The sequence below is a fragment of the Phyllobates terribilis genome, unplaced genomic scaffold (assembly GCF_046119375.1).
Source record: "Phyllobates terribilis strain yellow unplaced genomic scaffold, ASM4611937v1 Scaffold_5__5_contigs__length_657084704, whole genome shotgun sequence".
Taxonomy (NCBI): Eukaryota; Metazoa; Chordata; class Amphibia; order Anura; family Dendrobatidae; genus Phyllobates; species Phyllobates terribilis.
The window spans coordinates 359875127-360163484 of NW_027362765.1; the positions used below are offsets into that span (position 1 = coordinate 359875127).

The 288358-nt window shown below is 44.3% G+C and overlaps 2 protein-coding genes across 3 annotated transcripts; both read right to left on the minus strand.

Annotated features, from left to right (window-relative positions):
- Positions 1–47306: 47306 nt before the first annotated feature.
- Positions 47307–101814, minus strand: TECTB (tectorin beta). Its single transcript, XM_073681274.1, has 10 exons — positions 101739–101814; positions 100912–101102; positions 98122–98264; positions 97947–98019; positions 93277–93380; positions 92815–92898; positions 50588–50750; positions 48682–48751; positions 48223–48255; positions 47307–47359 (listed from the first exon to the last, which is right to left on the minus strand). Exons 1-10 carry the CDS (start codon positions 101812–101814, stop codon positions 47307–47309), a joined length of 990 nt encoding a protein of 329 aa, XP_073537375.1.
- Positions 101815–119216: 17402 nt separating this feature from the next.
- Positions 119217–241281, minus strand: LOC141271171 (EF-hand calcium-binding domain-containing protein 6-like). 2 transcript variants are annotated; one of them, XM_073681275.1, is made up of 18 exons: positions 241004–241281; positions 237479–237567; positions 213195–213295; positions 211300–211377; positions 211045–211218; positions 209920–210039; positions 209690–209829; positions 187449–187603; positions 186312–186508; positions 183367–183474; positions 183025–183090; positions 164113–164223; positions 163450–163576; positions 155397–155521; positions 146565–146808; positions 144222–144391; positions 143826–143982; positions 119217–120870 (listed from the first exon to the last, which is right to left on the minus strand). In XM_073681275.1, the coding sequence occupies exons 1-18, from the start codon at positions 241218–241220 to the stop codon at positions 120649–120651; spliced, it is 2601 nt and encodes an 866-aa protein (XP_073537376.1). In that variant the 5' UTR covers positions 241221–241281; the 3' UTR covers positions 119217–120648. The 2 variants fall into 2 exon arrangements, with proteins under 2 accessions (XP_073537376.1, XP_073537377.1); XM_073681276.1 differs by lacking the exons at positions 146565–146808; positions 155397–155521.
- Positions 241282–288358: the final 47077 nt, after the last annotated feature.

The following is a 288358-nucleotide window of genomic DNA, read 5'->3' on the forward strand; positions in this document are numbered from 1 at the left end:
TGCACGTCCAGGGGTTACCACCCATGCTCCCCGTGGTGACGGGAGTAGGACACCAGGTCACCCGGGTAAAGGTTCCTGCCAGGGTGGCCCTGCTTCAGCCACGGCTCGACGTCCCGCGGGTTAACAAAAACCTCCCGCTGAAACTGTGGGCTGCGAATGAAGCCCCATCCGGCCTCCTGGTGGAAACGCACAATCAGGCCTTCCTCCCGGGGGCTTGGACGGGTGGCCTCTGCCTGGCGGGCCTGCGACTTTGCGGCCTTGGTACGCACCTCCAGGCGCTCACAGCGGACCTCCCTCTGGCGACGTTGGCCGTAGATTAAATATGAATTAATAAGTGTACCCTAAAAGTGTGTCCTCCACCCTCACCCACTACATGGTTCCCCCTATCTTTGGCTCCCCCCCATCTCCTCTATCCCGGACCGGGGCAGCACCCTGGCGCATATAAGCCCCATGTAGGACAGGAGTGGTGTAGTGTTGAGTGGTGTAGTGTTGAGTGGTGAAGTGGGGTCCTGAGAAATGCTCCATCCTTACCTGGAAGAGGAGATACCACACCTCAAACTGAGGTGCAGTACCCCTGTGGCGACTGAACCCTCAGGGGCGCCACATCATCAGGTCTATATCAGAACTGGCGCTGCCATGCTCGTCACAGTCACTCCGGATCAGACAGTGTAGGGAGAGCTGCTGCGTCAGGGAAAGTTTTGCTTGCGTATTAGGTAGTGTAGGGAGAAAAAAACGTACATTAAACATATCCATCTTAACAAACAGTCCTTCTGAGGACTAATCCATCTGCAGAGATATCAGGCAGGAAGGGTGTATAGGCAGGCAGTGTATATAGCTGACTGCAGTGCATATAGCACAAGAGGCTCCATTCCAATTCTGCCTTCTGCTGCTGTTAGATATTTCTATACAAAGGCCCAAGTCTCAGGGGCCAGGAATACTTTTCTTTGGATCTTAATCCTCATTATTTTTTCTGCGCCATTTGCTTGTTGGCACTGCAGAATACAGCCAGGTCCTTTCCATATTAGAGCACTAGAAATCCAGCTATTTAAAAATACACATTACAAATGTAACAGCGGGGGGAGGTGAATAGGTCTGGAATGGTTTATCTAAGACCCTGGCAGTGCATTGAATTTGTAGGACACTATTTACTTTCACATTATGGTTTGCCATTGAGTTGCTCAGGCATTATTCATTTTCACAGCTCCCTGGGCCACAGGTGTTGTTCAATCTCACACCTAGCTCAACCAATGTTTCCTTTGCAGGCATCACTAATTTAATTAAACTGTAATAATCCAAGCTGCTATCTCAAGTGACCAAGACAAGATGGTTTAAACTTGGGAAAATCACAGGAATAAATGTGTGTCACATACTTGCTTTTTCACTAAAAACACAGCAAAATGTTCACACTAGGCTTTTTTTCAGCATTTTTTTCCACCACCCTTTTTTTAATGGGTGAAAACCGCTGAAACAAGTGATATACTCTATTGCAAAAAGCCATGGAAAGCACAAAATACTTAGGACAAATAAGCAAGCTGTGTGCATGAGATTTTGGAAATCTCATAGACTTTGCTGGTACTGTAAAACGCAGCTGAAAATTTGCATAAAAAAAAAACGCTAAAAAAAACATCTAGTGTGAATATGGCCTTATATAACGGTTGGCCAATGAGTTAGGCTATGTGCCCACGATGCAGAAATGCTGCGGATTTTTTCTGAGCGTTTCTGCATCTCCCTGGCAGAAAAAACGCATGCGGATTTTACATGCGGATTTTACATGCATTTTTTCTACCAGGTAGAAACGTTTGTGAAGTGTTTTGAACATGCGATTTCGCATGCGGGTTGTCAAGCGCTTTGCCAAGTGATTTTAGCATCACTTGGAAAAGTGCTTGACAACTTGGTCACACTATATAATTCCATGCAACCGGCATGGATTTACATAGTGTGACCAAGTTACAATGCTGCAAATGCAGCATCAATAGTAAAAAACAGAATAATAATGGTGAAAAATAAAAAAAAAAACATTATACTCATCTTCCGATGGTCCTCGGTCTCCTTCTGCGGTGCGTCCGGTGTCTTCGGCGGATCACGGTGCTGTAAAAGGACCTTCCATGCCGTCATTTAGTCATGAGACAAGTCACGCGACTGCCGATGTCATCGGTCGCTTGACCTGTCACATGACTAAATGGCGTCATGGAAGGTCCTTTTACCACCGTGAGCAGCCGAAGAGCCAGCAGCACCGCCGGGAGCAGACAGGGCCATCAGAAGGTAAGTATATGTTTATTTTTCATTTTAATTCTATTTTAACTACAGGTACTATGGTACCTGGGTCTGGAGCAGAGTCTCTTCATCTCCAGACCCGGGTACCATCCACGCATTGAGTCGCATAATATCCACATGTGTATGTGTAGTCATGCAGATGTTATGCGTTCCAATGCAAGTCAATGGCGGCTAAAACGCAGCAACTCCGCAAAATTAATAGACGTGCTGCGGATTTTTCCGCAATGATAATCCGCAGCGGAAATCTCCGCGGCATGTTCACAGCACATGCGGATTATCATTGGGGACCATTGGAGACCTATCACCAAGCGTTTTTTAAGTGTTTCCGCGGCGGAAGTTACGCTGCAGAAATGCCTAAAAAACGCATAGTGGGCACACAGCCTTAAAAGTTCTATGGTGAAGAAAAACACGTGAGATAATAAATACGAAATATACAATATTTCCCATAATATGACTGAGGATATTTTTAGGGTGTATTCACTGTTTTTTCTTCTGCAGCAAAAATGCTGTGTTTTACAGTACCATCTTAGTGAATGACATTTCTGAAATCTCATTCACATGCTGTTTTTTTTGCATTTTTTTTAAATCTGCAGCTTGTCAAGTCTTTCAGAGGTTTTGCAGCATTTTTCACCCATTCAAATGAATGGAAAAAAAAAGACAAGTAAAAACACCTGAATTTTAAGCAGCGTTTTTCCTGCCTCCTTTGATTTTTGAGGTAGAAAAAAAATGCTGCCAAAATCCAACTTGTGAACACACCTTTATCCTGGTTGTGTTCTAATTGGATATAAAATAGAGCGGCCATGATAACATGGGTATTTAATTGTATGGTGTTTTCACTTTATATATTACCAGGCCGCATTCTATTTGCGCAGAGCTGCTCCGTGAAGATTCTATCACAAGATTCCGTGATGACATCACAGGTGATGGTGACATCACTGCTCACAGTCGCTATATATACAATGCACATAGGCTCACCCGTGCCTTTCTTGGCTCTATAGTGACTGATAGCACTTGCAGTTTTTCACTATGGCTGGAATTGTTTTGGACATTCCTCAGGTAAAAGCACTATTGTTGATCCTTATCATCAATCGTCGTAACAGTGTGCTTCTACCACCCGATGGCGTCCTCAGCTTCACTCACCGGCTGGTGATGGAGCTAGTAAAGGATTGCCTGACCAAACACCGACAACGTCGTCTAACGTCAGACTATCTGACGGATTTACTTCAGAACATCAGGACATTACTACACCAGGTAAGTGGCGGACACTCTGCACAGAACATCTCAATATTAATAGATAATAATGGAGGGATAGAAGCTTTTTCTTCTAATATATCGTATTTTGCAGACCATAAGACGCACCAAAAATTTTTGGGAGGAAAATAGGAAAAACATTTATTATAGTAAAATGGGGGTCTGTCTTATAGTCCTGTCTTATAGTCCGAATTTTCGGTTGCTTACTGAGGGGGGTGGTGGCAGTGGAGCGAGGTCACAGGAGGCAGAGTCGCTGCTGCAGGAAGTCGGCAGTAGGAGTGGGGCACTGCTGCGGGCCCCAAGCTGGGAGGAGCGGGGTGTCCAGAAGGTGCGAGGCTGCGGGCCCTGGGCTTCAAGGAAATGTTAGCCGTAATTCAGGAGGGGAGGCCCTGCTCTGCTTATTGATTTCTCTGCAGTGGGCTTCAAGAAGTAGGCTGCTGGAGATGGCCAATACGCAGATTGAGATCTCAGCTCGTCATTGAGTCGAGATCTAAATCTGCACATGCACTTCCTCCAGCGGCCATTTTCCTGAAGCCCACCGCCAGAAAATCAATGGGCAGAGCAGGGCATCCCCTCCTGAATCACCGCTAACATTTCCTTAAAGCCCAGGGCCCGCAGCCTCGCACCTCCTGGATACCCCGCTCCTCCCAGCTCGGGGCCCGCAGCAGCGCCCCACTTCTACTTCCGGCTTCCTACAGCAGTGACCCTACCTCCTGTGACCTCACTCCACCACAGCCACCCCCCTGGTAAGCTACATTCAGACAATTATTATTATTAATAATCTGTTTGATGTGTTGGGGTGGAGAGTTCCAGAGTAGGGGGGATGCACGGGAGAAATCTTGTATGCGATTGTGGGAAGAGGAGATAAGAGGGGAGTAGAGAAGAAGATCTTGTGAGGATCGGAGGTTGCGTGCAGGTAAGTACCGGGAGACTAGGTCACAGATATATGGAGGAGACAGGTTGTGGGTGGCTTTGCATGCCAAGGTTAGGGTCTTGAACTGGAGTCTCTGGGTAATGTGGAGCCAGTGAAGGGATTGGCGGAGCGAGGGGAGAAGCCAGGGAATAGCGGGGGGACAGGTGGATTAGTCAGACAGCACAGTTTAGGATAGATTGGAGGGGTGCGAGAGTGTTAGAAGGGAGGTCAAACATTTTGGAAAAAAAGGCATCTTATAGTCCAAAAAATACGGTAAAACACAACGAGTCCCCAAATACAGTATGTAGTCATTGTATCTGCAGACAGAGAACCGATGTCACATACAATTTCCGCCTCCATTCTGACCGCTCTCATCTCAAAATTCTCCTTTCCATTTTTCCTTCTTTATAGGCTGAAGAAAGATCTCAGACTGAAGATTTGGCGGTCTTTAAAGAACTGGCCGAAAAAGTCCTGTCTATACTGGAACGCTCATTGGAACGCCCGGTAAGGATCAATATTAATAGACGTATCTTAATCCACCGTATCTGAGGAGACTTTCTGAGAAAATTTCTGAAGATGGCGCGGGATTTGTATCGTTACAATTGGTGCATCTGTAAATGTTGGTTTAGTCCTTCATGATTTATGTATTTGGTGATTTAGTGAAATCTTCCACATATTAATTATATATATTATATCTATCAGGAAACAACAGGAGGCGACGCCAAATATGGGCAAAATGTGACCCCGAAAATCCCTGACCCTAATAGGAGTCAGCCGGAGCTGAACAGCGATCTGATTACAGGTGAGCGATCACCCGACCTTCTACAAGGAATATCCAGATATTACAGAGGACGGAGGATAATGTTAGATTTACTCTCTACTCTGTGTAATGGGAACCTGGCAGCACATTGTTACATATAGAAGTAGTGGTGTGACGGTATAGGCCATTGTCCCCTAATAATAATTGTTTGTAGAAATCCAATGTGCCAGTCAGGAGAAATGTAAAGTAGACACCATATACAAATCAGAATGGAAGTGCGCTGGGGGCGTGAAAGAAGAAATCCAAGTGCAGTGACACGCCCCCAGTGCACTTCCAGCCTAATTTGCAAATCTCTCCTATGTTTCAGCTCTCTTACCATCACTCGTATGTGCAGCGTGGGTGGGGGCTTCCTCATTCATGTGATGGAGGGTCCATTCTGCAGTGCTATAGCAAGTAACATGAAATAAATTAAATTTAAATTGCATTACTGCTCTAGAAAATGGGAAAAAACTAAGATACTGAGCACATAATTTGGCCAATTCATGAATGCCCAGCAGCCAATGACAAGGCGATCTTTTTGTTGGAATTCTCTCCTAATGTGAATCCTCTCCTAGGCTGAAGCCTACATTTATATGGGTAGGTAGGATCCTGTTGTAATTAAAACCACCCCGGGCTGATGGATGGAGATAGGTTCCCAGCAAAAAACGTCGCCTTGCCGTGACAGCTGGGCATGCACCCAGCAAAAGAAGGTCGCCTTGCCGTGGCTGCTAGGCATGCACCCAGCAAAAGAAGGTTGTCTTGCCGTGACTGCTGGGCATGCACCCAGCAAAAAAAAAGGTCACCTTGCCGTGGCTACTGGGCATGCACCCAGAAAAAGAAGGTCGCCTTGCCGTGGCTGCTGGCCTTGCATGAATTGGCCAAATTATGCGCTAAGTATCTTCCTTTTATCCTATTTTCTACAGCAGTAATGCAATTCAAATTTCATTTATTTCATGTTTACATGCTATAGCGTTACAGAGTGCAACTTTGTTAGTTATGTATTTGGATGGCTACTCTTAGTATGCACCTGTTCACACCCATTTTCTTTTCGGAAGTGATGGTCAGTCTTTTGTTATTTATGAAGGGGTTCCTCCATCATTTACATTACATTTATCTATGGATTCCCCGTATATTCTCATATTTAGAATCCCCATATAACGAGTATTAATCCCATTTACAGACATCTTGTCATTTCTCCGTTATATTGCTGTATTATCTATGGAGGAATAATATCCTCTAATACATTTCATTTCTTCATCATTATTTTAGAAACAACTGAGCTGTCGAATCCTAACAATGGAATTAGTGAGATCCCGGAGATCCAAGAATCCGTAAGTATCATAGAGGGGGATGCGTGTGTGTCATCAGATCATGGGGTGTGAATGACTCGTCCAGTATTATCCCCTATACAACCATGGTACGTCTCTATTCTAAGTGTAGATGATCCTATGGTGTTAATTACATTTGAATTACAGGGAATCTGTCACCAGGTTTATGCTATTTGGTTTGAGAGAAGCATGATGCAGGGACAGAGACCCTGATTCCATGTGTTGATTAGTTTACTCGGTGGAGCAGTTGTGATAAAATCACTATTTTTTTCTGCTGCAGAGCTCTGAATGCTGAGTCTTGTATAACCCCGCCCACACCATTGATTGGCAGCTTTCTGTGTACACTGTGCATAGGCAGAAAGCTGCTAATCAGTGGTGGAGGCAGGGGTACAGAGCAATAGGACTACCTGGCTAGACAGATAGTCTTCTAGTGATAATCTACTGATTTTATTGAAACAGCCACACACAGCCTAGTAAGTAACACATCACTGGAATCAGGGTCTCTGCCCCTACATCATGGTGCTTTCAGAATACATAGCAAACACCTGGTGACAGATTACCTGTAAGTCCTCCTCTGTGTGATCTCCCACATTATCCAGAACGTTATAGTAATGTATGATGACCGTTGCAGGGCGGCTCCAGGATTTCGTGGGCCCTGGGCGAAAGAGTCTCAGTGGCCCCTTTAACACATACCACGATTCATGATGCACAGATACCGCACATAAATATATATATATACAGTACAGATCAAAAGTTTGGACACACCTTCTCATTTAAAGATTTTTCTGTATTTTCATGACTTTGAAAATTGTACATTCACACTGAAGGCATCAAAACTATGAATTAACACATGTGGAATTATATACTTAACAAAAAAGTGTGAAACAACTGAAAATATGTCTTATATTCTAAGTTCTTCAAAGTAGCCACCTTTTGCTTTGATGACTGCTTTGCACACTCTTGGCATTCTCTTGATGAGCTTCAAGAGGTAGTCACCGGAAATGGTCTTCCAACAATCTTGAAGGAGTTCCCAGAGATGCTTAGCACTTGTTGGCCCTTTCGCCTTCACTCTGCGGTCCAGCTCACCCCAAACCATCTCGATTGGGTTCAGGTCTGGTGACTGTGGAGGCCAGGTCATCTGGCGTAGCCCCCCATCACTCTCATTCTTGGTCAAATAGCCCTTACACAGCCTGGGGGTGTGTTTGGGGTCATTGTCCTGTTGAAAAATAAATGATGGTCCAACTAAATGCAAACTGGATGGAATAGCATGCCGCTGCAAGATGCTGTGGTAGCCATGCTGGTTCAGTATGCATTCAATTTTGAATAAATCCCCAACAGTTTCACCAGAAAAGCACCCCCACACCATCACACCTCCTCCTCCATGCTTCACGGTGGGAACCAGGCATGTAGAGCCCATCCGTTCACCTTTTCTGCGTCGCACAAAGACACAGTGGTTGGAACCAAAGATCTCAAATTTGGACTCAACAAACCAAAGCTCAGATTTCCACTGGTCTAATGTCCATTCCTTGTGTTCTTTAGCCCAAACAAGTCTCTTCTGCTTGTTGCCTGTCCTTATCAGTGGTTTCCTAGCAGCTATTTTACCATGAAGGCCTGCTGCACAAAGTCTCCTCTTAACTGTTGTTGTGGAGATGTGTCTGCTGCTAGAACTCTATGTGGCATTGACCTGGTCTCTAATCTGAGCTGCTGTTAACCTGCGATTTCTGAGGCTGGTGACTCGGATAAACTTATCCTCAGAAGCAGAGGTAACTCTTGGTCTTCGTTTCCTCGGGCAGTCCTCATGTGAGCCAGTTTCTTTGTAGCGCCTGATGGTTTTTGCAACTGCCCTTGGGGACACTTTCAAAGTTTGCCCAATTTTTCGGACTGACTGACCTTCATTTCTTAAAGTAATGATGGCCACTCGTTTTTCTTTACTTAGCTGCTTTTTTCTTGCCATAATACAAATTCTAACAGTCTATTCAGTAGGACTGTCAGCTGTGTATCCACCTGACTTCTGCACAACACAACTGATGGTCCCAACCCCATTTATAAGGCAAGAAATCCCATTTATTAAACCTGACAGGACACACCTGTGAAGTGAAGACCATTTCCGGTGACTACCTCTTGAAGCTCATCAAGAGAATGCCAAGAGTGTGCAAAGCAGTCATCAAAGAAAAAGGTGGCTACTTTGAAGAATCTGGAATATAAGACATATTTTCAATTGCTTCACACTTTTTTGTTAAGTATATAATTCCACATGTGTTAATTCATAGTTTTGATGCCTGCAGTGTGAATGTACAATTTTCAAAGTCATGAAAATACAGAAAAATCTTTAAATGAGAAGGTGTGTCCAAACTTTTGGTCTGTTCTGTATATATATATATATATATATATATATATATATATATATATATATATAGTACAAGCCCGAAGATTTCACCTCTTACATTACATGAGCGATATCTATTGTAAATTCCACAATAACTCAGAAAGCGGCGAATCCTCACAGCTCACAGTGCAGACCGGACAGTAATGTCCTCCACACAGTATAATGGCACCACATAGTCCTCTATACCGTATTATGAGCTCCATATATTGCTCCATACAGAATAATGGACCCCATAAAATGCTCCACGCAGGCTGTGCCACCATATAATGCCCCATGCAGCCTGTGACCCCCCACATAATGCCCCATGCAGGCTGTGCCCCCCACATAATGCCCCATGCAGGCTTTGACCCCCCACATAATTCTCCATGCAGGCTGTGACCCCCACATAATGCCCCATGCAGGATATCCCCCCCACATAATGCCCCATGCAGGATGTCACCCCCATATAATTCCCCATGCAGGATGTCACCCCCCCATATAATGCCCCATGCAGGATGTCACCCCCATATAATGCCCCATGCAGAATGTCACCTCTCACCCCATATAAAGCCCTATGCTGGATGTCACTCCCCCCCCCCCATATAATGACCCATGCAGGATGTCACTTCTCCCCCTCATATAATACCCCATGCAGGATGCCACCCCCCTGTATAATGCCCCATGCAGGATGTCCTCCCCATATAATGCCTCATGTAGGATGTCACCTCTCACCCCATATAATGCCCCATGCAGGATGTCACTCCCCCCATATAATGCCCCATGCAGGATGTCACTCCCCCCTATATAATGCCCCATGCGGGATGTCACTTCTCCCCCCCATATAATACCCCACGCAGGATGTCCCTACCTCCCCCCATATAATGCCCCATGCAGGATGTCACTTCTCCCCCATATAATGCCCCATGCAGGATGTCACTTCTCCCCCCATATAATGCCCCATACCTCCATACATAAAAAAAAAAATCAAATGCTCACCTCACTGCTCACCAGCTGTGGAGAGGTAAGTATTGTGCCGGCCGTGGTCCTGGGCAAGCATTGGGGGGGGAGCAAGGCCCACTAGCTGGCTTTGGCACCGCTCTCCTCCGCTCACCGGTCTCATAGCACGCCAGGGTGCCCGACAGCAAGTGGGCCCCTCGCCTACTCAGGGCCCCGGCACTTGCCTGGGTGTGCTGGGTGCTAGCGCCGGGTCTGCCGAGCGTCCGGTTTGTATCCTCCCAACATCATATCAGTGTAAATCATCTGGGACATAATATGGGGGGAGAAGTTTTTGCATCTGTAACTTTTTTCCTGCATCTTCAATAAATCAGTATTATTTCTTATTCTTTTATAGAGCGTGATGGATTCATTGGTTCCGGCGAGAAAGCCGCATATGAGCGACTATGAAACTTCCAAACTCATCAGCAGTGGAAATTTTGGGTGAGATTTCTGTTGCCATAATCCACATTTCTCAGGGTTCCCTATGACAATGCTTCTGCCCCTGCACTCTGCCATTCAGTGTTATCATAGGGAAATTATATGATCTGTAGCAAATCAAACTGTAAGGAAAGCGATTTAAATAATATAATTACATATAATATAATATATAATAATATAATATTATTACATTCGCCTGTGCTAGACTCTCATCTGTTCTTATGCTGCCTCCTCCACCTGAGCTTTTCTGCTCTCCACTCTGATCTTTGTTTTGATGGGGGGGCTCCATTATGAAGCTGATCAGAGAAGTTGGCTACACATGGTCACATGAAGGGTGACACCATAGTGACGTCAATGACATCTACACCCTCCACCATGACCATGTGGGCCCAATCACTGGCCTCAGCAGCAGAAGAGAGCCCTGGAGCACATTCATTTTGCATTATTTGCACTAAATTGTATTTGGTCAGTTATAGCGAATCTGCCCAATGAGAATTTCGGTAGATTCTCGTATCTATAATGTGACCTGGGTGATGGCTCCGGCAGAAGTGGCATTGTGGAGACCTCCCATAGGTGATCTATGTAGTGCTATTTTATGTATTTCTAGATGTGGATTTATAGTGGCGGCCAGACTTCTAGTATTAAACATATGCAAATTGTCTCTTCAGAGAGGAAGCAAACTAGAACTCCACCTATAGGAAGTAGCAATCCTAAAAGTCAATATCGACCCTTTAACAAGCCTTGTCACATGACTTAGGATAATAGCCAAAACCAAAATCTCAATTTGCAGGAACTGTGTTCTGGGGTACTGCCCCTCTTCAGTGCAAAGTGTGAGATATGGTTTGACTGGGTGAGAGGTGTCTGACCGGTATCCAAGGGGTTGACGTTTCTCCTTGCGGACATGAGGAGAATTTTAAGCCGCAATGCTCCTCTGGGAAATAGGATTGCTACTTCCTATAGGTGGCACTAGGGTGCTAGTACTCTTCCTCTCTCAAAAGAGACAATTTGCATATTTCACAGAAGAGCATTGCAGCTTAAAAGTCTCCTCACCTTGACATGCTTAACATGGCTTTTTCCGCAAGGAGAAACGTTACCGCTTGGATCCCGGTCAGATGCCTCTCACCCTGCCAAACCATATCTCACACTTTGCACTGATGAGTGCTTGTACCCTAAAACATAGTGTCCGAAAATTAAGATTTTGGTTATGGCTATTATTCTATGTCATGTGACAAGGCTCGTTAAAGGGTCGATATTGACTTTTAGGATTACTACTTCCTATAGGTGGCACTAGAGTTCTAGTTCTCTTCCTCTCTGAAGAGACAATTTGCATATTTCCCAGAGGAGCATTGTGGCTTAAAAGTCTCCTCACCTTGACAAGCTTAACATGTCACTCTCCGCAAGGAGAAATGTTACCCCTTGGATACCAGTATTAAACATATAATGATTTCTATATATGGATTATTAATAAGGATTTATTATAACCGATGGATTCCCCTTCTCTCCAGGGCCGTCTACTTAGTGCATCATAAAGACTCACACCAGACCTTTGCTATGAAGAAAATGGCTAAGCGGAACCTAAATACTGCACAGAGATTGGAATGGGCCTTTCTGGAGAGGGACATCTTAACATTTGCTGATTGTCCCTTTGTGGTCTCCATGCTCTGCTCCTTTCCAACTAGATCTCACCTGTGTATGGTCATGGAGTATGTAGGAGGTAAGACACATCTGTTGCATTATATTCAGCCCATGTCTGCTTTCATCTTATCACTGCTCATATCATTAGGACATTGTTGGTTACATCCCCACAGAGCATTTACTATAGGTTATCTATTACCAAGATGCTCGTAAATTCATTGATCTTGGTGCAGGGGCGCTATGGGGCTCATCAGTCGGAGGGGGTCTGTCGACGCTCGGCAGTGGGCAGCATCCCTCCAGCTGTCATCACAATTTCAGCGGTATTTGCTTCTTCAAGGAGGTGGGGCTGGTGGGGGCAAAAATACTGAGTAGGTGGCTAGTACGGGCCAAAATACTGAAAGGGGGCCGTACGACTAGATATGGGGGGACTGTGAATGCTGAGTGGAGGTCATCATATTAAGTGGGGTGCTGTGGGGGTCCTCACTCTGTATGGAGGCCCCCATTCTGTGTGGGGACATCATACTGAGTGGGGAGTTATGTGGGCCATTATATTGTGTGAGGGACTGTGGGAACCATTATCCTGAGTGGGAGGGTTGCTGTGGGTGCCATCACACCGAGTAGGGGGTTGTGGCTGGCCTCCTTCTAAGCGGTGGCCTCCTTAGGAGGATTCACTGTGGGGATACCATACTCATTGAGTGTGGGTGTGGGCATTTTTGGGAGCGTCATACTCTAAAATGGCCATAAAAGTTGTATTGCTGGTGAGAACACCAAGCTGCTTCAACAGGGATATAAATATATTTCTTTTTTATTTTTTAGGGTGGGGGGCAATTACAACTTTTGATATGGGGTCTTGTGATTTCTATGTACGCCACTATCTGTGTGATCTCCCCAGGATGTTTCCGCTCACTGCTCATTATACATCATGGTTATCTGCTCGTGGTATATCATGGTTATCTGCTGTATAAACCCCTCACCGGTCATATTTCCTTTCTTCTATAGGTGGAGACTGTGGGACCCTTCTAAGCACCAGGGGTCCTTTCTCTGTCCCCATGGCCCGCTTGTACTTTGCAGAGGCGGTACTTGCCGTGGAATACCTGCATAGTTACGGTGTGGTGCACAGAGACCTGAAGCCGGAAAAGTAAGTGCCCCCGTAGTATAATAAAGTGGGGAAAGTTGTCATTTATTATCATTCAGTCTGTGAGGCTAAAACCATCTTCTCTTTTGCAGCCTCCTGATTACATCTACTGGACATATTAAAGTTACCGATTTTGGGATTTCAAAACTTGGTCTAATGATACCGAAAACCAACACCTACAAGGAATTAGCAGTGGACATCTCCAGAGAGTTCCAGGACCGTGAGGTCAGCATCACCTACAAGAACTTAGCTTGTTATTTGCAAATCTCATCACACTATTGTCTCTTCTCTACGTTCTTCCTTTCTAGAGAACTTTTCCACTAATATTTTATCTTCTGCATTGTGTTTTAACGATGATAACTTGTCATAATAATTGTTTCATCGATTCTCATCTCTATCTTCTGTTGGTTTCCAGTTCTGTGGCACCCCATGTTACATAGCCCCAGAGATCATCCTGAAAGAAGGCTATGGAAGACCTGTTGACTGGTGGTCATTGGGGATCATCCTGTATAAATTCCTGCTGGGATGTGTAGCATTTGATGCTGATTCCCTCACTGAGCTTTATAAAAGGGTTGTCATTGGTGAGTAGAATAATCCGATCATTGCGTTGATTGGTTACATTTGTTTAGTTATTTCCTTTGCTTTATGTTACAGTCCAGTAAAGAGGTTTTATTTTCTGTAATTTTCTATGTAACAGGAGAACTAATTTGGAATTGTGATCGCGCTCCACCCCTGGATGCTCAGAATCTCATCACTGAGCTGCTCAAAAGAAATCCTGAGCGTAGACTTGGGACAGGTAACAGATATACTAGTATTAATATTCCCTTATTAGACCAAGGACATATCGCTCATGTCCATGAAGATCAGCATTTCTCTATCAGCTCATCTACTGTATTTCTAGTTCTCCACACTAAGACTTTCAGTTTATTTCCTTCATGTCGGCTCAGTTTTCTCATTAGTTCAGATTAAGATAAACTGTTCAGATATGGAGCCATCCCTGACTATGTCCGCATCACTTTTGTTTTTCTTTTTCTAGGAGGAGCATTTGAGATCAAGGTTCATCCATTCCTGAGTGACTTGGACTTTGACAACATTCTGAGCCAGGAGCTGGAGTATGTTCCTCAGCTTGTTTCAGACGCAGACACCAGCTTATTTATCAGTAAGTAGAAGGAGACGTCATCTAGACTAAGCGACTGTTTGTCTCATCTTCCCTAATATGTGATCATCTGTTCCCATTAATATTAGTGATAAATAGTGACTGTGTTATACTGACAACCTCTAATAATACTTCATTACCTATTTCTTGTAGATCATTCTGATATAAACAAACATCTGGTCTCAAAGGATGAGGAAGGCACAAGTGAGAACAATGAGAGCCTTGACTTCCAAAATTTTACGTCATCTTCTGAAAAGCTTTGTAAAGTAAGTATGTGATTAATAAATCCAAAATATATAAAAAAATAAAAAAAAACTCTAAAAGTTCATAAAAAAAATATTTTATATCTTATTTTTATCCGTATTTAGCTCTGTACCATCGCTACCAGGATGGTGAACAATGAGGATCCCAATGCCCCTCCAGAGTATACACCAGAATCCAACACAACCATCTCAGAAATGTGAGGAGATTATAAAGGGTCATTACTGGGAGTTCCAGGCTGATCTATGTACACAACACCAAATATAGGACATAAATATCAGAATATCAAATGCAGCATTCACCGCTTCATGGTTAACGGTCATTGTACTTTTGGCTTCAGAAAATGCAGAAGATAACAGCCCATAATTGTGGCAGGTCATGCATTTTTAGCACTGCCTACTCTGTAGGAGAGCTGTAGTATTACTTGCCAGACATTCTTGGTAGTTGTGTTCTGATCCATGGAAGGTAGTTTGGAGCAGAAAACCTTCCCCACTATGACAGTCATATGTCCTATTAGGCCTTATAGTCAGTGTTCTTATAGTGAGACAACCCATTTTATACTGTGTTTACTTACGATTTACATGTTTTTCTTCTTCAAACAGGCAGAAAGTATCTGTTCCTGTATGTAATACAGACGATGCTGTTACCATCTTGTCACCCTCGTCCCCATTGCCAGGTATGTACATGTCTACAGCACCAGCAATGTGAATGTTGACTTCAAGGCTCAAATATTTCCACATGGTTTTTATACAATACTATAGGTCTCTTATGTTATCCATATTATGACAAAGCAGATCCTATAAGAAGATATTGTTACTGATTTTTTTTTTAATTTTTCATCAGAATTTCCATCTCATGAAGAAAGAAAATCGTCAATAAATCTGAGTATGGAGCAACAAAACTCAGAAAATGGAAAAAATGGGAAAAAGAGACGAGGTAAGTGTGAGAATCAGCTCCATGTTGTGTGATGTCAGTGAGAATAATTCATGTGGAGTAGATGTCATCTGTCAGTGATGGGATTGTCACATGTATGATTGCTGACAATGACCCCTGACCTCTGTATGATAATATTCCTCTGCCGTCCGGCCACAGTGACTGCACAGCATTATCATGTAATATGGAGTCCCATCACTTACATTATATTTATTTCTCTTGTCATAGGTTCCATCTTCCGCCGGATCTTATCATCCTGCCGGCGTGGATTATCCAGGGCTGCTCGCACATTTGCATGCTGTCACTGTTGCCCTAAAACCATCTAAAAGACGGGACACCTAAGCATCCAGCGTCCTGAAGTCCAGCAGATCCACCATCACTGCTGGAGCTGTATAGAAGGACCTTCACCATCTACCTGTGGCCTTCTGACTGGTCAACCTGGACAAGTTTCAGTAACGCCTCTGTCATCGGGCTCCGCGGTATTCATACTGCTCGTCTGACTTGTCATTTACTGATCACCTGGTATCTGACCTCGGCTATCTTCCTGACTTTGATTTAGTCTATTGATAATGTTCACGATTTTATTCATCCCATTATTAATTAAAAAAAAGTAAAATCTGTTACTGTTGCTCTGATTCCTTTTTGTCTTGAATTCACAAATACTTGTAACTCACTAATTGCTCTTCTTCTAACTAAATGTATTTCTCATTATCCTTAATGCAGCAGTCAGTCAATCTCATATTTCTGTCCAGCAGTTACACTGGTCCCTCCACCCCCTTAGCAAAGCTCAGTACTCCTGGACTGAAGTACTTTTTATAACAACAATAACAATAACTCTTCCCTTTATGGGAGGCACTTTGCTTAAACGTTACATATAAAACATCATAAATAATAAATAGGTATATGCAATTCAATAAGCAATCTCAGATTTCAAGTCTCTTGCGGTGAGGTTCCCCGACAGGATGTCCATCTCACAGGTTAGAGTACATGACAGCTTGAGGGACCTGTCCAAAGCAAACCCTCCACGTAGGCCCTGGGGTGGCTGCAGGGCATGGCGATCCTGAGTTGGACCTCCGCTTGTGCCACACCAGACAGGTTTTTGTTCTGAAGTCACCTAAAGGGGCACTCCAGGGAGTGCAATTATTTACAGTAAATAGTTTTTGGGCTGCACACAGTTCTCAGCCACAAAGTTCTTGATGTACCCCAAATAGTAGTTAGAGGCAAGCAAGAAAAGTGTCCATTTCACTTAGATTGTCCATTATAAGGCAAAACACAAGTTAATAAATACATATACATGAAAATACTCAATATAATACCCCAAGGGCAACTATCTACACTGTCAGAGTTTACTTCTTTACTCTCTGTATCTGACAGGGGTCTGACCTCATGTGCTACGTGTCAACCTACGTGGTACTGGGATGCGTGAGGCACTAGTATTTGCACTACCTCCCATTCTGTCAGTTCTAAGTGTTGGGGAACTGAAGGGTTGCCTTAACCTCTCTACAGGACTGGCAAGTATACCATTGGCTGGGCCTTCTTGCTCTGCTCCAACCGGGGATCCTTCTTCCGGGGATTCTTCTTGAGCAGGCTCTTCTGAAGCACTTACAGGCTCTAAATGCTGTGGAGGGTCTTCTGGCTGTTGAAAGAAGTGGATCACAGGTATTATTATTGCTCCTCCTAGTTGAGGCCAATCTGCTGAGAAATCTCTTAAGTCAGTATGGAGTACTGTTTCTTTAGGTTCCTCCTGGATAATGAGAGGCACTTCTTCTTGGGGCTTTAGCAGGTCTGGACACAACTTCAGATGGTCTCTAGATACCGTTGCAGTCGTTCTTCCTCCGTCTCTACTAATTAGGCAGGTCTTCCTATTATCATATCTTGAATTTAACACAGTGTAGGGTTCTCTCTCCCACTGGTCAGCAAGTTTGTGATTTCTCCTTTTCCTCTTTAACACCACTTCTCCTGGTGTGAAGGGTTCTGCGGGCGCACTTTTATTGGCCAGGGCCAGGAACTCTAACTTGAAGCTGCTATAGTTCTCCGGGTTCCTCTCGGTCGGGCGGAGCTTCCTGCTTGCATAGGTGATCACCTTCTCCTTGCCATTCTGCTTCTGACTCAGTACAGCTCCTAATCCTTCGTTGCTGGCATCAGTGTACAGCAGGAATGGTTGGCTGTAGTCAGGGTAGGCTAGGATCTCTTCGCCGGTCAGGATCTCCTTCATCACATTAACACTAGGACTACTGGACTCGTGACCCCGCCTAGAACTACTGAAAGGAGTCATTTTGACTCCTTGCTTGTTTTCGTTTATTTTTAGAGTTTCATTTGTGGTTATTTATTAATAATTATATTTTTTGTAATGTATTATTATTGTGAGATCCAACAGTAATGCTTTTGATTGTTTTTTTTCTGCTTTTCTTATTTTTCTACAGAAAATAACAATAATTATAATAGACGTTTTTCAAACATTTTTTTTTATTCAAGTGCACACATATAAACAACAACTGAAGAACAAAAAGCAGAGAAAATGTAGGTGGAGGAGCATAAAAATGAAAATATGGCGCAGAATTCACCTTCTAAACATTTGGTGTTTCGCATTTTAGGCATTGCCTTTGATTTATGGCAGTACATTTGTGACACCCCAGGGGTCTGGTTGCCACAGTGATAGAGATGTTATGTCTGAGAGCAGGTGGGAGGTCCTTTGGTCAGGGATCCTGTGCATGCCACACCTCCTGCCCAGTCTTGGGAGGGGAAGAACTTCTCCTATATAAACCCGGGGCTGAAGCAGGGTTAAGAGTCAAGGAGAGTAGAGACAAGAGACAGTCATAGGAAGAAACAGCTGGAGCTCAGTGGGAGCAATACTACTACGAGTCAGGGGCTGGCAGCTGCAGAGCTCGCCCTGACTGAGAAGCTTTCTTACCGGACCCGGCGTCCGAGGCTGTGGGGACTAACTCTTACCCAGCAGCAGAAGCCGACCGGCAGGGGATTTCAGGTCCTCAGGCCCAGAAACCCGAAGGCACGGTCACACGTGTGGGACCAGCACCGCCATCGTGGAGCGGAAGCCAATAGAAGGTCCCGAGTCACCGGCCATACGGGTGAGCACCACACGGTACACTCAGGGATGTGGGCTACTTATATCCGCTTCTAGCAAGGTAGCCAGAAGAGTACAGTCAGTTTGGGAGGCCTACAACTCCGCCTGGCCAGGGGAGATCCCATCTGCTCAAGGACTGACCAGGCCCCGTTCGCTAGCAAGTACTCCGGGAGGGTCTATCGTTGTTACCAGTAAAGACCCTGAATTACACCGCACCGTCTCTGAGTGGTTCCTGCTACCCCCATCTTCCACGTCGGCTGCCCTGAGGCCATACCCCTCCCGTTGGGGGTTATACTATCACGCTGCACAATTCTACACCGGCCTCAGCGGTCTGCCCTGCAGCGGCAGCTCCATAGCTGCAAATCAACGGGTGGCGTAGTCGACACTCAAATAACATCTATCAAGACTGCCACACACTGAGCTGACTCCCTGGGCACGGACCGGGTCCCCGCCACTCGGAGACTACAACCCTCATCTGATCCGGTTCCGGGTAAGCCCCCGTGCGCGAGACGCTGCGCGACACAGCAGGCCCAGGGGCGCGTCACATTGCCCACACAAAGACTTACCACAAGTCTTACAATTTCCGACAGATCTATTTTTCTTGCACTTTTCTTTGATCTGGCAAAATTTTGTTTGAACCATCACTTCTGAGCATGTAGAAACTTGGGACGTGGAACCCTTTTCCCTATCTGTGACATAAGGACCACTCAACTCTCTCACAAGCGTTTGCAAAAATGCCTTGCGTGACATTTTTTGGTGGGTAATCTCCTTGAATATTATCCATGCATTTATACCCGCAAAGTCTAAGGCATTTTCAAATGCATGAACAGGCCATCTCCTTGTGCATGTTCGTGTGGTATATTTTCATGCCATCTGATCCACTACATCTACTCCATATTTTGTTTCATTGTAAAACTTTACCGTTTCTGGAGTTTTTTTAGCGGAATCAGACGCAACAACAACATCTGGATGGACGGAACTCAAAATGACAACATTTTTGTTGGGCTTTCCTTGATATACTGTAAGTGTAAAATTGTCTTCATTTCTAAACACTTTAGTGTTGTACAATTCCTCTTTCATGGATTTTATTTCTTTAGGCACTTCTCGCCTTATCTTGTTCAGTGTTCCCACGATGGTTGTTCCTTTGCTTTTTAGCTGTTTAGCTAATTTTACTGAAGTAAAATAATTATCGGTTGTAACATTGCGACCTTTTTTCAAAAACGGGTCCAATAACTTCATTACCACATGGTCAGCTAAACGGTCCTCAGCACGGCGTGTGTCATCTTTGCCTAGATAAGGGAAGCCATTTGCCAGATATTTGCTCCTCTTATCAACAGCTAGCCAATATTTGTGGCCATATTTATCTGGTTTGGAAGGCATGTACTGCGTGAATGGACACCTAGTTTTGCTTGGGAAAAGTTGCTCATCCACCGTTATGTATGGGCCAGGTTTGTAACACGCAATACAATTTTCAATAAACCTGTCCCACACAGTAGAAAATAGAGCAAACTTGTCCGTTTGCAGTCTCTCCGATCGAGTAGATTTCTCATCAAATCTGAGAAACCTCATAATTTCAACAAAGCGGTCCCTAGACATTGTCGCTTTGCAAAACGGTATTCCCCAGTCATTACACCAAATACTGCTAATCGAGTGACGGTTCATGCCAGATATTCCACGAGCATAGAATATCGCAATGAATGCATCTAGCTCCTCATCAGATAGAGTTTGTTCAGCATTACACAGTAATACAAGCAGGTAAAACACAAGGAAAATGTGAAAAGTTGACATGTAAATTGAACTACATCTATATGAACATCAGGGTAAATAAGACAGAGTGAAAAAATTATGCACAAAACTTTATAGCAACATTTAGTGACAAAAGGACCTCAAAATATAGTAGGGAGTCAAAATGACTCCCTTCAGTAGTTCTTGGTAAATTTTGAAAAAAACGCGCAAATTTTTCACCAAAATTATTTATTCTCACAAAATCTTTTTTCACATCATATTTGAGGAAAAGTCACCGAGTTTCAAGCCGGAATTCTGAAAAATGTAGTCACAGAAGAGAAATAAAAAACGAAAGGAGTCAAAATGACTCCATCAGTAGTTCTAGTGTTGGATTCAGCCTGCTCATTACCCCACTGGAACGGGGGATTTCTGCCTCTGGGGGACTGTCCTACCAGGAGGTCTTGCAGAGGCGCCGCTTTCTTAGTATAGTCCTTCACAAACCTCCGGTAATACCCGACTAGTCCCAGGAACTGACGTACCTCCTTGAGGCTCTTCGGCTCTGGCCATTTCTGGATGGCAGTGACCTTCTCTGGGTCTGGTGCTACTCCCTCTGGATTAACGATGTGCCCCAGGTACTGTACCTTCCTCTTGAGCAGGTGGCACTTTGAGGGCTTCAGCTTCATCCCATACCGGGACAGCGACTCAAATACCTCCGCCAGGTGTTTCAAGTGGTCCTCCTACGTTTTGGAGTACACTATCACATCGTCCAGGTATAGTAGTACAGTCTCGAAGTTGCAGTGTCCCAGGCAGTGTGAAGCTCTCAGCCCTCCCTGGGAAGATGGGGGTACTCGGAGCCGGGTCAGATGTTGGGGGTTGCAGCCGTGGCCTGGACCCGTTCCATGCCCAGAGCCGTCACATAAAAGATTTAATGGGCTTTCAGGGTTGGTGTTAATCGAGTGGTTGTATTGACTACGCCACCTGTGGTGTCTGGTGATGGCCACCAGTGCTGCGGCAGTCCTCCGAGGCGGGATGTAGTGGCAGCTGTGGATGGAGCAGTGCCTCAGGGCAGAGACGCGAATGGAGGGAGTAGTAGTGAACTCTGGTGCAGTGCGGTGCGGCGCGAGAATAAAGGACCGGAGGCCATAGGGGTAGTCTTCCAGGTTTTTACTCACGGTAGAGCATGCAGCTGCAAGGCTTCTCCCTGCTCCTCACGGCGCTCTGCGGCCACCAGGACCGGGGGTCCGACAACCTCCGAGTAGTTCAGGTGCTTTAGACAGGAGCCCGCACCAGAGTGTTCCTAGACTTCTTACTAAGTCCTCTCCTGTCCGGGTGTACTACGTGTGGTAAGGCCAGGTCTCCCTCTGGTCTATGCACAGAACAAGGGTACGGGTGGCGACTCCGCTCCGTCCGTTACCCGGTGGGATCCACTGAGCCTTCCGGGCTTTCCTGACTAGGACGTGAAGTGACAAAGTCAGGTATCAGGGGCCGGTACCCCTTTTGCAGCAGGAGTCCCTCTGACTAGGCCAGAATAAAGAGTACAGGTGGCGTATGCCGCTCCGTCTGTATTCCCGGGATCCTTTTGCCAGTGGAGCTTTACTCCTCCGCTCCCCTCCAGGCCTTCTTAAGTAGGGACCTTGACCAGGTAGAGACAGCCGTTAACTCTTGCCCGCTCCTCGACTCAAGGCCAGAGTGCGAAGACCGTGTCCCCATCAACTGCAGGTTCACACAGAAAGCCACGTTCAGTAATGAAGATCACAATCAAAAGACCTTGAACTTAAGATGGCTGGCTATTAAATATGAATTTAGTATGTGTAACCTCTAAGTGTGTCCTCCACCCTCACCCACTACTAGGTTCCCCCTATTTTTGGTTCCCCATCTCCACTTATCCCGGCTGGGGCAGCACCCTAGTGCATTTAAGCCCCCCCCTACAGGTGGAGAGGTGTAGTGATGAATGCAGAGGGGGGGTCCTGACTAGTGTTGAGCATTCCGATACTGTAATATCGGGTATCGACCAATATTTGCGTCATCGGAGTTCCGATACTGAGTTCCGATACTTTTAGAATATCGGATACCGGAATCGGAAGTTCCCATAATGCCTGCGCTCTGCAGTGTCTCTGAAGGATGACAAGATGGATGGCAGCGCTCAGCTGCGATCCAGCCTGTCATCAGAATGCCATCCCAGCATGAGAGAATTCTCCTGATTGTTTAAAAGTCAGCGGGCGGTAAAAAGTCGCCGGCTTTTAAACAATCACACAGCCCCATACTGCTTCCCCCCAGCCTCCCATCCCGATCCTCTGCTCCCCCCGCCACCTCCCATCCCGATCGTAAGTTAGGACCGGGCGGGGAGCGCAGCACCAAGGAGCAGGGAGCGAAGGACCCGGGCGGGGAAGCCGGCAGTGAAAAGACTTCACCGCGGGCTTTCCCATTCTGTGCTGTGCTCTCCCGCCGGTTATTTCAAATGAACAGCTGAGGTATCAGGTGATGCTGATCAGCTGTTCATTTGAAGTAGCCGCGGTGCCCTGAGAGGGTTCACGTGAGTTCATGCTTGACTGCATGAACTCACATCAACTTTCCCACGGCTGCACAGGTCAGCCACACCTCCCAGACCATCCCATCAATCCAGGAAGACGAGAATCCCATACCATTCAAGTCTTCCTGGATCATGGCTGAGCACCTGGGGTGGTACAAGAGGATGGACCTGAATGTCCTGGTCATGATTGGTGTGTGCGCGGTGTCTGCGGGTGTTTGCGGGTGTCTGCCAGTGTTTGGCGATGTCTGCGTGCAGGCAGACATAGGCCAATGTGACACTACTACTCCCATCGGCCTATGTCTGTCCCCCGTCCACTCGTGCCAGCAGGATCAGCTCAATGGGAACATTAGTTCCCATCAGCCTGATCCTGCTATTTAAACTGCCCCATATGTTATTTTTGCCCCTATACATCTTTTATACTTTTAGGCCCCCATATATTTTTTGTTGTTTTTGGTCCCCAATAAATTTTAAATACATTTCATTGGTTGCCACTGGTTACCTAAAATAAATTAGTTTATACATTACCTGTCCCCGCCGATCGCCACCTAAAATAAAGTAAAAAATAAAAAACTACACCTATACTCACCTAGACACCTAATTCCCCGAAGCCTTCGATCTCCTGTAATAAAATATAAAATAATAAACCACAACCTTATCCTTACCCCTCCGTAGTAGTCCAAATTGAGTGTCCCACGAAGATCTCCAGTTTAGAGCGGCCACATAAAATGTGACCGCTCTAAACCGCTGCCACCGCCAGAATGACGGAGGCGTAAAGCAGCCCCTTTCATTGCATAAGTGGGTTCGCCGGAGTTCAGGCAGCGCTGCTCCGGTTAGCTCCTTTACGGCCCTGCTGTACCGTGAGAAATTCCCACGGTACAGCAGGGCCGTACAGGAGGTCACCGGAGCTGCGCTGACTGAATGCACTCCGGTGACCTCAGTCAGTGGCTCCCGCTGCCGGGAGCGGACGTGTTCCCGGCAGTGTGAGCTTACAGCAGCCATGACAGCTGTCACATCTCCAGATGTGACAACTGTGCATGGGAGATCAGCGCAGGAACGTGGACAGGTAACTACTAAAAAAAAATAAACTAAGAATTAAATAAAATGGTGTGTTTTATTTCAAATAAATTATTTTTTTTCTGGGTGTAGTGTGTGTTTTTTCTTTTTAACACTTTGTAGGTTAGTAATGGGGGTGTCCTATAGATGCCCATCATTACTAACCTGGGCTTCATGGGAAAGTTCATGTCAGTTCATGCAGTCAAGCATGAACTCACATGAACCCTCTGAGGACACTGCGGCTATTTCAAATGAACAGCTGATCAGCATCACCTGATACCTCAGCTGTTTATTTGAAATAACCGGCGGGAGAGCGCAGCACAGAACGGGAAAGCCCGTGGTGAAGTCTTTTCACTGCCGGCTTCCCCGCCCAGGTCCTAAGCTCCCCGCTCCCTGGTGCTGCGCTCCCCACCCGATCCTAACTTACGATCGGGATGTGAGGTGGTGGGGGGAGCGGAGGATCGATATGGGAGGCTGCGGGGAAGCAGTATGGGGCTGTGTGATTGTTTAAAAGCCGGCGGCTTTTTACCGCCCACCGGCTTTTTGCCACCCGCCGGCTTTTAAACAATCAGGAGAATTCTCTCATGCTGGGATGGCATTCCGATATTAGTGTCCCATTGACTTGCATTGGTTTTCGGTATCGGAATCGGCGATATCCGATATTTTTTGGGTATCGGTCCGATCCAATCAGATCTGATATTTCCCAATATCGGAAGGTATCGCTCAACACTAGTCCTGACAGCTGCACTATCCTTACCTCGAAGGAGAGATACCACACCTCATTAAAGAGGTGCAGTACCCCTGTTGCGACCGAACCCTCAGGGGCGCCATAGCAGCACTCCATCAATCTCTGGAACGTTCCGGGGGCATTGCAGAGTTCAAACGGCATACTATTGAACTCGCAGAGTCCCATCGGGGTGGTGAAGGCCATCTTCTCCCGATCCTCCTTTGCAACATCTACTTGCCAGTACCCTCTAGTGAGGTCAAGGGTGGAGAAGTCATTTGCAGACTTTAAGGCAGCCAGGGATTCCTCTATACGTGGGAAAGGGTATGCATCTTTATGTGTAATGCGATTTACTTGTCTGTAATCTTCTCACATTCTCATGCTTCCATCCTTTTTCCAGAACTAGGGGAGCTGCCCAGAGACTACAACTATCCCTTACTACCCCTGCCTTCTTCATGTCGTGCAACATCTCCTTCGCCTTCTGGTAGTGTGCTGGTGGTATAGGCCTGTAGTGTTCTTTGATGGGTGGATGGTCACCTGTGGGGATATGGTGTTGAACCCCCTTAATCCTCCCAAAGTCAAGTGGGTACTTACTGAATACCTGCGCGTATTCCTGAACCACCCGGTGTACACCCTGCTTCTGATGGGCAGGAGTGGTGTCTGTCCCAACATGGAGCTGTTGACACCAATCCTCCACCTGGGTTGCCGGGTAATTATCCTCCACTTCGTCTGTTGAAGTTAAGGACTCCGCCGTGTGTATGGAGTTGTTATTTACTGTGTACAGTTTGGCAACAGTGGCGTAGCATGGTAATCTAACCTCGTCCTCCCCATAGTTTAAGAGGCGTACGGGCACCCTCCCATTGCGTACATCCACTACCCCTCTGGCAGACAAGAGTGTAGGCCTATGTTCCGAGCTAAAGGGCTCTACTACCGCCTGGTAGCTCCGTCCTTTGAGACCTATTGCTGCTCTACACCAAATCAGCATTTCACTCATCGGGGGAATCACAATGGGTACCGGTCTGTCACCCGTACATTACCTATTTCACCGCCTGTTAGCTTTACCTGTTGCTGGTACATAAGGGCTCGGATCTCTTTCTGCAGCGCCCTTCTCTGCCCTGGTCTGGCAGTGTCGGCTATCTGTTGGAGCAAGAACAACACTTCTCCCAAACAGTTACTAACAATATTAGTGCCAAGTACCATATACAAGTCTGTATCATCAGGATTAGTCTCTACTACAATTAGTCCCTGGTCCTTCCGTTCCACTCTTCCCACCTTTACTGACACATCCTTAACCCCGACTAGGTTAAGGGGGAGGCCGTTTGAGGCATAGTCGGAAAGATTTGGATCTGGTGGGTGAAGTTCGTCTATGGACCAGAACCTTTTGTAGAGGACATCAGGCATGATGGTTACCTGAGATCCTGTGTCTAGCAGAGCGGGTGTCGCGATGCCGTCCAGCACAATGGACAGGAAAGGTCTTCCTCCCACGAACCTGCGGTACCAGTTTGATGGGCCTGGGGGGTCTACTCCTGGGTGTCGGCCCTCGGCCCCAGGGTTTTCTCGTTTAAAGGAGAGCTCTGGACGGTGTGACCTGTCTTGTGGCAGCGGTGGCAGAAAGGGTCCCTCGGTGGGCGGCGTTGGTCGCTGATCCTCCCAGGGGGTGGCGTTGTCCTTCTCCTCCTTCTCATCCAGGGGACATCCTCAGGGCTGTCAGCTAGCAGGATCCTTCCTTCTGCCTCGGGCTCCGTCCTCAGCTGCAGGGCACTCAGTACAGTGGTCAGGGTTTTGCTCAACTGACGCACTTCAGAGCGCAGGCTGTCCAGCTCACTAGGGGACGTTGCTTGCACTTTGGCTTCAGCAGCCACCGGTGAAAAGGTGGACGCTGCAGGCACTGGGGTGGCCCCACCCTGGTAACATTGGATAGCAGTTGTTTCCAGGAGCTGCATTCCTTTTATAGCCATGTCCTTAAGGGTGTCAAAGGTGGCATCTGGATGATTCCGGGACCACCAACGCACAGTCCTGCTCTCCTCTTGGGACCTCAGTTCCGGGATAAACTGTTCCTTCAGCATTTTATTTTCATTATCGATGCTGGTTGAACCAACCTGTTTCAGAGCCCGCAGGGCTCCTTGTAAACGCCAGGCATAGTCCCTAACACTGTCCTCCGGTTGCTGAGAACAGTTGTAGAACCTCATCCGGAGGTCTGTCTCAGTACGATTCTCAAAGACAGTCTGTAACTTTTTAAAGATTGCGGACACTGACTAATGGTCTGCAGCCGACCAGGTTTCTACTTCTCGCTCCGCAGCACCAGTCAATTGTCCCAATACGACAGCGGCTCTTTGCTTGCCTGTCATAGAGTACATGTCCAGTATACCGCATATTTTCCTTTTGAGTCCAGACAGGGTATCTGGTTTGCCGCTGTACTGGGGGAGCCACTTCGCTCCAGGGATGTACGGTAGGGCCATGGGTATGACAGGGGTTACAAGCCCTGCTGGTGGAGCGGCTGCTTCGGCCTGCTCGGCGCCGAGCGCGGGTTGAACATCAGGGCGGTTAACCGGTACTCCGGCGTTGTGCTGTTCTTCGGACATACTGGCGCCCCCCTAGCAAACCGTGGCCTACCTTCTTTTCTTTTCTTCCGGTAGGCCGCAGCTCCGTAGGTAACGGTCTTCTTCAGGACCTTGTGTCGCTTGCGTCCTACATCAGAGCTCTCACCTAGGCTCCTTCCAGGACCTGGCACTTCCTGGTTTGACGTCAAGGCGTGGGGCGTGTCCTGGGCTTCGCGCGCTTCAGCAGGTACGCCTCTCAGTTTCCCGCGGTTACGCCCTTCTTCCCGCTCAGCGGCACAACAATGGCTGCAATCTTCGCCAGTTAAATACACAGTTTTTATTAAAGACGCACAGTACCCGGTGGCAACGGGCACAACACTCCGTCGTTGCAGCGGGCACGGAATCCTGTTCGTGACGCCAGGAAGAGATGACGCGTCCAGGGGATGAGGATGACTACTCGGCGCCCGGGACTTGCTGTTAGTTTTGGGGGATGTCGCGATGGCTGGCTCCCAGGCCCGTACTCTGGGGTCACTCTTAAAAGGAAAAGGGGGGAAGTAAGTGGGATAGGGGAAATGTTTGTGACGCCACCCGTGGTGTCAGGTGAGGATCACCAGCGCTGCTACAGTCCTCTGAGGCCGGTGATCAGGCAGCTTAGTTGGTGCGGCTCCCCACATGTGGAGCGGGGCCTCAGGGCAGCATAGGAGAAGGGATGCAGGACAGAAGGGACCCAGGCGGGTCAGGAGAAGAATAGGCACACTCACAACAGTTCACTTCAGTACCTTTACTGATGGTGCTTCAAGCATGATCCAGGGCACTGTAGTGTGAAGGGTGCATTTCAGGACTCTCCCCAGTGAGCGGGTGTGGGGCCTCCTGTTTCTTGCCTTTTCCTGATAAGTTTATGACCTGCCTGGAGCTAGGCCTAACTTGGTCTCTGTCTTGCACCTGCTGACCTGGTGGTAGGGCCTTCTCTTGGAGATCACACTGCCTGGTCTCTTGGGCCTCTGTGATTCCTGACCCTGGGATAACGGTCAGCTTCTGGTGTTCCTGGGACATGTAGTTCGCCAGGGGTTCCGGTTGTTTCTGCTGGTCCTAGAGATCCTTGCAGACAAGGACCCGGTGTCCGGTAAATGGTCTTGGGGTGAGCTGGCTGAGCTCCTCTGCCCCCTATGTAGCTCGCTTGCTCTACTTGCCTTTGGCCGCACTCGGGGCCCTCACTAGGCTTCACACTGGCAGTAGGCCTCGCTACTCTTCACCGCTCTTATGGCGTCGGCACACCTTAGGCTCACTAACCTGAGCTCAATGAGTCCGGGCTGGACTGACTTCCTCACAGACTGCACTCTCTGTGGACTCCAGACTTAGACTTCAGACCAGACCGACTAACTGCCTAGCTCCACTTTCCCTATTTATATCCCTAACGGGCTCCCTCTGGTGGTTTGAGGTGGAAGGTGGAGGTGTGTGAATGCTATGAGGGCCTCTTGTGGAGGAATCCGTCCATGAACCCCACTGGGATCTGTGGCACCATTGCACAGCAGGGCGCCACACATTCATGAGTGTCCTCCACAAAGGAAGCCTCTATCCCCTAAAGCTCATGAACAATAAAAGACCGTCTACAATTTGCCAGGGTCCATGCTTAAAACTATGAGGACTACCGGGACTCTATACTCTGTATGCGCATCTTATGTGTATGTCCGTATTTTATGTTTGTGTGCACTATGTATATGCATACGTTAAAATGTGTATAAAGTATTAGCATGTGCAAATTTTATACGTGTGCCTAATATAAATGTTATGCACACGCCCGGGCCGACTGGCGTGTGCGTGATTTAGTGATTCCACTGTGCCATGAACCGGAGAGTGCCTGGAGGGGCGTAACTAAGTATCAACCCGATCCGACCAAGGTCGCACGACGGCTAACGACGCCGTGCACCAGGGAGGAACCGAGAAGAAGGACCAGGTGCTATTCCAGGCCAGACCCCGGACATGGCTGTTGACCCACACTGGGGAATACAGGAACAGGCAGGTTAGGCTGGCACACAGACAGGTGGGTATTAGCAGGCACGGCTGGCATGCAGACACGTGGGCACTGGCAGGCACGGCTAAAGTGCAGACAGGAGGATACTGGCAGGCACGGCTGAAGTGCAGACAGGAGGATACTGGCAGGCACGGCGGGTATGCAGACAGGAGGGTACTGACAAGTGCGGCTGGCGTGCAGACGGGGAGGTACTAGCAGGTTGGAGCACAGGCTGGATAGGGTCCAGTACAGACTGGGATTCAGGAACAGAACCGCAGATGCGGTAGACAAGCAAAGCAGAGAGGAACCGCCGGAGCGGTGGGCAATGCGGAGCAGAGAGATACCGCCGGAGCGGTGAGCAAGCAGAGTAGGGAGACACCGCAGGAGCGGTGAGCAAGGCAGAGCAGGCAGGAACCGCTGGAGCGGTGAGCAATGCAGAGCAGAGAGGTACCGCCGGAGCGGTGAGCAAGCAGAGTAGGGAGAAACCGCCGGAGTGGTGAGCAAGGCAGAGCAGGCAGGAACCGCCAGAGTGGTGAGCAAAGCAGAGCAGGCAGGAACAGCCGGAGCGGTGAGCAAGGCAGAGCAGGCAGGAACCGCCGGAGCGGTGAGCAAGGCAGAGCAGGCAGGAACCGCCGAGCGGTGAGCAAGACAGAGCAGGCAGGAACCGCCGGAGCGGTGAGCAAGGCAGAGCAGGCAGAAACTGCCGGAGCGGTGAGCAAAGCAGAGCAGGCAGGAACCGCCGGAGCGGTGAGCAAGGCAGAGCAGAGGGGACAGGGGTCTGTTCACATGAATACACACAAGATACTTGCAATGAGGTAGCGAGTGGACTCCAAACTCACAAACGGAAGTACAGTGACAACGAGTAGGAGTTAGGTGCAGGCTCAGACTGCAGAAAAAGGGAAGGTACGGACATAGAGAAAAACAGGTAACAGACTAGGAGAGTGTTCAGACAGGAACTGAGTGTTCAGACAGGATCTGACACTGCAGCGAGATACAGGAGCGAGTCTGGGTATGCAGCCCCCAGAATGGCAGACAACAGGCTAGAAGACACAGATAACAGGTCTGGGTATGCGGCCCCCAGAAGGCGGGACGAACAGGCTAGGTGCGTGTTCAGACTGGCCTGGAAATACAGCCTCCAGGAAGGCGGACAGACAACAGGCTAGGAGATAGTTCAGACAGGCCTGGGAATACAGCCCCCAGGTTGGCGGACAGGCAAGAACAGAACAGGACCTGGCACATTCAGAGTCAAGGAGCATACTGAATGATAGAGTTGCTCAGGCACCAGCTTCCAGGTGGAGCTGGTTTAAATATCCAGTGACAGACAGCACTAGGCTGAGGACGCATTAGGGGTGTGCCCACAGCAGCTACAAGAAACAGGAAGTAACCGGGCCGCCGCCCTAAGCAGTCAGAACAGAGACAAACAGACAGCATGAATAGAAGCCAGGCTAGCAGACTGGACTGAAGATCAAGTTTGCGATCTTGCATAGTGAGAGATGGTGCACCATGCAAGCCCGCCACCAGGTATGTTACAATAAATATACTTGGAAATGTATATATGACGCTCACAGCCCTACCCTGGGAAGATGGGGGGGTTACTCGGAGCCGGGTCAGGTGTTTGGTGGGGTTGTAGCCGTGGCCTGGACCCGCTCCGCGCCCAGGGCCGTCACATAAAAAAAAGGTGTACGGACTATCAAGGTTGAGTGGTTGCTATCGACTACGCCACCTGTGGTACCTGGTGAAGGCCACCAGCGCTGCTGCAGTCCTCTGAGGCGGGATGTTGTGGCAGCCGAGGTTGATACTTCTCCCCACAGGCGGAACAGGGCCTCAGGGCAGAGACGAGGATGGAGGGAGTCGTAGTGAAGGAGGTCTGGCGCGATGCGGTGCGGTGCAGAAATAAAGAGTCCAGAGGCCATAGGGTTCGACTTCCAGAGTTTTTACTCACAGTAGAGCGTACAGCTGCAAGGCTTCTCACTGCTCCTCACGGAGTTCTGCGGTCACCAGGAACGGGAGTCCGACAACCTCCAAGTAATTCAAGTGCTTAATCAGGATCATACCGCAACTCCTGGGCAGGGGAGGAAGCAAGAGTATATTATTCCAAGATCTATTGATTGAAATGTACTTTGTGGGACAACTACTTTTAATGATCATGGTCGCACACAGGGGTGGTGGGGGTCCTGCCTCTGCTACTGTTAATTTCAGGTGGAAGTGTGTCCATCCAGTTTAAAAGTATCAGAGTGTGGAGCAGAAAGTGTGGAGCAGAGAGCCGCCAGCTCCCTGACCCACAATTCCCATTGACACTGCAGGCCCATTGAAGAGTAGTGGTAGCAGATGATGTCGCAGCAATGTGTGAGTGATGGACCTGGACGCAGGAGGGTTTGGACATTCCTGGGAGTGGGAAGAGGTGACTAGGATCATGTTTATTTTATTTTTTTCATTTTTCTAAGTACAAAAGAGGGGGACATTATACTATATAAGGTCCAGAGAGGGGGACATTATACAATATAATTGCCAGAGAGGGGGACATTATACAATATAAGGGCCAGAGAGGGGGACATTATACAATATAAGGGCCAGAGAGGGGGACATTATACAATATAAGGGCCAGAGAGGGGGACATTATACAATATAAGGGCCAGAGAGGGGGACATTATACGATATAAGGGCCAGAGAGGGGGACATTATCTATATATATAATCGTCTTATCCCATCTGTCTGTCTGTCTTTCTGTCTGTCTGTCTGTCCTGGAAATCCCACGTCGCTCATTGGTCCGGCAGCGGCCAATCAGCGCCGCGGGATTTATGAAAAAAGATGGCGGCCATTAGCGGCTCATCTGCGGGACGGAGCTCAGCGGCGATCCGGCCGGCAGCAGCGGAAGGACCGCCGGGGTTGCTGACCTCCATGCGGAAGGGAGGACCGGGGAGCGGCGCTGCAGGTCGGGACACTTCTGCTGCGAGCGCCCGCTCATGTCCCGGGTTCTCGCAGCTGAAGTACCCGCACAGGCAGCGCCGCTGACATCCATGCGGAAGGGAGGACCGGGGAGCGGCGCTGACATCCATGCGGCTAGGGTGTGAAGGGAGAACCGGGGAGCGGCGCTGACATCCAATTGGTCGCGGACGCTATTTAAAAGTGTCGCACAAATCGGTGATTGGTCGCGGTCTTGGCCCGCGACCAATCACTGATCTTGCCGCAAAAGTTAAACACTACTGTGCTGCCCGCGACCAATCACCGATTTGGGCGCCACATTTAAATATCGTCCGCGACCAATCACCGATCTTGGCTACACATTTAAACACTGCTGTGCTGATTGGTCGCCGACGCTGGGCGCGACCAATCACCGATTTTGGCGCCACATTTAAATAGCGTCCGCGACCAATCAGCACAGCGGTGTTTGAATGTGGAGCCAAGATCGGTGATTGGTCGCGGCTGATATTTAAATGTGGCGCCCAAATCGGTGATTGGTCGCGGGCAGCGCAAGCGACCAATCAGCACAGTAGTGTTTAACTTTTGCGGCAAGATCAGTGATTGGTCGCAGGCCAAGACCGCGACCAATCACCGATTTGTGCTGCACTTTTAAATAGCAGCCGTGACCAATTGGATATCAGCCCCGCTCCCCGGTCCTCCCTTCACACACTAGCCGCATGGATGTCAGCGGCGCTGCCTGTGCGGGTACTTCCGCTGCGAGAAGCCGGGACTTGAGCGGGCGCTCGCAGCAGAAGTATCCCGACCCGCAGCGCCGCTCCCCGGTCCTCCCTTGACACCCTAGCCGCTGATGTCCCCACAGTATCCGTATGGTGTTACAAAGGTCCGGACATTTGTGTTAAAAATTGTGGATTGGTCGCTGGCGCTGGCCGCGACCAATCACCGATCTTGGCGCCACATTTAAACACCACTGTGCTGATTGGTCGCGGACACTGCCCGCGACCAATCACCGATTTGGGCGCCACATTTAAATATCGGGCGCGACCAATCACCGATCTTGGCTCCACATTTAAACACCGCTGTACTGATTGGTCACGGACGCTATTTAAATGTGGCGCCAAAATCGGTGATTGGTCGCGCCCAGCGTCGGCGACCAATCAGCACAGCGGTGTTTAAATGTGGCGCCAAGATCGGTGATTGGTTGCGGCCGATATTTAAATTTGGCGCCCAAATCGGTGATTGGTCGCGGGCAGCGCCAGCGACCAATCAGCGATTTTTAACACAAATGACCGGACCTTTGTAACACCATGCTGATACTGTGGGGACATCAGCGGCTAGGGTATCAAGGGAGGACCGGGGAGCGGCGCTGCGGGTCGGGATACTTCTGCTGCGAGCAGCCGCTCATCTCCCGGCTTCTCGCAGCGGAAGTAGCCGCACAGGCAGCGGCGCTCCCCGGTCCTCACTAATACGATTCCGCTCCCCGGTCCTCACCAATACGATTCACTGATTGGTCGCGCTCTCGGCACCCGACCAATCAGTGATCTTGGCGCTAAAGTTAAACACCGCTCTGCTGATTGGTCGCGGCCGCTGCCCGCGACCAATCATCGATTTGGGCGCCACATTTAAATAGCGGCCGCGACCAATCACCGATCTTGCCGCCACATTTAAACACTGCTGTGCTGATTGGTCGCGGACGCCAGCCGCGACCAATCAGCGAGCTTGGCACCAAATTTAAACAACGCTCTGCTGATTGGTCGCGGACGCCAAACGCGTTCAATCAGCGAGATTGGCGCCAAATTTAAACAACGCTCTGCTGATTGGTCGAGGTCACCGGCCGCAACCAATCACCGATTTTGGCGACAAATTTAAACCCCGCTCTGCTGATTGGTTGCGGATGCCGGCCGCGACTAATCAGCATTATTGGCGCCAAATTTAAACACCGCTCTGCTGATTGATCGCGGTCGCTAGCCAAGATCAATCAGCAGTATTGGCGCCAAATTTAAACACCGCTCTGCTGATTAGTCGCCGTCCGCGACCAATCAGCAATATTGGCGCAAAATTTAAACACCGCTCTGCTGATTGGTCGCGGTTGTCGGCCGTGACCAATCAGCAGTATTGGCGCCAAATTTAAACCCTGCTCTGCTGATTGGTCGCGGTTTCCGGCCGCGACCAATCAGCAGTATTGGCGCCAAATTTAAACACCGCTCTGCTGATTGGTCGCGGCCGGCTATTGCGACCAATCAGCATTATTGGCGCCAAATTTAAACCCCGCTCTGCTGATTGGTTGCGACCGCCGGCCGCCACCAATCAGCGATTTTGGCGCTAAATTTAAACCCCGCTCTGCTGATTAGTCGCGGTTGCCGGCCGCGACTAATCAGCATTGTTGGCGCCAAATTGCCGACCGCGACTAATCAGCATTATTGGCGCCAAATTTAAACACCGCTCTGCTGAATGGTCGCGGCCGTGACCAATCACCATTATTGGCGCCAAATTTAAACACCGTTTTGCTGATTGGTCGCCTGATGGTGGCCTGATTCTAACGCATCGGGTATTCTAGAATAGGTATGCGGCCGACCGGGCGCAATCAGCAGAGCGGTATTTAAATTTGGCGCCAAAATCGCTGATTGGTCGAGGCCGTCAACCGCGACCAATTAGCAAAGCGGTGTTAAAATTTGGCGCCTATATCGCAGATTGGTCACAGCCGGCTAATCAGCAGAGCGGAGTTTAAATTTGGCGCCAATAATGCTGATTGGTCGCGGCCAGCGAACGCGACCAATCAGCAGAGCGGGGTTTAAATTTGGCGGCAATATTGCTGATTGGTTGCGGCCGGCGGTCGCGACCAATCAGCAGAGCGTTATTTAAATTTGGCGCCAATAATGGTGATTGGTCACGGCCGCGACTAATCAGTAGAGCGGTGTTTAAATTTGTCGCCAATAATGCTGGTTATTCGTGACCGGTAACCGCGACCAATGAGCAGAGCGGTGTTTAAATATGGCGCCAATATCGCTGATTGGTCGTGGCCGGCCACGACGACCAATCAGCGAAGCGGTGTTTAAATTTGGCACCAATAACGCTGATTGGTCACGGCCGGTGGTTGCGACTAATCAGCAGAGCGAGGTTTAAATTTGGCGCCAATACTGCTGATTGGTCGCGACTGGCGACCGCGACCAATCAGCAGAGCGGTGTTTAAATTTGGCGCCAATATTGCTGATTGGTCGCGGCCGGCCACCGCGACCAATCAGCAGAGCGGAGTTTACATTTGGCGCCAAAATCGCTGATTGGTCGAGCCCGGCGGTTGCGACCAATCAGCAGAGCGGGGTTTAAATTTTGCGCCAATACTGCTCATTGGTCGCGGCCGCGACCGCGACCAATCAGCAGAGCGGTGTTTCAAATTGGCACCAAAATCGCTGATTGGTTGCGGCCGGCCACCGCAACCAATCAGCAGAGCGTTGTTTAAATTTGGCGCCAATCTCGCTGATTGGTCACGGACGGCAGATGCGACCAATCAGCAGAGGGTTGTTTAAATTTGGCACCGATCTCACTGATTGGTCGCGTCTGGCGTCAGCGACCAATCAGCAGAGCGTTGTTTAAATTTGGCGCCAATCTCGCTGATTGGCCGCGGCTGGCAGCCGCGACCAATCAGCAGAGCGTTGTTTAAATTTGTCGCCAATAATGCTGGTTATTCGTGAACGGTAACCGCGACCAATGAACAGAGCGGTGTTTAAATATGGCGCCAATACTACTGATTGGTCACGGCCGGCGACCGCAGCCAATCAGCAGAGCGGTATTTAAATTTGGCACCAAAATCGCTGATTGGTCGCGGCCGGCGGTCGTGACCAATCAGCAGAGCGGGGTTTAAATTTGGCGCCAATACTGCTCATTGGTCGCGGCCGTCCACCGCAACCAATCAGCAGAGCGTTGTTTAAATTTGGCGCCAATCTCGCTGATTGGTCGCGGTGGCTGGCCGCGATTAATCAGCACAGCGGCATTTAAATTTGCCGGCCATCTCGCTGATTGTTCGCGGTGGCCGGCTGCGACCAATCAGCAGAGCGGCGTTTAAATTTGCCGCCCATCTCGCTGATCGGTCGCGGTGGCTGGCCGCGATTAATCAGCACAGCGGCATTTAAATTTGCCGGCCATCTCGCTGATTGTTCGCGGTGGCTGGCTGCGACCAATCAGCAAAGTGGCGTTTAAATTTGCCGCCCATCTCGCTGATTGGTAGCGGTAGCCGGCCGCGACCAATCAGCAGAGCGGCGTTTAAATTTCCCGCCCATCTCGCTGATTGGTTGCGGTAGCCGGCCACCGCGACCAATCAGCACAGCGGCATTTAAATTTGCCGCCCATCTCGCTGATTGGTCGCGGCCGGCCACCGTGACCAATCAGCAGAGTGGCGTTTAAATTTGCCGCCCATCTCGCTGATTGGTCGCGGTCGGCCGGCCACCGCGACCAATCAGCAGAGTGGCGTTTAAATTTGCCGCCCATCTCGCTGATTGGTCGCGGTCGGCCGGCCACCGCGACCAATCAGCAGAGCGGCGTTTAAATTTGCAGCCCATCTCGCTGATTGGTCGCGGCCGGCCACCGCGACCAATCAGCGTCGTATTAGTGTGGGCCCGGGAGTGGCGCTGCTTGTGCGGCTCCGTATTAGCGAGGACCGGGGAGCGGCGCTGCCTGTGCGGCTCCTTCTGCTGCGAGAAGCCGGGAGATGAGCGGGCGCTCGCAGCAGAAGCATCCTGACCGGCGACGCCGCTCCCCGGTCCTCCGTTCACACTTGCTGTCGGGAGATCAGCGGGCCAAGCCGCTGATCTTCCGACGTTAGCCGCATGGAGGTCAGCGGCGCCGGTCGGGGTAGTTGTGCTGCTAGCGCCGCTCATCTCCCCGCTGCATCGCCGCTGACCTCCGTCCGCCAGATGAGCTGCAAACGGCCGCCATCTTTTTTCAGAAATCCCGCGGCGCTGATTGGCCGCTGCCGGACCAATGAGCGACGCGGGATTTCCAGGACAGACAGACAGAAAGACAGACAGACAGACAGAAAGACAGACAGAAAGACAGACAGACAGATAGACAGACAGACAGACGGGATAAGACAATTATATAGTAGATAAGGGCCAGAGAGGGGGACATTATACAATATAAGGGCCAGAGAGGGGGACATTATACAATATAAGGGCCAAAAAAAGGGACATTATATTACATGGGGGCCTGAGAGGGTGACATTAGAAAAGTGGAGACTATAGAGGGGGATATCAGCTCTTTTTGGGGCTGGAGAATTAGTCTATTATATTACATGTGGAACCAATAGGAGGACATTATATTACCTGGGGGAAAGAGAGGGGAACATCGTAGTACATGCGCCCAAAAGGGGTAATAGTATACTGTATGGGGGCCAAAGTGGAAGATATGCTACTGTATGGGGCCACAGAGCATGATATTATTACTATGTTGGGGACCAGAATTGGTAACATTATACTATTTGGCTAACTTTTTCATGTATAGGGCCACATTAGCAATGACCCCATTGTGGCTCCTTACATTAATAATTCCCCTCTTGTCGCCTCATACATTATTAATAATGGGACCACACATGTCAACGTTTCACCTGTATCAAGGCATAAAAGATGGAATCTACTACTGTATTGATGCCACTGGGTAGGTGGCATTACTGTTGTATTTGAGAATTAAGACAGACATACATTAATACTGTATGGAGGCACAAAGAGGAATTTTCTTATTGTATAGGGCACACAAAAGGGGACATATATATTAATACTGTATGAGGGCCACGGGGGAGATGGGGATATTTCTACTGTAATATATATATATTATTGGGGGGACACTATTACTATACAGGCAAGCAGAGTGACAACATGACACTTTCTATCTTTATCTGGCACAGTGTAGAAGTGGGGGAAAAAGTGAGGAAATTGCTCTAGAAGTGATTCATTATAGATGTCTTTATGTTTCAATCTGAGTGTAGAGATAAGTTGCGGCTGAAAGAAGTCATAGTGGTCTGTGCCAGATGAAGAAGAAAAACAACAATGAATGACTTCAACTGGAGACGTCACTTGATTTACCTAAAAACTTACACTATAAAATACATTATATCTACAGAGCTCCTGTGTATAATGTCACTGGTGATCACTGTATTACCTGTACACTATATACAGAGCTCAAAAAAATAAAGGGAACACTTAAACAACAGAATATAACTCCAAGTAAATGAAACTTCTGTGAAATCAAACTGTCCACTTAGGAAGCAACACTGATTGACAATCAATTTCACATGCTGTTGTACAAATGCAATAGACAATAGATGGAAATTATTGGCAATTATCAAGACACCCTCAATAAAGGAGTGGTTCTGCAGGTGGGGACCACAGACCACATCTCAGTACAATGCTTTCTGGCTGATGTTTTGGTCACTTTTGAATGCTGGTTGTGCTTTCACACTCGTGGTAGCATGAGACGGACTCTACAACCAACAGAAGTTGCTCAGGTATTGCAGCTCATCCAGGATGGCACATCAATGCGAGCTGTGGCAAGAAGGTTTGCTGTGTCTGTCAGCGTAGTGTCCAGAGGCTGGAGGCGCTACCAGGAGACAGGCCAGTACACCAGGAGACGTGGAGTGGGGCGTAGGAAGGCAACAACCCAGCAGCAGGACCGCTACCTCTGCCTTTGTGCAAGTTGGAACAGGAGGAGCACTGCGAGAGCCCTGCAAAATGACCTCCAGCAGGCCACAAATGTGCATGTGTCTGCACAAACGGTTAGAAACCGACTCCATGAGGATGGTATGAGGGCCCGACGTCCACAGATGGGGGTTGTGCTCACAGACCAACACCGTACAGGACGCTTGGCATTTTCCACAGAACACCAGGATTGGCAACGTCGCCACTGGCGCCCTGTGCTCTTCACTAGAGATGAGCGGTGTTCGACTAGAACTGTTCGCCAATCTCAAATTCGAGCTGTTTTGGGCGGTGTTCGAGTCTTTCGACGAACGCGAACGATTTGCAAAAAATTCGGCTGTTCGAGGTTATGTTCGATAACTGTTCGTGCACCAAAAGCGTGTCCTGCATGTCTGGCGCTATTTAGAGCACCAATCATGCAGGGATTGTCTGCCACTCACTGTAATGTCACAGCCATGGTAGTTGTGGCATTACAGTGGTTGCCCAAATCGATGGGAACAGTGCTCACAGTGAAACATGAAAAGCCGGCTTTTCAGCAGCGGCGTACACCGGTACCCGACAATTTAGAACCGAAAGAATAGAGTATCACACATAGATTAGATAGATAGAAACATGTCAGTCACATATATAAGAAGTACAGTGACCGTGTTGGTTACTGTACTTGTCATCTAGTGTTAAAGGATTTATTAAAAAAAATTAGTGTTTTCATGCACCGTGTCTTTAAAAAAGCCGGCCGGCAATTCAGCATCGGTACCCGACAATTTATAACAGAAAGAATAGAGCATCACACATAGATTAGATACATAGAAACATGTCAGTCACATATATAAGAAGTACAGTGACAGTGTTGATTACTGTACTTGTCATTTAGTGTTAAAATAAAGGATTTATTTAAAAAAAAAATTGGCGTGGGGTTCCCCGTAATTTTAGTCTCTAGCGGAGGTTAAGCAGACGGCTGGGGCAGATGTTTGAAGCCTGGGAAGGGGGTAATACCCACAGAGCTTCCCAGGCTACTAATATCTGCCCCAGCTGAATACCTAGCCTTTACTATCTATTAAAATGACGGACCCCAAAAAAAATGACGTGGGGTCCCCCCTATTTTAATAGCTAGCAAAGGCTAGGCAGACAGCTGGGGGCTGATATTAATAGCCCAGGAAGGGTGCCATGAATATTGGCCCCCTCCCAGGCTAGAAACACCAGCCGTCAGCCGCCCCAGAAATGGCGCATCCATAGGATGCGCCAATTCTGGCACTTAGCCTTGCTCTTCCCACTGCCCTGTAGCGGTGGCAGTGGGGTAATAGGGCTGGGGTTGATGTCAGCTTATAATGCCAGCTGACATCAAGCCCAGGTTAGTAATGGAGAGGCGTCTATAAGACACCCCCATTACTAACCCCATAGTCAAAGTTACAAAAAAAAACACAAACACCCAGAATAAAGTCCTTTAATTGAAATAAACACACAATTCTTTATTGTTCTAAATTAAACCATACTTACCATCACACCCATTCCAGCTGAAGCCAACGATCTCCTGCAATAAAAGTAAAATAATAAAGCAACATCATCCTTACCTTTCCATGTTTCCCACGACAGCTTCAGCTCTGCTACATTGACATGACAGGCTGGACCGCAGCAGAAAGCTGCCATCCAGCTTGCCATGCAGCAGACACTGAGAAGCGCAGGCATGCTTGCGCTCCTCAGTGTCTGGCTGTGTCCAGATGAGCCGAGTTCATGTTCAATGAACTCAGCTCACCTCATGCACGTCACTGACAGTGTGGGAAAATTCTCCTGCGCATGCGGTGAGTGCAGGAGAATTTTCCCACGCTGTCAGTGACGTGCATGAGGTGAGCTCATGTCCAATGAACTCAGCTCACCTCATGCACGTCACTGACAGCGTGGGAAAATTCTCAGCGCTCAGCGCTTGAGCAGGAGTATTCTCCCACCTGTGATGGCATTGAGATGACAGGCTGGATCGCAGCTGAGCGCTGCCATCCAGCTTGTCATCCTTCATAGACACTGCAGAGCGCAGGCATGCTTACGCTCTGCAGTGTCTCTGAAGGATGACAAGCTGGATGGCAGCGTTCAGCTGCGATCCAGCCTGTCATCTCAATCCCAGCGTGGGAGAATTCTCCTGCTCAAGCGCTGAGTGCAGGAGAATTCTCACACGCTGTCAGTGACGTGTATGAGGTGAGCTGAGTTCATTGTACATGAGCTCACCTCATGCACGTCACTGACAGCGTGGGAAAATTCTCCTGCACTCACCGCATGCACAGGAGAATTTTCCCACGCTGTCAGTGACGTGCATGAGGTGAGCTGAGTTCATTGGACATGAACTCGGCTCATCTGGATGCCGACATAGCCAGACACTGAGGAGCGCAAGCATGCCTGCGCTTCTCAGTGTCTGCCGCATGGCAAGCTGGATGGCAGCGTTCTGCTGCGGTCCAGCCTGTCATGTGAATGTAGCAGAGCTGGAGCTGTCCTGGGAACCATGGAAATGTAAGGATGAGGTTGCTTTATTATTTTACTTTTATTGCAGGAGATCGTTGGCTTCAGCTGGAATGGGCGTGATGGTAAGTATAGTTTAATTTAGAACAATAAAGAATTGTGTCTTTATTTCAATTAAGGGACTTTATTCTGGGTGTTTGTGTTTTTTTTTTAACTTTGACTATGGGGTTAGTAATGGGGGTGTCTTATAGACGCCTCTCCATTACTAACCTGGGCTTGATGTCAGCTGGCATTATAAGCTGACATCAACCCCAACCCTATTACCCCACTGCCACCGCTACAGGGCAGTGGGAAGAGCGAGGCTAAGTGCCAGAATTGGCGCATCCTATGGATGCGCCATTTCTGGGGCGGTTGACGGCTGGTGTTTCTAGCCTGGGAGGGGGCCAATATTCATGGCACCCTTCCTGGGCTATTAATATCAGCCCCCAGCTGTCTGCCTAGTCTTTGCTAGCTATTAAAATAGGGGGGACCCCACATAATTTTTTTTGGGGTCCCCCATTTTAATAGCTAGTAAAGGCTAGGTATTCAGCTGGGGGCTGATATTAGTAGCCTGGGAAGCTCCGTGGGTATTACCCCCTTCCCAGGCTTCAAACATCTGCCCCAGCCGTCTGCTTAACCTCCGCTAGAGACTAAAATTATGGGGAACCCCACGCCAATTTTTTTTTTAATAAATCCTTTATTTTAACACTAAATGACAAGTACAGTAATCAACACTATCACTGTACTTCTTATATATGTGACTGACATGTTTCTATCTATCTAATCTATGTGTGATTCTCTATTCTTTCTGTTATAAATTGTCGGGTGCCGATGCTGAATTGCCGGCCGGCTTTTTTAAAGAGACGGTGCATGAATACACTAATATTTTTTTTTAATAAATCCTTTAACACTAAATGACAAGTACAGTAACCAACACTGTCACTGTACTTCTTATATATGTGACTGACATGTTTCTATCTATCTAATCTATGTGTGATGCTCTATTCCTTCTTGTCTAAATTGTCGGGTACCGGTGTATGCCGCTGCTGAATTGCCGGCTGGCTTTTTTAAAGAGAGTGTCTTCTGAGCAGTTTGTCAGCTTTTGGACACCTTTGAAGGTGTTTTCTATGCGTTTCTATGTGTTTTTGCCTGCCATTGGTTTTAACGGTGTTCTAAGGTGTTCCATGAACAGTTCCACGAACATCCCGGTGTTCGACGAACCAAACCGAACCCGAACACTACGAGGGTGGCTCAACACTATTCTTCACAGATGAAAGCAGGTTCACACTGAGCACATGTGACAGACATGACAGAGTCTGGAGACGCTGTGGAGAGCGATCTGCTGCCTGCAACATCCTTCAGCATGACCGGTTTGGCAGTGGGTCAGTAATGGTGTGGGGTGGCATTTCTTTGGAGGGCCGCACAGCCCTCCATGTGCTCGCCAGAGGCAGCCTGACTGCCATTAGGTACCGAGATGACATCCTCAGACCCCTTGTGAGACCATATCCTGGTGCGGTTGGCCCTGGGTTCCTCCTAATGCCGGACAATGCCAGACCTCATGTGGCTGGAGTGTGTCAGCAGTTCCTGCAAGATGAAGGCATTGAAGCTATGGACTGGCCCGCCCGTTCCCCAGACCTGAATCCGATTGAGCACATCTGGGACATCATGTCTCGCTCCGTCCACCATGATGTCCAGGATGTCCATTACACCACAGACTGTCCAGGCGTTGGCGGATGCTTTAGTCCAGGTCTGGGAGGTGATCCCACAGGAGACCATCCGCAACCTCATTAGGAGCATGCCCAGGCGTTGTAGGGAGGTCATACAGGCACGTGGAGGCCACACACAATACTCAGCCTCATCAGGAGCATGCCCAGGCGTTGTAGGGAGGTCATACAGGCACGTGGAGGCCACACACAATACTCAGCCTCATCAGGAGCATGCCCAGGCGTTGTAGGGAGGTCATACAGGCACGTGGAGGCCACACACAATACTCAGCCTCATCAGGAGCATGCCCAGGCGTTGTAGAGAGGTCATACAGGCACGTGGAGGCCACACACAATACTCAGCCTCATCAGGAGCATGCCCAGGCATTGTAGGGAGGTCATAGAGGCACGTGGAGGCCACACACAATACTCAGCCTCATCAGGAGCATGCACGGGCGTTGTAGGGAGGTCATACAGGCACGTGGAGGCCACACACAATACTGAGCCTCATCAGGAGCATGCCCAGGCATTGTAGGGGGGTCATACAGGCACGTGGAGACCACACACAATACTGAGCCTCATCAGGAGCATGCCCAGGCGTTGTAGGGGGGTCATACAGGCACGTGGAGGCCACACACAATACTCAGCCTCATCAGGAGCATGCCCAGGCGTTGTAGAGGGGTCATACAGGCACGTGGAGGCCACACACAATACTCAGCCTCATCAGTAGCATGCCCAGGCGTTGTAGGGAGGTCATACAGGCACGTGGAGGCCACACACAATACTGAGCCTCATCAGGAGCATGCCCAGGCGTTGTAGGGAGGTCATACAGACACGTGGTGGCCACACACAATACTGAGCCTCATTTTGACTTGTTTTAAGGACATTACATCAAAGTTGGGTCAGCCTGTAGTGTGTTTTTCCACTTTAATTTTGGTGGTGACTCCAAATCCAGGCCTCCATCGGTTAACAAATTTGATTTCCCTTGATGATTTTTGTGTGATTTTGTTGTCAGCACATTCAACTTTGTACAGAGCAAAGTATTCAATGAGAATATTTCATTCATTCAGATCTAGGATGTGTTATTTCAGTGGACCCTTTATTTTTTTGAGCAGTGTACTATATGCAGAGCTCTTGTGTATAATGTTACCCGTGATCCCTGTATTACATGTACACTATTTTACAGGGCTCCTGTGTATAATGTCACTGATGATAACTGTATTACCTGTTCACTATACACTGTATACAGAGCTCCTGTGTATAATGTCACTGGTGATCACTGTATTACCTGTACACTATATACAGAGCTCCTGTGTATAATGTCACTGGTGATCACTGTATTACCTGTACACTATACACTATATACAGAGCTCCTGTGTATAATGTCACTGGTGATCACTGTATTACCTGTACACTATACACTATATACAGAGCTCCTGTGTATAATGTCACTGGTGATCATTGTATTACCTGTACACTATACACTATATACAGAGCTTCAGTGTATAATGTCACTGGTGATCACTGTATTACCTGTACACTATACACTATATACAGAGCTCCTGTGTATAATGTCACTGGTGATCACTGTATTACCTGTACACTATACACTATATACAGAGCTCCTGTGTATAATGTCACTGGTGATCACTGCATTACCTGTACACTATATACAGAGCTCATGTGTATAATGTCACTGGTGAGCACTGTATTACCTGTATACTGACACTATATACAGAGCTCCTGTGTATAATGTCACTGGTGATCACTGTATTACCTGTACACTGACACTATATACAGGGCTCCTGTGTATAATGTCACCGGTGATCACTGTATTACCTGTTCACTATATACTATGTACAGAGCTCACGTGTACAATGTTACTGGTGGCAATATTTTTAAGTTAGTACTGTGGTTCTTGTTACTGATCAGTGTGATGGTATTATTTGATCACTATTGTGGTCTGGTGATTTTGTGGCAATATTTCTCCCTGGTATGTGGTATTATTTGGACACTATGGTGGTAATATGTCCTCCAGTCACGGTGTGGCCTTACTTCTCCCTTGTATGTGGTATTATTGGTATAGTGATCTTGGTATAGTGGGTTGTGAAGCGTATGGAGTCACTTGTTCTCTCTGAAATCAATAAGGAGAAGATTCTTTATTTCCATTAGAGATTACATGTAACCTGACAGCTTCCCCATATCCCACAGAGAGGCCTCGTCTTTATCACACTGTTTTTAATGCTTCCAAATTTTGTTTTGTTTCATTCATTTCCATAAAATCATTTCATTTAGCTGAGAATATGCAAATCAGTGGGTGACTAGTCAATGGAGCGTCCCATTCCTCCAGACGAATTGTCCCACTAATCACGTTATCATCCTTCTGTGGACGTCAGTGACCATCACCGCTGGCCGTTACCGTCAGATCTGCAAGTCTCATAGCTGGCTGTGTCCTACATCACTACCACATCGATGGGCACGCGTCAAGGAGCAGAGATTTCCAAAAAGTCGGTGGTGACGCCACTCTTAATCGTTACTCATGCCCACAGGAGCGTGGTAACATGATTAGTGGGACAATTAGTCTAAGGACAATTAGACAGCTAGTTTTCCACTGATTTGCACATATCTGGGCAGATTACATAAAGTATTTTATGGAAATTAATTAATCTATTGATCATTATTAATCCTATTGATTCAAATAGGGGGCGGATGTGCAGTACCTGGGCACGGCCACTACACCATTGGCAGAGCTGTGTTGGGCAGCTCTGCAATAAGCCGCTGTCGGCACCGGGAACAGTTGATCATTGGGGGTGCCGATTGTCGCACCCCCCACCTATCAGATATTGATGACCTATTCTAGGGCTAGGCCATCAATATAAAAGTCGTGGACAAAATCCTATCATGCATCACCCGTATGTATGGAGCTCCCCCTACTGGCAACTGTGTATGACAAAGCTTAAATACATTTTTAAACTCTGTTATATAAATACAAAGCACCATTTTCTTTTTTCTTGACATTTTGTGGATCTGCCTTATTAACCGATCTCACTGTGGTAAGATTTCTTTTTTTTTTAATTAGATTGTTGGATAATCAGCAGATTTTCTGGACAAAGTAGCCAGTAAGAAATCTCTTTTATGTACCTTTTGTCTTTTTCTTCACACACTAAAGATAAGGATTACAAGGATGAAAAAGTCTATTTACAGTGTAATGCACCATTGAGAATCAGCGAGTATCAGAACATATGACGGAAAATCCCGGTTTATGTCATTACAGTTTACTTGTTGCACATTGAAAAGTTTTCCAACTTCCTAATGTAGATTGTGAAATATCCCTTATCATCCTTAGGAGCTCTGCCGTCTGTCAGTGACCGGGAATATTCTGGTGGACACTTGGCAGCAGAAAACCTTCAGGGACTATTAGGCTATGTTCACACATGTTGGGTTTTTCAGCGTATTTTGCTGCAGATTTTTATGCAAATTTTCAGCTGCGTTTTGCAGTATCAGCAAAGTCTATGAGATTCCAGAATTCTTTGTTCACACATCTTGTTTTGTTTTTTTTTGCTGCATATTTTGTGCCTTGGTTGGGTTTTTGGAAAATAGAGCATGTCACTTCTTTCAGCGTTTTTTTCACCCATAGGAAGTAATGGGTGGCGAAAAAAAAGCTGAAAAAGCGCATCAAAACTGCACCAAAATTTACATCAGCGTTTTTGATGGCAAAATAGTACGGGGTTCTTTTTTTTCCACAGAACTTTATGTACATGCATAAATAGAATCAGATGAACAATGAAAAAAAACGCAACAAAAAATGCAGCAAAATCTGCGTTTTTGACGCAGCTGATTTCCTGCCAGAGATTAGGTTTTGCTGCTGATTTGTGACGCTGAAAAACCTAACAGGTGTGAACATGGCCTTAAGTCTCACAACTGAGACTGTCTGGGTTGGATACAATTGTATCAATCTCCTGTGAGGTGGATCTGGCTGGAGGCCACAGCAGATTGTCCGGACTGGATACAATTGTTACCTCACAGCTGTGAGACATTTTTAAGCTCCTATTCCCATTTGACTGACAACAAGCAGAGATCTCGAAAAGAGCAACAAAATAAAACACAAATTAGATTAGAAAGTTGCAGAACTTTATGCCGTGGCGAAGCTTTCTTCACATAGGACCGGAGATCCCTTTAAGTATCTGAATGTGGAGCCCAGCTTGATTGCTAATATGAAGTACAGGACATGTTCCAGTTTCGGGCTCTGTACAGCGGTGTCTGCCCCGAGGCCGATCGGAGGCCATTTTATTCCTGAGGGTGTGTATATGACTGGAGGGGCCGAGGATGGCGTTGGCTTCGTGTCCTGGGGCGTCACTCTGCGGTCGGCTTCTTTTAGGTGAGCATCTTGTAGATTCCCATAGTCAGGAGCAGATGGTGGACGACCACTGGGGAGGGAACAGTCGAGAGATATCATTCACCACCGTTATATAAGATTCTGGGATACACGGATCTGAACCTGGGAAAGCTGGGTGCCACAATGTAACATACCAGCGTCCTCCGAGGTTGTCACCAGATTTGTAGTCCAGTACTGATGACACCTTCTTGGTCACAGGAGCGCCTCATAAGCCCTGACACATAGGGAGAGAACCCCATAATAAAGGGGTAAATTATAGGGGATGCAACCTCTGGGCCCGCACTGGTGGGCAGAACAGCAGAGCGCGTCTCTGGGGGCTCTACTTTATATTAAGTAATGGTGTTCAAACTACTCCTAGCAGAGGGGGGAGACAGAAATCCAGGGTCCCCGGATCTGAAGATCGGTGGGGCTTCCACTGGTCAGACCACCACTGATCTAGCATTTATCACCTATTGGGGGAATAAGTAGAATATGTTTCCTTCTTGAATGCCCCTTTAAGGTTGGGGTGGCACCGTGTCCATTTTGGAGCCAGTTGTCATCCGTTGATATTTATGGGACTAATCCACTGAAGGACTGAGATTCATGCGCATTTCGGCGTTTAAGTGTCAGCATTTGGGTATTAAGAGCCGCTGGGTTTTCCTGTGAGTGATACATGAGGGATGAATAACTGTGAAGATGGGTGACAGCCCCTGAGAGCACTGATGGCAGGCACCCGGCTTTCCCAGGCACCTACTGAGGTTGAGCGCTCATGTTGCTGCCCCTGGTGAGATGACGTAGGCTTTACCCAGGTAACTGACCCATGACTTTTTCAGAGCTTCCTAAATTCAGCATTGCATGGGGTAAGTAGCGGCACATTAGGGATCACTGCAGCGGAGAAACATTCTGGAACTTTACCTGCAAGGCCAGGATAGCCGAAAGATGCCGAGCCTAAAGCAGAAGAGGAAAACAAGATTGTTATACATGATCCCAAACTAGGAAAGAGGAAACATCGCTGATCAATTGGTTTCAGGCTGGATCGTTAAATCTATGGGATAAGACCAACAGGAAATATGACCATGAATGGGGTCCATCACCCTAGGGATAATGCGGCATTATTACAGCTCAGTTGTGCACGAGGGATTATCAGGTCATCACTTATGAATGGGGTATTAAAAAATCTATGCTGCACCACTTGTTTGCATTAAGGTCCAGGTGAAGTTAAATGACAACCTGACATTTTTGGACAAATGCAACAAAATTTAGACATGCGAATTGGAGGGATTTGTAAAATCAGGCAGGGATCCACAAAAGGGAAAAGAAGAAAAAAAAAGACTAATACATCTCAAGGAAAGCTCATATAACAGAGATACATACTCTGCAGTATAAATTCTGCCACTAAGACACCTCCTGTCTGTTCCTTTTGTTGTCTCCGTCTTCCACATGTCTGACAAAATAAAACAGAGCATTGAAAATCTATATACAGAAATCTGCATATATAGATTATGTCTGCAGCCACCACTAGAGGGAGCTCACGTAACACAGAGATACATGATAACCTTCTGTCTGTCTGCAGTCACCACTAGGGGGAGCTCCCTGTATACAGAGATACATGATAAGATTCTGTCTGCAGTCACCACTAGGGGGAGCTCCCTGTATACAGAGATACATGATAAGATTCTGTCTGCAGCCACCACTAGGGGAGCGCCCTGTATACAGAGATACATGATAAGATTCTGTCTGCAGCCACCACTAGGGGGAGCTCCCTGTATACAGAGATACATGATAAGATTCTGTCTGCAGCCACCACTAGGGGAGCGCCCTGTATGCAGAGATACATGATAAGATTCTGTCTGCAGTCACCACTAGGGGGAGCTCCCTGTATACAGAGATACATGATACGATCCTCTCTGCAGCCACCACAAGGGGGAGCTCCCTGTATACAGAGATACATGATCAGAATCTGTCTGCAGTCACCACTACGGGGAGCTCCCTGTATACAGAGCTACATGATAAGATTCTGTCTGCAGGCACCACTAGGAGGAGCTCCCTATATACAGAGATACATGATAAGATTCTGTCTGCAGCCACCACTAGAGGGAGCTCCCTGTATACAGAGATACATGATAAGATTATGTCTGCAGGCACCACTAGGAGGAGCTCCCTGTATAGAGAGATACATGATAAGATTCTGTCTGCAGTCACCACTAGGGGAGCTCCTTGTATACAAAGATACATGATAAGATCCTGTCTGCAGCCACCATTAGGGGGAGCTGCCTGTATACAGAGATACATGATAAGATCCTGTCTACAGCCACCACTAGGGGGGGCTCCCTGTATTCATAAATACATGGTAAGATTATGTCTGCAGCCATCACTAGGGGGAGCTCCCTGTATACAGAGATACATGATAAGATTCTGATTGCAGCCACCACTAGGGGGAGCTCCCTGTATACAGTGATACATGATAAGATTCTGTCTGCAGCCACCACTAGGGGGGGCTCCCTGTATTCATAAATACATGGTAAGATTATGTCTGCAGCCAGCACTAGGGGGAGCTCCCTGTATACAGAGATACATGGTAAGATTATGTCTGCAGTCAGCACTATGGGGAGCTCACTGTATATAGAGATACATGATAAGACTGTCTGCAGCCACCACTAGGCGGAGCTCCCTGTATACAGAGATACATGATAAGATTCTGTCTGCAGCCACCACTAGGGGGAGCTCCCTGTATACAGAGATACATGATAAGATTCTGTCTGCAGCCACCACTATGGGGAGCTCCCTGTATACAGAGATACATGATAAGATTCTGTCTGCAGCTACCACTAGGGGGAGCTCCCTGTATACAGAAATACATGATAAGATTCTGTCTGAAGCCACCACTAGGGGGAGCTCCCTGTATACAGAGATACATGATAAGATTCTGTCTGCAGCCACCACTAGGGGGAGCTCCCTGTATACAGAGATACATGATAAGATTCTGTCTGCAGCCACCACTAGGGGGAGCTTCCTGTTTACAGAGATACATGATAAGATTCTGTCTGCAGCCACCACTAGGGGGAGCTCACTGTATACAGAGATGCATGATAAGATTCTGTCTGCAGCCACCACTAGGGGGAGCTCCTTGAATACCAAGATTCAAGATAGGATTATCTGCTGCATTTTAGAAAATTCCAGCTGATCTCATGCATCATCTGTATCTCACCTAGAAGCCATCAGTGTCAGATAAGGTAATGACATGAGGTTCCTAATATGTAAGGAATATTTCTTTACTTACCACAGGGCAGGAGAACTTCTCACTGTCACACAGATATGTCTCACAATGTAGCCAGACTTTAGATAATTTTGGGACATTCTGGAAGCGGAAGGCATTAAACTGGAAAGTTGCACGGCTGTTCTTCCCATTTTCATGCACAATAATTGTGTCATCTGATGGACACCTGTACATATCGAATATATGAGAAACCCTCAGTATCAGAGACAACTATGTTTCCCCCATATGTTTAAACAATCAATTATGATAAATTATATAGGAAATTGTACAATACTGAAACTCAACTCATCCATAAAAGAAGGTAAATTACAGATATAACAGACGGATTCTCATGTTGATCATAATAGCAATATTCTTGCACATAGGAGCAGTATTATAGTAGTCATATTCTTGTACATAGGTAGCAGTATTATAGCAGTTATATTCTTGTACATAGGAGCAGTATTATAGTAGTTATATTCTTGTACATAGGGGCAGTATTATAGTAGTTATATTCTTGTACATAGCAGCAGTATTATAGCAGTTATATTCTTGTACATAGGAGCAGTATTATAGTAGTTATATTCTTGTACATAGGAGCAGTATTATAGTAGTTATGTTCTTGTACATAGGGGCAGTATTATAGTAGTTATATTCTTGTACATAGGGGCAGTATTATAGTAGTTATGTTCTTGTACATAGGGGCAGTATTATAGTAGTTATATTCTTGTACATAGGGGCAGTATTATAGTAGTTATATTCTTCTACATAGGGGCAGTATTATAGTAGTTATGTTCTTGTACATAGGGGCAGTATTATAGTAGTTATATTCTTGTACATAGGAGCAGTATTATAGTAGTTATATTCTTGTACATAGGAGCAGTATTATAGTAGTTATATTCTTGTACATAGGAGCAGTATTATAGTAGTTATATTCTTGTACATAGGGGCAGTATTATAGTAGTTATGTTCTTGTACATAGGGGCAGTATTATAGTAGTTATATTCTTGTACATAGGAGCACTATTATAGTAGTTATATTCTTCTACATAGGGAGCAGTATTATAGTAGTTATATTCTTGTACATAGGAGCAGTATTATAGTAGTTATATTCTTCTACATAGGGGGCAGTATTATAGTAGTTATATTCTTGTACATAGGGGCAGTATTATAGTAGTTATATTCTTGTACATAGGAGCAGTATTATAGTAGTTATATTCTTGTATATAGGAGCAGTATTATAGTAGTTATATTCGTGAACATAGGAGCAGTATTATAGTAGTTATATTCTTGTATATAGGAGCAGTATTATAGTAGTTATATTCTTGTATATAGGAGCAGTATTATAGTAGTTATATTCTTGTACATAGGAGCAGTATTATAGTAGTTATATTCTTGTACATAGGGGGCAGTATTATAGTAGTTATATTCTTGTACATAGGAGCAGTATTATAGTAGTTATATTCTTGTACATAGGGGGCAGTATTATAGTAGTTATATTCTTGTACATAGGGAGCAGCATTATAGTAGTTATATTCTTCCACATATTGGCAGTATTATAGTAGTTATATTCTTGTACATAGGAGCAGTATTATAGTAGTTATATTCTTGCACATAGGGGGCAGTATTATAGTAGTTATATTCTTGTACATATGAGCAGTATTATAGTAGTTATATTCTTGTACATAGGGGGCAGTATTATAGTAGTTATATTCTTGTACATAGGAGCAGTATTATAGTAGTTATATTCTTGTACATAGGGGCAGTATTATAGTAGTTATATTCTTGTACATAGGAGCAGTATTATAGTAGTTATATTCTTGCACATAGGAGCAGTATTATAGTAGTTATATTCTTGTACATAGGAGCAGTATTATAGTAGTTATATTCTTGTACATAGGGGGCAGTATTATAGTAGTTATATTCTTGTACATAGGAGCAGTATTATAGTAGTTATATTCTTGTACATAGGGGCAGTATTATAGTAGTTATATTCTTGTACATAGGAGCAGTATTATAGTAGTTATATTCTTGTACATATGGGCAGTATTATAGTAGTTATATTCTTGTACATAGGGGCAGTATTATAGTAGTTATATTCTTGTACATAGGGGCAGTATTATAGTAGTTATGTTCTTGTACATAGGGGCAGTATTATAGTAGTCATGTTCTTGTACATAGGGGCAGTATTATAGTAGTTATATTCTTGTACATAGGGGGCAGTATTATAGTAGTTATGTTCTTGTACATAGGGGCAGTATTATAGTAGTCATGTTCTTGTACATAGGGGCAGTATTATAGTAGTTATATTCTTGTACATAGGGGCAGTATTATAGTAGTTATATTCTTGTACATAGGGGCAGTATTATAGTAGTTATGTTCTTGTACATAGGGGCAGTATTATAGTAGTCATGTTCTTGTACATAGGGGCAGTATTATAGTAGTTATATTCTTGTACATAGGGGGCAGTATTATAGTAGTTATATTCTTGTACATAGGGAGCAGCATTATAGTAGTTATATTCTTCTACATAGGGGCAGTATTATAGTATTTATATTCTTCTACATATGAGCAGTATTATAGTAGTTATATTCTTGTACATAGGGGCAGTATTATAGTAGTTATATTCTTGTACATAGGAGCAGTATTATAGTAGTTATGTTCTTGTACATAGGGGCAGTATTATAGTAGTTATATTCTTGTACATAGGGGCAGTATTATAGTAGTTATATTCTTGTACATAGGGGCAGTATTATAGTAGTTATGTTCTTGTACATAGGGGCAGTATTATAGTAGTTATATTCTTGTACATAGGGGCAGTAATATAGTAGTTATATTCTTCTACATAGGGGCAGTATTATAGTAGTTATGTTCTTGTACATAGGGGCAGTATTATAGTAGTTATATTCTTGTACATAGGAGCAGTATTATAGTAGTTATATTCTTCTACATAGGGGGCAGTATTATAGTAGTTATATTCTTGTACATAGGAGCAGTATTATAGTAGTTATATTCTTCTACATAGGGGGCAGTATTATAGTAGTTATATTCTTGTACATAGGGGCAGTATTATAGTAGTTATATTCTTGTACATAGGAGCAGTATTATAGCAGTTATATTCTTGTATATAGGAGCAGTATTATAGTAGTTATATTCGTGTACATAGGAGCAGTATTATAGTAGTTATATTCTTGTATATAGGAGCAGTATTATAGTAGTTATATTCATGTATATAGGAGCAGTATTATAGTAGTTATATTCTTGTACATAGGAGCAGTATTATAGTAGTTATATTCTTGTACATAGGGGGCAGTATTATAGTAGTTATATTCTTGTACATAGGAGCAGTATTATAGTAGTTATATTCTTGTACATAGGGGGCAGTATTATAGTAGTTATATTCTTGTACATAGGGAGCAGCATTATAGTAGTTATATTCTTCTACATAGGGGCAGTATTATAGTAGTTATATTCTTGTACCTAGGAGCAGTATTATAGTAGTTATATTCTTGCACATAGGGGGCAGTATTATAGTAGTTATATTCTTGTACATATGAGCAGTATTATAGTAGTTATATTCTTGTACATAGGAGCAGTATTATAGTAGTTATATTCTTGTACATAGGAGCAGTATTATAGTAGTTATATTCTTGTACATAGGAGCAGTATTATAGTAGTTATATTCTTGTACATAGGGGGCAGTATTATAGTAGTTATATTCTTGTACATAGGAGCAGTATTATAGTAGTTATATTCTTGTACATAGGGGGCAGTATTATAGTAGTTATATTCTTGTACATAGGGAGCAGCATTATAGTAGTTCTATTCTTCTACATATTGGCAGTATTATAGTAGTTATATTCTTGTACATAGGAGCAGTATTATAGTAGTTATATTCTTGCACATAGGGGGCAGTATTATAGTAGTTATATTCTTGTACATATGAGCAGTATTATAGTAGTTATATTCTTGTACATAGGGGGCAGTATTATAGTAGTTATATTCTTGTACATAGGAGCAGTATTATAGTAGTTATATTCTTGTACATAGGGGCAGTATTATAGTAGTTATATTCTTGTACATAGGAGCAGTATTATAGTAGTTATATTCTTGCACATAGGAGCAGTATTATAGTAGTTATATTCTTGTACATAGGAGCAGTATTATAGTAGTTATATTCTTGTACATAGGGGGCAGTATTATAGTAGTTATATTCTTGTACATAGGAGCAGTATTATAGTAGTTATATTCTTGTACATAGGGGCAGTATTATAGTAGTTATATTCTTGTACATAGGAGCAGTATTATAGTAGTTATATTCTTGTACATAAGGGCAGTATTATAGTAGTTATATTCTTGTACATAGGGGCAGTATTATAGTAGTTATATTCTTGTACATAGGGGCAGTATTATAGTAGTTATGTTCTTGTACATAGGGGCAGTATTATAGTAGTTATATTCTTGTACATAGGAGCAGTATTATAGTAGTTATATTCTTCTACATAGGGGGCAGTATTATAGTTGTTATATTCTTGTACGTAGGGGCAGTATTATAGTATTTATATTCTTCTACATAGGAGCAGTATTATAGTAGTTATGTTCTTGTACATAGGGGCAGTATTATAGTAGCTATGTTCTTGTACATAGGGGCAGTATTATAGTAGTCATGTTCTTGTACATAGGGGCAGTATTATAGTAGTTATATTCTTGTACATAGGGGGCAGTATTATAGTAGTTATATTCTTGTACATAGGGAGCAGCATTATAGTAGTTATATTCTTCTACATAGGGGCAGTATTGTAGTATTTATATTCTTCTACATATGAGCAGTATTATAGTAGTTATATTCTTGTACATAGGGGGCAGTATTATAGTAGTTATATTCTTGTACATAGGGGCAGTAATATAGTAGTTATATTCTTCTACATAGGGGCAGTATTATAGTAGTTATGTTCTTGTACATAGGGGCAGTATTATAGTAGTTATATTCTTGTACATAGGAGCAGTATTATAGTAGTTATATTCTTCTACATAGGGGGCAGTATTATAGTAGTTATATTCTTGTACATAGGAGCAGTATTATAGTAGTTATATTCTTCTACATAGGGGGCAGTATTATAGTAGTTATATTCTTGTACATAGGGGCAGTATTATAGTAGTTATATTCTTGTACATAGGAGCAGTATTATAGCAGTTATATTCTTGTATATAGGAGCAGTATTATAGTAGTTATATTCGTGTACATAGGAGCAGTATTATAGTAGTTATATTCTTGTATATAGGAGCAGTATTATAGTAGTTATATTCATGCATATAGGAGCAGTATTATAGTAGTTATATTCTTGTACATAGGAGCAGTATTATAGTAGTTATATTCTTGTACATAGGGGGCAGTATTATAGTAGTTATATTCTTGTACATAGGAGCAGTATTATAGTAGTTATATTCTTGTACATAGGGGGCAGTATTATAGTAGTTATATTCTTGTACATAGGGAGCAGCATTATAGTAGTTATATTCTTCTACATAGGGGCAGTATTATAGTAGTTATATTCTTGTACCTAGGAGCAGTATTATAGTAGTTATATTCTTGCACATAGGGGGCAGTATTATAGTAGTTATATTCTTGTACATATGAGCAGTATTATAGTAGTTATATTCTTGTACATAGGGGGCAGTATTATAGTAGTTATATTCTTGTACATAGGAGCAGTATTATAGTAGTTATATTCTTGTACATAGGGGCAGTATTATAGTAGTTATATTCTTGTACATAGGAGCAGTATTATAGTAGTTATATTCTTGCACATAGGAGCAGTATTATAGTAGTTATATTCTTGTACATAGGAGCAGTATTATAGTAGTTATATTCTTGTACATAGGGGGCAGTATTATAGCAGTTATATTCTTGTACATAGGAGCAGTATTATAGTAGTTATATTCTTGTACATAGGGGCAGTATTATAGTAGTTATATTCTTGTACATAGGAGCAGTATTATAGTAGTTATATTCTTGTACATATGGGCAGTATTATAGTAGTTATATTCTTGTACATAGGGGCAGTATTATAGTAGTTATATTCTTGTACATAGGGGCAGTATTATAGTAGTTATGTTCTTGTACATAGGGGCAGTATTATAGTAGTTATATTCTTCTACATAGGGGGCAGTATTATAGTAGTTATATTTTTGTACGTAGGGGCAGTATTATAGTATTTATATTCTTCTACATAGGAGCAGTATTATAGTAGTTATGTTCTTGTACATAGGGGCAGTATTATAGTAGTTATGTTCTTGTACATAGGGGCAGTATTATAGTAGTTATGTTCTTGTACATAGGGGCAGTATTATAGTAGTTATATTCTTGTACATAGGGGGCAGTATTATAGTAGTTATATTCTTGTACATGGGGAGCAGCATTATAGTAGTTATATTCTTCTACATAGGGGCAGTATTATAGTAGTTATATTCTTGTACATAGGAGCAGTATTATAGTAGTTATATTCTTGCACATAGGGGGCAGTATTATAGTAGTTATATTCTTGTACATATGAGCAGTATTATAGTAGTTATATTCTTGTACATAGGGGGCAGTATTATAGTAGTTATATTCTTGTACATAGGAGCAGTATTATAGTAGTTATGTTCTTGTACATAGGGGCAGTATTATAGTAGTTATATTCTTGTACATAGGGGCAGTATTATAGTAGTTATATTCTTGTACATAGGGGCAGTATTATAGTAGTTATGTTCTTGTACATAGGGGCAGTATTATAGTAGTTATATTCTTGTACATAGGGGCAGTATTATAGTAGTTATATTCTTCTACATAGGGGCAGTATTATAGTAGTTATGTTCTTGTACATAGGGGCAGTATTATAGTAGTTATATTCTTGTACATAGGAGCAGTATTATAGTAGTTATATTCTTCTACATAGGGGGCAGTATTATAGTAGTTATATTCTTGTACATAGGAGCAGTATTATAGTAGTTATATTCTTCTACATAGGGGGCAGTATTATAGTAGTTATATTCTTGTACATAGGGGCAGTATTATAGTAGTTATATTCTTGTACATAGGAGCAGTATTATAGTAGTTATATTCTTGTATATAGGAGCAGTATTATAGTAGTTATATTCTTGTATATAGGAGCAGTATTATAGTAGTTATATTTTTGTACATAGGAGCAGTATTATAGTAGTTATATTCTTGTATATAGGAGCAGTATTATAGTAGTTATATTCTTGTACATAGGAGCAGTATTATAGTAGTTATATTCTTGTACATAGGGGGCAGTATTATAGTAGTTATATTCTTGTACATAGGAGCAGTATTATAGTAGTTATATTCTTGTATATAGGAGCAGTATTATAGTAGTTATATTCTTGTATATAGGAGCAGTATTATAGTAGTTATATTCTTGTATATAGGAGCAGTATTATAGTAGTTATATTCTTGTACATAGGAGCAGTATTATAGTAGTTATATTCTTGTACATAGGGGGCAGTATTATAGTAGTTATATACGTGTACATAGGAGCAGTATTATAGTAGTTATATTCTTGTATATAGGAGCAGTATTATAGTAGTTATATTCTTGTATATAGGAGCAGTATTATAGTAGTTATATTCTTGTACATAGGAGCAGTATTATAGTAGTTATATTCTTGTACATAGGGGGCAGTATTATAGTAGTTATATTCTTGTACATAGGAGCAGTATTATAGTAGTTATATTCTTGTACATAGGGGGCAGTATTATAGTAGTTATATTCTTGTACCTAGGGAGCAGCATTATAGTAGTTATATTCTTCTACATAGGGGCAGTATTATAGTAGTTATATTCTTGTACCTAGGAGCAGTATTATAGTAGTTATATTCATGCACATAGGGGGCAGTATTATAGTAGTTATATTCTTGTACATATGAGCAGTATTATAGTAGTTATATTCTTGTACATAGGGGCAGTATTATAGTAGTTATATTCTTGTACATAGGAGCAGTATTATAGTAGTTATATTCTTGTACATAGGGGCAGTATTATAGTAGTTATATTCTTGTACATAGGAGCAGTATTATAGTAGTTATATTCTTGCACATAGGAGCAGTATTATAGTAGTTATATTCTTGTACATAGGAGCAGTATTATAGTAGTTATATTCTTGTACATAGGGGGCAGTATTATAGTAGTTATATTCTTGTACATAGGAGCAGTATTATAGTAGTTATATTCTTGTACATAGGAGCAGTATTATAGTAGTTATATTCTTGTACATATGGGCAGTATTATAGTAGTTATATTCTTGTACATAGGGGCAGTATTATAGTAGTTATATTCTTGTACATAGGGGCAGTGTTATAGTAGTTATGTTCTTGTACATAGGGGCAGTATTATAGTAGTTATATTCTTGTACATAGGAGCAGTATTATAGTAGTTATGTTCTTGTACATAGGGGCAGTATTATAGTAGTTATGTTCTTGTACATAGGGGCAGTATTATAGTAGTCATGTTCTTGTACATAGGGGCAGTATTATAGTAGTTATATTCTTGTACATAGGGGGCAGTATTATAGTAGTTATATTCTTGTACATAGGGAGCAGCATTATAGTAGTTATATTCTTCTACATAGGGGCAGTATTATAGTATTTATATTCTTCTACATATGAGCAGTATTATAGTAGTTATATTCTTGTACATAGGGGGCAGTATTATAGTAGTTATATTCTTGTACATAGGAGCAGTATTATAGTAGTTATGTTCTTGTACATAGGGGCAGTATTATAGTAGTTATATTCTTGTACATAGGGGCAGTATTATAGTAGTTATATTCTTGTACATAGGGGCAGTATTATAGTAGTTATGTTCTTGTACATAGGGGCAGTATTATAGTAGTTATATTCTTGTACATAGGGGCAGTAATATAGTAGTTATATTCTTCTACATAGGGGCAGTATTATAGTAGTTATGTTCTTGTACATAGGGGCAGTATTATAGTAGTTATATTCTTGTACATAGGAGCAGTATTATAGTAGTTATATTCTTCTACATAGGGGGCAGTATTATAGTAGTTATATTCTTGTACATAGGAGCAGTATTATAGTAGTTATATTCTTCTACATAGGGGGCAGTATTATAGTAGTTATATTCTTGTACATAGGGGCAGTATTATAGTAGTTATATTTTTGTACATAGGAGCAGTATTATAGTAGTTATATTCGTGTACATAGGAGCAGTATTATAGTAGTTATATTCTTGTATATAGGAGCAGTATTATAGTAGTTATATTCATGTATATAGGAGCAGTATTATAGTAGTTATATTCTTGTACATAGGAGCAGTATTATAGTAGTTATATTCTTGTACATAGGGGGCAGTATTATAGTAGTTATATTCTTGTACATAGGAGCAGTATTATAGTAGTTATATTCTTGTACATAGGGGCAGTATTATAGTAGTTATGTTCTTGTACATAGGGGCAGTATTATAGTAGTTATATTCTTCTACATAGGGGGCAGTATTATAGTAGTTATATTCTTGTACGTAGGGGCAGTATTATAGTATTTATATTCTTCTACATAGGAGCAGTATTATAGTAGTTATGTTCTTGTACATAGGGGCAGTATTATAGTAGTTATGTTCTTGTACATAGGGGCAGTATTATAGTAGTTATGTTCTTGTACATAGGGGCAGTATTATAGTAGTTATATTCTTGTACATAGGGGGCAGTATTATAGTAGTTATATTCTTGTACATAGGGAGCCGCATTATAGTAGTTATATTCTTCTACATAGGGGCAGTATTATAGTAGTTATATTCTTGTACATAGGAGCAGTATTATAGTAGTTATATTCTTGCACATAGGGGGCAGTATTATAGTAGTTATATTCTTGTACATATGAGCAGTATCATAGTAGTTATATTCTTGTACATAGGGGGCAGTATTATAGTAGTTATATTCTTGTACATAGGAGCAGTATTATAGTAGTTATGTTCTTGTTCATAGGGGCAGTATTATAGTAGTTATATTCTTGTACATAGGGGCAGTATTATAGTAGTTATATTCTTGTACATAGGGGCAGTATTATAGTAGTTATGTTCTTGTACATAGGGGCAGTATTATAGTAGTTATATTCTTGTACATAGGGGCAGTATTATAGTAGTTATATTCTTCTACATAGGGGCAGTATTATAGTAGTTATGTTCTTGTACATAGGGGCAGTATTATAGTAGTTATATTCTTGTACATAGGAGCAGTATTATAGTAGTTAAATGCTTCTACATAGGGGGCAGTATTATAGTAGTTATATTCTTGTACATAGGAGCAGTATTATAGTAGTTATATTCTTCTACATAGGGGGCAGTATTATAGTAGTTATATTCTTGTACATACGGGCAGTATTATAGTAGTTATATTCTTGTACATAGGAGCAGTATTATAGTAGTTATATTCTTGTATATAGGAGCAGTATTATAGTAGTTATATTCTTGTATATAGGAGCAGTATTATAGTAGTTATATTCTTGTACATAGGAGCAGTATTATAGTAGTTATATTCTTGTATATAGGAGCAGTATTATAGTAGTTATATTCTTGTACATAGGAGCAGTATTATAGTAGTTATATTCTTGTACATAGGGGGCAGTATTATAGTAGTTATATTCTTGTACATAGGAGCAGTATTATAGTAGTTATATTCTTGTATATAGGAGCAGTATTATAGTAGTTATATTCTTGTACATAGGAGCAGTATTATAGTAGTTATATTCTTGTACATAGGGGGCAGTATTATAGTAGTTATATTCGTGTACATAGGAGCAGTATTATAGTAGTTATATTCTTGTATATAGGAGCAGTATTATAGTAGTTATATTCTTGTATATAGGAGCAGTATTATAGTAGTTATATTCTTGTACATAGGAGCAGTATTATAGTAGTTATATTCTTGTACATAGGGGGCAGTATTATAGTAGTTATATTCTTGTACATAGGAGCAGTATTATAGTAGTTATATTCTTGTACATAGGGGGCAGTATTATAGTAGTTATATTCTTGTACATAGGGAGCAGCATTATAGTAGTTATATTCTTCTACATAGGGGCAGTATTATAGTAGTTATATTCTTGTACCTAGGAGCAGTATTATAGCAGTTATATTCATGCACATAGGGGGCAGTATTATAGTAGTTATATTCTTGTACATATGAGCAGTATTATAGTAGTTATATTCTTGTACATAGGGGCAGTATTATAGTAGTTATATTCTTGTACATAGGGGCAGTATTATAGTAGTTATATTCTTGTACATAGGAGCAGTATTATAGTAGTTATATTCTTGCACATAGGAGCAGTATTATAGTAGTTATATTCTTGTACATAGGAGCAGTATTATAGTAGTTATATTCTTGTACATAGGGGGCAGTATTATAGTAGTTATATTCTTGTACATAGGAGAAGTATTATAGTAGTTATATTCTTGTACATAGGGGCAGTATTATAGTAGTTATATTCTTGTACATAGGAGCAGTATTATAGTAGTTATATTCTTGTACATATGGGCAGTATTATAGTAGTTATATTCTTGTACATATGGGCAGTATTATAGTAGTTATATTCTTGTACATAGGGGCAGTATTATAGTAGTTATGTTCTTGTACACAGGGGCAGTATTATAGTAGTTATATTCTTGTACATAGGAGCAGTATTATAGTAGTTATATTCTTCTACATAGGGGGCAGTATTATAGTAGTTATATTCTTGTTCGTAGGGGCAGTATTATAGTATTTATATTCTTCTACATAGGAGCAGTATTATAGTAGTTATGTTCTTGTACATAGGGGCAGTATTATAGTAGTTATGTTCTTGTACATAGGGGCAGTATTATAGTAGTTATGTTCTTGTACATAGGGGCAGTATTATAGTAGTTATATTCTTGTACATAGGGGGCAGTATTATAGTAGTTATATTCTTGTACATAGGGAGCAGCATTATAGTAGTTATATTCTTCTACATAGGGGCAGTATTATAGTATTTATATTCTTGTACATAGGAGCAGTATTATAGTAGTTATATTCTTGCACATAGGGGGCAGTATTATAGTAGTTATATTCTTGTACATATGAGCAGTATTATAGTAGTTATATTCTTGTACATAGGGGGCAGTATTATAGTAGTTATATTCTTGTACATAGGAGCAGTATTATAGTAGTTATATTCTTGCACATAGGGGCAGTATTATAGTAGTTATATTCTTGTACATAGGAGCAGTATTATAGTAGTTATATTCTTGCACATAGGAGCAGTATTATAGTAGTTATATTCATGTACATAGGAGCAGTATTATAGTAGTTATATTCTTGTACATAGGGGGCAGTATTATAGTAGTTATATTCTTGTACATAGGAGCAGTATTATAGTAGTTATATTCTTGTACATAGGGGCAGTATTATAGCAGTTATATTCTTGTACATAGGAGCAGTATTATAGTAGTTATATTCTTGTACATATGGGCAGTATAATAGTAGTTATATTCTTGTACATAGGGGCAGTATTATAGTAGTTATATTCTTGTACATAGGGGCAGTAATATAGTAGTTATGTTCTTGTACATAGGGGCAGTATTATAGTAGTAATATTCTTGTACATAGGGGCAGTATTATAGTAGTTATATTCTTGTACATAGGGGCAGTATTATAGTAGTTATGTTCTTGTACATAGGGGCAGTATTATAGTAGTTATATTCTTGTACATAGGGGCAGTATTATAGTAGTTATATTCTTCTACATAGGGGCAGTATTATAGTAGTTATGTTCTTGTACATAAGGGCAGTATTATAGTAGTTATATTCTTGTACATAGGAGCAGTATTATAGTAGTTATATTCTTCTACATAGGGGGCAGTATTATAGTAGTTATATTCTTGTACATAGGAGCAGTATTATAGTAGTTATATTCTTCTACATAGGGGGCAGTATTATAGTAGTTATATTCTTGTACATAGGGGCAGTATTATAGTAGTTATATTCTTGTACATAGGAGCAGTATTATAGTAGTTATATTCTTGTATATAGGAGCAGTATTATAGTAGTTATATTCGTGTACATAGGAGCAGTATTATAGTAGTTATATTCCTGTATATAGGAGCAGTATTATAGTAGTTATATTCTTGTATATAGGAGCAGTATTATAGCAGTTATATTCTTGTACATTGGAGCAGTATTATAGTAGTTATATTCTTGGACATAGGGGGCAGTATTATAGTAGTTATATTCTTGTACATAGGAGCAGTATTATAGTAGTTATATTCTTGTATATAGGAGCAGTATTATAGTAGTTATATTCTTGTACATGGGAGCAGTATTATAGTAGTTATATTCTTGTACATTGGAGCAGTATTATAGTAGTTATATTCTTGGACATAGGGGGCAGTATTATAGTAGTTATATTCTTGTACATAGGGGCAGTATTATAGTAGTTATATTTTTGTACATAGGAGCAGTATTATAGTAGTTATATTCTTGTACATAGGGGGCAGTATTATAGTAGTTATATTCTTTTACATAGGGAGCAGCATTATAGTAGTTATATTCTTCTACATAGGGGCAGTATTATAGTAGTTATATTCTTGTACATATGGGCAGTATTATAGTAGTTATATTCTTGTACATAGGAGCAGTATTATAGTAGTTATATTCTTGTACATAGGGGGCAGTATTATAGTAGTTATATTCTTGTACATAGGAGCAGTATTATAGTAGTTATATTCTTGTACATAGGGGCAGTATTATAGTAGTTATATTCTTGTACATATGAGCAGTATTATAGTAGTTATATTCTTGTACATATGGGCAGTATTATAGTAGTTATATTCTTGTACATAGGGGCAGTATTATAGTAGTTATGTTCTTGTACATAGGGGCAGTATTATAGTAGTTATATTCTTGTACATAGGAGCAGTATTATAGTAGTTATATTCTTCTACATAGGGGGCAGTATTATAGTAGTTATATTCTTGTACGTAGGGGCAGTATTATAGTATTTATATTCTTCTACATAGGAGCAGTATTATAGTAGTTATGTTCTTGTACATAGGGGCAGTATTATAGTAGTTATGTTCTTGTACATAGGGGCAGTATTATAGTAGTTATGTTCTTGTACATAGGGGCAGTATTATAGTAGTTATATTCTTGTACATAGGGGCAGTATTATAGTAGTTATATTCTTGTACATACGGGCAGTATTATAGTAGTTATGTTCTTGTACATAGGGGCAGTATTATAGTAGTTATATTCTTGTACATAGGGTCAGTATTATAGTAGTTATATTCTTCTACATAGGGGCAGTATTATAGTAGTTATGTTCTTGTACATAGGGGCAGTATTATAGTAGTTATATTCTTGTACATAGGAGCAGTATTATAGTAGTTATATTCTTCAAAATAGGGGGCAGTATTATAGTAGTTATATTCTTGTACATAGGAGCAGTATTATAGTAGTTATATTCTTCTACATAGGGGGCAGTATTATAGTAGTTATATTCTTGTACATAGGGGCAGTATTATAGTAGTTATATTCTTGTACATGGGAGCAGTATTATAGTAGTTATATTCTTGTATATAGGAGCAGTATTATAGTAGTTATATTCGTGTACATAGGAGCAGTATTATAGTAGTTATATTCTTGTATATAGGAGCAGTATTATAGTAGTTATATTCTTGTACATAGGAGCAGTATTATAGTAGTTATATTCTTGTACATAGGGGGCAGTATTATAGTAGTTATATTCTTGTACATAGGAGCAGTATTATAGTAGTTATATTCTTGTACATAGGGGGCAGTATTATAGTAGTTATATTCTTGTACATAGGAGCAGTGTTATAGTAGTTATATTCTTGTACATAGGTGCAGTATTATAGCAGTTATATTCTTGTACTTAGGGGCAGTATTATAGTAGTTATATTCTTGTACATAGGAGTAGTATTATAGTAGTTATATTCTTGTACATAGGGGCAGTATTATAGTAGTTATATTCTTGTACATAGGAGCAGTATTATAGTAGTTATATTCTTGTACATAGGAGTATTATTATAGTAGTTATAGTCTTGTACATAGGGAGCAGTATTATAGTAATTATAGTCTTGTACATAGGGAGCAGTATTATAGTAGTTATATTCTTGTACATAGGAGCAGTATTATAGTAGTTATATTCTTGTACATAGGGGCAGTATTATAGTAGTTATATTCTTGCACATAGGAGCAGTATTATAGTAGTTATATTCTTGTACATAGGAGCAGTATTATAGTAGTTATATTCTTGTACATAGGGGGCAGTATTATAGTAGTTATATTCTTGTACATAGGAGCAGTATTATAGTAGTTATATTCTTGTATATAGGGGCAGTATTATAGTAGTTATATTCTTGTACATAGGAGCAGTATTATAGTAGTTATATTCTTGTACATAGGGGGCAGTATTATAGTAGTTATATTCTTGTACATAGGAGCAGTATTATAGTAGTTATATTCTTGTATATAGGGGCAGTATTATAGTAGTTATATTCTTGTACATAGGAGCAGTATTATAGTAGTTATATTCTTGTACATATGGGCAGTATTATAGTAGTTATATTCTTGTACATAGGGGCAGTATTATAGTAGTTATATTCTTGTACATAGGAGCAGTATTATAGTAGTTATGTTCTTGTACATAGGGGCAGTATTATAGTAGTTATATTCTTGTACATAGGAGCAGTATTATAGTAGTTATATTCTTCTACATAGGGGGCAGTATTATAGTAGTTATATTCTTGTACGTAGGGGCAGTATTATAGTAATTATATTCTTCTACATAGGAGCAGTATTATAGTAGTTATGTTCTTGTACATAGGGGCAGTATTATAGTAGTTATGTTCTTGTACATAGGGGCAGTATTATAGTAGTTATGTTCTTGTACATAGGGGCAGTATTATAGTAGTTATATTCTTGTACATAGGGGCAGTATTATAGTAGTTATATTCTTGTACATACGGGCAGTATTATAGTAGTTATGTTCTTGTACATAGGGGCAGTATTATAGTAGTTATATTCTTGTACATAGGGTCAGTATTATAGTAGTTATATTCTTCTACATAGTGGCAGTATTATAGTAGTTATGTTCTTGTACATAGGGGCAGTATTATAGTAGTTATATTCTTGTACATAGGGGGCAGTATTATAGTAGTTATATTCTTGTACATAGGGAGCAGCATTATAGTAGTTATATTCTTCTACATAGGGGCAGTATTATAGTAGTTATATTCTTGTACATAGGAGCAGTATTATAGTAGTTATATTCTTGTACATAGGGGCAGTATTATAGTAGTTATATTCTTGTACATAGGGGCAGTATTATAGTAGTTATGTTCTTGTACATAGGGGTAGTATTATAGTAGTTATATTCTTGTACATAGGAGCAGTATTATAGTAGTTATATTCTTCTACATAGGGGGCAGTATTATAGTAGTTATATTCTTGTACGTAGGGGCAGTATTATAGTATTTATATTCTTCTACATAGGAGCAGTATTATAGTAGTTATGTTCTTGTACATAGGGGCAGTATTATAGTAGTTATGTTCTTGTACATAGGGGCAGTATTATAGTAGTTATGTTCTTGTACATAGGGGCAGTATTATAGTAGTTATATTCTTGTACATAGGGGGCAGTATTATAGTAGTTATATTCTTGTACATAGGGAGCAGCATTATAGTAGTTATATTCTTCTACATAGGGGCAGTATTATAGTATTTATATTCTTGTACATAGGAGCAGTATTATAGTAGTTATATTCTTGCACATAGGGGGCAGTATTATAGTAGTTATATTCTTGTACATATGAGCAGTATTATAGTAGTTATATTCTTGTACATAGGGGGCAGTATTATAGTAGTTATATTCTTGTACATAGGAGCAGTATTATAGTAGTTATATTCTTGCACATAGGGGCAGTATTATAGTAGTTATATTCTTGTACATAGGAGCAGTATTATAGTAGTTATATTCTTGCACATAGGAGCAGTATTATAGTAGTTATATTCATGTACATAGGAGCAGTATTATAGTAGTTATATTCTTGTACATAGGGGGCAGTATTATAGTAGTTATATTCTTGTACATAGGAGCAGTATTATAGTAGCTATATTCTTGTACATATGGGCAGTATTATAGTAGTTATATTCTTGTACATAGGGGCAGTATTATAGTAGTTATATTCTTGTACATAGGGGCAGTATTATAGTAGTTATGTTCTTGTACATAGGGGCAGTATTATAGTAGTAATATTCTTGTACATAGGGGCAGTATTATAGTAGTTATATTCTTGTACATAGGGGCAGTATTATAGTAGTTATGTTCTTGTACATAGGGGCAGTATTATAGTAGTTATATTCTTGTACATAGGGGCAGTATTATAGTAGTTATATTCTTCTACATAGGGGCAGTATTATAGTAGTTATGTTCTTGTACATAAGGGCAGTATTATAGTAGTTATATTCTTGTACATAGGAGTAGTATTATAGTAGTTATATTCTTCTACATAGGGGGCAGTATTATAGTAGTTATATTCTTGTACATAGGAGCAGTATTATAGTATTTATATTCTTCTACATAGGGGGCAGTATTATAGTAGTTATATTCTTGTACATAGGGGCAGTATTATAGTAGTTATATTCTTGTACATAGGAGCAGTATTATAGTAGTTATATTCTTGTATATAGGAGCAGTATTATAGTAGTTATATTCGTGTACATAGGAGCAGTATTATAGTAGTTATATTCTTGTATATAGGAGCAGTATTATAGTAGTTATATTCTTGTATATAGGAGCAGTATTATAGTAGTTATATTCTTGTACATAGGAGCAGTATTATAGTAGTTATATTCTTGGACATAGGGGGCAGTATTATAGTAGTTATATTCTTGTACATAGGAGCAGTATTATAGTAGTTATATTCTTGTACATAGAGGGCAGTATTATAGTAGTTATATTCTTGTACATAGGGAGCAGCATTATAGTAGTTATATTCTTCTACATAGGGGCAGTATTATAGTAGTTATATTCTTGTACATATGGGCAGTATTATAGTAGTTATATTCTTGTACATAGGGGCAGTATTATAGTAGTTATATTCTTGTACATAGGAGCAGTATTATAGTAGTTATATTCTTGTACATAGGGGGCAGTATTATAGTAGTTATATTCTTGTACATAGGAGCAGTATTATAGTAGTTATATTCTTGTACATAGGGGCAGTATTATAGTAGTTATATTCTTGTACATATGAGCAGTATTATAGTAGTTATATTCTTGTACATATGGGCAGTATTATAGTAGTTATATTCTTGTACATAGGGGCAGTATTATAGTAGTTATATTCTTGTACATAGGGGCAGTATTATAGTAGTTATGTTCTTGTACATAGGGGCAGTATTATAGTAGTTATATTCTTGTACATAGGAGCAGTATTATAGTAGTTATATTCTTCTACATAGGGGGCAGTATTATAGTAGTTATATTCTTGTACGTAGGGGCAGTATTATAGTATTTATATTCTTCTACATAGGAGCAGTATTATAGTAGTTATGTTCTTGTACATAGGGGCAGTATTATAGTAGTTATGTTCTTGTACATAGGGGCAGTATTATAGTAGTTATGTTCTTGTACATAGGGGCAGTATTATAGTAGTTATATTCTTGTACATAGGGGCAGTATTATAGTAGTTATATTCTTGTACATACGGGCAGTATTATAGTAGTTATGTTCTTGTACATAGGGGCAGTATTATAGTAGTTATATTCTTGTACATAGGGTCAGTATTATAGTAGTTATATTCTTCTACATAGGGGCAGTATTATAGTAGTTATGTTCTTGTACATAGGGGCAGTATTATAGTAGTTATATTCTTGTACATAGGAGCAGTATTATAGTAGTTATATTCTTCAAAATAGGGGGCAGTATTATAGTAGTTATATTCTTGTACATAGGAGCAGTATTATAGTAGTTATATTCTTCTACATAGGGGGCAGTATTATAGTAGTTATATTCTTGTACATAGGGGCAGTATTATAGTAGTTATATTCTTGTACATGGGAGCAGTATTATAGTAGTTATATTCTTGTATATAGGAGCAGTATTATAGTAGTTATATTCGTGTACATAGGAGCAGTATTATAGTAGTTATATTCTTGTATATAGGAGCAGTATTATAGTAGTTATATTCTTGTATATAGGAGCAGTATTATAGTAGTTATATTCTTGTACATAGGAGCAGTATTATAGTAGTTATATTCTTGTACATAGGGGGCAGTATTATAGTAGTTATATTCTTGTACATAGGAGCAGTATTATAGTAGTTATATTCTTGTACATAGGGGGCAGTATTATAGTAGTTATATTCTTGTACATAGGAGCAGTGTTATAGTAGTTATATTCTTGTACATAGGTGCAGTATTATAGCAGTTATATTCTTGTACTTAGGGGCAGTATTATAGTAGTTATATTCTTGTACATAGGAGTAGTATTATAGTAGTTATATTCTTGTACATAGGGGCAGTATTATAGTAGTTATATTCTTGTACATAGGAGCAGTATTATAGTAGTTATATTCTTGTACATAGGAGTAGTATCATAGTAGTTATAGTCTTGTACATAGGGAGCAGTATTATAGTAGTTATAGTCTTGTACATAGGGAGCAGTATTATAGCAGTTATATTCTTGTACTTAGGGGCAGTATTATAGTAGTTATATTCTTGTACATAGGAGTAGTATTATAGTAGTTATATTCTTGTACATAGGGGCAGTATTATAGTAGTTATATTCTTGTACATAGGAGCAGTATTATAGTAGTTATATTCTTGTACATAGGAGTAGTATTATAGTAGTTATAGTCTTGTACATAGGGAGCAGTATTATAGTAGTTATATTCTTGTACATAGGAGCAGTATTATAGTAGTTATATTCTTGTACATAGGGGCAGTATTATAGTAGTTATATTCTTGCACATAGGAGCAGTATTATAGTAGTTATATTCTTGTACATAGGAGCAGTATTATAGTAGTTATATTCTTGTACATAGGGGGCAGTATTATAGTAGTTATATTCTTGTACATAGGAGCAGTATTATAGTAGTTATATTCTTGTATATAGGGGCAGTATTATAGTAGTTATATTCTTGTACATAGGGGCAGTAATATAGTAGTTATATTCTTGTACATAGGGGCAGTATTATAGTAGTTATGTTCTTGTACATAGGGGCAGTATTATAGTAGTTATATTCTTGTACATAGGAGCAGTATTATAGTAGTTATATTCTTCTACATAGGGGGCAGTATTATAGTAGTTATATTCTTGTACGTAGGGGCAGTATTATAGTATTTATATTCTTCTACATAGGAGCAGTATTATAGTAGTTATGTTCTTGTACATAGGGGCAGTATTATAGTAGTTATGTTCTTGTACATAGGGGCAGTATTATAGTAGTTATGTTCTTGTACATAGGGGCAGTATTATAGTAGTTATATTCTTGTACATAGGGGCAGTATTATAGTAGTTATATTCTTGTACATACGGGCAGTATTATAGTAGTTATGTTCTTGTGCATAGGGGCAGTATTATAGTAGTTATATTCTTGTACATAGGGTCAGTATTATAGTAGTTATATTCTTCTACATAGGGGCAGTATTATAGTAGTTATGTTCTTGTACATAGGGGCAGTATTATAGTAGTTATATTCTTGTACATAGGGGGCAGTATTATAGTAGTTATATTCTTGTACATAGGGAGCAGCATTATAGTAGTTATATTCTTCTACATAGGGGCAGTATTATAGTAGTTATATTCTTGTACATAGGAGCAGTATTATAGTAGTTATATTCTTGCACATAGGGGGCAGTATTATAGTAGTTATATTCTTGTACATATGAGCAGTATTATAGTAGTTATATTCTTGTACATAGGGGGCAGTATTATAGTAGTTATATTCTTGTACATAGGAGCAGTATTATAGTAGTTATGTTCTTGTACATAGGGGCAGTATTCTAGTAGTTATATTCTTGTACATAGGGGCAGTATTATAGTAGTTATATTCTTGTACATAGGGGCAGTATTATAGTAGTTATGTTCTTGTACATAGGCGCAGTATTATAGTAGTTATATTCTTGTACATAGGGGCAGTATTATAGTAGTTATATTCTTCTACATAGGGGCAGTATTATAGTAGCTATGTTCTTGTACATAGGGGCAGTATTATAGTAGTTATATTCTTGTACATAGGAGCAGTATTATAGTAGTTATATTCTTCTACATAGGGGGCAGTATTATAGTAGTTATATTCTTGTACATAGGGGCAGTATTATAGTAGTTATATTCTTCTACATAGGGGGCAGTATTATAGTAGTTATATTCTTGTACATAGGGGCAGTATTATAGTAGTTATATTCTTGTACATAGGAGCAGTATTATAGTAGTTATATTCTTGTATATAGGAGCAGTATTATAGTAGTTATATTCGTGTACGTAGGAGCAGTATTATAGTAGTTATATTCTTGTATATAGCAGCAGTATTATAGTAGTTATATTCTTGTATATAGGAGCAGTATTATAGTAGTTATATTCTTGTACATAGCAGCAGTATTATAGTAGTTATATTCTTGTACATAGGGGGCAGTATTATAGTATTTATATTCTTGTACATAGGAGCAGTATTATAGTAGTTATATTCTTGCACATAGGGGGCAGTATTATAGTAGTTATATTCTTGTACATATGAGCAGTATTATAGTAGTTATATTCTTGTACATAGGGGGCAGTATTATAGTAGTTATATTCTTGTACATAGGAGCAGTATTATAGTAGTTATATTCTTGCACATAGGGGCAGTATTATAGTAGTTATATTCTTGTACATAGGAGCAGTATTATAGTAGTTATATTCTTGCACATAGGAGCAGTATTATAGTAGTTATATTCATGTACATAGGAGCAGTATTATAGTAGTTATATTCTTGTACATAGGGGGCAGTATTATAGTAGTTATATTCTTGTACATAGGAGCAGTATTATAGTAGCTATATTCTTGTACATATGGGCAGTATTATAGTAGTTATATTCTTGTACATAGGGGCAGTATTATAGTAGTTATATTCTTGTACATAGGGGCAGTATTATAGTAGTTATGTTCTTGTACATAGGGGCAGTATTATAGTAGTAATATTCTTGTACATAGGGGCAGTATTATAGTAGTTATATTCTTGTACATAGGGGCAGTATTATAGTAGTTATGTTCTTGTACATAGGGGCAGTATTATAGTAGTTATATTCTTGTACATAGGGGCAGTATTATAGTAGTTATATTCTTCTACATAGGGGCAGTATTATAGTAGTTATGTTCTTGTACATAAGGGCAGTATTATAGTAGTTATATTCTTGTACATAGGAGTAGTATTATAGTAGTTATATTCTTCTACATAGGGGGCAGTATTATAGTAGTTATATTCTTGTACATAGGAGCAGTATTATAGTATTTATATTCTTCTACATAGGGGGCAGTATTATAGTAGTTATATTCTTGTACATAGGGGCAGTATTATAGTAGTTATATTCTTGTACATAGGAGCAGTATTATAGTAGTTATATTCTTGTATATAGGAGCAGTATTATAGTAGTTATATTCGTGTACATAGGAGCAGTATTATAGTAGTTATATTCTTGTATATAGGAGCAGTATTATAGTAGTTATATTCTTGTATATAGGAGCAGTATTATAGTAGTTATATTCTTGTACATAGGAGCAGTATTATAGTAGTTATATTCTTGGACATAGGGGGCAGTATTATAGTAGTTATATTCTTGTACATAGGAGCAGTATTATAGTAGTTATATTCTTGTACATAGAGGGCAGTATTATAGTAGTTATATTCTTGTACATAGGGAGCAGCATTATAGTAGTTATATTCTTCTACATAGGGGCAGTATTATAGTAGTTATATTCTTGTACATATGGGCAGTATTATAGTAGTTATATTCTTGTACATAGGGGCAGTATTATAGTAGTTATATTCTTGTACATAGGAGCAGTATTATAGTAGTTATATTCTTGTACATAGGGGGCAGTATTATAGTAGTTATATTCTTGTACATAGGAGCAGTATTATAGTAGTTATATTCTTGTACATAGGGGCAGTATTATAGTAGTTATATTCTTGTACATATGAGCAGTATTATAGTAGTTATATTCTTGTACATATGGGCAGTATTATAGTAGTTATATTCTTGTACATAGGGGCAGTATTATAGTAGTTATATTCTTGTACATAGGGGCAGTATTATAGTAGTTATGTTCTTGTACATAGGGGCAGTATTATAGTAGTTATATTCTTGTACATAGGAGCAGTATTATAGTAGTTATATTCTTCTACATAGGGGGCAGTATTATAGTAGTTATATTCTTGTACGTAGGGGCAGTATTATAGTATTTATATTCTTCTACATAGGAGCAGTATTATAGTAGTTATGTTCTTGTACATAGGGGCAGTATTATAGTAGTTATGTTCTTGTACATAGGGGCAGTATTATAGTAGTTATGTTCTTGTACATAGGGGCAGTATTATAGTAGTTATATTCTTGTACATAGGGGCAGTATTATAGTAGTTATATTCTTGTACATACGGGCAGTATTATAGTAGTTATGTTCTTGTACATAGGGGCAGTATTATAGTAGTTATATTCTTGTACATAGGGTCAGTATTATAGTAGTTATATTCTTCTACATAGGGGCAGTATTATAGTAGTTATGTTCTTGTACATAGGGGCAGTATTATAGTAGTTATATTCTTGTACATAGGAGCAGTATTATAGTAGTTATATTCTTCAAAATAGGGGGCAGTATTATAGTAGTTATATTCTTGTACATAGGAGCAGTATTATAGTAGTTATATTCTTCTACATAGGGGGCAGTATTATAGTAGTTATATTCTTGTACATAGGGGCAGTATTATAGTAGTTATATTCTTGTACATGGGAGCAGTATTATAGTAGTTATATTCTTGTATATAGGAGCAGTATTATAGTAGTTATATTCGTGTACATAGGAGCAGTATTATAGTAGTTATATTCTTGTATATAGGAGCAGTATTATAGTAGTTATATTCTTGTATATAGGAGCAGTATTATAGTAGTTATATTCTTGTACATAGGAGCAGTATTATAGTAGTTATATTCTTGTACATAGGGGGCAGTATTATAGTAGTTATATTCTTGTACATAGGAGCAGTATTATAGTAGTTATATTCTTGTACATAGGGGGCAGTATTATAGTAGTTATATTCTTGTACATAGGAGCAGTGTTATAGTAGTTATATTCTTGTACATAGGTGCAGTATTATAGCAGTTATATTCTTGTACTTAGGGGCAGTATTATAGTAGTTATATTCTTGTACATAGGAGTAGTATTATAGTAGTTATATTCTTGTACATAGGGGCAGTATTATAGTAGTTATATTCTTGTACATAGGAGCAGTATTATAGTAGTTATATTCTTGTACATAGGAGTAGTATCATAGTAGTTATAGTCTTGTACATAGGGAGCAGTATTATAGTAGTTATAGTCTTGTACATAGGGAGCAGTATTATAGCAGTTATATTCTTGTACTTAGGGGCAGTATTATAGTAGTTATATTCTTGTACATAGGAGTAGTATTATAGTAGTTATATTCTTGTACATAGGGGCAGTATTATAGTAGTTATATTCTTGTACATAGGAGCAGTATTATAGTAGTTATATTCTTGTACATAGGAGTAGTATTATAGTAGTTATAGTCTTGTACATAGGGAGCAGTATTATAGTAGTTATATTCTTGTACATAGGAGCAGTATTATAGTAGTTATATTCTTGTACATAGGGGCAGTATTATAGTAGTTATATTCTTGCACATAGGAGCAGTATTATAGTAGTTATATTCTTGTACATAGGAGCAGTATTATAGTAGTTATATTCTTGTACATAGGGGGCAGTATTATAGTAGTTATATTCTTGTACATAGGAGCAGTATTATAGTAGTTATATTCTTGTATATAGGGGCAGTATTATAGTAGTTATATTCTTGTACATAGGGGCAGTAATATAGTAGTTATATTCTTGTACATAGGGGCAGTATTATAGTAGTTATGTTCTTGTACATAGGGGCAGTATTATAGTAGTTATATTCTTGTACATAGGAGCAGTATTATAGTAGTTATATTCTTCTACATAGGGGGCAGTATTATAGTAGTTATATTCTTGTACGTAGGGGCAGTATTATAGTATTTATATTCTTCTACATAGGAGCAGTATTATAGTAGTTATGTTCTTGTACATAGGGGCAGTATTATAGTAGTTATGTTCTTGTACATAGGGGCAGTATTATAGTAGTTATGTTCTTGTACATAGGGGCAGTATTATAGTAGTTATATTCTTGTACATAGGGGCAGTATTATAGTAGTTATATTCTTGTACATACGGGCAGTATTATAGTAGTTATGTTCTTGTGCATAGGGGCAGTATTATAGTAGTTATATTCTTGTACATAGGGTCAGTATTATAGTAGTTATATTCTTCTACATAGGGGCAGTATTATAGTAGTTATGTTCTTGTACATAGGGGCAGTATTATAGTAGTTATATTCTTGTACATAGGGGGCAGTATTATAGTAGTTATATTCTTGTACATAGGGAGCAGCATTATAGTAGTTATATTCTTCTACATAGGGGCAGTATTATAGTAGTTATATTCTTGTACATAGGAGCAGTATTATAGTAGTTATATTCTTGCACATAGGGGGCAGTATTATAGTAGTTATATTCTTGTACATATGAGCAGTATTATAGTAGTTATATTCTTGTACATAGGGGGCAGTATTATAGTAGTTATATTCTTGTACATAGGAGCAGTATTATAGTAGTTATGTTCTTGTACATAGGGGCAGTATTCTAGTAGTTATATTCTTGTACATAGGGGCAGTATTATAGTAGTTATATTCTTGTACATAGGGGCAGTATTATAGTAGTTATGTTCTTGTACATAGGCGCAGTATTATAGTAGTTATATTCTTGTACATAGGGGCAGTATTATAGTAGTTATATTCTTCTACATAGGGGCAGTATTATAGTAGCTATGTTCTTGTACATAGGGGCAGTATTATAGTAGTTATATTCTTGTACATAGGAGCAGTATTATAGTAGTTATATTCTTCTACATAGGGGGCAGTATTATAGTAGTTATATTCTTGTACATAGGGGCAGTATTATAGTAGTTATATTCTTCTACATAGGGGGCAGTATTATAGTAGTTATATTCTTGTACATAGGGGCAGTATTATAGTAGTTATATTCTTGTACATAGGAGCAGTATTATAGTAGTTATATTCTTGTATATAGGAGCAGTATTATAGTAGTTATATTCGTGTACGTAGGAGCAGTATTATAGTAGTTATATTCTTGTATATAGCAGCAGTATTATAGTAGTTATATTCTTGTATATAGGAGCAGTATTATAGTAGTTATATTCTTGTACATAGCAGCAGTATTATAGTAGTTATATTCTTGTACATAGGGGGCAGTATTATAGTAGTTATATTCTTGTACATAGGAGCAGTATTATAGTAGTTATATTCTTGTACATAGGGGGCAGTATTATAGTAGTTATATTCTTGTACATAGGGAGCAGCATTATAGTAGTTATATTCTTCTACATAGGGGCAGTATTATAGTAGTTATATTCTTGTACATAGGAGCAGTATTATAGTAGTTATATTCTTGCACATAGGGGGCAGTATTATAGTAGTTATATTCTTGTACATAGGGGCAGTATTATAGTAGTTATATTCTTGCACATAGGAGCAGTATTATAGTAGTTATATTCTTGTACATAGGAGCAGTATTATAGTAGTTATATTCTTGTACATAGGGGCAGTATTATAGTAGTTATATTCTTGCACATAGGAGCAGTATTATAGTAGTTATATTCTTGTACATAGGAGCAGTATTATAGTAGTTATATTCTTGTACATAGGGGGCAGTATTATAGTAGTTATATTCTTGTACATAGGAGCAGTATTATAGTAGTTATATTCTTGTACATAGGGGCAGTAATATAGTAGTTATATTCTTGTACATAGGGGCAGTATTATAGTAGTTATGTTCTTGTACATAGGGGCAGTATTATAGTAGTTATATTCTTGTACATAGGAGCAGTATTATAGTAGTTATATTCTTCTACATAGGGGGCAGTATTATAGTAGTTATATTCTTGTACGTAGGGGCAGTATTATAGTATTTATATTCTTCTACATAGGAGCAGTATTATAGTAGTTATGTTCTTGTACATAGGGGCAGTATTATAGTAGTTATGTTCTTGTACATAGGGGCAGTATTATAGTAGTTATGTTCTTGTACATAGGGGCAGTATTATAGTAGTTATATTCTTGTACATAGGGGCAGTATTATAGTAGTTATATTCTTGTACATACGGGCAGTATTATAGTAGTTATGTTCTTGTACATAGGGGCAGTATTATAGTAGTTATATTCTTGTACATAGGGTCAGTATTATAGTAGTTATATTCTTCTACATAGGGGCAGTATTATAGTAGTTATGTTCTTGTACATAGGGGCAGTATTATAGTAGTTATATTCTTGTACATAGGGGGCAGTATTATAGTAGTTATATTCTTGTACATAGGGAGCAGCATTATAGTAGTTATATTCTTCTACATAGGGGCAGTATTATAGTAGTTATATTCTTGTACATAGGAGCAGTATTATAGTAGTTATATTTTTGCACATAGGGGGCAGTATTATAGTAGTTATATTCTTGTACATATGAGCAGTATTATAGTAGTTATATTCTTGTACATAGGGGGTAGTATTATAGTAGTTATATTCTTGTACATAGGAGCAGTATTATAGTAGTTATGTTCTTGTACATAGGGGCAGTATTCTAGTAGTTATATTCTTGTACATAGGGGCAGTATTATAGTAGTTATATTCTTGTACATAGGGGCAGTATTATAGTAGTTATGTTCTTGTACATAGGGGCAGTATTATAGTAGTTATATTCTTGTACATAGGGGCAGTATTATAGTAGTTATATTCTTCTACATAGGGGCAGTATTATAGTAGCTATGTTCTTGTACATAGGGGCAGTATTATAGTAGTTATATTCTTGTACATAGGAGCAGTATTATAGTACTTATATTCTTCTACATAGGGGGCAGTATTATAGTAGTTATATTCTTGTACATAGGGGCAGTATTATAGTAGTTATATTCTTCTACATAGGGGGCAGTATTATAGTAGTTATATTCTTGTACATAGGGGCAGTATTATAGTAGTTATATTCTTGTACATAGGAGCAGTATTATAGTAGTTATATTCTTGTATATAGGAGCAGTATTATAGTAGTTATATTCGTGTACGTAGGAGCAGTATTATAGTAGTTATATTCTTGTATATAGCAGCAGTATTATAGTAGTTATATTCTTGTATATAGGAGCAGTATTATAGTAGTTATATTCTTGTACATAGCAGCATTATAGTAGTTATATTCTTGTACATAGGGGGCAGTATTATAGTAGTTATATTCTTGTACATAGGAGCAGTATAATAGTAGTTATATTCTTGTACATAGGGGGCAGTATTATAGTAGTTATATTCTTGTACATAGGGAGCAGCATTATAGTAGTTATATTCTTCTACATAGGGGCAGTATTATAGTAGTTATATTCTTGTACATACGAGCAGTATTATAGTAGTTATATTCTTGCACATAGGGGGCAGTATTATAGTAGTTATATTCTTGTACATAGGGGCAGTATTATAGTAGTTATATTCTTGCACATAGGAGCAGTATTATAGTAGTTATATTCTTGTACATAGGAGCAGTATTATAGTAGTTATATTCTTGTACATAGGGGCAGTATTATAGTAGTTATATTCTTGCACATAGGAGCAGTATTATAGTAGTTATATTCTTGTACATAGGAGCAGTATTATAGTAGTTATATTCTTGTACATAGGGGGCAGTATTATAGTAGTTATATTCTTGTACATAGGAGCAGTATTATAGTAGTTATATTCTTGTATATAGGGGCAGTATTATAGTAGTTATATTCTTGTACATAGGGGCAGTAATATAGTAGTTATATTCTTGTACATAGGGGCAGTATTATAGTAGTTATGTTCTTGTACATAGGGGCAGTATTATAGTAGTTATATTCTTGTACATAGGAGCAGTATTATAGTAGTTATATTCTTCTACATAGGGGGCAGTATTATAGTAGTTATATTCTTGTACGTAGGGGCAGTATTATAGTATTTATATTCTTCTACATAGGAGCAGTATTATAGTAGTTATGTTCTTGTACATAGGGGCAGTATTATAGTAGTTATGTTCTTGTACATAGGGGCAGTATTATAGTAGTTATGTTCTTGTACATAGGGGCAGTATTATAGTAGTTATATTCTTGTACATAGGGGCAGTATTATAGTAGTTATATTCTTGTACATACGGGCAGTATTATAGTAGTTATGTTCTTGTACATAGGGGCAGTATTATAGTAGTTATATTCTTGTACATAGGGTCAGTATTATAGTAGTTATATTCTTCTACATAGGGGCAGTATTATAGTAGTTATGTTCTTGTACATAGGGGCAGTATTATAGTAGTTATATTCTTGTACATAGGGGGCAGTATTATAGTAGTTATATTCTTGTACATAGGGAGCAGCATTATAGTAGTTATATTCTTCTACATAGGGGCAGTATTATAGTAGTTATATTCTTGTACATAGGAGCAGTATTATAGTAGTTATATTCTTGCACATAGGGGGCAGTATTATAGTAGTTATATTCTTGTACATATGAGCAGTATTATAGTAGTTATATTCTTGTACATAGGGGGTAGTATTATAGTAGTTATATTCTTGTACATAGGAGCAGTATTATAGTAGTTATGTTCTTGTACATAGGGGCAGTATTCTAGTAGTTATATTCTTGTACATAGGGGCAGTATTATAGTAGTTATATTCTTGTACATAGGGGCAGTATTATAGTAGTTATGTTCTTGTACATAGGGGCAGTATTATAGTAGTTATATTCTTGTACATAGGGGCAGTATTATAGTAGTTATATTCTTCTACATAGGGGCAGTATTATAGTAGCTATGTTCTTGTACATAGGGGCAGTATTATAGTAGTTATATTCTTGTACATAGGAGCAGTATTATAGTAGTTATATTCTTCTACATAGGGGGCAGTATTATAGTAGTTATATTCTTGTACATAGGGGCAGTATTATAGTAGTTATATTCTTCTACATAGGGGGCAGTATTATAGTAGTTATATTCTTGTACATAGGGGCAGTATTATAGTAGTTATATTCTTGTACATAGGAGCAGTATTATAGTAGTTATATTCTTGTATATAGGAGCAGTATTATAGTAGTTATATTCGTGTACGTAGGAGCAGTATTATAGTAGTTATATTCTTGTATATAGCAGCAGTATTATAGTAGTTATATTCTTGTATATAGGAGCAGTATTATAGTAGTTATATTCTTGTACATAGCAGCAGTATTATAGTAGTTATATTCTTGTACATAGGGGGCAGTATTATAGTAGTTATATTCTTGTACATAGGAGCAGTATTATAGTAGTTATATTCTTGTACATAGGGGGCAGTATTATAGTAGTTATATTCTTGTACATAGGGAGCAGCATTATAGTAGTTATATTCTTCTACATAGGGGCAGTATTATAGTAGTTATATTCTTGTACATAGGAGCAGTATTATAGTAGTTATATTCTTGCACATAGGGGGCAGTATTATAGTAGTTATATTCTTGTACATATGAGCAGTATTATAGTAGTTATATTCTTGTACATAGGGGGCAGTATTATAGTAGTTATATTCTTGTACATAGGAGCAGTATTATAGTAGTTATATTCTTGTACATAGGGGCAGTATTATAGTAGTTATATTCTTGTACATAGGAGCAGTATTATAGTAGTTATATTCTTGCACATAGGAGCAGTATTATAGTAGTTATATTCTTGTACATAGGAGCAGTATTATAGTAGTTATATTCTTGTACATAGGGGGCAGTATTATAGTAGTTATATTCTTGTACATAGGAGCAGTATTATAGTAGTTATATTCTTGTACATAGGGGCAGTATTATAGTAGTTATATTCTTGTACATATGAGCAGTATTATAGTAGTTATATTCTTGTACATATGGGCAGTATTATAGTAGTTATATTCTTGTACATAGGGGCAGTATTATAGTAGTTATATTCTTGTACATAGGGGCAGTATTATAGTAGTTATGTTCTTGTACATAGGGGCAGTATTATAGTAGTTATATTCTTGTACATCGGAGCAGTATTATAGTAGTTATATTCTTCTACATAGGGGGCAGTATTATAGTAGTTATATTTTTGTACGTAGGGGCAGTATTATAGTATTTATATTCTTCTACATAGGAGCAGTATTATAGTAGTTATGTTCTTGTACATAGGGGCAGTATTATAGTAGTTATGTTCTTGTACATAGGGGCAGTATTATAGTAGTTATGTTCTTGTACATAGGGGCAGTATTATAGTAGTTATATTCTTGTACATAGGGGCAGTATTATAGTAGTTATATTCTTGTACATACGGGCAGTATTATAGTAGTTATGTTCTTGTACATAGGGGCAGTATTATAGTAGTTATATTCTTGTACATAGGGTCAGTATTATAGTAGTTATATTCTTCTACATAGGGGCAGTATTATAGTAGTTATGTTCTTGTACATAGGGGCAGTATTATAGTAGTTATATTCTTGTACATAGGAGCAGTATTATAGTAGTTATATTCTTCAAAATAGGGGGCAGTATTATAGTAGTTATATTCTTGTACATAGGAGCAGTATTATAGTAGTTATATTCTTCTACATAGGGGGCAGTATTATAGTAGTTATATTCTTGTACATAGGGGCAGTATTATAGTAGTTATATTCTTGTACATGGGAGCAGTATTATAGTAGTTATATTCTTGTATATAGGAGCAGTATTATAGTAGTTATATTCGTGTACATAGGAGCAGTATTATAGTAGTTATATTCTTGTATATAGGAGCAGTATTATAGTAGTTATATTCTTGTATATAGGAGCAGTATTATAGTAGTTATATTCTTGTACATAGGAGCAGTATTATAGTAGTTATATTCTTGTACATAGGGGGCAGTATTATAGTAGTTATATTCTTGTACATAGGAGCAGTATTATAGTAGTTATATTCTTGTACATAGGGGGCAGTATTATAGTAGTTATATTCTTGTACATAGGAGCAGTGTTATAGTAGTTATATTCTTGTACATAGGTGCAGTATTATAGCAGTTATATTCTTGTACTTAGGGGCAGTATTATAATAGTTATATTCTTGTACATAGGAGTAGTATTATAGTAGTTATATTCTTGTACATAGGGGCAGTATTATAGTAGTTATATTCTTGTACATAGGAGCAGTATTATAGTAGTTATATTCTTGTACATAGGAGTAGTATTATAGTAGTTATAGTCTTGTACATAGGGAGCAGTATTATAGTAGTTATAGTCTTGTACATAGGGAGCAGTATTATAGTAGTTATATTCTTGTACATAGGAGCAGTATTATAGTAGTTATATTCTTGTACATAGGGGCAGTATTATAGTAGTTATATTCTTGCACATAGGAGCAGTATTATAGTAGTTATATTCTTGTACATAGGAGCAGTATTATAGTAGTTATATTCTTGTACATAGGGGGCAGTATTATAGTAGTTATATTCTTGTACATAGGAGCAGTATTATAGTAGTTATATTCTTGTATATAGGGGCAGTATTATAGTAGTTATATTCTTGTACATAGGAGCAGTATTATAGTAGTTATATTCTTGTACATATGGGCAGTATTATAGTAGTTATATTCTTGTACATAGGGGCAGTATTATAGTAGTTATATTCTTGTACATAGGGGCAGTATTATAGTAGTTATGTTCTTGTACATAGGGGCAGTATTATAGTAGTTATATTCTTGTACATAGGAGCAGTATTATAGTAGTTATATTCTTCTACATAGGGGGCAGTATTATAGTAGTTATATTCTTGTACGTAGGGGCAGTATTATAGTATTTATATTCTTCTATATAGGAGCAGTAATATAGTAGTTATGTTCTTGTACATAGGGGCAGTATTATAGTAGTTATGTTCTTGTACATAGGGGCAGTATTATAGTAGTTATGTTCTTGTACATAGGGGCAGTATTATAGTAGTTATATTCTTGTACATAGGGGCAGTATTATAGTAGTTATATTCTTGTACATACGGGCAGTATTATAGTAGTTATGTTCTTGTACATAGGGGCAGTATTATAGTAGTTATATTCTTGTACATAGGGTCAGTATTATAGTAGTTATATTCTTCTACATAGGGGCAGTATTATAGTAGTTATGTTCTTGTACATAGGGGCAGTATTATAGTAGTTATATTCTTGTACATAGGGGGCAGTATTATAGTAGTTATATTCTTGTACATAGGGAGCAGCATTATAGTAGTTATATTCTTCTACATAGGGGCAGTATTATAGTAGTTATATTCTTGTACATAGGAGCAGTATTATAGTAGTTATATTCTTGCACATAGGGGGCAGTATTATAGTAGTTATATTCTTGTACATATGAGCAGTATTATAGTAGTTATATTCTTGTACATAGGGGGCAGTATTATAGTAGTTATATTCTTGTACATAGGAGCAGTATTATAGTAGTTATGTTCTTGTACATAGGGGCAGTATTCTAGTAGTTATATTCTTGTACATAGGGGCAGTATTATAGTAGTTATATTCTTGTACATAGGGGCAGTATTATAGTAGTTATGTTCTTGTACATAGGGGCAGTATTATAGTAGTTATATTCTTGTACATAGGGGCAGTATTATAGTAGTTATATTCTTCTACATAGGGGCAGTATTATAGTAGCTATGTTCTTGTACATAGGGGCAGTATTATAGTAGTTATATTCTTGTACATAGGAGCAGTATTATAGTAGTTATATTCTTCTACATAGGGGGCAGTATTATAGTAGTTATATTCTTGTACATAGGGGCAGTATTATAGTATTTATATTCTTCTACATAGGGGGCAGTATTATAGTAGTTATATTCTTGTACATAGGGGCAGTATTATAGTAGTTATATTCTTGTACATAGGAGCAGTATTATAGTAGTTATATTCTTGTATATAGGAGCAGTATTATAGTAGTTATATTCGTGTACATAGGAGCAGTATTATAGTAGTTATATTCTTGTATATAGCAGCAGTATTATAGTAGTTATATTCTTGTATATAGGAGCAGTATTATAGTAGTTATATTCTTGTACATAGGAGCAGTATTATAGTAGTTATATTCTTGTACATAGGGGGCAGTATTATAGTAGTTATATTCTTGTACATAGGAGCAGTATTATAGTAGTTATATTCTTGTACATAGGGGGCAGTATTATAGTAGTTATATTCTTGTACATAGGGAGCAGCATTATAGTAGTTATATTCTTCTACATAGGGGCAGTATTATAGTAGTTATATTCTTGTACATAGGAGCAGTATTATAGTAGTTATATTCTTGCACATAGGGGGCAGTATTATAGTAGTTATATTCTTGTACATATGAGCAGTATTATAGTAGTTATATTCTTGTACATAGGGGGCAGTATTATAGTAGTTATATTCTTGTACATAGGAGCAGTATTATAGTAGTTATATTCTTGTACATAGGGGCAGTATTATAGTAGTTATATTCTTGTACATAGGAGCAGTATTATAGTAGTTATATTCTTGCACATAGGAGCAGTATTATAGTAGTTATATTCTTGTACATTGGAGCAGTATTATAGTAGTTATATTCTTGTACATAGGGGGCAGTATTATAGTAGTTATATTCTTGTACATAGGAGCAGTATTATAGTAGTTATATTCTTGTACATAGGGGCAGTATTATAGTAGTTATATTCTTGTACATAGGAGCAGTATTATAGTAGTTATATTCTTGTACATATGGGCAGTATTATAGTAGTTATATTCTTGTACATAGGGGCAGTATTATAGTAGTTATATTCTTGTACATATTGGCAGTATTATAGTAGTTATGTTCTTGTACATAGGGGCAGTATTATAGTAGTTATATTCTTGTACATAGGAGCAGTATTATAGTAGTTATATTCTTCTACATAGGGGGCAGTATTATAGTAGTTATATTCTTGTATGTAGGGGCAGTATTATAGTATTTATATTCTTCTACATAGGAGCAGTATTATAGTAGTTATGTTCTTGTACATAGGGGCAGTATTATAGTAGTTATGTTCTTGTACATAGGGGCAGTATTATAGTAGTTATGTTCTTGTACATAGGGGCAGTATTATAGTAGTTATATTCTTGTACATAGGGGGCAGTATTATAGTAGTTATATTCTTGTACATAGGGAGCAGCAGTATAGTAGTTATATTCTTCTACATAGGGGCAGTATTATAGTATTTATATTCTTGTACATAGTAGCAGTATTATAGTAGTTATATTCTTGCACATAGGGGGCAGTATTATAGTAGTTATATTCTTGTACATATGAGCAGTATTATAGTAGTTATATTCTTGTACATAGGGGTCAGTATTATAGTAGTTATATTCTTGTACATAGGAGCAGTATTATAGTAGTTATATTCTTGTACATAGGGGCAGTATTATAGTAGTTATATTCTTGTACATAGGAGCAGTATTATAGTAGTTATATTCTTGAACATAGGAGCAGTATTATAGTAGTTATATTCTTGTACATAGGGGACAGTATTATAGTAGTTATATTCTTGTACATAGGAGCAGTATTATAGTAGTTATATTCTTGTACATAGGCGCAGTATTATAGTAGTTATATTCTTGTACATAGGAGCAGTATTATAGTAGTTATATTCTTGTACATATGGGCAGTATTATAGTAGTTATATTCTTGTACATAGGGGCAGTATTATAGTAGTTATATTCTTGTACATAGGGGCAGTATTATAGTAGTTATATTCTTGTACATAGGAGCACTATTATAGTAGTTATATTCTTCTACATAGGGGGCAGTATTATAGTAGTTATATTCTTGTACGTAGGGGCAGTATTATAGTATTTATATTCTTCTACATAGGATCAGTATTATAGTAGTTATGTTCTTGTACATAGGGGCAGTATTATAGTAGTTATGTTCTTGTACATAGGGGCAGTATTATAGTAGTTATGTTCTTGTACATAGGGGCAGTATTATAGTAGTTATATTCTTGTACATAGGGGCAGTATTATAGTAGTTATATTCTTGTACATAGGGGCAGTATTATAGTAGTTATGGTCTTGTACATAGGGGCAGTATTATAGTAGTTATATTCTTGTACATAGGGGCAGTATTATAGTAGTTATATTCTTCTACATAGGGGCAGTATTATAGTAGTTATGTTCTTGTACATAGGGGCAGTATTATAGTAGTTATATTCTTGTACATAGGAGCAGTATTATAGTAGTTATATTCTTCTACATTGGGGGCAGTATTATAGTAGTTATATTCTTGTACATAGGAGCAGTATTATAGTAGTTATATTCTTCTACATAGGGGGCAGTATTATAGTAGTTATATTCTTGTACATAGGGGCAGTATTATAGTAGTTATATTCTTGTACATAGAAGCAGTATTATAGTAGTTATATTCTTGTATATAGGAGCAGTATTATAGTAGTTATATTCGTTTACATAGGAGCAGTATTATAGTAGTTATATTCTTGTATATAGGAGCAGTATTATAGTAGTTATATTCTTGTATATAGGAGCAGTATTATAGTAGTTATATTCTTGTACATAGGAGCAGTATTATAGTAGTTATATTCTTGTACATAGGGGGCAGTATTATAGTAGTTATATTCTTGTACATAGGAGCAGTATTATAGTAGTTATATTCTTGTACATAGGGGGCAGTATTATATTAGTTATATTCTTGTACATAGGGAGCAGCATTATAGTAGTTATATTCTTCTACATAGGGGCAGTATTATAGTAGTTATATTCTTGTACATATGGGCAGTATTATAGTAGTTATATTCTTGTACATAGGGGCAATATTATAGTAGTTATATTCTTGTACATAGGAGCAGTATTATAGTAGTTATATTCTTGTACATAGGGGGCAGTATTATAGTAGTTATATTCTTGTACATAGGAGCAGTATTATAGTAGTTATATTCTTGTACATAGTGGCAGTATTATAGTAGTTATATTCTTGTACATAGGAGCAGTATTATAGTAGTTATATTCTTGTACATATGGGCAGTATTATAGTAGTTATATTCTTGTACATAGGAGCAGTATTATAGTAGTTATATTCTTCTACATAGGGGGCAGTATTATAGTAGTTATATTCTTGTACGTAGGGGCAGTATTATAGTATTTATATTCTTCTACATAGGAGCAGTATTATAGTAGTTATGTTCTTGTACATAGGGGCAGTATTATAGTAGTTATGTTCTTGTACATAGGGGTAGTATTATAGTAGTTATGTTCTTGTACATAGGGGCAGTATTATAGTAGTTATATTCTTGTACATAGGGGCAGTATTTTAGTAGTCATATTCTTGTACATAGGGGCAGTATTATAGTAGTTATGTTCTTGTACATAGGGGCAGTATTATAGTAGTTATATTCTTGTACATAGGGGCAGTATTATAGTAGTTATATTCTTCTACATAGGGGCAGTATTATAGTAGTTATGTTCTTGTACATAGGGGCAGTATTATAGTAGTTATATTCTTGTACATAGGAGCAGTATTATAGTAGTTATATTCTTCTACATATGGGGCAGTATTATAGTAGTTATATTCTTGAACATAGGAGCAGTATTATAGTAGTTATATTCTTCTACATAGGGGCAGTATTATAGTAGTTATATTCTTGTACATAGGGGCAGTATTATAGTAGTTATATTCTTGTACATGGGAGCAGTATTATAGTAGTTATATTCTTGTATATAGGAGCAGTATTATAGTAGTTATATTCGTGTACATAGGCGCAGTATTATAGTAGTTATATTCTTGCATATAGGAGCAGTATTATAGTAGTTATATTCTTGTATATAGGAGCAGTATTATAGTAGTTATATTCTTGTACATAGGAGCAGTATTATAGTAGTTATATTCTTGTACATAGGGGGCAGTATTATAGTAGTTATATTCTTGTACATAGGAGCAGTGTTATAGTAGTTATATTCTTGTACATACAGTACAGACCAAAAGTTTGGACACACCTTCTCATTTAAAGATTTTTCTGCATTTTCATGACTATGAAAATTGTACATTCACATTGAAGGCATCAAAACTATGAATTACCACATGTGGAATTATATACTTAACAAAAAAGTGTGAAACAACTGAAAATATGTCTTATATTCTAGGTTCTTCAAAGTAGCCACCTTTTGCTTTGATGACTGCTTTGCACACTCTTGGCATTCTCTTGATGAGCTTCAAGAGGTAGTCACCGGAAATGGTCTTCCAACAATCTTGAAGGAGTTCCCAGAGATGCTTAGCACTTGTTGGCCCTCTTGCCTTCACTCTGCGGTCCAGCTCACCCCAAACCATCTCGATTGGGTTCAGGTCTGGTGACTGTGGAGGCCAGGTCATCTGGCGTAGAACCCCATCACTCTCCTTCTTGGTCAAATAGCCCTTACACAGCCTGGAGGTGTGTTTGGGGTCATTGTCTTGTTGAAAAATAAATGATGGTGCAACTAAACGCAAACCGGATGGAATAGCATGCCGCTGCAAGATGCTGTGGTATCCATGCTGGTTCAGTATGCCTTCAGTTTTGAATAAATCCCCAACAGTGTCACCAGCAAAGCACCCCTACACCATCACACCTCCTCCTCCATGCTTCACGGTGGGAACCAGGCATGTAGAGTCCATCCGTTCACCTTTTCTCGTCGCACAAAGAGACGGTGGTTGGAACCAAAGATCTCAAATTTGGACTCATCAGACCAAAGCACAGATTTCCACTGGTCTAATGTCCATTCCTTGTGTTCTTTAGCCCAAACAAGTCTCTTCTGCTTGTTGCCTGTCCTTAGCAGTGGTTTCCTAGCATCTATTTTACCATGAAGGCCTGCTGCACAAAGTCTCCTCTTAACAGTTGTTGGAGAGATGTGTCTGCTGCTAGAACTCTGTGTGGCATTGACCCGGTCTCTAATCTGAGCTGCTGTTAAACTGCAATTTCTGAGGCTGGTGACTCGGATAAACTTATCCTCAGAAGCAGAGGTGACTCTTGGTCTTCCTTTCCTGGGGCGGTCCTCATGTGAACCAGTTTCTTTGTAGCGCTTGATGGTTTTTGCAACTTCACTTGGGGACACTTTCAAAGTTTTCCCAATTTTTCGCACTGACTGACCTTCATTTCTTAAAGTAATAATGGACACTCGTTTTTCTCTACTTAGCTGCTTTATTTTTGCCATAATACAAATTAAAACAGTCTATTCAGTAGGACTAACAGCTGTGTATCCACCTGACTTCTGCACAACACAACTGATGGTCCCAACACCATTTATAAGGCAAGAAATCCCACTTATTAAACATGACAGGGCACACCTGTGAAGTGAAAACCATTTCCGGTGACTACCTCTTGAAGCTCATCAAGAGAATGCCAAGAGTGTGCAAAGCAGTTATCAAAGCAAAAGGTGGCTACTTTGAAGAACCTAGAATATAAGACATATTTTCAGTTGTTTCACACTTTTTTGCTAAGTATATAATTCCACATGTGCTAATTCATAGTTTTGATGTCTTCAGTGTGAATGTACAATTTTCATAGTCATGAAAATACAGAAAAATCTTTAAATAAGAAGGTGTGTCCAAACTTTTGGTCTGTACTGTAGGTGCAGTATTATAGCAGTTATATTCTTGTACTTAGGGGCAGTATTATAGTAGTTATATTCTTGTACATAGGAGTAGTATTATAGTAGTTATATTCTTGTACATAGGGGCAGTATTATAGTAGTTATATTCTTGTACATAGGAGTAGTATTATAGTAGTTATATTCTTGTACATAGGGGCAGTATTATAGTAGTTATATTCTTGTACATAGGGAGCATTATTATAGTAGTTATATTCTTGTACATAGGAGCAGTATTATAGTAGTTATATTCTTGTACATAGGGAGCATTATTATAGTAGTTATATTCTTGTACATAGGAGCAGTATTATAGTAGTTATATTCTTGTACATAGGGGGCAGTATTATAGTAGTTATATTCCTGTACATAGGAGCAGTATTATAGTAGTTATATTCTTGTACATAGGAGCAGTATTATAGTAGTTATATTCTTGTACATAGGAGCAGTATTATAGTAGTTATATTCTTGTACATAGGGAGCATTATTATAGTAGTTATATTCTTGTACATAGGAGTAGTATTATAGTAGTTATATTCTTGTACATAGGGGCAGTATTATAGTAGTTATATTCTTGTACATAGGGAGCATTATTATAGTAGTTATATTCTTGTACATAGGAGCAGTATTATAGTAGTTATATTCTTGTACATAGGGGCAGTATTATAGTAGTTATATTCTTGTACATAGGAGCAGTATTATAGTAGTTATATTCTTGTACATAGGAGCAGTATTATAGTAGTTATATTCTTGTACATAGGAGCAGTATTATAGTAGTTATATTCTTGTACATAGGGGCAGTATTATAGTAGCTATATTCTTGTACATAGGGGCAGTATTATAGTAGTTATATTCTTGTACATAGGGAGCAGTATTATAGTAGTTATATTCTTGTACACAGGAGTAGTATTATAGTAGTTATATTCTTGTACATAGGAGCAGTAGTATAGTAGTTATATTCTTGTATATAGGGGCAGTATTATAGTAGTTATATTCTTGTACATAGGAGCAGTATTATAGTAGTTATATTCTTGTACATAGGGGCAGTATTATAGTAGCTATATTCTTGTACATAGGGGCAGTATTATAGTAGTTATATTCTTGTACATAGGGAGCAGTATTATAGTAGTTATATTCTTGTAAACAGGAGTAGTATTATAGTAGTTATATTCTTGTACATAGGAGCAGTATTATAGTAGTTATATTCTTGTATATAGGGGCAGTATTATAGTAGTTATATTCTTGTACATAGGAGCAGTATTATAGTAGTTATATTCTTGTACATAGGGGGCAGTATTATAGTAGTTATATTCTTGTACATAGGAGCAGTATTATAGTAGTTATATTCTTGTACATAGGAGCAGTATTATAGTAGCTTTATTCTTGTACATAGGGGCAGTATTATAGTAGCTATATTCTTGTACATAGGGGCAGTATTATAGTAGTTATATTCTTGTACATAGGAGCAGTATTATAGTAGTTATATTCTTGTACATAGGAGCAGTATTATAGTAGTTATATTCCTGTACATAGGAGCAGTATTATAGTAGTTATATTCCTGTACATAGGGGCAGTATTATAGTAGTTATATTCTTGTACATAGGTGGCAGTATTATAGTAGTTATATTCTTGTACATAGGAGCAGTATTATAGTAGTTATATTCTTGTACATAGGAGCAGTATTATAGTAGTTATATTCTTGTACATAGGGGCAGTATTATAGTAGTTATATTCTTGTACATAGGGACACTATTATAGTAGCTATATTCTTGTACATAGGGGCAGTATTATAGTAGTTATATTCTTGTACATAGGGAGCAGTATTATAGTAGTTATATTCTTGTACACAGGAGTAGTATTATAGTAGTTATATTCTTGTACATAGGAGCAGTATTATAGTAGTTATATTCTTGTATATAGGAGCAGTATTATAGTAGTTATATTCTTGTACATAGGGCCAGTATTATAGTAGTTATATTCTTGTACATAGGAGCAGTATTATAGTAGTTATATTCTTGTACATAGGGGAGCAGTATTATAGTAGTTATATTTTTTTACATAAAGACAGTATTATAGCAGTTATATATTTCTAGCTGACATAGTCAAAATCTTTTGGCCATATAGTAATTTTTTGCAGTGCAAAAATGTGTATGTATCATGATGAAAATATGAGCAATGCATTATTGGTTGTTGCACGTATTCAGACGTTATACATGACATGGTATATGTTTTACATCTTACCCCTTGCTTATTAGTTGCCATTGAATGTGATATGCATAGTCAGGAGATGGGGTGGCCCAACAATAGTTCAGAACGACTTTAAATCTATGTCACAAAAAGAGAAAACATAATAATTAAGTACTATGTAAGAGTAAGAGCATTTTTTTCAATTTTTCAACAATTTTTTTATGGACAATACAGACCAAAAGTTTGGACACACCTTCTCACTTAAAGATTTTTCTGTATTTTGATGACTATGAAAATTGTACATTCACACTGAAGGCATCAAAACTATGAATTACCACATGTGGAATTATATACTTAACAAAAAAGTGTGAAACAACTGAAAATATGTCTTATATTCTAGGTTCTTCAAAGTAGCCACCTTTTGCTTTGATGACTGCTTTGCACACTCTTGGCATTCTCTTGATGAGCTCTACGCATTTTATTTAAGCACATTAATCGATTTCGATCTTTTTGTACCTGTTACTAATTCCTTTGGCTTCGACCCCAGCAAATATATCTGATCCAATGTCTGATGTGTCCACCACAAATGGGGCTTCTCTTTGGGTTGAAAACTTGGCATTCTTTGCAAAAAGAAAAATTCAACAGAAACAACCAACAACACAAAGACAAATAACAATCATTGGAATGATCTACATAGTAGAGGAGGATTGTAATTTGAAAAAATAAAAATGAGAATATATATAGTTTTTTATTGCCCCGCAATAAGACTTTTTAGAGAAATACCATGTTTAAGATAGGACGTAGCTGGGGGATTGTCCTTCTAAGACCATTTACACAACAGCATTGAAGACTGCGTATACCTTTTGCTCTATGTATATGCATCCAAAACAAAAACATTTAGTAGGAGTTTTTAGCTAGAACCAATCTTCTCTTCTGTGATCAGAGAACTAATGTGTTTCTGCTCTAGAATAGTCGACATATTTAAAAGTTTGAATTGGAATTTATCCTTTTACCTCTCACCTTTATATTCCTTGTATGCCCCTCTTTCCAGTCACTTTTCAAAACTATTGAGGCAGCTATGAAATGTGTCTAAAACACATCATAAATTTGTCACACACCATGTCAGTTTTTCACAGCATTCTGGTAATTTTGCCTAGTAAAACTCCCATTCTGAATTTTTCCAAGAGACTATGCCAAAGGTTTCGAGAACAAGGGTCTAATGAAAAGCCGTGAATTGCCAACCCATTCGGTGACAAATGTGTGGATGTTTTTGGATCATTTTGTATCTTGAAAAATTTCCTATGGTTCGATAGATGTGACATGGTGGATTAGAGCTGCCCGCTCTCCTCAGTCCCACAAGCTCGCTGCCTCGGGGTAACCCTGGACTCTGATTTCTCCTTCACACCACATATCCAAGCCCTTTCCACTTCATGCCGACTCCAACTCGAAAATATCTCCCGGATCCGCACATTCCTCAGCCAAGACTCTGCAAAAACACTAGTGCATGCCCTCATCATCTCCCGCCTCGACTACTGCAACCTCCTGCTCTGTGGCCTCCCTTCTAACACTCTGGCCCCTCCAATCTATCCTAAACTCTGCTGCCCGACTAATCCACCAGTCCCCCCGCTATTCCCCAGCCTCTCCCCTCAATCCCTTCACAGGATCCCCATTGCCCAGAGACTCCAGTTCAAGACCCTAACCTTGGCATATAAAGCCATCCACAACCTGTCTCCTCCATATATCTGTGACCTAGTCTCCCGGTACTTACCTGCATGCAACCTCCGATCCTCACAAGATCTCCTGCTCTACTCCCCTCTTATCTCCTCTTCCCACAATCGCATACAAGATTTCTCCCGTGCTTCCCCCCTACTCTGGAACTCTCTACCCCAACATATCAGACTCTCGCCAACCGTGGGAACCTTCAAAAGGAACATGAAGACCCACCTCTTCCGACAAGCCTACAACCTGCAGTAACCACCGCTGCACGACCAGCTCTACCCTCACCTACTGTATCCTCACCCATCCCTTCTAGAATGTGAGCCCTCGCGGGCAGGGTCCTCGCTCCTCCTGCACCAGTCACTGACTCGTTTTGTTGAGATTATTGTAAGTATTTTTTTGCACAGCACCATGGAATAAATGGCACCATAGCAATAATAATAAATAATAATAATAATTAATTAGAGTTTCCAGGATTAGAAAACATGGTGGCTTCCTTCTAAAACAGTACTACACCTGTCCATAGGACCATGTTCCTGGGGAAGGAGCAACTGAGCCAGAGACCATGATCCAGGATAAGGGCCAACTGAGCCAAACACTAAGATCTAAGGGAAGGGATGACTGATACAGAGACTACAATGCAGGGAAGAGGCAACTAAGTCAAATACCAAGATCCGGGGGTAGGGGCAACTGAGCCACAGACTAAGATCCAGACGAAGGGGCAATTGAGACATAGACCAAGATCCAGGTGAAGGGCCAACTGAGGAAGAAACAAAGATACAGGGGTAGGGTCAACTAAGCCAGAAACCAAGATCCAGGGAATGGCCGACTGAGCCAGAAACCAAGATTTAGGGGAAGGGCCAACTGAGGAAGGAACAAAGATCCAGGGGAAGGGCCAACTGAGCTAGAAACCAAGATCCAGGGGAAGGGCCAACTGAGCCAGAAACCAAGATCCAGGGGAAGGGCCAACTGAGGAAGAAACAAAGATACAGGGGTAGGGTCAGCTGAGACAGAAACCAAGATCCAGGGAAGGGCCGACTGACCCAGAAACCAAGATTTAGGGGAAGGGTCAACTGTGACAGAGACCAAGATCCAGGGCGTCAGGGATTATGCACACGCACGATCCCGATTACTCACTACGTAGCTATCGGCAAGGGAGCAGTGAGCGTATGGCATACACACCTCCGAATTCCAACACATGGAATATATGTATATGCCCCCGTACGATCGCTGTCAGCTTCATGATAACCCAAGAAAGATTATTGCTGCCACCACCAATCAGTTTTAAAATACAATACAGGCCTGACTGGACTCCTGCTTTCTGGTATAATGTGGCTTCGGGGGAGGAACGATTACAGAGCAAAAGAAACAGAACTATTACATTTTATATTTAGTCCAAAGGGAGGCAGTGTTTATGAAAAAATATACAAAAAATTTTACAAAGGGGGACAAAACAATACAGCATATACAGTTACACAAAATAAAAGGGATTAATAGAAGAACTTACAAGACCGGTCGCAGAGACCAGTTTAGCTGGAGGGAAGCGCTCCAATGGATCGTTATGGAACAGGACCCCTGCTTACACAAATATGTATCTCCCGACATGAGTATAGACCCATATTCAGCTTGATGTTTTATGTCGAAGGAGGCCTCTGCCCACACACTTCCCTGTGATGACCTCACTTGAGCTGGTCTCCACCCTGCATGGTTTTATTACATTTCTAATTTCTGTGATAACTCCTCCCTAGTTGATCGCAGAAGTTTGCAAGTGATGCCGTATTTTTTATTGTAATTTTACCTTTACTTCGGAGCACACATGACATGGCTGCTGTCCGTTATTTTTGTGTTCTTGCGTTACAGCTCACCGGGAGGGCTCACAGATATGGAAAAATATGCCTACTGTTCCTTAGCTAGCCCCACCTTTAAAAATATGTATCCCATCACAATCGGAATTATAGAACTTCCAATATTGCATACTTCATGTCGGTGCCTATGAGTCTGCCTGATGTCTTGTGATTAAAGGAGAGTGCAAATGAGAATGACCCGGCTATTGTACGGAGTGTGATAGCTTCCCTTTGAAGTCTTAACGAGATGTTTCCCATTCCTTTCAGTCTCTGGCCCATATGTTCAAAGGTGTCTATTCGTCACCCATGTCTCTCCATTTGGTATGGTAACTAGCCTGGATAATTGCGTTTGCCACTTCTTGTGTGTACTGCCATTTGCATAGAGACTGCTCCTTAGATTGCTAGCTCTTGTCCGTTGCAAATGGTATAGGGGATGGGGAAGAGTGAGAGGGATTTCAGAGGGAGAGAGAGATTTTTAATATTTTCTATGATACAGGGGTAGGGCCAAGTGAGCCAGAAACCAAGATCCAGGTGAAGGACCGACTGAGCCAGAAACCAAGACCCAGGAGAATTGCCAACTGAGACAGAAACCAAGATCCAGGAGAAGGGCCAACTGAGCCAGAAACCAAGATCCAGGAGAAGGGCCAACTGAGCCAGAAACCAAGATCCAGGAGAAGGGCCAACTGATCCAGAAACCAAGATCCAGGAGAAGGGCCAACTGATCCAGAAACCAAGATCCAGGGGAAGTGCCGTCTGAGACAGAAATGAAGATCCAGGGGAAGTGCCAACTGAGACAGAAACCAAGATCCAGGGGAAGTGCCAACTGAGACAGAAACCAAGATCTAGCTGAAGGGCCAACTGCGACATAAACCAAGATCCAGGGGAAGTGCCAACTGCGACAGAAACCAAGATCCAGGGGAAGGGCCAACTGAGACAGAATCCAAGATCCAGGTGAAGGGCCAACTGAGGCAGAAACCAAGATCCAGGAGAAGGGACAACAGAGACAGAAACCAAGATCCAGGAGAAGGGCCAACTGAGACAGAAACCAAGATCGAGGGGAAGGGCCAACTGAGACAGAAACCAAGGTTCGGGGGAAGGACCAACTGAGACAGAGACCAAGATCATGTAACATTGCAACTCAAATCTACCCACTTCAATGAAGCAGAGCAGACATCCCAGACAGAACCTATGGACAGATGTGATGGTGCTTCTGGAAGAAGGCAGGCATGTTTTTCTAATCTTTGACAACCTTATGGACGTTCATTTTCTGTTACAAAACTTTCCCTAAAAATAAGGTGATTGCAGTTTATCCTGCGTCTTAGAATCCAATTAGCAGCTGTAACCTGTCGTAAACTAGGCAGAAAGTGTTCAATATCCCTGCAGTGCCCCCGCAGGAGAAAAGTTGCATTATACTTTCCAATTAATAGCACTAGAGTGTTGAGCATTTTATTGAAAGAAACTCTTTTTGTAGCTGTTTCTGCTCTACAGACTGATGAAGGACAAACAAAGGACCACCAATTATTTTACAAATGAAACAAACCATTAAAAATAGAAATGCCCGGCATGAGCCAAGGAAAAGGCAATGATGCGGGTGGAGGTGAGGAGGGGGACGTTTGAAAGACTCACAGAGTAGAAATTGAGGGACAATGTGCTTTCAAATGATCCCGAACTCCCATTCTTCACATGGACTGTGGCTACTCTAGAAGAAGGAAAAAAATATGTAAGACTGAAACATACATGAGTGGAAGACGCCTGGGGGATTAATACTCAATATGTGGCAGAAGTTGAGGAGCAAACTTACCTTTGGTCAAAGGCAGCATGGCTGACCAGGTAATTGGACTGATAAGTGCAGGTAAAAGTGTAATTCACCGGCTGGCTTTTGACGATCAGGGTGCTGTCATTGGAAACTATCGAGTTGTAAAAATGGTAGATTGGGTTCTTGAACTGGAAGAAAAATCAAAGTCGCTTACTGGTCCTTATATATAGAAGAATATTACATTTTGAACATTTTTAACAATGCTTTACAATATCTACATGCATGTTCCGGTACTTTGGTGTAAATATATATTATATGGCCAAAAATATGGAGAAGTCCCTGACCAACTGATTGTTAGATATTCCATATCGAATTTATGGTCATTAATATGGAATATGATTGTCTTTGTGGCTTTACCAGTCTCCACCTTTGTGACTCTTTGAAGTCACACAAGTTCCTCCACGACAAATTAGTCACCACATTTATTTATGGATCTTTGTGCCAGTGGGTAACTTTGTTAGTGGTTCACCTGGTGATCTGGGTCAGGGTGAGCAGCACGGGCTGGAGGCGATAATGCAGAGGCTCTCAGTTTGCTGTTCGGCATGGGTATCAGTGACAACTAAGACAACAGGGAGTGCAGTACAACAGATGGGCATGCAGGGATGGAAGTACTAGCTGCAGCTGGACCAGATGTGTGAGCTGAATAGGAACAGAGGAGATGTTTAGGTATCTTGCTTGCTGAAGTGCAGTTGCACACTGGAATAACAGCTGTACAGGGAAACTGGTAACTTGCTTGCAGAGATCTGTTTACTCACAGGAATAACAGATTAGTCAACGTGGAAAGCATCATGATAGCAGAGACAATCTTTTTAGCATAAAGTTACACAACCGGACCGAGAGTGCTAGCACTAGGAATTGCTGGAATGAGGTTAGTAGTATTAACTGGTTGCTGGATTGCAGACAGGAGTAGCTGGGAAGATGATTCCACACTTGGCTGGAGCAAAGTCTAAAGGAAGATGAGACTAACTCCAGGAAAAGAATGTGGAAGCAGTGTGCTATATTTCCTGAATACTAAAGCAGGAGAAGGTGCCTGAGCTGGACTTTAAAGACTTTGCATGGTGACATTGATCGTGCCATTACAATAACCCAGACTAGAATACAGTGAGGAAGTAAAACCCGGCACTGGAGCCAGGACTGCTGAGCAAGACAATAAAAGTGTCAGTTTTTCAAAGTGTTTTAACATTACTGGAAAAAAGGGGCCAAAACACTAAAAAAAAGAACCCAACTACTATTGCAACATTCTCCTCTTCAACTACATTGTAAATCAGGCACTTTGCATTCTGGATCGGAGGTAATTCTCCGGGCATCCACCAAACCAATATTCATCTATTAGATAATGAGATTCAATTCTTCACTTCAGAAAAGAGGTGTCCACTGCTCCGGAGTCTAATAACAATGTGCTTTACGCCATCCAGCTGACATCTGGCATTGTGTATGGTGATGTTAGGCTTGTTTGGGGTGGGTCCATCATGGAAACAGTTGAGGTTAAGCCCCCGATGCTCATTTCTTGTGCTCATCTTACTAGCAGAGGCTGCTTGGAGCTCTGCGGTGACCAATGTACCATAGGGTTGACACTTTCCAAAACTAGGTGACAAGGACATCCTATAATAGTGCCATGGAGCCACTTAGCTCCTCAGTATGACCCACACTACTCCAAAGGCAAGCTTTTATGGAGACTGTGTGGCCGTGCACTGACTTACATGTTCTTGTTTGTAATAAATGTGGCCAGGACTGCGGAGTCGGAGTCAGAGGTTTGGCTTACTGACTCCACAGCCCTGGATGTAGCTGAACGATCTGAACTTAATACTTAGAAACGGGGTTCACATACTTTTGACCAAATAGTATAAACCATGACGAGGAATACCAATAAGCTTGTTCCCATACAATTACTGGCATTGAGTGTGGCTGTCAGTCTCAGATACACATCTGTATTATTGGCGGCGATCAGAGAATGCTCCAATCTCTGCTGTTTAACCCCTTGTAAACTGAATTTAGTATATCCCAACATAAGTCTATAAACATTATTATATTTGGCTGAATTTATTTAAATTTATTTTATATTAAAATGATTGAATTTTCATTTTCATTGTCCCTATAACATACATTTTAACCTTAATATAAATGTACCTCAATTAAAAATCTACAACTGGTTGGTCCTACAATGAAATGTCCTTACACAAATAAAGTGTGGCAATAACAGGACCTCCAGGAATGTTGAGAAAAAAAATATCTGCAACACAAAATTCTAACCAATGCTTAATTTTTATGATATAACCTTTCAAATCCCCTACTTTAATAGTCATGATAAGATCCTGGCTTCCTGCAGCCACCACTAGAGGGAGCTCAGGAGCTTACTGAATACTGATTATACATTGAATTCAGTAATAACACAGAATGCAGGAATCTCATGAGCTCCTCCTAGTGGTGGTTTCAAAATGACAGTAGGTCGTAATTGGTGCCAGAACCTTAAGGAGTGAACCATTAAATTAAAATATGGCATTAGATCTAAATTAAGATTAATACTTCTACTGTCTGGAATATTACATTATTTCTCTATTTGTTTGCTATGCAATGAAATTCACTATTTATTTTACTATTGGTGAATTTTCTTTTACTTTAAAAATCTACGTTTCAAACATTTATCATACACCCGTTAAAACCGTTTGAGTAAAATTTAGATTAGAAAAAAAAAAAATCTAATTTATTTTTGAAAAATCTTAAAAAAATAAAGAATTTATCAAATAAAAGAATTTATGAATAAAAAATATCACTCACATCAGATTGTGTTCCACAATAGGATTTATTCCTTGGAGATAAATCAGGAATGGTGAACTGATAATAACCGGACTCGATAATTCCATTATAACACACCCCACCGAGCGCCAGCTGGTTGATCTCCCATCCATACGGGCACTCAGGAATTTTAGCCACAATAGATTTAGGATAACAATGAACAATAATCACATCTGGAAGACAAACGGTGACAAAATGAGATTATTCCAAATTCACTAATTAAAAAAATAAAATTATTTTATATTTTCGAGTATTTTTTTTTTATTATTTTGCCATTTTTGTGATATTTATTGATAAATATCTATTGCTATGAAAAAATAAAAATAGCAACAAAAAGGAATTAAGTAGTTCAAAAATATATGTAACATCATAGCTATTTACTAACTGAAGCGTGACAAGTTTAATGGCCTCTGAAGAATTATATTTTCATGCAGTTTTTCATTATTTTTTTTTTCAAATAATCACAGATTAACTAATAAATACTGTAACATATAAACAGGAACAAAGGGTGTGAAAAAGTCAAATGACTTTGGACCTTAAGAGTTTGTTCACACATAGCATTTTTTATGTGTTTTCATTTGTGAAAAAGAAAATGCAACATTTTAGAAGAACAGCAAAATGAATAAGATTTCTAACATTTCAATATTTTTCCTTTAATTTTTTGACCTGTCGTACATTTTTAAAAAAGTTAATTATTTCATTGGATTTGCTACAGATTTTCCCCATTAACATGGCTTTGTTACACGAAAAACAAAAACCTCCTAAAAACCCAGTAAGTGTGAACATACTCTAAAGTATCTGGTACTTGCCTGCTTTATTGGGAACACACTTTCCTGCAGAGCTTGCAATCAGGACAGAAAACGTAGTGAGAGTAAAAAGCAACATTTCGTCAAGAATGATTTGCAAAACAAAAAAAAAACTATCAAAAGAGAAACCAGAAGGCAAACAAATCTCCGGGGTCTCACAAAACAAGGACGACCGGCTGGGATCTCGCCATCTCTTCTCTGTATCTGTAAGAATGCTGAAAAAGACGACAAATAATAATAATATTCATTATTTATAGAGCGCCAACATATTCCTCAGAACTTTACAAGATAAACGAATTATTCTTTGTAAGAAAGTAAAAGAACGCAAATTTCCATGAAAAAGCATAAATGTAAAATCGTGACCTTGGACAGAGAAAATAAAATGTACAAATAAGCATTGAATAATAATAATAATAATAATATTTATTCATTTATATAGCACTATTAATTCCATAGTGCTTTACATACATTTGCAACACTGTCCCCATTGGGGCTCACAATCTAAACAATGAATAAGAAAACTCTGTGTCAATCCGACTCTGATAAAGACTTGGTGATAAATACTTGGTGGTAAAGTTGTACAGCGAAAAAAAAAAAACACACACCTTGGGGGGCGATTTAATTACAATGTTTGTATATTTGAATAGATGATGATTCTTTGCTGTACAAGCAGTTAGACTGGATTCTTCACTTTAAATGCAGTAAGACTATACATCAGGCATGTCAAAATTAAAAGTTTGCACAAAGTCACAGCCAACCTTGATCTTTATTAAAAAATGTCTACAATTGAGGAAGATTTTCCTTATCAAATATAACGATGATGTTTTTCATTTGGAAACAAATTTAAAGGGGTTGTCCCCCTGACAAAGTACATTTACTTAACAGATCTTAGAATAAAACATTGGAATAATATAATGTTATGTAAGAGCAGTAAAAAGCATATGGCCCAATGGCTTAATATAAATATGTAATAACAAAGGATAAAACACCTTGAATAATACAGGTAATAAAGTATGATACCAACAAGTTCCCCCCAAACACAGTATAATACCCCCACAGTGAATTCCTCCACAGTATCCTTCACACGCACAGTATGGTGACCCTACTGTACCCCCCTCCGCTCAACTCCTGGCAAAGTATGGCAACGCCATCACAGTATGATTCCCCACTGTAATCCCCACACAGCCCTCCACACAGTATAATGGGCCCCACATAGTCCTCCATACAGAATAATGGGCCCCACACAGTCCTACATACAGTATAATGGCCCCACATAGTCCTCCATACAGTATAATGGCCCCACATAGTCCTCCATACAGTATAATGGCCCCACATAGTCCTCCATACAGAATAATGGCCCCACATAGTCCTCCATACAGTATAATGGGCCCCACATAGTCTACCATACAGTATAATGGCCCCACATAGTCCTCCATACAGAATAATGGGCCCCACATAGTCCTACATACAGTATAATGGCCCCACATAGTCATCCATACAGAATAATGGCTCCACATAGTCCTCCATACAGTGTAATTGGTCCCACATAGTCCTCCATACAGTAAAATGGCCCCACATAGTCCTCTATACAGTTTAATGGCCTCACATAATCCTCCATACAGTATAATATTCCCCACATAGTCCTCCATACAGAATAATGACCCCATATAATGCTCCATACAGTATAATATTCCCCACATAGTCCTCCATACAGAATAATGGGCCCCACATAGTCTTCCATACAGTAAAATGGGCACCACATAGTCATCCATACAGTATAATGGCCCCACATAGTCCCCCATACAGTAAAAGGGGCCCGACATAGTCCCCCATGCAGTATAATGGCCCCACATAGTCCTCCATACAGTAAAATGGGCCCCACATAGTCCTCCATACAGTATAATGCCCCACATAGTCCTCCATATAGAATAATGGGCCCCACATAGTCCTCCATACAGTATCATGGGCCCCACATAGTCCTCCATACAGTATAATGGCCCCACATAGTCCTCCATACAGTATAATGGGCCCCACATAGTCATCCATACAGTATAATAGCCCCACAAAGTCATCCATACAGTATAATGACCCCACATAGTCCTCCATACAGTAAAATGGGCCCCACATAGTCCTCCATACAGTATAATGGCCCCACATAGTCCTCCATACAGTATATTGGCCCCACATAGTCCTCCATACAGTATAATGGGCCCCACATAGTCCTCCATACAGTATAATGGTCCCACATAATCCTACATACAGTACAATGGCCCCACATAGTCCTCCATACAGTATAATGGCCCACATAGTCCTCCATATAGTAAAAAAGGCCCCACATAGTCCTCCATACAGCATAATGGGCCCCACATAGTCCTCCATACAGTATAATGGCCCCACATAGTCCTCCATACAGTATAATGACCCCACATAGTCCTCCATACAGCATAATGGCCCCACATAGTCCTCCATACAGTATAATGGGCCCCACATAGTCTTCCATACAGTGTAATGGGCCCACATAGTTCTCCATACAGAGTAATGGGCTCCACATAGTCCTCCGTACAATATAATGGCCCCACATAGTCCTCCATACAGTATAATGGGCCCCACATAGTCCTCCATACAGTATAATGGGCCCACATAGTCCTCCATACAGTATAATGGCCCCACATAGTCCTCCATAGAGTATAATGGGCCCCACATAGTCCACCATACAGTATAATGGCCCCACATAGTCCTCCATACAGAATAATGGGCCCCACATAGTCCTACATACAGTATAATGGCCCCACATAGTCATCCATACAGAATAATGGCCCCACATAGTCCTCCATACAGTGTAATTGGTCCCACATAGTCCTCCATACAGTAAAATGGCCCCACATAGTCCTCTATACAGTTTAATGGCCTCACATAATCCTCCATACAGTATAATGGGCCCCACATAGTCCTCCATACAGTATAATGGCCCCACATAGTCCTCCATACAGTATAATGGCCCCAAATAGTCCTCCATACAGTATAATGGCCCCAAATAGTCCGCCATACAGTATAATGGACCCCACATAGTCCTCCATACAGTATAATGGCCCCACATAGTCCTCCATACAGAATAATGGCCCCACATAGTCCTCCATACAGTATAATGGCCCCACATAGTCCTCCATACAGTATAATGGCCCCACATAGTCCTCCATACAGAATAATGGGCCCCACATAGTCCTCCATACAGTATAATGGCCCCACATAGTCCTCCATACAGTATAATGGGCCCCACATAGTCCTCCATACAGTATAATGGCCCCACATAGTCCTCCATACAGTATAATGGGCCCCACATAGTCCTCCATACAGTATAATGGCCCCACATAGTCCTCCATACAATACTAGAGAAGAGAGAGAGGATTCAAAAATATCTAAACAAACTGGAGCTGTGGGCAGCAACTAACAGAATGTTTTTGTTCTTTTTTTAATAAAGAGAAATGCAAAGTACTACATCTGGGCAAGAAAAATGAAAAAGCATATACAAAATGGGAGGAATAGGGCTAAGCAAAATCACATGAGAAAAAGACTTGGGTATACTAATAGATCACAGACTGCACATGAGTCAACAGTGTGATGCAGCAGCAAAAAAGGCAAATACAATTCTGGGATGTATAAAGAGAAGCATCGAGTTTAGATCACGTGAAGTAATTATCCCCCTCTACTCCTCCTTGGTCAGGCTTCATCTAGTATACTGTGTCCAGTTCTGGGCACCACATCTTAAAAAACACATTGAAAAGCTGGAGCAAGTTCAGAGAAGGGCGACCGGGATAATGAACGGAAAGCAAACTATGTCCTATGAGGAACGGTTAAAGGATCTGGGAATGTTTTTAGCTTTCAAAAGAGAAGACTGAGAGGAGACTTAATAGCTGTCTACAAATATCTGAAAGGCTGTCACAGTGTAGAGGGATCAGGTTTACTCTCATTTGCACATGGAAACACTAGAAGCAATGGGATGAAACTGAAAGGGAGAAGATACAGATTAGATATTAGAAAAAACATTTTGACAGTAATTGTGATCAATGAGGGGAACAGGCGGCCACGAGAGGTGGCGAGGTCTCCTTCAATGGACGTCTTCACACTAGGACTGGACAGACATCTGTCTGAGATGGTTTAGAGACTCCTGCATTGAGCCGGGGGTTGGACACGAGGACCCCAGAGGTTCCTTCCAACTATAACATTCTTGGATTCTTTATTTTACTCACAGTGAGATTACGAATTCTATACTGGACAAGTAGTGATATTATGGATTCTTTACTTTATGAGCAGTAACACTATAAATTATTTACTTTATTGTATGAGCAGTGAGACTAGACCCTTTAATGTATAAGTAGTCAGACTGGATTCTTTATTGTACAAGCAGTAAAACTATGGATTATTTAGTGTACAAGCAGTGAGACTATATATTATCTACTGCATGAGACTATGAGCACTGAGCTTAGACTCTTTGCTATACATTCAGTGAATCTCTGGATTCTTTACTGTATGAGTAGTGAGACTATGGATTATTTATTTTACAAGCAGTGAGACTAAGCAGTCTTTACTGTACAAGCAGTGATACTATAGATTGTTTACTGAATTAACAGTGAGATTATGGATTCTTTAATATACGAGTAGTGAGACTGGATTCTTTATGAGTAATGAGATTATGGATTCTTTACTGTACAAGCAGTGAAACTATAGTTATTTTCATGGTACAAGTAGTGAGACTATGGATTCTTTAGTACAAGCAGTGAGACTAAGCAGTATTGTACAAGCAGTGAGACTATGGATTATTTACTGTATTAGTAGTGAGACTATGGCTTCTTTACTATAGCAGTGAGGCTATGGTTTATTTGCTTTACAAACAGTAAGCATAAAGAGTGTTTAGTGTAAAAGTAGTGAGACTGCAGATTCAATACTGTACAAGCAGTGAGACTATGGATTATGTACTGTATTAGTAGTGATATTATGGATTATGTACTGTATTAGTAGTGATATTATGGATTATGTACTGTATTAGTAGTGATATTACAGATTATGTACTGTATTAGTAGTGATATCACAGATTATTTACTGTATTAGTAGTGATATTATGGATTATGTACTGTATTAGTAGTGATATTACGGATTATTTACTGTATTAGTAGTGATATTACAGATTATGTACTGTATTAGTAGTGATATTACGGATTATATACTGTAATAGTAGTGATATTACGGATTATTTACTGTATTAGTAGTGATATTACGGATTATTTACTGTATTAATAGTGGTATTACGGATTATGTACTGTATTAGTAGTGATATTACAGATTATTTACTGTATTAGTAGTGATATTACGAATTATTTACAGTATTAGTAGTGATATTACAGATTATTTACTGTATTAGTAGTGATATTATGGATTATTTACTGTATTAATAGTGATATTACAGATTATTTACTGTATTAGTAGTGATATTACGGATTATTTACTGTATTAGTAGTGATATTATGGATTATGTACTGTATTAGTAGTGATATTACAGATTATTTACTGTATTAGTAGTGATATTACGAATTATTTACAGTATTAGTAGTGATATTACAGATTATTTACTGTATTAGTAGTGATATTACGGATTATTTACTGTATTAGTAGTGATATTATGGATTATGTACTGTATTAGTAGTGATATTACAGATTATTTACTGTATTAGTAGTGATATTATGGATTATGTACTGTATTAGTAGTGATATTACGGATTATTTACTGTATTAGTAGTGATATTATGGATTATGTACTGTATTAGTAGTGATATTACAGATTATTTACTGTATTAGTAGTGATATTATGGATTATGTACTGTACTAGTAGTGATATTACAGATTATTTACTGTATTAGTAGTGATATTATGGATTATGTACTGTATTAGTAGTGATATTACGGATTATTTACTGTATTAGTAGTGATATTATGGATTATGTACTGTATTAGTAGTGATATTACAGATTATTTACTGTATTAGTAGTGATATTATGGATTATTTACTGTATTAGTAGTGATATTAAGGATTATTTACTGTATTAGTAGTGATATTATGGATTATTTACTCTATTCACACATTGTTACTTACTTGTTTAATTCAGGGAGTCTTGGTCCAGGTGCTCATGGCTTCTCATTCCCATAGACATGACCTAAGAGACTAAGCTGAGTCTCTCCTGTGAACCATCTGATTGTCACTGCGCCGATCTCGCCTCTTTTATAGTCTAGAGGAAAAATAGGATCGTTCTTCTCCAGATAATTGTCAGCTGCCAATAAAGATCTAGTGTTCAGCATCTACGTTCTGGACGGATACATTCCCCAGGATCTGACAAAAGCCAAAGTATGTTACATGCATGAAGTTCCTACCTGTGCAGGGCGGAATCTCTCCATCATGAAATTTATAACTATTTGAAATAAATAATTTAAAAAAAAGCTACAAATGTAAAATTCCCCCCCAGTGTCCTAATGCTGCTCTTCTTGGTCTTTGATTACAAGCTGCTAGAACGTGACCATTGCAGAAATCACTCAGTGTTCATAGACTACTACTGACATCATGACTTCTATTGTTGAAAGGTGATGCCAGTAGTTCGGTATAGTGAGTGCAGCTCTGGAGTATAATACAGGAGGTAACTCAGGATCAGTAATGTAATGTATGCACACACTTACTGCACCAGCAGAATAGTGAGTGCAGCTCTGGAGTATAATACAGGATGTAACTCAGGATCAGTAATGTAATGTATGTACACAGTGACTGCACCAGCAGAATAGTGAGTGCAGCTCTGGAGTATAATACAGGAGGTAACTCAGGATCAGTAATGTAATGTATGTACACAGTGACTGCACCAGCAGAATAGTGAGTGCAGCTCTGGAGTATAATACAGGATGTAACTCAGGATCAGTAATGTAATGTATGCACACAGTGACTCCACCAGCAGAATAGTCAGTGCAGCTCTGGAGTATAATACAGGATGTAACTCAGAATCAGAAATGTAATGTATGTACACAGTGACTGCAGCAGCAGAATAGTGAGTGCAGTTCTGGAGTATAATACAGGATGTAACTCAGGATCAGTAATGTAATGTATGTACACAGTGACTGCACCAGCAGAACAGTGAGTGCAGCTCTGGAGTATAATACAGGATGTAACTCAGGATCAGTAATGTAATGTATGTACACAGTGACTGCACCAGCAGAATAGTGAGTGCAGCTCTGGAGTATAATGCAAGAGGTAACTCAGGATCAGTAATGTAATGTATGTACACAGTGACTGCACCAGCAGAATAGTGAGTGCAGCTCTGGAGGATAATACAGGAGGTAACTCAGGATCAGTAATGTAATGTATGCACACAGTGACTCCACCAGCAGAATAGTGAGTGCAGCTCTGGAGTATAATACAGGAGGTAACTCAGGATCAGTAATGTAATGTATGTACACAGTGACTGCACCAGCAGAATAGTGAGTGCAGCTCTGGAGTATAATACAGGATGTAACTCAGGATCAGTAATGTAATGTATGTACACAGTGACTGCACCAGCAGAATAGTGAGTGTAGCTCTGGAGTATAATACAGGATGTAACTCAGGATCAGTAATGTAATGTATGTGTGGCACCCCAGGGGTCTGGTTTCCACAGTAATGCAATGTTATGTCTGAGAGCAGGTGGGAGGTCTCTTGGTCAGGAATCCTATGCATGCCACACCTCCTGCCCAGTCCTGGGAGGGGAAGAACTTCCCCTATATAAACCTGGGGCTGAGGCAGGGTTAGGGAGTTCAGAGGGAGAGTGCAGCCAGGAGGGCTGACAGGGAGCTGTGGCTCCGGCTGGGCCCAGCTCCTGGGCCATGCCAGAAGTAGAGAAGAGAAGCAGCATAGGAAGAAACAACAGGAGCTCTGTGGGAGCAGTGTTACAAAGAGTCAGGGGCTGGCAGCTGCAGAGCTCGCCCTGACTGAGAAGATTTCTTACCGGACCCGGAGTCCGAGGCTGTGGGGACTAACTCCTACCCAGCAGCAGAATCCGTCAGGCAGGGGATTTCAGGTCCTCTGGCCAAGAAACCCAAAGGCACGGTCATACGCATGGGACCAGCACCGCCGTCGTGGAGCGGAAGCTACTAGAAGGCCCCGAGTCACCGGCCATACGGGTGAGCACCACACGGTACACTCAGGGATGTGGGCTACTTATACTCGCTTCTAGCAAGGTAGCCAGAAGAGTATCGTTAGTTTGGGAGGCCTACAACTCCGCCTGGCCAGGGGAGATCCCATCTGCTCAAGGACTGACCAGGCCCCAACCGCTAGCCAGTACTCCGGGAGGGTCTATCTTTGTCACCAGTAAAGACCCTGAACTACACCGCATCGTCTCTGAGTGGTTCCTGCTACCCCCATCATCCACGTCGGCTGCCCTGAGGCCATACCCCTCCCGTTGGGGGTTATACCATCCACGCTGCACCATCCTTCCACCGGCCTCAGCGGTCTGCCCTGCAGCGGCAGCTCCATAGCTGCATTCAACGGGTGGCGTAGTCGTCCATCATCTACCGCTGATACAGCGCCACTTAGTCTGACTACCTGGGCACGGACCGGATCACCGCCACGAGACTACAACCCTCAACAGATCCGGCTCCGGGTATGCTCCCATGCGTGCAATGCCGCGCGACGAAGGCCCAGGGGTGCGTCAACTTTTGGCGTAGTCGGCAGGATTTCGTGCCCGCAACCACCGGGTACTGCATGCCTGAAAAAGACTGTTCAAACTTACCTGTGGTGAAGATTCCCGCCATCAGTGGAGTTTTCCCGCCATCCGGCGCCATCTTCGGCCTTCTTCCCGCCATACGTGGAGTTTTCCCGCCATTGGACGCCATCTTGAGGACGCCGCGCGGGAAGAAGAGGGGCGTGGACTCCGAAAGCGCGCGAGAACTGAAGCCCCGCCTCACGTCCGGACGTTGCATAAGGTCCTGGAAGGAGCCCAGCAGACGCCGACGTCACAGGAGCGCGACGGAAGGTCCTCAACCCTGACGATCCACTGCGGAGCCGCGGCCTACGGAAGAGGATCATCGCAAAGTAGGCCACGGTCCACTAGGGGGGAGAAGGATGTCGGATACGGAGGAAAGCTTCACCGCTTCAACCCCCGCCAGCGCCAGCGCTGCTGCAGTCATGCCTTTTACCATGCCCTATATCCCGGGAGCAGCCTGGCTACCCCAATACTCAGGGGAGTCACATACCCTGAATGACTTTAGTGAAAAGCTGGATAGCCTCTTCCAGGTGTACCCCCTCACAGAAGAGCAAAAAGTGAGCATCCTGGTGGCCCAATTAACCGGGGCAGCCCAAAGGGAGGTAAAGTCCTGGCCACCTGGGAGGAGGACTGTCGCAGAGATACTAACCCAGCTAACCGAGGAGGAGCTGCAGTACTACCAATACGAGGAAAGCCAAGAGGACCCGGACGGGTCTGAGGACTACCCTCAGGAGAGAGCACAAAGAGGACATAGCTACTGAAGGGAAGTAGCGTGAATAAAGAGCTGTAAATAGTTACCCGTAAGGGTACAAGGACTGCTGCTAATTAAAATATGGTCCCCGTTGGGATTAATGAATTGTTCCCCATGTGCCCCTATCTTAAAACAGGCTGAGGACTGTGAGCAGCCATCCCTTATTCCCACTGACCGAGGACTGAGAGCGGTCGTTCTTTCCCTCTACCTGGCCGAGGACTGAGAGCGGCCATATCTTGTAAATAATTATGTGTTTCTAGTTATTTCTAGGAGTCCTTGGTGGATTTACCGGGAATCCTTTGTACATAGTTGGAGCGTAACCTAGGAATGGACTAAAGACTGTTAAGGACTCGGGGCAGGACAGACCCCTACCTGGTTACGTCTCCCTGTTTTGGTGAAATGGACACCTTGCTTTTCTTCAAAACTGCACCCGGTTGCGGACACGCCGTGACCACCTTTATGTGTTTCTTTATTGTATTGTTATTGTTATACCCTGTTATGTCTTTCTAAAAAAATATGTTTAGTCCCGGAGTACTAAATTTCACTAGGGGGGAATGTGGCACCCCAGGGGTCTGGTTTCCACAGTAATGCAATGTTATGTCTGAGAGCAGGTGGGAGGTCTCTTGGTCAGGAATCCTATGTATGCCACACCTCCTGCCCAGTCCTGGGAGGGGAAGGACTTCCCCTATATAAACCTGGGGCTGAGGCAGGGTTAGGGAGTTCAGAGGGAGAGTGCAGCCAGGAGGGCTGACAGGGAGCTGTGGCTCCGGCTGGGCCCAGCTCCTGGGCCATGCCAGAAGTAGAAGAAGAGAAGCAGCATAGGAAGAAACAACAGGAGCTCTGTGGGAGCAGTGTTACAAAGAGTCAGGGGCTGGCAGCTGCAGAGCTCGCCCTGACTGAGAAGATTTCTTACCGGACCCGGAGTCCGAGGCTGTGGGGACTAACTCCTACCCAGCAGCAGAATCCGTCAGGCAGGGGATTTCAGGTCCTCTGGCCAAGAAACCCGAAGGCACGGTCACACGCATGGGACCAGCACCGCCGTCGTGGAGCGGAAGCTACTAGAAGGCCCCGAGTCACCGGCCATACGGGTGAGCACCACACGGTACACTCAGGGACGTGGGCTACTTATACTCGCTTCTAGCAAGGTAGCCAGAAGAGTATCGTTAGTTTGGGAGGCCTACAACTCCGCCTGGCCACGGGAGATCCCATCTGCTCAAGGACTGACCAGGCCCCAACCGCTAGCCAGTACTCCGGGAGGGTCTATCTTTGTCACCAGTAAAGACCCTGAACTACACCGCATCGTCTCTGAGTGGTTCCTGCTACCCCCATCATCCACGTCGGCTGCCCTGAGGCCATACCCCTCCCGTTGGGGGTTATACCATCCACGCTGCACCATCCTTCCACCGGCCTCAGCGGTCTGCCCTGCAGCGGCAGCTCCATAGCTGCATTCAACGGGTGGCGTAGTCGTCCATCATCTACCGCTGATACAGCGCCACTTACTCTGACTCCCTGGGCACGGACCGGATCACCGCCACGAGACTACAACCCTCAACAGATCCGGCTCCGGGTAAGCTCCCGTGCGTGCGATGCCGCGCGACGAAGGCCCAGGGGTGCGTCATATGTACTCAGTGACTGCACCAGCAGAATAGTGAGTGCAGCTCTGGGGTATAATACAGGATGTAACTCAGGATCAGTAATGTAATGTATGTACACAGTGACTGCACCAGCAGAATAGTGACTGCAGCTCTGGAGTATAATACAGGATGTAACTCAGGATCAGTAATGTAATGTATGTACACAGTGACTGCACCAGCAGAATAGTGAGTGCAGCTCTGGAGTATAATACAGGATGTAACTCAGGATCAGTAATGTAATGTATGTACACAGTGACTCCACCAGCAGAATAGTGAGTGCAGCTCTGGAGTATAATACAGGATGTAACTCAGGATCAGTAATGTAATGTATGCACACAGTGACTGCACCAGCAGAATAGTGAGTGCAGCTCTGGAGTATAATACAGGATGTAACTCAGGATCAGTAATGTAATGTATGTACACAGTGACTGCACCAGCAGAATAGTGAGTGCAGCTCTGGAGTATAATACAGGATGTAACTCAGGATCAGTAATGTAATGTATGTACACAGTGACTGCACCAGCAGAATAGTGAGTACAGCTCTGGAGTATAATACAGGATGTAACTCAGGATCAATAATGTAATGTATGTACACAGTGACTGTACCAGCAAAATAGTGAGTGCAGCTCTGGAGTATAATACAGGATGTAACTCAGGATCAGTAATGTAATGTATGTACACAGTGACTGCACCAGCAGAATAGTGAGTGCAGCTCTGGAGTATAATACAGGATGTAACTCAGGATCAGTAATGTAATGCATGTACACAGTGACTGTACCAGCAAAATAGTGAGTGCAGCTCTGGAGTATAATACAGGATGTAACTCAGGATCAGTAATGTAATGCATGTACACAGTGACTGTACCAGCAAAATAGTGAGTGCAGCTCTGGAGTATAATACAGGATGTAACTCAGGATCAGTAATGTAATGTATGTACACAGTGACTGCACCAGCAGAATAGTGAGTGTAGCTCTGGAGCTTTCCCTTTCCCTGGTTTCTTTCTTTTCCTTTGCTCTTTCTGGTTACACTGCATGAGTTCAAAATATAAACAAGTTTCCTTTAGGCTATGTGCACACAAAGCATTTTTACTGTGTTTCCTTGGCATTCTTTTCGTGGAAACGCTGCGAAAACACTTAATAGGTCTGCCAGCTATAGAAGAATGTTCCCATGGTGGTGAGCTCACCGAGGCTGGTCAGCGGATCTTCAGCTGATGAACCCCAGTGACCTCTTGCAGCAGCAATGTATACTGATAGGGGTGATTTTACACTCCTGTCAGTATACAGTGCTGTATTCTACAGCTTTGACATCAGTGATTGCTGATGTCACTGCTGAAGAAGTGACCCGAATCGCCGAGGGAGAATCGTTGGCGGTAATTGTGGACTGCGTCGTTGACGGCGGACAGGTGAGGGATATGGTTGTTTGTTTCTTTTACTTTTTTTCAGAAGAACGATGGCTTCACGGACAGAATGCAATAAAAAAAGTTATTAAAACCATGTGATTTTTATTTCATTAAAATACTTTATTCTGGCCGTGGCCTTTATTGAAAAAGCGGCGACCACTTTACTACGCGGTTAGTAATAGGGGCATCTTATGGACGCCCTCCATTACTAACCTGGATTTTACGTCAGCTGCCAATACAAGGCTGATGTGAACCCCAACCCCATTAACCCACTCGCCACCGCTACAGGGCAGTGGGAAGAGCGAGGCTAAGCGCCAGATTTGGCGTATCTTATGGATGCGCCATTTCTGGGTCTGCTGAGGGGTGATATTAATATCCGCGGAGGGGGCTAGTATTCATGGCCCCTTCCCTAGCCTTTGCTGGTTAGATTTTATAGGGGGACCCCACGTCAATTTTTTTCTGTAGTCCCCCTGTAATCTAGCCAGTAAAGGCTAAACAAACAGCTGTGGGCTGATATTAATAGCCAAGGAACATTGTTGGCTAATGGCCCCTTCCCTGGCTACTAATATCAGCCCCTAGCGGTCGGCTTTCCCTCTGCTGGTTATAAAAGTGACATGGGAGCCCACGCCATTTTTTTTTACATTTTAGGCTCTGTACCCACGATCCAGCGCTTTGGACGCATATTTTTTGCTGCGTCCAAAACGTTGCATTCTATTGAACGCAGGTAAATCCACACGTGTTCACTGAACCATGCGGATTTACCGCATGCAATACATTCTACATTTAAAATACATATCTTGCAACTCCGCAAGAAAATTTGACATGCTGCGGTCCTGAAAGACGAGCCGCATGTCAGTGTCCACTAGTGATCTGCAGCCTCTGATGCACACATTGTGGACATGGGATTTCTATAGATCCCATCCACGATGCTGTACCAGCTGGATGCTGCTGGTTTGACGCTGATTAAACAAGCAGCGTCAAATCTGCAGCGGCTCCTGATCGTGGTCACGTACCAAAACTCACAAGCAGCATGTCAATTTCTGTAGCAGACAATCTAGTCTCAACTACAGATTTTGACTGATCCAAGTGTCATTCACTTGTACCGACAACAAAAGTGCGGCATTAGAACACTGCGTTTTGGACGCAGCAAAAATATCCTGCATCCAAAGCCCTGCTGAGTGCTGATCTGGGGGAGGACGTAGTGGCTAACGAAACAGCTTTGAGCTGTTAATAATGGCCAGGGACCATGTTTGCAAATGGCACCTTCCTAGGCTAAAAATAGCTGCTCACAGCTGCCGCATAAATTACATGAATGGAAATGCTAATGACATTGGACGAATGGGATTAGCTGACACCTAGCTCTTTTGTTTGATGACAAGGTGTCAATCAGACCCTTACATGACCAAACCTAATTAAAGTAAAGTAAAGAGTTAAACATACCGACACAGAGCAAACACTTTATTTGAAATACAACAGACACATTCTTTAATCATTTAGATTAACCAATATACTCACCCCAGTTCTGACGGTAATCCAAAGGTTTAAGAAATGTCCCACCAAATAACTTTATTTAGCTCCAAAAAGCATTCATTGATGTACAAAAACGCTTCAAAAACTGCATCAAAAAACGCGTCAAAACCGCGCTGTTTTTCCGCAGCGTTTCTCCTGCCAAGGAGATGCAGAATCGCTCTGGAAATTTCTGCTTCAAATCCTGATCGTGCGCACATAGCCTTATAAAGAAAAAATAAAGACAATAATTTTAATGATAGAAGTTTTTCTTTAGAATGACACAACAGACATCGTCTTCAGTGTATCAATTTACCTCTCTGAGATGTATAACTGGAAACAATGGAAAGCTGTGGTCTGTGCGAATCGAATTGTCTGTAAGTGACTAATAAATGTAATCTTCCCAGATGATCTTGCGGAGGAAAAACACAATGTTATTGCCGTCTGGAACCTGATCTGTCATTCAGGCCAAATGTATAAACCAGCAGATGAATCTAGAATCTGCGCCATTCAGGAGACTGGGAGTTTGTATTTCAGCGCAGGTTGTCTATACATGTTACCATCTACATGAGAATGGGCCAGAAATAGAACTCACTTAGTCCGAGCAGTGAGCGATGGTGAATCTGATAGAAATGCAGGAATGAGGGACGTCTTTCTCTCTCCCAGGGTAACCAGAGCGGCTATATTCAGCTTATCCCGGACGGTTATCATGTAACAACTTTTAATTAGATCTTGTGTTTCTTCCTTTCTTAAGTGAAGAAGAATGAAACATTCCAGTAAACATTGTATCGTAGTCCGATCTCGTGTGTCTCGTCTATTTCTCTGGACCAATTTTTGATAATGGATTGGCTAAATCGGATTATTATCGGTGATCGTCGATGTTGCTTATCCTATTGAAAAATGAAGAAATGTGTTCTGAGCAGAATTGGTGCAAATCGATTCCCATTCCTGGAGCAACATCACATGTGCGTCATGCCCGCTAATGATAACAGGAGCCGCGGATGGCCGGACGTAGGAGGCGATGCTCAGGGCTTCCATCAAGTGGACACAGATTATGGACGTGGTCGATACACCGGGTCCTGAAAATTGATTTGCACCACCTCTTATTCTGGGTAAGCTTTTTTTTAGCCCCAAACCATCCGGTACAATTGAATGGACAGTTTATGAATGATCCGACGTGTGAAAGGGAGACCCCACTCGTATCGTAGAAGCTCAGATTTGTATATGAATATAAGTCTTCCCTCTAAGCCAGGGATGTCAAACTCCAATACACAGAGGCCAAAATTAAAAGCTTGGAGAAAGTCGCGGGACAACCTTGTTATTTATTAAAAAAATGTCTACGATTGAGGAAGTTTTTCCTTATCATCAAATAAAACGATGAACTTTTGTAATTACAGTATATTGGAATAATATATATATATATATATATATATATATATATATATATATACACACACACATGTGTATATGTCCCACAAAGTACGTTTTAATTAATAGATCTTAGAATAAAATATTGGAATAATATAATATGTTTTGTAAGACCGGTAAAAAGCATATGGCCCAATGGCCTAAAATAAATATGTAGTAACAAAGGATAAAAAACCTTGAAAATGCAGACAATAAAGTATAGCCCTCCATACAGTATAGTGCACCCCACATAGTGCTCCATACAGTATAATGCACCCCACCTAGTCCTCCATACAGAATAATGGGCCCACATAGTTCTCCATACAGTATAATGCACCCCACATAGTCCTCCATACAGTATAATGCACCCCATATAGTCCTCCATACAGTATAATGCACCCCACATAGTCCTCCATACTGTATAATGGTCCCACATAGTGCTCCATACAGAATAATGGGCCCACATAGTTCTCCATACAGTATAATGGGCCCATATAATGCTCCATACTGTATAATGGTCCCACTTAGTGCATCATACAGTATAATGGCCGTAGAAAGTGCTCCATACAATATAATGGCGATAGAAAGTGCTCCATACAGTATAATGGCAATAGAAAGAGCTCCATACAGTATAATGGCCCCAGATAGTCCTCCATACAGTATAATGGCCCACATAGTCATCCATATAGTATAATGGCCCCACATAGTCCTCCATACAGTATAATAGGCCCCATATAGTGCTCCATACAGTATAATAGACCCCACATTAAAAATAATAAATGCTCACCTCTGCCTGTTCCCTCGCTGCTCCGGTCTCTTCATGGTGTCTTCAGATCCTCTGCACATCTCGGTACAGTGGGCGCATTGTAATGACGTCATCACATCCATTGTACCGGGATGTGCAGAGGATCTGAAGACACCATGAAGAGACCGGAGCAGCGAGGGAACAGGCAGAGGTGAGTAGTTAGTCATTATTTTTAATGTGGGCCATTATTCTGTATGGAGCACTATGGGGGGCCATTATTCTGTATGGAGTACTATGGGGGGCCATTATTCTGTATGGAGCACTATAGGGTGCCATTATACTGCTGAGACGTCAGATGCAGAGGGGGACTGATGGGAGATGGCACTCAGCTGACACTTGCTCCTCCATTATTGCTTTAAACTGTATGGGCATCTAGGATGCCGATATAGTTGAAAGTGCGATGCTGAGCAGGTGACCCGCGTGGTGTCATGGACCAGATATACTCGGGTGAACCACCCGGCGTCGGCGGCCAGAGTTTGACATATGTGCTCTAAGGAATCTAAGAACTGCAGTCAAAGAGATCATCTGAACAGATTAATTATTCAGGGTGGAGGGCGTCTCTGTACAGGACCTGCCCTGCCTTACATTGTATGAACAGCCAGTCGATCTATTTAGGAACAGTGTAATACTTTACGTCACCTGTGATGGCGCTGCAGAGAAACTGATCACTTGACGTTGGGTTTTTCCATAGATCGCAGCTGATCACTGGAATTTAAGCAGCAGGGCAATCCGTCATCAAATTATCTTAAGGGGAGGCTTCTAACAAAAAGAAATTGTCAAAAATGGAGCCAGACGCAATTATCTGCAGACAGATCGGTTCTGATATATTGGGCCTCCTGAGCACAGAACAGAGATCTGTTCTACTATGAGAGCGATCATAAATATAAACTGACCACTAGATTGGCTTTTCTTAGCGGAACCTACTCAAATCAGATATGTTATAGGAGCCATCTCCTTCTCCATCTGGTGCAAGAAATGTTCTTTTCTTACCACGACTGTTCTTGTTACTCAGTTATATTTTTCTCTTCTCTTGGGGGTCAATCTATGGTCAGTAATTTGGACACATTCATAGAATCATAGAATCATAGAATCATAGAATGGTAGAGTTGGAAGGGACCTCCTGGGTCATCTGGTCCAACCCCCTGCTCAAAGCATTCCTCAGTGAACCATCCATCCAATGTAGTCAGAAATAAAAAGAAGACGACTGCAGGGTCACGTTTTGTTATAATCTTTATTGCATTCGTTTCCAGATATAGAGAAATAAAGATTATATATACAATATAAAACCTAAGTACCACAAGTGCACAGAGGTGGAAGGAAGGAAAGAAAAAGTAAGAAAGGAAGATAAGGGAAGTAAAGGGGAGGAAATGAGAGGGAAAGGATGGAAAGAGAGTATTTGTTTATGCAGAAGTATCGCCTGCAGCCGTGCAGCAAGAACACACAACAGTCCCTGCTGTAATCATCAATCCACCAATGGCATCACCAGGAAAAAGAAGGGGTACGATGCATGGCCCTGTTCTTACGTGGATGTCACCGTTATTGTGGGAGCAATGTGCTTCACTTTCATATGAGCACCGTGACTGTCTATTATGGTGGTGCTGTGCTTAACTGTTCTAGGGACACTGTAGCAGTCAGTGTTATTAGGGTACTGAGGATGTCACAGTTATGGCGGCACTATGCAGTCACTGTTATTAGGGTACTGAGGATGTCACAGTTATGGCGGCACTATGCAGTCACTGTTATTAGGGTACTGACGATGTCACAATTATGGTAGCACTATGCAGTCACTGTTACTAGGGTACTGAGGATGTCACAATTATGGCGGCACTATGCAGTCAGTGTTATTAAGGTACTGAGGATTTCACAGTTATGGTGGCACTATGCAGTCACTATTATTAGGGTACTGAGGATGTCACAATTATGGTGGCACTATGCAGTCACTGTTATTAGGGTACTGAGGATGTCACAATTATGGCGGTACTATGCAGTCACTGTTATTAGAGTACGGAGGATGTCACAATTATGGTGGCACTATGCAGTCAGTGTTATTAAGGTACTGAGGATGTCACAATTATGGTGGCACTATGCAGTCAGTGTTATTAAGGTACTGAGGATGTCACAATTATGGTGGCACTATGCAGTCAGTGTTATTAAGGTACTGAGGATGTCACAATTATGGTGGCACTATGCAGTCACTGTTATTAGGGTACTGAGGATGTCACAATTATGGCGGTACTATGCAGTCACTGTTATTAGAGTACTGAGGATGTCACAATTATGGTGGCACTATGCAGTCAGTGTTATTAAGGTACTGAGGATGTCACAATTATGGTGGCACTATGCAGTCAGTGTTATTAAGGTACTGAGGATGTCACAATTATGGTGGCACTATGCAGTCACTGTTATTAAGGTACTGAGGATGTCACAATTATGGTGGCACTATGCAGTCACTGTTACACATTTGTGGACATGGTCTACATTTAAGGGGTGGAGTTTCAGTATCGTCACTGCATTTTCTAGAAGTCGGTTAGTTCAGAGCTCGGCCGAAACACATAGCAATGGAAAAGTGAGAAATAATTCACCCCCTCCTCCGATCACACATGATATACAGTATTCTATGTTGCTCTTTCTTTCTCTTTCCACCTCACTTGCTCCTTCTTTGGTCTCTCAGGAGCCGGGAGTAGTCAATCTTCCCCAGCAGATCCTTGTCGTAGTGAGACATGATGTGATAAATCTCCTCCTCATCCAGCACAATATTACACAGCTTCACCACAGATCTGAACTCCGGGAGGCTGAGGAGGCCGGATCCATCCTTGTCCATCTTCACACAGGACTGCAGAAGATTCCTCCACTCCGCACTGGGGATCTACAGGGATCGAGGAGACATTTCAACAGGATGGTGACAGGATGAGATATAGTCTCACTGCTTGTACAGCAAAGAACCCACAGTCCTACTGCTTGTACAGTAAAGAATCCATGCACTGTATACAGAATTATCAGCCAGTGCGGATTGTGCAGGATGTGTGTATATATATATATATATATATATATATATATATATATATATATATATATATATATATATATGTGTGTGTGAGTGTATGTACAAACTGTGTGTATCACTACCATATGTGCTCCCTGTATACATTGTGCAGAATCCTCAGCAGTGCGGATGTCACCAGATCATTATCTGCAGATTTCCCGCCTCCACCTGTATAAACCTGAATGCTGAATGGATGAAGCAGTTCAGGTGATTTGAATTTGTGTAATGAGGGGGTGTGGCCTCAGGATGCCCCGTCCTTTATCAGGGTGTACAGAATTATTAGCAGCTTGTTCTCCTCATGCAAAATGGGCCGAAAAAAGAGAATTCCCGACTCTGCGACATCCCAGATTGTTCACAGTCTACAGAGGACGCTGATCACAGAATCAGCAACACTGAGACACAGCCGAGGTGAAGAGGCCGAGCTCGACCACCACTGAGCAAGACACAGAAGTAGAAGGTGTACAGAGTGATGCAGAGGTGTATCCAGGGGGGGCAGGCACCCTGTGTGCAGCCGGCAGCGGCGCACAGTCGAGTCGTCTAATGCGGGGGTCCGAGGTGTCTCCCCCAGCGGCTACATTCTGCCACCTCCCGGACTGAGTGTCGACCGTTTTCTGAGCTGGCCGTCAAGCTGATAGCCGGTTCACACAACGTACAGCGCGCCGGCTCCAAGTGTTCAATTGTAATTGCGTCCTTCAGAAGGGCGCCATATTACTATATATATATATAATACTATATCACACTGAGGAGAAGGGCGGCCATATTACTATATCACCAATGAGGAGAAGGGCAGCCATATTACTATATATATTATTATATCACACTGAGGAGAAGGGCAGCCATATTACTATATATATTACTATATCACCAATGAGGAGAAGGGCGGCCATATTACTATATATATTACTATATCTCACTGAGGAGAAGGGCGGCCATATTACTATATATATTACTATATCACACTGAGGAGAAGGGCAGCCATATTACTATATATATTACTATATCACCAATGAGGAGAAGGGCAGCCATATTACTATATATATTATTATATCACACTGAGGAGAAGGGCGGTCATATTCCTATATATATATTACTATATAACACTGAGGAGAAGGGCGGCCATATTACTATATATATTACTATACCACACTGACGAGAAGGGCGACCATATTACTATATCACCACTGAGGAGAAGGGCGGCCATATTACTAGATCACCAATGAGGAGAAGGGCAGCCATATTACTATATATATTATTATATCACACTGAGGAGAAGGGCGGTCATATTACTGTATATATTACTATATCACACTGAGGAGAAGGGCGACCATATTACTATATATACACTACCGTTCAAAAGTTTGGGGTCATTTAGAAATTTCATTATTTTTGAAAGAAAAGCACAATTTTTTTCAATGAAACCAACATTAAATTAATCAGAAATCCACTCTATACATTGTTAATGTGGTAAATGACTATTCTAGCTTCAAACGTCTTGTTTTTATTGCAATATCTACATAGGTGTATAGAGGCCCATTTCCAACAACCACCACTCCAGTGTTTTAATGGTACATTGTGTTTGCTAACTGTTTAAGAAGGCTAATGGATGTTTAGAAAACCCTTGCACAAGTATGTTAGCCCAGCTGAAAACGGTTTGGCTGATTTGAGAAGCTATAAAATTGACCTTGCTTTGAGCTAGTTGAGAATCTGGAGCATTACATTTGTTTGTTCTATGAAACTCTCAAAATGGACAGAAAAACAGAACTTTCATGTGGAACTCGACAGTCTATTCTTGTTCTTAGAAATGAAGGCTATTCCATGCGAGAAATTACCAAGAAACTGAAGATTTCCTACAATGGTGTGTACTACTCCCTTCAGAGGAGAGCACAAACAGGCTCTAACCAGAGTAGAAAGAGAAGTGGGCGCCCCGCTGCACAACTGAGCAACAAGACAAGGATATTAGAGTCTCTAGTGTGAGAAATCGACGCCTCACAGCTTCTCAACTGGCAGCGTCATTAAATAGTACACGCAAAAAGCCAGTGTCAACATCTACAGTGAAGAGGCGACTCCGGGATGCTGGCCTTCAGGGCAAAGTGGCAAAGAAAAAGCCTTATCTGAGACTGGCTAATAAAAGGAAAAGATTAATATGGGCAAAAGAACACAGACATTGGACAGAGGAAGATTGGAAAAAAGTTTTATGGACAGACGAATCAAAGTTTGAGGTGTTTGGATCACACAGAAGAACATTTGTGAGACGCAGAACAACTGAAAAGATGCTGGAAGAGTGCCTGACGCCATCTGTCAAGCATGGTGGAGGTAATGTGATGGTCTGGGGTTGCTTTGGCGCTGGTAAAGTGGGAGATTTGTACAAGATAAATGGGATTTTGAATAAGGAAGGCTATCACTCCATTTTGCAACGCCATGCCATACCCTCTGGACAGCGCTGGATTGGAGCCAATTTCATCCTACAACAGGACAATGACCCAAAGCACACCTCCAAATTATACATGAACTATAGGGAAGAAGCCGGCAGCTGGTATTCTATCTGTAATGGAGCGGCCAGCGCAGTCACCAGATCTCAACCCCATTCAGCTGTTGTGGGAGCAGCTTGACCGTATGGTACGAAAAAAGTGCCCATCAAGCCAATCCAACTTGTGGAGGGGCTTCAGGAAGCATGGGGGGAAATGTCTCAAGATTACCTCAGCAAATTAACAGCTAGAATGCCAAAGGTCTGCAATTCTGGAATTGCTGCAAAGGAGCATTCTGTGACCAAAGCAAAGTGTGAAGGAGAAAATTATTCTTTCTAATAAACATCATTATTTCTAACCTTATCAATGTCTGGACGATATTCTCCATTCATTTTGCAACTCATTTGATATATAAAAGTATGAGTTTTCATGGAAAATACAAAATTGTCTGGGTGACCCCAAACTTTTGAACGGTAGTGTATATTACTGTATAACACTGAGGAGAAGGGCGGCCATATTACTATATATATTACTATATCACCACTGAGGAGAAGGGCGGCCATATTACTATATATATTACTATATCACACTGAGGAGAAGGGCGGCCATATTACTATATATATTACTATATCACACTGAGGAGAAGGGCGGCCATATTACTATATATATATTACTATATCACACTGAGGAGAAGGGCGGCCATATTACTATATATATATTACTATATCACACTGACGAGAAGGGCGGCCATATCACTATATATATATTACTATATCACGACTGAGGAGAAGGGCGGCCATATTACTATATATATATTACTATATCACCACTGAGGAGAAGGGCGACCATATTACTATATACATTACTATATAACACTGAGGAGAAGGGCGACCATATTACTATATATATTACTATATCACCACTGAGGAGAAGGGCGGCCATATTACTATATATTACTATATCACACTGAGGAGAAGAGCGGCCATATTACTATATATATTACTATATCACCACTGAGGAGAAGGGCGGCCATATTACTATATATATATATATATATATATATATATATATATATATATATATATACTATATCACACTGAGGAGAAGGGCGGCCATATTACTATATATATATTACTATATCACACTGACGAGAAGGGCGGCCATATCACTATATATATATTACTATATCACGACTGAGGAGAAGGGCGGCCATATTACTATATATATATATATATATATATATATATATATTACTATATCACACTGAGGAGAAGGGCGGCCATATTACTATATATATTACTATATCACACTGAGGTGAAGGGCGGCCATATTACTATATATATTACTATATCACACTGACGAGAAGGGCGGCCATATTACTATATGTATTATTATATGACACTCAGGAGAAGGGCGGCCATATTACTATATATATTACTATATAACACTGAGGAGAAGGGCGGCCATATTACTATATATATTACTATATCACCACTGAGGAGAAGGGCGGCCATATTACTATATATTACTATATCACACTGAGGTGAAGGGCGGCCATATTACTATATATATTACTATATCACCACTGAGGAGAAGGGTGGCCATATTACTATATATTACTATATCACACTGAGGTGAAGGGCGGCCATATTACTATATATATTACTATATCACACTGACGAGAAGGGCGGCCATATTACTATATGTATTGTTATATGACACTCAGGAGAAGGGCGGCCATATTACTATATATATTACTATATCACACTGAGGAGAAGGGCGGCCATATTACTATATATATTACTATATCACACTGACGAGAAGGGCGGCCATATTACTATATGTACTGTTATATGACACTCAGGAGAAGGGCGGCCATATTACTATATATATTACTATATAACACTGAGGAGAAGGGCGGCCATATTACTATATATATTACTATATCACCACTGAGGAGAAGGGCGGCCATATTACTATATATTACTATATCACACTGAGGTGAAGGGCGGCCATATTACTATATATATTACTATATCACCACTGAGGAGAAGGGTGGCCATATTACTATATATTACTATATCACACTGAGGTGAAGGGCGGCCATATTACTATATATATTACTATATCACACTGACGAGAAGGGCGGCCATATTACTATATGTATTGTTATATGACACTCAGGAGAAGGGCGGCCATATTACTATATATATTACTATATCACACTGAGGAGAAGGGCGGCCATATTACTATATATATTACTATATCACACTGACGAGAAGGGCGGCCATATTACTATATGTACTGTTATATGACACTCAGGAGAAGGGCGGCCATATTACTATATATAATACTATATCACACTGAGGAGAAGGGCGGCCATATTACTATATATATTACTATATCACACTGAGGAGAAGGGCAGCCATATTACTATATATATTACTATATCACACTGAGGAGAAGGGCGGCCATATTATTATATATATTACTATATCACACTGAGGAGAAGAGCGGCCATATTACTTTATATATTACTATATCACACTGAGGAGAAGAGCGGCCATATTACTATATATATTACTATATAACACTGAGGAGAAGGGCGGCCATATTACTATATATATTACTATGTCACACTGAGGAGAAGGGTGGCCATATTACTATATATATTACTATATCACACTGAGGAGAAGGGCGGCCATATTATTATATATATTACTATATCACACTGAGGAGAAGAGTGGCCATATTACTATATATATTACTATATCACACTGAGGAGAAGAGCGGCCATATTACTATATATATTACTATATAACACTGAGGAGAAGGGCGGCCATATTACTATATATATTACTATGTCACACTGATGAGAAGGGTGGCCATATTACTATATCACACTGAGGTGAAGGGTGGCCATATTACTATATATATTACCATATCACCACTGAGGAGAAGGGCGGCCATATTACTATATATTACTATATCACACTGAGGTGAAGGGCAGCCATATTACTATATATATTACTATATCACACTGAGGAGAAGGGCAGCCATATTACTATATATATTACAGTATCACCACTGAGAAGGGCAGTTATATTATTATATATATTACTATATCACACTGAGAAGAAGGGCAGCCATATTACTATATATTACTATATCACCACTGAGGAGAAGGGCGGCCATATTACTATATATATTACTATATCACACTGAGGATAAGGGCGGCCATATTGCTATATATATTACTATATGACACTGAGGAAAAGGGTGGCTATATTATTATATATATTACTATATCACACTGAGAAGAAGGGCGGCCATATTATTATATATTACTATAATCACCACTGAGGAGAAGGGCGATCATATTACTATATATATTTGTTACATGCAGAAATAGTGCTGTTGCTTCAAAAGCATCCAGCAACTATAAGAGTTAACACAGTCACAAGAGACAGGAAGTGTTGTGCTTCAGAAGCATCCAGCAACTAGAGGGGTTAACACAGTCACAGGAGACAGGGAGTGTTTAGTAGAGCCCCAGGGGGATTGTGAGGAACTTGTTTATTAGTCTGGCTGGAGTCCAAGAGAAAGGTGGTGTGTGTGTGATCTGTATGTCACAGAAGGCAAGTGAACAGAATTCAGGTCAGGAGGGAAGCTAAACACTGGTCAGATATTACTCTGCACTGTTAGCTCAGGGAGTCTATCAGGCAGAAAGATAAGGACTGGAAAGAATAGTGTCAAAGGGATCATCTCCCTCATCAAACCCTCCCCCCCTCCATCTCCATGCAGGATAAAGAATGCTGTGTACTATTATGTCCTTGCGAAGGAAAAGCCTGTGGTTGTTTATGCATAGAAGTGTGCTGCAAAGAGATCTAATCAGTGCTGAATTGTGCTACTTAAGAGACTGACGTTACTGTACCTTTAATAGACTGTACTGTGGTGAAGCCTGTTGCTTCAAAGAGTTAAATGGTGCTGGCCGTACTTGATTAAACTCCACTGTTCAACTGTTTATGAAGACTCTTATCAGATGTGTCTGGTCAGCAATTGAATCTGTCGTGTGGCTGAGAGAAGCTGCAGCATATGGTCTATGGTCGCCTTGGGTAACTATTCCCCCAGGATTCCAACGAATTCATGAAAAAAGTCTCCCCTATATGAACCTAGCAGCGTGCGTGTAACATTGGTGACCCATACGGGGAGTCCTAAGCGGGAATTAGCGTATAGAGGAAGAAGAGGATAAGTGTCTGGAAAACCACAGCAGCACAGAACCTCAACTCAACTCTGCTACACCAGTTAAAGTGGACCAGCCCTAAAGAAAAACTCACTAGCAGCAATGGATGTGGAAATACAAATGGACAGAATTAGTGAGCTGCTTCTTCAGTGAACATGTGAAGAATTGAGAACAGTAGCAGAACATATAAAGATGTCACATGAACAGATTTCTAAAGCACACAACCGCAGGCAACTGTTAGCTGCCATTAATTCAAAAATGGATGAGCTGGGGGAGAAAGAAGCTGAAGATGTCATGGGGACGTTCCTCCAGGAACTAACACAGTTTCTAACCAGGTTGAAGTTGGAGGATGGAGGGGCGGCACCAATTACCAAAAGCGGGAATCTCCGTCCGAGAAAGAACTACAGGAATTGAAAGAACAACTCAAAGCCTTAACAACAGTCCAGCAGGAATCAACCAAAACCTGTGAACGGGTGACAGACTCAGACAGAACCTTTACCTTGCTTGGGTTAGATAAATCAGAAAGACAGTCCTCTCTAACACCACAAATCACCATAAGGAAAGAATTCAAGATCCTGGGACAGATTGGAGAGTGTGAATAGAAAGAGAAACTGTCTTATATGAACTTGTTGCACCAGATCGATGCATGCTTACAGAAAGACTACCAGCCAGATGAGATCGTTGAGGGAGTAGTGAAAGCAATCAGCCCAGGACTGAACCTCCGTAGTATGCTAGAAATGAAGAGTCAATTGACCTTGCCACAGCTGAAGATGTCTTTAAAAGGGCACTATAAAGAAGAGAGTACTTCAGAATTGTTCCAGAGGATCATTAACATCTGACAGGAAAATAATGAATCACTCCAAAGTTTCTTGTTCAGAGCAATTGAACTGAAGGATAGACTGTTGTTTGCATCCAGAGATGTAGAAGCGGAAGAGAAGTTTGATGCTGGACTAGTCCAGAAGAAGTTCTTGAGATCATTGGGAACGGGATTAATCAGCAAAGATATCAAGTTGCAGCTGAAACAGTACCTAGAAGATCCTGGCATTCTGGCCGAAGTCCTAATTGAAAAAATGAATGAGGCAGCTAGTTTGGAGTCAGAGAGTGATCTGAAGTTAAAATAAGGCTCTGCTCCTAAAATCACCAAAATGAGTCAGCTGAAGTTGGAGACCCCCGGTGGCCAATCCGAAGATCATCAAGTAGACCCTCCAGTGCCACCTCCGAGTGGGAACCTTAAATCACCAACAAAAGAGAGGCCTGCCAGCGCTGACTGGGAGGAAGTAATAGGAGAACTGCGAGCCGAGTTGATTCAGTTGAAAAAGTTGATTCGTTCCAGGCCAGAACCGGTATCCCTCAGACCCAGGAGTGGGTTCCAAAACAGAAGATACCCGGCTTGTGAAGTATGCCGTTCATCAAATCAGAGTACGGTGTGTGTCCACTGTCTAAGATGTGGTGAGGAAGGACACTATGCCAAGGAATGCCAATGGTCACGGTCGTTTGGGTTAAAAGACTGGAGGTTACCAGTGAGGGACGACTGGTGACCGCGTCACAGAGGAGGCCCCAGAAGCAAATCCAAATCTCACCAAACCCCAGAACGGTGCATGAAGTAAAATGGCTGCGGCAGTACTATCCCCAAGTGTGTTCTCGTCTACAACAGCCGCAAGAGAGACAGGGGGATCAGTTACTTAATAACCCAGTGCAGAGGTCAAATGATGTACTCCTGGGAGGAGGATTCCTCGATCAGTAAAGATAGCCTCATCAGCCTAATCGATGAAAGGTGCTTTATACAGTGCCAGAAAGATGGACTCCTAGTAAAAGCAATGTGGGACACAGGAGCCCAAGCAAGCCTTTTAAATAAGGAATGGAGAAGGCGCTATCTGTCACATACCTGCCTTCGGTCACTAAAAGAACTCTTAGGACCAGTGGAACTCCACGGCAAAGCTGTTAACCAGACCAAAAGCCCTTTCATAGGCTGGGTGGAAGTGACTTTCCAACTGAGGGCTATGAAGAACATCAACACGATTGAGCTTTTGGTACTTTTTCTCGTGACCAGTGATCAGAACGTGGCAGAGGATCCTATCCTGGGTTATAATGTAATCAGTGAGGTCATGACGAAACACAAGTCAGGGACGCTGGTGGTGGATGCAATTGCCACATCGTTTGCCATTCCCAACGCCGTGGCGGAAAATGTGATTCATAGAGTAAAGAAAGCATGGAATACAATGGACCTAAAAGAAGTTAAGGTAGGCTGGCGCCCAACCATCATCCCTGCAAACTAAATGGTGGGGGTGAGGTGTTGAGTCCGGGTAGAACCGGAAAGAAAAGTCCAGAAAAGACTGTTCGTGCCAAAAGACTCCTCAGAACTTCCAGAAGGCCTAGTTCAAGGTGAGACTGTGCTTACGATTGCTGCAGGTGGGATTGCTCGAGTGACAGTACCGGTGATGAATACTACGAAACACGAAATTAGACTGGATCCAAAGACTGTATTAGGTCACATCAAAACCGTTAAAACAGTGTATCCAGCCAGTGTGAGACCAGCCCAGGGGTCTACCGTGAATTCAGTCTCCCCACCAAGGAACAGAAGTTGCCCAGGGGAAGAAATTGCACGACACACCTCGGGGTCCTGCGATCCCCCAGTGGACCTGGAACACTTGTGTGCTGAAGATCGAGCGGTAGCAAAACAGATGCTGAGAGAAGAGTGTCATGAATTCTCCAAAGATGACTCTGATGTAGGCTGTATCCCGTCATTGCAGTTGAAAATCAATTTGAAAGACACGACCCCAGTAACCAGAAGTTACATGTCTGTGCCAAAACCATTACAACGTGAAGTGAAAGAGTATTTCCAAGATCTAATCAACAGAGGTTGTGTCCAAGAGTCGAAGTCGTCTTATTCCTCTCCTATTGTCTGTGTTAGGAAGAAGGATGGTACGTTGAGACTCTGCTGTAATTACCGGGAACTAAACCAAAAGTAAGTACCTGATCGGCACCCGATACCAAAGATCCAAGATAAGCTGGATAGCCTATCAGGAAGCACCTGGTTCTCTGTCCTCGATCAGGGTAAGGCATACCATCAAGGGTTTGTTGAAGGGTCCAGTAGACCTGTGACAGTATTCATCACACCGTGGGGGTTATATGAGTGGATCTGTATACCGTTTGGGCTCAGTTCAGCTCCAGCAGAATTTCAGAGGCGCATGGAGACCTGTTTAGAAGGATTGAGGGACGAAATCTGCCAGCCGTACTTCGATGACAATGTGGTACATAGCAAAACCTTCCAGGAGTATGTTGAACATGTGAAGACCGTATTACAGCGGTATCAACAACACGGAGTTAAGTTGACCCCAAAGAAGTGTGAACTGTTCAAAAGGCAAGTCCGATTTTTAGGGAAAATTGTGTCCGGAGAAGGATATACCATGGACCCAGCAGAAATCGCTCCGGTACTGGCCTTAAAAGACAAGCGGCCCTCTACTGTCGGGGAGTTGAGGCAAATCTTAGGATTCCGCACCTACTATCGTACTTACGTTCGGAACTTCTCCAGGATTGCCGCCCCCCTATACCTCCTCTTGGGGGAGACGACAGAGTCCACAACACTCACGGATAAAAAGAAGAACCCGTGTAGGGCCGGGCTTAAAAGAAACAATGCCGTTTCGTCTCAACAGCCCATTCCCTGAACAGCAGACCACCAGGAGGTATTGGAAGAACTAGTAGCCTGCCTGGTAAAACCACCCATCTTGGGATATCCTGATTTCAACTTACCATTTGTTCTTCATTGTGACGCTTCTCAAGTTGGACTGGGAGCTGCCCTGTATCAGCATCAAGATGGAAAATTGAGAGTTATCGGTTACGGTTCTAGGACGTTGACAGACGCCAAAATGAATTACCATCTACATTCTGGAAAATTGGAGTTCCTGGCATTGAAATGGGCTATCTGGGAACGATTTAGAGATTATCTCTACTACAGCAAACAGTTTGAGGTATACACTGACAACAACCCTTTCACCTATATCCTCACTACAGCCAAACTGAATGCAACGGGACAGAGATGGGTCGCTGAACTAGCTGAATTCAGTTTCAGCATCAAGTACAGGCCAGGAAAATGCAATGCGGATGCTGACGGATTGTCGAGAATGCCACTAGAGCCTGAGGTGTTCATGCAAGAATACTTGGAGAACGTCAGTCTGGAAGCAATTGAGAGCACTACCCAAGCAGTACAAGCTTATCAAAAGGAAGACACATCATTGTGGTGTCCGTTGATGGTGGAAACCACCATAAAAGCAAGAGAAGAAGATCACCCCCTGTCCATTCAACAACTACCAAAAGGAAAAATCTGTAGAGCACAACAGGAAGATCAGATAATTGGTAGAATACTACTTTATGTGGACCAAAATCGGTTTCCAAATAAATGGGAGAGAGATAATGAGTCACCAGCAGTATCTGTTTTAGTTAAAGAATGGACGAAGCTCTACCTCAGTGAAGACGGTATCCTGTATCGTAAAGGAGGACAAAACCGGCAGTTGGTACCACCCAGAGTATTCAGTAGGTTGGTCTTCAAAGAACTCCATGAAAACATGGGACACCTAGGAGTGGAAAAGACAACCAACTTGATCCGTGAATGTTTCTTCTGGCCGTACATGCAGAGAAATATTTACAGGTACGTGACCAGGGAGTGTGGGTGAAAGATAATCGTCCCAACACATCAACCCGGGCACCTATGGGCAACATCTAAACTACGTATCCGTTTGAGATGGTTTCAATAGACTTTCTACGTCTCAAGACGTGCAAGGTTGGTTACTAGTGTTGAGCGAGCATGCTCGACACTGCTCGGTACTCGCCCGAGCATCTCACTACTCGGGATGTTCGGAGAGCACCGAGCATTTCCGGGTTACTCAGGCGGGAGCTCGGGTCTCTGCCCTGCATGTTTGGCGCTCTTTACAGAGCCAATGAACATGCAGGGATTGCCAGACAGTCACTGTAATGCCGCAGCCATGTTGTTTGTGGACATTACAGTGATTGGCTGGCCGCACAGCGTCACCTCGAGTATTTAAAACCAGGCGCCGCCATCTTGGACACAGTCGCTCCGGATCAGCCAGTGTAGGGTCAGTGCTGCTGAGCTAGGGAGAGATTTATACTCCAAAATAGTTAGTGTAGGGTCTCTATAGCCTGCCAAATCAAACAAACAGTCCTTCTCAGGACTAATATCCATCCCAGATATCAGGCAGGCAGGCTGTATAGGAGACGCAGTGGTTATACCAACAAACACTGCATTACAGTCCTGTGTGCTCCTGCTGGTCAAATTGCCAGACTTATTCCCCGGTTTCAGGGGCCAGGAAAAATCCCTTTTTTTTCATCTAAACCCTGTATTTTTTTTTTCCTCAGTCAGACCGTACAAATACGCGTCTTATTAACCTTTTGGTATCCCCCCCCCCAAAAAAAAATTGAGTGTGTCTGTGACTGTTCAGACACCAATATATCTGTTTAAAAGAGTCTGGTGTAGGCCAGATAACTAGAACTGTGGTTTTGCAGTTCCACGGTTCAAATCTCTGTATTATCCTGCTTTTGGCATTTTTTCCGTAAAAAAAAAACAGTAATAGTGTCTCCCTGACTGTTCAGACACAAATATATCTGTTTAAAAGATTCTGGTGTAGGCCACATAACTATAACTGTGGTTTTGCAGTTCCACGGTTCAAATCTCTGTATTATCCACTTTTTTGGCTTTTTTACATAAAAAATAAAAAAATTGAGTGTCTCGCTCAGTGTTCAGACACAAATATATCTGTTTAAAAGATTCTGGTGTAGGCCAGAGAAATAGAACTGTGGTTTTCCTCTTCCACGGTTCTAATCTCCTTTTTTTTACCCTTTTTTCATTGATAGTGCGAGTGTAAGCTGTTTTACTTCATTTACAATGGGCAAGGCGCGTGGCAAGGGATGTGGAACTGGACGTTCTGGTGATGGTGCGTGTAGAGGACGGGGCCGTGGCCAAGGTGAAAATGTGCCACAACCAACAGCCACATCTTCTCGCTCCCACTTCTTGACCGAATTACTAGGGAAGCACACTACAACACCAGTTTTGCGAACTGATCAGTGTGAACAGGTTATTAATTGGATAGCAGATAATACTTCCAGTTACCTGGGCACCACCACCTCCGGTCTGTCTTCCACATGGTCAAGTTTTAGTAGCTGTGAGTCTCGACCGCATACTCCTCCTCACCCTGATGCTCCTTCCTCCCACCATGCCGAGTGTCGTCAGACAGCAACTGATCCCACACTTGGACACTCTGAAGAGCTGTTCACTGGTCCATTTCTATATTTGTGCCCCTCGCCTGCTCCGCTTGAAGTGGTGGAAGAGGAGAGCTCATGTAGCGATGCCCAAATATTTGAACAGCCACGGCAAGAGGAAGTCGACGCTGGCAATTTGTCACAAGAGGTGGACGATGACGAGACACAATTGCCATGAAGTGAGGAGGAGGATCGTGGTGCGCAAGTGGAAGAGGAGAAGGTGGTGGATGATCTAGTAACTGACCCAATGTGGCAGGAGGACACGCAGAGTGAGGACAGCAGCACACAGGGGGAGGGAGGCAGAGTACCCCAAGAGGCAGGAAGAAGCAGTGTGGTGGCCGCACACAGAAGGCGGGCAAAAGTTGCCTGTAACACCAACACGAGGGACGTTGCCAGTACAACCGGTAGGTCTTCCAGAGTCTGGAACTTTTTTAAAGACTCTGCTGATAACCCCAAAAAGGCCATTTGTACTACCTGCCATGCCAGCATCAGCAGGGGTGACAAAACTACCAGCCTGACCACCACCAGCATGATCAGGCACATGTCAGCAAAGCACCCGACTTTGTGGAGCGAGCCCCAGGGTCCACGACCAGTGTCAGCGGATGTCACCACTGCTTCGTCCGCTGTTGTGCGTGTAATAGAACCCCCTGTTGTGCGTGCAAGGCAATCCCCTATCCATACAGCATGCAAAGATGCCCCCTCCTCTCAGTCTTCACTTGTTATGGCAGTTTCTCAAGAAACAGCATCAACGTCCACATCCACGTCCCACCGCAGCGTTCAAATGTCCATATCCCAGAGCTTTGAACGAAAGCGCAAATTCGCAGCCAACGCCCCACAGGCCACAGTCCTAAATTCTCACATTTCACGACTGCTTGCGTTGGAAATGCTGCCTTTTAGGCTGGTGGAGATGGAATCCTTCCGCAACCTTATGGCGGTGGCCGTCCATCGGTACTCGGTCCCCAGCCGACACTATTTTGCCCGGTGTGCCATCCCCGCACTACACAAGCACGTGTCCCAAAACATCTGCCGTGCCCTCAACAACGCAGTTACTGGGAGAGTCCACCTGACAACGGACACGTGGACAAGTGCTTGTGACCAGAGATGGTACATCTCCCTGACGGCACACTGGATAAACATAGTGGAAGCCGGGACCCAGTCAGACCTTGGGACGGAACACATCATCCCCACACCGAGGATTGCGGGCCCTATGTCAGTCAGAGTTGCCCCCACAGTGTACAGCTCCTGCGCATCATCCTCCTCCTCCTCCTCATGTTGAGCCTCCATCTCAGATATCACATCAGTTACAAGATGGAAGCACTGCAGTACTGCCTCAGCCAAGCGGCAACAGGCTGTGCTGAAACTCCTAAGCTTAGGTGATAAACCTCACACTGCTTGTGAGTTGTGGACAGCTGTGAAAGAGCAAGCAGATCTGTGCCTGAGACCTCTGAACCTACATCCAGGCATGGTCGTGTGTGACAATGGCCGTAACCTGGTGGCGGCTCTGAGGCGAGGCGAGATCACACACGTACCATGCCTGGCTCATGTGCTTAACCTCGTGGTTCAGCGGTTTCTTAAATCGTACCCCGAGTTGCCAGATATGCTCGTCAAAGTACGCCGCCTGTCAGCTCATTTTCGGAAGTCGGCTACAGCTTCCGCCGCACTTGCTGTGCTGCAGCAGCGTTTGCAGCTTCCGGCACACCGACTGGTGTGTGATGTCCCCACACGTTGGAACTCTACCCTCCACATGTTGCAAAGGATTTGTGAGAAGAAGAGAGCAGTTGTGGAGTACCAGCTGCAACAAGGTGGTCGATATTCAGGTCAGACTCCACACATAAGACCTCAGGAGTGGACCTGGATGTCTGACATATGTACCATCCTGACAAACTTTGAGGAGTCCACCAAGATGGTGAGTGGCGATGACGCCATCATTAGCGTCAGCATCCCACTTGTCTGTCGTTTGCAACGCTCTCTGCAGAGAATTAAAGAGGAGGCATTGCAGCCAGAGTATGATGAGATGGATCAAGAAGCCATAGCGGGCGATTACACACAGCCCAGCCTCATCTCATCCCAACGTGCATTGGGGGACAATGAGGGAGAGGAGGAAGAGGAGGAGGAGGAGGAAGAACAGGAGCTGGTATCATGCGCTGTAGACGGTAGTACCTGTACAACTGTCATACCGTCGGTTCAGCGTGGGTGGCCTGAGGACAGGGGGGAGGAGGAGGAGAGCATGGTCAGTCGTCATCTTGGTGAGGACACGGAAGTCTTGCCCGTTACCAGTCTGGCACGCATGGCTGACTTTATGTTATGCTGCCTTAACTGTGACCCTCGCGTTCTCAAAATGTTGGGTGACAGTCATTACTGGTTGGTGACACTTGTAGACCCCCGCTACAAGGAGAACTTTCACTCTCTTATTCCTGAGGTGGAGAGGTCTACAACAATGTGGAAATACCAGAAGGCCCTTGCTGCAGAACTGTTAAAAAATTCCCATCTGAACACGCTAGCGGCAGAGGTCACAGTTCGTTGACCAACCAAGGCGTACAGGCGAGAGAGACGCAACTCCAATTCAGCAGAGGCAGGGGAACACTGTCAACATTCTGGAACAGTTTTCTGAGACCCGCCCAGCTTACAGGCCCTGAGGCGCGGGGTACTCTCACAAGGAGTGGAAAGTTTCAAAAGATGGTGAGGGAGTACCTTGCCGACCGTACCAGCGTCCTCCATGATTCCTCTGTGCCTTTTAATTATTGGGTATTCAAGCTGGACACTTGGAATGAACTCGCTCTGTACGCCTTGGAGGTCCTGGCCTGCCCTGCCGCTAGCGTGTTTTTAGTGCCGCTGGGGGAATTATAACTGATAAGTGCACTCGCCTGTCAACTGACAATGCTGACAAGCTGACCCTTATCAAAATGAACAAGGGCTGGATTGGGCCATCACCACCAAATGACAGCAGAGTAACATAAAGTCAAATCCACTGTGTTATTTCGGGAGGTGTATTCCCATGTAGCGCTTCACACCCACACATGGGTATACGCTTCCTCATTTCGGCTGTTTTTTGCTCTTCTCCTTATCCTCAGCCTCCACCACCACTATACCACCAGGGTGACCGTGGTCCGTGTTGCCAGCATTGCAAGCACCTCCGTCCTAATTTTTAGCACTTTTGCTTGGAAGGCATAGGCAAAGACTATGGGAGACCCACTCCCCAATGGGAATAATATTTTTAATATGCTGTACTGCATGGCTCTTGTAAAGGGCATTAAAACCATCTTGTTAAGCTACTGTGACCTCCACGTCTCTTCCAAGGGGCATTAAAACCGTCTTGTTAAGCTACTGTGACCTCCACCACTCTTCCAAGGGGCATTAAAACCATCTTGTTAAGCTACTGTGACCTCCACGTCTCTTCCAAGGGGCATTAAAACCGTCTTGTTAAGCTACTGTGACCTCCACGTCTCTTCCAAGGGGCATTAAAACTGTCTTGTTAAGCTACTGTGACCTCCACCACTCTTCCAAGGGGCATTAAAACCATCTTGTTAAGCTACCTTGACCTCCACGTCTCTTCCAAGGGGCATTAAAACCGTCTTGTTAAACCACTCTGACCTCCACGTCTCTTCCAAGGGGCATTAAAACCGTCTTGTTATACCACTCTGAACTCCACAGCTCTTCCAAGGGGCATTGAAATGTTGTTTTTAATTAACTCTAACCTCCACGACTCTTCCAACGGGCATTGCATTTCCTCCTAATTTTAGTCAGCTTTTGCTTTTCAATGCATAGGCGAACACTAAGGGAGACCCATTCCACAATAATGGGTAGAAGGTTTTCAGTACGCTGTAATCCACGTCTGTTTCAAGGGGCATTGCAGTTCCTCATAATTTTTGGAAAGCCTTCCATTCACTGCTTAGGCCAACAGTGCACAGGAGACCCAGTTGCTATAAATGGAAAAAACGGTTTAGTTAAGGCCCTCTGACCTCCATGTCACTTCCAAGGGGCATTGGAGTGCCTCGAAATTTTTGGTAGGCATTGCACTCACTGTATGCCCTATAACTGTGTAGCCGAACCGCTCCTTTTGGTACAGAAACATATCCTACAAGACATGTGTGGTTGACTGGCCTGATATTGATGTGAATCGTCCCTGTTCCTCCAGCTCTTTCTCCACCACCTCATCCATCATTCATCACCTGAAGCTTTGTTTTAACGGGAGTCATAGAACTGGGATAGTAGCAGGAAAACATCCAGCAATCCTCGGAGGAGGTAGGATATGCGCCAAAACGATGACCACCTCAGGCCTAGCCGCTACTACATACATGCACTTGCATTCCAAGGAACAGAAAGCTAAGGAGATGGATGGCCTCATGATCATGAATAATTTACTCGTTGTGTAGGTGGCCGGCCACTGCTGCTGTCTACCTTCTGAACTTTGTGTTGAAGCCTGATTGACCCAGGACCCGCAATCCTCTATGTCTGGAGGATGTGTTGCATCCCAGTGTCCAACTGTGTCCCGGCTTCCACAATATTAACCCAGTGTGAAGGCGTCAGTCAGATGGACCATCCCTGGCCACATTCACTTGTCCACGTGTTTGTGGTTAGGCTGTCCTTCAAATAGGGGCGGCTGGGGACCGTGTGTGGGCACCCGGCCACGGTGCGGCTGGGGACCGAGTATGAACACCCGGCCGCCCCCTGGCGGCTGGGGACCAAGCGTGGACACCCGGACGCCGGGCGGCTGGGGACTGAGTATGGATACCAGGCCGCCGACGCAGCCATGACGTGGTGGCCAGATTCCATCTCCACATGCCTAAAAGGCCCAATTTCAAGTGCAAGCAAGCAGTATGGTATTGCAGCCTGGGGGTGGGTGGGTGGCAGGCTGCATACTTGCGCTTGCATTGCAAGGAATGAGGGAGGTACAATTGAACACTGCCCTGGGACAAGGACTTGCACGGGGATAGTTGCAAGTCTGCATCTTCTGATGCGGCAAGGATCACTTCTGATGGGCACACTTTTACGCAGTGACCTGGGTGTCAGAGATGCTTCCAGGGGTCTTCCCCATGCTGTTCCCATGTCTTTTCAGCACTGTATGCATGTGTCACACAGCACATGGCCAGATAAGGTTGTAAAATGTTAAAATGACATTTCTCGGTGAATGCATTTGTCACTGGTTGAAAGCAATACAAAAGTGCAAAAACGCATAAAAAATGCTACTTGTGAACATAGCCCAAGGTGTGGAGGAGTATTTTTGTTTTTGGTTATTTATTTTACCTTATTCAGAAGTCTTTACCCTGGAAAGGAACTTCCTTAACATATTTCACAGGAAAGCAGTTTCAGTTTCGTTTTTGAACATTTTATTGTGAACCCGTAAAAGTGGCTTAATATCTCTGACCACGTTGTTGACAGAAGTGACCTGGGGGTCAGAAATGCTTCCTGGGGCGATCCCCATGTCATTTGAGCACTGTCACTATCGCTTTGGGCACTCTTTAGGCTTTCTACAGACTGCCGGGGGTGCCGCCGCAAAAATGCTCGGGTCTCCCGTAGACTAACATTGGGCTCGTTGCTCGGGTCGAGCACCCGAGTATCACGGTGAGCTCGGCCCGAGCTTCGAGCACCCGAGCATTTTAGTGCTCGCTCAACACTAGTGGTTATGAATACATCTTGATGGTGATGGACCATTTTACTTGATTTGCTCAAGCATATGCCATCACCAATAAAGCGGGTTGAATAGCGGTGGAGAAGATCTTCAATGATTTTGCTTTGAGGTTTGGGTTCCCTACGAGGTTACACCACAACTAAGGAAGAGAATTTGAGAACCAGCTCTTTGCCAAGCTAGGAAAGTACTGTAGAATTCAGAGATCCCACACAATTCCCTATCACCCAGAGGGTAATGGACAAGTGGAACGTTTTAACCAAACATTATTGTCGATGTTGCGCACTTTAACAGCTGACGAGAAGAAAGACTGGAAGAGTTCTCTGTCAAAAGTGGTACATGCCTATAACTGTACAAAGAGCAATGCAACGGGTTACTCACCCTTCTTCCTATTGTATGAATGATCGCCAAGACTGCCAATCGACATCATGTTCGATACTCCGGTATCAGAGACTTGCAGAACGTATCCGGAGTACGTTCGGAAATGGAAGGAACGGATGGCAGAGGCATACAACATAGCATCCAAAGTGGTTAAGCAAGGACAGAGCAAGAGTAAGGAGTACTATAGTAAAAAATGTTATGGAGCAGAATTGGCACCTGGAGGCCAGATGCTAGTCAAGAATGTACATGAGAAAGGCGGTCCAGGAAAACTTTGTTCGTACTGGGAAGACAAGGTGTATGTGGTCGTAAGGATGAAAGCCGATGACAGTCCAGTGTATGAAATCTGGTTGGAAATGGGAGACAAGAAAACCAGAATAGTCCATCGGAATTTAGTACTACCCTGTGATTATCTCCTACCACAACAAGACTTCCCAGAAGTAGATGACATCGTCCGAGATCGACTAAGGGACCACCACAGACTGAAGCTCCGGAGGTGGATAGTGACCTTGAAAGTTCCGATGGAGAAGAGCACAGAGTTGTATTTCTCGGACCGGCAAGGAGAGGGATGTACCATCCTCAGGAGAGTGAACTAAGTCCCGAGGCTCCAGAGTTTGTACCAAGGAGTACAGATGAAGTCCAATACAGATCTGATGATCGAACACCGGCCCCTGAAGAGACCGATCGACACTCAGGTGGAGTGGAATTACCAGATTGTGCAGAAACAGGCGATTCAGGAAAGTACAGGACCTTACAGAGGCAGCTCCAAGAGCATCTGAGGAAGCACGGGAAATGAGTGCGGCGGAAGAAACTCCTGTTATCGAAGAACCACCCACCAGGAGGATGTCGACTCGAGAAGTGAGGAGGCCCGTGATGCTGACGTATGAGACACTTGGTGAACCAAGTCAAGTGCCAAGGACTGTCGACTGGAAAAAGGTATCTCTGCCTGTGGACCAGGCAAGCCCACTTGAGTGGTATTCACCACCGAGAGGCAGTAAGGAAGATGTTGCCTGGTGGAAAGACTTGTTATCATGCTTTGATTTTCCTTAAAAGACTTTGTAGAAACAAAGAACTGTTAAGGCCTAGTGTGAGAGAGAGCTGGTTGAAGACGTATGAAAAGCGCCAGCTGAAGAGAAACTGATTGTGTTAATTGTTTATTTCTTACAGGAGTACTACAAGAAAAAGGTCATAGAATAGGTTTTTACAAATGTTTATAAATGTTATGCCAATTTGACAATGCCAATTTGTATATAAAGTTACTCAACTTTCACCACTGTCTCAGAATTGGTCAGATTGACCAATTAAGGCGAATGTCGAGGACGACATTCAAAAAGAAGGGAAGAGTGTGACATGCAGAAGTAGTGCTGTTGCATCAAAAGCATCCAGCAACTATAAGAGTTAACACAGTCACAAGACAGGAAGTGTTGTGCTTCAGAAGCATCCAGCAACTAGAGGGGTTAACACAGTCACAGGAGACAGGGAGTGTTTAGCAGAGCTCCAGGGGGATTGTGAAGAACTTGTTGATTAGTCTGGCTGGAGCTGAAGAGAAAGGTGGTGTGTGTGTGATCTGTATGTCAAAGAAGGCAAGGGAACAGAATTCAGGTCAGGAGGGAAGCTAAACACAGGTCAGATAGACTCCCTGAGGTAACAATGCAGAGTATTATCGGGCAGAAAGATAAGGACTGGAAGGAATCGTGTCACAGGGATCATCTCCCTCATCAAACCCTCCCCCCACCTCCATCTCCATGCAGGATAAAGAATGCTGTGCACTATTGTGTCCTTGTGAAGGAAAAACCTGTGGTTGTGTATACATAGAAGTGTGCTGCAAAGAGATCTAATCTGTGCTGAATTATGCTACTGAAGAGACTGACATTACTGTGCCTGCTTTAATAGACTGTACTGTGGTGAAGCCTGTTGCTTGAAAGAATTAAATGGTACTGCCCGTACTTGATTAAACTCCACTGTTCAACTGTTTATGAAGACTGTTATCAGATGTGTCTGGTCAGCAATTGAATCTATCGTGTGCCTGAGAGAAGCTGCAGTCTATGGTCGCCCTGGGTAATGGTTCCCCCAGGATTCCAACAAATTCATGAAACCCGTCTGTCCCCTATCTGAACCTAGCGGCGTGCGTGTAACATATTACAATATCACACTGAGAAGGGCGGCCAAATTACTATATACTGTATATTACTATATCACACTGAGGAGAAGGGCGGCCATATTACTATATATATATTACTATATCACACTGAGGAGAAGGGCGGCCATATTCCTATATATATTACTATATCACACTGAGGAGAAGGGCGGCCATATTACTATATATATTACTATATCACCACTTTTATAGATATAATGGTAAAATCTATAAAGTTCTCATATTCACATTGAAGCATGGAGGGGGCCAAAATTTAGCTCCATGACCTCCAAATATCCCTTAACTGCGACTGAGACCCTCTAACTCCCCCTCTGCAAATATGTATTTAAAGTTGCAGTTTTGTCCTGCTTTACAAGTTATGAATATTGAGGTTTGTATTAACAGCTTAGACATGACAGAAATGATAATCATATCTTCAGAATCTTGATGAAGTGGCAAACGTAACGCATTGTCTTACGTCACTGGGCGGTTGCAGTAACATTTTCAAATTAATATCGGGACAGATGGATGATGCTATCCATGACATGTTTACTATCTAGGGAAAAGTGAAATCGTGATGGGAAACATTACAGTAATACTCCTGGGATCTCCAGGGCGAAGATATCGTAGAAGTTGGGGATCCCATACTTTTCTAAAAAGAATAGCCACATCCCCTGCCCAACCTTGTTCTGAGTCACTGAAGGGGAGGTATGTGGGCATCACTTGTGTAATAAAAGCAACTGCCACACTATAATCATTATCAGTTCTGAAAGAAATAGTGCCCTGTGGTTCTGTCCGTTGCCTAAGGAGTGCATCCCTCTGCTAAGCTCTGAGAAATTTCCGCGAAACAGGTTTAGTACATTTCTTTGGTTTATCCTTTTTATTTTATGTGATTGTATATACCATATTGTTTTGTCCATTTGGTAACATCTTTCTATATTTTTATAAACACTGCCTATTTTTTGGATTAAATTTATAAAAATGTAATAGCTCTGTTCCTCTTGCTCTGTAAACCGCACCCCTGAAGCCATACGCTACTTGTAACAATATATATATATATATAAATGACTGGTGGTGCCAGCTAGTGTTTCCTTTTGTTATTGTGGAGTTGGCAGTGGCCGTACCAGGGTATATATATATATTCCATGCGATGGAATCGGAGGTGTATATACCATACGCTCAATGTGAGTTCCCCAATAACCGGCCTAGTAGTGGAAGCTGCAGCGGCCTCGTCCATGACTTGTCAGTCAATTGTGGAATTGTCCTGACGATTGGGGGTGGCCGACTGGGTTCCCCTGACAAATTGATAGCAGCTGGGAGATCTGTGTGATTCCCCATGGTGGGTCCTTGACAAATTGTTGGCAGTGGTGGGATCTGCGTGATCAGCATTGGATCTGTTATGGTACTGTTTTATGTGTAGTCCTTTCAAGGTATAAATTAAATGGGAGCCACATTTTTACTAGAGGTCTCCATAAGATCAGCACCATCTAGGGTGATGGTTTTATGGTATTGATGACCTGTATTTAGGATGGGCCAACAATGTATCAGTCTGGAAACCCCTCTAAGTGTTATAATAAGACTTTGCCAAAAAATCACATGTAGCGATTGGCCCATGATTCAGAGATTCTCCAGCGTCTTAGTGTTGGTGAATGCTTCTGGTACCTTCTGCCGCAGTTTGGTCGTGATGGCGTTAAGGCCGCAGTCTATGGGTTGTTTGGGTGATGGCGCCTTCCCTTCTGTCTTCATCACTTTTCCTCCACTTTGGTTATTTATGTTCCTTCCAGTCTGATACGGCTGAAGAAACTTCACATAGGAAACCCTGCAAGAAAAAAAACCAAAACACAGAAGCTAATGGCAAAAAGTGAAATGATAAGCCATATTTATTGTCCTGATCGGCCCTAATCAGTCCTGAGACCACACAACGTATCCTACAGCACCAGCTCCCCACCTATCACTGCTGACAACCAGCCAGTATATGGTGTGTGAGGGGTTGTCAGCCCCGCCCACTGGTGATGACATCACTGGTTATATAATGGGGCATATGCCACGTGGACGTACCTGTTCTGCCCATCACTAAACTTGGCCGTGATGGCGTCGCACTGGTGTTTGGTCAGGTCTGGACTCAGCTCTTGGATCTTATCAAGAAATTCTTCTCTAGTGACGAATCCAGAATTCTGGGGATCCAACTCCTTGAACTGGACCCAGAGGTCATCAAGAAGAAGCTTCACCTGGACGACAAGTGACATGTCTGCGTAAGAGGAGGAGATCTTTCCTGGGGCTCGGGAATGTTTTCTGCTGCCGTCCTATTAAGGTTCCCCATAACTAATCATTAAAGGGCCAGTTTTCCGTTTTATTAAATCAGTGTACAAAGTTCTGCAACTTTCCGATAAACTTTGGTCCCCATTCATTATTGCATTTGCACCTAATTTTGGTCTTGTTTTTCAGGTTTTAAGGTTTATTTCTGAGATAAATTCTTCTTTTAAGCCTATTTTGAAATCTACTTTTGACTTGTTCGTCTGTTTCTTTCTCGGTCCGCCGTTGTTGGTCGCGGTTTCTGTAATCCAGACATTTGAGGCGGATTCATTATTTGCCGCTTTTTAAAATGTTGCAAAATTTTTTGCACAATCTACTCCAGACCCCAAAAGTGATTTTTTTTATGCCTGAAGCTTCAGCAAATGCAAATATTATTGCTTATATTCAGATGTGAAATTCCAGTGCAGCCTTAGTCCTGTGCTCACATCTGGGAGTTTGCTACAATGTATCAGTGCAGACCTTAGCTGTCAGGCTGCAGTAGACAGAAGAGTAGTTGGTTGCTGCTGTATTATTATAAATTTTGGACAAGGGTTATTTTCACTAAATATCTTTGTGCTAATTCCAACATATTTTGTTGCCATCATTAAAATGTTGCAAATTAAGAATTTTTACAAACTTTTTCACTATGACAATACAAAACTACCGCAGTGGACGAAATGTGACATAGTGTAAAACCGTCCTAGCGCTGCATGATTTATAGAGCGGAGACTATAACCGGACCGTGCCCCTCCCCCGCTCCACGCCGTCTCAGGGCTCATCGTTAAACAGTCGCGCCCGCGCCGTCTTCTCCGGTTTCTTGTCATAGTTTCCACCTTGACCCTGCTCTGCAGAATAAAAGCTTTTTAATGATTAGAATCGGAGTGTTCCCCCCCTCGGAGCGGCAGATCCATTATCTGATTCGTCCATGTCTTTCTTAACACTGCGGTCATTGTCCGCTCAGTGTCCTCCTTTTTACAGCTCGTCCCTCGGAGCAGACACATTGTATTGTAAATGGGGGCAGCCTCCGCCTCGCGGCACAAAGAGAACTTTTTTTTTAGTTCAGTTAATGTACAGCTTATCAAGCCCCCAGCCACTTACCAAGATTTGGGGGGCACTTAAGACTCGGAGCCCGATAACTTTTGCCTACAGCCTCACGATTACATCGTATCAAATATATAACAATATTTACAGGAGATTCCTAACATAGATGCACAACAAAAAGTTCTGAAACTTCTAATATAAGTTTGCGCCTGCACCATTTTCAATATCTGATTGCTGTCAGTGAATGGGAAGATTCTAGTTCACATATAGAAGGTGAAAACCTGTACAGACCTAAAACTTCTCGCAGCTGAGAGCTTGTTACAATTGTATCCAGACCTGATAAATCCTCTATGAGGTAGGCTGCCTCTGAAAGTTTGTAACAATGTATCAATGCAGAAAAGATGGAGTGATGGGATACAAATGTGACAAACCCCCAGCAGTGAGAATTATAAGGCTCGGACATGTTTCAGTCTCTGATATTGGGATTGTTCCCGTTCACAAATAGTAAGAAGAGATTTTAAAAATTATGAGAAATTAAATCACAAAAGGGAGAGTTTATGATCTCCCTAAACCAGAACTGGCATCAAAAAGTTGCAAAGCACAAGGGTCAGTTCTGCAAAAAACTTTTATTCTCCTTTTCTGGTGGCCCTATGGCTCATGGATGGTATGGATTTCAGTTTCTGGCACATATATAGCATAAACATGTGCCAAATTTACTAACAGGCTTATGTCTATTAATACATTTGCTGCACATTATGCCAGCCGGCTCTTGGTTCATGTCAGGCATATGACAGGGAGAAATGTATTAGATTTATCTGCCCTGCATTCACCTTTCCTTAATGTGAAGTGGTTGAAAACAGAGAACAATTGATTGCAGAAATTGAAAAGCAAACTGAGAGCAGAAGGACTTCTCATGGTCAATAAAATCTTGATTAAATCAGATGTGGGGGCGCTGTTGTATTGGTGTCTATGGAAGAAAAGTCACTATTTGTGGTGAAAAGTGGAACTGCAATTCACAAATCTGAGCGTGCAAGCTCTGCTCTGTAGGGAGTGATTACAGGACCTCACCTTTGTCTGCAGGAAATTTGCAATGATCTTTGTGTCAGAGTTAAGCTTCAAAGAGCGGATCAGGCAGTCAACATCGCCTCTCACCGGAGGAGAAATTTTAGCATTCAGGAAGCACGAAGAGTTTAAAGAAAAACCAAAATGGCGGATGAACTGCAAGAAGTCAACAGTCCGGTCTTGATTAAGAATGAGGGTCTTCCAGACTCGCTGCACTTCTTCTCTGGAAATCTCTGGACTGACATTACATCTGCAATGTAAATTAGGAGTGTAGAGTTTTCGAGATTCACATTTCGGGTGCCGGAGGGTAAACCTCATGCTTCATGGTACAAAAACTGAAAATCCAAGCATTTCTCTAAGTTTTAGAACATTTTCGCAATAATGTCAACATTTTCATTTCATGTTGGCTATGTAATCTTTCCCGGCCCGGATGGAGTTAAAAAAAGGAACAAGCGGTAAAACCTTCAAAGTTAGGGCAGAGACAGACTGCCGTATAATTCGTGTGATGATAACATCGCACTGCACGGACTGGCTGGCACCTCTCCTGACCTGAGCATGACAGATGGATTTCTATGCAGCTGTCAAGCTGAGGTCAGGAGAGCAGACGGCCAGTACGAGGTTCAGGTTTATGATGCGATCCTCGCACGAGAAATACGGCAGTCTGTGTCTGCCCTTAATCTGTAAGACCACAGCAACCAAAGATCCATTATCACCTAATCCCAGGCTGCCATAAGGGCAGTAGGATGGTCATATCTAAGGGGTCTTGTGGCAAAGATCAAAAAAAAGGTGCCTCGCTGACCTCCAGATCCTGCTAACCTCCTCACTGTGGCCCAATTAATTTAACTTAGGTGAAAAGAAGAGACCCAATTATATTACTTGGCCCTGTGCCTGTCACCAAAGTAAACTATATGGGCCCAGAGCAAGCAGGGAGCCTCCCCTTCCCACAGTGACATGGCATGCTTGCCAAATGTGAAGAAGCTGTGTGCCCACTATGCGTTTTTTGAGGCTATGTGCCCACGATGCAGAAATGAAGCAGAAAATTTCTGCAGCATTTCTGCATCTCCCTGGCAGAAAAAAACGCATGCAGATTGACAAGCGCTTTCCAGGCGATAGCATCACTTGGAAAGTGCTTGACAACTAGGTCACACTGTATAAATCCATGCAAACAGCATGGATTTATACAGTGTGAACCGGAAAAATTGAAACAAATAAAGCTATACTCACCCCCGATGTCCCGGCGTGGCTGCAGCGCTCGTTCCTGTCTGGTTCCCGGCTGCCGGCATATCGTGAGACAGAGCGGTGAAGGGCCTGCGGTCACATGACTGTGACGTCACCGCAGGTCCTCAAGCGATGCCGGCATTCAGAGAGAAGCCGCCGGACAGGTGAATATAAACTTTGTTATTTTATTCTTTTTTTACAGGTACAATGGTACCCAGGTCTGGATGAGAGTCTCCTCTTCTCCAAACCCGGGTACCATCCGCACATAGAGACGCATAGAAGCCGCTTGTACAAATGTACAGTCGCAGTTTCTGTGCGTCTCAATGCAAGTCAATGGCGGGAGTTCCGCTGCACTTCCGCAAAATTAAATGACATGCTGCGGATTTTTGTACACAGCATAAACGCTGCAGAAAAATCCGCAGCATGTGCATAGAACATGCAGAATCCCCTTGGGGACCATGGGGTGCGGATTACCTAGCGTTTAACAAGCGTTTACGCTGCGGAAATTCCGCAGCATAAACGCTTGAAAACCGCTACGTGGGCGTTTCCGCAGCTTCAATTCCGCTGCAGAAACACTTAAAAAATGCTTGGTAGAAGGTCTGCCATGTTCCCCAATAATAATCCGCATGTGCCGTGCACATGCTGCGGAAATTTCCGCTGCGGATTATCATTGCGGAAAAATACGCAGCATTACCAATTATTTTGCGTAAACACAGCGTTTTCGCCGCCATTGACTTGCATTGGAACGCATGAAATCCGCATCACTGGATCTGAACATGCGGAATCCATGTGTTTCAATGTGCGGATAGTACCTGGGTCTGGAGAAGAGGAGACTCTCCTCCGGACGCGCGTACCATAGAACCTGTAAAAAAAGAATAAAATCTACTATATAATTGTCTAATCCCGTCTGTCTGTCTTTCTGTCTGTCTGTCTGTCTGTCCTGGAAATCCCGCGTCGCTCATTGGTCCGGCAGCGGCCAATCAGCGCCGCGGGATTTCTGAAAAAAGATGGCGGCCGTTAGCGGCTCATCTGGCGGACGGAGGTCAGCGGCGATGCAGCGGGGAGATGAGCGGCGCTAGCAGCACAACTACCCCGACCAGCGCCGCTGACCTCCATGCGGCTAACGTCGGAAGATCAGCGGCTTGGCCCGCTGATCTCCCGACAGCAAGTGTGAAAGGAGGACCGGGGAGCGGCGCCGCCGGTCGGGATGCTTCTGCTGCGAGCAGCTGCTCATCTCCCGGCTTCTCGCAACAGAAGGAGCCGCAAAGGCAGCGCCGCTCCCCGGTCCTCGCTAATACGGAGCCGCACAAGCAGCGCCGCCCCCGGGCCCACACTAATACAATGCTGATTGGTCGCGGTGACCGGCCGCGACCAATCAGCGAGATGGGCGGCAAATTTAAACGCCGCTGTGCTGATTGGTCGCAGTGGCCGGCCGCGACCAATCAGCGAGATGGGCGGCAAATTTAAACGCCGCCTCGCTGATTGGTCGCGGTGGCCGGCCGCAATTGATCAGCAGAGCGGCATTTAAATTTGCCGCCCATCTCGATCATTGGTCGCGGCCGGCCACCGCGACCATTCAGCAGAGCGGCGTTTAAATTTGCCGCCCATCTCGCTGATTGGTCACGGCCGGCCACCGCGACCAATCAGCAGAGCGGCGTTTAAATTTGCCGCCCATCTCGCTGATTGGTCACGGCCGGCCACCGCGACCAATCAGCAGAGCGGCGTTTAAATTTGCCGCCCATCTCGCTGATTGGTCACGGCCGGCTACCGCGACCAATCAGCGAGATCGGCGACAAATTTAAACGCCGCTCTGCTGATTCGTCGCAGCCGGCCACCGCGACCAATCAGCGAGATCAGCAGCAAATCTAAACGCCGCTCTACTGATTGGTCAATTTTATCGCCGAATTGAAACAAGCTCTCCGGTCCTCACTAACACAGTTCGCTGATTGGTCGCGGCGCCACCCGTGACCAATCACCGATATTGCCGCCAAATTTAAACACTGTTTTGCTGATTAGTCGCGGTTGCCGGCCGCGACCAATCAGTGATTTTGGCGCCAAATTTAAACAACGTTCTGCTGATTGCACCCGGTCGGCCACATACATATTCTAGAATACTCGATGCGTTAGAATCGGGCCACCATCTAGTAAAAAATAAAGATTATACTTACCTTCTGATGGCCCCCCGGTGTCCTTGTCTTGGCTTGCCGGCAGCTTGCGGTGGACTGAAGGACCTGCGGTGACGTCATTTAGTCATGTGACGGGTCACGCGACCGCTGACGTCGGCAGGTCCTTTAGTCTACCGCAAGCTGCCGGCAAGCCAAGACAAGGACACCGGGGGGCCATCAGAAGGTAAGTATAATATTTATTTTTTATTTTTTACCATTCTTTCGGTCACACTATATATGCCGGTTGCATGGATTTATATAGTGTGACCTAGTTGTCAAGCACTTTCCAAGTGATGCTAAAATCGCTTGGAAAGCACTTGACACCCGCATGCGGAAATGCAAGTGAAGAACGCTTCACATCCGCATGTCCCTGGCAGGAAAAACGCATGTACAATCCGCATGTACAATCCGCATGTACAATCCGCATGTACAATCTGCATGTACAATCTGCATGTACAATCCGCATGTACACTCCGCATGTGCTATCCGCATGTACAATCCGCATGTACACTCCGCACGTACAATCCGCATGTACACTCCGCATGTACACTCCGCATGTACAATCCGCATGTACACTCCGCATGTACAATCCGCATGTACAATCCGCATGTGCTATCCGCATGTACAATCCGCATGTACAATCCGCATGTACACTCCGCATGTACACTCCGCATGTACAATCCGCATGTACAATCCGCATGTACACTCCGCATGTACACTCCGCATGTACAATCCGCATGTACACTCCGCATGTACACTCCGCATGTACAATCCGCATGTACACTCCGCATGTACAATCCGCATGTACACTCCGCATGTACACTCCGCATGTACACTCCGCATGTACAATCCGCATGTACACTCCGCATGTACAATCCGCATGTACACTCCGCATGTACACTCCGCATGTACAATCCGCATGTACACTCCGCATGTACACTCCGCATGTACACTCCGCATGTACACTCCGCATGTACACTCCGCATGTACAATCCGCATGTACAATCCGCATGTACACTCCGCATGTACAATCTGCATGCGTTTTTTCTTCCAGGGAGATGCAGAAACGCTCAGGAAAAAATCCGGAGCATTTCTGCATCGTGGACACATAGGCTAAAAGATAAGCAGGAGTCGTGCCCGCCCGCAGCCAAAAGCTCAGCAACTGGCAGCATTGTGGTAAAGAGGCAGTGCCCAATACCCGCAGGCTCCTCTGCACCCCTGCAGAGCCCTAGGCCCCCTTGCTACTCTCCTTTTAAAGGCCCCTTGGTAAGTTGTGCCTCCTCCTGCCCCTTTCTGTTTCTTCCTCCTCTGCCCAGACCTGATCCTTTGTGTCCTCTGTTCCCTTGTCAGAGAGCTCGGCCACATGTTGTCTCTCCATCCCCCAAGGAACCCTTGCTAATTAATGTTACTGTCCTGCGCTGCCCCTCTCACCCTCGCACTGTGCGTGCAGCCACTACCCCCAGGGAAGTCAGGCGCTTCCTCCACAGACTCCCTCTGAGGTGATGTTACCTCCTCACAGAGGATGTAACCTCCTCGCAGGTGGTGTTACCTCCTCACAGAGGATGTTACCTCCTCATAGGTGTGGTTACCTCCTCGCAGGTGGGGTTACCTCCTCACAGTTGGGGTTACGTCCTCTCAGGTGATGTTACCTCCTCACAGGTGGGGTTACCTCCTCAGAGGGGATGTTACCTCCTCACAGGGGATGTTACCTCCTCACAGGTGATGTTACCTCCTCACAGGTGGGGTTACCTTCTCACAGGTGATGTTACCTCCTCACAGGTGGGGTTACCTCCTCAAAGGGGATGTTACCTCCTCACTGAGGATGCTACCTCCTCGCAGGTGGTGTTACCTCCTCACAGTTGGGGTTATGTCCTCTCAGGTGATGTTACTTCCTCACAGGTGGGGTTACCTCCTCACAGGGGATGTTACCTCCTCACAGAGGATGTTACCTCCTCGCAGGTGGTGTTACCTCCTCACAGTTGGGGTTACGTCCTCTCAGGTGATGTTACCTCCTCACAGGTAGGGTTACCTCCTCACAGAGGATGTTACCTCCTCGCAGGTGGGGTTACCTCCTCACAGGTGATGTTACCTCCTCACAGTTGGGGTTACTTCCTCACAGGTGATGTTACTCCCTCTCAGGTGATGTTACCTCCTCGCAGGTGGGGTTACCTCCTCACAGGTGATGTTACCTCCTCACAGGGGATGTTACTCCCTCACAGGTGATGTTACCTCCTCGCAGGTGGGGTTACCTCCTCACAGGTGATGTTACCTCCTCATAGACGAGGTTACCTCCTCACAGGTGATGTTACTACCTCGCAGGTGGGGTTACTACCTCGCAGGTGATGTTACCTCCTCAAAGGTGGGGTTACCTCCTCACACAGGTGGGGTTACCTCCTCACAGGTGATGTTACTCCCTCGCAGGTGATGTTACCTCCTCACAGGTGATGTTACCACCTCTCATTTGATGTTACTACCTCTCAGGTGATGTTACCTCCTCAAAGGTGGGGTTACCTCCTCACAGGTGGGGTTACTTCCTCACAGGTGATGTTAACACCTCGCAGGTGGGGTTACTACCTCTCAGGTGATGTTACCTCCTCCTAGGTGATATTACCTCCTCAAAGGTGGGGTTACCTCCTCACAGGTGATGTTACCAACTCATAGGTGGGGTTACCTCCTCACAGTTGATGTTATCTCCTCACAGGTGATGTTACCTCCTCACAGGTGGGGTTACTCCCTCGCAGGTGATGTTACCTCCTCACAGGTGGGGTTACTCCCTCGCAGGTGATGTTACCTCCTCCCAGGTGTTGTTACCACCTCTCATTTGCTGTTACTACCTCGCTGGTGATGTTACCTCCTCAAAGGTGGGGTTACCTCCTCACAGGTGATGTTACCTCCTCACAGGTGATGTTATCTCCTCACAGGTGATGTTACATCCTCACAGGTGGGGTTACCTCCTCACAAGTGGGGTTACCTCCTCACAGGTGGGGTTACCTCCTCCCAGGTGATGTTACCACCTCTCATTTGATGTTACTACTTCGCAGGTGAGGTTACCTCCTCAAAGGTGGGGTTACCTCCTCACAGGTGATGTTACCTCCTCACAGGTGATGTTACCTCCTCACAGGTGGGGTTACCTCCTCACAGGTGGGGTTACCTCCTCACAGGTGATGTTACCTCCACACAAGTGGGGTTACCTCCTCACAGGGGATGTTACCTCCTCACAGGTGATGTTATCTCCTCACAGGTGATGTTATCTCCTCACAGGTGATGTTACCTCCTCACAGGTGGGGTTACCTCCTCACAAGTGGGGTTACCTCCTCACAGGTTGGGTTACCTCCTCCCAGGTGATGTTACCACCTCTCATTTGATGTTACTACTTCGCAGGTGAGGTTACCTCCTCACAGGTGATGTTACCTTCTCACAGGTGAGGTTACCTCCTCACAAGTGGGGTTACCTCCTCACAGGTAATGTTACCTCATCACAGGTGGGGTTACCGCCTCACAGGTGAGGTTACCTCCTCACAGGTGATGTTATCTCCTCACAGGTGGGGTTACCTCCTGACAGGTAGGGTTACCTCCTCACAGGTGATGTTAAATCCTCACAGGTGGGGTTACCGCCTCACAGGTGAGGTTACCTCCTCACAGGTGATGTTATCTCCTCACAGGTGATGTTACCGCCTCACAGGTGATGTTACCTCCTCACAGGTGATGTTAAATCCTCACAGGTGGGGTTACTGCCTCACAGGTGATGTTACTGACTCGCCCCCTGGGCCGCGTGGGGTACCTGGAACCGGGCCTTTGGTGGGATGCTGGGGGTTGTAGTCACCGTGGCGATGACCCGGTCCCGTGGCTCAGGGTGGTCAAAGCAGTGGCAGTCTATTGATATGGTTTTCATTATTTTCAAATGTCCGACTACGCCACCCGTGGATTGCTGTCAGGATGAACCGCCGCTGCAGGGCAAACCACTGGGGCTGGTGTTGGTGAGCAGCACAGGGATGGTATAACTCCCCACGGGAAGAGTGTAGCCCCAGGGCAGTGTAGATGAATGATGGGGGTGATGGTGCGCGGGAATAATAACTCAGAGTCCCTGTAATGCAGTCCAAGATCTTTACTCACAGTTCGTTATTCCACGTTACTCCGGCCGGCTGTAACTTCCCGCGTCGCACCATGTTCACCAGGTGAGGGGGCTCGGCCACCTCTCAGATAATTTTGGAGCGCTTCGCAGGACCCCCTTCTCGTGTCCTTCCTCTTGCCTGTCATACCCCACCAGTGACCTCGCTTCTGTCCGGCTGCCTCAGGCCTTCTCTGGGTAAACTTCGGCGCCAGTTTCCCTGACCCTATGTGGTGCCTTCCTAGCGGGTATAGCGAGGGGCTGCACCATATAAAATGTCACAGCCTCCGGTTTCTAGTTGAGGGTAGTTCCCCACCTCCACTAGTTTAGGGGACCGGTCTCCCCCCTTGGCCTGACCCCACTACTCAAGTAGATGCGGGCGTATAGTGGCTACCAGCTGGTCCACACCCCTGGGGTCCTTTCTTTCCTCAGTGTTCCTGGAGCCTCCTCCGCTCTTCTTCATCTCTTCTCCCCTACTCTCTCTCTCCTTTCAGTGCTGACTGGGTCTCACAGGCTAGACCCGTGTCCGGAGCAGAGCTCCACAGAGTCCTGCTCTGTCACATCCTCTCTCTGACTCCACTCAACTGACTTCTCTCTGAACTAAGATGGTGCCCACCTTTTGTACCTCTCCCTAGGTGCACCCAGAAACTGCTTCCTCCCTGCTCCTGCCCTACAGGGTTCCCCCTTTCCTAGGTGTTCCCTCCCCCCACTCCAGCCAGGGACAGGGACTGTCGTGCTCTACTTGGAGCATATCGGTCGCCCTGCCCCCCGGAAATGTGGTGTAATGCATGCAGGTGTCGGGGTCCTGGTCCACACTCCATCCTTACCTGAGAGTGAGATATCGCACATCTGGAAGAGATGCAATACCTCTGTAGGAACCGAGCCCCCAGGGTGCTACATTACCTCCTCCCAGGTGATGTTATTACCTCTCATTTGATGTTACTACCTCACAGGTGATGTTACCTCTTCAAAGGTGGGGTTACCTCCTCACAGGTGGGGTTACTTCCTCACAGGTGGGGTTACTTCCTCACAGGTGGGGTTACCTCCTCACAGGTGATGTTACCTCCTCACAGGTGATGTTACCTCCTCACAGGTGATGTTACCTCCTCCCAGGTGATGTTACCTTCTCACAGGTGATGTTACCTCCTCACAGGTGATGTTACCTCCTCCCAGGTGATGTTACCTCCTCACAGGTGACGTTGCCTCCTCACAGGTGATGTTACTCCCTCGCAGAGGTCCATTTTCCTTTGCGCCCAGAGATTACTGATGGCAGCCCTGACCAGATGGGGGCGCTATTGGCTTATTTCAGGGTTTGCCTCCTCCGTGCAGTCCCTGTAGGCACATTTACCGTTTCAGCAGTTGGTACAAGGTTTCCTCCGTCAGTCTCCGTGTGTTCCGCTCATCCATCTCGTTGAAGTTCTGCTCCAGAGTCTCGTAGTTGTTTTTCACAAGATGTCTGATGATTCCTGTGAGCTGGAAAGTGATGACAACATGAGACGACAGCTCCGGAGACACAAATCATCCATAGACTTTTCAGTTTCAGCATTGTCCTGACCATTGTTGGAGCAGATCGGAGATATTATCACATTATTTGTCCTGATCACTATGGGACTGTCCTGTGTGCCACACTGCAAATGGTGGAGTCAAGGGAAATTTGGGGTTCAAGTTTTTGTCTTCTGACACAAAATGTCGAAAAGGGGATGAATGTAAAGAACCAAAAGTGAAATTATAAGGAGTTATTTGGTCTTCTGTATATTAAAGGGTTACTCCTGCTCCTCTCACTTCATCATCAAGCGATGAGTGATTCCCACGATGTCACATCTACTAAAACTTTATGGCCCATGCGCGTGATCGACAGGGATCTCACCTGTCCCTGTCAGGTGCAGATGTCATGGCAGATTTTAGTAGATTCAGAAGTGAGCGGAGCAGGACTAACCTTTAATCTTAATCACTGTACAATGTGAACATCTGCAACTCTTTAATATACTTCGTATTTTACTTCCTCAAAACTTTCAAGATCTCTGCTTGCAGTCAATGAATACAAATATTCAAGGCCGAAAAAACCTGCACAGTCTCGGGGTACAATCACACAGATTGTGTGATAGACTTTAGAATTTTCAGTTATCAGATCTGCACTTTTGTAATTCCACGGAGCAAATCCTGTGACTTCTTCAGCATAATCCATAGGTAATATGTAAGATATTGACTTTTTTTTGAGCATGTGAATAGGGTATAAAACACCATGCTTTTTTTTTTTATTATTGGAAGAATTTCACTGGATTCTGCAAAGAACTTGTGTGTAATTCTTACAAAAGAGGGTTTGTTACAAATGTATCAAGTGTAGACAACACTCTGCTTGCACTCCTGACTGATACAATGTATCAGCGAAGGATATAAGTATCAAACTATTGGACAGGTGGGAGATATGTGCTGCCCATGTGCTTAGCTCAAGGAGGATAGTGAAGACTGAGGACAGTTTTAGATCAGGTTTTCAACCTAAGGCTGTGTGCCCACTATGCGTTTTTTAAGCGTTTCCGCAGCCTCAATTCCGCTGCAGAAACGCTTAAAAAACGCTTGGTAGAAGGTCTGCAATGTTCCCCAATGATAATCCGCATGTGTTGTGCACATGCTGCGGAAATCTCCGCTGCAGATTATCACTGCTGAAAAATCCGCAGCATTACCAATTATTTTGCGTAAACGCGGTGTTTTCGCTGCCATTTACTTGCATTGAATCGCTTAATATCCGCATGACTACATGTGCTCACACAGATATTAAGCGATTTAATGTGCGGATGGTACCCGGGTCTGGAGAAGATCAGACTCTCCTCCAGATCCGGGTAACATGGTACCTGTAAAAAAAAGAATTAAAATAAAAAAATACATTATACTCACCTTCTGATGGTCCCCGGTCTTTTCTCCGCTGCGTCCGGTCTCTTCTACGGCTCACGGTGGCCTAAAAGGACCTGCCATGACGTCATTTAGTCATGTGACGGGTCACGCGACCGCTGACGTCGGCGGTCGCGTGACCTGTCACATGACTAAATGACGTCATGGAAGGTCCTTTTAGACCACCACGAGACATCGGGAAGACCGGAGAAGGAGACCGGGGGCCATCAGAAGGTGAGTATAATGTTTGTTTTGTTGTTTTTTTTTACTATTTTTAATCTTTTTTTCAACTAGCGCTTAAAAGCGCTAGTTGAAAGCGCTGGAAAGCGCTTGATAACCCGCATGCGGAAATGCATGTGAAAACGCTTCACTTCCGCACGTCCCTGGCAGGAAAAATGCATGTACATTCCGCATGTACAATCCGCATGTACAATAAGCATGCGTTTTTTCTGCCAGGGAGATGCAGAAACGCTCAGGAAAAATCCGGAGCATTTCAGCATCGTGGGCACATAGCCTTAGGGTATGTGCACACGATGCAGAAATGCTCAGGATTTTTTCCTGAGCGTTTCTGCATCTCTCTGGCAGGAAAAAACGCATGCGGATTGTACATGCGGTTTCCTGCCAGGGACATGCGGAAATGAAGCGGTCTTCACTTTCATTTCCGCATGCGGGTTGACAAGCGCTTCCCAAGCGATTTTAGCATCACTTGGAAAGTGCTTGTCAACTTTACACTATATAAATCCATGCAACCGGCATGGATTTATAGTGTGTGAATGTCAAAAAATAAATATATACTTTACCCTCTGATGGCCCCCGGTGTCCTGCTTCGCTCGGTCCCGGCTGCCGGCAGTGAAGACTTTAGGACCTTCCGACGTCAGCGTCACGTGACCCGTCACATGACTCTGACGTCAGCGAAGGTCCTTCTTCATTCAACCCCGAAGTGCCGGGAACCAAGCAGGAGCGCTGCGCGGGCCGTCAGAAGGTGAGAGTCCTCTCCTCCACACCCGGGTACCATCCGCACATTAGACCGCATGAAAAGTGCATCAACATATACAGTGATGCGGATTCCATGCGGTCTAATGCAAGTCAATGGCGGCAAAAGAGCAGCGTTTCCGCAAAATTAATTGACATGCTGCGGATTTTTGACCGCAGCGTTTACGCTGCGGAAAAATCCGCATCATGGGCACAGCACATGCGGATTTCAATTGGGGAACATTGCTGCCCTTCTACCATGCGTTTTTAATGCGTTTCCGCGGCGTTTACGCAACTGCAAAAACGCCGCGGAAAAGCATGAAAAACGCATCGTGTGAACTCAGCCTTAGGGTTTAAACCAGAATTCCACCTCTGCAGATTATCTCTCTAATTATCAGTTTTGCAAGAGGGATTAAGACAAACAGGAGGTGCGCTCCGCTATCTCTCTAAAATACTTTGCAGCTCGCTCCCTCCTCTCTCACCTCTTTCTCTCAAATACAAAGTAGCAGCATGGAGGTCATTATGAGTAATACATATTCTTACTATGAATCTAGCACTGGGGTGAGATAAAACCCTTCCTAGAAAACAGAAGCATGGAGGATGTTATATAACACTATACCTTCAACTCTCCTTTCTTTCAAACACTTAATAATATGGAGGGTGTACAGTGCTGCTCACCATTATTGGCACCCCTTTCTTTTTTCATAGACTGTACAATATCCTCAGAAATAAATGGAAATGTACCAAAGTTATATCCTCAGGATTTTTTAATTAGTGGTCCAAAGTACTGTAATACAACAATAAATCATTGTTTTTCAAATTCCATGTTACAGTTACAAAGAAAAAAACAGAATAACCAGCATGTGCAGCAATAAAGCCACCCCTAATTACTACTTGGTTGCCCCCCTTAATTAATACTTGGTTGCCCACCCTTTGGCATTGCTGACAACCTCCAGATGTTTCTTGCAGCCATCTATAAGCTTCTTGCACTTCTCAGCTGGAATTTCCTCCCACTCTTCCTTTGCAGTTTGTTCGAGCTCTTGAATGTTTGCAGGGTTCTTTTTCCCAATGGCAGATTTCAGCTCACCCCAAAGATTTTCACTGGGATTGGGGTCAGGACTCATTGCCGGCCATTTTAAAACAGTCCATTTTTTCTTTTTCAACCATTCCTGTGTACTTTTGGATGTGTGCTTTGGGTCATTGTCTTGCTGGAGGATCCATAATCTTCGACTCAAACCAAGTTTTCTTACACTGGGTAGGACATTTTGCTCTAAAATCTCTTGATAATTCTCTGATTTCATGATTCCTGTGATACGGTCAAGGTCTCCAGTGTCAGACGCAGCAAAGCAGCCTCACAGCATTATGGATCTTCCACCATGCTTAACTGTTGGTAAGGTGTTCTTTTCCTTATAAGCTTCACTGTGGCGTTTGTAAACAAACTGTTGCTTTGCATTGCCAGAAAGCTCTATTTTTATTTCATCTGTCCACAGAACATTTTCCCAGAAGGATTGTGGTTTGTCAAGGTACTCGTTGGCAAAGATCAGTCGTTCCTTTTTATGTCTTTTCTTCAGCAATGGTTTCTTCCTTGGCCTTTGGCCATAAAGCTCTGCTTGGTTTATTGTGTGGCAGAGGTGTATCTAAGTCTCCTGGCACCTGGGGCAAGAATTCAGTTTGGCGTCTCCCCACCCCCAAGCACATACGCGATTTGCACACTTAGTCACGTGCTGACTAGCTGCTCTCCCTAATTCTCTCAATATTCAGTGGAAAACAGAGAAGCTCGTTGTCAGGTGACTGTCAATATGAAAATTGCATATGAGTGAGGTATCCATGTGATGACTGATGGAAATAGCAAGCTGAGCTAAATCCTGACAGTGAGTATATTATACACTATTAGGATTGGCTGCAGGGCTTCATTTTAAAACTAAAGGGCTCGTCCAGGTTTGAGATGAAAGTCTGCAGTCTCTCAATGTGTCTTCAGGCTTCTGAATTCTCACAGGCATGCACTTCACACATTTAGGATTCTCCCTTGCACAAGTATGTGATTTGTATACTTATGGCCACATTCCGACTACATGTGTCCGGCCTCCCTCAATTCATTTTCATTGATTGAGGCCATGCATGTCTAGTCGGCATGTCTAGTCGGCATGTGACCGCATGTATGTAAATCGCCGGCCCCAGAGAATCCTGACAGCGTGCAGTGCGCACTGTGAGAAGTCAGAGGTCTGCAGTCACATAGAATGACTACAGACTCATCACAAACCTGGACAAGCCCTTTAATGCGCCTAACATAAAAAAAAATATGAGCATTAGTCAGTATCACAAAAACATTTACACCCAGGTACCTGATAGATGACGTTGACTCTGGAGTCGTTCTCTTTCTTCTTCATCTTGTCCAGACGCCATGATGACTTTTCTCATCTACACCTCGTCTCTGCAGACCTCCATCTTCTCCGGTGCAGCACATCCCACACGATGCCATTAAAGATACAGAGTCATTATAATGCTCCTGAATAAAAATATCTGACCTACAGTGAGCCCCTGAATATAAAATTGCTACTCACTATATTCCCTCCACAAAATGTGACCCCCACACTGTCCCCTCTCATGGTTCATGCCCTACACACTGTCCTCTCCTTACCATACTGGGCCCCCTCTTCACACTGTCCTATCACACAGTGTCACCATATAGGGCCCATTCTCTATTCTGTGATCCCTCATCACACTCCCCCTCCTTGGCTTACCGTTCCCTCCTGGCTGTGATCTTACACTGTCCCCCTATGCTATGCCCCCACACTACTCAGTCTCTATTCTGTGCCCACTCAAACTTTTCTCCCCATACTGTCTCCTCGCTATTCCCCTCAATAGTCTCCTCACATATTTCCTTCTCCCTCCTAATACATTTACCCTCTCACTTTCCATACTGCCTCCTCGCACATCTCCCCATACTGTGCCCGCACCCATCCCCCTACTCACCATACTGTGTCTGCCCCTACTGTGTCTCCTTGCTCTCCAAACTTCTATCCTCAAATCCTCCAACTGTTACACTAAATCTCCCCCAGACAGTAAATCTCTCCCCTACACACAGTGTATATACTCCCGCACTAAATCCCCCCCACAGTGTATATACCCCCACACACACAGTGTATATACCCCCACAGTAAATCCCCCCCACAGTGTATATACCCCCACACACACAGTGTATATACCCCCACAGTAAATTCCCCCTATACACAGTGTATATACCCCCACAGTAAATCCCCCCACAGTGTATATACCCCCACACACACAGTGTATATACCCCCACAGTAAATTCCCCCTATACACAGTGTATATATCCCCACAGTAAATCCCCCCCACAGTGTATATACCCCCACACACACAGTGTATATACCCCCACAGTAAATACCCCCTACACACAGTGTATACACCCCCCAGTTACATTGTATATACCCCCACAGTAAATCCCCCCTACACACAGTGTATATACCCACACAGTAAATCCCCACCACAGTGTATATACCCCCACAGTAAATAAATCCCCCCCTACACACAGTGTATATACCCCCACAGTAAATTCCCCCACAGTGTATATACCCCCACAGTAAATCCCCCCTACACACACAGTGTATATACCCCCACAGTAAATCCCCCCCTATGTAATCTTCGGTGCCTTCAGCTCTAGTGTGGAGCACTTACCACCACCGATGCTCTTCGCACTGGGGGCCGGTGAGTGACGTCAGCAGCGTGATCACATGACCTGATCACATGACCTGATCACCCCGGAGGGGTCAGAGCTTCAATTGTACTAGCGTCTGAAAGACCCAGTACAATCACTGGGAGCCGGCAGCTGCACGTTCTGTGAGCTGGGTGTCAGCTTGACACCCGGGCTCAGAGAATGGCCAAATCCCGGTCCAGGGGGCGGCAGAATGCAGTTGCCGGGGGAGACACTTTGGACAGCCAAATTAGGCAGCCTAACAGTGCCCCCCTGCCGGCTGCGCCCAGGGAACATGCCCTGCCTGCCCCCCCCAGATACGTTTCTGGTGTGCGGTGTATGGTACTTATTGAAGCCATGACCCCAGACTGTTCCAGGTTGGCCTTCAGGTCTTTGGATGTTTGATGTGGTGTTCTTTCCACCATTCGCACCACCTTTTGAAGACATCTCTTGTCAATTTTCCTCTTTCCTCCACGTCCAGTGAGGTTCATGACATTTCCATGCTTGGCAAACTTCTTAATAACATTGCACACTGTTGAAATTGGGATACCAAGGTCTTTGGAGATGGCCTTATACCCTTTGGAAGTCTTGTTTTTTTCTAATAATAGCAGTTCTCATGTTCTCAGACAGCTCCTTAGTCTTCTCCTTAGTCTTCACCATTGGGACAAAGGAACAGGGCCTACCATTTGGCTTTTTATAACACTGAAGTCATCATTCATTGGTTAATTCATGTCACATGAGCACCGACAATTAGTCACAGGTGAATCTCTTTTGTTATTTACCACAGGCGAGTCAAAATGTGTTTCCATACTAAATTAATGTAAAGGTGTCAATACCAGTGTTACAGCAGCTTCAGGTTTTTCTATTTTCCCTCCGATTGTTTTTTGTTTTAAATTATTGTTCATCATTTGCTCTTTTGTATTTAACACGAGTCTCTATACAAAAAAACTGTTTCACTTGTTTCATTTTTTTCAGGAGATATTCCACATTATGTACTTACACTTCATGAGGCCAATAACGATGAGCAGGACTGTAATACTTTAGTAATATGTACTGTAGCTGTGAATCCAGCACTTGGGTGAGATAAAACACTTACTAGAAGGAGCAGTAGCGTTTCTGTATGTAACCATCCCTAACTCCATCTGTTTTGTTGCAGCTGCTTCCTTCTCTTCTCCACTCCCTATACAAGTGTTTAGGAGGCAGCTGTAACCTGATCTCTAAGTGGAGCTGAATTTATTGTTGCTCTCCGCCTCATTCAGCTATAGTTCCGGTGAATTTGGATCAAGTGCAGGATACAGGGGAGGAAGACAGGAGAAATGTGATTACTGGACAATGAGGTCCTAAGTATATTTAGATGACACAGTCAAAGTGAATGAGACATCGGAGCGGGATCTTCTGTTACATCGGGATTTAATGATAAGTGTATTTAAAACTAGATACAATGTAATAACATTCACCATTTTTTTTATATTTTTCTGTATGAAAATACCTAGAAATCTTACACTATTCACACTTGGGGCTAATTCTAGATGTATACTTGCTGTTCTATCAGGGCATCCATATTAGCACCTATAGACTGACGTAGACTCTATCTTTTGTACAGCAGCACTTGTCACTGTCATTCAGCCTGAGATGCAAATGAGACTGCTGAAAAGTCTTTTGTAAAGAAACAGGAAGAATCAATTTAAAATTAGTCCAGATCTTGATTTGAAAAATAGCTAAAAAAAATTTACAAAAATTAATTTACATAAAATCCCGACTTAAACAGTAAGGCGCCTTCTGGTGACACAATCCTGTGCTAATTCACATACAGAACAGGTGTGACCTCTACCTGCTCCTCGCTCCTCTCTCTTCTGCGACTCTTTCTGCTACCAGCACTTTCATTGGTCACTTTTGCTTTTCGGCTGCAGTCGGTCAGAACCGTCTCACGTCCGTCCCAGATGCTTAAATTCCCATCTCTGTAAGTTCAGAAATACTTTTATGTGTTTTTTTACCATTAATTTTAATTACAGCTCTTTAGTGTCTTGAGTCTGCTGGACTTCATGCAGTGAGTGCTCTGCTGCAATGCATTGTGGGACATGTACTATCAATGACCAGTAGTCTGGAAACACTAAATCCTCCATAGCGAATCAACAATAGGAAATGCAGCTTTGGATGTGACAAGAGAATAAAACAAACCACAAGCAACAAGGAAGCAAAGTATCAAACCTTGCACTACATTGGTGATTTTGTTGCTCCGTTAGGAAAGAAATTCTAGATCAGAATTTCTGAACAAATAGATGATGCCAAGAAAATCAATAATAAAACACAATTAACTATTTGATCACTAGAGGGCAGATCGTCCGTTAATGTCTGCAAACCGCACAGATATTTAATCAGAACTAATGACAATAGTCACATTGTATCCAGCAACAAATGTTCCTTATTGAATAAAAGTGTTTTATCTTCCACCGACAGCGATCACTAATCTCACTAATTGCTTTTATTTTTTTACCTGCTATCAAACTTGGCCATAAACTCCAAATATTTGATATCTCCAAGATGATTCACGGGTAACTTCTCCATCAAATAAGCAAATTCCTCATCTGTTACCTTTATAGAAAACCTACAGAAAATCAGAGAGATTTTTCCATTATATGCAGTTACATAGCAGTATTTAGGCTATGTGCACACGGTGCGTTTTTGGTGAGTTTTCACAGCATTTTTTTCACGTGGAAATGGGCCAAAAATGGAGGTATAAAAATATTTGTGTATTTGGTGCAGATTCTTGCTGCGTATTTGATTGACTCAATTCAAGTCAATGAGTCAAAAACGTGGCAAAAACGCACAAAGAATTGCCCACGGGAGACTACTCCTCCTATCATCCTATGGCCGGTCCCGCTGACAATAGAAAGACCAGGCGCGGCTGAGAGGAGCAGTAGACTCCTCAGCCGGCCTCTGTGCGCAGTGTAAAAAAAAAAGTTAAAATAAATAGATATTAAGATAAAAACACCTTATATTCACCTGTCCGCCATAATCCCGATGTCCCACGACGATCAGATCACCCAGCAGCCGGCAATACACTGACGGGAGCACGATTGTTACAAGCAGTGTATAGCGCAGACCTGCTGGGACTGAGGTCACTTGAGTTCATCAGCTGATGATCAGCTGAGAGCTCCGGTGCCCTCAGTTACAGCATCGATGCTGTGTCAGAATTTTCCCACACAACACTGATGCAGTAAGTGAGGTCACCGAAGCTTATCAGCTGATCGTCAGCTGATTGAACTCCAGTGACCTCACTACCAGCAGGTCTGCGCTATACACTGCCAGGAGTGATCACGCTCCTGTCAGTGTATACAGTGCTGTCCTCTACAACAGTCACCCCAGTGATTGCTGGTGTGACTGCCAGGGAACATTTTTGGCTAGTAATATCAGCCCCCAGTGGTTGACTTTCTCTCTGCTGGTTATGAAAATGACACGGGAGCCCATGCCATTTTTTTAAAATTTTAGTCGATCCGGACGTAGCAGCGCTTTGGACGCAGCATATTTTCGCTGCGTACAAAATGCTGCGTTCTATTGAATGAAGGTAAATCTGCATGTGTTCACTGAACCGTGCAGATTTACCGCATTCAATACATTATAGTGGTCAAATTAATGTCTAGTGACTACGCAAGTAAATTTGACTTGCTGCAGTCCTGAAATACGCGCCACATGTCAGTGTCCGTGGGTGATCCGCAGCCTAAAATGCATGCATAGTGGACATGAGATTTCTATAAATACCATCCACTATGCTGTAACATCTGGAAGCTGCGGGTGTGATGCTTCATAAATACGCAGCAAACCCGCAGCATTTCCTGATCATGGCACGTACCCAAACTCACCTGCAGCATGTCAAGTTCTGTAGTGGAGATGCTAGTCTTCGCTGCAGATTTTGACCGATTAAAATGTCATCACATGCAGTGGATTTGTACTGACAATACAAGTGCGGCATTAGAACACAGCGTTTTGGACGCTGCTAAAATACAATGCATCCAAAGCGCTGCTGGTTGCAGATCGTGGGGACATAGTGGCTAACCAAACAGCTGTAAGCTGTTATTAATAGCCAGGGAACATGTTGGCCTACTGGCACCTTCCTAGGATAAAAATAGCAGCCCTCAGCAGTCCCAGAAATGACATGAATGGGAGTTAGGGCTAATGGGATTAGGGTTTATGGGATTAGGTGTCGCTGACACCAAGGCCTTTGTTTAGTGATGAAGAGGTGTCAACCAGACATCCTCATTACTAAACCTGTAAGTAAAGAGTTAAATAAAAACACACAGAGAATAAAACACTTTATTTGAAATACAACAGACACATTCTTTAATGATTTAAATTAACCAATATACTCACCCCAGATCTGATGGTTATCCAAGGATTAAAGTGATGTTCCATGTTTCTTTTTTCAAATATCTTTATCTCCAACAAGCATTCATTGCTGTACAAAAACGCATCAAAAATGCACCAAAATATCGATAAAACACACGTTTATGCCACAGCGTATTTGCTGCCAAGAGATGCAGAAACCTTGCAGAAATTTCTGCAATCAAACCCTAACATGCGCACATACCCTGAGGGTATGTGCCCACAGTCAGGAGCAGCCTGTGGCCCCACCGCTATGGGATAGCCGTGCGGCTTCCGCCCTCATTTTATACAAATGAGTGGCGCGATTTTTTTTTTTACATGCAGACTTTCCTCATAGATGTTAATCTATGGGGAAAGTCGACTAGTGGACCCGCAAGAGAAATTGACATGCTGCGGGTCAAAAAGACGCACCGCATGTCAGTTTCCGTGGGTGATCCGCAGGTGTACAGATACGCATAGTGGACATGGGATTTCTAGAAATCCATTAACTATGCTGTAACATCTGGACGCTGCAGGTTTGACTCTGCATAAACACGTAACTTCAAACCCGCAGCGGTTCCTCACCGTGGGCACATACCCTTATAGTAGTAATATTCTTGTACATAGGAGCAGTATTATAGCAGTAATATTCTTGTACCTAGGACAAGTATTATAGTAGTTATATTCTTGTACATAGGGGAAGTATTACTGTAGTTATACTCTTGTACATAGGAGCAGTATTATAGTAGTTATATTCTTGTACATAGGGGCAGTATTATAGTAGTTATATTCTTGTACATAGGGGGCAGTATTATAGTAGTTATATTCTTGTACATAGGGGGCAGTATTATAGTAGTTATATTCTTGTACATAGGAGCAGTATTATAGTAGTCATATTCTTGTACATAGGGGCAGTATTATAGTAGTTATATTCTTGTACATAAGGGCAGTATTATAGTAGTTATATTCTTGTATATAGGGGCAGTATTATAGTAGTTATATTCTTGTACATAGGAGCAGTATTATAGTAGTTATATTCTTGTACATAAGGGCAGTATTATAGTAGTTATATTCCTGTATATAAGGGCAGTATTATAGTAGTTATATTATTGTACATAGGAGCAGTATTATAGTAGTAATATTCTTGTATATAAGGGCAGTATTATAGTAGTTATATTCTTGTATATAGGGGCAGTATTATAGTAGCTATATTCTTGTACATAAGAGCAGTATTATAGTAGTTATATTCTTGTACATAAGGGCAGTATTATAGTAGTTATATTCTTGTACATAAGGGCAGTATTATAGTAGTTATATTCCTGTATATAAGGGCAGTATTATAGTAGTTATATTATTGTACATAGGGGCAGTATTATAGTAGTAATATTCTTGTATATAAGGGCAGTATTATAGTAGTTATATTCTTGTATATAGGGGCAGTATTATAGTAGTTATATTCTTGTACATAAGAGCAGTATTATAGTAGTTATATTCTTGTACATATGGGCAGTATTATAGTAGTTATATTCTTGTACATAAGGGCAGTATTATAGTAGTTATATTCTTGTATATGGGGCAGTATTACATGTAGCATCGGCGTCTCTGCCTCCTGCCGGGCAGAGACGCCGTTCCCCTCACCGCCGCGGTCCTGGTCTGGCCTCTTCCTGTGCTCCCGCTGCTAAGGCGCACTGCTCGCAGCTCCCCGGGCAATGTGCTTAAGGCGTGCGCGCGCTCCCTCCCTCTTAAAAGGGCCGGGCGCGTCGTCCTAAAGAGTCCCCGGCCAATGGCCGGAGAACTGCCCCTATATTAAGCACCTCCTCCAAAATGGAGGTGCCTGTGCAAGGTTGTTGTTTGTGTGCTAACACTCTCCTCAGCCCTCAGGTTCCTTGCCCGCCAGTCTGTCTATCTGCCAGTGCTCGCCAGCCTGCCAACCCGGTGCACCTGCCAGATTACCTGCCGTGCCTGCCTGCCTGCCTACTCGGAGTACCAGCCAGTGCTCGCCAGCCTGCCAACCCGCTTGCTCGTTTACCCGGATCACCCGCCAGCCTACCAGCTGTGCTCATCCGCTGTACCGGTCAGCTCCTGTCATCTGATCCGTGGGAGTCACCTGCTGTCAGGCAAAATGTATTTTTGTCCTAGTTTTAAAAATGAGAGATGTCTTAAATCTCCACCCCCTGCTCATGTGGAAGAGGCTACATAGAACGCACTCTTTCTCCCCCCAAACAAGGAATTTTTATAACCACCATAAAACCTCAGCCCAGACCAAGCATACTGGCGTAAACTGGAAATTCCCTCCAAAATCCTATTGTCTAACTGTACAAACTTTTAATGTCGATTTTAATAATGCCCATGACTGTCACAAACACAGGGACCACATTTTTGAGATGTTCACCTTTTTCCAATTGTGATGGTGTGGTTTCCGTGGCTGGAAGACCACCAGGAACCTGGGAAATGGGTTCTGAGCTTCTGAGCATCATAGAGATATCATATTTGATATCCATCTTCATGAATAGTGGTGACTGCAAACATGATGTCTCCATCTTGGATGTGGGACCCCCCCATACCAAGATATGAAATCTGAAGGATTTTTATGTCTTAGGCAGCTGGGTGGGTTCACAAAACCGAGCCCCCGTGTGAGGTAAACAACATGGGTGTCTCCTAGGGTTTTGGCCCCTTACTAAAAACCAGAAAGGCCATTTTACTTCATTCTTACCCAAGGACGTCAGACGCATGCACTACTCGCTGCGTGGAGGAATCACACCTAATTTCCGGGGAGCCGTCCCCCCCACAGAATCTGAGACCATCACCTCGTGGCGCAGGTTTTGCTATTACTTATCCCTTTTATTTTCATAACTGTTTTATGCATATACGTAAATTGTCTCCTTTATAATATCTTGTATATCTTTTGTAAACACTGCCCACTTTCGGGAGTAAATCATTATTATTTACCAGCTTCGTTCTTCTTGTCCTATGTCGAGCAAACACGTTCCTCACCCGCTAATTCACGTTACCTAACGGGTACCCGATCCACCTGTTAAGCGGTCGGTGGTGGCAGTATACCAGTATTTATGTGATATTGTGGTTTGAGGGTGGCTGGACGGAGGTATATATACGTTCCTGGAAGGAACTGGTGGTATATATGTGTCTCCCCAGGCCTGGATGCCCAGCAAAAGGTACCTAAGGCCCGAGTCGCAAGCCATACAGGCGAAGTACACGGCCAGCTCAGGGACGTGGGCTATTACACCACGAAAAGGGGGATAGTCAGCAAGAGCATAGAGAGAACGGTAGGCCTACACATTCACCCTGACCAGAGGGGCTCGCCCAAATGCTCTCAGATACCCAGGCCCATTCCTAACCGGTACTCCTGTTGGGTCAGTAATAACATCTGCAATAAAGACCCTGGACTGTTTGAAGCGGACTCTGAACTCTTACTATTGCGGCCTGCACTATCACCCCCAGCATCCACCTACTCTGCCCTGAGGCTACACTCTTCCCGTGGGGAGTTATCCTACACCTGTGCTGCACACCAACACCAGCCTCAGCTGTCTGCCTTGCAGTGGCGGTTATCCCTGACCGCAATCCACGGGTGGCGTAGTCGGACATTCAAAACACTGATAAATAGACTGCACAGCATTTGGTCTAACCACCCTGAGCCACGGGATAGGGTTTCCACTACTACTCCCAGCATTGTACAGAAGCCCGGGTGAACCACGGCCCAGGGGGCGAGTCAGCTTTGGTGTAGTCGGCAGGATTGTGACCAACCCGCCACAAACGGGTATTGCGTGCCTGAAAAAGATTTTATACTTACCTGAGTGAAGTTTCCCGCCATTCGGGGCCATTTCCCGCCAATCGGAGCCATCTTCGGGACGCCGCACGGGAAGAAGAGGGGCGTGGACGTCAAAAATGCGCGAGACCTGTAGCCCTGCCCTATGCTGAGACGCTGCGCAAGCTCCTGGAAGGAGATCCAGCGGACGCCGACGTCATCACCGAGCGACGCAAGGTCCTTGCCCAGAGCATCGCGAGCGGAGCCGCGGCCTACAGAAGAGGATCGCCGGAAATAGGCCACGGTTAACTAGGGGGGAGGAAGATGTCGGACGCGGAGGGACCCTCTACCACCAGCGTAGCCGCTGCAGCTGTGATGCCGTTTTCCATGCCCTATATCCCCGGAGCGGCCTGGCTGCCACAGTATGCCGGCGAGTCGCATACCTTGGGCGACTTCAAAGAAAGGCTGCATAGCCTGTTCAAAATTTACCCCTTGACAGAAGAACAGAAAGTAAGCATACTGATAGGGCAGTTAACTGGTGCGGCCCAGCGGGAGGTAAAGTCTTGGACAGCTGAGGAGAAAAGGACTGTAAGGGGGGTTCTGACCCGTCTACGGGACACCTTTGATACCCGTACCTCAGCAGAAATCAAAATGCGGTTCTGTGGATGTAAGCAGCGAGCTCAAGATAGCATCCGAGATTATGCCCTAAATTTACAGGAAGCCTTGGGGGCAATTAAGCAAGCTGACCCTGGCAGCATGCAGGATACAGATACACTATTGACTGACCAGTTCATAGAAGGTCTGCTGTCCAGCGCCCACAGAACCCAGCTGCGCCTCATGGCCCTACAGAACCCCGATTTGACTTTTGCACAGTTCAAAGATAGGGCCATCCGGGTGCTCCGAGAACCCGCACCAGGTGGCGCTGTAGTTTCCCGGCGTCCTGCCATCACTTACCACCAGGAGGCAGCGCCCTACCCTGCAGACCTTGTGGGGGCTGATGCGCAGGCCCTAAACCCATCCCCGCCTGCAAACCTGCACCATCAGGTCCAAGAACTAACAAAGAGTGTTGCTGCATTGACCAGGACCGTACAGTTGTTACAGATGGACCCGTCAGGACCAATCAAGCTGGCTTCCAGTCCGGAGGATGTCCCGTGGCGTCGACGGAGGAGGATCCCATCGTTCAGAGGGAGGCCCGCCGATCGTTACACTGAGGATGGACAGCCGATTTGCCGCCGTTGCAGCCAGCCGGGACACGTAGCCAGGTACTGTACTTTAAATGGGTCCGACCTGGGGCAGAGGGCCAACCCCCAGGCATAAGGTCACCAGGCCCGTCTAATTGGCATGATAAGTATGTAGGGGGACGCCCGGTTTTACCCGTAGTGCTGGACGGTATCCCCATGAGTGCACTGCTGGACACCGGGTCCCAAGTGACTACCATCCCCTATGTACTTTTCAACCAGTACTGGAGTGACACTGACATAACCCGCTATCCAGACAGTGACTTGAGCATCATCGCCAGCAATGGCCAGCCCGTGCCGCAGGTGGGGTTCAGAAAGATGACCATTAAGATTGGTAAAGTTGAACTGCCGGCACAGGGAGTGATCATTGTGGACATTGACCGTCGAGAAAGTCACCCTAAAATAACCTTGGGTACTAACGTGATTGAAAATTGTCTTTCAGAAGTGATTGTAATTTTGCAGCAGGTGGCGATGAATGCGAGCTCCAGCCAACAGAGAGTCCTCCAGAAGGAGATAAGAGCCCTGATAAGACGGCAACAGGTAGAACTGTCTGGTGGTGAGATCGGTAGCGTGAGGATGAGCGACCCGTTCCCCATTGCCATGCCTCCCAAAAGTGAAATGATGATCTGGTGTCGGACTGCAATCGGGTTAAGTGGGAGAGACTACCAAGCCATGGTAGAACCCGTGTACTCAGACAGCAGGCCCACCATTTTGACAGCCCGGGGGGTGGTTGATGTCCGCCATGGAAGGGTGCCCGTCCGGATCTTAAACATTGGGGAAAGGGAAGTACACTTGCCCCGGTACGCTACATTTGCCAAATTGTTTGCTGTCGAACACAATGCTCTCAGGGTCGTGGAACCCTTGCCTCCATCTCCACCGGTGGAGGGTAATGGCTCCCAGAAACCTAAGGAGGACTGGTGCCAGAAACTCCACATGGGTGCTGACTCCACTCCCTTGCACCAAAAACAAGGAGTCTACCGGGAGGTTCAGGAGTACGAGAGAATCTTTAGTAAGCACCCGCTAGACTTCGCCAGGGTGAAAGGGGTAGAACACCACATCCTCATGGGGAGCCACCCACCAATAAAAGAGAGATACAGACCTGTACCCCCTGCACATTATCAGAACGCAAAGGGCATGCTGAGAGAGATGAAAGAAGCCGGGGTCATTAGAGACAGCTGTAGCCCCTGGGCAGCCCCCTTGGTTCTGGTAAAAAAGAAAGACGGTACCATGAGAATGTGCGTGGACTATAGACAAATCAATCGTATCACCCATAAAGACGCGTACCCATTACCTAGGATAGAGGAGTCTTTAGCCGCACTAAAATCAGCTAATTTCTTCTCTACTTTGGACCTTACTAACGGGTACTGGCAGGTTCCTGTGGCAGAGGCTGACAAGGAGAAGACCGCCTTCACCACCCCGATGGGATTGAGTGAATTCAACTGTATGCCATTCGGGCTCTGCAACGCACCCAGGACCTTCCAGAGGCTGATGGAATGCTGTCTAGGGCACTGAAACTTCGAGACGGTCCTACTTTACCTGGACGACGTGATCGTCTATTCGAAGACCTATGAGGACCATCTAAAGCACCTGGCCGAGGTGTTCCAGGCCCTGGCAGGCTTTGGCATGAAAGTGAAACCCTCCAAGTGCCATCTGTTAAAGCCGAAGGTACAGTACCTGGGGCACGTGGTGAGTGCTGAGGGAGTAGCCCCCGACCCCGACAAGGTTACAGCCATCAAGAGCTGGCCAAGCCCCTCTAACATCAAAGAAGTGAGGCAATTCCTCGAGTTGGTAGGCTACTACCGAAGGTTCATCCCTGGGTTCACTAAGATGGCAGCTCCAATGAAGGACCTCCTGATAGGTCAGTCTAAATCCAGAAGTCACAAGCCACCCTTCATGTGGGACAAGCCGGAAGAGGAGTCCTTCCGCCAGTTGAAGATGGCCCTCACAGGGATGAGATCCTGGCCTACCCCGATTATGGCCAGCCTTTTATCCTCCACACAGACGCCAGTAATGTGGGGCTAGGAGCCGTACTGTCCCAAAACCAACAGGGCAGAGAAAGGGTGATCGCGTACGCCAGCCGGAAGCTGAGGCCCACTGAAAGGAACCTGGAGAATTACAGCTCCTTCAAGCTAGAATTCTTGGCAGTGGTGTGGGCCGTCACAGAACAGTTTAAACATTACCTGGCCTCCGCAAAGTTCACTGTGTACACGGACAACAACCCGTTGACACACCTGGACAATGCAAGACTTGGTGCCCTAGAACAGCGGTGGATGGCCCGGCTATCAAATTATGACTTCACAATCAAATACCGGGCAGGCAGAACCAACGCCAACGCAGACGCCCTATCAAGAATGCCCCACCTACCCGAAGGAGAAGAAGACTCGGAAGAGCTGGAGGAAGTAGAGCTCCCTGCGTTCCACCAGTATGGGGCCACTCAGTATTCTCACTGGGTAAGAGACAAAGACCTAACCACCGTCATGTTCAACCCCTTACCCCACCATGGCTGGGCTGAAACGCAAGATAGTGACCCTGCAGTTCGCCTGGTGAAAGACCTGTTAACCCAGGCAGACGCTAGTCCTGGCCCGGACGCTCCAGAGGAAGCCAAGCAGTTATGGAAGGAGAAAAGCAGGCTATTCCTCTACGAAGGTAAGCTGTGCAGAAAGCTTGTCAACCACCGGACGCACGAGCTGACCTGGCAGGTAGTGGTCCCGAGACGGGATGCAGCAATGGTCCTGGAGGCCTACCATGACAGAGCGGGACACTTCGGGTGGAAGAAACTGGAGTTCCTACTGAGAGAGCGGTTCTACTGGATCGGTATGAGAGGGGCCATAGAGAAGTGGAGCAGGGACTGCGGCCCACGCCACCTCAGAAGGAAGGACCGTACCAGCCAGAAGACACCCCTGAGGCCCATCGTCACCAGGCAGCCTCTTGAATTGGTAGCTCTGGACCATGTGAAGTTGGCTCCAAGCCGGTCCGGCTATATCTATGCCCTCACGATTGTGGACCATTACTCCCGGTTCTTGGTGGTGGTCCCGGTTAAAGACTTGACAGCCCAAACGGCGGCCAGAGCCTTCCAGCAACACTTCTGCCGTCCACACGGGTATCCGTAACAGGTCTTGACAGATCAAGGTCCAGAGTTTGAGGCTGAAGTCTTCCAGGAGTTCTGCAACCTCTACGGCTGTAGGAAGATTCGGACAACGCCTTACCACCCGCAAACCAACGGGCTGTGTGAGAAAATGAATAATATCTTCATTGATCTCCTCAAGACGTTGCCCCTGGAAGAACGCAGCCTGTGGCCAGAGAAGCTGCCAGACCTGATCGACTTGTACAACCATATCCCGGTGAATGCTACAAATTGCACCCCAGCTTACCTGATGCGAGAAAGACCAGGTAAGCTGCCTATGGACCTGGAGATGGGAGTCCTGACACCCGAGGACACCTCCCCAGACGCGGACTGGGATACGGAATGGCGGCTACAGTACAAGAAGGTACAGGAGAGTGCGGAGAGGAGTCTGGCTCAAGCGAGAGAAAAGCAAGAGAGGCTCTTCAACCAACACGTCCCTGCTGGTCCCCTGGAACCTGGTGAGCAGGTCCTGAAGCGGAAGAGAAGGCTTCACAAGCTAGATGACCAGTGGGAGAGCGACCCGTACACAGTACTGCCGTCCAACCACGACAACCCGAAGGTATGCGTAATTACCAAGGATGGAGGAGAAACCACTAGCACTGTCTCCAGAGACCACCTAAAACGGTGCCCCGAGCAACTGCAGAATCCAAGAGAAGATCAAGATGACCTTGAACCCGCAGAGGACAAGGAAGAAATGGTCAGCACCGTTCTCGGAGAGTTCCCCTGGTCCTGGACTCGGATAAACGATGCCATAGTGGTACCACGTCCTACACTTCCTTCAACCTACCCAGCAGGAGCCTACAGGAGAGCAGGAAGAACAAGAAGAACAAGCAGCCCCGGAGGCAGAAGAACCCATGCCAGCAGCCCAGGAGAGTCAACCCTCTGCTGGCAGTGAGCCTGCCATGCCTGCGGTAAGCCAAAGGACCCGCAGACAGCTGCCTGCCCTGCCTGTGAACCCAGCTAGTAGCTGTGCCCTAAATTATAGTGGGGAAAGTCAGGTTAGACCACCACCAGACAGTGGGTTACGCAGGTCAACCCGGATCACTAGGGGTCAAATACCAGCTTGCTGGAAAATCTGAATGTAAAGTATATATTTAACGTTTTATGTTTGTACCCTGGTTATTAATACTGTTTTCTCCAGTTTTTCTAGTTCTATGGACTGACAGGTTATGGACGGTGAATAACCGGAACTACCATGCAGATAGTTGCACCTTGGTGCCCTCTTGTGAAGACGGCCACAGAAGAAAAACCTGTCCGGCGTGGCTCCCTTGTGGCCCAAAGTAGGTAGCTCAGCCTTGTCGCCACGTCCAAGGCCAGGAACTTGGGGTTTATGGAGACAGGTCCCCGCACCGTTCAAAACTTCACCTTGTTGGGTGATATGGACACCCGGTCACGGAAGCACCGTGACCTTAAGGACAAAATGTGCTTGTAAATATGTTATATTATTGTTTATACCCTGTTTATTATTGTTTATACCCTGTTTGTTGTTGGCCAAAAAGGCTTAGTCCCGGAGTACTAAATTTTACTAGGGGGGAATATGTCACCCCAGGCCTGGATGCCACAAATATTAAAGGCTGTGTCTGAGAGCAGGAGGGAGGTTCCCTGGTCAGGGACCATTAGCATACAGCACCTTCTGTCCCAGGCCAGTAGGGGGAGCAGGCTGCCCCTATAAAAGATGGAACTGGGGCAGGGTTAGAGAGACCAGAACCCACTTCTGAAGTGACCAGAAGGGTTTTTAGAGAAGAGAGACAGGTCAGCTGCAGCTGAGGAGTCCGTGAGGCAGAGGAGAGACTGCGAGCCAGGGACAGAGGCGATGAGTGCCGGTCCTGGCTGAGAGAAGCACACAACCGGACATTGGGGTCCGAGGCTGTCAGGGTTGCAAGCCCAGCAGCAGAGAACCAACCCGCGAGGGATTTCAGGTCCCTTGGCCTAAGAAGCCTGGAGGCTCCGCCACACAGAGGGACCAGTACAGCAAGGAGAAGCAAAAGGTACCTAAGGCCCGAGTCGCAAGCCATACAGGCGAAGTACACGGCCAGCTCAGGGACGTGGGCTATTACACCACGAAAAGGGGGATAGTCAGGAAGAGCATAGAGAGAACGGTAGGCCTACACACTCACCCTGACCAGAGGGGCTCGCCCGAATGCTCTCAGATACCCAGGCCCATTCCTAACCGGTACTCCTGTTGGGTCAGTAATAACATCTGCAATAAAGACCCTGGACTGTTTGAAGCGGACTCTGAACTCTTACTATTGCGGCCTGCACTATCACCCCCAGCATCCACCTACTCTGCCATGAGGCTACACTCTTCCCGTGGGGAGTTATTCTACCCCTGTGCTGCACACCAACACTAGCCTCAGCGGTCTGCCTTGCAGCGGCGGTCATCCCTGACCGCAATCCACGGGTGGCGTAGTCGGACATTCCAAAACACTGATAAATAGACAGCACAGAATTTGGTCTGACCACCCTGAGCCACGGGATCGGGTTGCCACTACTACTCCCAGCATCGTACACAAGCCCGGTTCCGGGTGCCCCACGGCCCAGGGGGCGAGTCATATATACGTCCTGTCACATCACGTGCCACAATAGTCGACATAAATTAGAGCAACTGCGCCCGTGCTTATCCTCGGTCAATACCGTGTTTGACCAGCAGGATAAGGGGGCGCCAGAGGGCTGCAAGGTCTGACCAAGTGTGTTTTCGTGACACCTGCTCTCACACAAGGTCGGTCCCAGAGTGGCACCTGGTTCACCGTCCCGGTCCCTCCTTGGTTCACGGAGTCGACTAAGCCGCCGTGTGTTGGCACTTAGTTACGCCCCTTTGGTCCCTCCTTGCATCAAAGCACAGAGGTTCCACCACCCGGACCCGTAACAGTTTGCACAGGCCATGGAATCCGGTGGCTTCCAGGCTCCTTCGCTCTCTCACTTGTACCAGGAGGTCTCTCGTCAGAGATCCCAACAGGAGACTATCCTGTCCTATCTGCGGACAGTCAACTCCCGCCTGGACACGCTGTCTACTCTAATGATGTCCGTCTCTACTCGAGCAGCACCCACTCCGGCGGCACCTCAACCCTATGGCGTTGTGGCACCCGGCTTTGGACCCCAGCTTTCTGCGCCACCACGTTTCGATGGTGACCCTGTCCTATGTTGAGGCTTCATAAATCAGTGCACGCTGCACTTTGAACTCCTGGCATACCAGTTCATCTCCGACCGGGCCAAGGTGGCATTCATCATGTCTCACCTCACCGGAGAGGCGTTGGCGTGGCTTAACCCTCTGTGGGAGAGAGGGGATCCTCTGGTGTCTGATCTCCAGACCTTCCTCGCGGCTTTCCGGAAGGTGTTAGATGAACCTGGACTGAGATCTTCTACAGCCTCCTCACTTCTCCGACTCCGTCACGGGAGCCTTTCTGTGGGACGGTATGCTGTGCGTTTCCGCACCCTCGCATCTGAACTGGCCTGGAATAATGAGGCACTGGTGTCCACCTTTTGGGAGGGTCTTTCTGGACGGATCAAGGATGAGCTTGCCGGCCAAGACATACCTCCATCCTGGATGACCTGGTGTCTTTAGCTACCCGGATCGACATCCGCTTTCTGGAACGTGCTAAGGAGACAACCCGGGAGAGAAGACCTCCGCATCTCGCTCCAACCTTCCAAAGGCCTGTCTTGCAACCAGCAATTCCCCGGGTGTCTTCTCCGGAGCCAATGCAAATTGACCAAGCCAAGGTGGTCAAGTCTCGCCAGGAGACACGCTGCGTCGAGGCGAGTTGCTTCCACTGTGGCAGTACTGAGCATCTGATCCGTTCCTGCCCGGAGAGACCGGTAAACTCCAGTGCCTAGGACCAGTCGGAGAGGTCGTCCTAGGCAAGAGTTCTTCCTCTCCGTCCTTGACTCTGTCCGTTTATGTCACCAGTGGTGAGACCCACTTCTTCGAGACTGCCTTTCTGGATTCCGGAGCTGCAGGGAATCTCATTCAACAGGCCGTTGTGGAGCGTTATCAGATTCCTACTATACGTCTGGCTGAACCTTTGGCGGTTTCCTCAGTAGATGGGAAGCTTCTTCCGGAAACCATCTTGCTGGTCACTGAGCCTGTAACTCTTCAGGTGGGAATGCTGCACTCGGAGAAGACCTCCTTTCATGTGCTGTTCAGTCTCTCTCATCCCCTCTTGCTTGGTCTGCCCTGGTTACAGAGACATGAGCCCGTCCTGAATTGAAGATCTGGTGAAGTGCTCCGTTGGGGTCAGGAATGCCATGAATCCTGTCTGTTTCCGGTTTGTCCTGCTCGACCCCCGTCTACGCCGGCTAACCTACCTGACCTGCCGGCACCCTACTGGGCCTATGTGGACATCTTTGACAAAAAGGAGGCTGAGACACTACCACCTCATAGGCCATATGATTGCCCCATCGACCTAATACCTGGTGCTTCACCTCCTCGTGGGCGAATCTACCCCTTGTCGTTGCCGAGACCCGTGCTATGTCTGAGTACATTGAGGAGAATCTTGTTAGGGGATTTATCCAGAAATCCACCTCTCCGGCTGGAGCAGGATTCTTTTTCGTCAAGAAGAAAGACGGCTCGCTTCGTCTTTGTATTGACTATAGGGGTCTAAACCAGATTACTATCAAAAATAAGTACCCCCTGCCTCTTACCTCGGAGTTATTTGACCGCCTAAAAGGCGCGAAGATCTTCACCAAGCTCGATCTTTGGGGGGCGTACAATCTGGTCCGGATTCGCCAGGGAAATGAGTGGAAGACGGCATTCAACACCAGGGACGGTCACTACGAATACCGCGTGATGCTCTTCAGTCTCTGTAATGCCCCAGCTGTCTTTCAGGAGCTAGTTAACGATATCTTCCAAGATCTCCTGTATTCCTGCTTGGTGGTTTGGTGGTGTACCTGGACGACATCTTGGTGTTCTCTCCGGATCTGCATTCACACCGGAGGGATATTCGTCAGGTTCTTCTGAGGCTCCGGAAGAATCGCCTGTATGCTAAATACGAGAAATGCCTCTTTGAGCAGACCTCCTTGCCGTTTCTTGGTTACATCATTTCTGAGACCGGTCTGTGCATGGATCCCGAGAAGGTGTCATCCGTCTTAAAGTGGCCCCGACCGGAGGGATTGAAGGCAATTCAACGGTTTCTGGGTTTTCGCAAACTATTACCGCCTCTTCATTCCTCATTTTTCCTCCCATCTCTGCTATCACCCATAAAGGAGCAAATCCCAGGGAGTGGTCTTCCGAGGCTGAGAAAGCCTTCATCTCCCTAAAACAAGCCTTCTCCTCCGCTCCAGTGCTACACTGTCTGGATTGCAACAAGCAGTTCTTCCTGGAGGTTGATGTCTCCTCCTCCGGAGCCGGAGCAGTGCTCACTCAGAAATCCTCGTCAGGGAGAATGGTAACCTGCGGCTCCTTCTCCAAGCTCTTCTCCTTGTCCGAGCGCAACTACTCCATAGGGGATCGTGAGCTGCTGGCCATGAAATTAGCGCTGGAGGAGTGGAGCTACTTGCTGGAGGGGGTCATCTACACTGACCACAAAAACCTCGCTTACTTGCAGAATGCCCAAAGACTAAACCCGAGTCAGGCCAGATGGTCACTATTCTTCTCTTGATTCTGCTTTACTCTTCACTACTGCCCGGCAGACAAGAACATTAAAGCCGACACACTATCCCGTTCATTTTTGTCTACCGACCAGGAGGAGGAGCCTCTACATATCATTGACCCCTCCAAAATAATGACTGTTGCTCCGATTGACCTGTCTCATCTACCTCCCGGTAAGACCTTTGTAGCGGTTCAGGATCGGAGGAAGGTTTTACTGTGGGGTCAATCGTCCAAAGTTGATGGTCACGCCGGCCAGAGGAAGACATTTCTGCTCATTGCCCGACATTATTGGTGGCCCACCCTGCGCAAAAATATAGCGGAATTTGTCGCAGCTTGTTCCTCTTGTGCCAGTAACAAGATACCTAGGCACCTTCCAGCCGGTCGTCTTCTTTCTCTTCCCATGCCTTCCGCTCCGTGGCAACATATCGCAATGGACTTCATCATGGATCTCCCTGTTTCTGCACTGTCATTTGGGTGGTCGCTGACCGCTTTTCTAAGATGGCCCACTTCATTCCCCTGGCTGGTCTTCCGTCTGCTCCGATGCTGGCTAAGGACTTCATCCATCGCATCTTTCGTCTTCACAACTTACCCCTCCACATTGTCTCGGATCGCGGAGTTCAATTCACTTCGCACTTCTGGAGAGCCACGTGCAAGCTGCTGGATGTCTCCTTGGATTTTTCTTCGGCTTATCATCCTCAGTCCAATGGCCAAGTGGAGCGCATCAATCAAATCCTCACCAGTTTTCTTCGACACTTTGTCACCATAGCGATTGGGTTGAGCTCCTGCCCTGGGCCGAGTTTTCCTATAACAATCATGATAGCGAGTCTTCTGCTAAAACTCAGTTTTTTGTGGTCTACGGTCAACACCCCCGGATTCCTTTTCCCGTCTCCTCTTCAGTGGACAATCCTGCCGCGGAGTCTCTCGTTAGCGAATTTTCTGCAATTTGGGAAGACACTAGATCTGCGCTTCTTCACTCCTCGGAGAGGATGAAGAGACATGCTGATAAGAGACGTCTGGATCAGCCTCTATTCCGTCCGGGAGACAAGGTCTGGCTTTCTTCCAAATATGTTCAACTTAAGATACCATCTTACAAGTTGAGTCCGCGGTTCATCGGTCCGTTCGAGGTTTTGAACCAAATTAATCCGGTGGCTTACAAGCTGAAACTCCTGGCCTCCTTATGGATTCCCAACTCCTTTCATGTGTCTCTCCTCAAACCGGTTGTCCTTAATTCTTACTCTGACGATCCAGGTACCACTCCAGCTCCAGTCTCCGCTGAGGACGTCTTTGAGGTAGAAAACATTTTGGCCACCAAGAGGGTAAGAGGAAAGACTTTCTTTCTTGAGGATTGGAAGGGGTTTGGCCCTGAGGAGAGGTCTTGGGAGCCCAGGGAGAACATTCATGCCCCTCATCTTCTAGAAAAATTTCTCACGGGCTTAAAGAAGAGGGGACGTAAAGGGGGGGGGGGGTACTGTAGCATCAGCCCGGCAGGAGGCAGAGACGCAGTTCCCCTCACCGCCGCGGTGCCGGTCTGGCGTCTTCCTGTGCTCCCGCTAAGGCGTGCACTGCGCGCAGCTCCTCGGGCACTGTGCTTAGGGTGAGCGCGTGCTCTCTCTTATATTAAGCACCTCCTCCAAAATGGAGGTGCCTGTGCAAGGTTGTTGTTTGTGTGCTAACACTCTCCTCAGCCCTCAGGTTCCTTGCCCGCCAGTCTGTCTAACAGTCCTGCCCGCCAGTCAGTCTAACAGTCCTGTCGCCAGTCTGTCTGTCAGTGCTCACCAGCCTGCCAACCCGGTGCACCTGCCAGATTGCTGCCATGCCAGCCTGCCTACCCGGAGCACCTGACAGTGCTCGCCAGCCTGCCAACCCGGAACACCTGCCAGTTTCCTGCCGTACCCGCCAGCTCGTTTACCCAGAGTACCTATCTGGCTATCTGCCGTACCCGCCTGCTCGTTTACCCGGATCACCCGCCAGCCTACCAGCCGTGCTCATCCGTTGTACCGGTCAGTTCCTGTCATCTGACCCATGGGAGTCACCTGCTCTCACATAAGGTCGGTCCCAGAGTGGCACTTGGTTCACCTACCCCGGTCCCTCCTTGGTTCAGGGAGTTGACTAAGCCGCCGTGCGACCTGGGTCAGTCCGAGTAGGCACTTAGTTACGCCCCTCTGGTCCCTCCTTGCATCAAAGCACAGAGCTTCCACCACCCGGATCCGTAACATTATAGTAGTTATATTTTTGTACATAGGAGCAGTATTATAGTAGTTATATTCTTGTACATAGAGGGCAGTATTATAGTAGTTATATTCTTGTACATAGGGGGCAGCATTATAGTAGTTATATTCTTGTACATAGGGGCAGTATTATAGTAGTTATATTCTTGTACATAGGGGGCAGTATTATAGTAGTTATATTCTTGTACATAGGGGCAGTATTATAGTAGTTATATTCCTGTACATAGGGGGCAGTATTATAGTACTTATATTCTTGCACATAGGGGCAGTATTATAGTAGTTATATTCTTGTACATAGGAGCAGTATTATAGTAGTTATATTCTTGTAAATGGGGCAGTATTATAGCAGTTATATTCTTGTACATAGGAGCAGTATTATAGTAGTTATATTCTTGTACATAGGGGGCAGTATTATAGTAGTTATATTCTTGTACATAGGGGGCAGTATTATAGTAGTTATATTCTTGTACATAGGGGCAGTATTATAGTAGTTATATTCCTGTACATAGGGGGCAGTATTATAGTACTTATATTCTTGCACATAGGGGCAGTATTATAGTAGTTATATTCTTGTACATAGGAGCAGTATTATAGTAGTTATATTCTTGTAAATGGGGCAGTATTATAGCAGTTATATTCTTGTACATAGGAGCAGTATTATAGTAGTTATATTCTTGTACATAGGGGGCAGTATTATAGTAGTTATATTCTTGTACATAGGGGGCAGTATTATAGTAGTTATATTCTTGTACATAGGGGGCAGTATTATAGTAGTTATATTCTTGTACATAGGGGCAGTATTATAGTAGTTATATTCTTGTACATAGGGGCAGTATTATAGTAGTTATATTCTTGTAAATGGGGCAGTATTATAGCAGTTATATTCTTGTACATAGGAGCAGTATTATAGTAGTTATATTCTTGTACATAGGGGGCAGTATTATAGTAGTTATATTCTTGTACATAGGAGCAGTATTATAGTAGTTATATTCTTGTACATAGGGGCAGTATTATAGTAGTTATATTATGCCCTTAATATTAGATCACACAAAGGTTTACGATATCGTTCATCTTAGATCTCCTTGGTGGATTTGCTACTCATGAATTTACCTTTTTTCTAGGATTGCTCTGAAATCTTTGTGGCTGATAAGCTGTAGGTTATTTGTATCCACTTTTCTGTAAAGGCACAAGAGGTTTTATGTTAGTAAATTGCAGCTTTCGTGTGACTCACCGTCAGTAATAATCTTGTTCTGGTTTCACCAATGGTCAGAACCGTCAGGTATCAGTCGCACTGAATCAATGGATGTGACAAGTTTCATACTAGGCTGAGTTACAATATGGGCAAAGGGAGCAATTGCTCCGCGGCCTGGACCACCCGGCCCCCATTATTGCAGGAGTTACATTTCCTCTATGTATGTATGACTGTGTGTCAGTATAGTACATAGCTCTCACCTAAATTCAGAAAGGAGAGAGTTAAAATCTGCGTGTAAAAAACATAAGAGTTGGTCTTGTACCGCGCCGACTCTGGACAAAGAGCTTGAAGATTCTCCGTTTCTGGTCCTGGATGAAAGAGAAGATTAGAAAACAAGTTCTTAGAATATCTGTAGTCAGGAATATTGTTTTTTTCTTACCAATAAAGTTGCCATATTAATGCCATTCTGTTACATAATGTCTTATAACGCAGTCACCTTCAGAGCTGCATTTAGGATTCTGCTGGTTTAGGTCATGTACGTACACTTCTTCTTTACTGCCTGATATGAACCCTACAGTGGCATGTAAAAGTTTGTGCACCCCTGGTCAAAATCATTGTTATTGTGAACAGTTCAGCAAGTTGAAGATGATGATCTCTAAATGATCTCTAAAAGGCCTAAAGTTACAGATGACACATTTCATTTGTATTTTACGCAAGAAAAATATATATTGTCATTTTTTTTACATTTTAAAATTTTCAAAAAGGGAAATGGGCTGATGCAAAAGTTTGGGCACCCTTGGAGATTTGTGTGCTCAGATAAATTTGACCAAGAAATCAAAATAATTGAAATAAGAAATTAATTTCTCCATCTCCTCAGCTGCTGACATCAGCGGGTATCGCACTGCACTCGGGTGTTATCCGAGTGCAGTGCGATGTTTCACACGCGCCCATAGATTAAATGGGTGGGAGCGATCCAAATGCAGCATGCTGCTATTTTTTTCCAGCCCAATCGCAATCCAATCGGCGCTGTAAAAAAAAAAACACCATTGAGCACACACTCATGGGATTAAATTGGTCCGAATGTAATCCGATTTTTTTATCGGATTGCATTCGTCTAATTTAATCGCAAGTGAGAGCGAGCCCTAACACTCTGAAAATGAAGATGGTGGAAGCCCACAAAACAGGAGAAGCTGTAAGAAGATAGCAAAGTGTTTTCAAGTTGCCCTTTCCTCAGTTCAAAATGTAATCAAGGAACGGCAGTTACCAGGAACAGTGGAGGTCAAGATAAGGTCTGAAAGACCAAGCAAAATTTCAGTGAGAGCTGCTCATAGGATTGCTAGAGAGGCAAATCAGAACCCCCGCTTGACTGCAAAAGACCTTCAGAAAGATTTATCAGACTCTGGAGTTGTGGCACATTATTCTTCTGTTCAGAGACACCTGGCCTTCATGAAAGAGTCATCAGAAGAAAACCTCTCCTGCGTCCGCACCATAAAATTCAGTGTCAGAAGTCTGCAAAAGAACATCTAAACAAGCCTGATGCATTTTGTAAACGAGTCCTGTGGACCGATGAGCTTAAAATAGAAATATTTGGCCGCAATGATCAAAGGTATGTGTGGAGGAAAAAGGGCAGAGAAATTCAGGAAAAGAACATCTCGCCAACCATTAAGCATGGGGGAGGATCAATCATGCTTTGGGGTTGTATAGCAGACAATGGCACAGGGAACATTTCACAGGTACTGAGAAGAATGGATTCAATGAAATTTCAACAAATTCTTGATGCAAACGTAACACCATCTGTAAAAAAACTGAAGATGAAAAGAGGATGATTCTACAGATGGATAATGATCCTAATCACACGTCAAAATACACAATAGACGACCTCAAAAGGCGCAAGCTGAAGGTTTTACAATGGCCCTCACAGTCCCCTGATCTGAACATCATTGAAAATCTGTGGCCAGACCTCAAAATAGCAGAGCATGCAAGATGCCCCAGGAATCTCACAGAACTGGAGGAATTCTCCAAGGAAGAATGGAGGAAAATCCCTCAAAAAAGAATTGAAAGACTCTTGTCCGGCTACAAAAAGAATTTACAAGCTGTGATACTTTCAAAACGGGGCGCTACTAGGTACTAACCATGCAGGGTGCACAAACTTTTGCATCGGTACATTTTTCCTTTTTGTAATTTTTAAAATGTAAAAGATGAAAATATATATTAATGTCTAAAATAAAAAGGAAATGTCATCTTTAACTTTAGGCCTTTTAGAGATCATTTCAGCTTAACTGTTCACAATAACAGGAATTTCGACCAGGGATGGCCAAACTTTTACATACTGCCGTACATCTCCTCAGTTCATTTCAGGAGAACCCGCAGTGAGAAATGAGCTCAGCCACCTAACACCGCTCTACTGAACCAACATGAGCAAAGATGTTCTCCATGACACAGGTCACGTGGCCAAAGATCACTATGTAACACTGCAATACAATACAAATAAATGGGATCACTTTGAGACCCTTAAGGTTCCGAGACTACGGCAAAAGAATTGCAAAAAGTTGGACCCAGTTTTTTGTGGTATCACAATGGTAACAGTGCAACCCTACTGACTTGTATGCTGCAATGTTGCAGCGGCACACAGCGATCTGCGTTGTGGTTAAAAATGCAGTGTAGCCCCGGCCTTAAACAAACACAGAGCATATTCTATGCAGACACTGAACCAGCAGGGCCTGCAAGGAGAAATCTACAGCCTATGACCATAGCATTGTGTTGTCTGTAAAGACACTGAACCAACAGAACCTGGAAATCAGCCCTTTTAGATTAAGACTAGGACAGTGGATTGTCTGCACATACACTGAACCAGCAGCGCTTGAAATGAAGTAAGAGCTCCGGAAAGCTAAAAAAAAATCCCTGCATGTTCTAGTGTAGACATGGAAACTGTAGGGTTGGTGATGATGCCGGATCTCCTATATTATAAGACCTCAGAAGTACGGATACTGAACCAGCAGGTGCTGCAGTCAGATGTGAACATCTGCAACTAAGATCCAAGAGTGACCTAGCAGAATTCTGAGCACAGCTCTGGATGTAACTAGAGTATAGGATCAGGAAACAAAGGTAATGAAGACAAGATGACCCAAAAAATCCAGAGCCAATGATTAATGCGGGGCCATCTCTAATCACAGTGTTTGCCCTTGATACCGGGATGTGACCATACCCGCAGTCCGGCTTTTGGGGGATCTTGTACCCTCTTCCATTCTGACTTCGGGTCTGGAGACACTGCAGGAATTCCAGGTAACTGACGTGAGGCAAAGTCTCGTCCAGTCCACAACGAGATAAGAAGATTCCCAGCTGATCCTTGGAGAGGTGGAGATTAAATGTCTCCAGGACTTGGAGGAAGGTTTGTTTTGTCACCTGGAAGGAAAGATGCCACGCACAGTTATCGGACGTCCAGGGATTTCGAGAATAAAAAAACTAACAACCCAAAATACAAAAATGTCAGCAAGTCTGCAGTGTGTGAGTGGTCAGCGTGCAGCACGCGTCCGACGTGTGAGTGGTCAGCGTGCAGCACGCGTCTGGCGTGTGAGTGGTCAGCGTGCAGCATGCGTCTGACGTGTGAGTGGTCAGCGTGCAGCATGCGTCTGACGTGTGAGTGGTCAGCGTGCAGCACGCGTCTGGCGTGTGAGTGGTCAGCGTGCAGCATGCGTCTGACGTGTGAGTGGTCAGCGTGCAGCACGCGTCTGGCGTGTGAGTGGTCAGCGTGCAGCATGCGTCTGACGTGTGAGTGGTCAGCGTTCAGTACGCGTCCGGCACATGAGTGGTCAGCGTGCAGCACGCGTCTGGCGTGTGAGTGGTCAGCGTGCAGTACGCGTCCGGCATGTGAGTGGTCAGGGTGCAGCACGCGTCTGGCGTGTGAGTGGTCAGCGTGCAGTACGCGTCCGGCATGTGAGTGGTCAGGGTGCAGCACGCGTCTGGCGTGTGAGTGGTCAGGGTGCAGCACGCGTCTGACGTGTGAGTGGTCAGGGTGCAGCACGTGTCCGGCGTGTGAGTGGTCAGCGTGCAGCATGCGTCTGGCGTGTGAGTGGTCAGCGTGCAGTACGCGTCCGGCATGTGAGTGGTCAGGGTGCAGCACGCGTCTGGCGTGTGAGTGGTCAGGGTGCAGCACGCGTCTGACGTGTGAGTGGTCAGGGTGCAGCACGTGTCCGGCGTGTGAGTGGTCAGCGTGCAGAACGCGTCCGGCACTGGTGATGATGTGACCATGTGGGGCTCCATTCAGGATTTTTTGCTGACTTTTGACCTCATCACCAATTGTAAAGCCACCGTTCAGGCGATTGTCATATGGTTGTAAACTCACCGCACCAGATCCCTGTGGGTCATGTACCGAAAATTCTGATTTCATGGCTCGAGCCCCCTCCCTGAATTTCTCCTTTAGCCACTTCTCTATACTCAGAGACAATTTCCTTTGATTTCCAATTTTGGAGACTGGTATATTGGTTGTTTCTGTAAAAGCTAAGAACACGTGACACTTTGTTACTGGAGATTTGAGGTTATTCTCCAGTCACATCTAAAGATGGAAGGGCTGAGACTCCACAAATAGACAATAGGCTCAAACTAATGAAATTTGAGGAGGACATGAGGTCACTTTGCTATGATTGGATAAGAGGACATGACGTCACTTTGCTATGATTGGATTAGAAAACATGATGTCACTTTGCTATGATTGGATAAGAGGACATGATGTCACTTTGCTATGATTGGATTAGAGGACATGACGTCACTTTGCTATGATTGGATAAGAGGACATGACGTCACTTTGCTATGATTGGATTAGAGGATATGACGTTGCTTTGTTATGATTGGATTAGAGGACATGACGTCACTTTGCTGTGATTGGATTAGAGTACATGACGTCACTTTGCTATGATTGGATTAGAGGACATGACGTCACTTTGTTATGATTGGATTAGAGGACATGATCTCACTTTGCTATGATTGGATTAGAGGACATGACGTCACTTTGTTATGATTGGATTAGAGGACATGACGTCACTTTGCTATGATTGGATTAGAGGACATGACGTCACTTTGTTATGATTGGATTAGAGGACATGACGTCACTTTGCTGTGATTGGATTAGAAAACATGATGTCACTTTGCTATGATTGGATTAGAAAACATGATGTCACTTTGCTATGATTGGATTAGAGGACATGACGTCACTTTGCTATGATTGGATAAGAGGACATGACGTCACTTTGCTATGATTGGATTAGAGGATATGACGTTGCTTTGTTATGATTGGATTAGAGGACATGACGTCACTTTGCTATGATTGGATTAGAGGACATGACGTCACTTTGTTATGATTGGATTAGAGTACATGACGTCACTTTGCTATGATTGGATTAGAGGACATGACGTCACTTTGTTATGATTGGATTAGAGGACATGATCTCACTTTGCTATGATTGGATAAGAGGACATGACGTCACTTTGCTATGATTGGATTAGAGGATATGAAATTACTTTGTTATGATTGGATTAGAGGACACGACGTCACTTTGTTATGATTGGATTAGAGGACATGACGTCACTTTGCTGTGATTGGATTAGAGTACATGACGTCACTTTGCTATGATTGGATTAGAGGACATGACGTCACTTTGTTATGATTGGATTAGAGGACATGATCTCACTTTGCTATGATTGGATTAGAGGACATGACGTCACTTTGTTATGATTGGATTAGAGGACATGACGTCACTTTGTTATGATTGGATTAGAGGACATGACGTCACTTTGTTATGATTGGATTAGAGAACATGACGTCACATTGCTATGATTGGATTAGAGGACATGACGTCACATTGCTATGATTGGATTAGAGGACATGACGTCACTTTGCTGTGATTGGATTAGAGTACATGACGTCACTTTGCTATGATTGGATTAGAGGACATGACGTCACTTTGTTATGATTGGATTAGAGGACATGATCTCACTTTGCTATGATTGGATAAGAGGACATGACGTCACTTTGCTATGATTGGATTAGAGGATATGAAATTACTTTGTTATGATTGGATTAGAGGACACGACGTCACTTTGTTATGATTGGATTAGAGGACATGACGTCACTTTGCTATGATTGGATTAGAGGACATGACGTCACTTTGCTATGATTGGATTAGAGGACATGATGTCACTTTGCTATGATTGGATTAGAGGACATGACGTCACTTTGCTGTGATTGGATTAGAGGACATGACGTCACTTTGCTATGGTTGGATTAGAGGACATGAAGTCACTTTGCTATGATTGGATTAGAGGACATGACGTCACTTTGCTATGATTGGATTAGAGGACATGACGTCACTTTGCTAGTGTAAGAGGGTCTATAAAGATATGTGTGTTGGTAATGACTGTGAGTGGAGGCCACACCTGTAACGATGACATCTGACCACTAGATGTCAGTGACACTCACTGTTGGTCTAAATTTTATTAAGTGTTAATGAAACAATACTTGAATAATTTTATGAATGCTGCGATGCAAATAAGAGACGAACTGTGCAGTGAAAATGCAATTTTGCTGCTTGATTTATAATATATTTTCATTGCATCATTGCTCTGCCACTCAAGCTGAGCATGAATATAGTTTTGTTTGGGATGATGGTGTGTTGGCCAGGAAGGCGATAATACTGAAGCCAGAGCAGAAATGTAAGACGGTGGATGACATCATAGAGATCCTGGAAGGCTCTTTTGACCATTTAGCCACCGCCGGACACTTAAGGGTTAAGCAGTTCGCTCGCGTTCAGAGGGCTGGGGAAAGTTTGGTGCAATATGCTATTGCACTAGAGAAGTTATATCGAGATGGCCGAAAGAAATCTTCATCGATAGTAGAGACTATTGTAGACGGAGATCATGCTTTGCGAGATCATTTTATGGAGGGATTACAGAATGACATCCTGCGGGGTGAACCGTCCGCACTACTGCGGAAGACACCTGATATAACTTATGAGGAAATACAGAAAGAGGCAATGGCTCGCAAAATGGAAATGAGAGGGGATACTCCTCATAACTGTGTTCAAGTGGTAGGAAAAGGACAGGATCCCCAGAACATGATGCAGAACAGACGTTCAGCATGTAGAAGTCAATTGAGCGGTTGGAAGAAAAGCTGACTCGAATGACAGCTTGGGAAAAACCCAATGACCGCCCAAGGTTTGGTCTGGGCATGTCAGCACCTTCACCCCCTTCGGGAATATTTGCCTTGGGAGAGACGGGGGCAGGAGAGACCCCCTCGGGTGGGGAATGAAGAGGCCCGTGTCAGAGGTCCACAGTATCGGAGCCAGGGCGTGAGGCGCTGCAGGAACTGCCAGGAGCCTGGACATTTGAGATGGGATTGTCCAAGGCGGCGCCCAAGAAACCCGGCGGATTCATTAAAAGGGAAGCCCTCGCTGTAGTTGGGCATACAGCGAGGCAAGGGCGAAATCCCCCGTCCACCAAGTGCCCAACTGACTTGATTGCGGATAGCCCGGTATTAGAAACAAGTCTAGAGGGGAAGGCAGTAATATGCCTGGTAGACATGGGATCAGAAGTGACCACTATGCCAGTGGGGTACTTCGAAGAACACTTTGGGCAACTGGTTAAACCAGAGTCTGGGCATTGGATTAACCTTTTGGCAGCTAATAATGAGGAGATCCCGGTGACAGGGGTTGCCTGGATGAGTGTGAAAGTGTGTGGGCAGGAACTGGGCACCAAGGGGGTGATGCTGGTGAAAGCCCAGGCCAGACCGGACCTTCCAGTGGTCTTAGGAATGAATGTTCTGAGAGAACTTGATTCCCGGTTGTTTGAATGGGAAGGGCCTCACAGAAAAACCCAACGGGTGTTACGGCAGATGGTGCGTACCTGTGGCATAAAAAAAAGTGCTGCCAAGGGGAGAGCTGTGAGAGTAGTGTATGTGCCTCCTGATGTGAACGCTAAGATAGCGGAGGGCCACGAAAAGGTACTGATGATGCCTGTGGGAACAGACAGGAACTTAAATGGCATAGAGGTTGTCCTAGAGCCTGTATGTAGGGCAGAGAACCTGAGTGGGTCGCTTGTTGCTCGCACAGTGGCCATAGTGAAAGATGGAAATGTGCCTGTGAGATGTCTGAATCTTCGGGAACATGAGATAACCATGTTGGCTGGGACAAAGTTGGCCGAGGTGTACAGTTATGTGAAAAAGTTTGGGCACCCCTATTAATCTTAATCTTAATGTTTTATAAAAATTGGTGTTTTTGCAGCAGCTATTTCAGTTTGATATATGTAATAACTGTTGGACACAGTAATGTTTCTGCCTTGAAATGAGGTTTATTGTCCTAACAGAAAATGTGCAATCTGCATTCAAACAAAATTTGACAGGTGCATAAGTATGGGCACCTCACCAGAAAAGTGACATTAATATTTAGTAGATCCTCCTTTTGCAAAAATAACAGCCTCTAGTCGCTTCCTGTAGCTTTTAATGAGTTCCTGGATCCTGGATGAAGATATTTTTGACCATTCCTCTTTACAAAACAATTCCAGTTAAGTTTGATGGTCGCCGAGCATGGACAGCCCTCTTCACATGATCCCACAGATGTTCAATGATATTCAGGTCTGGGGACTGGGATGGCCATTCCAGAACATTGTAATTGTTCCTCTGCATGAATGCCTGAGTAGATTTGGAGCGGTGTTTTGGATCATTGTCTTGCTGAAAGATCCATCCCCTGCGTAACTTCAACTTTATGATTCTTGAACATTATTGTCAAGAATCTGCTGATACTGAGTGGAATCCATGCGTCCCTCAACTTTAACAAGATTCCCGGTGCCGGCATTGGCCACACAGCCCCAAAGCATGATGGAACCTGCACCAAATTTTACTGTGGGTAGCAAGTGTTTTTCTTGGAATGCTGTGTTTTTTTGCCGCCATGCATAATGCCTTTTTGTATGACCAAACAACTCAATCTTGGTTTCATCAGTCCACAGGACCTTCTTCCAAAAAGAAATTGGCTTCTCCAAATGTGCTTTTGCATACCTCAGCCGACTCTGTTTGTGGCGTGCTTGCAGAAACGGCTTCTTTCGCATCACTCTCCCATACAGCTTCTCCTTGTGCAAAGTGCGTTGTATAGTTGACCGATGCACAGTGACACCATCTGCAGCAAGTTGATGCTGCAGCTCTCTGGAAGTGGTCTGAGAATTGTCCTTGACTGATCTCACCATTCTTCTTCTCTGCCTTTCTGATGTTTTTCTTGGCCTACCACTTCTGGCCTTAACAAGAACTGTCCCTGTGTTCTTCCATTTCCTTACTATGTTCCTCACAGTGGAAACTGACAGGTTAAATCTCTGAGACAGCTTTTGGTATCCTTCCCCTGAACAACTATGTTGAATAATCTTTGTTTTCAGATCATTTGACAGTTGTTTTGAGGAGACCATGATGCCACTCTTCAGAGGAGATTCAAACAGGAGAACAACTTGCAAGTGGCCACTTTAAGTAGCTTTTCTCATGATTGCATACACCTGGCTATGAAGTTCAAAGCTCAATGAGGTTACAAAACCCAAAAAAAGTTCTTTAGTAAGTCAGTAAAAAGTAGGTAGGAGTATTTAAAACAAGAAAATGATAAGGGTGCCCATACTTATGCACCTGTCAAATTTTGTTTGAATGCAGATTGCACATTTTCTGTTAGTACAATAAACCTCATTTCAAGGCAGAAACATTACTGTGTCCAAAGTTATTACATATATCAAACTGAAATAGCTGTTGCAAAAACATCAATTTTTATAAAACATTAAGCTTAAGATTAATAGGGGTGCCCAAACTTTTTCATATAACTGTATATTTGTAATGAAGAAATTGTTCCCTGAAATTTGTTTACTCTGGACACGAGCGGGCATACGACCTGGATGGTGGTACGCCAGCTTGCGGCAAAGGAGAAACCTACTCCCGAATGGAACGGTAGGAAAATCCTGGAGCTGATGGAGATTCCTCGATCACCCCCATGCAGATAAAACAGCTGGAGGCGACCTTGTGGGAATTCCAATCTCTCGGGGAGATGAGGATTTTGGGTGTACTAACTGGCTTAAGCATGAGATCAATACTGGAGACACCCTGCCGGTTCGGGAAAGGTACCGTCAAATTCCTCCAACAATGTACCAAGAGGTGAAAACCATGTTATCTCAAATGATGGATAATGGGGTTGTTCGCCCGAGTCAGAGCCCTTGGGCAGCTCCGGTGGTACTGGTCCGAAAAAAAGACGGTACTCTCCGATTCTGTGTAGATTATAGAAAGTTGAATGCACACACAGTAAGAGATTCCTATCCTCTACCTCGCATTGAGGAGTCTTTGTCGGCGTTAGGAAAGGCTACGTACTTCTCTACCCTGGATCTTGCCAGTGGATACTGGCAGGTCCCAGTAGCCGCCAAAGATAGGGCAAAGACGGCATTCATCTTGCCTATGGGCCTATATGAGTTTAATCGGATGCCTTTTGGCTTGACTAATGCCCCTGGTATTTTTCAGCGACTGATAAGAGTATTGTCTGGGTGAATATAATTTTGAGTCAGTACTGATTTACCTTAACGATGTGATTATATTTGGAGACACTTTCGAAGATCATCTTCTGAAGCTTCGGCAAGTACTCCAAATATTGCTGGATGCAGGGCTAAAAATTAAGCCCAAAAAGTGTCGTCCGTTCCGCAGACAGATTGAATATCTTGGTCATATTGTGTCGGCTGAGGGAGTGAGACCAGCCGAGAGTAAAATTGAAGCAATTCAAAAGTGGCCTATCCCCGGGACTGTTAGGAAGTTGTGGGCCTTCTTGGGATTGGCTGGTTATTATCGCCAGTTCGTGAAAAATTTCGCCAAGCTGGCTGAACCTTTGAATGAGTTATTGAGGGGTACTAGTAGGGGCCCTAAAACTAGGCCTGTTTGATGGACTGAGAGACAACAAGAGGCATTTGATCAGATCCGGAACGCCTTTACTCAGGTACCCCTGTTGGCATATGCGCGTTTCGATTGTCCTTTCAGGTTGTATACCGATGGCAGCCTACACGGATTGGGAGCGGTGCTAGCCCAAGAGCAAGATGGGCGAGAGCGAGTTATTGCATATGCGAGTCGTTCTCTAAGAGACACAGAAAGAAATTACAAAGATTATAGCTCTTTCAAATTGGAGATGCTGACATTAGTGTGGGCCATGACAGAACAATTTGCTGGTTACCTGGCAGGCACAGAAGTTCTGGTCATGACTGACAATAATCCACTTGCCCACCTAGGTAATGCCAAACTAGGAGCGCTAGAACAGAGGTGGATAGCCAGAATGTTGAAATTCAATTACCTAATTCGCTCTGGGAGTGAGAACGCGTATGCTGAAGCATTGTCAAGGGTACCCCATAAAACCACGGAGATGGCAACGAATGAGGATTTGGAAGATACAGAAATACCAGATCTTAGACGGTTGCCGGTATTCGTAGATGTAGCCCGCTTAAGTGGGGTGGATGCTCTGATGGGCACTTTGCTAGGTAGGACCCGACAAGATTGGGTCCAGGTGCAAGATGCAGATTTAGAATTGGCCTTGATCAAGCAGTGGCTGAATGATCACTCTTGGCCTAAGGGTGATGAGCGAAACAAATTAAAGCCCGAGGGGCAGAAATTACTGCGACAATGGGATCGGCTTGCTGTAGCCGACGGAGTTCTGTATCGCTGGATGTATGCTGAATTAGGGCATTGATGGCAAGTGGTGATTCAAGGGTCCCTGGCCCCTGAGGTGGCTCGGTAGGCCCACGTACAGGGTGCTCATTTTGGTCCGGACAAAACTTACGAGTGGCTACATAGGTTTGTTTATACTCCTGGTTTAGAGGAGGTGGTCCGCCATGTGTGCAACCAGTGTCGTACCTGTGAAGTTAACAAATCCTGCCGACTACGCCAAAAATGTAAAGGCCCCGACTACTAACGGCGGGGGTAAGATTCCGTTTTGATACAGTGATGCCACTGACAGGACAGATGAGCTTCAAAAGAAAAACGGTGATAAAACAATAACCAGATTTATTGTAACAAAACTCTCCCCTGTTTGTATGGGGAAGAAAAGTGAATAAAATAAAGAGTAACATTTTTAACCCAACAACTCGTACAAAAGAATTGTGTTTTATTTTTCTTCCCAGGAGAACATCCACATATCCCTGGTCCCAATAAGGGGATGTCTTCCCTTGGGCCAATAATGCCACCCCTCTCCCTTAAATGTGTCCAGACTAGTGTTGAGCGATACCTTCCGATATCAGGAAATATCGGATCGGATTGGATCGGGCCGATACCCAAAAAGTATCGGATATCGCCGATTCCGATACCGGAAACCAATGCAAGTCAATGGGACACAAATATCGGAATGAAAATAAACCCTTTCTTTCCTTGTAGGTTAATTCTACATGAAGGAAAACAACTAAGAATAATGTAGAATGTATTGGGGGAGGTGGTTGCCCAAATCGATGGGAACAGTGCTCACAGTGAAATATGAAAAGCCGGCAATTCATCAGCGGCGTACACCGGTACCCGACAATTTATAACAGAAAGAATAGAGCATCACACATAGATTAGATAGATAGAAACATGTCAGTCACATATATAATAAGTACAGTGATAGTGTTGATTACTGTACTTGTCATTTAGTGTTAAAATAAAGGATTTATTTAAAAAAAAATTGGCGTGGGATCCCCCGTAATTTTAGTCTCTAGCGGAGGTTAAGCAGACGGCTGGGGCAGATGTTTAAAGCCTGGGAAGGGGGTAATACCCACGGAGCTTCCCAGGCTACTAATATCAGCCCCCAGCTGAATACCTAGCCTTTACTAGCTATTAAAATGGGGGACCCCCCCAAAAAAATGACGTGGGGTTCCCCCTATTTTAATAGCTAGCAAAGGCTAGGCAGACAGCTGGGGGCTGATATTAATAGCCCAGGAAGGGTGCCATGAATATAGGCCCCCTCCCAGGCTAGAAACACCAGCCGTCAGCCGCCCCAGAAATGGCGCATCCATAGGATGCACCAATTCTGGCACTTAGCCTCGCTCTTCCACGCTGCCCTGTAGCGGTGGCAGTGGGGTAATAGGGCTGGGGTTCATGTCAGCTTATAATGCCAGCTGACATCAAGCCCAGGTTAGTAATGGAGAGGCGTCTATAAGACACCCCCGTTACTAACCCCATAGTCAAAGTTACAAAAAAAAACACAAACACCCGGAATAAAGTCCTTTAATTGAAATAAACACACAATTCTTTATTGTTCTAAATTAAGCCATACTTACCGTCACGCCCATTCCAGCTCAAGCCAACGATCTCCTGCAATAAAAGAAAAATAATAAAGCAACCTCATCCTTACCTTTCCATGGTTCCCAGGACGGCTTCAGCTCTGTCCAGTGAACTCAGCTCACCTCATGCACGTCACTGACAGCGTGGGAGAATTCTCCTGCGCATGCGGTGAGCGTGAGAGACTCGGCTCATCTGGATGCCGTCACAGCCTGACATTGAGGAGCTCAAGCATGCCTGCGCTTCTCAGTGTCTGCGGGATGACAGGCTGGATGGCAGCTTTCTGCTGCGGTCCAGCCAGTCATCTCGATGTAGCAGAGCTGAAACTGTCCTGGGAACCATGGAAAGGTAAAGATGATGTTGGTTTTTTATTATTTTTCTTTTATTGCAGGAGATCGTTGGCTTCAGCTGGAATGGGCGTGATGGTAAGTATGGCTTAATTTAGAACAATAAAGAATTGTGTCTTTATTTCAATTAAAGGACTTTATTCTGGGTGTTGTGTTTTTTTTAAATACTTTACTAGAAATTCATGGTGGTCATGTCTAATATTGGCGTGACCCCATGAATTTTGGGCTTAGGACCAGCTGGCCCTAACCTCTTTATTACCCAGTGAGCCACCGCACCAGGGCCCTGGAAGAGTTGGGTACAGCGCCAGAAGATGGCGCTTCTATGAACGTGCCATTTTCCGGGGTGGCTGCGGACTGCAATTTGCAGCGGGTGGGGCCCAGAAAGCTTGGGCCTCCCTGCGCTGCGGATTCCAGCCCCCAGCTGCCTAGTTGTACCTGGCTGGAAAAAAAATAGGGCGAAGCCCCACGTCAATTTTTTTTTAATTATTTCATGAAATTCATGAAATAATTAAGAAAAAAAGGGCTTCCCTATATTGTTGTGTCTGGCCAGGTACTAATAGGCAGCTGGTGGTTGGGGGCAGCCCGTTCCTGCCTGCTGTACCTGGCTGGACACAAATATAGTGCGAAGCCCCACGTCAATTTTTTTTTAATTATTTCATGATTTTCATGAAATAATTAAAAAAATAAAAATATGTGGGGCTTCGCCCTATTTTTGTGTCCAGCCAGGTACAACTAGGCAGCTGGGGGCTGGAATCTGCAGCGCAGGGAGGCCCAAGCTTTCTGGGCCCCCCCCCGCTGCAAATTGCAGTCCGCAGCCACCCCGGAAAATGGCGCGTTCATAGAAGCGCCATCTTCTGGCGCTGTACCCAACTCATCCAGGGCCCTGGTGCGGTGGCTCACTGGGTAATAAAGGGGTTAGGGCCAGCTTGGTATTATCGCTGGCCCTAAGCCTGAAATTCATGGGGTCACGCCAATATTAGACATGACCGCCATGAATTTCTAGTAAAGTGTTTAAAAAAAACACAACACCCAGAATAAAGTCCTTTAATTGAAATAAACACACAATTCTTTATTGTTCTAAATTAAACCATACTTACCATCACGCCCATTCCAGCTGAAGCCAACGATCTCCTGCAATAAAAGAAAAATAATAAAAAACCAACATCATCCTTACCTTTCCATGGTTCCCAGGACAGCTCCAGCTCTGCTACATCGAGATGACAGGCTGGATCGCAGCAGAAAGCTGCCATCCAGCCTGTCATCCTGTGGACACTGAGAAGCGCAGGCATGCTTGCGCTCCTCATTGTCAGGCTGTGACGGCATCCAGATGAGCCGAGTCTCTCACGCTCACCGCATGCGCAGGAGAATTCTCCCACGCTGTCAGTGACGTGCATGAGGTGAGCTGAGTTCATTGTCGGCTCATCTGGATGCCGTCACAGCCAGACACTGAGGAGCGCAAGCATGCCTGCGCTTCTCAGTGTCCGCGGGATGACAGGCTGGATGGCAGCGTTCTGCTGCGGTCCAGCCTGTCATCTTGATGTAGCAGAGCTGAAGCTGTCCTGGGAACCATGGGAAGGTAAGGATGATGTTGCTTTATTATTTTACTTTTATTGCAGGAGATCGTTGGCTTCAGCTGGAATGGGCGTGATGGTAAGTATGGTTTAATTTAGAACAATAAAGAATTGTGTGTTTATTTCAATTAAAGGACTTTATTCTGGGTGTTGTGTTTTTTTTAAATACTTTACTAGAAATTCATGGTGGTCATGTCTAATATTGGCGTGACCCCATGAATTTCGGGCTTAGGGCCAGCGGATAATACAAAGCTGGCCCTAACCCCTTTATTACCCAGTGAGCCACCGCACCAGGGCCCTGGATGAGTTGGATACAGCGCCAGAAGATGGCGCTTCTGTGAACGCGCCATTTTCTGGGGTGGCTACGGACTGCAGTTCGCAGCATGGGGGGCCCACAAAGCTTGGGCCTCCCTGTGCTGTGGATTCCAGCCCCCAGCTGCTTAGTTGTACCTGGCTGGACACAAAAATAGGGCGAAGCCCCACGTATTTTTTTTTTTTTTACTTATTTCATGAAATTCATGAAATAATAATAAAAAAAGGGCTTCCCTATATTATTCTGTCCGGCCAGGTACAATTAGGCAGCTGGGAGTTGGGGGCAGCCCGTTCCTGGATGCTGTACCTGGCTGGCATAGAAAAATATGGCAAAGCCCACGTCAAAATTTTTGGGAAAAATTTATTAAAAAATAAATAATAATTTAGGGACTGCATCTTTATTAACTCCTCAAGTGTCATTTAGTGTTAAAATAAAGGATTTATTAAAAAAAAAATTGGCGTAGGATCCCCCATAATTTTAGTCTCTAGCGGAGGTTAAGCAGACGGCTGGGGCAGATGTTTGAAGCCTGGGAAGGGGGTAATACCCACGAAGCTTCCCAGGCTACTAATATCAGCCCCCAGCTGAATACCTAGCCTTTACTAGCTATTAAAATGGGGGACCCCCCCAAAGAAATGACGTGGGGTCCCCCCTATTTTAATAGCTAGCAAAGGCTAGGCAGACAGCTGGGGGCTGATATTAATAGCCCAGGAAGGGTGCCATGAATATTGGCCCCCTCCCAGGCTAGAAACACCAGCCGTCAGCCGCCCCAGAAATGGCGCGTCCATAGGATGCGCCAATTCTGGCACTCAGCTTCGCTCTTCCCACTGCCCTGGTGCGGTGGCAGTGGGGTAATAGTGGTGGGGTTCATGTCAGCGCCAGCTGCCATGAAGCCCAGGTTAGTAATGATGGGCGTCTATAAGACACCCCCATTACTAACCTACAAAGTGTTAAAAATAAAAAACACACACTACACCCAGAAAAAAATAATTTATTTGAAATAAAACACACCATTTTATTTAATTCTTAGTTTACTAAAAAAAATAGTTACCTGTCCACGATCCTGCGCTGATCTACCATGCACAGCTGTCACATCTGGAGATGGTGACAGCTGTGCATGGCTGCTGTAAGCTCACGCTGCCGGGAACACGTCCGCTCCCGGCAGCGGGAGCCACTGACTGAGGTCACCGGAGTGCATTCAGTCAGCGCAGCTCCGGAGACCTCCTTTACGGCACTGCTGTACCGTGGGAATTTCTCACGGTACAGCAGGGCCGTAAAGGAGCTAACAGGAGCAGCGCTGCCTGAACTCCGGCGAACCCGCTTATGCAGTGACGGGGCTGCTTTACGGCCCCGTCATTCTAGCGGCGGCAGCGGTTCAGAGCGGTCACATTTTATGTGGCTGCTCTAAACTGGAGATCTTCGTGGGACACTCGTGGACTACTACGGAGGGGTAAGGATAAGGTTGTGGTTTATTATTTTATATTTTATTACAGGAGATCGATGGCTTCGGGGAATTAGGTGTCTAGGTGAGTATAGGTGTAGTTTTTTATTTTTTACTTTATTTTAGGTGGCGATCGGCGGGGACAGGTAATGTATGAACTAATTTATTTTAGGTAACCACTGGCCACCAATGACATGTATTTAAAATGTATTGGGGACACAGTAGGGCAGTTTAAATAGCAGGATCAGGCTGATGGGAACTACTGCTCCCATCGAGCTGATCCTGCTGGCACGAGTGGATGGGGGACAGACATAGGCCGATGGGAGTAGTAGTGTCACATCGGCCTATGTCTGCCTGCACGCACACATCCACAGACATCGCACAGACACCACGCACACACTAATCATGACCGGGCTGATGGTCTGGGAGGTGTGGCTGACCTGTGCGGCCGTGGGAAAGTTCATGTCAGTTCATGCAGTCAAGCATGAACTCACATGAACCCTCTCAGGGCACCGCGGCTACTTCAAATGAACAGCTGATCGGCATCACCTGATACCTCAGCTGTTCATTTGAAATAACCGGCGGTAGAGCGCAGCACAGAACGGGAAAGCCGGCGGTGAAGTCTTTTCACTGCCGGCTTCCCCGCCCGGGTCCTTCGCTCCCCGCTCCTTGGTGCTGTGCTCCCCGCCCGGTCCTAACTTACGATCAGGATGGGGGGAGCGGAGGATCGGCGTGGGAGGCTGCGGGGAAGCAGTATGGGGCTGTGTGATTGTTTAAAAGCCGGCGGCTTTTTACCGCCCGCCGGCTTTTAAACAATCAGGAGAATTCTTTCAAGCTGGGATGGCATTCTGATGACAGGCTGGATCGCAGCTGAGCGCTGCCATCCAGCTTGTCATCCTTCAGAGACACTGCAGAGCGCAGGCATTATGGGAACTTCCGATTCCGGTATTCGATATTGTAAAAGTATCGGAATTCCGATACCGCGAATATCGGCCGATACCCGATATTTCAGTATCGGAATGCTCAACACTAGTCCAGACTTAAACAGGGCTAGTTCCTAAGGGGAAGTCGTAATATGTGTCTTTTATCCTGGTTCACAATCTTAATACTATTCCCAATCAATAAACTTTCTGGGATCCCAATATGACCAAACTCAGCTGTACAGCTAGGCGGATTACAGCCCAAGTTCACCTAACAAGAATAACATATAAAATAAACAACCATATTCAATTCCCATTTACAAGAACACAGATGATAGCAAATTTATTTGATTCGCATGCTCTGCGGGAAATTCAATCCAGACAGGTGGGTGCCTCGGGGGCTTCACCACGGACTGTGGCCTTTCTGAACTTCGCACCGTGCTATCAACAGTCGTTGACAAGATGAACACAGTTCATGTCTCACCAACACCGTCCCATAGAGACTAGTCATTTAGATTGGTCTCAAACACCTAACTAACTCGTTGGACCGGTCAGGGAGAATTTAAAATAAGAAGAAGAACATGAGGTACCTCATCCTTGTTTAAAACATAGGGTGCTTTACCCTCCGCGGGTGCCGTGTCACACTTCACAAGATGGCCGGCTCTTTTCAATGTTAACTTCCCTGTGCTCTTAACCGAACAGAAATAGAGGATTATTGTCCCAGACGTCACCAATCACAGGAGCACAAAACCGCTGCACTCCAAGGGGGAACCAGGTTCGCCTACTCCAGATCTTCCTTTTTTTTCCTCAACCACCAGGAGCTCCCAGACCACGCGCGTAACGTCTCAGCTCTGTCCCATCATTCAAGTGTATGGTTGCCCGAAGAGAGTACACTCTGATCAGGGAGCCTGTTTCTAACGTAAATGTAGCACCCTGAGGACTCGGCTGCTACAGGGGTATTGCACCTCAAACCAGAGGTGTGGTATTCCACTCCCGGGTAAGGATGGAGTGTGGGACTGAGCTCAGTAGGCTGCATGCACTACATACATCCCATTTCCGGGGGACAGAACTACGGTACTCCCACCAAGTAGATGTGCAGGTACGACAGCGTCTGTCCCTGGCTGGAGTGGGAGGGGGGGTGGAACATCCCAGTAGTGTAGGGGCAGATAGGGGAGGGGCTCTGGGCATAGAGATAGGAGCCCATTGGGTGCTGGTCACCTGGGCTCACACATAGAGGGAGTATATATGGTGGGCACCATCTAGAGATAGGGTCAGTCTGTGAGTCTGTCAGGAGAGTGCTGAGGAGGAGTTCAGCCAGGAGGGCTGACAGGGAGCTGTGGCTCCGGCTGGGCCCAGCTCCAGGGCCAGGCCTGAAGCAGAGAGGAAGAAGAAAGGCCCAGAGACGCAGAAAAGAGGGAACCCTAAGATCCCACGAGTGAGCTAAAAAGGGTGAAGGGTTGGCAGAAGAGGGCACCGGATCCCAAGCTGGCGGAGGCAAAAGTAACCCTTAACCAGGAACCGGAGGTCGTGGGCAAGCTTTGCCACGACCCTCACCACTTCCACCAGGAAGGTACACCAAGAGTAGGGTCAGGAAAGCCAGAGAAGGTTTTACCATAGAAGGCCCAAGGGAACCGGACAAAGGTGGATCCCTGGTGGGGACGGCCAGGAGAAAGAGAGAGAGAGGGAAGCTCAGGACCACGCTCCGGAACTGCCTGGGGGTTGGCCGAGTCCAGCACCTGGTGGATGCAGCACGGCTCGGGTGGTCACTCAAGGCCAGAGTGACTGAAGGAACACCTGTGAGTAAAAACCCTGAAACTGCATCTCACATCTCTGACTCTCCTTTCTGCACTATCACTACCCCCATCATCTACACCTGCTGCCCTGAGGCCATACCCCTCCCGTTGGGGGTTATACCATCCCAGCTGCACCATCCTTCCACCGGCCTCAGCGGACTGTTCTGCAGCGGCGGCCTTGTGACCGCAAATCAACGGGTGGCGTAGTCGACACAGAAACAACATCTACCAAGACTGCCACACACTTAGTTTGACACCCTGGGCACGGACCGGGTTACCGCCACGAGACTACTACCATCTGATCCGGCTCCGGGTAAGCCCCCGTGCGCGCGATGCCGCACGACACAGCAGGCCCAGGGGCGCGTCAACTTTGGCGTAGTCGGCAGGATTACGTGCCCGCAACCGACGGGTACTGCGTGCCTGAAGAGAAGTTCACATTTACCGAAAAAAGGAGTCTCCCGCAAATTCCAGAGGGTCCCCGCCATCGGACGCCATCTCGGATCGTTTCCCGCCGTTTGCCCGCCATCTGCAGTCTTTTCCCGCCGTCCACGGAGTTTCCCGCCATTGGGAGACGGTTCCCGCCATCTGAGAAGATTTCCCGCCCTGGCAGAGCGGACGCCATTATGGGCGTGCCAGAGGGTGGTAAGAGACGACCTCCCATCGTGGGCCTGGTCCCAGAAGAGCGCCAAAAGCAAGGACCGCCCCCACCAGCAGAGACTGCAATGATAGACATGTCCATCAGCGTGGGGGGACTGCCCCTGGAACTGACAATCACCAAGTTGCCCCAGGACCGCCCTCAGGGTGGGCGGATCAAGAACAAAAGAGTGAGGATGGGTGCAGCCTGGAGGAGTCTGGGGAGGTCGCACCCGGAGATGGAGGGAGAGTCAGGCAGCACCGACCCTTTGGTCAGGAGCCTGTTGCAAGCCACCACCCCACAAGACCTGGTGGAGATCTTGGCACAGCTCCCCCGAGACCGGGAGCGTGCACAGACCGCGCTGGAGGGCCTCGCACGGAGGATGGCCCAGGTGCAGCGAGAAACGCTGACTGAGTGGAGTAGGGAGATGGCCCAGCAGGCTGGAACCCGCCAGCGGAGCACGCCACCCGAGACGAGGAGTCTGACCGCCTCTGAGGATGGTACAGGAGGAATGAAGGCCGGAGACGACGCCGTGGAAGGAGCTGAAGAGACGGAGGCAGGTAAAGGGGACGACACTACCCCAAGCCTAGAAACCGTGAGCCTGCCCCAGCTCCCCGTCGCAGAGCCCGAAATTCCCCCTACCGTGCCTGTCGCTGCACCGCCACCGCTCCAGACTAGGCCTCAAGCAGGAGCCGCGGCCACGCCCCCTGTGACGTCACGCGCCTCAACCCCGAGCGCGGCCAAGCAGGAGACGCCACCGGCCTGGTCGCAGGGCCGAGTACCCCCGGGCGCCGCAGTTCCAACAGAGCCCTCTATCTCCACCAAGTCACTGGCCTGGTCGCAAGGTCGAGTGCCCCCGGGCGCCGCCGTCTCCACAGTGCCCTTTACCTTTAGAGTGCCACCGGCCTGGTCGCAAGGCCTGGTGAATCCGGGCGCCGCTACCACCATCGCGCCCTCAACCTCCACCGTGCTACCCTTGGGTGAAGACCTGTTCGCCCAGCACACTTGCCCGGATGGGCAGCCCTTTGAGTGGCCACCGGAGTACCTCCATCCCCGACTCCGGAAGGAAAGGCCTCTGTGTGAGCCCCTGATTCTGGCTCCGGCGCCCGCCAAGATCACCCCACTCCCGTTGGAGGAGGCGCAGTTCGAATGGGACCCCACCGGAGAAAACCTCATTGGGTTCACCCATGAGACTCGGGCGGCCGCAGCCCAGCGAGCAGAGTGCTGCCGGCAACAGCTGGAGGTCTTCGACCGGGAACGGCGAGAGAGGCGGGTCCGCGAGGAGCGGCTGCAAGTACAGAGTGCGGAACAGAAAAGCCGGACCAGACGAAACCCCCGTGCAGCCCATGGTCCCCGCGCCACCGGGACCGTAATCAAGTTTCAACTGCAGCACGGTTGGGGTTTTATCCGGGACCACAGAACCCCCGGCGACGTCTTTGTCACCCGCAGGGACGTCGAGAGCCATCTGCCGGAGGGACACAGAGAACGTGATCTTTACCTGGGTGATGAGGTCACCTTCACCCGGCATCAATGTGCCAAAGGTCCATATGCTCTCCATGTGCACAGATTGACTGAGGAGGAACTGCGGTTTGAGGAAGGTCAAGAGGACCCGGACGGGTCTGAAGATTACCCTCAAGAAGGAGCAGGAGGATGCCGTTATTAAAGTACGGTACAGTGAAGCTGTAAATAGTTACCCGTAAGGGTACAAGAACTGTTACCAGTAAAGTATAGTCCCCGAAGGGACCAGCAAACTGTTACCCGTGTGTCCCTATCCCTAACCAGGCTGAGGACTGTGAGCAGCCATCCCTTTATTCCCACTGGCTGAGGACTGGGAACGGCCATACCCTTGTAAATAGTTGCGCTTCCTAAGGCGCCCCCTACCGGTTTTATAGGAGGATTACTGTTTTCCTCCCAGTGACTGTGGCACTTTACCTGGTCACAAGTGCACAGTGGCCAGAAGCTCAAGAACATTTTATATAAAAGAGTTTTATATGAAAAAGTTTATATTGCTAGAATCTGATAATGTTTATAATGTTTTATATGTTGGTGTATGTTTTAAAAAGTTTGTATGTTTTGGTATGTTTTATTCTTTTACAGCCCGAGGACGTGCTGTGGTTTACCGGGGGGGAATGTAGCACCCTGAGGACTCGGCTGCTACAGGGGTATTGCACCTCAAACCAGAGGTGTGGTATTACACTCCCGGGTAAGGATGGAGTGTGGGACTGAGCTCAGTAGGCTGCATGCACTACATACATCCCATTTCCGGGGGACAGAACTACGGTACTCCCACCAAGTAGATGTGCAGGTACGACAGCGTCTGTCCCTGGCTGGAGTGGGAGGGGGGGTGGAACATCCCAGTAGTGTAGGGGCAGATAGGGGAGGGGCTCTGGGCATAGAGATAGGAGCCCATTGGGTGCTGGTCACCTGGGCTCACACATAGAGGGAGTATATATGGTGGGCACCATCTAGAGATAGGGTCAGTCTGTGAGTCTGTCAGGAGAGTGCTGAGGAGGAGTTCAGCCAGGAGGGCTGACAGGGAGCTGTGGCTCCGGCTGGGCCCAGCTCCAGGGCCAGGCCTGAAGCAGAGAGGAAGAAGAAAGGCCCAGAGACGCAGAAAAGAGGGAACCCTAAGATCCCACGAGTGAGCTAAAAAGGGTGAAGGGTTGGCAGAAGAGGGCACCGGATCCCAAGCTGGCGGAGGCAAAAGTAACCCTTAACCAGGAACCGGAGGTCGTGGGCAAGCTTTGCCACGACCCTCACCACATCCACCAGGAAGGTACACCAAGAGTAGGGTCAGGAAAGCCAGAGAAGGTTTTACCATAGAAGGCCCAAGGGAACCGGACAAAGGTGGATCCCTGGTGGGGACGGCCAGGAGAAAGAGAGAGAGAGGGAAGCTCAGGACCACGCTCCGGAACTGCCTGGGGGTTGGCCGAGTCCAGCACCTGGTGGATGCAGCACGGCTCGGGTGGTCACTCAAGGCCAGAGTGACTGAAGGAACACCTGTGAGTAAAAACCCTGAAACTGCATCTCACGTCTCTGACTCTCCTTTCTGCACTATCACTACCCCCATCATCTACACCTGCTGCCCTGAGGCCATACCCCTCCCGTTGGGGGTTATACCATCCCAGCTGCACCATCCTTCCACCGGCCTCAGCGGACTGTTCTGCAGCGGCGGCCTTGTGACCGCAAATCAATGGGTGGCGTAGTCGACACAGAAACAACATCTACCAAGACTGCCACACACTTAGTTTGACACCCTGGGCACGGACCGGGTTACCGCCACGAGACTACAACCCTCAACAGATCCGGCTCCGGGTAAGCTCCCGCGTGCGCAACGCTGCGCGACACAGGCCCAGGGGTGTGTCATAAACTTATAACGGAGTTACTCCAGTTGTATGGTGTGCGGCAGTCCCGGTCTACCCCTTATCATCCACAAGGCAATGGAGCTTGCGAAAGGTTCAATAGAACTCTGTTGCAGATGTTGAGAACCCTAGAAAAAGACCAAAAGAGTTGTTGGCCTGAATTGATACCAGAGTTAATGTGGGCGTACAATAATCATGTGCACGGTACAACTGGATTCTCTCCACATATGATGATGTTTGGTAGACCTGGAAGGGAAGTCGCGGAACTGAACCTTTCAGCGCCGGAAGAGTTCGAGTATCGACTCCACACGAGTGGATGCGGGACCATAAGTGTAAACTGGAGGCGGTACATAAGCTGACAAAGGAGCGATTACAAAGTCATCTCCATCACGACCGGGGGATGGTGTCCGAGGAGACATTTCAGTAAGGGGACCGAGTTCTGGTACGAGTTACTCGGCCAAAAGGGAAACTGGCTGACCGGTGGGAAAATATTCTGTATATTGTGAATAAAGTCTCCTCGGATGGCAGTGTGTATACGATTATCCCTGAGGGACAGTGTTGGTGAGACACGAACTGTGTTCAACTTGTCAACGACTGTTGATAGCACGGGGCAAAGTTCAGAAAGGCCACAGTCCGTGGTGAAGCCCCCGAGGCACCCACCTGTCTGGATTGAATTTCCTGCAGAGCATGTTAATCAAATGAATTTGCTATCATCTGTGTTCTTGTAAATGGGAATTGAATATGGTTGTTTATTTTATATGCTATTCTTGTTAGGTGAACTTGGGCTGTAATCCGCCTAGGTGTACAGCGGAGTTTGGTCATATTGGGATCCCAGAAAGTTTATTGATTGGGAATAGTATTAAGATTGTGAACCAGGAGACAAGACACATATTACGGCTTCCCCTTAGGAACTAGCCCTGTTTAAGTCTGGACACATTTAGGGGAGAGGGGTGGCATTATTGGCCCAAGGGAAGACATCCCCTTATTGGGACCAGGGATATGTGGATGTTCTCCTGGGAAGAAAAATAAAACACAATTCTTTTGTACGAGTTGTTGGGTTAAAAATGTTACTGTTTATTTTATTCACTTTTCTTCCCCATACAAACAGGGGCGAGTTTTGTTACAATAAATCTTGTTATTTTGTTACCACCGTTTTTCTCTTGAAGCTCATCTGTCCTGTCAGTGGCATCACTGTATCAAAACGGAATCTTACTCCCGCCGTTAGTAGTCGGGGCCTTTACACTAGGATTGGAGAAGAGGACATGACATCACTTTGCTATGATTGGAGAAGAGGACATGACATCACTTTGCTATGATTGGAGAGGGCATGACGTCACTGTGATTATGATTGGAGAAGATGACATGACATCACTTTGCTATGATTGGAGAAGAGGACATGATGTCATTTTGCTATGCCTGGAGAGGAGGACATGATGTCACTTTGGCTATGCCTGGAGAGGAGGACATGATGTCACTTTGGCTGTGACTGGAGAAGAGGACATGATGTCACTTTGGCTATTCCTGGAGAGGAGGACATTATGTCACTTTGGATATGACTGGAGAAGAGGACATGATGTAACTTTGCCTATGACTGGAGAAGAGGACATGATGTCACTTTGGCTATGATGGGAGAAGAGGACATGATGTCACTTTGGCTATGATCGGAGAAGAGGACATGATGTCACTGGCTATGACTGGAGAAGATGACATGATGTCACTTTGGCTATGATTGGAGAGGAAGACATTATGTCACTTTGGATATGACTGGAGAAGAGGACATGATGTCACTTTGGCTATGCCTGGAGAGGAGGACATGATGTCACTTTGGCTATGATTGGAGAAGAGGACATGATGTCACTGGCTATGACTGGAGAAGATGACATGATCTCACTTTGGCTATGATTGAAGAGGAAGACATTATGTCACTTTGGATATGACTGGAGAAGAGGACATGATGTCACTTTGGCTATGCCTGGAGAGGAGGACATTATGTCACTTTGGATATGACTGGAGAAGAGGACATGATGTAACTTTGCCTATGACTGGAGAAGAGGACATGATGTCACTTTGGCTATGATGGGAGAAGAGGACATGATGTCACTTTGGCTATGATGGGAGAAGAGGACATGATGTCACTTTGGCTATGATTGGAGAGGAGGACATGATGTCACTTTGGCTATGATAGGAGAAGAGGACATGATGTCACTGGCTATGACTGGAGAAGAGGACATGATGTAACTTTGGCTATGCCTGGAGAGGAGGACATGATGTCACTTTGGCTATGATTGGAGAGAAGGACATGATGTCACTTTGGCTATGCCTGGAGAGGAGGACATGATGTCACTTTGGCTATGATTGGAGAGAAGGACATGATGTCACTTTGGCTATGACTGGAGAAGAGGACATGATGTCAGTTTGGCTATGCCTGGAGAGGAGGACATGATGTCACTTTGGCTATGATTGGAGAGGAGGACATGATGTCACTTTGGCTATGATTGGAGAGGAGGACATGATGTCACTTTGGCTGTGACTGGAGAAGAGGACATGATGTCACTTTGGCTATGACTGGAGAAGAGAACATGATGTCACTTTGGCTGTGACTGGAGAAGAGGACATGATGTCAGTTTGGCTATGCCTGGAGAGGAGGACATGATGTCACTTTGGCTATGATTGGAGAGGAGGACATGATGTCAATTTGGCTATGACTGGAGAAGAGGACATGATGTCACTTTGGCTATGACTGGAGAAGAGAACATGATGTCACTTTGGCTGTGACTGGAGAAGAGAACATGATGTCACTTTGGCTGTGACTGGAGAAGAGGACATGATGTCACTTAGTCTATGACTGGAAAAGAGGACAAGTATAGCAAAGAGCAAAGTATAACATGTACACAGCTGGGATATGATACAATCCACCTACTCATGTGCTGGGGTTCGTGGCTGTCTGACACCTTCTGCAGAGCACACAGTAGGACGCTGCGCTTCTCCTCAGATCGTTTCGTACCTAGATGACATTGTAAATCATCGAACCTCAGAGCAGCAGTTTCATCTTTACTATATCTGTAAAATAACCACAAAGAAACAACGATGATAATAAGAAATGTGTAGATCCTGGGCCTCAGAGCTTGCACTCTGCAGCAATTTACTAACCTACTCCACAACTTTTTGTATTCCTCTTCTGACATCTTTATACCTATCTTGGTCAGGACACTTCGGAGCTCAGAAGCGGTCAGACAATCGTTTGGAAACAATTTCAACAGCTCAAAGTATCTGCAATTGACCACAACAGCAATCAGTGATCATGTGCACAAATCTTAATCAAATCCATTGATACTTTGTATAATTTGTAGCATGCAGTACCACTTATGACCACTATTGGGGGCACAGACTTTCCATAGACAACAATACAACAGCGCCACCATCATTTAATTAGCCAAAATGAAAATATTATTTAAATACTGTAAGAGTAGAATATATTTTTCTACAGATCTGCAAGCTGGACCCACAGGGTAAATTAACAGGATGAGATCTGTGAATTATTTGCTTTCCAGGAAATAAGTGTTAAAAAACTTTTTAACTTAAAAACATGCGATTCCAAAAGTTCTCGTCACCGAAGGAACGGGGACAATAATTGATCAGCTGGACGTTATCGGCTCTGGTATTGTGGATATTGGTATATATGTCCACCAGGGAATAAATACAAGACAGTCAGGGACAGGGGTATTATGAGGATCAGAATACGGGACCTTGCACCCGAATTGGCTGCCAAACCCAACGGAACCTTTATTACCATCAAGACCATTTTTATCATTTGTGGTTCAGCTGCTCAGCAGGGAGGAAGGACATTAACATTGATGCATGCTGGGTGGGGAGGACACTGCCGGCACTGAGTCTACTTCTGCATCCACCACCGCCTGGAGCAGCCGCACCCCACAGTGGAGGCCGCCAGCGAGGAGCAGGGTCAGTTTATTTCAGGATCATAATCAGACTTGACTGATAGTATTGTGATATAAAAAACACTTGGGTTGTCAGAAATATTGGGTAAATTATTGGGCGACACAATGGTTGTCAGACACATTGATAATCGAATACATTGGTTGTCAGACACATTGGTTGTCAGACACATTGATAATCGAATACATTGGTTGTCAGACACATTGGTTGTCAGACACATTGATAATCGAATACATTGGTTGTCAGACACATTGGGTGTAATGCATACGGTTTACAGCTTGCCCATCCCTGACAATATGGCCCCTGCCAGCCTCCTATGACCTGTTGGTAGCCATGTCCTTCAGCTGCAGATGAGCCTCCTGTGCCGTCTTTAGAGTCGCCTTCTGCTTCCTCTTCATGGGGTCCAGCCATTCTGGGGGAGACTGATCTTCCTCCAGCTTGAAATGATCATAGAAGGCGTCAAATATGATCAATGGTTTCTGTTCCAGGTGTAATCTGTGCAAAGTAAGTAAAATCCCACCTGTCAGTAAATAGAGACCCCCCAGCTGGGCAACATAGAGGATTCTGGGGACCGACCTGCACAGGAGCTGCTGAAACACCGACTTATTAATGAAGCGCCCCAGAAATGTCGTCAGGATGATCAGTAACGAGTCCCTATAAAAGGAAACAGAATGTGATCAGTGACCACGGCCAGGCGGACTGATAACAGAGAACAACAGACTGCATCCAACGCTTCCATAAAACACTCCTTATCTAATAGGATTTTCTGAGCTATTACAGTCACTGAATATACAAAACCCAGGATGGATTCCGCCCCCCGGTGGTGCGGTGGGCTGTCATGGGGCTGATCCTCCTCACTGTCTTGGTTCCTTCAGCGTCCGTAAGAATTTGAGAATGTGCAGAAGCGACAGGAGGGTGAGGAGACGATCAGGAGCAGCCATCAGAAATCTGCTAAAGTTGGGTGACAACCTACATAGCTACAACTTCAGCAAACAGGTTGTCACAGTTTTCCTGCATGAAAAATCTATAGGGAAGTGTCATTCAGGGAAAGCTGGACAGACGTGAGTGTGGCGCCCCTGCGGGTTCAGTCGCCACAGAGGTACTGCATCTCACCCAGAGGTGTGGTATCTCATGCTCAGGTAAGGAGGGAGTACTACCCGGGACTCAAACACCCGCATCCAACACTATACTTCTCCAGACCAGCAGGAGGGGCAAGATGCATTGCTCTCCTGCTGAGTCCTGTCCTTGGCTGGAGTGGGGGGAACCAAAGTAGGGGGAACCATGTAGTGGGTATGGGTGGAGAAAGTAAATCAGGGGAGCACTTGTTAGGGATAGTATATAGAGAGAAGCCATCTTGGCAGTGAGGGCCAGTCAGTCAGAGGAGGACAGTGAGAGGAGCAGGAGCTCTGTAGGAGCTCTGCTCTGGAGGAGGGCCTAGTGAGAGGCCCAGGACAGACTGAGGAGGAGAGGAGCAGGAGAAAGGCTCCAGAAACGTGGAAGGGACCCCAGGGGTACGGGCAGTGCTGGAGGCCACTCGTACGCCCGAATCTGCCAGGAGGTGAAGGGGTCAGGTAGCACAGAGGGGACCGGCCCCTAAACTAGCGGAGTTCTTTAAGCCTCAATTAGGAAACCGGAGGCTGCAGTATTTCAGGTACTGCAGCCACAAGCCACATCTGTCTCACCAAGAAGGTGGCCATAGAGGACCCAGGGGACAGAGAAGACGTTGCCCGGCAAGGTCCACGGCCACTGGCCTGAGACACTGGGTGTGAGGTGCAGGGAGACGGCCAGAAGGAACACACAGAAGGGGGTCCCGCTATCTACTCCGGAGAGACCTGAGGGTTTGCTGAACCCCTCCCTGAGTAAGCACAGGACGTGGGAAGCTACTCTAGTACTGGTAACTGGAAGTCTAAGAAACCGTGAGTAAACCCCGAGGACTGCACCTTACTGTCTCTGTGATCATTATCTGCGCCATCACCTGCGCCATACTGCCCAGCATCACCTATAACATCAACACCGCCCTGGAGCTAAGCTCTGCCTGTGGAGAGCTGAACCAACTCTGCTGCACTAACATCAGCTCCAGAGGACCTGCTCCGCAGCGGCGGCTCCATATAGCCGCATACCACAGGTGGCGTCACAAACTGTATATAAAAACTATAAATCCCCTGTAAATATCCCCTTTTACTGACCGCCCTGGGTCATGGACCGGGTCACTGCCACTGTGACATCTCCCCTAGCAACGACCGGCCCGGCACCGAGTACCCCACAGCCCAGGGGGCGCGTCATGAGGCTGCAATAACGCCACAGCACCCAGCTTTCCCAGGACCGGATAGAATGAAGCCCCCAGAATCTAGGGGTTCAATAATATGGGGTTAGATCCTGCAGGGATTATTACCCTGTACTTGTAGAGGTTAGACTTCTGCCCTCATATAACAACACAGGGAAACAAGTCATAAAACTCTGCATTAAAGTACCGGGTTATTCTTCCTCTGCCTTCTGGGTCATGTGACAAGAACAAACGCTTCAGATTGTAGAATCCGCCCGAATGTATCTTCTCCAATAGCTGAAACCTCAACTTAAACGAGAAAACAAAAAGTGAACAAAATATAACACTTCCCTATAAATGTATGATCCTGAGTCACATCCTGTATTATACTCCAGAGCTGCACTCACTATTCTGCTGGTGCAGTCACTGTGTACATACATTACATTACTGATCCTGAGTCACATCCTGTATTATACTCCAGAGCTGCACTCACTATTCTGCTGGTGCAGTCACTGTGTACATACATTACATTACTGATCCTGAGTCACATCCTGTATTATACTACAGAGCTGCACTCACTATTCTGCTGGTGCAGTCACTGTGTACATACATTACATTACTGATCCTGAGTCACATCCTGTATTATACTCCAGAGCTGCACTCACTATTCTGCTGGTGCAGTCACTGTGTACATACATTACATTACTGATCCTGAGTCACATCCTGTATTATACTCCAGAGCTGCACTCACTATTCTGCTGGTGCAGTCACTGTGTACATACATTACATTACTGATCCTGAGTTACACCCTGTATTATACTCCAGAGCTGCACTCACTATTCTGCTGGTGCAGTCACTGTGTACATACATTACATTACTGGTCCTAAATTACATCCTGTATTATACTCCAGAGCTGCACTCACTATTCTGCTGGTGCAGTCACTGTGTACATACATTACATTACTGATCCTGAGTTACATCCTGTATTATACTCCAGAGCTGCACTCACTATTCTGCTGGTGCAGTCACTGTGTACATACATTACATTACTGAACCTGAGTTACATCCTGTATTATACTCCAGAGCTGTACTCACTATTCTGCTGGTGCAGTCACTGTGTACATACATTACATTACTGATCCTGTACTGATCCTGAGTTACATCCTGTATTATACTCCAGAGCTGCACTCACTATTCTGCTGGTGCAGTCATTGTGTATATACATTACATTACTGATCCTGTACTGATCCTGAGTTACATCCTGTATTATACTCCAGAGCTGCACTCACTATTCTGCTGGTGCAGTCACTGTGTACATACATTACATTACTGATCCTGAGTTACATCCTGTATTATACCTCAGAGCTGCACTCACTATTCTGCTGGTGCAGTCACTGTGTACATACATTACATTACTGATCCTGAGTTACACCCTGTATTATACTCCAGAGCTGCACTCACTATTCTGCTGGTGCAGTCACTGTGTACATACATTACATTACTGATCCTGAGTCACATCCTGTATTATACTCCAGAGCTGCACTCACTATTCTGCTGGTGCAGTCACTGTGTACATACATTACATTACTGATCCTGAGTCACATCCTGTATTATACTCCAGAGCTGCACTCACTATTCTGCTGGTGCAGTCACTGTGTACATACATTACATTACTGATCCTGAGTCACATCCTGTATTATACTCCAGAGCTGCACTCACTATTCTGCTGGTGCAGTCACTGTGTACATACATTACATTACTGATCCTGAGTTACATCCTGTATTATACTCCAGAGCTGCACGCACTATTCTGCTGGTGCAGTCACTGTGTACATACATTACATTACTGATCCTGAGTTACATCCTGTATTATACTCCAGAGCTGCACTCACTATTCTGATGGTGCAGTCACTGTGTACATACATTACATTACTGATCCTGAGTCACATCCTGTATTATACTCCAGAGCTGCACGCACTATTCTGCTGGTGCAGTCACTGTGTACATACATTACATTACTGATCCTGAGTTACATCCTGTATTATACTCCAGAGCTGCACTCACTATTCTTCTGGTGCAGTCACTGTGTACATACATTACATTACTGATCCTGAGTTATATCCTGTATTATACTCCAGAGCTGCACTCACTATTCTTCTGGTGCAGTCACTGTGTACATACATTACATTACTGATCCTGAGTTATATCCTGTATTATACTCCAGAGCTGCACTCACTATTCTTCTGGTGCAGTCACTGTGTACATACATTACATTACTGATCCTGAGTTACATCCTGTATTATACTCCAGAGCTGCACTCACTATTCTGCTGGTGCAGTCACTGTGTACATACATTACATTACTGATCCTGAGTTATATCCTGTATTATACTCCAGAGCTGCACTCACTATTCTGATGGTGCAGTCACTGTGTACATACATTACATTACTGATCCTGAGTTACATCCTGTATTATACTCCAGAGCTGCACTCACTATTCTGCTGGTGGAGTCACTGTGTACATACATTACATTACTGATCCTGAGTCACATCCTGTATTATACTCCAGAGCTGCACTCACTATTCTGCTGGTGCAGTCACTGTGTACATACATTACATTACTGATCCTGAGTTACACCCTGTATTATACTCCAGAGCTGCACTCACTATTCTGCTGGTGCAGTCACTGTGTACATACATTACATTACTGGTCCTAAATTACATCCTGTATTATACTCCAGAGCTGCACTCACTATTCTGCTGGTGCAGTCACTGTGTACATACATTACATTACTGATCCTGAGTTACATCCTGTATTATACTCCAGAGCTGCACTCACTATTCTGCTGGTGCAGTCACTGTGTACATACATTACATTACTGAACCTGAGTTACATCCTGTATTATACTCCAGAGCTGTACTCACTATTCTGCTGGTGCAGTCACTGTGTACATACATTACATTACTGATCCTGTACTGATCCTGAGTTACATCCTGTATTATACTCCAGAGCTGCACTCACTATTCTGCTGGTGCAGTCACTGTGTACATACATTACATTACTGATCCTGAGTTACATCCTGTATTATACTCCAGAGCTGTACTCACTATTCTGCTGGTGCAGTCACTGTGTACATACATTACATTACTGATCCTGTACTGATCCTGAGTTACATCCTGTATTATACTCCAGAGCTGCACTCACTATTCTGCTGGTGAAGTCACTGTGTACACACATTACATTACTGATCCTGAGTTACATCCTGTATTATACTCCAGAGCTGCACTCACTATTCTGCTGGTGCAGTCACTATGTACATACATTACATTACTGATCCTGAGTTACATCCTGTATTATACTCCAGAGCTGCACTCACTATTCTGCTGGTGCAGTCACTATGTACATACATTACATTACTGATCCTGAGTTACATCCTGTAGATCTTTTATTATAAAAATGAAAAACATAAAATTAATAACCACAAAATAAACAGTGTAATGAACTGGTCCGGCCGCTCCCTCTCCCCTCACACACATATTATACATATAGTTAGGTCCATATATATTTGGACAGAGACAACATTTTTCTAATTTTGGTTCTAGACATTACCACAATGAATTTTAAACAAAACAATTCAGATGCAGTTGAAGTTCAGACTTTCAGCTTTCATTTGAGGGTATCCACATTAAAATTGGATGAAGGGTTTAGGAGTTTCAGCTCCTTAACATGTGCCACCCTGTTTTTAAAGGGACCAAAAGTAATTGGACAATTGACTCCAAGGCTATTTCATGGACAGGTGTGGGCAATCCCTTCGATATGTCATTCTCAATTAAGCAGATAAAAGGCCTGGAGTTGATCTGAGGTGCGGTGTTTGCATTTGGAAGGTTTTGCTGTGAAGTAAACATGCGGTCAAAGGAGCTCTCCATGCAGGTGAAACAAGCCATCCTTAAGCTGCAAAAACAGAAAAAACCCATCCGAGAAATTGCTACAATATTAGGAGTGGCAAAATCTACAGTTTGGTACATCCTGCGAAAGAAAGAAAGCACTGGTGAACTCATCAATGCAAAAAGACCTGGGCGTCCACGGAAGACAACAGTGGTGGATGATCGCAGAATAATCTCCATGGTGAAGAGAAACCTCTTCACAACAGCCAACCAAGTGAACAACACTCTCCAGGAGGGGGCGTATCAATATCCAAATCTACCATAAAGAGAAGACTGCATGAAAGTAACTACAGAGGGTTCACTGCACGGTGCAAGCCACTCATAAGCATCAAGAAGAAAAAGCCTAGACTGGACTTTGCTAAAAAACATCTGAAAAAGCCAGCACAGTTCTGGAAGAACATTCTTTGGACAGATGAAACCAAGATCAACCTCTACCAGAATGATGGAAAGAGAAAAGTATGGCGAAGGCGTGGTACAGCTCATGATCCAAAGCATACCACATCATCTGTAAAACACGGCGGAGGCAGTGTGATGGCTTGGGCATGCATGGCTGCCAGTGGCAATGGGTCACTAGTGTTTATTGATGATGTGACACAGGACAGAAGCAGCCGGATGAATTCTGATGTCTTCAGAGCCATACTGTCTGCTCAGATCCAGCCGAATGCAGCCAAACTGATTGGTCGTCGTTTCATACTACAGATGGACAATGACCCAAAACATAAAGCCAAAGCAACCCAGGAGTTTATTAAAGCAAAGAAGTGGAATATTCTTGAATGGCCAAGTAAGTCACCTGATCTCAACCCAATTGAGCAGCATTTCACTTGTTAAAGACTAAACTTCAGACAGAAAGGCCCACAAACAAACAGCAACTGAAAACCACCGCGGTGAAGGCCTGGCAGAGCATCAAAAAAGAGGAAACCCAGCGTTTGGTGATGTCCATGAGTTCAAGTCTTCCGGCAGTCATTGCCAACAAAGGGTTTTCAACCAAGTACTAGAAATGAACATTTTATTTACAATTATTTAATCTGTCCAATTACTTTTGGTCCCTTTAAAAACAGGGTGGTGCATGTTAAGGAGCTGAAACTCCTAAACCCTTCATCCAATTTTAATGTGGATACCCTCAAATGAAAGCTGAAAGTCTGAACTTCAACTGCATCTGAATTGTTTTGTTTAAAATTCATTGTGGTAAAGTCTAGAACCAAAATTACAAAAATGTTGCCTCTGTCCAAATATATATGGACCTAACTGTATATACAGAATAATAACTACTTACACTACAGACTCCTAGTCCGGTTACCAAAGAAAATAATAACCACAAACAATAAATAAAATAAACATAAACAAAATAAAAAATAGCTGACAAATATATACAAACTTTTTTTAAAATTATTTTTAATTAACCGCTTCGCGACGGCTCACTGTAGATAAACGTCGGCGCTTGCTGGGCTCTGTGCAGCGCCGACGTTTAAAAACGGTGGGTAGTCTCGCAGCGCTCAGGACCCCCAGGGTCCTGCAAGTGCTGCGGTTCCGATGCAGAGCGTTAGCTCTGACAAGGGACATCATCGGGACCTGATTGGATCAGGTCCCAATGATGTTAACCCTTTGCTGTCTTCTATATGCCGCGATCTATAGTGATCGCGGCATATAGAAGACAGACAGAGGAGAGGGGGTCATCTTGCTTACCTCTCCGAAGACCCCTGATACCTTCCAGGACCTGACGTTGCTATGGCAGCTGGAGGTCACATGACCGCCTCCAGCTCTGCCATATATGGTGTCCTGCCTGGCTCAGCCTGCAGCTGAAGCCTGGCAGGACACACTGACTGTGAAACAGTCAGCAAAGATCTCATGCAATGTAATACATGTCTATTACATTACATGAGATCAGTGATCAGAAAAATAAAAATTAATGTCCCATACAGGGACTAAGTAAAAATGTAAAAAAAATGTTTTTAAACTGTTAAAAAAAATCACAAAATAAATAAAAATAAATAAATAAAATATTAAACCAATAAATCCGTATATTTATGCAAAAACAAAAAAAGTACACATATTTGGTATCGCCGCGTCCTGTTACACTAATTAACTCCTTCTGTGCACACCGTAATAAAAATAAATAAAAAACGGAGCAAAAAAAATGCTTCTTCATCATATCGCCAAACAAAAAGTGGAAAAAAATGCGATCAAAAAGCAAAATGGAAATAAAAATGGTACCGCTGAAAACGTCATCTTGTTCCGCAAAAAAAAGCCGCCATACAGCTCCATCAGCCGAAAAATAAAAAAGTTATAGCGCTCAGAATAAAGCAATGCAAAAAAAATATTTTTTCTATAAAATTGTTTTATTGTGTAAAAGCGCCAAAACATAAAAAAAAATACAGTAAGTGTAGTATCGCTGTAAACATACTGACCCGAAGAATAACGCTGCCTGATCACTTTTACCACACGCAGAACGAGATTAAAAAAAAACTCAAAAAACAATTCCTGAATTGTTGGTTTTTGTTAATTTTACCTCCCAAAAAACGGAATAGAAAGCGATCAAAAAATGTCACGTACCCAAAAATGGTACCAATAAAAATGTCAACTCGTCCCGCAAAAAACAAGCCGTCACATGAATCTGTCGGCCAAAATATGGAAAAATTATAGCTCTCAAAATATGGCGATGCAAAAAAAAGCGTCTGTTAGTGTGTGACAGCTGTCAGTCATAAATCTGGTATCACTGTAATCGCACCGACCCGAAGAATAAAGTAATCTCATCACTTATACCGCACGAGGAACGGCGTAAAAAATAATTAAAACCAATTCTTCACCTGCTACTGATTTGTTTATTATGTCTCCCAAAGATCGCAGTAAGGCTCTGCCCACATTTATCCTGCGCTCTGCGCTGAGCACTTACACCAGAGTTTCCGTGTAAATCTCTGAAATATGTGATTCAGACGGAACCCATGACGGAAGATTCCCTGTAATGAGGCAGATATAGGCCACTGTGGACGCCGTCTGGCCTGTGATCCCACGGTGTCATTTGTTTTAGGCGTGCATAAAAGTGCGGTTGGCCACAGTTTTGTGCACTTCTGAAAAAAAGGACACCGCTAAACAGAGGCCAGACGGAGTCCAGAGTAACTCTGCTGCCTCATTACAGTGAATGGATCCCGCAGGGGTTTCATCTGAATTACATCACTTGGAAATTTAGATGGAAACCCCGATGTAAGTGCTCAGCCTCGAGCGCCGGATAAATGTTACGTAAAATGTTCCCAATAAAAGCTTCAACTCAGTCCTCAAAAAAAGCTAGTCCCCACTCAGGTCCGTCATCTGTTAAAAATATAAGGGACTCCAAGTTACTGGTAGCAGAAAGGCTCTGGAAAAGCAAAATGGTCCTTGCCCCCCAAAAGAAATTCAGAAAATGTTGTGCTCCCAAATCCAAATGCCTATTCTACAATAATTTGTTCTCCAATTGTCAAATAGCGCTCCTTCCCCCTCAAATCTCACCGTATGGCTAAGTGGTACGATACAGCCACATATGGGGTATTGCCACTTTTAGAAGAAATTGTGTGACACATTTCGGCACCATTTTTACCCATTGCCCTGTGTGAAAATGTAAAATCTGAGGGTAAAACATTTTTTTGTGGTAAAAATATAATTATGCTTTTTTCACTGCCCAATGGTATAAATTTAAAAATTAAAAAATACTCACTACTTCCCTAGATGAATTCCTTGAGAGGTGTAGTTTACAAAATGGGGTCACTTGTGGGGGTTTCTGCTGTTTTGGCATGTCAGCGACTCTTCAAATGTGACATGGTGTCTGCAACCTATCCCAGCCAACATAGCGCTTCTTTCTCTTCCGAACCCTGCCGTACACCAAAGCAGTGGTTTTCCCCCACATATGGGGTATCGGCGTACTCAGGAGAAATTGCACAACACATTTCATGGTGCAATTTCTCCTGTTACCCTTATGATAATGCAAAATTAAGGGATGAAAAACGTTTTTGTGGGAAAAATGTGAAAATTTTATTTTTACAGCTCAATATTATAAACTTCTGCGAAGCACCTTGGGGTTCAAGGTGCTCACCACACATCTAGATAAGTTCCCTAAGGGGTCTAGTTTCCAAAATGGTGTCACTTGTGGGGGGTTTCCACTGTTTAGGAACATCAGGGGCTCTCTAAACGCAACATAATTATTCAGACAAATTTTACATTCAAAAAGTCTAATGGCGCTCCTTCCCTTCCGAACCCTGCCGTGCGCCCAAACAGTGGTTTTCCCTCACATATGGGGTATCAGCGCGCTCAAGAGAAATTGCACAAAAAATTTTGGGGTTCATTTTTTCCTGTTACCGCTGTGAAAATAAAAAAAAATTGGGTCTAAAGTAACATTTTTGTGAAAAAAGTTAAATGTTAATTTTTTCTTCCACATTCCAAAAATTCCTGTGAAGCACCTGAAGGGTTAATAAAGTTCTTGAATGTGGTTTTGCTGCACATAACACATCTGCATCTCTGGCTGCTATGGGCATAAAAGGGGACAAACTTATGGTGTGGCCCCCATGCTCCCCTGACCTCAACCTCATTGAGAACCTCTGGAGCATCATTAAAAGGAGTGTCTATGATGGCGGGAGGCAGTTCACATCTAAGCAACACCTCTGGGAGGGTATTCTGTCCTCATGCAAAACAATTAAAGCAGAAACCATCCAAAACCTGACAAATTCAATGAACGAGAGAGTTCAGAAGCTCCTTTCGAACAAGGGGTCCTATGTGCAAATGTAACATCACCTAGAATAAAGTTTTGAGTTGAAAACTGTTTGATTTCAGTTTCTAACAACCTGCTAATGCTTATAATTTCAAAAATGACCATTTTTTGGTTCTTTATTAAAATGAAAAGGTTGAAAACTCTGCTGTGCATAATAATTTGGAACATGCATTTTAAGTGCAGTTTGAGTTTTTTATTTTTTTAAAAATATCCTGTTATCATAGGCAGTTTGTACAAAAACCTTTCAATTGTACTCTAATAGTTATTTGACTGGAAAATTACAATGACTGCAATTCATATAGGTAATTTGGGAAAACCTGAGAAAATATTATTTGCATAATAATTTGGAACACAGTGTATATACAATACTAAACAAAACACCCCACACTCCAGCCCACCATTCCCAACCCCGGCACTGACCTGAGAGCTGGTCCTGCGCCTCATGCCTCAGTCCATGTTCAACGTCCATAGGCCAGATCAGGCAGTGTCAGTTTTTCACCCAAATAATCAGTGTCCCAAAGCACCACAAGATGAACCCACCTCCTCCCTTTTCCCACCACCCAACCTAACACCTCCACCCAAATCCATATCCTTATATACAATATATACAGAAACAAACAATACAATAACAAACAATACAATAATCACTACTAACAAAGCCCAAGTTCGGTGCCTGCAGCCCTACATCACTGTCTACTGATCAAACCAAAACAAAAATCTATGGTGTCAGCAGCAGCCCACCACCAGGACAGGAGATAACCAGACTAGGGCACACTAAAAGAAAAGCCCCTCCAGAGGACAGCGGCCCTTCGTGTACCCAGTCTCTCATACTCCAGAGAGCGCACCTTCACCAGGTCACCGAGTATGGTCCTAAACACATCGTCCACTGGGAGGATTATCCGTTGCGTCGATACTAAGCACCGTGCGTTCCACGTGTGATACCTAACCACTGCGCTAACTAGAAATAAGGTGCAACGGTCCCGACCACCCAGGTCTCCGAATTCTCCATAGGCCCATTCCGCATAAGAGAGACCAGCCAGCCGGGGCCAGCCAATGGAGGCGCCCGCACTGTTGTACACCTCTGTGTTAAAGGGACAACGAAGCAGGAAGTGGTCCATGCTTTCAAGCATGGTACCACAATGCTCCCGAGAACAGTTCCCTCAGAGCTCCTACACTTCAGATTGTCCCTCACACAGTTTCCCATGGAAGCAGCGCCAAGTCAAGTCCCAAAACTTCGAGGGGATCCTGATAGAATTCAAAAGATGCAGACCCATCCCAAGATCCAGACTTGGGCAATCCCTGAGCACCAGAGGCCTCTGAAAATGGGTCAACAGAACCCTTTTGTCAAGGAGCTTCCTTGGCAGAGTCCTGACCTCCCACATTCCCAGACCCCACTGGCGAATAACCTTCAGAACCACGGTAGCTTAAGCCGGGAGATGTCCATGCGGTGTGCGTAGATCCTTCACTTGCTCTCCTGTCTCCCATTCCTGGAAGAAAGGCTGAAACCATCCCTTACAGGAGAATACCCACGGAGGAGCCCTCTCTTTCCAGAGGTCTGCAATATTGATCTTAATGAAGGTATTCACAAGGAATACCACAGGGTTGACCATACCCAACCTTCCTAGTCTCCTCGTACGGTAAGTAACCTTGCTCTTGACCAGGTTTAGTCTATTCCCCCATAACAGTTGGAAGAACAAACTGTAGACCCGAGTCCAGAGAGTCTCCGGCAAGATGCACACACTGCCAAAATAGATCAGCAAAGGGAGCAGGTAAGTTTTGATCAGGTTTACCCTTTCCCTTAGGGTCACAGACCAATCCTTCCACTGGTTCACCTTCTGAGTGCGATCTCTAGCCTGCTGTCCCAATTTTGTTTGGGGTAATTCCCCTGGTCAAATTCGATCCCAAGAACTTTTGCAGAGACTTTGGGTCCTGGAAGGGTGTCCGGGAGATCAAAACCAGGATCTCCTCCTCCCAGCCAGATACTCTCACACTTATCCCGGTTGATCTTAGACCCGGATGCCTCCGAGTAGCGATTTACCTCTGACATCAGCCATTCTGCCTCCCCATCAGAGGAAACAAAAACTGTGACGTCATCAGCATACGCCACCACTCTCAGAGTGGCTTCTGGTGCTGCCCGGTCCATCCCGATCCCAGCCAACGGTCCACGCTCCACCCTTCTAAGAAGCGGGTCAATCGCAAACACGTACAGCAGCGGGCTCAAGGGACAACCCTGGCGAACACCACACCCAACCTCAAAAGAGCTGCCAATCCAACCGTTCACAAGCGGGAAACGCTCTGCCCCAGCGTACAAGGTCTTAAGCCAATCAACAAACCCCACCGGCAGGCCATACTTCAGAAGGACAGACCAGAGGTACTCATGATTAACCCGATCAAACGCTTTTGCCTGGTCCAATGACAGCATGTACCCCTTCCAGTGACCAGCCCTACCCTGCTCCACCGCCTCTCGGACACAGAGTACAGCACTAATTATACTGCGGCCCGGAACAGAGCAATGCTGGGCTCCCGAAAGGAGTCGGGGCACAAATTTCACCAGCCGATTAAACAGGAACTTTGCCAAAACTTTCCTGTCTGCATTGAGAAGCGCTATGGACGCCAATTCTCAATGCAAGATGAGTCCTTACCCTTTGACAAGATGATCAGGGCAGACCTCCTCATTGACTTTGGCAGAGTGCCCGAGGAAAGACACTCATTGAATACCTCAGTCAAGAGGGGAACCAAGGCGTCCTTAAAGGTCTTATAGAATTCAGATGTTAAGCCATCTGGACCGGGAGATTTCTTTAGGGCAAGCGCTTCAATCGCCAACTTAACTTCCTCTTCCGTGATCATCTCTGTCAAAACGCCAAGAGAGCGGTCTACCCCTGGTTCGGGGACGGCTTCAGCCAAAAAAGCCAACATCTCATCCCAAACCAGATCCCTCTTCCCCAAGAGGTGCGAGTAGAAGGATCTGACGACCTCCAGGATCCCTGATCTGGATCTTTTCAACCAGTCCTGTAACAACTTTACTATTCACTGACATCTTGCAGTTTCTGTAAGGGTCGGGCGAACGGTATTTCCCGAAATCCGTCTCAAAAACCAAAGATGCATGTCTATCATACTGACACCTCATTAGCAAAGATTTCACTCTGGAGATCTCCTCGCGGCTACCTCCAGTTGAGACAAGATGCTCGAGTTTCCTCCTCAGGCCCTGATACAGGCAGTACCTGTCCAGGCTCCTGAGGCTCGAGAGCTGGTGGAAGAATCTCGCCACCCTTTTCTTGAACATCTCCCACCACTCTGACTTACTACTACAAAGATCCAGTAAGGGTACCTGGCTCTGAAGAAAATCCTCAAAGAACGGTCTTATCTCCGCTTCTTCCAAGAGAGACGAATTGAGCCTCCAAAAGCCTCTTCCCATCCGGGGGGTCCCTGTAACATCAGGGAAAACAAAATCATACAGTGATCGGAGAACTCCACCTCAACAACAGATACTGCTGAAGAGACGGCTTCCTCCTAAATAAAACCTGTCTATCCTGGACCTACAGTTACCTCTATGATAGGTGAACCCCTCGTGGCCTGCGGTGTGCCGGATGTGGACATCCACCAGGCGAGCCTCACTAGCTATACTATTAAGGGCAACGCTATCATAAGTCAGCTTGTCTCTGGAACCTCCTCTATCCCGGGGCCTTGTGACAGTGGTAAAGTCCCCTCCAAAGACGACCTGCCGACTCGTAAAAAGGTAGGGATTGATCCTCATAAAGAGACACTTCCGGTCCCACTTAGATTGGGGACCATAGATGTTAATGATCTGGAGCTCTTGTCCCTTCATGAGGACATCTAATATCAGGCACCTCCCCATTTCTAACTCAATAACCCGTCGGCATTCTACCGGTGCGGAAAAAAGGATCGCCACTCCGCTATATGGCTCGACCGCAAGAGACTAATAGGAGGGCCCGAGTCTCCACTCCCTCTTAGCTATAAACACCTCTGCCATATTTGGCAGCCTGGTCTCTTGCAAAAAGAAAATGTCAGCTTCAACCCGGCTGAGAAAATCAAAGGCTGCAAATCTAGCCATATTGAACTTAATGCTGGTGACATTATTGGACGCCAGCGTCAACGGAGTGGGTACCGCCATCATTGGTAATTGAGTTAGATGGCTTTCTTCTTCTCACTCCTCTTATCCTCTGCTTCAGACGAGGAATCCTTCCCCCTCTTTAATGACACAGAGGTGTCCATTCCCACATTTTTCCATTTTTCGTCCTCGTCTCTGGACTCTGGGCCAGTCCCTCCCCCCCAAGGACCTTGCATCCCCAGGAGAAGGAGACTCGGCGCCCCCTGTAAGCTCCGCCGAAGCCGGAACCTCACCCTCGGCCTCCTCCTCAGAGGAAGAGATGTTATCAAGGGCTTGGAACCAGTTAGAAAGACCAACCAGAGGGGAGTCAGTTTTACCTTCCTTAGGTACCTTGGTCAGAGCGAGAGAAGATGTTTTATCTCCCTTCTTTCTCTTCTTTTTGGTGCCGAGCTTACACTTGTCCTCTAGCCACCGCTTATTATCCTCATCCATACTTTCATAATGGGAGGATTCCGAGGCAGAGGCGGTTTCCTCCGTGAGGATCCTCCTGACCTGCTCATCCAACTCATCATCTCTCGGGGCCTCAGCAGCAGCACTGGCATCCAGGACAGGGGCCGCCCCAGTAGCCCGGGGCTCGCCTCGCTCCCTCTCCTGTCTGCGCTTGTCTAGACGCCTCAGCTGGGCAGGCGTCTTTTTATTGCTTTTCTTCCCTGGCCCCTCAGCTCCCCCACCCCTGCTAGTCCCCTCCCCAGCAGAATCGGCCTCACGGCTTTCTCCCACCGGGGTCTCGACTGCATTAGCGAAGGAGCGAGGACAACGGCTGAATGGGTGACCTAACTCACCTCACAGGTGGCACCTAATCTCCACACAAGAGGCAGCAAGATGGCCGACACCCCCACACAACGCACATTTCTGCACGGTGCAGTTTGCACTGAAGTGTGTGGAGTCGCCGCACCTGTGACAGAGCTTCGGTTGCCCCTGGTAGAAGACCAGGATACGATCCCTACCCAGGAAGGCGGATGATGGAATGTGGGCAACCGTACCACCTGAACGCTTAAGTTTTACCATAAACGTCCAGGCCCCTGACCAGATATCAAACTCGTTTCGGTTTTTCTTTGGCATCTCCACCACCTCTCCATACCGACCAAGCCACATCATGATGTCATAACAAGAAAGCGACTTGTTACGAGTCATCACGGTCACTTTCTTGATTTGGTTTTGGTGAGACACTGCCTGAACGGCAAAGTCTTGCCAGCCGGGCTCATTTTTTGCCAACTCATAATTCGTCCAGAAGAGCTCAAGCCCCTTTGGCCGAACAAAGCTGACATCAAACTCAGGCGTCGAATAGGCATGTATCAAGGCGTAGATGTCAATCGCCTTGAAGCCCATCCTCAGCAGGAGCTCCACAACTTTAGACCTTGGAGGACATGCATCACTGCCCTTCCACCGAAGACAGACCACATTCCTACGCACACTGCCTGGCCCGGCTGTTGGGAGGGACCCCCCTTTTTGCTCTCGGAAGGCCCCGAGGCCATGCCTCTCTATCCAGAAGGATAGATCAACCTCTCGACCCTCTACCATTAGTGATCTCTCCCCCTTCTTTAGAGCCTCCAGAAGGCGCCGTTGCAACATGCCGTCCCCAAAGCCCGGAGACGAGGAGGATGTCCTATTTGCCCCGGATGAGACACTGGCATAACTCTGGACAGGCGTTGCAACCCCCGGGGGGGCAACCGGACCAGTGACCACATCAGCCCCAACAGCATCACCATTACCCACCTCCATCTCACCCTCCACCAAACACACCACTAGACAATGAATTGGCCTCATTCACACCCACCACCACATTCATTCCTGCTGGACCAGTAACAATGGTGGATGACATTTTGACCTCCGCATCAGGCACAAGGGGCTCAGTCACCTCCATAGAACTGGAGACGACCTCACCCCTGGTCTTGTGTGTGCCCTCCACATCATCAGTCGGTAATTTCCACAGTTTTGAATTTGTAGTGATGCGCCGCTGATCTTTTGCCGCTGTGAGGCGCCGCTGATCTTTAGCATCAGGATCTTCCTGACCAGCGGCGCCAACACAGAATAGCACTTTGGTGGAAGGACTGGAACGCTCAGCCCCGACAGCCCCCTCACAATGCCGCCGCTTCTCAACTAAGTGATCAGTGGCAACAGCATTCAGAGGCGCCGAGGCTACCGGAGCTGCCCCCGACACCGGGCTGCTCCCCCCTCCCACTGAGGAGCGCACCACAGCATCGTGGCCTGATGGAACGCCCACCGCCGGGCCGCCCTCACTGAACAGCCTCTCGGCTGATGCACCTCCTGCTGCGTCCCCGCTACTACAAGCAGAGACGGAGCTCTGCGCCTCACTACCACGCTATGTAATCTCCCTGCGCCTTTGCACCGGATCCACAGCAGAACCCGGGCTGGGCTGGGCAACGGGGCTTATACAGCGAGCTGAGCCTGCCGCCGACTCAGGGGGTACAGGGAGGGGGGCATATACATAGCTTACCGCTTACTGCAGCTTTGGCTTGGTCTTCTTAGCCTTTTTGTGGCCCCCAGGTGCCTCTTCTGGTAGATCGTCACCAAGATGGAAGTTTTGGAGGCACACTGGGGACTCCAGGAGCTTTATTTCCACCATTAGCGCCCCTCCCTGCCCGCTGCTGTCACTGTCCTCCCCAGAGCCGGCAGAACTGCGTCCGGATGTCACTGTCGCCTGTCCTGCAGGGAGCTCGCTGCACGTGGCCTGCGGGTGACTTTGCAGGCTGTCAGGTGGGGCTTGCTGCTGGTCATCATCACTCTCATCATCCACCTGGTTCTCAGGCTGCAGCCCCATCTGCCTCTGCTCTCTATTATCAGCCATTTCTCTGAAGCGGTCTTCATTAACTAGTTATTCCTTAAATGGACCACTCTGCTCCCTGATGGTGGCTTTCCTTAGTTGCAGCACATTATTCTCAGTTGTGAGCCTCTTTACCTCTGATTGGAGTTTTGTCTTCCTCGATTTGGAACAAAGCTTTGGCGCTTGTGCAGCGCAGCTCCTCCCGGAGCCTCCTGACCAGCTTACTCGCATCTTCATACTCACGAAGGTGGATCATGACCTGGGAGGCATAGGTGGACACAGACTCCCGGGGTGCCTGCAGCCCCCAACCCCCCTCAGGGAGGTCAGCCTCACCTCCGTGAGCACTCAGCTTTCCTCCGGAAGGAGCGCCATCATGCACGCCGCTGTCAGGCTTTACCTCCATGTTGGAAGCCTTGCGGCTTCTAGGAGTCTCCACAAACCCAGGGGGAGTAGGAGTCACATTGCTGCGACTCCTGGTGGAGCGTCTCACCACCGAATCCTCCGATGTGCAGGCCAGTTGCTGGTTTCTTTTGCCCCCTGCCGGCCTGGTTCGGGAAGCAGAAGCCTGGGACTTGGCTCCATCACTCATCCCAGGAAACCCACTCCCTCCCTGGGTAGGAGAGAGAGCAGATCCCCAGGTGGAGAGGTGTTGGTTCTCAGGAGAGCTGGAGCACACAGCAGGATCTGCAGCCACCACACCCGTATTCACCACAGTGAGCAACAGCTGATCAGAGCTGCACTCACTATTCTGCTGGTGCAGTCACTGTGTATATACATTACATCACTGATCCTGAGTTACATCCTGTATTATACTCCAGAGCTGCATTCACTATTCTGCTGGTGCAGTCACTGTGTACATACATTACAATACTGATCCTGAGTTACATCCTGTATTATACTCCAGAGCTGCACTCACTATTCTGCTGGTGCAGTCACTGTGTATATACATTACATTACTGATCCTGAGTTACATCCTGTATTATACTCCAGAGCTGCACTCACTATTCTGCTGGTGCAGTCGCTTTGTACATACACTACATTACTTATCCTGAGTTACATCTTGTATTATACTCCAGAGCTGCACTCACTATTCTGCTGGTGGAGTCACTGTGTACATACATTACATTACTGATCCTGAGTTACATCCTGTATTATACTCCAGAGCTGCACTCACTATTCTGCTGGTGGAGTCACTGTGCACATACATTACATTACTGATCCTGAGTTACATCCTGAATTATACTCCAGAGCTGCACTCACTATTCTGCTGGTGCAGTCACTGTGTACATACATTACATTACTGATCCTGAGTTACCTCCTGTATTATACTCCAGAGCTGCACTCACTATTCTGCTGGTGCAGTCACTGTGTACATACATTACATTACTGATCCTGTACTCATTTTGAGTTACATCCTGTATTATACTCCACAGCTGCACTCACTATTCTGCTGGTGCAGTCACTGTGTACATACATTACATTACTGATCCTGAGTTACCTCCTATATTATACTCCAGAGCTGCACTCACTATTCTGTTGGTGCAGTCTCTGTGTACATACATTACTGATCCTGAGTTACATCCTGTATTATACTCCAGAGCTGCACTCACTATTCTGCTGGTGCAGTCACTGTGTACATACATTACATTACTGATCCTGAGTTACATCCTGTTTTATACCCCAGAGCTGCACTCACTATTCTGCTGGTGCAGTCACTGTGTACATACATTACATTACTGATCCTGAGTTACATCCTGTATTATACTCCAGAGCTGCACTCACTATTCTGCTGGTTCAGTCACTGTGTACATACATTACATTACTGACCCTGTACTGATCCTGAGTTACATCCTGTATTATACCCCAGAGCTGCACTCACTATTCTGCTGGTGCAGTCTCTGTGTACATACATTACTGATCCTGAGTTACATCCTGTATTATACTCCAGAGCTGCACTCACTATTCTGCTGGTGCAGTCACTGTGTACATACATTACATTACTGATCCTGAGTTACATCCTGTTTTATACCCCAGAGCTGCACTCACTATTCTGCTGGTGCAGTCACTGTGTACATACATTACATTACTGATCCTGAGTTACATCCTGTATTATACTCCAGAGCTGCACTCACTATTCTGCTGGTGCAGTCACTGTGTACATACATTACATTACTGATCCTGAGTTACCTCCTGTATTATACTCCAGAGCTGCACTCACTATTCTGCTGGTGCAGTCACTGTGTACATACATTACATTACTGATCCTGTACTGATTCTGAGTTACATCCTGTATTATACTCCAGAGCTGCACTCACTATTCTGCTGGTGCAGTCACTGTGTACATACATTACATTACTGATCCTGAGTTACATCCTATATTATACTCCAGAGCTGCACTCACTATTCTGCTGGTGCAGTCTCTGTGTACATACATTACTGACCCTGAGTTACCTCCTGTATTATACTCCAGAGCTGCACTCACTATTCTGCTGGTGCAGTCACTGTGTACATACATTACATTACTGATCCTGAGTTACAGCCTGTATTATACTCCAGAGCTGCACTCACTATTCTGCTGGTGCAGTCACTGTGTACATACATTACATTACTGATCCTGAGTTACATCCTGTATTATACTTCAGAGCTGCACTCACTATTCTGCTGGTGCAGTCACTGTGTACATACATTACATTACTGATCCTGAGTTACATCCTGTATTATACTCCAGAGCTGCACTCACTATTCTGCTGGTGGAGTCACTGTGTACATACATTACATTACTGATTGTAGCGTCGGCGTCCCTGCCTCCTGCTAGGCAGGGACGCTGTTCCCCTCACCTCTCCTCTCCGTGCCCGGCGTCCTCCTCCCGCTCTGCTGGCAGCGCGCGCTGCTTCCCGGCTACTGTGCTTAGGGCGCGCGCGCTCCTCCTCTCTTAAAGGGGCCGCGCGCCGTCCCAAGGAGTCCCCGGCCAATGGCCGGAGGACCTCACCATATATAAGGCACCTCCTCCAAAATGGAGGTTCCCGAGCAATGTTGTTGCAAAGCCTTCACTCTGCTTCAGCCCTCAGGTCCCGTTACCAGTTACCTGCCAGTCACCTGCCAGATTCCTGCTTGATACCTGCCTGATATCCGTTTACCTGCTTGCAAGCCTGCCTTCCGACACCTGTCAGTCTGTCTATGGACCAGCCTGCCTGCTCACCTGGGAGCGCTCACCTGCTACCTGTCTGCTAGCCTACCTGGAGACTCCGCCGTCACTTGCCGTGACCACCTGCCTGACCAGAGACTCTTGCCTGCTCACCTGGGAGCGCTCACCAGCCACCTGCCTGCTGTCCTTCTACCCAGAGACTGTCCCTGTCACTTGCCGTGACTACCTGCCCTTCTACCCAGAGACTGTCCCTGTCACTTGCCGTGACTACCTGCCCTTCTACCCAGAGACTGTCCCTGTCACTTGCCGTGACTACCTGCCCGTCTTCCCTGGGAGCTACCCGCTTCCTTACAAGGACCGCCCCCTTGTATAGTTGCTCAGAGGTTCCGCCTCCCAGACCCGTTACACTGATCCTGAGTTACATCCTGTATTATACCCCAGAGCTGCACTCACTATTCTGCTGGTGCAGTCTCTGTGTACATACATTACTGATCCTGAGTTACATCCTGTATTATACTCCAGAGCTGCACTCACTATTCTGCTGGTGCAGTCACTGTGTACATACATTACATTACTGATCCTGAGTTACCTCCTGTATTATACTCCAGAGCTGCACTCACTATTTGCTGGTGCAGTCACTGTGTACATACATTATATTACTGATCCTGAGTTACATCCTGTATTATACTCCAGAGCTGCACTCACTATTCTGCTGGTGCAGTCACTGTGTACATACATTACATTACTGATCCTGAGTTACCTCCTGTATTATACTCCAGAGCTGCACTCACTATTCTGCTGGTGCAGTCACTGTGTACATACATTACATTACTGATCCTGAGTTATATCCTGTATTATACTCCAGAGCTGCACTCACTATTCTGCTGGTGCAGTCACTGTGTACATACATTACATTACTGATCCTGAGTTACCTCCTGTATTATACTCCAGAGCTGCACTCACTATTCTGCTGGTGCAGTCACTGTGTACATACATTACTGATCCAGAGTTATATCCTGTATTATACTCCAGAGCTGCACTCACTATTCTGCTGGTGCAGTCACTGTGTACATACATTACATTACTGATCCTGAGTTACCTCCTGTATTATACTCCAGAGCTGCACTCACTATTCTGCTGGTGCAGTCACTGTGTACATACATTACATTACTGATCCTTTACTGATTCTGAGTTACATCCTGTATTATACTCCAGAGCTGCACTCACTATTCTGCTGGTGCAGTCACTGTGTACATACATTACATTACTGATCCTGAGTTACATCCTGTATTATACTCCAGAGCTGCACTCACTATTCCGCTGGTGCAGTCACTGTGTACATACATTACATTACTGATCCTGAGTTACATCCTGTATTATACTCCAGAGCTGCGCTCACTATTCTGCTGGTGCAGTCACTGTGTACATACATTACATTACTGATCCTGAGTTACATCCTGTATTATACTCCAGAGCTGCACTCACTATTCTGCTGGTGCAGTCACTGTGTACATACATTACATTATTGATCCTGAGTTACATCCTGTATTATACTCCAGAGCTGCACTCACTATTCTGCTGGTGCAGTCACTGTGTACGTACATTACATTACTGATCCTGAGTTACATCCTGTATTATACTCCAGAGCTGCACTCACTATTCTGCTGGTGCAGTCACTGTGTACATACATTACATTACTGATCCTGAGTTACATCCTGTATTATACTCCAGAGCTGCGCTCACTATTCTGCTGGTGCAGTCACTGTGTACATACATTACATTACTGATCCTGAGTTACATCCTGTATTATACTCCAGAGCTGCACTCACTATTCTGCTGGTGCAGTCACTGTGTACATACATTACATTACTGATCCTGAGTTACCTCCTGTATTATACTCCAGAGCTGCACTCACTATTCTGCTGGTGCAGTCACTGTGTACATACATTACATTACTGATCCTGAGTTACCTCCTGTATTATACTCCAGAGCTGCACTCACTATTCTGCTGGTGCAGTCACTGTGTACATACATTACATTACTGATCCTGAGTTACCTCCTGTATTATACTCCAGAGCTGCACTCACTATTCTGCTGGTGCAGTCACTGTGTACATACATTACATTACTGATCCTGATTTACTTCCTGTATTATACTCCAGAGCTGCACTCACTATTCTGCTGGTGCAGTCACTGTGTACATACATTACATTACTGATCCTGAGTTACATCCTGTATTGTACTCCAGAGCTGCACTCACTATTCTGCTGGTGCAGTCACTATGTACATACATTACATTACTGATCCTGAGTTACTTCCTGTATTGTACTCCAGAGCTGCACTCACTATTCTGCTGGTGCAGTCACTGTGTACATACATTACATTACTGATCCTGAGTTACCTCCTGTATTATACTCCAGAGCTGCACTCACTATTCTGCTGGTGCAGTCACTGTGTACGTACATTACATTACTGATCCTGAGTTACTTCCTGTATTATACTCCAGAGCTGCACTCACTATTCTGCTGGTGCAGTCACTGTGTACATACATTACATTACTGATCCTGAGTTACTTCCTGTATTATACTCCAGAGCTGCACTCACTATTCTGCTGGTGCAGTCACTGTGTATATACATAACATTACTGATCCTGAGTTACCTCCTGTATTATACTCCAGAGCTGCACTCACTATTCTGCTGGTGCAGTCACTGTGTACATACATTACATTACTGATCCTTTACTGATTCTGAGTTACATCCTGTATTATACTCCAGAGCTGCACTCACTATTCTGCTGGTGCAGTCACTGTGTACATACATTACATTACTGATCCTGAGTTACATCCTGTATTATACTCCAGAGCTGCACTCACTATTCTGCTGGTGCAGTCACTGTGTACATACATTACATTACTGATCCTGAGTTACATCCTGTATTATACTCCAGAGCTGCGCTCACTATTCTGCTGGTGCAGTCACTGTGTACATACATTACATTACTGATCCTGAGTTACATCCTGTATTATACTCCAGAGCTGCACTCACTATTCTGCTGGTGCAGTCACTGTGTACATACATTACATTACTGATCCTGAGTTACCTCCTGCATTATACTCCAGAGCTGCACTCACTATTCTGCTGGTGCAGTCATTGTGTACATACATTACATTACTGATCCTGAGTTACTTCCTGTATTATACTCCAGAGCTGCACTCACTATTCTGCTGGTGCAGTCACTGTGTACATACATTACATTACTGATCCTGAGTTACTTCCTGTATTATACTCCAGAGCGGCACTCACTATTCTGCTGGTGCAGTCACTGTGTACATACATTACATTACTGATCCTGAGTTACATCCTGTATTATACTCCAGAGCTGCACTCACTATTCTGCTGGTGCAGTCACTGTGTACATACATTACATTACTGATCCTGAGTTACCTCCTGTATTATACTCCAGAGCTGCACTCACTATTCTGCTGGTGGAGTAACTGTGTACATACATTACATTACTGATCCTGAGTTACATCCTGTATTATACTCCAGAGCTGCACTCACTATTCTGCTGGTGCAGTCATTGTGTACATACATTACATTACTGATCCTGAGTTACTTCCTGTATTATACTCCAGAGCTGCACTCACTATTCTGCTGGTGCAGTCACTGTGTACATACATTACATTACTGATCCTGAGTTACTTCCTGTATTATACTGCAGAGCGGCACTCACTATTCTGCTGGTGCAGTCACTGTGTACATACATTACATTACTGATCCTGAGTTACATCCTGTATTATACTCCAGAGCTGCACTCACTATTCTGCTGGTGCAGTCACTGTGTACATACATTACATTACTGATCCTGAGTTACCTCCTGAATTATACTCCAGAGCTGCACTCACTATTCTGCTGGTGGAGTAACTGTGTACATACATTACATTACTGATCCTGAGTTACATCCTGTATTATACTCCAGAGCTGCACTCACTATTCTGCTGGTGCAGTTACTGTGTACATACATTACATTACTGATCCTGAGTTACATCCTGTATTATACTCCAGAGCTGCGCTCACTATTCTGCTGGTGCAGTCACTGTGTACATACATTACATTACTGATCCTGAGTTACATCCCGTATTATACTTCAGAGCTGCTCTCACTATTCTGCTGGTGCAGTCACTGTGTACATACATTACATTACTGATCCTGAGTTACATCCTGTATTATACTCCAGAGCTGCGCTCACTATTCTGCTGGTGCAGTCACTGTGTACATACATTACATTACTGATCCTGAGTTACATCCTGTATTATACTTCAGAGCTGCACTCACTATTCTGCTGGTGCAGTCACTGTGTACATACATTACATTACTGATCCTGAGTTACATCCTGTATTATACTCCAGAGCTGCACTCACTATTCTGCTGGTGCAGTCACTGTGTACATACATTACATTACTGATCCTGAGTTACATCCTGCATTATACTCCAGAGCTGCACTCACTATTCTGCTGGTGCAGTCACTGTGTACATACATTACATTACTGATCCTGAGTTACCTCCTGTATTATACCCCAGAGCTGCACTCACTATTCTGCTGGTGCAGTCACTGTGTACATACATTACATTACTGATCCTGAGTTACATCCTGTATTATACTCCAGAGCTGCACTCACTATTCTGCTGGTGCAGTCACTGTGTACATACATTACATTACTGATCCTGAGTTACATCCTGTATTATACCCCAGAGCTGCACTCACTATTCTGCTGGTGCAGTCACTGTGTACATACATTACAATACTGATCCTGAGTTACCTCCTGTATTATACTCCAGAGCTGCACTCACTATTCTGCTAGTGCAGTCACTGTGTACATACATTACATTACTGATCCTGAGTTAGATTCTGTATTATACTCCAGAGCTGCACTCACTATTCTGCTGGTGCAGTCACTGTGTACATACATTACATTACTGATCCTGAGTTACATCCTGTATTATACTCCAGAGCTGCACTCACTATTCTGCTGGTGCAGTCACTGTGCACATACATTACATTACTGATCCTGAGTTACATCCTGTATTATATCCCAGAGCTGCACTCACTATTCTGCTTGTGCAGTCACTGTGTACATACATTACATTACTGATCCTGAGTTACATCCTGTATTATACTCCAGAGCTGCACTCACTATTCTGCTTGTGCAGTCACTGTGTACATACATTACATTACTGATCCTGAGTTCCATCCTGTATTATACTCCAGAGCTGCACTCACTATTCTGCTGGTGCAGTCACTGTGTGCATACATTACAATACTGATCCTGAGTTACATCCTGTATTATACTCCAGAGCTGCACTCACTATTCTGCTGGTGCAGTCGCTGTGTGCATACATTACATTACTGATCCTGTACTGATCCTGAGTTACCTCCTGTATTATACTCCAGAGCTGCACTCACTATTCTGCTGGTGCAGTCACTGTGTACATACATTACATTACTGATCCTGAGTTATCTCCTGTATTATACTCCAGAGCTGCACTCACTATTCTGCTGGTGCAGTCACTGTGTACATACATAACATTACTGATCCTGAGTTACATCCTGTATTATACTGCAGAGCTGCACTCACTATTCTGCTGGTGCAGTCACTGTGTACTTTATTATACTCTGGCATTGGGCAGATACCACATAATGATTAGATACAGGTGTCACCGTGCTGTAATACTAGTGTTCTGTACAGGAGGTCTCTTACCTCTTCATACTGTGAGCTTATTTGGGGTCTTGAGTTCTCCTTGGATCCGTCCTTTCCTGCGTTCCCGCTTCGTTCCCGGCGTCTGCTGCCTGTAATTAATGAGCTGGTGATTCTCCATGTACAGCATGTAGGGATGTGTAGGGATCGCTCCTCATATTGGAAGCAGCCGCCTTCCATGGGCTGAACGTCTCGTTTTACCACATCTCAAGCTTCGGGGGTGCAGCGACTGCCACTATTGGTGGACACTGCCCCCCTCACTGGACCAGACAATTACTGGGGTATACAATGTATTTCCTGCTGGGGTAATCATGAGACTTAGATGATGGCCATAATATAACGCTCATGCTCGGCAGCCATGTGCGTGGATGTAACCTTAACACTGTGCTCGCTGAATATTACAGGAGTGTTCTGGATTCAGAAAATCAATGTTTTTCTTTATGTAGTGAAATATTACAGAACGTTATAATATAATGACACATCAGCCTCGTATTGTACAGCGACATTGTAACTATTTGCACCAATACTTTGTCATGCGCCACATAAAATATTTACTCCTTTCACATTTACATGATCTGCCCGCAGCGTGTGAACTGCAACTTATTCCAATCATTTATATGCTCAACCTTTAAGGGGTATTCCAGAAAGTACAAGCTGTCTCCTGTCCACGGAATACAGGATAACCAGTCGATCAATGGGTGTCCTTCCACTGAGACCCCCACTGATCACCACAGGACATTTTTTTTCCTGGACATTTTTTTTTTCTTAAACACATGAATTTTGGCCTAAAAATAATTTGGGTAATTAATATAATGGCCCCACATAGTCCTCCATGCAGTATAATGGCCCCACATAGTCCTCCATACAGTATAATGGCCACCACATAGTCCTCCATACAGTATAATGGGCCCCACATAGTCTTCCATACAGTATAATGGGCCCCACATAGTCCACCATACAGTATAATGAGCCCCACATAGTCCTCCATGCAGTATAATGGCCCCACATAGTCCTCCATACAGTATAATGGCCACCACATAGTCCTCCATACAGTATAATGGGCCCCACATAGTCCTCCATATAGTATAATAGGCCCCACATAGTCCTCCATACAGTATAATGGCCCCACATATTCCTCCATACAGTATAATGGGCCCCACATAGTCCTCCATACAGTATAATGGCCCCACATAGTCCTCCATACAGTATAATGGGCCCCACATAGTCCTCCATACAGAATAATGGCCACACATAGTCCTCCATACAGTATAACGGCCCCACATAGTCCTCCATACAGTATTATGGGCCCCACATGGTCCTCCATACAGTATAATGGGCACCAAATGGTCCTCCATACAGTATAATGGCCCCATATAGTCCTCCATACAGTATAATGGCCTCACATAGTCCTCCATACAGTATAATGGGTTCCACATGGTCCTCCATACAGTATAATGGGTCCCACATAGTCCTCCATACAGAATAATGGCCCCACATAGTCCTCCATACAGCATAATGGCCCCACATAGTGCTCCATACAGTATAATGGCCACCACATAGTCCTCCATACAGTATAATGGCTCCACATAGTCCTCCATACAGTATAATGGGTCCCACATAGTCCTCCATACAGAATAATGGCCCCACATAGTCCTCCATACAGTATAATGGCCCCACATAGTCCTCCATACAGAATAATGGCCCCACATAGTCCTCCATACAGTATAATGGGCCCCACATAGTCCTCCATACAGAATAATGGCCCCACATAGTCCTCCATACAGTATAATGGGCCCATATAGGGGTGGTGGTTCTGGTGTCATGGGCCAAATATAATCACCCTGCGGGCCAGATTTGGCCCATGGGCCAGAGTTTGACATGTGTGCTCTATGGCCTCTGTCCTGACAGTGTTCACCATTCAATGTGGTCTATGTTTTCTCCATGTCGGAAAAAAACAAATACTGTCAGGACGGCAGCCGTACATTGCCTCTGTTGGCTTCATGAAAGGGAATGGCTCCGTTGGGGCTATGTCAGGGTTCCTGTAAAAATAAAAATTTTTTGGGATTCTGGCAAAAACCCTGACATAGTCCTTGATTATTGTTCACCTAACCTAAAAAAGGACAAACTCTCCATCAGAAAGAGTTCACTGACTGATTCTCACTTAACTCATTCTGCAGCCAGCAAACAGCGAGGAAACAATGAACCTGTAAACGCCAAATAGTGCAATATTTTTAATGAGACCTAATATGGATGCGTGCATTAAGAAAAAAATGTCTACGAAGGAGTCCATATCCTTTAGATCTCCGTCACAATAATTGCACCAAATTCACTAAAACCCGAGTGGTATCTCTGTGAGTCCGGAGCAGGCCTGATTTTAGTGATATTGTGTCAAAATGTGCACAAATGTCTATTTAATGTCAAAATATCCCCCAAGCTGCATTGTTTTGTGTTCATCCCCAATCATGTGTAATTTTCCTTCCATATTACAATGGCGCGCAGAGATCCGCACAGAGCCGTGGCCCCCTGCATCCGATGCTGCATCACAGGGGGGGCCGCTTCCTCCAATCCCTATGGGATTATTGTATGACATGAGCCTTAAAGGGGAAAGTGAACCAAAATGGGTGTTTCTGGAAGGTTTTGTGGGCGTTCTTCCTAAAGTATTCCAGCAATTTCCCCCCCAAGAGCTTTGCTTCTAGGGAAGAAAACTATGCCAAATGGCGGCCCCATATACTATGGCTCTGCATAGCAGAACTGCAGGGGCTCCAGGGACCCCGTTATATATAAAAAAAGGGGAAAAGTAGAAATGAACCTACGGAGCTGGAGAGGAGAAGGTCGCAGTCTCCGGACCTGGCCACTATCAGGTGATGATATCCGCACATAGAGCGGCGCAGGATATCATCCGCAGGATTATGGCCGCCTCTACCATGAGGACAGAGAACTCCCGGAGAGGTGCAGAACCGCCACTTCCATATCCAGCTGGTGTTTGGAAAAGTGTGGAAAAAGCTTGTGAAGTCTCAATAAAAGCCAGATATTGAGTCTTGTTGTGGGATCTGTCTGCCTTCATCCAGTGATAGAAGATACAGGTCACCCTATCTGATGAATGGAGATAAGGGACACTTCAGGAGTAGCTGATACAATGTATCTAGTGCGGGACAGGCCATGTACCAGAACTTGTGTCTCTAGCATTACACAGTGTATCAGCTTTCTCTTTAATAATTGCTCTGCATCTTTCTGATATATTTTGTTTCAATTTCTCTCCATTTTCAAGATATCATTGCTTTATGAGAACAGAAGCAATTTCAGGCCCCGAGGCTGAAAACCAGTGCAATCCTAATACTGCTCACAGCTGAGGATCTGTTACAGTATCCAGTCTAGACCATCCTCTGTGTGATAAACATTCTGGACTCCAGACTGATACATTGGAACAAACTATCCCTCATTGACAGCTAACAGAGATCTTGATGCCACCTATCATTATTAAATGCCACCTATCATTATTAAATGCTGGTGGTTATGATCTTGCTTTACCAGTATTGGCCCAGTGGTCCAGCTTCCTCCAGTCGTCCAGCTCCTCGGGCCTTAAGGTCTTCAGATTTCTCTGCAGGTTGGACTCCCCCCTCCCCTCAGATCTGGAGAATCCTCGCACTGACAGGCTTTGTGGGTCCCCCAGGAGCAGGACGGGGTGCTGACTCCCTGGCAGTTTGGAATGGGCCCCAGCGAGGCCCATGGTGCCTGGCAGAGCCATGAATGACCGCAGTGTGTGCCCGCGCCTCTGACTGACAGGGAACAGAAGTTTAGGAACTTTCAGTATCAACAACAAAGTTACTCTGGAAACCATTCACTGTCCGGAGTGGAGACAATGGTCACCATGGAGACGATGAAAATGTATCCTCCACTATAGACACATCAATGTCTGCTGATCAGTAACTACAGACCCCATATAGTATCACACATGATGAGATTAGATACACAGCTCAGAGACACTATCACACATGATAGGCTTAGATACAAGAGTTCAGGAGACAGTATCATACATGATAGGCTTAGATACAGCAGCTCAGCAGACAGCCTCACACAAGCCAAGATTAGATACACAGCTCAGCAGACAGTATCACACATGATGAGATTAGATACACAGCTCAGAGACGCTATCACACATGATAGGCTTAGATACAAGAGTTCGGGAGACAGTATCATACATGATAGGCTTAGATACAGCAGCTCAGCAGACAGCCTCACACAAGCCAAGATTAGATACACAGCTCAGACACAGTATCACACACGATAGGCTTAGATAAAGCAGCTCAGCAGAAGGTATTACACACGATGAGATTAGATACACAGTTCAGCGACAGTATCACATATGATGGGATCAGATACATAGCTGAGTGACAGTAATACGCCCGATAGGACTAGATACATGAGATGAGCAGACAGTATCATACAAGATGGGATTTGTAACAGCTCAGAGACGGTATCACACACGACAGGATTAGATGCAGCTCAGGGACAGCATCACATGATACAGTGACATGTAGAAGTCTGTGCACCCCTAGTCAAAATTACTGTAAGGCCGGGGTCCCACTAGCGTATGGCATCTGATGCAATGTGCTAATGACATCCGGCTCCCGTTCTGCTGTGAGCAGTGCTCTGATCCTCTCGCACAGAAAGGATCGCAGCACAGCGGCGGAGGAGACAGAGAAATTAATTTCTCCATCTCCTTTGTTGCCGGCGTCGCAAGTATCGCACTGCACTCGGGTGGTATCCAAGTGCAGTGCGATGTTTCACACGCATCCATAGGCTTATATGGGTGTGTGCGATCCGAATGCAGCATGCTGAGATTTTTTTTCCAGCCCGATCGCAATCCGATCGGCGCTGGACAAAAAAAAAGCCACTGAGCACAGAATCATAGGATTAAATGGGTACGAATGCAATCCGATTTTTTATCGGATTGCATTTGTCCGATTTAATCGCAAGTGAGAGTGAGCCCTTATTGTGAACAGTTAAACAAGTTGCAGATGAAATGATAAGGCTATGTGCCCACGACTAGGAAACAGCAGCGGTTTGGAAGCAGTATTTTTGCTGCATCCAAAACGCTGCATTGTAATCATGCAGTTAAATCCGCATGTGTTCAGTGAACCATCTAATGAATGGCTATGGGTTTAACTACGCAACGGAGACCGGCCTCTCCGCAACAGAAATCGATGTGCTGCGGCTGGTAAAGCCATGCCGCGGGTGAGTTTATGCACCGTCAAATAGAAGCACAGTGGGCATGATACTGCTATAAATCCATCCACTGTGCTTGTAATGTGGAACGCAGAGTTTTGGACGCAGCGCAGGTGAGCTGCTATTCCTGATCCTGGGCACGTACCCTTAAAGGCCTAAAGTTAAAGATGACACATTTCCTTTGTACTTTTGTACTTTCGCTTTCCAAGCAATTTTAGCATCACTTGGAAAATGATTGTGACAGCTAGGTCACACTATATAAATCCATGCAAAGGGCATGGATTTATATAGTGTGACCTGAGAGAATGGTTAAAAATAAAAAAATAAACCTATACTTACCTTCCAATGGCCCCAGAGACTTGCAGCGCTCCTGTGCTGGCTGCCGGCAGATCGCGGTACTGAAAAGACCTGCCGTCACATGACTGTGACGTCAGCGCAGGTCCTTCAGTCCTGCGCGATCTGTCGGCAAGCGAAGAGAAGGAGTCCAGGGGCCGTCGGAAGGTGAATATAATCTTTATTTTTTATTTTATTCTTTTTTTACAGCTTTTTTAATGGTACCTGGGTCTGGATGAGAGTCTCCTGTCCTCCATCCTACCATCCGCACATTAGAACGCGCCAATAACGCAAGTACAGATGCAGTCTAGCGGAATTGGCGCGTTCTAATGCAAGTCAATGGCGGCGAAAACGCTGCGCTTCCGCAAAATTAATGGACATGAGCGCAGCATAAACGCTGCGGAAGAATCCTCAGCATCGGCATTGAAAGTGCGGAATTGCATAGGGGACCATGGGGGAAGCTTTACCAAGCGTTTCCCAAGCGTTTACGCTGCGGAAATTCCACAGCACAAACGCTTGAAAAACGCATCGTGGGCACACAGCCTAACAGGAATTTTGACCAGGGGTGCACAAACTTTTACATGCCACTGTAGGCTTGGATACAGCAGCTCAAAAGACAGTATCACACAGGATAGGATTAGATACACAGCTCAGCAGACAGTATCACACAGGATGGGATTAGATACACAGCTCAGCAGACAGTATCACACAGGATATGATTAGATACACGGTGCAGCAGACAGTATCACACTGGATAGGATTAGATACACGGCTCAGCAGACAGTATCACACAGGATAGGATTAGATACACAGCTCAGCAGACAGTATCACACTGGATAGGATTAGATACACGGCTCAGCAGACAGTATCACACAGGATAGGATTAGATACTAGGCTCAGCAGACAGTATCACACAGGATAGGATTAGATACACGGTGCAGCAGACAGTATCACACAGGATAGGATTAGATACACAGCTCAGCAGACAGTATCACACTGGATAGGATTAGATACACGGCTCAGCAGACAGTATCACACAGGATAGGATTAGATACTAGGCTCAGCAGACAGTATCACACAGGATAGGATTAGATACACGGTGCAGCAGACAGTATCACACAGGATAGGATTAGATACACAGCTCAGCAGACAGTATCACACTGGATAGGATTAGATACACGGCTCAGCAGACAGTATCACACAGGATAGGATTAGATACACGGCTCAGCAGACAGTATCACACAGGATAGGATTAGATACACGGCTCAGCAGATAGTATCACACATGATAGGATTAGATACACAGCTCAGCAGACAGTATCACACAGGATAGGATTAGATACTAGGCTCAGCAGACAGTATCACACAGGATAGGATTAGATACACGGCTCAGCAGACAGTATCACACAGGATAGGATTAGATACTAGGCTCAGCAGACAGTATCACACAGGATAGGATTAGATACACGGTGCAGCAGACAGTATCACACAGGATAGGATTAGATACACAGCTCAGCAGACAGTATCACACTGGATAGGATTAGATACACGGCTCAGCAGACAGTATCACACAGGATAGGATTAGATACACGGCTCAGCAGACAGTATCACACAGGATAGGATTAGATACACAGCTCAGCAGACAGTATCACACTGGATAGGATTAGATACACGGCTCAGCAGACAGTATCACACAGGATAGGATTAGATACACGGCTCAGCAGACAGTATCACACAGGATAGGATTAGATACACGGCTCAGCAGACAGTATCACACAGGAGAGGATTAGATACACGGCTCGGCAGACAGTATCACACAGGATAGGATTAGATACACGGCTCAGCAGACAGTATCACACAGGATAGGATTAGATACATGGCTCGGCAGACAGTATCACACAGGATAGGATTAGATACACAGCTCAGCAGACAGTATCACACAGGATAGGATTAGATACACGGCTCAGCAGACAGTATCACACAGGATAGGATTAGATACACAGCTCAGCAGACAGTATCACACAGGATAGGATTAGATACACGGTGCAGCAGACAGTATCACACAGGATAGGATTAGATACACGGTGCAGCAGACAGTATCACACAGGATAGGATTAGATACACGGCTCAGCAGACAGTATCACACAGGATAGGATTAGATACACGGCTCAGCAGACAGTATCACACAGGATAGGATTAGATACACGGCTCAGCAGACAGTATCACACAGGAGAGGATTAGATACACGGCTCGGCAGACAGTATCACACAGGATAGGATTAGATACACGGCTCAGCAGACAGTATCACACAGGATAGGATTAGATACATGGCTCGGCAGACAGTATCACACAGGATAGGATTAGATACACGGCTCAGCAGACAGTATCACACAGGATAGGATTAGAGACACAGCTCAGCAGACAGTATCACACAGGATAGGATTAGATACACAGCTCAGCAGACAGTATCACACAGGATAGGATTAGATACACGGCTCAGCAGAGAGTATCACACAGGAGAGGATTAGATACACGGTGCAGCAGACAATATCACACAGGAGAGGATTAGATACATGGCTCAGCAGACAGTATCACACAGGATAGGATTAGATACACGGTGCAGCAGACAATATCACACAGGAGAGGATTAGATACACGGCTCAGCAGACAGTATCACACAGGATAGGATTAGATACACGGTGCAGCAGACAATATCACACAGGAGAGGATTAGATACATGGCTCAGCAGACAGTATCACACAGGATAGGATTAGATACACGGTGCAGCAGACAGTATCACACAGGATAGGATTAGATACATAACTCAGCAGACAGTATCACACAGGATAGGATTAGATACACGGTGCAGCAGACAGTATCACACAGGATAGGATTAGATACACGGCTCAGCAGACAGTATCACACAGGATAGGATTAGATACACGGCTCAGCAGACAGTATCACACAGGATAGGATTAGATACACGGTGCAGCAGACAGTATCACACAGGATAGGATTAGATACACGGTGCAGCTCTCGCTGCTCTTTCTCAAACATTTCCAGCTGCTGGCGGCAGGCCTCCCGCCGCTCGGCTGCGCCCGCTCGTGTTTCCTTCGTGAACCCCATCAGGTCCTCCCCTGTGGGGTCCCATTCAAACTGGGCGTCCTCCAATAGCAGCTGGGGGATTTCCTGAGGCGCCGGAGCAGGTATGAGGTGCTCAGATGGTACTTCAACCTCCGCGGGCGGGCTCCTCTGGAAGCGGGGGTTGACAAATTCGTGGGGCCAGATGAATGGAAGCCCATCCGGACTGGTGTGTTGGGCGAAGAGATCTGCTCCCAGCGGTGGTACTGCAGCAGCAGGGGGCGCAAGCGGGTTGGCGGCGCCCGGGGGCACGTGGCCTTGCGACCAGGCCCGTGCTGGTCGTTTCCTTGTTGCTCCCAAGGGTGGTACAGCAGGTGCAGGGGGTTCCGTCGGGGCAGCGGCGCCCGGGGGCGCTGGGCCTTGCGGCCGGGCCTGCGATGGCGGTTGGCTGAGCACGCCCGGGGTCAGAGGGCACTGCGTGGGGCGGGGCTCACTGGCAGCATCGACGGCCTCGGGGCCGGTTGATGGCGGGGGAGGCACGGTGTCGACGGCGGGTCCAGGTGCGTTGGGCTACGCAACAGGGTGCAGGGGCAGGTCGGCTACCCTAGGGTTCGGGGCAGGGGCGTCTCCGTTACCTGCCTCTGCTGTCGTGGCCTCCTCCGCGGCGTCGTCTTCAGCCTCCGCTCTGCCTTCACTGCCCTCGGTGGCTGGTGTGCTGCTGGACGTCGATGGCGCCTCCTGCTGCAGGGTCACAGCCCGCCGGGCCACTTCCTCCTTCCACCCGGCGATCACGTCCTGCTGCGCCCGGACCATCCTCCAGTCCAGCTCCTCCAACGCCGCCCGCGTATACTCGGGGTCCTCCTTGGGGAGATGGGCTAGCAGCTCGGTGAGGCTGCATGGTGGTGTAGCTTGCAGCAGGACCCTCGCCAAAGTACTGGAGCTGATTTCTTTCTCCATCTCCGGGTGCGGCCTGGCCAAACTGATCCAGACCACCCCCTGCCCCGCAGTTTTCTTCTCTTTCCGCCCCCATGGGGGGTGGTCCTGGGGCGTTCTGCTGACAATCACTCTCAGGGGCAGCCCCCCCACGTTGACGGACATTTCTACCGCCGTGCTCATGGTTGTTGGGGGCGGGCTTTCTCTTTGGCGCCATTCTGGGACCCGGCCCACAATGGGAGGCGGCCTCCTGTGGTCTTTTGGCGCGCACATTATGGCGCTCGTTCTTCTTCTTTAGTACAATGAAACAGTCTCTTTTCAGGCGCGCAGTACCCGTTGTTAGCGGGCACGAAATCCTGCCGGCTACGCCAAAGCTGACTCGCCCCCTGGGCCGTGGGCCACGCGGATCCGGGCGATAGGGGAACGATGGGGGTAGTAGTAGTGGCGGCCCGGTCCCGCGGCTCAGGGTGGTCAGGCCAATGGTAGTCTACTACGTGCTTCAGATAATGTCCGACTACGCCACCCGTGGATTGCGGTTATTAGGAACCGCCGCTGCATGCAGACCGCTGGGGCTGATGAGGTGTGCAGCTAGGGTAGTGTGACTCCCCACGGGAAGAGTGCGGCCCCAGGGCAGTGTAGTGGATGGTGGGAGTGATGGTGGTGAAGGTCCCAGTACCGGTAGTGCCGGAGGAGCGAAGGAGCACACGGACAACAAGTTACAGTCCAGGGTCTTTACTCACAGTTCGTTTGTTCCGGGTCACTTCCGTCGGCAATGACCGCCCGAGCCGTGCTGCGTCCACCAGGTGAGGGGCTCGGTCAACTCCCAGGCAGTTCAGGAGCATGGCCCAGGACCCCCTTTAATCCTTTCTCTGGCCTGCCTCACCAGTGACCCACTTTTGTCCAGCTGCCGCGGACTCGTGCGGTTAAACGTGGTTCCCGTTCCCCGCTGTCCTATATGGTGCCTTCCTAGCAGGTTTGATGAGGTGTCGCACCAATAAATGATCACGACCTCCGGTCTTTTGCTGAGGGTAGTTTCTCCTCCACCAACTTGGGATCCGATACCCTTAATCTGCCTGACCCTTCACCCTGTATTCTCGTGGGTTCTTAGGGTCCCTTCCACCTTCTTGTTCCTGAGCCCTTCTGTTTCTCTCTCTCTTTCTTTGCTGTTCCTTTCTGTTTCTGTTCCTTTCTGTTCCTTTCTCTTAGAGCTGAGATGAGCCAAAATCTCAGCTCCCCTTCACCTCCTCCTCGGCCTCTCACTAGGCCCTTCTGGAGTAGAGCTCCTACAGAGCCTCTACTCCCTGTCTTCTCCTCTCTGGACAGAACCCAGATCTAAGATGGTGCCCACCTTTTATACCTCCCTCTGACCATGAGCCCAGGTGACCAGCAACCAATGAGCTCCTTCCTACGCTCAGGAACCAACCCCTATCTGCCCCTACAGCACTGGGTGTTCCACCCCCCTCCCCACTCCAGCCAGGGACATAGTCGGTCGTGCCTGCACTTCTGTCTAGTGGGAGCACCGTTGAGCTGTCCCTCGGAAATGGGGTGTGTGTGCTGTATGCAGCTAACTGAGCCCTGGTCCATACTCCATCCTTACCCAGGAGTGGAATATCACAGCTCTGGCAGAGGTGCAATACCCCTGTAGCGGCCGAGCCCTCGGGGCGCTACATGTGTATATGGGTGTGTGTGTGTGTTTGTGGGCAGGTGTCTGTGTGGACAGATGTGTGTGTGTGTGTGTGTGTGTGTGTGTGTGTGGGCAGGTGTGTGTGTGTGTGGGCAGGTGTGTGTGTGTGGGCAGGTGTTTGTGTGTGTGGGCAGGTGTGTATGTGTGTGGGCAGGTGTGTGTGTGTGTGTGTGGGCAGGTGTGTGTGTGTGGGCAGGTGTGTTTGTGTGTGGGCAGGTGTGTGTGTGGGCAGGTGTGTGTGTGTGGGCAGGTGTGTATGTGTGTGGGCAGGTGTGTGTGTGTGTGTGTGTGGGCAGGTGTGTGTGTCTGTGTGGGCAGGTGTGTGTGTGTGGGCAGGTGTGTGTGTGTGTGTGTGGGCAGGTGTGTGTGTGTGTGTGTGGGCAGGTTAGAAAGTCTTGCCCTGTTGAACACTACACCTGACTTGAGGCCACCACCTCTTGGTTGTCCAATGTTCTTGCTTCTCTAGGGCTCTTCTCAGATATTCATTATACCAGCTCCCCAGAATACCAAAGTTAGGGTGGGTGACCGCGAGCCCTGGTGGTGGTCATAACTGCGGCCACCCAGGGGCAATACTCCATAACAACAATCCCCTGAGGTGGTGTAGGATGTAAGGACCTATTCACACTACATTAAGCGCTGCATTCAGGTCTTTACACAAGGCTTACAACTGAATCCCTGAAATTCAGGATTGTGCTGTCTGAAATGAGACATCTCAAAGCAGAGAAAATGGAGCCTAAAGATTCAGACTTTAGCCTCGGTTTGCCTTTGTTCAAATCAATGGCTATGTCAAGGCACATCTGAATGCCATTTTTCAGGGATTTAGATAGAAGCCTGGAAAGAGGAGATGAATGCATTGCAAAATTCAGTGTGAATAGGCCCTTATATCTGGAGTCTTGATATTGATGCCACAAGCATTTTACTTGTTTTTAACTTAAAAAAAAATACACACACACAAATTATACACACACACACACACACACACTATACATACACACACACTATACATACACACACATTGTACACACACACTATACATACACACACACAGATGTGTATGTGGGCAGGTGTGTGTGTGTGGGCAGGTGTGTGTGTGGGCAGGTGTGTGTGTGTGGGCAGGTGTGTGTGTGTGTGATGTCTGTCTGTTTGTGTGTGTGTGTGGGCAGATGTCATTGTGTGATGTCTGTTTGTATGTATTTTTGTGTTTCAAATGTGTTTATGCGTGTCTGTATATGTTTGTGTGTGTGTATGACTGCATGCGGCCTCCTGCTGAGTATAGTTGGCGCCGTGCGGCCTCCTGATGTCTCTGGGGGGGCTCCGTGCAGCCTCCCGCTGTGTATAGATGGCTACGTGCGGCCCCCGCTGTTTATAGACGGCGCCGTGCGGCCCCCCGCTGTGTATAGATGGCTACGTGCATCCCCCGCTGTGTATAGATGGCTACGTGCGGCCCCCCGCTGAGTATAGATGTCGCCGAGCGGCCTCCTGCTGTGTATAGATGGCTACGTGCGGTCTCCCGCTGAGTATAGATGGCACGGTGCGGCCTCCTGCTGTCTCTGGGGGGAGCGCCGTGCGGCATCTATACTCAGCAGGAGGCCGCACGTAGCCATCTATACACATATACTCAGCAGGAGGCCGCACGTAGCCTTCTATACGGTGCCATCTATACACAGCGGGAGGCCGCACGGCGCCATCTATACACAGCGGGAGGCCGCACGGCGCCATCTATACACAGCGGGAGGCCGCACGGCGCCATCTATACACAGCGGGAGGCCGCACGGCGCCATCTATACACAGCGGGAGTCTCAGTGCTTTGCAAGAGCAGTCAATAAATTCTGCTTGACTAATTCTGAGCACCATAAAGTCTGGTTCGCTTCTAACCTGCTGTCTTCATTTTCAGCTTCCTGAATTCTAACTCATTTACTGTCATTCGAGACGATGCCTTTGCTGGTCTCTTTCACCTTGAATACCTGTAAGTGCTCCACTTAATGTCATATTTTTGATTCTGTTCTTCTTCATCTTTTGGCATGTGCAATTGTATGAGCAAGTATTCATATGAATTTATGACCTACTTAAACCTTTGAGGACCTTAAATTTTATTCAATCAAATTTTTTTCCAGTTTAAAACTATGGGACATATATGTGCCTTGGTCCTCAAAGGGTTTTTAAAGGGGCAGCAAACATAAATACGAAAAAAATAATTCAATTAGTGCTTTTTGTGTTCATTTAATTTTTATTTGAAGTCCATTTTTTTATATACCTTGAAATTAAACCCTACCCCATGGAATGAAGCCCTACCTACATGACATCTGAGAGCTACATGGATCCCGCTTGTGAGGTGCCTGTCCGTCACTACTATTCAGTTTTAGGGTCCACTCACTAAGCCATATATTCTCTCATGCAAGAGAATAGGGCCAATTATGCTAATGACACTGGGCTCAAACTCTGTCAGAGCTTCAACTGAGTGTGATCCGATTCTCTCGCAGCACAGATATGGAGAAGATGGAGAACTTAATTTCTCCATCTTCTCCATAGTCTCTGTGAGTGTTCATCGGACTGCACTTGGATGACATCCGAGTGCAGTCCAATGTTTTACGTGCACCCATAGATTTGTATGGGTGCACATGGTCCGAATATCGAATGAGATTATTTTCTCATGCCAATAATCGCACTGTCCCATAGTATAACATAGGGCCGAGTCCTATCCGATAAAACATAACATAGCATTCGGCCGTGTTATATGACAGTGTGAGCGAGCCCTTAGAGTCAAGGAATATTTACATGCAAATGATGATATTACTCTCCAAGTGTATATTTTTTTAGGCGAGTTCATAGTAAATGCTTTGCCTTTTTGACATGTGATCAACTAAAGAACAAGAAAGATTTAGGACCTCCCCTATAGAGAAACGGAAAATAGTTTGGAGGACTTGCATGTCCTTTTTTATTTATTATGAGAAAATCATAAAAGATCCCGTTTTTTAACCATGCTGTGACTTTCTGCTGAGGGAGAGGGAGAGAGCTGCCCTATTCAGAGTCTGTAATAAGACCTGCTGACAAAAGTGTTGAAGATACAGTCTAATGTGAATTAACAATGAAAAAAAGTTAATTTAACAAATGGCTTGTATTTTTTAATACAAACTTTTTTGTTTTTACAGCTCCTTTAAAGGGAATCTGTCATCAGGTTTTTGCCACCTAATCTGAGAGCAGCATAATGTAGGGTTAGAGGCACTGATTCCAGTAATGTGTCACTTACTGGGCTGCTTAGTGTTGTTTTGATAAAATCATTGATTTGTCAGAAGGTAATTATCACTAGATGACTAGTAAGTTCTGTAGGACCCCACCCCCATCACTGATCAGTAGATTTCTGTGTACACTGAGCATGGGCAGAAAGCTGCCAATCAGTGGTGTGGGTGGGGCTATACAGAGCGCAGCATTCAGAGAGCTGCTAGATCTGCAGCAGATAAAACGGTGATTTTCTCAAAATGACAACAAGCAGCTGAAAAAGTGACACATCGCTGGAATCAGGGTATCTGCCCCAATATTGTGCTGCTCTCAGATGAGGCAGCACAATTAATATTATGCCAAATTAATTTCCCGTGAACTATCACAAGATCTATCACAGGGGATCATGTGACATGTCATGTGATAAATCAGGTGTGTGGAGGGGGCCCGCGCCTTCTAAACTGCCCGGGGCCCTTGCTACTCTTAATCCACCCCTGCCTATATCCCCGGAGCGGCCTGGCTGCCCCAGTATGCCGGCGAGTCGCATACCTTGGGCGACTTTAAAGAAAGGCTGTATAGACTGTTCAAAGTTTATCCCCTGACAGAAGAACAGAAAGTAAGCATACTGATAGGGCAGCTAACTGGTGCGGCCCAGCGGGAGGTAAAGTCTTGGACAGCTGAGGAGAAAAGGACTGTAAGGGGGGTTCTGACCCGTCTACGGGACACCTTTGATACCCGTACCTCAGCAGAAATCAAAATGCGGTTCTATGGATGTAAGCAGCGAGCTCAAGATAGCATCCGAGATTATGCCCTAAATTTACAGGAAGCCTTGGGGGCAATTAAGCAAGCTGACCCTGGCAGCGTGCAGGATACAGATAAACTATTGACTGACCAGTTCATAGAAGGTCTGCTGTCCAGCGCCCACAGAACCCAGCTGCGCCTCATGGCCCTACACAACCCCGATTTGACTTTTGCACAGTTCAAAGATAGGGCCATCCGGGTGCTCCGAGAACCTGCACCGGGTGGCGCTGTAGCTTCCCGGCGCCCTGCCATCCCTTACCACCAGGGGGCGGCGCCCTATCCCGCAGACCTTGTGGGGGCTGATGCGCAGGCCCTAAATCCATCCCCGCCTGCAAACCTGCACCATCAGGTCCAAGAACTAACAAAGAGTGTTGCTGCATTGACCAGGACCGTACAGTCGTTACAGATGGACCCGTCAGGACCAATCAAGCTGGCTTCCAGTCCGGAGGATGTCCCGTGGCGTCGACGGAGGAGGATCCCGTCGTTCAGAGGGAGGCCCGCCGATCATTACACTGAGGATGGACAGCCGATTTGCCGCCGTTGCAGCCAGCCGGGACACGTAGCCAGGTACTGTACTTTAAATGGGTCCGACCTGGGGCAAAGGGCCAACCCCCAGGCATAAGGTCATCAGGCCCATCTAATTGGCGTGATAAGTACGTAGGGGGACACCCGGTTTTACCCGTAGTGCTGGACGGTATCCCCATGAGTGCACTGCTGGACACCGGGTCCCAAGTGACTATCATCCCCTATGTACTTTTCAAGCAGTACTGGAGTGACACTGATATAACTCGTTATCCAGACGATGACTTGAGCATCATCGCCAGCAATGGTCAACCCGTGCCGCAGGTGGGGTTCAGAGAGATGACCATTAAAATTGGTAAAGTTGAACTGCCGGCACAGGGAGTGATCATTGTGGACATTGACCGTCGAGAAAGTCACCCTAAAATAACCTTGGGTACTAATGTGATTGAAAATTGTCTTTCAGAAGCAATTGTAATTTTGCAGCAGGTGGCGATGAATGCGAGCTCCAGCCAACAGAGGGTCCTCCAGAAAGAGATAAGAGCCCTGATGAGATGGCAACAGGTAGAACTGTCTGGTGGTGAGATCGGTAGCGTGAGGATGAGCGACCCGTTCCCCATTGCCATGCCCCCCAAAAGTGAAATGATCTGGTGTCGGACTGCAATCGGGTTAAGAGGGAGAGACTACCAAGCCATGGTAGAACCCGTGTACTCAGACAGCAGGCCCACCATTTTGACAGCCCGGGGGGTGGTCGATGTCCGCCATGGAAGGGTGCCCGTCCGGATCTTAAACATTGGGGAAAGGGAAGTACACTTGCCCCGGTACGCTACACTAGCCAAATTGTATACTGTTGAACACAATGCTGTCAGGGCCATGGAACCCTTGCCTCCATCTCCCCAGGAGGAGGGTAATGGGTCCCAGAAACCCAAGGAGTACTGGTGCCAGAAACTCCACGTGGGTGCTGACTCCACTCCCTTGCACCAAAAACAAGGAGTCTACTGGGTGGTTCAAGAGTACGAGAGAATCTTTAGTAAGCACCCGCTAGACTTCGGCAGAGTGAAAGGGGTAGAACACCACATCCCCACGGGGAGCCACCCACCAATAAAAGAAAGATACAGACCTGTACCACCCCGCACACTATCAGAACTCAAAGGGCATGCTGAGAGAAATGAAGGAAGCCGGGGTCATTAGAGACAGTTGTAGCCCCTGGGCAGCCCCCTTGGTTCTGGTAAAAAAGAAAGACAGTACTATGAGAATGTGCGTGGACTATAGAGAAGTCAATCGTATCACCCATAAAGACGCATACCCGTTGCCTAGAATAGAGGAGTCTTTGGTCGCACTAAAATCAGCTAATTTCTTCTCTACTTTGGACCTTACTAGTGGGTACTGGCAGGTTCCTGTGGCAGAGGCTGATAAGGAGAAGACCGCCTTCACCACCCCGATGGGATTAAGTGAATTCAACTATATGCCGTTCGGGCTCTGCAATGCACCCGGGACCTTCCAGAGGCTGATGGAATGCTGTCTAGGGCACCGAAACTTTGAGACGGTCCTACTTTACCTGGACGACGTGATTGTCTGTTCGAAGACTTACGAGGACCATCTAAAGCACCTGGCCGAGGTGTTCGAGGCCCTGGCAGGCTTTGGCATGAAAGTGAAACCCTCCAAGTGCCATCTGTTAAAGCCGAAGGTACAGTACCTGGGACATGTGGTGAGTGCAGAAGGAGTAGCCCCCGACCCTGACAAAATCACAGCAATAAAGAACTGGCCAAGCCCCTCTAACATAAAAGAAGTGAGGCAGTTCCTCAGGTTGGTAGGCTACTACCGAAGGTTCATCCCCAGGTTCACCAAGATGGCAGCCCCTATGCAGGACCTCCTTATAGGACAATCTAAGACCAGAAGCCAAAAGCCACCCTTCAAGTGGGACAAGCCGGAAGAGGAGTCCTTCCGCCAGCTGAAGATGGCCCTCACGGGGGATGAGATCCTGGCCTACCCTGATTATGGCCAGCCTTTTATCCTCCACACAGACGCCAGTAATGTGGGGCTGGGAGCCGTACTGTCACAGAACCAACAGGGCAGAGAAAGGGTGATCGCGTACGCCAGCCGGAAGCTGAGGCCCACCGAGAGAAACACGGAGAATTACAGCTCCTTTAAGCTGGAGTCCTTGGCAGTGGTGTGGGCCATAACAGAACGTTTCAAGCATTACCTGGCCTCTGTGAAGTTCACTGTGTACACGGACAACAATCCGTAGACACATCTGGACAATGCGAGACTTGGTGCCCTAGAGCAGCGGTGGATGGCCCGGCTAGCAAACTATGACTTCACCATCAAGTACCGGGCAGGCCGAGCCAATGCCAATGCAGATGCCCTATTGAGAATGCCCCACTTGCCCGATGAGGGAGAAGATCCAGACGAGTTGGAGGAAATAGAGCTCCCTGCATTCCACCGGTACGGGGCCACTCAGTACTCCCACCGTGTAAGAGACAAAGACTTGACCACTGTCATGTTCAATCCCTTACCTCACCACGGCTGGGCTGAAACGCAAGATAGTGACCCTGTAATTCGCCTGGTGAAAGACCTGTTGACCCAGGCAGACGCTAGCCCTGGCTCGGACGCTCCAGAGGAAGCCAAGCAGTTATGGAAGGAGAAAAGCAGGCTATTCCTCTACGAAGGTAAGCTGTGCAGAAGGCTTGTCAACCACCGGACGCACGAGCTGACCTGGCAGGTAGTGGTCCCGAGACGAGATGCAGCAATGGTCCTGGAGGCCTACCATGACAGAGCGGGACACTTCGGGTGGAAGAAACTGGAGTTCCTACTGAGAGAGCGGTTCTACTGGGTCAGAATGAGAGGGGCCATAGAGAAGTGGTGCAGGGACTGCGGCCCATGTAACCTCAGAAGGAAGGACGGTACCAGCCAGAAGACGCCCTTGATGCCCATCATCACCAGACAGCCTCTTGAGCTGGTAGCTCTGGACCATGTGAAACTGGCTCCAAGCCGGTCGGGCTACGTCTATGCCCTGACAATAGTGGACCACTATTCCCGGTTCCTGGTGGTGGTTCCTGTTAAAGACTTGACAGCCCAAACAGCGGCCAGAGCCTTCCAACAACACTTCTGCCGTCCACACGGGTATCCGGAACAGGTCTTGACAGATCAAGGTCCAGCGTTTGAGGCTGAAATCTTCCAGGAGTTCTGCAACCTCTACGGCTGTAAGAAGATTCGGACAACGTCTTACCACCCACCAACCAACGGGCTATGTGATAAAATGAATAATATCGTCATTGATCTCCTCAAAACGTTGCCCCTGGAAGAACGCAGCCTGTGGCCGGAGAAGCTGCCAGACCTGATAGACTTATACAACCATATCCCGGTGAATGCTACAAATTGCACCCCGGCTTACCTGATGAGGGCAAGACCAGGTAAGCTGCCGATAGACCTGGAGATGGGAGTCCTGACCCCCAAGGACACCTCCCCAGACGCGGACTGGGATACGGAACGGCGGCTACAGTACAAGAAGGTACAGGAGAGTGTGGAGAGGAGTCTGGCTCAAGCGAGAGAAAAGCAAGAGAGGCTCTTCAACCAACACGCCCCTGCTGGTCCCCTGGAACCTGGTGAGCAGGTCCTGAAGCGGAAGACAAGGCTTCACAAGCTAGATGACCAGTGGGAGAGCGACCCGTACACAGTACTGCAGTCCAACCACAACAACCCGAAGGTATGTGTAATTACCAAGGATGGAGGAGAAACCACTAGCACCGTCTCCAGAAACCACCTAAAAAGGTGCCCCAAGCAACTGCAGAGTGCAGAAGAAGATCAAGATGACCTTGAACCCGCAGAAGACAAGAAAGAAATGATCAGCACAGTTCTTGGAGAGTTCCCCCGGTCCTGGACTCGGATAAATGATGCAATAGTGGTACCCGTCCTACACTTCCTTCAACCAACCCAGCAGGAACCTACAGGAGAGCAGGAGGAATCAGAAGACCAAGCAGCCCTAGAGGCAGAAGAACCCATGCCAGCAGCCCAGGAGAGTCAACCCTCTGCTGACAGTGAGCCTGCCATACCTGCGGTAAGCCAAAGGACCCGCAGATAGCTGCCTGCACTGCCTGTGAACCCAGCTAGTAGCTGTACCCTGAATGCTAGTGGGGAAAGTCAGGTTAGACCACCACCAGACAGTGGGTTACGCAGGTGAACCCGGAGCGCTAGGGGGCAAATACCAGCTCGCTGGAAGATCTAATTGCTGTATATTGTAAATGTTTTATGTTTGTTGCCTGGTTGCTAATTATGTTTTTCCAGTCTTTCTAGTTCATGGACTAACAGGTTATGGACGCTGAATAACCGGAACTGTCTTGTAGATAGTTGCACTTGGTGCCCTCTTTTGAAGATGGCCACGGAAGAAAAATCTGTCCGGTGTGGCCTCCTTGTGGCCCAAAGTAGAGAGCTCAGCCTTGTCGCCACGCCCAAGGCCAAGAACTTGGGGTTTATGGAAACAGGTCCCCACACCGTGGAAAACTTCACCTTGTTGGGTGACATGGACACCCGGTCACGGAAGCGCCGTGACCTCAAGGACAAAATATACTTGTATATATGTTATGTTGTCATTTATACCCTATATTTGTGTTTCCTGTTTAGTCCGGAGTACTAAATTTTACTATGGGAGAATGTGTCACCCCAGGCCTGGATGCCACAAACAATAATCTGTGTCTGAGAGCAGGAGGGAGGTCCCCTGGTTAGGGACAATTAGCATACAGCACCTCCTGTCCCAGGCCAGCAGGGGGAGCTGTCTGCCCCTATAAAAGCTGGAACTGGGGGTAGGGTTAGTGAGAACTGGAAGACCTAGCTCAGGAGTGAGACTAGTCCCAGAGAAGGAGGGACAGTTCAGCTGTAGCTGAGGAGTCCGTGAGGCAGAGCAGAAACTGCAAGCCAGGGACAGAGGTGACGAGAACCGGTCCTGGAAGAGAACCAATCTACCGGGCATTGGGGTCCGGGGCTGTCAGGGTTACAAGCCCAGCAGCAGAGAACCAACCTGCGAGGGATTTCAGGTCCCTTGGCCTAAGAAGCCTGGAGGCTCCGCCACACAGAGGGACCAGTACAGCGAGGAGCAAGCAACAGGTACCCAAGGCCCTAGTCGCATGCCATACAGGCGAGAAGTACACGGCCAGCTCAGGGACGTGGGCTATTACACCACGAAAAGGGGGATAGTCAGAAAGAGCATAGAGAGAACGGTAGGCCTACACACTCACCCTGACCAGTGGGGCTCGCCCGAATGCTCTCAGACACCCAGGCCCATTCCTAACTGGTACTGTTGGGTCATTAATAATATCTACAATAAAGACCCTGAACTGTTTGAAGCGGACTCTGAACTCTTACTATTGCGGCCTGCACTATCACCCCCAACATCCACCTACACTGCCCTGAGGCTACACTCTTCCCGTGGGGAGTTATCCTACACCTGTGCTGCACACCAACACCAGCCTCAGCAGTCTGCCTCGCAGCGGCGGTTATCCCTGACCGCAATCCACGGGTGGCGTAGTCGGACATTCAAAACACTGATAAATAGACTACCACCATTTGGTCTGACCACCCTGAGCCACGGGATCGGGTTGACACTACTACCCCCATCAGCACCGTACACTAGAAGGCCCGGTTCCGTGTACCCCACGGCCCAGGGGGCGAGTCATGTGCATCAAATTATACATACACATATGGGGCAGTGGGGCTTCATACTATATACAGGTGCTTCTCACAAAATTAGAATATCATCAAAAGTTAGTTTATTTCAGTTCTTCAATGCAAAAAGTGAAACTCCTATATTATATAGAGTCATTACACACAGAGTGATCTATTATATAGAGTCATTACACACAGAGTGATCTATTATATAGAGTCATTACACAGAGGGATCTATTATATAGAGTCATTACACACAGAGTGATCTATTATATAGAGTCATTACACAGAGGGATCTATTATATAGAGTCATTACACACAGAGGGATCTATTATATAGAGTCATTACACACAGAGGGATCTATTATATAGAGTCATTACACACAGAGGGATCTATTATATAGAGTCATTACACACAGAGGGATCTATTATATAGAGTCATTACACAGAGGGATCTATTATATAGAGTCATTACACACAGAGTGATCTATTATATAGAGTCATTACACAGAGGGATCTATTATATAGAGTCATTACACACAGAGGGATCTATTATATAGAGTCATTACACACAGAGGGATCTATTATATAGAGTCATTACACACAGAGGGATCTATTATATAGAGTCATTACACACAGAGGGATCTATTATATAGAGTCATTACACACAGAGGGATCTATTATATAGAGTCATTACACACAGAGGGATCTATTATATAGAGTCATTACACACAGAGCGATCTATTATATAGTCATTACACACAGAGGGATCTATTATATAGAGTCATTACACACAGAGGGATCTATTATATAGAGCCATTACACACAGAGGGATCTATTATATAGAGTCATTACACACAGAGGGATCTATTATATAGAGTCATTACACACAGAGGAATCTATTATATAGAGTCATTACACACAGAGGGATCTATTATATAGAGTCATTACACACAGAGTGATCTATTATAGAGAGCCATTGCGCGCAGAGGGATCTATTTTAAGTGTTTATTTCTGTTAATGTTGATGATTATGGCTTACAGCCAATGAAAACACAAAAGTCATTATCTCAGTAAATTAGAATACTTCATAACAACAGCTTGAAAAATGTTTTTAAAATCCGAAAAGTTGGCCTACTGAAATGTATGTTTAGTAAATGCCCTCAATACTTGGTCGGGGCTCCTTGTGCATCAATTACTGCATCAATGCGGCAATGTGGCATGGAGGGATCAGCCTGTGGCATGGAGAGATCAGCCTGTGGCACTGCTGAGGTGTTATGGAAGCCCAGGTGGCTTTGATAGCAGCCTTCAGCTCATCTGTATTGTGGGGTCTGGGGTCTCATCTTCCTCTTGACAATACCCCATAGATTCTCTATAATAGATTCTCTATGGGGTTAAGGTCAGGTGAGTTTGCTGCCAATCAAGCACAGTGATACTGTTGTGTGTAAACCAGGTATTGGTACTTTTGGCCGTGTGGACAGGGGCCAAGTCCTGCTGGAGAATGACATTTCCATCTCCATAAAGCTTGTGGGCAGAGGGAAGCATGAAGTGCTGTAAAATGTCCTGGTAGACGGCTGCGCTGACTTTGGTCTTGATAAAACACAGTGGACCTCCACCAGCAGATGACATGGCCCCCCAAACCATCACTGATTGTGGAGACTTCACACTAGACCTCCAGCAGCTTGGATTGTGGCCTCTCCACTCTTCCTCCAGACTCTGAGACCTTGATTTCCAAATGAAATGCAAAATTTACTTTTCATCTGAACACAACACCTTGGGCCTCTGAGCATCAGTCCAGGTGTTTTTCTCTTTGGCCCAGGTAAGACGCTTCTGGCGTTGTCTATTGGTCATGAGGGGCTTGACACAAGCAATGCGACACTTGTAGCCCATGTCCTGGATACGTCTGTGTGTGGTGGCTCTTGAAGCAATGACTCCAGCAGCAGTCCACTCCTTGTGAATCTCCCTCAAATTTTTGAATGGCCTTTTCTTAGCAATCCTTTCAAGGCTGCGGTTATCCCGGTTGCTTGTGCACCTTTTTCTACCACACTTTTTCCTTCCACGTCCATTAATATGCTCGGATACAGCACTCTGTGAACAGCTGCTTCTTTAGCAATGACCTTTTGTGGCTTACCCTCCTTGAGGAGTGTGTCAAGGACTGCCTTCTGGACATCTGTCAAGTCAGCAGTCTTGCCCATGATTGTGGAGCCTACTGAAACTGACTAAGGGACCTTTTTAAATGCTTAGGACACCTTTGTAGGTGTTTCTTGTTAATTCTAATTTACTGAGATAATGACTTTTGTGTTTTCATTGGCTGTAAGCCATAATCATCAACATTAGCAGAAATAAACACTTAAAACAGATCACTCTGTTTGTAATGACTTTGTATAATATATGAGTTTCACTTTTTGGATTTAAGAACTGAAATAAATTCACTTTTTGATGATATTCTAATTTTCTGAGAAGCACCTGTATGTAGCAGTGCGGCAAATATACTATATACAGTCAGGAGTATAAGTACTTGATACACTGACAATTTCGAAAGTTTTTCCACCTACAAAGAATGAAGAGGTCTGTTTTGTTCTACTTAACTGCTGCAACTTGGACCTTTAACAGGATTTATATTTCACCTATGAGAAAGCATACTATGTGTATTTGGCAGATTAGCTCAGGCATGTTTATGATAAACTGAATACCTGGATTGGAGTCCTATTTGTATACAGAATATTGACTAATAATGCTGGCAGAGTAAGTCTTAGGCTATATTCACACTAGGTGTTTTTTTTCTGCAGCAAAACATAATCTCTTGGCAGGAAAGAAGTAGCGTCAAAAACGCAGGTTTTGGTGTGTTTTTTTGCAGTGGTTCTTGGTGCATTTTTGGTGCATTTTTCAGGATCCCAAAGTTCAGCTTTGCTTCCACCATAGACACATGAAAACAGGTCACCATTGCAAGACATATGTTCATGAAAAAGTACACATTACAAATGTAACGGGGGGGGTGAATTGGTCTGGAATGGTTTATCTAAGACCCTGGTAGTGCATTGAATTTGTAGGACACTATTTACTTTCACATTATGGTTTGCCATTGAGTTGCTCAGGCATTGTTCATTTTCACACCTCCCTGGGCCACACGTGTTGTTCAATCTCACACCTAGCTCAACCAATGTTTACTTTGTAGGCATCACTAATTTTATTAAACTGTAATAATCCAAGCTGCTATCTCAGGTGACCAAGACAAGATGGTTTAAACTTGGGAAAATCACAAGAATAAATGTGTGTCACATACTTGCTTTTTTCACTAAAAACGCAGCAAAATGTTCACACTAGGCTTTTTTTCAGCATTTTTTTCCACCACTCTTTTTTTTTAATGGGTGAAAAACGCTGAAACAAGTGACATACTCTATTGCAAAAAGCCATGGAAAGCACAAAATACTGAGGACAAATAAGCAAGCTGTGTGCATGAGATTTCGGAAATCTCATAGACTTTGTTGGTACTGTAAAACGCAGCTTAAAATTTGCATAAAAAAGCCCGCTAAAAAAACGTCTAGTGTGAATATAGCCTTGTATAACAGTTCGCCAATGAGTTAGGATATATGACCACGATGCAGAAATGCTGCGGATTTTTCCTAAGCGTTTCTGCATCTCCCTGGGTTGTCAAGCGCTTTGCCAAGTGATTTTGGCATCACTTGGAAAAGTGCTTGACAACTTGGTCACACTATATAATTCCATGCAACCGGCATGGATTTACATAGTGTGACCAAGTTACAATGCTGCAAATGCAGCATCAATAATAAAAAAAAAGAATAATAATGGTGAAAAATAAAAAAAAACCATTATACTCATCTTCCGATGGTCCTCGATCTCCTTCTCCGGTGCGTCCGGTGTCTTCGGCGGATCACGGTGCTGTAAAAGGACCTTCCATGACGTCATTTAGTCATGTGACAGGTCACGCGACCGCCGATGTCAGCGGTCGCGTGACCTGTCATATGACTAAATGGCGTCATGGAAGGTCCTTTTACCACCGCGAGCAGCCGAAGAGCCAGCAGCACCGCCGGGAGCAGACAGGGGCCATCAGAAGGTAAGTATATGTTTATTTTTTATTTTAATTCTATTTTAACTACAGGTACTATGGTACCCGGGTCTGGAGGAGAGTCTCTTCATCTCCAGACCCGGGTACAATATTTCCCATAATATGACTGAGGATATTTTTAGGGTGTATTCACAGTTTTTTCTTCTGCAGCAAAAATGCTGTGTTTTACAGTACCATCTTAGTGAATGACATTTCTGAAATCTCACTCACATGCTGTTTTTTTTGCATTTTTTTAAAATCTGCAGCTTGTCAAGTCTTTCAGAGGTTTTGCAGCATTTTTCACCCATTCAAATGAATGGAAAAAAAAACACAAGTAAAATCACCGGAATTTTAAGCAGCGTTTTTCTTGCCTCCTTTGATTTTTGAGGTAGAAAAAAATGCTGCCAAAATCCAACTTGTGAACACACCTTTATCCTGGTTGTGTTCTAATTGGATATAAAATAGAGCGGCCATGATAACATGGGTATTTAATTGTATGGTGTTTTCACTTTATATATTTCCAGGCCGCATTCTATTTGCGCAGAGCTGCTCCGTGAAGATTCTATCACAAGATTCCGTGATGACATCACAGGTGATGGTGACATCACTGCTCACAGTCGCTATATATACAATGCACATAGGCTCACCCGTGCCTTTCTTGGCTCTATAGTGACTGATAGCACTTGCAGTTTTTCACTATGGCTGGAATTGTTTTGGACATTCCTCAGGTAAAAGCACTATTGTTGATCCTTATGATCAATCGTCCTAACAGTGTGCTTCTACCACCCGATGGCGTCCTCAGCTTCACTCACCGGCTGGTGATGGAGCTAGTAAAGGATTGCCTGACCAAACACCGACAACGTCGTCTAACGTCAGAGTATCTGACGGATTTACTTCAGAACATCAGGACATTACTACACCAGGTAAGTGGCGGACACTCTGCACAGAACATCTCAATATTAATAGATAATAATGGAGGGATAGAAGCTTTTTCTTCTAATATATCGTATTTTGCAGACCATAAGACGCACCAAAAATTTTTGGGAGGTAAATAGGAAAAACATTTATTATAATAAAATGGGGGTCTGTCTTATAGTCCTGTCTTATAGTCCGAAATTTCGGTTGCTTACTGAGGGGGGTGGTGGCAGTGGAGTGAGGTCACAGGAGGCAGAGTCGCTGCTGCAGGAAGTCGGCAGTAGGAGTGGGGCGCTGCTGGAGGGCCCCAAGCTGGGAGGAGCGGGGTGTCCAGAAGGTGCGAGGCTGCGGGCCCTGGGCTTCAAGGAAATGTTAGCGGTAATTCAGGAGGGGAGGCCCTGCTCTGCTTATTGATTTCTCTGCAGTGGGCTTCAAGAAGTAGGCTGCTGGAGATGGCCAATACGCAGATTGAGATCTCAGCTCGTCATTGAGCCGAGATCTAAATCTGCACATGCACTGCCTCCATCGGCCATTTGCCTGAAGCCCACCGCCAGAAAATCAATGGACAGAGCGGGGACTCCCCTCCTAAATCACCGCTAACATTTCCTTGAAGCCCAGGGCCCGCAGCCTCGCACCTCCTGGATACCCCGCTCCTCCCAGCTCGGGGCCCGCAGCAGCGCCCCACTTCTACTGCCGGCTTCCTACAGCAGTGACCTTACCTCCTGTGACCTCACTCCACCACAGCCATCCCCCTGGTAAGCTACATTCAGACAATTATTATTATTAATAATCTGTCTGATATGCTGGGGTGGAGAGTTCCAGAGTAGGGGGGATGCACGGGAGAAATCTTGTATGCGATTGTGGGAAGAGGAGATAAGAGGGGAGTAGAGAAGAAGATCTTGTGAGGATCGGAGGTTGCGTGCAGGTAAGTACCGGGAGACTAGGTCACAGATATAAGGAGGAGACAGGTTGTGGGTGGCTTTGCATGCCAAGGTTAGGGTCTTGAACTGGAGTCTCTGGGTAATGTGGAGCCAGTGAAGGGATTGGCGGAGCGAGGGGAGAAGCCAGGGAATAGCGGGGAGACAGGTGGATTAGTCAGACAGCAGAGTTTAGGATAGATTGGAGGGGTGCGAGAGTGTTAGAAGGGAGGTAAAAAATTTTGGAAAAAAAGGCATCTTATAGTCCAAAAAATACGCTAAAACACAACGAGTCCCCAAATACAGTATGTAGTCATTGTATCTGCAGACAGAGAACCGATGTCACATACAATTTCCGCCTCCATTCTGACCGCTCTCATCTCAAAATTCTCCTTTCCATTTTTCCTTCTTTATAGGCTGAAGAAAGATCTCAGACTGAAGATTTGGCTGTCTTTAAAGAACTGGCCGAAAAAGTCCTGTCTATACTAGAACGCTCATTGGAACGCCCGGTAAGGATCAATATTAATAGACGTATCTTAATCCACCGTATCTGAGGAGACTTTCTGAGAAAATTTCTGAAGATGGCGCGGGATTTGTATCGTTACAATTGGTGCATCTGTAAATGTTGGTTTAGTCCTTCATGATTTATGTATTTGGTGATTTAGTGAAATCTTCCACATATTAATTATATATATTATATCTATCAGGAAACAACAGGAGGCGACGCCAAATATGGGCAAAATGTGACCCCGAAAATCCCTGACCCTAATAGGAGTCAGCCGGAGCTGAACAGCGATCTGATTACAGGTGAGCGATCACCCGACCTTCTACAAGGAATATCCAGATATTACAGAGGACGGAGGATAATGTTAGATTTACTCTCTACTCTGTGTAATGGGAACCTGGCAGCACATTGTTACATATAGAAGTAGTGGTGTGACGGTATAGGCCATTGTCCCCTAATAATAATTGTTTGTAGAAATCCAATGTGCCAGTCAGGAGAAATGTAAAGTAGACACCATATACAAATCAGAATGGAAGTGCGCTGGGGGCGTGAAAGAAGAAATCCAAGTGCAGTGACACGCCCCCAGTGCACTTCCAGGCTAATTTGCAAATCTCTCCTATGTTTCAGCTCTCTTACCATCACTCGTATGTGCAGCGTGGGTGGGGGCTTCCTCATTCATGTGATGGAGGGTCCATTCTGCAGTGCTATAGCAAGTAACATGAAATAAATTAAATTTAAATTGCATTACTGCTCTAGAAAATGGGAAAAAACTAAGATACTGAGCACATAATTTGGCCAATTCATGAATGCCCAGCAGCCAATGACAAGGCGATCTTTTTGTTGGAATCCTCTCCTAATGTGAATCCTCTCCTAGGCTGAAGCCTACATTTATATGGGTAGGTAGGATCCTGTTGTAATTAAAACCACCGCGGGCTGATGGGTGAAGATATGTTCCCAGCAAAAAAGGTCGCCTTGCCGTGACTGCTGGGCATGCACCGAGCAAAAGAAGGTCGCCTTGCCATGGCTGCTAGGCATGCACCCAGCAAAAGAAGGTCGCCTTGTCGTGACTGCTGGGCATGCACCCATCAAAAGAAGGTCGCCTTGTCGTGACTGCTGGGCATGCACCCAGCAAAAAAAAAGGTCACCTTGCCGTGGCTACTTGGCATGCACCCAGAAAAAGAAGGTCGCCTTGCCGTGGCTACTGGCCATGCATGAATTGGCCAAATTATGCGCTAAGTATCTTCCTTTTATCCTATTTTCTACAGCAGTAATGCAATTCAAATTTCATTTATTTCATGTTTACATGCTATAGCGTTACAGAGTGCAACTTTGTTAGTTATGTATTTGGATGGCTACTCTTAGTATGCACCTGTTCACACCCATTTTGTTTTCGGAAGTGATGGTCAGTCTTTTGTTATTTATGAAGGGGTTCCTCCATCATTTACATTACATTTATCTATGGATTACCCGTATATTCTCATATTTAGAATCCCCATATAACGAGTATTAATCCCATTTACAGACATCTTGTCATTTCTCCGTTATATTGCTGTATTATCTATGGAGGAATAATATCCTCTAATACATTTCATTTCTTCATCATTATTTTAGAAACAACTGAGCTGTCGAATCCTAACAATGGAATTAGTGAGATCCCGGAGATCCAAGAATCCGTAAGTATCATAGAGGGGGATGCGTGTGTGTCATCAGATCATGGGGTGTGAATGACTCGTCCAGTATTATCCCCCATACAACCATGGGACGTCTCTATTCTAGGTGTAGATGACCCTATGGTGTTAATTACATTTGAATTACAGGGAATCTGTCACCTGGTTTATGCTATTTAGTCTGAGAGAAGCATGATGCAGGGACAGAGACCCTGATTCCATGTGTTGATTACTTTACTCGGTGGAGCAGTTGTGTTAAAATCACTATTTTTTTCTGCTGCAGAGCTCTGAATGCTGAGTCTTGTATAACCCCGCCCACACCATTGATTGGCAGATTTCTGTGTACACTGTGCATAGGCAGAAAGCTGCTAATCAGTGGTGGAGGCAGGGGTACAGAGCAATAGGACTACCTGGCTAGACAGATAGTCTTCTAGTGATAATCTACTGATTTTATTGAAACAGCCACACACAGCCTAGTAAGTAACACATCACTGGAATCAGGGTCTCTGACCCTACATCATGGTGCTTTCAGAATACATAGCAAACACCTGGTGACAGATTACCTCTAAGTCCTCCTCTGTGTGATCTCCCACATTATCCCGAATGTTATAGTAATGTATGATGACCGTTGCAGGGCGGCTCCAGGATTTCGTGGGCCCTGGGCGAAAGAGTCTCAGTGGCCCCTTTAACACATACCACGATTCATGATGCTCAGATACCGCAGATAAATATATATATATATATATATATATATATATATATATATATATATATATAGTACAAGCCCGAAGATTTCACTTCTTACATTACATGAGCGATATCTATTGTAAATTCCACAATTACTCAGAAAGCGGCGAATCCTCACAGCTCACAGTGCAGACCGGACAGTAATGTCCTCCACACAGTATAATGGCACCACATAGTCCTCTATACCGTATTATGAGCTCCATATATTGCTCCATACAGAATAATGGACCCCATAAAATGCTCCACGCAGGCTGTGCCCCCATATAATGCCCCATGCAGCCTGTGACCCCACACATAATGCCCCATGCAGGCTGTGACCCCACACATAATGCCCCATGCAGGCTGTGCCCCCCACATGATGCCCCATGCAGGCTTTGACCCCCCACATAATGCTCCATGCAGGCTGTGACCCCCACATAATGCCCCATGCAGGCTTTGACCCCCCACATAATGCCCCATTCAGGCTGTGCCCCCCCCCCACATAATGCCCCATGCAGGATGTCCCCCTCCCACATAATGGCCCATGCAGGATGTCACCCCCCATATAATTCCCCATGCAGAATGTCCCTCCCACATAATGCCCCATGCAGGCTGTGCCCCCCACATAATGCCCCATGCAGGCTGTGCCCCTCCCACATAATGGCCCATGCAGGATGTCACCCCACATATAATTCCCCATGCAGAATGTCCCTCCCACATAATGCCCCATGCAGGCTGTGCCCCCCACATAATGCCCCATGCAGGCTGTGCCCCCCCACATAATGCTCCATGCAGGATGTCCCACCCCACATAATGGCCCATACAGGATGTCACCCCCATATAATGCCCCATGCAGGATGTCACCCCCCCATATAATGCCCCATGCAGGATGTCCCCCCAACACATACTGCCCCATGTAGGATGTCACCTCTCACCCCATATATTGCCCCATGCAGGATGTCACCTCTCACCCCATATAATGCCCCATGCAGGATGTCACTTCTCCCCCCATATAATACCCCATGCAGGATGTCACTCCCCCCATATAATGCCCCATGCAGGATGTCATCCCCCTTTTAATGCCCCATGCAAAATGTCACCTCTCACCCCATATAAAGCCCTATGCTGGATGTCACTCCCCCCCCATATAATGACCCATGCAGGATGTCACTTCTCCCCCTCATATAATACCCCATGCAGGATGTCACCCCCCTATATAATGCCCCATGCAGGATGTCCCCCCCATATAATGCCTCATGTAGGATGTCACCTCTCACCCCATATAATGCCCCATGCAGGATGTCACTCCCCCCCATATAATGCCCCATGCAGGATGTCACTTCTCTCCCCCCATATAATACCCCACACAGGATGTCCCTACCTCCCCCCAATATAATGCCCCATGCAGGCTGTCACTTCTCCCTCCATATAATGCCCCATACCTCCATACATAAAAAAATAAAAAATCAAATGCTCATCTCACTGCTCACCAGCTGTGGAGAGCTAAGTATTGTGCCGGCCGTGGTCCTGGGCAAGCATTGGGGGGGGGGAGCAAGGCCCACTAGCTGGCGCTGGCACCACTCTCCTCTGCTCACCGGTCCCATAGCGCGCCAGGGTGCCCGACAGCAAGTGGGCCCCTCGCCTACTCAGGGCCCCGGCACTTGCCTGGGTGTGCTGGGTGCTAGCGCCGGGTCTGCCGAGCGTCCGGTTTGTATCCTCCCAACATCATATCAGTGTAAATCATCTGGGACATAATATGGGGGGAGAAGTTTTTGCATCTGTAACTTTTTTCCTGCATCTTCAATAAATCAGTATTATTTCTTATTCTTTTATAGAGCGTGATGGATTCATTGGTTCTGGCGAGAAAGCCGCATATGAGCGACTATGAAACTTCCAAACTCATCAGCAGTGGAAATTTTGGGTGAGATTTCTGTTGCCATAATCCACATTTCTCAGGGTTCCCTATGACAATGCTTCTGCCCCTGCACTCTGCCATTCAGTGTTATCATAGGGAGATTATATGATCTGTAGCAAATCAAACTGTAAGGAAAGCGATTTAAATAATATAATTACATATAATATAATATATAATAATATAATATTATTACATTCGCCTGTGCTAGACTCTCATCTGTTCTTATGCTGCCTCCTCCACCTGAGCTTTTCTGCTCTCCACTCTGATCTTTGTTTTGATGGGGGGGCTCCATTATGAAGCTGATCTGAGAAGTTGGCTACACATGGTCACATGAAGGGTGACACCATAGTGACGTCAATGACATCTACACCCTCCACCATGACCATGTGGGCCCAATCACTGGCCTCAGCAGCAGAAGAGAGCCCTGGAGCACATTCATTTTGGACCAATTTTATTTGCACTAAATTGTATTTGGTCAGTTATAGCGAATCTGCCCAAAGAGAATTTCGATAGATTCTCGTATCTATAATGTGACCTGGGTGATGACTCCGGCAGAAGTGGCATTGTGGAGACCTCCCATAGGTGATCTATGTAGTGCTATTTTATGTATTTCTAGATGTGGATTTATAGTGGCGGCCAGACGTCTAGTATTAAACATATGCAAATTTCTCTTCAGAGAGGAAGCAAACTAGAACTCCACCTATAGGAAGTAGCAATCCTAAAAGTCAATATCGACCCTTTAACAAGCCTTGTCACATGACTTAGGGTAATAACCAAAACCAAAATCTCAATTTGCAGGAACTGTGTTCTGGGGTACTGCCCCTCTTCAGTGCAAAGTGTGAGATATGGTTTGACGGGGTGAGAGGTGTCTGACCGGTATCCAAGGGGTTGACGTTTCTCCTTGCGGACATGAGGAGACTTTTAAGCCGCAATGCTCTTCTGGGAAATAGGATTGCTACTTCCTATAGGTGGCACTAGGGTGCTAGTTCTCTTCCTCTCTGAAAAGAGACAATTTGCATATTTCCCAGAAGAGCATTGCAGCTTAAAAGTCTCCTCACCTTGACATGCTTAACATGGCTTTTTCCGCAAGGAGAAACGTTACCGCTTGGATCCCGGTCAGATGCCTCTCACCCAGCCAAACCATATCTCACACTTTGCACTGATGAGTGCTTGTACCCCAAAACATAGTGTCCGAAAATTGAGATTTTGGTTATGGCTATTATTCCATGTCATGTGATAAGGCTCGTTAAAGGGTCGATATTGACTTTTAGGATTACTACTTCCTATAGGTGGCACTAGAGTTCTAGTTCTCTTCCTCTCTGAAGAGACAATTTGCATATTTCCCAGCTGATCATTGAGGCTTAAAAGTCTCCTCACCTTTACATGCTCAACATGTCACTCTCCGCAAGGAGAAATGTTACCCCTTGGATACCAGTATTAAACATATAATGATTTCTATAGATGGATTATTAACCGGTTCCCGACCGCCCACTGTAGATAAACGTCGGCGCTTGCCGGGCTCTGTGCAGTGCCGACGTTTAAAAACGGTGGGTGGTCTCGTAGTGTTCAGGACCCCCAGGGTCCTGCAAGCACTGCGATTCCGGTGCAGAGCGTTAGCTCTGACAGGGTACATCATCGGGACCTGATTAGATCAGGTCCCAGTGATGTTAACCCTTTGCTGTCTTCTATATGCTGTGATCTATAGTGATCACGGCATATAGGAGACAGCAGGAAGAGAGGGGGTCGTCTTACTTACCTCCGAAGACCTCCTTTTCGTTTGAGGACCTGGGGTTGCTATGGCAGCTGGAGGTCACATGACCGCCTCCAGCTCTGCCATATATGGTGTCCTTCCTGTCTGACTTCAGCCTGTATGTAGCTGAAGTCAGACAGGAGACTCTGACTGAAACAGTCAGTGAAGATCTCATATAATGTAATATATGTGTATTACATTACATGAGATCTGTGATCAGAAAAATAAAAATTAATGTCCCATACAGGGACTAAGTAAAAATGTAAAAAAAAAGTAAAAAAAAAGTTTTTGAACTATTAAAAAAAAAAATCACAAAATAAATAAAAATAAATAAATAAAATATTAAACCAATAAATCTGTAAATTATTACAAAACCCAAAAAAATACACATATTTGGTATCGCCGCGTCCGAAACAACCCGAGCTATAAAACTGTCACACTAATTAACTCCTTCTGTGCACACCGTAATAAAAATAAATAAAAAACGGAGCAAAAAAATATGCTTTTTCATCATATCGCCAAACAAAAAGTGGAAAAAAATGCGATCAAAAAGCAGAATAGAAATAAAAATGGTACCACTGAAAACGTCATCTTGTTCCGCAAAAAAAAGCCGCCATACAGCTCCATCAGCCAAAAAATAAAAAAGTTATAGCGCTCAGAATAAAGCAATGCAAAAAAAATATTTTTTTTTCTATAAAATTGTTTTATTGTGTAAAAGCGCCAAAACATAAAAAAAATACAGTAAGTGTAGTATCGCTGTAAACGTACTGACCCGAAGAATAACGCTGCCTGATCACTTTTACCACACGCAGAACGGTATAAAAAAAAACCTCAAAAAACAATTCCTGAAGTGTTTGTTTTTGTTAACTTTACCACCCAAAAAACGGAATAGAAAGCGATCAAAAAATGTCACGTGCTCAAAAATGGTTCCAATATAAATTTCAACTCGTCCCGCAAAAAACAAGCTGTCACATGACTCTATCGGCCGAAATATGGAAAAATTATAGCTCTCAAAATATGGTGATGCAAAAACTAGATTTTGCAAAAAAAGCGTATTTTAGTGTGTGACAGCTGTCAGTCATAAAAACCCGATATAAATCTGGTATCTCTGTAATCGCACCGACCCGAAGAATAAAGTAATCTAATCAGTTATATCACACTAGGAACGGCATAAAAAATAAATAAAACAAATATTATTCACCTGCTACTGATTTGTTTATTATGTCTCCCAAAGATCCCAGTAAGGCTCTGCCCACATTTATCCTGGGCTCTGCGCTGAGCACTTACACCAGAGTTTCCGTGTAAATCTCTGAAATACGTGATTCAGCCAGAACCCATGATGGAAGATTCCCTGTAATGAGGCAGATATAGGCCACTGTGGATGCCGTCTAGCCTGGGATCCCACGGTGTCATTTGTTTTAGGCGTGCATAAAAGTGCGGTTGGCCACAGTTTTGTGCACTTCTGAAAAAAAGGACACCGCTAAACAGAGGCCAGACAGAGTCCAGAGTAACTCTGCTGCCTCATTATAGTGAATGGATCCTGCAGGGGTTTCATCTGAATTACATCACTTGGAAATTTAGATGGAAACCCCGATGTAAGTGCTCAGCCTAGAGCGCCGGATAAATGTTACGTAAAATGTTCCCAATAAAAGCTTCAACTCAGTCCTCAAAAAAAGCTAGTCCCCACTCCGGTCCGTCATCTGTTAAAAATATAAGGGACTTCCAAGTTACTGGTAGCAGAAAGGCTCTGGAAAAGCAAAATGGTCCTTGCCCCCCAAAAGAAATTCAGAAAATTTTGTGCTCCCAAATCCAAATGCCTATTCTACAATAATTTGTTCTCCAATTGTCAAATAGCGCTCCTTCCCCCTCAAATCTCACCGTATGGCTAAGTGGTACGATACAGCCACATATGGGGTATTGCCACTTTTAGAAGAAATTGTGTGACACATTTCGGCACCATTTTTACCCATTGCCCTGTGTGAAAATGTAAAATCTGAGGATAAAACATTTTTTTGTGGTAAAAATATAATTATGCTTTTTTCACTGCCCAATGGTATAAATTTAAAAATTAAAAAATGCTCACTACTTCCCTAGATGAATTCCTTGAGAGGTGTAGTTTACAAAATGGGGTCACTTGTGGGGGTTTCTGCTGTTTTGGCATGTCAGCGACTCTTCAAATGTGACATGGTGTCTGCTGCCTATCCCAGCCAACATAGCGCTTCTTTCTCTTCCGAACCCTGCCGTACACCAAAGCAGTGGTTTTCCCCCACATATGGGGTATCGGCGTACTCAGGAGAAATTGTACAACAAATTTCATGGTGCAATTTATCCTGTTACCCTTATGATAATACAAAATTAGGGAATGAAAAACATTTTTTATGGGAAAAATGTGAAAATTTTATTTTTACGGCTCAATATTATAAACTTCTGTGAAGCAGCTGGGGGTGCAAGGTGCTCACCACACATCTAGATAAGTTCCCTAAGGGGTCTAGTTTCCAAAATGGTGGCACTTGTGGGGGGTTTCCACTGTTTAGGCACATTAGGGGCTCCCCAAATGTGACATGGCGTCCGCTAATTATTCAAACAAATTTTACATTCAAAAAGTCAAATGGCGCTCCTTCCCTTTCAAACCCTGCCATGTGCCCAAACAGTAATTTGCCTCCACATATGGGGTATCAGCGTGTTCAGGAGAAATTGCATAACAAATTTCATGGTGCAATTTATCCTATTACCCTTATGATAATGCAAAATTAAGGGATGAAAAACGGTTTTGTGGGAAAAATGTGAAAATTTTATTTTTACAGCTCAATATTATAAACTTCTGTGAAGCACCTTGGGGTTCAAGGTGCTCACCACACATCTAGATAAGTTCCCTAAGGGGTCTAGTTTCCAAAATGGTGTCACTTGTGGGGGGTTTCTACTGTTTAGGCACTGTTTCAGGAGCTCTCCAAACGCAACATGGCGTCCGCTAATTATTCAGACAAATTTTACATTCAAAAAGTCTAATGGCGCTCCTTCCCTTCCGAACCCTGCCGTGCGCCCAAACAGTGGTTATCCCTCACATATGGGGTATCAGCACGCTCAAGAGAAATTGCACAAAAAAATTTGGGGTCCATTTTTTCATGTTACCCCTGTGAAAATAAAACAATTGGGTCTAAAGTAACATTTTTGTGAAAAAAGTTAAATGTTAATTTTTTTCTTCCACATTCCAAAAATTCCTGTGAAGCACCTGAAGGGTTAATAAAGTTCTTGAATGTGGTTTTGAGCACCTTGAGGGGTGCAGTTTTTAGAATGGTGTCACTTTTGGGTATTTTCTGTCATAAAGACCCCTCAAAGTGACTTCAAATATGATGTGGTCCCTAAAAAAATGTTTTTGTAAATTTTGTTGGAAAAATGAGAAATCGCTGGTCAAACTTTAACCCTTATAGCTCCCTAACAAAAAAAAATTTGGGTTCCAAAATTGTGCTGATGTAAAGTAGACATGTGGGAAATGTTATTTATTAACTATTTTGTGTGACATATCTCTCTGATTTAAGGGCATGAAAATTTAAAGTTTGAAAATTGCAAAATTTTCAAAATTTTCGCCAAATTTCCGATTTTTTCACAAATAAACGCAACTGATATCGAAGAAATTTTACCACTATCATGAAGTACAATATGTCACGAAAAAACACTCTCAGAATCAGGGGAATACGTTGAAGCGTTCCAGGGTAATTACTTCATAAACTGGCAGTGGTCAGAATTGAAAAAATTGGCCTGGTCACGAAGGCAAAAACAGACTCTGGCGCGAAGTGGTTAATAAAGATTTATTATAACCGATGGATTCTCCTTCTCTCCAGGGCCGTCTACTTAGTGCATCATAAAGACTCACACCAGACCTTTGCTATGAAGAAAATGGCTAAGCGGAACCTAAATACTGCACAGAGATTGGAATGGGCCTTTCTGGAGAGGGACATCTTAACATTTGCTGATTGTCCCTTTGTGGTCTCCATGCTCTGCTCCTTTCCAACTAGATCTCACCTGTGTATGGTCATGGAGTATGTAGGAGGTAAGACACATCTGTTGTATTATATTCAGCCCATGTCTGCTTTCATCTTATCACTGCTCATATCATTAGGACATTGTTGGTTACATCCCCACAGAGCATTTACTATAGGTTATCTATTACCAAGATGCTCGTAAATTCATTGATCTTGGTGCAGGGGCGCTATGGGGCTCATCAGTCGGAGGGGGTCTGTCGACGCTCGGCAGTGGGCAGCATCCCTCCACCTGTCACCACAATTTCAGCGGTATTTGCTTCTTCAAGGAGGTGGGGCTGGTGGGGGCAAAAATACTGAGTAGGTGGCTAGTACGGGCCAAAATACTGAAAGGGGGCCGTACGACTAGATATGGGGGGACTGTGAATGCTGAGTGGAGGTCATCATATTAAGTGGGGTGCTGTGGGGGTCCTCACTCTGTATGGAGGCCCCCATTCTGTGTGGGGACATCATACTGAGTGGGGAGTTATGCGGACCATTATATTGTGTGAGGGACTGTGGGAACCATTATCCTGAGTGGGAGGGTTGCTGTGGGTGCCATCACACCGAGTAGGGGGTTGTGGCTGGCCTCCTTCTAAATGGTGGCCTCCTTAGGAGGATTCACTGTGGGGATACCATACTCATTGAGTGTGGGTGTGGGCATTTTTGGGAGCATCATACTCTAAAATGGCCATAAAAGTTGTATTGCTGGTGAGAACACCAAGCTGCTTCAACAGGGATATAAATATATTTCTTTTTTATTTTTTAGGGTGGGGGGCAATTACAACTTTTGATATGGGGTCTTGTGATTTCTATGTACGCCACTATCTGTGTGATCTCCCCAGGATGTTTCCGCTCACTGCTCATTATACATCATGGTTATCTGCTCGTGGTATATCATGGTTATCTGCTGTATAAACCCCTCACCGGTCATATTTCCTTTCTTCTATAGGTGGAGACTGTGGGACCCTTCTAAGCACCAGGGGTCCTTTCTCTGTCCCCATGGCCCGCTTGTACTTTGCAGAGGCGGTACTTGCCGTGGAATACCTGCATAGTTACGGTGTGGTGCACAGAGACCTGAAGCCGGAAAAGTAAGTGCCCCCGTAGTATAATAAAGTGGGGAAAGTTGTCATTTATTATCATTCAGTCTGTGAGGCTAAAACCATCTTCTCTTTTGCAGCCTCCTGATTACATCTACTGGACATATTAAAGTTACCGATTTTGGGATTTCAAAACTTGGTCTAATGATACCGAAAACCAACACCTACAAGGAATTAGCAGTGGACATCTCCAGAGAGTTCCAGGACCGTGAGGTCAGCATCACCTACAAGAACTTAGCTTGTTATTTGCAAATCTCATCACACTATTGTCTCTTCTCTACGTTCTTCCTTTCTAGAGAACTTTTCCACTAATATTTTATCTTCTGCATTGTGTTTTAACGATGATATCTTGTCATAATAATTGTTTCATCGATTCTCATCTCTATGTTCTGTTGGTTTCCAGTTCTGTGGCACCCCATGTTACATAGCACCAGAGATCATCCTGAAAGAAGGCTATGGAAGACCTGTTGACTGGTGGTCATTGGGGATCATCCTGTATAAATTCCTGCTGGGATGTGTACCATTTGATGCTGATTCCCTCACTGAGCTTTATAAAAGGGTTGTCATTGGTGAGTAGAATAATCCGATCATTGCGTTGATTGGTTACATTTGTTTAGTTATTTCCTTTGCTTTATGTTACAGTCCAGTAAAGAGGTTTTATTTTCTGTAATTTTCTATGTAACAGGAGAACTAATTTGGAATTGTGATCGCGCTCCACCCCTGGATGCTCAGAATCTCATCACTGAGCTGCTCAGAAGAAATCCTGTGCGTAGACTTGGGACAGGTAACAGATAAACTAGTATTAATATTCCCTTATTAGACCAAGGACATATCGCTCATGTCCATGAAGATCAGCATTTCTCTATCAGCTCATCTACTGTATTTCTAGTTCTCCACACTAAGACTTTCAGTTTATTTCCTTCATGTCGGCTCAGTTTTGTCATTAGTTCAGATTACGATAAACTGTTCAGATATGGAGCCATCCCTGACTATGTCCGCATCACTTTTGTTTTTCTTTTTCTAGGAGGAGCATTTGAGATCAAGGTTCATCCATTCCTGAGTGACTTGGACTTTGACAACATTCTGAGCCAGGAGCTGGAGTATGTTCCTCAGCTTGTTTCAGACGCAGACACCAGCTTATTTATCAGTAAGTAGAAGGAGACGTCATCTAGACTAAGCGACTGTTTGTCTCATCTTCCCTAATATGTGATCATCTGTTCCCATTAATATTAGTGATAAATAGTGACTGTGTTATACTGACAACCTCTAATAATACTTCATTACCTATTTCTTGTAGATCATTCTGATATAAACAAACACCTGGTCTCAAAGGATGAGGAAGGCACAAGTGAGAACAATGAGAGCCTTGACTTCCAAAATTTTACGTCATCTTCTGAAAAGCTTTGTAAAGTAAGTATGTGATTAATAAATCCAAAATATGTAAAAAAAAATTAAAAAAACTCTAAAAGTACATAAAAAAATATTTTATATCTTATTTTTATCCGTATTTAGCTCTGTATCATCGCTACCAGGATGGTGAACAATGAGGATCCCAATGCCCCTCCAGAGTATACACCAGAAACCAACACAAACATCTCAGAAATGTGAGTAGATTATAAAGGGTCACTACTTCATTACTGGGAGTTCCAGGCTGATCTATGTACACAACACCAAATATAGGACATAAATATCAGAATATCAAATGCAGCATTCACCACTTCATGGTTAACGGTCATTGTACTTTTGGCTTCAGAAAATGCAGAAGATAACAGCCCATAATTGTGGCAGGTCATGCATTTTTAGCACTGCCTACTCTGTAGGAGAGCTGTAGTATTACTTGCCAGACATTCTTGGTAGTTGTGTTCTGATCCATGGAAGGTAGTTTTGAGCAGAAAACCTTCCCCACTATGAGAGTCATATGTCCTATTAGGCCTTATAGTCAGTGTTCTTATAGTGAGACAACCCATTTTATACTGTGTTTACTTACGATTTACATGTTTTTCTTCTTCAAACAGGCAGAAAGAATCTGTTCCTGTATGTAATACAGACAATGCTGTTACCATCTTGCCACCCTCGTCCCCATTGCCAGGTATGTACATGTCTACAGCACCAACAATGTGAATGTTGATTTCAAGGCTCAAATATTTCCACATGGTTTTTCTGGTCTACTATGTTATCCATGTTTCATGGATCTCAGCTATGTTGACCATGGGTTCGTACTGTATCCCTATTTCCCTAATTTTGTACAGGAGTTTTTTTCATGCATTCTGTATATTACGTTGTATCATCTAGTAACCTAGTGAGATATAGCGACTGTGTTATACTGACACACTCTAACAATCCTTCCTTACCTATGTCTTGTAGATCACTCTGATGAAAACAACCATCTGGTCCCAGAGGATAAGGAGGGCACAAGTGAGGATGATGAGAACTTTATCTTCCGAATATTTGCATCATCATCTTCTGAGAGGCTTTCTAAAGTAAGTATGTGATCGATAAATCCAAAATATGTACAAAAAAGGATCTATAAAATTAAAAAGTATATATATTTAATAACTTATTGTTATCCACATTTAGCACTCTACCACCACTAACGGGATGGTGAACAACGAGGATCCCAAGGCCCCTCCAGAGTGTACACCAGAATCCAACACAAACATCTCAGAAATGTGAGTAGATTATGGGGTCATTACTGGGAGCTCCAGGCTGATATATGTGCACAACACCAAATATAGGACATAAATACCATAATATCAAATGCAGCATCCACCGCCCCATGGTTATCGGTCATTGTGCTTTCAGCTTTCGGAATTGTTGGAGATAACAGCCCATAATTGTGGCCGGTCATGCACTTTTAGTGCTGCCCTCACTGTAGGAGAGATGTAGTATGAAATGCCGGCCATTCTTGGTAGTTGTTTTCCTCTCAGCTCTCTATAAAAGGTAGTCTTGAGCAGAAGACCTTCCCCACTATGACAGTCATATGTCCTACTAGGCCTTATAGTCGGTGTTCTTCTAGTGAGACAACCCCTTTTATACGGAGTTTACTTGAGATTTACATGTTTTTCTTCTTCAAACAGGCAGAAAGTATCTGTTCCTGTATGTAATACAGACGATGCTGTTACCATCTTGCTACCCTCGTCCCCATTTCCAGGTATGTACATGTCTACAGCACCAGCAATGTGAATGTTGACTACAAGGCTCAAATATTCCCACATGGTTTTATACAATACTATAGGTCTCTTATGTTATCCATATTATGACAAAGCAGATCCTATAAGAATATATTGTTACTTATATATTTTTTTAATTTTTCATCAGAATTTCCATCTCATGAAGAAAGAAAATCGGCAATAAATCTGAGTATGGAGCAACAAAACTCAGAAAATGGAAAAAATGGGAAAAAGAGACGAGGTAAGTGTGAGAATCAGCTCCATGTTGTGTGATGTCAGTGAGAATAATTCATGTGGAGTAGATGTCATCTATCAGTGATGGGATTGTCACATGTATGATTGCTGACAATGACCCCTGACCTCTGTATGATAATATTCCTCTGCCGTCGGCCACAGTGACTGCACAGCATTATCATGTAATATGGAGTCCCATCACTTACATTATATTTATTTCTCTTGTCATAGGTTCCATCTTCCGCCGGATCTTATCATCCTGCCGGCGTGGATTATCCAGGGCTGCTCGCACATTTGCATGCTGTCACTGTTGCCCTAAAACCATCTAAAAGACGGGACACCTAAGCATCCAGCGCCCTGAAGTCCAGCAGATCCATGATCACTGCTGGAGCTGTATAGAAGGACCTTCACCATCTACCTGTGGCCTTCTGACTGGTCAGCCTGGACAAGTTTCAGTAACGCCTCTGTCATCGGGCTCCGCGGTATTCATACTGCTCGTCTGACTTGTCATTTACTGATCACCTGGTATCTGACCTCGGCTATCTTCCTGACTTTGATTTAGTCTTTTGATAATGTTCACGATTTTATTCATCCCATTATTAATTAAAAAAAAGTAAAATCTGTTACTGTTGCTCTGATTCCTTTTTGTCTTGAATTCACAAATACTTGTAACTCACTAATTGCTCTTCTTCTCACTAAATGTATTTCTCATTATCCTTAATGCAGCAGTCAGTCTCATATTTCTGTCCAGCAGTTACACTGGTGCCTCCACCCTGTACCAGTCATTACACTCATCCACAAACCTCTCCACACTGCTGCACAGTCCTGCATCTCTACCATATCTACACTCCAATGAGCTAAGATTAACATCCTCCATAATCAGGACCTCCCACTCTCATGTCCAAGACATTTTCTCTGCTGCACCAGCTCTCAGGAGTGCACTACTGCAGACAATCAGGTTCATTCCCACTATCAGAGATTTTAAGTGTGCAGTAGAAACAGATTATTTGTGGCAGGACTATCAAATCACCTCACTATTCTAAGTTTTCCTACAGCACTCAGTAGCACTTAATATTTGTACATATACAGATAATGGTTGGTGACTGGTTCATGCAGCCTTAATTCCACAAAGATAGAAATAAAAGGTCAACATGTTTCATACATCCAAACCATCCTTAATCATGGCAGAAAAACATCATTTTAAGTTCCCACTATGAATATTTGGTGAGATATCACAGCTGTGTATTTTCACAGCACAAAGAACGCATCTTACAGATCAGCAAATCACAGTGTGCTGACGCTTAGTGTTGTAGTTTTGAACAACACCATTCATTTTATCATATAATGTGTTGAAAAATGAGAAAAAATGCCAGGTTTGGGTTCCTTCATTTTACAGTGTGTATTGTGTTGTAAAAACAAACTGACAAAATGATTCAGAGTCAGTAGTACGATTACTGTGATACCAAACTTATAAGGTTTATATATCTATATATATATATATATATATATATATATATATATATATATATATATATATATATATACAGTGTTTAGCATAAATCAGTACACCCAAATAGATTTGTCAGCAAACCTGTAGTTTCCTTTCAGAATCATCGTTTTATATGGGATACCATACTACAAAATACTCTCGCAAATTTGAGCCATTGAATGCAAACAAGATTTGGTATTTTGCAGACCCCAAAAAAGTAATTTTCTTAATAAACTCATTCAAGATCATGTTTCAAAAATGAGAACATCCCAGTAACAGTCTTAAGAGAAAAGCTAAGTTTAGACAACAAAATTCTAATTAACAAGAACTGAACCACAGGTAAGTGTAATTATTCATTAAACAGATGTCCAGCAGACAGGTGTCTGTAAAAGGAAGTTACTTAATAAAGAAAACTGCTTCCCATTTCATGCTATCAGCAATGGCACCACATAGAAGGGAAATGTCACAAAACCTGAGAAAGAAAATAATTTCTTTGCAATAAATGTGAAGTCTACAAGAAGATCAGCAAAACTTTACTTATCAGTCAGAATACTGTAGCAAAAGTGATGCAAAACTATAACAAAGATGGAACTGCAACCATCTTACAGAGACGTCCAGGCCGACTATGGAAGTTAACACCTAAACAAAAGCGTCCTCTGATGAGAAGGGTAAGTGGCACCACATAGAAGAGAAATGTCACAAGACATTTCTGAGAAAGAAAATAATTTCTTTACAAAAAATGTGAAGTCTACAAGAAGATCAGCAAAGCTTTTCTTATCAGTCAGATGGAAGTTAACATCTAAACAAAAGCATCTTCTGATGAGAAGAAAATCGACAGGCAAATTCATTGCTATTAGCTGAAGAAGTAGAAAGCCAAACCAGGGTGAGTGTTTTCCATGACACGACACGGTGTACACTGCAAATGAATGGCATTCATGAGTGTCCTCCACAAAGGAAGCCTGTCTCCCTTAAAGCCCATGAACAATAAAAGTCCGTCTATAATTTGCCAGGGTCCATGCTTAAAACTATGAGGACTACCGGGACTCTATACTGTGTATGTGCATCTTATGTGTATGTCCGTATTTTATGTTTCTGTGCACTATGTATATGCATACGTTAAAATGTGTATAGAGTATTAGCATGTGCAAATTTTATATGTGTGCCTAATATAAATATACATGGAAATGTATATGTAGGTGGTGCCTGATGGAGGGTGGGGGGCCCAGATCAGAAGTCCTGATTAAGGGCCCTTCACTGTCATTGTCTGCCCCTTATATAAACAGTAAAATCTCCTTTAATAACTGGACTTCCATTGGGGTGGACTTCTCATAGATGGCCAGTATGCATACTATATTGTGAATCTGGGCATCTCTCACAGAAAATCTGATCTGGATATGAGGGTGGTCTTCTATAAGCGGTGATGTTTTGGAGAGATTTAGGGAAAAGTCCCAATGCTTATCCATCGATCTGGTAATTTGAGTAAAATATTTGTGTTGATAACTGATCACAAAGTCACAAAATATGTAAGATTTGGCATAACCTCGCTCATTTTTCAAAAAGTTATGCTCAATTTTTTTAGCACCAAGTTTTGTTGCTTTTTTGTAGACTTACACTAACTTAGTATATTGTGTGAGAATTAAATGAATTATGAATTAGTTGGCGCATTTTACCACACTCTGGGGGTCCCTGACAGTCCTTCTTTATCTGCCCTGTAGTGATGCCAATGTAAACTTCCAAGTGACCGCGCAGTCAATCACTGTCACGAATGCAGGACAACCTATGATTAGCTCATTTTTGGGAAATCCTTATAACAAAAGGGGATTGAAAATATTTACAATTATTTTAAAAGCATTAAAAAAAAACAGACCCAATACTTATAATTAGTTTGTTGAAAGTAGTCTAATTAAAGGGAGCTGAAAGGATTAGAGATTATGAACCCGATTCACCAGTGTTTTTGCCAGAAAACTGGCATAAAGCTCTTGAAAAGTTGCAAAGTTTTGTGACTTTTCCCATTTTCACATAATTTTAACTTCTTTAAAGCCCAAGACGTACTGATACGTATCTGCGCCCTGGGACTTAAGAGCCTGATACGTATTAGTACATCTTTGCGATCGCGCCCGCACACAGGCTGTCCGGGCGTCATCGCCGCCGGGTGTCAACTGATTGTCACAGCTGACACCCGGTGCTATGTGCTGGGAGAGGTCCCGCACATTAACCCCCGCAATGCTGCGATCGAAGTCGTTCGCAGCATTGCGGGGGCAAGGGGTGGTGATCGGGATAGTCACCTCTCCTGCTGGCGTCCAGCAATGTGTGCCGCGGCTTCCCGGATGTTGCCATGATGACCCGATTCACTGAGGGGTGCAGTTTTAAGAATGGTGTCACTTTTGGGTATTTTCAGTCATAAAGACCCCTCAAAGTGACTTCAAATGTGATGCGGTCCCTAATAAAATGGTTTTGTAAATTTTGTTGGAAAAATGAGAAATCGCTGGTCAATTTTAACCCTTATAGCTCCCTAATAAAAATAAATTTGGGTTCCAAAATTGTGCTGATGTAAAGTAGACATATGGGAAATGTTATTTATTAACTTTTTTTGTGTGACATATCTCTCCGATTTAAGGGCATAAAAATTCAAATTTTGAAAATTGCTAAATTTCCTAAATTTTCGCCAAATATCTGTTTTTTTCACAAACAAACACAAGTGATATCGAAGTAATTTTACCACAATCATAAAGTACAATATGTCATGAAAAAATATTCTCAGAACCAGGGGGATCCGTTGAAGCGTTCCAGAGTAATTACCTCATAAAGTGACAGTGGTCAGAATTGTAAAAATTGGCCTTCTCATTAACGTGCAAACCACTTTGGGTTGTAAAGGGGTTAAGGACTCTACCTGCATATACAGTCATGGCGGAAAGTGCTGGCACCCTTGAAATTGTTTCAGAAAATTACACATGTTTTATTACACGCATGTTTATTTCCTTTGTGTTTATTGGAACAACACAAAAAATCTGAGAAAAAAAAGGCAAATTGGACATAATTTCACACAAAACTCCAAAAATGGGCCGGAATACATATATATATTTTTGATGGGACAACACTGAAGATGCGACACTTTGATACAATGTACAGTAGTCAGTGTACAGCTTGTTTAACTGTAAATTTGGTGTGCCTGCAAAATAACTCAACACACAGCCATTAATGTCTAAACCGCTGGCAACAAAAGTGAGTACACCCCTAAGTGTGTTCTCAGCTGATGTTATTTTATTACAGCTTTCAACAACTATGCAGCGCTGGGCGGTTTGTCAATTAAGCATTAAGCATGTTATCTTCAGCACAGCCTGTTGCTGTTTGGCCAAGGCAGTGCTGCAGTGCTGTCAGCTTGTGACTGATGTGGTCATTTCGGAGATGGAGGAGGAGGTGCATGAGCTGAACAATGTGATTACATTGAGGTTAAATTGGTGATGCTGTTTTTTATACTAAAGAAAGATCCTATTGTTATGTTTTTTTATGTTATTTTTTATGACAGATGCATTCACCGGGAAATGTCATTTTAACATTTTACAACCTCATCTGGCAATGTGGTGTCATCAGACACATCCTGTTTTATTTATGATGGAGGGACTCTGAAAGTCATAAAACCTATTTTTATAGGGACATCAGACGGCCCTTACTATTCTTAAAAGGCCAGCAGTCGGCCCTAGCTATTGTTAGAGAGCCATCAGAGGGCTATGCTTTGTTGTTCCCATTATTAACAAGTGGGTCTCCTATACTGTTATTGCGCATCCAGTGACTGCAAGGGTTGTCAAAAATTTGGACGCAACCTAATACCCCTTTGAAGAGACATAGAGGAGGGTCTCAGTAAAAAAAATGTTCCCATTATAAAGGAGCGGGTCTTCTATAGTGGTAATGCCCATGCTGTGACTGCAAGGGTGGCCAAAATTTTTGAAAAAAACCACTAACAATTTAAAGACACAAAGAGCATGGCCACAGTAACAAGGTACGACATGTTCCCATTAGAAAGGAGAGGGTCTGCTATACAGTTATAGGGTATGCAGTGAATCCAATGGCTGACAAATTTTAGGAAAAACCCCACTAAGAATTTAAGGACACACAGAGCAGGGCCACAGTAACAAGGTACGACATGTTCCCATTAGAAAGGACAGGGTCTGCTATACAGTTATAGGGTATGCAGTGAGTCCAACGGCTGACAAATTTTAATGAAAAACCCCAATAAGAATTTAAAGACACACAGAGCAGGGCCACAGTAACAAGGTACGACATGCTCCCATTAGAAAGGACAGGGTCTGCTATACAGTTATAGGGTATGCAGTGAGTCCAACGGCTGACCAATTTTAGGAAAAAACCCACTAAGAATTTAAAGACACATAGAGCAGGGCCACAGTAACGACAAATTCCCATTAGAAATGATAGGGTCGGCTATACTGTTATAGGGTATGCAGTGAGTCCAACGGCTGACAGATTTTAGGAAAATCCCCACTAAGAATTTAAAGACACATAGACCAGGCCACAGTAATGACAAATTCCCATTAGAAAGGAGAGAGTCTCCCATAGTGTTGGACTATGCAGTGACTGCAAGGGCTGCCAAAAATTTGGAGGCACTTCAATGGCCCTTGGAAGAGACGTGGAGGAGCGCATCATAAAAAAATTTTACCATTAGAAAGGAGCGGGCCTCCTATACTTGTAATGCCATGCACTAAGTGTATGGGCTGACAAACATTTACTCCTGGGGGGTATACATGAACATACTGTATAAAAAATTTTTTTTACGGGCATCATGAAAATGTAGCGCCCGAGGGCTCGGCCGCTACAGGGGTATTGCACCTCTGCCAGAGGTGTGATATTCCACTCCCGGGTAAGGATGGAGTATGGACCAGGGTTCAGTTAGCTGCATACAGCACACTCACCCCATTTCCGAGGGACAGCTCAACGGTGCTCCCATTAGACAGAAATGCAGGCACGACAGACCATGTCCCTGGCTGGAGTGGGGAGGGGGTAGGAATACCCAGTGATGTAGGAGCAGATAGTTGTTGGTTCCTGAGCGTAGATAGGAGCCCATTGTTTGCTGGTCACCTGGGCTCATGTTCTAGAGGGAGGTATAAAAGGTGGGCACCATCTTAGAACAGTGTTCAGTCAGAGAGAAGAAGTGACGGAGTGGGGGCCTCTGCAAGGGGCTCTGCTCCGTAGGCGGGCCTAGCCTCTGATGCCCAGCCAGCACAGAGAGAAGAGAAGAAGAGAAGTTCAGTGATTGGAGTAAGAGAAGGAGTGCAGCCAGAGAGGGCTGACAGGGAGCTGTGGCTCAGTCTGGGCCCAGCTCCACGAGGCAGGCCTAGGGTGAAGGCCAGGAACAGAAAGGAACAAGAACAGAAAGGAACAAGAACAGAAAGGAACAGAAGAGAAAGAGAAAGAGAGAAACAGAAGGGCTCAGGAACAAGACGGCAGAAGGGACCCTAAGAACCCACGAGATTACAGGGTGAAGGGTCAGGCAGATTAAGGGTACCGGATCCCAAGTTGGTGGAGGAGAAACAGCCCTCAGCCAAAGACCGGAGGTCGTGATCATTTATTGGTGCGACACCTCATCAAACCTGCTAGGAAGGCACCATATAGGACAGCGGGGAACGGGAACCACGTTTACCCGCACAAGTCCGCGGCAGCTGGACAAAAGTGGGTTACTGGTGAGGCAGGCCAGAGAAAGGATTGAAGGGGTCCTGTGCCATGCTCCTGAACTGCCTGGGGTTGACCGAGCCCCTCACCTGGTGGACGCAGCACGGCTCGGGCGGTCATTGCTGACAGAAGTGACCCGGAGTACATGAACTGTGAGTAAAAGACATTGGACTGCAGTATGTTGTCTGTGTACTCTTTCGCTCCTCTAGCACTAACGGCACTGGGACTCTCTGCACCATCACCCCCACCATCCACTACACTGCCCTGGGGCTGCACTCTTCCCGTGGGGAGTCACACTACCTCAGCTGCATACATCATCAGCCCCAGCGGTCTGCCTTGCAGCGGCGGTTCATAATAACCGCAATCCACGGGTGGCGTAGTCGGACATCACTTAGGACTGCTAAAGGACTACCACTGGTCTGACCACCCTGAGCCACGGAACCGGGACGCCACTACTACCCCCACCGTCTCCCTATTGCCCGGCTCCAAGTGCCCCACGGCCCAGGGGCGAGTCAAACACCCTTTAAAAAAATTATGTGGGTGTTGCATCATGGACCATGGTCACCATGGTGATATGGTGGTGGAGGATGAGGAGAAGGAGGAGGACTAGAGCAAATAGCCAAAATCAGGAAGCGTATACCCATGTGTGGGTGTGAAAAGGTGCATGGGAATACACCTCCCAAGAAAAGACACTGGATTTGAGTTTATGTTACGCTGCTATCATTCGGTGGTGTTGAGAAGTCTGGCCCAATCCAGCCCTTGTTCATTTTTATAAGAGTCAGCCTGTCAGCATTTTCAGTTGACAGGAGGATGCGCTTATCAGTTATAATTCCACCAGCGGCACTAAAAACCCGCTCTGATAAAACGCTGGCGGCAGGGCAGGCCAGGACCTCCAAGGCATAGAGAGCCAGTTCATTCCACATATCTAGCTTGGACACCCAATATTTATAAGGCACAGAGGAATCACGGAGGACGTTCGTACGGTACGGCAAGGTACTCCCTCAGTATCTTCCCAAACTTTGCACTCCTTGTGAGAGTACCCTGCGCCTCAGGGCCTGTGCGATGGGAGGGTCTGAAAAAACTCTCCCAGAACTTTGACAGTGTTCCCCTGCCTCTGCTGGATTGAAGTTGTGTCTCTCTCGCCTGTACTCCTTGGTTGTCGAACGAAGTGTGCCCTCTGCCTCCAGCGTTTTCAGATGGGAATTTTTTTAATAGTTCCGCAACAAGGGCCTTCTGGTACTGCCTCATTTTTGTACACCTGTCCGCCTCAGGAATAAGAGATA

Bases quoted from the DNA above. Each gene is read 5' to 3' on its own strand.
- TECTB (XM_073681274.1), bottom strand. From the start codon at position 101,814: ATGTTGCTTTTTACTCTCACTACGTTTTCTGTCCTGATTGCAAGCTCT. The intron at 98,265-100,911 runs GTGAGTGATATT...TTTTTCTTCCAG, and splicing joins ATTGTGGAACACAATCTGAT to TTCAAGAACCCAATCTACCA. The intron at 98,020-98,121 runs GTAAGTTTGCTC...TCCTTCTTCTAG, and splicing joins CATGCTGCCTTTGACCAAAG to AGTAGCCACAGTCCATGTGA.
- LOC141271171 (XM_073681275.1), bottom strand. From the start codon at position 241,220: ATGGCTCTGCCAGGCACCATGGGCCTCGCTGGGGCCCATTCCAAACTG. The intron at 186,509-187,448 runs GTGAGTTTACAA...CTTTCCTTCCAG, and splicing joins ACCCACAGGGATCTGGTGCG to GTGACAAAACAAACCTTCCT. The intron at 146,809-155,396 runs GTAAATGTGCCT...TTTACATTGCAG, and splicing joins TTGTACCAACTGCTGAAACG to ATGTAATGTCAGTCCAGAGA.